The sequence below is a fragment of the Heterocephalus glaber genome, unplaced genomic scaffold, assembly GCF_053883595.1.
Source record: "Heterocephalus glaber isolate CG9 unplaced genomic scaffold, H.glaber_assembly_v1.0 deba00001613, whole genome shotgun sequence".
Taxonomy (NCBI): domain Eukaryota; kingdom Metazoa; phylum Chordata; class Mammalia; order Rodentia; family Bathyergidae; genus Heterocephalus; species Heterocephalus glaber.
The window spans coordinates 26,161,335-26,449,692 of record NW_028258384.1 but is presented as its reverse complement, the minus strand read 5'-3'; the positions used below and the strand labels follow the sequence as shown (position 1 = coordinate 26,449,692).

General features: G+C 37.3%; 2 protein-coding genes across 8 annotated transcripts; both read left to right on the top strand.

Moving 5' to 3' along the window:
• Nucleotides 1–119,498: 119,498 nt before the first annotated feature.
• LOC147822523 (uncharacterized) lies at nt 119,499–126,901 on the top strand. Its single transcript, XM_087196654.1, has 2 exons — nt 119,499–124,991; nt 125,306–126,901. The coding sequence occupies exon 1, from the start codon at nt 120,496–120,498 to the stop codon at nt 122,044–122,046; it is 1,551 nt and encodes a 516-aa protein (XP_087052780.1). The 5' UTR covers nt 119,499–120,495; the 3' UTR covers nt 122,047–124,991; nt 125,306–126,901.
• Nucleotides 126,902–145,330: 18,429 nt separating this feature from the next.
• On the top strand, nt 145,331–284,742 carry Pcdh19 (protocadherin 19). Of its 7 annotated transcripts, none has more exons than XM_087196649.1 (8): nt 145,331–146,004; nt 146,360–146,494; nt 146,716–149,224; nt 152,018–152,158; nt 152,850–153,177; nt 204,130–204,188; nt 227,160–227,332; nt 279,053–284,742. In XM_087196649.1, the coding sequence occupies exons 3-8, from the start codon at nt 147,078–147,080 to the stop codon at nt 279,640–279,642; spliced, it is 3,438 nt and encodes a 1,145-aa protein (XP_087052775.1). In that variant the 5' UTR covers nt 145,331–146,004; nt 146,360–146,494; nt 146,716–147,077; the 3' UTR covers nt 279,643–284,742. The 7 variants fall into 7 exon arrangements, with proteins under 7 accessions (XP_087052775.1, XP_021106117.1, XP_004872650.1 ...); XM_021250458.2 differs by having other exon boundaries at nt 145,357–146,004; nt 146,676–149,224; XM_087196650.1 differs by having other exon boundaries at nt 145,358–146,004; nt 146,676–149,224; nt 227,163–227,332.
• Nucleotides 284,743–288,358: the final 3,616 nt, after the last annotated feature.

Here is a 288,358-nt window from a genome sequence, read left to right as displayed (position 1 = left end):
ACTTTGTAGCCCAGGCTGGCCTCAAACTCACAGTGATCCTCCTGCCTCAACCTCCCCAGTTCTGGGATTACAAGCAGGCACCACCAACCCCTGCTTACAGTTAGTTATTTAAAGTCTCATGAAATTCATCAGTAAATCTATCTGGTCCTGGTCTTCTATTTTTAAGAAACTTTTTATTACTGATTCAATCTCATTGCTTGCTGTTGATCTTTCTATATTTTTTATATCTTCTTGGATCAATTCTGGCAGGATACATATATATATATATATACATAATATATATATACATAATACTGTACTATGTATATATATATTATATATAATACATATATATAAAATTTTACCAATTCTTTAAAAAAATTAATTTTATTGCTACATTTTAGATATGCATAATGATCACATTTATCATTGGGAATTTGTATCTGTACATGCCTTATCTTGATTCTTCTTTTTTTCCCATTCCTCTCCCCTCCCTTCAAGCCTTCTTCCCAACTTTATTTACAAAAGCTTTGTTTCCATTTTTTCCTGATTGTTTAAATCTTACTTTCCCTCTCCTCCCTCCCTAGTTCCCCTTCCTATTTGAATATGTTCTTCCTATTTCCCAAAATCTATCTATATTTTGATCCTTATTTACCCTTTCAGTTTCTTACACCAGAGAAACAATGCAATTCTTAAGCATGTATGTCTGATATATTTCACTTAAGAGCATGGTTTCAAAATAGGACACACGTGTAAATACTGAATAGCTTCTCTAGAGTGACAAACTAAAAGAGTAAATAAGGATCAAAATGTATAATTAATATTGTTAAATAGGAAGAAAGGGTCTAAAGCAGTAGGGGAAGTGGGAGGGGAAGGGAAAAGAAAAAATATGAGGAAAGAGTATGGTCTCAAGGTGCATTCATTTACGTAGAAATGTCTCAATTTTATCCTTCTTTTTGACAGAGTAGTAGCCACTTGTATAAAAATATCACATCTTCTTTATCCATTCCTCCATTGCTGGTCTTTTGAGCTGTTTCCAAGATTTTAGCTATTACAAACTGTGCTGCTATAAACATGAGTGTGGATATAGTGCTGTGGTATGATACTTTTAATTCTTTCAAGAAGATACCAAGAAGGGAAATAGCTGGGTTGAATGGAACCTCTAGTTTTAGTTTTTTTAGGAATCTCCACACTTATTCCCATAGGGTTGCACCAGTCTACACTCCCACTAGCAGTGGAGAATGGTTCCTTTTCCCCCACAGCCTTGCCAAGATTTGTTATTGGTTGATATCTTCATAATAGCCACTCCTTCTGAAGTGAAAAGAAATCTCAGCATTGTTTTAATTTGCATCTCTCAAGTGACCAGTGATGTTGAACATTTTTTCATACCTTTATTTGCCTTGTGTACTTCTTTTTTCCCCATGAAGTTTATTGGTACATTTTAGGTATAAAATACAGTTACATTAATCATTGGAATCTTGTACTTTTACATGACGTATCTTGGTTCTTGTTTTTTTCCCCATTCCTCTGCCCTCCCTTCACCTCCCCCACCCTTCCCTATTTACAAAGACTTTGTTTCCACTTTTTTTCTTTTCTAATATTTTTTCTTTTCCCTTCTTTCCTTTCCCCGACCCCTCCCACTTCCCCTACTCCTTTAGACCTTTTCTTCCTATTATGCAATATCAATTATACATTATTTAATTAAAATATCAAGATTTAAAGGACATTACCACAGATCTTACAGAATTTAAAAGGATACAGAAAGCATAGTACAAAAATATTTTTTGAAACAAATTTGACAACTTCTAAGAAGTACCTTGGAAGACAAATTAATGAAACTGACTCTGGAAGAAATATAAAATTTGGATAGCGCCTACTAAAGAAAGTATGTTCCTAGCTTGAAAATCTACCTATATGACTACAGCAGTCTCATATACATTTTAACTGATAAATTATATCAAACATTTAAAGCAGAAAAAAGAAGGAACACTTCTCCCCTCATTTTACGAAATCAACATTGTGCTAATACTGAAACTGGATAAAGATGATAGAAGAAAAAGTATGAACATGAATAAAAATTTGTCTAACAAAATAAATTATTAGAGTCAGATCTGGCAGTATATAGAACATAGTTTTATTATAGGGATGGCAGTGTTGGTTCAGCATTGGAAGATCCAACCTTATAAGTCATCATTTAAACAGAGGAAAGGAAAAAGCCATATGATCCTGTCAGTAGTTGCAGAAAAATATTGGACTAAATTCTACAGCTGTTCATGGTTAAAGCTATCAGGAATCTAGAAGTAGAATAGAACCTTCTCAAAAGATAAAAGACATGTACTCAATACTTCTAGCAAAAACACCTTATATGAATGGAAAAGATACAATGCTTTCTCCCTAAGGTGGGGAACAAGGGCAGATATGCCTATTCTTCATCTGTCCATTAAACTTTGAAACATAGGCCCAAAACAAAATAGTCTGGCAATGAAATGACACAATTAGGATAGGATTGTCAAGGTAGAAGCAAAATCTTTATATGTGGATGAAATGATCATTTACAGAGAAAATACTAAGAAGTCTCTAGGAGCCCCTAGAACTTGCATTTGAATTTAGCAGGATTGGAAAACACAAGGTATATATAAAAATTCAGGTCTATGTATACTTGCTATAAATGAAGAATTGGATATTGAAATTTAAAAGTTATGTAGGAGTAAAAGGACCTAGAAAAGTAAAAAGAAAAAAAATAACAGTGTTGGAAGACATTTATTACCTAATTTTAAGACTTCCTCTAAAGTTACAGTAATCAAGGCAATGTTGGTGTAAGAAAGACATATAGATCAATGGATAAACCAGAGAAATAGAACCACACATATATGGTCCACTGATTTTTGAAAGATTATTTAACATTAACATTTTATAGAACATAAACTCAAGAAGGGCAGAGGAAAAGATAGTGTTTTCAACAAATGGTATTAGAAGATCTAGTATCTGTATGCTAAAAATTAACCTGAACCCTTTATTTCCATACATAAAAATAACTTGAAAGGATCTATGAACCTAAATATGAAAGAATAAAGCTATAAAACTTTAAGAAGAAATTATAAGGGAAAATGTTCTTGAAATTAGGGTAGTCAAGAATTTCCTAGGATAATAAAACATGATGTATAAAAGAAAAAAATTGTTAAATGAGATTCTAGCAAAAATTAGAACTTTAAACGACATAGTTAAGAAAATGAAAAGTAGTCCTTAAGCAGAACACATTTTTAATACATATAACCTATGACCAGAATATATAAAGAACACTTACAGCTCATTAATAGACAACTCAATTAAAAAGTAGACACAAGAAGATGGTAAATAGCCAGTACAGCATGAGGAAAGGTGTGCAACACTAGAATCAGAAAAATACTAATCAGTACAATAACAAGATCATATTATACACTCATTAGGGACATTAAGTTAAAAGTTTTAAAAAACAAATGTCAACTTAGATGTGAACCAGTTAGAACTTTTTATTACTGCTAATGTGAATGTAAAATGATAAAACCATTTTGGAAAATAATGTAGAAATTTCTTGTATTACTGTTAAGAACCAACAGTTCTGTTCTTAAGTTTTTACTTAAGAGGAATGAAAACACATGGTCACAATAGATTTCTGCATACATGAGACTATCCCTTTACTGAAATTCTTGGGACCAGAAGTGTTTCAGATTTGGGTTTGAAATCCACTTGATCTGCAAAGAGGATGGCTGCTACTGCTTTTTTTTGGGTTCCTGTTGCATGGAGTATTGCTTTCCATCCTTTAACTTTCAGTCTATGAGTTTCTTTTTGAATTAAGTGTGTTTCTTGTATGCAGCATATTGTTGGATCATGTTTCTTGACCCATTCTGCCAGTCTATTTCTTTTGATTGGTGAATTGAGACCATTAACATTGATGGTTATAACTGATACGTATTGACTTATCACTGTCATGACTTTCTGTTTTTGTTGGATTCTTCTGCTTTGTGTTTAATTTCTTGTCTTGCCTGATGGATTCATTCTTCTGGGCTTCTTGGGGTTGTCATCCTCATTGTCTTTTCCTAGGATATTGTCTAAAATTTTTGGAGTGCTGGTTTGGTATTCATGAAGTTCCTAAGGTGCTCTTTGTCATGAAAGTATCTTATTTCTCCATCAATTTTGAAAGATAGTTTTGCCGGGTACATCAATCTGGGTTGGAGGCTGTTTTCCTTTAGGGATTGAAATACATCATTCCAAGCTCTTCTTGCCTTGAGGGTTTGCATTGAGAAGTCTACTGTGATTCTGATGGGCTTGCCTTTGTATGTGATTTGTTTCTTTTCTCTAACTGCTTGTAGAATTTTGTTCTTCTGTTGGGTTTCTCAAGGCTTAATTATTATATGCCTATGTGTAGATTCTTTTTTAATCAAAGCTAGTTAGAGTCTGATATGTCTCACTTACCTGTATGTCCAGTTCTTTTCCCCTGCTTGGGAAGTTTTCTGCCATCACTTCTATAAACAGTTTTTTTTTAATGTCACCTGCACTCTCTCCTGTTTCTTCATTTACTCAAATCAGCCTTATATTATTCTTCTTTGCATCATCTAGTAGCTGCTGCATTGATTTCTCATGGTCACTTAGTATTTTAAAGAAATTTTTCTTTTCCTGGTCACTAATTGCAATCTTATCTTCTATATCTGAAATTCTGTCCTCACATTGGCTCATTCTGCTTGTAAACTTTCAGTGGAGTTTTTAATCTCCTGGAAATCTGTTTGAATCTGTTTTTTGGATTCCATTTGTTTCCTATGTTGGGATTCCATCATATTCCTCAGCTCCTCTATTTTTTTAAAATCTGTGTCTGCTCTAGATTTATTAATCATGTCTTTCACTATGGGCACAATCTCTGCTGTTATCTGAGAAATTATTTCTTCATTTTTTCCAGATCCTCTTTTGTTGCCAGTTCAGGGAGTTCAGGTGGTTGAGTATCAGATTGTTCCATCTTGTTTCCCTTTGGGGTTGCTTTAGGTGATCTGGAAGTCTGGTTTTGAGACTTGTTTACTTGTCTTCTCATTTCCATGGGGGGAATGTGTGCTGCTCACACCCAGCTCACCTCTTCGGTGCTGGGGGGGGGTGGTACGCCAGCCCAGAAGTTTCTCCTCCTCTGTGCTGGGGCCAGCTCTGCTCCTTGGCCCTGGGGCTGGTGGTATGGCAGCTTGAAAGGCTCACCTCCTCTGTGCTGGGGGCAACTCTGGTCCTTCGTGCTGCGGTGGTGGTACAGTGGCCTGGAATTTCTCCTTCTCTGTGCTGGGCGCAGCTCTGCTCCTCAGGGCTGGGGGAAGTGGTAAAGCAGCCCAGAAAGTTCACCTCCTCTGTGCCAGGAGCAGCTCTGCTCCTCAACACTTGGGGCAGTGGTACAGCACCCCGGAAAGTTCACCTCCTCTGTGCTAGGGGCAGCTCTGCTGCTTGGCACTGGGGGCGATGGTACAGAAGCCTGGAAGGTTCACCTCCTCTGTGCTAGAGGCAGCTCTGCTTCTCTGCCATTTGTACTTCTTCATCTGAGAAATGTCTATTCATTTCAGATGCCTATTTTGGGATTGATTCTTTAAATTTGGGGGGTCTGATTATTCTGAGATCTTTACATATTCTAGATATTAGAGTTAAGGTTAGAGGAGTTAGAGTTAGTGTGAGGATTAGAGTTGCCTATTTATTGGGAGATTTCCCTATTTATTGGAATATATATTTAAAATCATTCTTAATAACCCTCTGGATTTCAGTGGTATCTGTTGTAATAGTGTCTTTGTTATGCATTTTTTTGGTTTATGTCTTCTCTTTTTTCATTAGTTTGACCAAGATTTTACCAGTCTTGTTTACCTTTTCAGAGAACCAACTCTTTGTTTCACTTATTATTTGTGTTGTTCTTTTAGCCTCTACTTCATTAATTACTACTGTGATTTTTTCCTTCCACTTGTTTTGTATTTGGTTCCTTCTTGTTTTTTTCTGTGACCTTGTGTCTTAGGCACTTTTCTCATTGCTGAGAGCAAATACCTGACACCAACTTAAAAGAGAAAAGATAAAGGTCACAGTTTCAGAATTCTCAGTTCTTGCATGGTCAGCAAGTTCCAAGGCAGGAAGGGCCAAGCCAAAAAGCTGCTCATATCACGGCAGCCAGGAAAAGAGAGACAGAGGAACCATGGAGGGAGATGTAACCTTTCAGGTCATTACTGCAGTGACACACCTCTTCCAAACATGCCCTACCTCCAGGTAGCACATTTAAATATAGTGCCCTTATGATATAATCACCTGCCAAAAGCCCCACCACTGAGCACATGAGCGTTTTAGGGGCCATTCTCCATCTAAACCATAGCACCTTGAGATGTACCATTAGGTTATTTATTTGAGAACTTTTATTTTTTTTAAATGTAGTCATGTGTAGGTATAAACTTCTTTCTCGGGACTATCTTCATTGAGCATCACAAAATATGATGTGTTGTGTTTCCATTATCCTTTTTTCTAGGAATTTTAAAATTTCCCCACAGATTTATTCAATGTCCTACTGTTCAAACATGCATTATTCAATTCTCTGTGTTTATATAGTTTTTAACATTTACCTTATTAGTTATTAGTTTTTCATTGTGATATGATAGGATGCATGACATTATTTCAATTTTTTGTGTTTGCTAAGAATTATTCTATGACCTAAAATATGGTCTATTTTGAGGAAAGTTCCATGAGCTGCTTAAAAGAATGTATATTCTGCTGTTTTTAGAAAGTGCACTTTGTAGATGTTTATTAAGTCCATTTGACCTGCATTATAGTCTAACTGATGTTAGTTTGTTTCTTGCAGGCAATATATGGTTGGGCATTTTTAAAAATTCAATTCACCATTCTTTGCCCTTTAATTAGAGAATTAAAACTATTCACATTCATGGTTGTTGTTGAAATATATGTATTAATTCCTGATATTTTGTTATTTTTCTCATGTTTGATTCTTCCTTAATACTCACTAAGTCTATTCTTCTCTTTTGTGGTTAGGGCAGTTTAAGTACCTTTCATAATGCTATCTTAGTGATTATGAATATCTTCAGTTTCTGTTTACTATCTTGGAAGCTCTTTATTTCTCCTTTAAAGAAGATTTTGTTGCTAGTGGTAGTATAGTTGTAAGTTATTTTCTTTCAAAGCTTGAAATGCAGTATCCCATACCCTCTTTGCCATAGACATTCTGCAGAGAGATCTGCTGTTATTTGGATGTGTTTGCTTTTATAAGTGATTTGGAATTTTTCTCTTGCAGCTTTCAATATTCTTTGTACTGTACTATTGATAGTTAAATTATAATATGATGTGGTGAGATTCTTTTCTGGTGATGTCTGTTTGGAGTTCTAAATTCTTCCTGTACCTGAAAGTCCATAACTTTCACAAGAAATTTTTTATGCTATTTTTTTCCTAAATAGATTTTCTATGTCTTCAGTCTGTATGTCAAGCCCTTCCTATATTCCAAAGACTTAAATTTGGTTTTTAAATTATATCCCAGAGGTCTTGTGTTTTTTTTTCATTTCTTATTTTTTCTTTTTTAATGCAAAAATGTAATAATTCATCTAATTTATCTTCAAGCCCCAGATTCTTCCTTTTGTTTAATTAAGCCTGTTGGTTATTCTTTCCACTGAATTTTTCTTTGCCTTATTGAGGTTCCTTTTCCAAGATTTCTGTTTTTTTTATTTAGAATACTTGTTTCTTTATTAAGCTCATGTAATGTCTTCCTTATTTCATGCAGTTTTTCATTTGTAGCCTCTTTGTTACCTTGGTCATTTTAATATTTTTTGAATTCTTGTTTCAAGTAATGTAATGAACAGAAGTGGTGATAGTGGATATTTTTGTCTTGCTCCTGATTTTAAAGGAAATTCATTCAGTTTTTCCATATTTAACAGTTGGCAGTAGGTTTGTCATAAATGGCTTTTATCAGTTGAGATAAGGTTCTTCTATACATATTTTATTCAAGGTTTTTATCATGAATGAATTTTGGATTGTGTCAAAGGCTTTTTATGCATCTATGGAGATGCTCATGTGATTTTTCCTTACTTCTGTTTATGTGATGTATTATATTTATTGATTTTTGTATGTTGAACCATCCCTGCATTCTTTGGATGAATCCTACTTGGTCATGATTTATGATCTTTTCATTGATTTGTTGCATTCTGTTTGCCAGTATTTCATTAAGGATTTTTGCTTCTATGTTCATAATAGAGACTGGTCTGTAGTTCTATTTTTTGTTTGGGACTTTGGTTTTCAAATCAGGATAATGATAGTTTACAGGAATGACTTTAAGAACACTCTTTTCCTTTCAATTGTATATCAGGGCTTGGGGAGTATTGCCATTAGATATTCCCTGAAATTCTTGTAGTATTCAGCACTTTAGCCTATTTTTCTGGGCTTTTCTTAGTTGGAAAGGTTTTTTTAATCATTGCCTCAATTGCATTGCCTGCTAGTAGATTATTCAGATTTTTATATCTTTTTTTGTAAGTTTTGATAATTCATATCTATTTAGGAATCTAACCATTATTTCTGGATTATTATTGGAGTATAAGATTCTAAAGTAGTTATTAAAAACCTTATGAATTTCAGTGATGTCCATTATGATTTCAGCTTTTTCATTTTTGTTTGTTTGGGTTTTCTTTTTTGGTACCAGGGATTGAACTTGCACTTGCAAGGCAGGCGTTGGAACCACTGAGCTAAATCCCCAGCCCAGCTTTTTCATTTTTAATGGTATTGATTTGAATATTTTCCCTTTTATTTCTGGTAAATTGGCCTTGTGTTTATTTTGTTGATTCCTTCAAAGAACAAACTGTTTATTCATTAATTCCTTTTATTGTTTTTTAGTTTCAATTTCGTTAATTTTTGCACTGATCTTTGTAATTTCTTCCCTCTTATATGCTTTGGATTTGAATTTTTCTTGTTATTTGGAATGATCTGAGGTTCATTATTAAGTTATTTTGGTGGTCTCACTATGTTTTTCTGATGTGAGCATACACAGCCATAAACTTCTCTGTTAAGACTGCTTTCATTGTGTTCCATAGGTTCTGGTATGTTTTACTGGCCTTATTGTTTGATTTCAGGAAATCTCTAATTGCTTTGATTTCTTTTGTGACCCATTGAATATTCAAATGTGTGTTATTTAATTTCTGTGCATTTGCATAATTTTGGTGGTTTCTTTTGCCATTGATTTCCAGTTTTATTGCTCTATGATCTGATAATAAGTGTGGAATGATTTAAATTCTTTTGTACATATTTAAACATGTTTAATGGGCTAGTACACAGTCTATTCCTAGAAAGTTCTGTGTACTAGTGAGAAGAATATGTATTTTGTTGTTGTGGGTGGATCACTCTGTAGATATCTATTTAGTCCACTTGTTCAAAGGTTTGTTTCAACTCTGATATTTCTTTTTTAAATTTTTTTGCCTAGTTGATCTATTTGTGACAGTGGTGTATTGAAGTCCCCCACTATAATTGTGTTGCTTTTTATTTGATCTTTATGCCCTGTAGTGTTTGTTTAATGAAGTGGGATGCACCAGTGTGTGGTACATATATGTTAATAATTGTTCTCTCTCTCTCTTTTTTAATTGTTCCCCTAACCAATATATAGTGACCTTCTTTGCCTCTTGTGATCCATTTGGGCATGAAATCTAGTTTGTCTAAAAATAGTACAGGTACTCCTGCTTGTTTTCTGTTTCCTGTGGCATTGAATATCATTTTCCATCCTTTGATTTTTAGTCTATAAATTTCTTTTCTGATTATGGTCATTTGGGGTTCTATTCACTTATTTGTATGTTTCATTCTTTACCCATATTTGGAATGTTTTGTGCTATTATTTCTGTCAACAATTTTTGTGCCATTTGTCCTGTTTTCTGATTTTCCACTAATTCCAACTAATCTTAGATTGGTGTTCTTTGTCTCATTTACCAGCTTTTAAATTCATTTTTCATATTCTCTTGTTGTTTTCAATGTATCTGTGAGTAATTTGTCACTGACACCAGACCTACCTTCTAGTTGTGACACTGTCCTCATATTGGTCACTTCTGCTGCCCATACTTTGATAAAATTTTTATTCTGCTGCATTTTTTTACCATTCCATCAATTCAATTTCTTTGCTCAAATGATCATTCATGTTTTCTATTGTTTTATTTAGCTTAGATAGCTTTTTATTAGTGCGTTCTGTAAACTCACAGGTTTTTTATTGAGTAATCCTATTATCTGCTTAGCTATTTTTTCTGTGAGCTTGCTCAGCAATTTATTGATCTGTTTTTTAATCTCTTTGTTTATTATTTTAATAATACAGTTGTGTGCTTTTTATTTCCTCCCTCTTCATGTACCAGGGAATTTGGAGCTTTTGGAGAAATTTTGTTGCCTTGTCTTTTCATGTTGCTGTTTGTGTGTGTGTGTGTGTGTGTGTGTGTGTGTAGAGAGAGAGAGGTTTGTAGGTGGTTGTAGTAGAAAGACTTTGTTTCTAGTATTGAAATAACTTCAGTTGGTGTCTGCTTTTCAGTGATTCATTGTATGAGTGTCTAACTATAGGCCCTTGCCTCTGTCCGAAGATCTGATCACCTCTTTTAATTTGGGAGGGAAGGGTGCAGTGTAATTTTCCCAGTGCCCAGTTCTCTGGAAATATACCACAGTATATTTAATGACAAAAAAGCAATCCAGATATTGATGTAGAGAAAATCAACTAAAAGCACCAACAATGCCATCCTGGTAATAGCAACAAAATCAACAACAATAATAACAGGAAATACATACTGAGTGTTGTGGCTTGTATCTAGATGCCCCCCCAAGTCTTATGCATTCATAATGTGACTTTTTGGAGCTGGCTGGATCTAGGGTGTGTGATACTGAGATTAAGGATATATGGTACTAAATTAGTTCACTGATTGGTTTAGCATAATTCTGGATGTGGATAATGGGAAGGCTCATCCAAGGCAGCATCTTGATGCTGTTTTGCTGCCTTCTTCCTGAGATGCTGTGGACTTTTTCTACTCTGTGATGCCCCTCTGTCATGCCACCCTGCCTTGGAGCCAGCTGACTATGGACTGAAAGTTCTACAACCAGTTAGCTGAAATAAACTTTTCCTCTTTTAACTTGTGAGTGTCAGGTATTGTGTCTCAATGATAAGAAAAGAAACTATTATTTTGGTACCAGAGAAGTGGGGTTTTTGTTGTGACACTACCTGACCATGTGATTCAGAAGCCTTTGGAACTGGCTTGTGGGAAGAGTCTGGAAATGTCTGGACATGCTGGCTGAAGAAGCAGCCCTGCAATGCTGTAAGCTGAACTTGATGGGAAATTCTGGTCAGCGATCAAAAGACCAGAATGCTAAGAGAAATACAGCCAGTAAAGATCAGGCTCAGGAAGTTTCACTTAGGAACAATGACTATATTGGCTGGTGAACTCCAGAACATGTGTGTTATGCTTTGGCATAAAATTTGTCTGATTTTTGTTCAAGTCTAGAGACTTTGCCTGAGACTGATATTAAGTGCAGCAGACTAATTAATATTGCAGAAGGAATTTAAATTAAAGGCAGTCTGGAGGAAGTGGCATGATTACTGTTGGGGGCTTTTAGTCAGATGTACCTTGGAAATCAAGAGCAAAAAGCCTAGAAGAATAACTTTAAAAGTTTTGACTTTGGGGAGAAGTAAAGCTCCAGTAATGTTGTGACCTGCAAAGATGGAGCAGAGGAGAAATTGATGTATTGTTTGCTTGTATTCAATAGAAAAGATAACCTGAGGCTATCACAAGAACAAGCAGGATTCCATGCTTTGCAGCCTCAGAATTGCAAATGTGAGAGACTTTGCTTTGAGAAGAGAACCTCAAAGCACCATGTTCCAGAATGACAGCAGGGAATTTGTTCCTTAGAATTGGGTTCATAATGCTCAGCAATCCAGGCACTCGACCCCTAGAGCCAGGAGAGAAGGAAGCCTGGCTACTGTTCCAGTTGGCAGCAGACCTTAGTAGTATCATCCATATGTTGCTAGTTTTAGACATATGAAGAGTGCAAGAGTTGTGGGGTCAAGGTGTTGTGCCCAGATTGTGAAGTCCCAAAGACCACCAGGAGGCCGTTTCCGATGTAAGCACACGAGGGTCATTTATTCAAGCTCAAACAGGGACTCTCAATTGTCACCTACACAGCGGATTTAGATTGAGAGCCCCGAGTTCCAAATTAGCAGGGTTTTTATTGAGAATACAACAAGCTTTGGTCATTAGCAGCCATATGATTGGTTAACATTTAGCAAGTATGAAGTGTAGAATTTTGATTGGCTAGGCTCATTGGGGGTTGAAGGGGATTACGTATAGGTTTTTACAAGAAAAATGGGGACAAAGGTTAGTGGTCTATTGTCACGTACTGATGGTCAGCAGACATCCTGACTAATGGTCACGACCACCCTGTGTGGACAGTCAGCACGTTAACAGATTGTCCTATAGATAGTGGGCCCAGGACATTTGTTTCTAGGGCAAACAGATGGCTGAGTAATAAACTTAGGAATCTTGAGCTGTGGATTACGTCCTTTGCCCCAGTTCAAGCACAAATTTGAGAGAACAAAGGAGACTGCTCCAAAATGGAGTCATTCTGGTCCCACAAAGGAAGCTTCCACCAAGATTTTGGAGGAAAGTCTGGGAGGCAAGGCAGTGTGCCCCTGAGAGGACAGTGTGTGAAGCTGTGAATGTGAAACCAAAGGTGCAATGGACACCCAAGAAAGTTAGAAAATCCAGGAATGTGAATCATTTGAGGACAGCTGCAAAGAATTAGCAAAGTCAGCCCAATAGAGAAGAGCTACAACTGTAGCTCTCCGTGAGAGCTACAATGGCTGGTGGCCATAGGGGTGAAGCTACCAAAGCCCTTTGGGTTCACATCCTGTCACAGATTGTCTCAGATGATGGACATGGAACTATGGGACTTAATGGGTTCCCTGCTAGATTTTGGCCTTGCTTTTATTTCATTCCTGTCCATCTTCCTATTTCTGCCTTTGGGAATGAGAATGTTTATCTTGTGCCATTGTATGTTGGAAATATTTAACTTCCTTTTCATTTGTTCAGGGATTTGCAGCTAAGAGTTTGCCTTAAATCTCAGAGGAGACTTTGGACTTGAACTTTTCAGCAATGCTGAAACTGTTAGTATTTTGACAACTCTTAAAGATTGACTAATTGTCTTTTGCTTAACAGAATATGCATGAGTCTTTTTGGGGTGGGGGGCAGAATGCTATGACTTGTATTTAGATGCATCCCCAAAACCTCATAAGCTCATAAGTAGAACTTTTCAGAGCTGCCTAGATCTAGGGTATGTGATACTAGAATTAAGGGTGTGTAATACTAAATTAGCTCATTTGTTTAGCATAATTCTGGTGTGGATAATGAGAAGGCCTACTTTGGGTGTAGGTGGCACACCTAAAGGGCTTGTAATCTGGATAGGATAAAAGGGAAAGGGAGGCTTGCTGCTTGCTACTGCTTTGCTGCCTTCTGCCTGCCATGCCATGGACTGTTTCCTTTCTGTTGTACCCCTTTGCCATGACACCTGCCTTGGGGTCAGCTGACTATGGACTGAAGCCTGTACAAACTGTGAGCTTAAATAAAACTTTCCACATTAACTTGTGAGTGTTAGGTATTGTGTCTCAAAAATGAGAAAAGAAAGTAAAACACTGAGTATTGACATACTGTAAGAACTAATAATGTACCACCCTTATTCATAGAAGACCTATAATTATAGTATAAGCACCATGACAAATAAAATATTAACATACAATAACAATCCACTGAATGCAACAGCTATAGCTCTACTTCATGAGAAAAGAATTCAACAGTTACAGCAAAATTAACTAATTATCTAAAGATTAATAAAGCTTAATTGTTGTACAAGTAAATATTCAAGTGTTAAGGAATGGGAGAATGAGAAAAGAACATTTGAATAATTAAGCAAAGTAAGATGAGAAAGAAGTGAGATAAAATATCCTAGTAAGGAGGAAAGGAATATAACAAAATTAGATAAAGGTAACAGAAAAGAACAATCAAGAAAAAGAAAAGAAAAAAAGAAATAATTAAGAGGCACAAAAAAGAAAAACCCTAAATCCTCCTCAATCAATGACAAAGAATAAATGAGTGCAAAAAATTCTTCCTTATTTTTCAAATAATTTTTTTAAATTTCCAGGATCTGCAGTCTTAGAATCCAGCAAGTCATGGTTTTCTCTGCCTAGCTTTATGGCCTGTAGGTTTGTGAGGTGCCCACCCCCCACACTCCGAAGGCCCCTCTGTGCATACACACAAGGCTGTGGTAACCGTTTAAGGTGATGTATGTTCTTGCTCACATTGTTAGATGGGGAAAGCAATCAGACCACTGATATATGCTGGATGTAGGTATCAGGGCAAAGGTTCAAGCAGAATGCTTCAAATAATGCCAGTACATTCAGCCACCTCTGAAAGCCACACATGCTGTACCTGGCTTCTCACTGTGACTGTCTCCTGTGGCTCTTTCTCACACATTGACCATGGGATGCTAACACTGGAAACTTTGAAATGAGATTGTTTCATGGTTATTCTGAAGCTCAGTCTTAAACAATTAAGCCCTTCCCTAAATTACTTTTGATTAAACACTCTCTAGCACTGAATTTATATTCCAACTCTAGCCTGCAAGGCAGAAGGAGTCACTTTTGGAATAAAACTTCATGCTGATTTTGTGGCTTACAAGAGCCATGAGCTTTTCTTGAGGCTAGCACTGCTGGCTTGGCCCATTTTTTCTCCTTGGAGCTTGCAAGCCAGGGGCTACTTTGTGTTTGCAGAGATAGGTACCCCTCTATGGGGGCCAGGGTGAACTTTGTAAACTGCTTTGTTATTTTCTTTACCTTGTGCTGTGTTTCTCCAGCTTTTCTGTAGTTTCTAATTTTCTTGTCAGCTGTGTCCCATTAGCTAGTAATTTACTTTTTTTCTTCTCTTCACCAAGTTGCTATTTTTCAGGTGTCTAGATTCTGGGTACTGGAAGGACTGTATTTTGCTGCTGATCATTATTCTGCCATTTTCTCAACTCCTTTCTTGCCCACTTATGTGTGTATCTTCTCTTAGGCAGCTTTCTCTTGATGATATACCTTGTAGTATCAGTTTATGTTGCACTGAATTTAGTTTTAAGTTGATTTTGCAGTATATTTGCCTGGTAACTTATTTTTGTTGTTGTTTTTGTTGTTGTTGTTGTACAGGGGATCGAACTTGGGACCTTGCACTTGTGAGGCAGGCGGCAGCTAAATCCCCGAGGTAACTTATTTTTGATTAGTGGAAATTGATACAGAGCATCCTGTGTCAGAGCCTGAGGGACTTGGTTTCTGTGAAAATATTGGAAATGTATAGTCCTTCTAGTAGTTGAATTAGGAGTGCTTTAAAAAGCAGAGAATGTAGGGGTGGCCCTCTGCGGGTGTTTATCTAATTTTGTCAGCACAGTATGTTCTGAAAATTATGAGTTTACTCTGTATTTTGTATAGTCCTTTGTAGGTATGGTGTCAAAGTATTGTTTATCTCTGCTGTTGCTATGAAGGTAAATTTTTTATTTTTTTGTACTGGGGATCTAACTCGGAACCTTGCACTTGCAAGGCAGGTGGCAAAATGACTGAGCTAAATCCCCGGCCCCTATGAAGGTAAATGAACTGAAACAAGACCTCAATCCTCCTCTGGAACAGCCTACTTTGGGCTATTTCATCAACTGGGGGCTTTTTATTTCCCCTATTGTTTAGGTTGAAGTGTCCATGAAGGATTGAATGAGACTAGGTTGTGACAAAAGTAAGGTGCAATTTCTGTCAATTGGATTGGGAGTATAGCTCAGTAGCACATCATCCTTCCAACGTGTTTATAGTGACTAAATTGATTCCCCAGTAATTCTCAAAGGAAAGACAACTGCAACAGTAGCAATCTCCACATATGAACAAACCCAATCTGGTCATATAGCAAAAAACAAATAAAAATCATAACTGTAATACCAATAACCATAAAAAGAGAAAGGGGAAGAGATAGTACATAATACAGTAAATGAAAAAGTTCAAGATTAGTAAAGAAAAACATGATAAAAAAGAGCAAAAGAAAATAAAGAAAAAGAATAGTAGAAGTGATGCATGAAAGGGAGAGAAGAAAGTATGAATAAAGATGAAAGAAAAATGGGAAAGGAAAAAGAAATAGGAAAATCCAATTAAAGAAGAGATTCGGGAAAGAACAGAAGAATAAAATAAATTAAGTGTAAAGGGAAATAGTAAGAAAAAATAATTTAGAATTTCATGATTGGATACAGTATACATAGAGAAATGGTGTGGGATAAAGAAGAGAATACAAACAAAAACAGGAACTAGTCAGAGATTTTACCTGTGTAAGGAATTTAGCTTGGAGGGGCAGGGTCAATTTTCTTCTTTTCTCAGTTTACATTAAACCAGTCAGGGCAGTTTACTGTCCTTCCTAGTTTCTTTCTGGGCAAGCAGGGATAATAGCTGAGCTTGAAATGTAGTTCCTGGAAAGGACTTTTGTGTACACACCCAAGGGTGTGGCAATCAACTGTGTGGCTTCTAGGGTTCCTTCTCTCCAACACAGCCTTAGTGATTTCTGGATGTCTGGAGCAGGCAGAACAGGTACACTTTGTACCTCCTCAGTCTGAGGGCCCATTTGCATGGTAAATTAGTGTGTGGCTGCACAGGCCCTTTTTGCTGATCTGGGCTTGATGGCCACAGGGTGAGCATTCAATCTTTCCTGAGGTTCTCATTCTGCATGGCCAGTAGTGGTACTTGTGTTTAGATCCAAGCTGGCACTTTACAGGACCTGTACTGAGGCAGTTTTGAGCTGTTGCCTTTGGGGATATTCTCAGCCCACTCGAACCTACACAGTGAACTTGGGGGGGTTGGCAAATGGTTAAGATGCAGCATAACTGCAAATCCCAGACAAGCCTCAAAGGGTGGAAAGAGAAATTAAGCCACTAATTCTGAACTGAGAAAGTGGCCGTGAGGAAAGAGAGCTTTGTCTTCATCTGTCTCAAGTACATACTGTTCTCAAGCATGCTGCTTTCATTTCTAGTCTCTGAGGTTTCAGCCACTTATATTGTCCAGTCCTCTCTCTGGCTTAGTCTGGAGATCTTGTTCCACACTCTCCTTAGTCAAGGCTTAATCTCAACTGGCCTTCTCCTGAACATTCAGTGTATTGGTCTGTTTACCAGGTGCCTAATTGTGATGGCCCTGCTCCTTTTTTTCCTGGGAGGAACTAGTCACTAATAAAAGGATCTTTCTTGAAATGGCTTCTGAGAGTTTGCATAGTACAATGCCAGGTTGTTGTATGGGTGGAGTCACTTTCAAACCCAAACCCCCACCTGGAATAAATGCTTGTATGGACCAGGGATTTCAGTCCCAATAGGACTGCTGACCGGATACAGCGTCTGAAGTTTGAATTGGCCACTTACCTTCTGCTTGCAGCTTCTTGATCAGTGTTCCTCAGCTGGGAAGTTGGAGTTGAAGTTAGAAATTGTTCTCTGCCCTTCTCTGCACTGCTTTTACTAATTTCCATGGTATTTAAGTTTCCTTTTACTTGTCTATTGATTTTCACAGTTTTTCATCACTTTTGCTGGAAGAAAAATAGTTTTTCCTTCATTGGGATGATTCTTCTCAAAAACCCAACTGCACAGAGTATTTCTATTTCACCATCTTTGTGTTTTCTCTTTCCTAGTGTCTTTGAGAAATTGAAGGGAGCCATATGCACTTTTTTTTTGGCTATACTGGGGATTGTAAAGGCAAGCACTCTACCACTGAACTACACCCACAGCCCTCCTATTATTTACTTAACTCATTCTCTTTGTAAAGGCCTGCATTAGCTGCACAAATCCTTGTTTTGGGATGCTGAGTTAAAATAATGGGTCAGTTTGGTCTATTGAAAAGAACCTTACCTTGAGGATCAGAAGACTTGAGGCTTTGTTCTGTTTCTGTCATTAACTCTCTGTGAGACTGGTAAGAGGATTAGCTCCTCTGTGGGTCTCAGTTCTTCTGTAAAATAAAAGGATTGAATTAAATGACTTCCAGAGTACCTTTTAGTTCTTACTACAATGTCACTAAAGCTTTTCCTAATAGAATTATAGCTTAGTTTTCAAAACAAGAAAGGAAACTGGAGCATCTCCCAGTTTTTCTTGGGAAAAAGAAAACAAAATAGGGTAGGGGAGAGAGAGAGAGAGAGAGAGAGAGAGAGAGAGAGAGAGAGAAACTATTAAAAATGATAACTGAAGTTTCAAGAACCTTCCAGTCAATCTCTCTGCCCTCATATTGGCAGGTTAAGGCACTTGACATATGACATATTTATTATGACTTAAAGTATATATTTATAACACTTCAGCTTAATTTCTTCCCAACAACAGGAGGCAATGGAAGGAGAAAGATGATAGGCAGGAAGCAACAGACCAGTCACTGAAGAAACTGGAGCTTGAGGTGATTTTTTTTCACATGGCTTTGGCATAGTCAAAATTTTTTGTTTTTACAGTAGTTGTTTTGTTTGTATAGTTTTTGGGCACAGAGAAGGAGGAGAATATCTAGATACATTAGGATAAAAAGAAGAAACACAAAAGGATATGGAAAAAATATAGTATCAATGGGGCAATTTGGAAGGAAGAAATAATGCTGTGGGTTGAAGTTTATTTTGTTATATTTAACTGTGTGTTGACCTTTACAAACATTATATCATTTAATCATCATAACTATGTGAGGTAAAGACTATGATAACTTTAAAGAAGAAATGGGTTCAGATTATCTGAGAAACTTATCCAAGTTCACCCAGCTTTATTGGTGAGGGGAAATATCAGGATTTGAACCTATGCTTATCTGGTTTCAAAGTTTATGCCTTCCAGAGATTGCTAAAGAACTCTGTAATGAACTGCACATGGCAATCTCAGGTCACTCAATGTTATGGTTTGTGTCTAGTTGCCCCCAAAGCCTCATGCACTCATAGGTGAGGCTTTGCAGAGGTGGCTAGATTTAGGGTGTGTGATGTTGGATTAGGGTGTGTGATACTAGAATCAAGGGTAGATGTGGATAATGGTAGCCCCACCCTGGATATGGGTAGCACCAATCAATAAGCTTGTCCACTCTATGGAAAGGGACAAAAAGAAAGCAAGCTTGCTGCTTGCTTCCTGCCTGCCCTGCCATGAATTTTTTCTCCTCTGCCATACCACCCTACCTTGGAGCCAGCCTCTACCAACTCAGCTGGAATAAACCTTTCTTTCTTTAACTTGTGGGTGCCAGGTATTTTGTCTTAGCAATGAGAAAAGTAACTAAGACAAACAGATAGTTAAAAATTATTCATGGATTCATTCATGAACTATTTATTGTGTATGGTTTGCCCTTTATTTCCATAGGTTCTGCATTTGCACATCCAACCAATTGTGGTTCAAAAATAGTTGAAAAAATTGCATCTGTACTGAATATGTACAATTTTTCCTTGTCATTATTCAGAAAATACAATATAATTGCTATTTACATGGCATTCACATTATGTTAGGGATTATAAATAATCTAGAGGTAAATTACATGCTACACACATGATACAAGAAGATACGAGTAGGTAACATGCAAATACTATACCATTTTATGTAACAGACTTGGATATCCATAAATTTTGTCTATTGGTATCTCCCTGAAGATAACAAGGGACTGCAATATCTGCTATGTGCCAAGCAATGTTTGATTTACCTGAACAAGTGAGATGAAATCCCTGCTGTCATTGAGCTTACCTTGGGAGCTTGCCTGAAAAGATGAGAAAGAAACAACATTTTAGACAGAAGAACAAAGAATAGAGAGGAAGCCAGTATAGCTGCTACGGGAGAGGGAAGAGGAGGACTAGAAGTTTGCAAGTATGTCATGTAGAACTCCGTAGATCATAATGAAATGAAGGGTTTGTGTTTTTTCTAAGAGTAGTAATGAGCCATTAGTATCTGTAACTATTGTCTCCAGCTAGGTTTTTTATGCTTCTTTTACTACTAGTGCATATTAATTATGCAGACTACTGGGTTTCATTTAAGCATATTTATGCATGTATAAAATATACTTTGATCATTTTCCTCCCATTATGACTTCTCCTTTCCTTCTCCTCTTCAGTTCCTATTTTCAGACAAATAAATTTAAATATCATGTTGCTTCCCTTGTGTGAAAAACCCAAAAAATAAAGAGTAAAATGGAGGATAGATATTAGGAAGTAGAAAGAACTTGTTCAAATAGAAATGGGAACAAGAGATGGGGGAGAGGGAAGGAAGGAAGAGAAAAGTGATTTAAAGAAAAAATAATGGAAATAGAGCTTTTATAAATGAGGAAGGGATGAAAGGTTGGAGGGAAAGGGACAAAAAAAGAATTAAGATGTTTTATGTTTATGTACACATCATGAATGTGATCATTATGCACTGCAAACATGTACTAATAAAAACTTAAATAATGGTAGTAATATCTAGAAGGGGGCAGGCACAAGGAGACTTCATTGTTTTAATTAATTATATTGGTACATTTTAGGTATGCAATATAATGACATTCATCATTGGAAATTTGAACCTTTACATAATCTCTCCTGGTTCTTATTTTTTCCCCTTCCCCTGCCCTCACTTCAATACCTCCATTCCTCCCCATTTACTTTGTTTCCATTTTTTAATTTTCTCGTATTAATTCCATTGCCTTCTTTCCTTTCCCCTACCCCTCCTAATTTCCCTTCCCCATTGCCCCTTTTCTTCCTATTTCACATTATCTATTATACCTTTTAGTCCTTATTTACACTTTGTTTCTCACACTAGAGAAACTATTTGGTATTTACACACGTGTGTCCTGTTTATTTCACTTAAGAGTATTGCCTCAATGTGCATCCATTTAGCTATAAATGTCTCTAGTTTCTCATTCCTTATGGTTGAGTAATACTTAATTTATTTTAAAAAACCACATTTCCTTTATCCAGTCTCCAATTGAGACTGGATTGGGTTGTTTCCAAGTTTTAGCTATCATGAATTGTGCTGCTATGAACATGGGTGCAAGTATATCACTGTGGTATGATACTTTTAATTCTTTGGGAAAATACCCAGCAGGGGAATAGCTGGGTCAAATGTAACTTCCAGGCCTAGTTCTTTGAGGTATCCCAATAAAGATTTCCACAGTGGTTGCACCAGTCTACACTCCCACCAACATTGGAATAGGGTTCCTCTTTCCCCACAGCCCTGTCAGCATTTGTTATTGTTGATTTCAGGATGGCAGCCATTCTTTCTGGGGTGAGGTGGAATCTCAGCATTGTTTTCATTTGCATCTCTCAAATGACCAGTGATGTTGAACATTTTTTCATATGTTTATTTGCTATTTCTACTTCTTTTTGTGAGAAATGTCTGTTCATTTCAGATGCCCATTTTGGATTGGGTCTTTAAATTAGGGAGGTCTGATTTTTTTTTGAGTTCTTTATAGATTCTAGATGGTAGACCTTTGTCTAAAGGACAGCCAGTGAAAATTATTACCCACATTGTGGGTTGTCTCTTCACATTGTTGGTGGTTTCTCTTACTGTACAGAAGCTTTTTAGTAAGAAGAGATCTCACTTGTTGATTGTGCTGTTCACTGGCAAATGAGGTTTTGCTCATGAAATCTTTTCGTAAACCAATGTCTTCAAGAGGTCTTCTTAAACTCTCTTCCAGCCTGTTTAGTGTTTCCATTTTAATATTTAGATCTTTAATCCTTTTTGATTTTAGTTTAGTTCATGGTGAGAGATACAGGTCTAGTTTTAATCTTTGGCAAGTTGAAACCCAATTTTTTCAACACCATATATTAAAGAGGCTATCTTTCTTCCAGTGAGGGTGTTTGGCTCCTTTGTCAAAGATGAGGTGGCTGAGTGTGTCTGAAGTTGTTTCTGCATCTTCTAATCTGTTCCACTGGTCCTCAGGTCTGTTTCTTTGCCAGTACCATGCTGTTTTTATCACAGTAGCTTTGTAATATAGTTTCAAGTTGGGGATTGTGACACCCACTACTTGTCTTTGTTGCTTAGTATTGCTTTTGCTCTTCTAGGTCTCTTCTTGTTCCAAATGAATTTTTGGATTGTTTTCTCCAGGTCTCTGAAGTATGCTCTTCAGACTTCAATTGGGATTGCATTGAATCTATATAGCAGTTTTGGAAGTGTGGCCATATTCACTACGTTGATTCTTCCTACCCAGGAGCAAGGGATGTCTTTCCATTTTCTGACATTATCTTCAATCTCTCTTTTAAGAGTACTATAGTTTTCAGAGAAGAGGTCTTTGATTTATTTTGTTAGGTTATTCCTAGGAATTTCAGTTTTTTGAATGCTATTGTGAAAGAAATTCTTTGCCTTATTTCTCTCTCAGTGACTCTGTTGTTCCTGTAGAGGAAAGCTATTGATTTTTGTGTGTTGAACTTGTATCCATCTACTTTACTGAATTTGGTTAAGTCTAGAAGACTTTTGGTGGAGTTCTTAGGGTCTTCTATGTAGTGTATTATGTAATCTGAAAATAATGACAATTTGATTTCTCCATTCCTAACTTTATTCCTTTTATTTCTTTCTCTTGTCTAATTGGTGTGACTAATGTTTCCAAAACTGTATTGAACAGGAGTGGTGATAGTGGACATCCTTGTCTTGTTCCTGATTTGAGTGTGAAGGATGTCAGTTTTTGACCATTTAGTATGATATTGGCTGTTGGTTTTTCATAGATGGCACTTATCAGGTTGAGAGAGAGTGTCTCTTCCAATTTTTTGTAGGTTTTTTTTTTTATCATAAATGCACGTTGGATTTTGTCAAATGCTTTTTTCTGCATCTATTCAGATGATGATTGGTTTTTGTCATTGGCTCTATTGATATACTGTATTACATTTATTAACTTGCATATATTGAACCATCCCTGCATCCCTGGGATGAATCCCACTTAGTCAGGGTGTATAATCTTCTCCATGATCTTCTGAATTCTACTTGCCAGTACCATATTAAGGATTTTTGCATCTATGTTCATTAGTGAGATTGGCCTATAATTCTCTTTTTCTGTTGGGTCTCTCTGCTTTGGGGATCAAGATGATGCTTGCTTCCAGGAAAGAATTTGGGAGTATTATTTCCCTTTCAATTTCATTGAAGAGTTTAAACAGTAGTGGCAGTAGTTCCTCTCTAAATGTCTTGTAGAATTCAGCAGTGAAACCATCAGGACTTAGGCTTTTCTTAGTTGGTAAGTTTTTAGTTACATTTTCAATTTCATTGTTTGATATTGGGTCATTTAGAGTTTTCAGGTCATCTTCATTCAAGTTTGGTAATTCACACATATCTAGGAATCTGTCAATTTCTTCTGTATTTTCCATCTTATTGGTGTATAGGTGCTCAAAGTAGGTATGATGATCCTCTGGATTTCTGCTGGGTCCATTGTAATTTCACTGTATTCATTCCTAATTGCATGGATTTGTGCCTTTTCTTTCCTTTTTCTGATAAGGTTGGCTAAGGGTTTGTCAATTTTGTTTATTCTTTCAAAGAACCAACTCTTGGCTTCATTGATTTTTTTGTATTGTTCTCTTAGTCTCCATTGCATTGATTTCTGCTCTGATCTTTATAATTTCCTACCTTCTATGGGCTTTGGGTTTGTCCTGCTCTTCTTTTTCTAGAAGCTTGAGGTTCAGCATCAGGTCATTTAATTGAGCTCACTCTGTTTTCTTAATGTGAGTATTCACTGCTATGAATTTCCCTCATAAAACTGCTTTTGTTGTGTCCCATAGATTCCAATATGTTGTACTGGCATTGTCATTTAGTTGGAGGAACTATCTGATTTCTTCTTTAATTTCCTCTGTGGCCCCTTGGTTATTCAGAAGTGTGTTGTGCAGTTTCCATGTATTTATGAAATTCTTCTGGCTTCTTTTGCTATTGATCTCGAATTTCATTGCACTATAGTCTGATAATATACAGGGGATAACTTCAATTCCTTTGCACTTACTTAAACATGTTCTACAAGCAAGAATTTGGTGTATTTTAGGGAACGACCCATGTGCAGCTGAACAGAATGTGTATTCTGATTTTGTGAGGTGGAACACTCTGTAAACATCTTTTAAGTTCATTTGTTCAAGAGTTTGAGTTCTAGTATTTTGTTTTTTATTTTTTGTTGAGTTGATCTATCTAATTGTGAGAGTGGGATATTAAGGTCCCTCACTACTATTGTATTAAAGCCCATGTGATTTTTCATGTCTGTTAGTATCTGTTTCATATAGTTGGGTGCACTAGTGTTTGGTGCATTTATATTAATGATTGTCATCACTTCCTCTTCGATTGTTCCATTTACAAGGATGTAGTGTCTTTCTTTGTCTCTCTTAATCAGTGTTGGTTTGAAATCCACTTGATCTGCAAAGACTATAGCTACTATTGCTTTTTTTCCAGATTCCTCTGGCATGGAATATTGTTTTCTACCCTTTCTTTTTGAATTAAGTGTGTTTCTTCTATGCAGAATACTGTTGGATCTTGCTTCTTGACCCATTCTGCCAGTCTATTTCTTTTGATTGGTGAATTGTGACCATTAACATTGATGGTTATAACTGATATGTATTGACTTATCATTGTCATGACTTTCTTTTTGTTGGATTCTCCCACCTTTACATTTAATTTCTTATCACACCTGATGGATTCATTCTGCTGAGCTTCCTGGGGTTGTGATCCTCATTGTCTTTTCCTAGGATATAGTTTAAAATTTTTTGGAGTGATGATTTGCTATTCGTGAAGTTCTTCAGGTGCTCTTTGTCATGAAAGTATCTTACCTCACCTTCAATTTTGAAAAATAGTTTTGCAGGGTTCATCAATCTGGGTTGGAGGTTGTTATCCTTTAGGGCTTGAAATATGTTGCTCCCCACTCTTCTTGCCTTGTGGGTTTGTGTTGAGAAGTCTGCTGATTCTGATGGACTTTCCTTTGTATGTGATTTGTTTCTTTCCTCTAACTTCTTGTAGAATTTTGTTCTTCTGTTGCATTTCTGGAGTCTTAACTATTATATGCCTATATATAGATTTTTTTTTGATAATGGCTAGTTTGAGTCCTATATGCCTCACTTATCTGTATGTCAAGTTCTTTTCTCCTTCATGCGAAGTTTTCTGCCATTACATCTCTGAACTTTTTTATGTCATCTGCACTCTCTCATGTTTCTTCCTTGACTCCAATCACTCTGATGTTATTCTTTGTGTTGTCTAGCAGCTGCTGGATTGATTTCTGTCTAAAATTTTCTGGAGTGCTGGTTTGATATTCATGAAGTTCCTAAGGTGCTCTTTGTCATGAAAGTATCTTATTTCACCATCAATTTTTAAAGATAGTTTTGCAGGGTACATCAATCTCATTTGGAGGTTGTTTTTCTTTAGGGTTTGTAATACATCACTCCAGGCTGTTCTTGTCTAGACAGTTTGCGTTGAGAAGTCTGCTGTGATTCTGATGGGCTTTCCTTTGTTTGTAATTTGTTTCTTTCCTCTAAATACTTGTAGAACTTTGTTTTTCTGTTGGGTTTCTGGAATCTTAACTATTATATGCCTATGTGTAGATTTTTTTTTTTATCAAGGCTAGCTGGAGTCCTGTATGCCTCACTTATCTGTATGTCAAGTTCTTTTCCCCTGATTGGGAAGTTTTCTGCCATCACTTCTGTGAACAGTTTTTTTATGTCATCTGCACTCTGTCCTGTTTCTTCATTGACTCCAGTCAGTCTTATGTTACACTTCTTTGCATCATCTAGCAGTTGCTGGATTGCTTTCTCATGGTCCCTTACCATTTTAAAGCAATTTTCTTTTCCTGGTCACTAATTGCAATCTTATCTTCTATATCTGAAATTCTGTCTTCACATTGGCTCATTCTGCTGCATAGACTTTCAATGGAGTTTTTAATCTCCTGGAAATCTGTTTGCATCTCTTTCGTGGATTCCATTTGTTTCCTATATTGGGATTCCATCATGTTTCTCAGCTCCTCTATTTTTTTATCTGTGTCTGCTCTAGGTTTATTAATCATGTCTTGTCCTTTGGCCACAATCTCTGCTGTTATCTGAGAAATTATTTCTGATTTCATTCTTTCCAGATCCTCTTTCATTGCTAGTTCAGGGAGTCCAGGTGGTTGAGTATCAGAGTGTTCCATCTCTTTTCCCTTTGGGGTTGCTGTAGTTGATCTGTAAGTCTGGTTCTGAAGCTTGTTTACGTGCTTCTCATTTCAACTGGGGAGGGGGCAGGTGCTGTTAGTGCCTTCATGGCTCACCTCCTCTGCTCTGGGAGCTGTGGCACACTGACCCAGAAGCCTCGTATGTTCTGGGAGATGTGGCTCATTGACCCGGAAGCCTCCTCTGCAATGGGAACTGTGGCACCATGACCCAGAAGCCTCCTCTGCACCAGGAGCTATAGCATGTTGACCTGGAAGCCTACTCTGTGCTGGGAGCTGTGACACACCTATCCAGAAGCCTCCTCTTCACTGGGAGCCATGGCACCCTGACCCTGAAGCCTCCTCTTGGTTGGGAGCTGTGGCACGTTGACCCAGAAGCCTCCTCTGCCTGCTGGATTGATTTCTTATGGTCTCTTACTATTTTTTAGAAATTTTTCTTTTCCTGATCATTGCAATCCTATCTTCTATATCTCAAATTCTATCCTTGCATTGGCTCATTCTGGTGCATAAACTTTCAGTGGAGTTTTTAATGTCTGAGAAATCTGTTTGCATCTGTTTTATGGATTCCATTTGTATCCTATGTTGGGATTCCATCATATTCCTCAGCTCCTCTATTTTTGTATTTGTGTCTGCTCTAGGTTTATTAATCATGTCTTGTCCTTTGGGCACAATCTTTGCTGTTATCTGAGAAATTATTTCTGATTTCATTTTTTCCAGGTCCCCTTTCATTGCCAGTTCAGGGGGTCCAGGTAGTTGAGTATCAGTTTGTTCCTACTTGTTGGCCTTTGGGGTTCCCTTAGGTGATCTGGAAGTCTGGTTTGGGGACTTATTACTTGTCTTGTCTTTCAAGAGGTGCAGCCTCCTCTGTCTTTTTTGAGGTCACTTTTTGCTCACCCACTGTTCAATTCTCAGCAAGCCACCAAGCAGCCTTTACTCTGGTGCTCACCAGTATACCAATTCCTGGGTTCAAGTTAGTGGCCTTCTATATCCCTGAGCTGAAATGTTGTCTGGGCAGGCTTCTGGCTGGGGCCTGAGCATACCTGGGATGGTATCTAGCCATGCCTCTCACTGGAGCCCATATGTAGCTATTGTCTAGGAGGGCCTTTGGTTGGGGGCTGTGCACCCCAGTTTCTGTTGTCTGCACAGGCTTTTGCTAGGCTCTCCTCACACTTATCAATGGTATTGGGTGAGCCTCTGGGCATTGCTTGTGTGCCTGTATTCCTGTACTCCAGGCAGGTCCCTGGCTGTGGCCAATTGTATGGCGAGCCTCTGGCTCAAGCCTGTGTGCAGGTGCAACCCCTTTCTGGGTGAGCCTTTAGATTGGGCAGGTGTGCCCAAGCCTCTGGTGTCAAAGCAGAGCCCTGCCTGGGATCTGCCCGCAGCTGCTCTGGTGTGGGCCACACAGCTGCTCCCCGGGATCTGCACACACTCACTGATGGAATGGCAGGCCTCAGGTGGGAGTCAGGGTGCCGTGCCACCAGTTCCTTACTATTTTATAGAGATTTTTCTTTTCCTGATCACTAATTGCAGTCTTATCTTTTGTGTCTGTAATTCTGTCCTCACATTGGCTCATTCTGCTGTGTAAACTTTCAATGGAGTTTTTAATCTCCTGGAAATCTGTTTGCATCTGGTTTTCTTTTTTTTTGATTACCACAGTTTATTAAAAGCCAGTCTTTTATATACAGACATTATTAAAACCACTCATATATTTGGGCATTTAGATTGTTTGAAATATTTTGCATTTATAATCACTCTTTTAATACAAAAAGTGATGCACATGTGTTTTCATATTGTTGGATTATGTACCTTAAGGATAGATTCTAGGACCAGGATAACTGAGTTAAAAGGTAAGTAGAAAAGCAGTGTTTTGTTAGATATTGCCAACATTTTCCCCCAAAGAATTGTACCAGTTGACATTCTCAATGGCAGTTTTCCTAAGGTCTTGGCAAGTAAAGTTTTATTTTAATTCTCACCAATATGATAATGTTAAGTGCATCTGCCTTATAGATTCCATTTGTTTCCTATGTTGGGATTCCATCATGTTCCTCGGCTCCTCTGCTTTTTTTTTTTTTAAATCTGTGTCCTCTCCAGATGTATTAATCATGTCTTGCTCTATGGACACAATCTCTGCTCTTATCTGAGAAATTATTTCTGATTTCATTTTTTCTAGGTCCCCTTTCGTTGCCAGTTCAGGGAGTCCAGGTAGTTGCGTGTCAGCTTCTTTCAGCTCATTTCCCCCTGGTTTTGATATTTGTTTACATGTCTTCTCATTTCAAGGGGCTGGAGGGTTGTGTGCTGTTGACACCTGTGAGGCTCACCTTCTGGATGCTAGGGGCAGTGGTATAGCAGCCCAGAAAGCTCACCTCCTTGTTGCTGGGGGAGGCTCTGCTCCTCAGGGCTCGGTGCAGAGGTACAGTGACCTGGAAGCACAAGGAGACTTCTTGTATGCTGGTTATTAATCTGGGTACTGGTTATATGAATGTTCAGTTTGTGAAAGTTCACTAAAATTTGTGCACTTTTCTGTATATATTATATCTCAATAAAAACTATAAAAATAAATCAAGTAAAATGCAACCCTGAAGGCATATTCAATATACTCTAGCCAAAATAGTTAATGAACACTGGAGTGGGAGTTTGGACATAGTTTCAGAATAAGTTCTTCCACTATCTTGCATGAGTGAGCAATAATAAGGCAGTGGTTTAAGGTGGTCCAATAAATAGCACCTTTTCTTTCTTCCTCCAGTGCTGAAGTAACTGAAAGTAAGAGAAGTCAGAAGAGATCAAGACAATCTTATTTCTGATGGAAGTGTTAGAGTAAGTGGCATATGTCTGTTTGCCAAGTGGGCCTTTTACTTTTGAACACCAGAATTAGGCGGAAATACCCACCCAGACACAGGAAATGCAACAGTAGGTCTAGCCTACAAGGGCGATTTTATAGCAGTGAGTAGGCTAGAGTTTATTTCCTTGAAAAACAGGTAGGTCCCTATCAGCTACACATGCTTTGTTCCTGCTTGCTAATCTACCAATGAGAATTACCTCTTCCTGAGGAAAGGAGAGAATAAAGAAAAGCCAAGATGTTATACAAATTGATATTTCTCAATTTGGAGCCATGAAGCCAAGAGAAAGGGTGTCCCACAGCCTTTCTCAACTAACAACATAAACAATTTTGGCTGTGACAATGATAGTGACTCCTATTTACTGATCACTTACTATGGTGAGGGTCAGCACTGCTTACTCATGTACTTTCACATATATTATCTAATTGTAGGCTCACAATAACCCCAGGAAATAGGTACTGCTATTACTTCCACTTCATAGATGGGGTCAACTCCCCTAGGATACATAGCTAGGAAATATTAATGCCAGAACAACAACAAAAAAACATAGACCATAAAATCTATACCCTTAGAAGTTACTGTACCATAGGGAAGAGTAGTGATGGTATTGGAATGCCTGTTTTTTTAAAATTAATTATAGTGGTACATTTAAGGTATACAATATAATGACATTCATCATTGGAAACTTGCACCTTTACATAATCCATCTTGGTTCTTATTTTTTTCCCCATTCCCCTACTCTCCCTTCAACCCCTCCACCCCTCCCTATTTACAAAGACTTTGTTTCCTTTTGTTCATTTTCTCATATTAATTCCATTCCCTTCTTTCCTTTCTCCTACCCCTCTCATTTCCCCTTCCCCTTTGCACCTTTTCTTCCTATTTCACATTATCTAATGCCTGGGTTTAAAATTCAGCACAAGTTACTAGTTGTGCGGCTATGGGCAAATTACTAAACTGCTCATTACTTTTCATTTTAGTAAAACGGAGATATTTTTTCTCTTCTGTGAGACTCAATTTTTTTATCTATAAAATGTATAGAATAGAATAATAGTTCTCAGGGCATGGTCTGTGGACCAGAAACATCAGCATTACCTGAGAGTCTCTTAAGATGAATCCTTTGCATATAGTAATTTGTGTTTTAATGAGTACCCCAGGTGATATGTTGAAGTTTAGGATCCACTCATCTAGATTTTTTCTAAGAGTACTAATGAGCCATGAGTATCTGTAACTACTGTCTCCACCTAGGTTTTTTATGCTTCTTTTACTATTAGTGCATATTAGTTATACAGACTACTGGGTTTCATTTTAGCCTATTTTTTTTTCTTATTTCTTTAAGCATTTTTTTCTAGTTCTGTCATTTTGACCTCTAACTTCAATGCTTTCAGTTAGCCTTTTTTCTTGTCGCATGTTTACCACTGGAGAACACACTGCTTCATCCTCCAGAAGCTTGCACTGTCAGGCTTGTGGTGGTGGCATTGGGGATGCTCAGAGCTATCTTAGGGAATTCTCTTTCTGATGAGAAAACTATAGTGTTTTAGAGTCTTGGGAGAGCCCAGAGGTGGGGCTTTAATTAGGTAAGCTTCCTTATCCCAGATTGTGCTAGTGATAAGTAAATGTGCTAGTGATAGGAAAGAGACAATAGCACAGCACCTCAGTCTGGGGTGGGAGTTGGTATTGAGCTACAGCAGCTGCCAAAGTGGCTGAGCTAGAAGTTTGGCCTGAGATTCAGTCCACTATACAAGTGGGCTGTGGGATAGGGAGAGGAAATTGCTTTCTCAGCACTTCTGACTTTCCTGGGCTTCCTTCTTCCTTCATCTGCCTCTATGTTCAGATCCCAAATTGCTTGTGTATTCTGACTTTTTGTGTCAGTCAGACAGTATTTTTCAGAGAAAGGCCAGGATTTGAAAAGAAATAGCAGAGAAGAGCTACAATTTGAAGCAGTTAAGGGACACCTTAAAACATGTCTTTGTATTACATGCAGCAGTTAAAGTCCTCAATAAGACCTCATACAGCTAAGGGATAATATCTGGTAATGATATGAAAGGATTTTTACCAGTTGTAGAAGTAGAGGGTAGTATTTTTACCAAGAGTGCTGAATTAGATGCTCGGGAAGCCATAGTTTCTTAATAGGCCAATCTACAGGTTTATAGATCTATACATAATATGATTTGAGGGCTGTTATTTAACACCTTATCACAGAATGAATTGTCAGATAACTTGCTGTTACCTTGGCAATTCAGGCAGGGGCCTGACACTGTTATGAGATATAGCATAGGAAAGTTTTGCCTGGATGCTGAGGGTGAGGGCAAGAGGCCTAGAGGGAACTTCAGGGATTAGGTGATATACCATGTGTAAAGTATCTAGCAAGTATATGGCATAGAGAATGTGTTTAATAAAAAAATTGAGGTAGTAGTATCAGGAAAAATTGGGAACATAGGGTAATATTTAGGGAGAGCAGATTGGAGGAAGACCAAAGCACTGAGTGAGTGACAACAAGGGGCATATTAGAAAGCAGAGGGAAAGAGAAAATAGTACAAATGCCATTAAGTATTCTCTTTGTAAGTTTTCAGGGATAAACAGACTTGCCTCTCTCTAGACTTACAAACTGGGATGCTGGTTAGTCTGTTCCTTTTCCTTTTCAACTCTTTGTTGGCTGAGGCCAAGGGCAGGCTTCCTTGGCCCACCAGCAGTCTCAACTAGCCCATCCACTGCACTCCTCCAGAAAAGTCTTTACAAAAGTTACAACAAATAACACAGTGGTGTGTTCATGTCAACAAGCTTCCTGTGTGGCAAATGCAATTTAAAGAATCTCTTTAAATGATTGCTAAGACTTTGGGAATGTTTTAAAGCTGGTTTAATTGGTGGTGGATATTTCTAGAGTTTTACATTTGTTTTATATTTGTTCTGCTTCTGAGTTTCTTCATCCTTTTATCCCCAGTCCCTCACTGTTTTAATTAAGTAGCATTTCCCTTCTTTTTGGATCCTGGCTTCCTCTCTGACTCTTTTCTTTTCCTCTTCAGGCACAACTCACTTGGACAGTGACATTTGCATATGAGATACTTTGTTTCTGTCTTTCCATTCCTCTCTTAAACCACATTTCATATATCTAATATTCTGGAACCATCACTGGAGTCACACAATATATGTGAAAACCATCTTAGCTTAATCAAAGAACAGGGTTCATAGGGTCAGTTGTGTGAATAAATCGTGATTAGGCTAATGAACCTGAAATTGGCTGGCAGTAAAATGGCCTTTGTATGTGTTTTCTTGCAGCAGGAATGCCATTCTCAGCCTTCTAACTTTTAAACCTAGTGAACCATTATATCTACTATTTCTTAAAAGCTCAGCCCAAACATCTTTACCTTCCTGTGAAGCTTTCAATAAATTCTGCTTTACTGGCATTGTTTACCATCTTGTGAACCATTAACAACAGCTAACATTTATTAAGTACTTGTGTGCTAGACATTATACATTTAGGAACTCATTTAATCCTTACAGTAATTCTGTAAGATAGGCACTCAGTTATAATTCACATCTTACAAATGGAGAAACAGACACTGATAGTTTAAGGAAACAATGGGGAAGTGGCAAGCTGCAATTTCAACCTAGACATTCAGGCCCCAAAGCTTATGTTCTACTGCCTCTCCTTCTCCTTACATAGCTAATTTAGCATTTACATTGCTGCTAGTGTAATTGTCTAGTTACTTTCCTGAATCTACAACTGTATTGAAAACTGTGCAAGACAGGTTGATGTCTTCTTTATTTCTATATCTCCAGGGCCTGGCAGAGTGAGTGGTACAAAACAGATGTTCAATGAGAGTTGAGTGGATGAGGGAATGAATGAATGAATGAACGAAGGATTCTACTGTACTGGAAAGCACAAGGCTTTCAAAATTAGAAAACCTGGATTTGAATCTTGGTTCTGCCTGTGTGATCCTGGTAAAGTACTATAATTTTTTTTAGCCTCAGCTTCTTTCGTGAAATAGAGATAAAAGATACTTCAATGTCTTATCCTGAGGTTTAAATAACCCAATGTATTTATTTTATTATTTATTTATTTTTATTAGTATCTGTTTACATTACATAATTATTACATTTATTTTGGGGCGTTAATACATGTACACAACACATCTTAATTCTTTTTATTTTTAATCCATTAAGACTCCCATCCCTCCCTGTTCCTTCCAACTCTTGGTCCCCTTCTTATTTGTAAAAGCTCTAGTTCCATTTTTTAAAGTTCTTTTTCCCATCCCTTTCCCCTCATCTCTCTCTCCTTCCCTGAAATCTCTCATTCTCTGCCTTAATTACTTTCTTGTTGCTGGGACAAAATACATGACACTTATAAGTTAAAGGAAGAAAAGTTTATTTTGGCTCACAGGTGCTAGACATTATACATGTAGGAACTCATTTAATCTTTTCAAACATTCTGTAATAGGCACTCAGTTATAATTCCCATCTTACAAATGGAGAAACAGACACTGATAGTTTAAGAAATGGAGAAACAGCTCATGGCAAGGCAGGCAGTAAGTGGCAAGGGATCAAGAGAGGGAGAAGGATATGCACCTTTCCAGGATATGTGCAAAGTAGCCAAACTCTTCCCACCAGGATTTACCTTCTGTGTTAGTTACTTTTATCATTGCTAAGACAAAATACCTGACATCCAAAGTGAGAGGGGAAAGGGGTTTTTTGGCTTACAGTTCATAGAGTTTTCAGTCCATAATTGGCTGCCTCCAGGCAGAGTGGCACATGGCAGAGGGGCATCTCAGAGGAGGACAACAGTTCATGCCACCCACATGGTAGCAAAAGCAACAAGAGATTTTAACAGCATCTTTCTGCCCCTTTTATCTTATTCAGGCTACCTGGATTAGGATGGTGCCAAACCATCAGTGTACTGGTTTAGCAATAACACACCCTTAATCCCAGCATCATACACTCTAGATTCAGCCACCACATGAGGTTTTGGGGGGACATATAGACTCAAACCATAACACCTTCCAACATGACATTCAGAGCTATAAACTCATCAATGGACTATGGCACTAATGAATATCATGCATCTATGATCCAGTCACCCCCCCCCCAATCCCCACCTATGAGTGCATGAGGCTTTGGGGGACATTTAGATATAAACCATAACATTCTACCCTTGGCCCCCAAAAGACTTATACCTTTATGCAAAAGGTATTTAGTCCATCTCTGAGTTGCCAAAATACTAACAGTTTCAGCATTGCTGACTAGTCCAAATCTGAAATATCCTCTGAGATTTATGGCAAACTCAGCTAAGAGCCCCTGTAAAAATGAAAAGAATGTTGAACACTTCCAATTTCTAATGGCACATGATGAAAATTCCTCCTGTGTCATTTCTCCAGGGAGAAATAAAGGGATAGAAAAGAATGAGGCCAAGGTAAGACCAAAATCCAGCAGGGCAAACATTAAATCCCATAGTTCCATTTCTGGCTCTGGAGGCAATATGAGATATGTACTCCAAAGGGCTTGAGTGGCTCCACCCCTACAACACTGCTGGTGGTTGTAGCCCTCATGGCCTCTCCCTCAGGCTCACTTTGCTTACCCCTCATGGCTTTCTTCAGATGTTCCACATTCCTGGCTTTTCTAACATCCTGGGGTCTCCACTGCACTTTCAGCTTCCCACTCACAGATACACACACTGCCCTCTCAGGGGCACACTGCCTGCCCTCCCAGGACTTCTAAAATCTTGGGACAAGCCTCCATGACTTCACAATTCTTGCACTTTACTTGCTCCTAAAACCAGCACTATGTGGGTGATGCCAACATTCACCACCAGCTAGAGCAGTAACTGAGCCCTTTTACATCTTGCTCATGGTAGCAGGGGCTCCAGAGTGCCTGGATGGCTGAGCATTGTGAACTGAATTCTGTAGAATCAATTCCCATTTCCTAAAGTGCTGCCATTCTGGAGCATGGTGTCTTGGGGCTCTCTTCTCAAAGTGAAATCTTTCACTTTGCAATTTTGACCCTTCAAATGGTGGGACTCTGGTGGTTTTTGTGATGCCCTCAAGCCATCTTTTCCATTGTCTTGTTCCAGAGTTATTGAGTTTTTAATGGTAATTTTTCAGCAACCAAGTTCTCTGCCCCATATTTGCAGGCCGCAACTTTACCAGAGATTCTTCCCTGGCAAAACTCAAAACTTTTTACATCATTCTACTGGGCTGTTTGCTCTTGATTCTCAAGTTAGAGCTAGCTAAAAAGCACCCAACAGTAGCCATGACACCACCTCAACATTAGACTGCCTTGAAATTTCATTTGCCAGATTAATTAGTCCACTGCCCTTAATCTCAGTCTCACATAGTGTCTCAGGACAGGAGCAAAATTAAGAAAAAAATTTCTGCCAGAGTATAACACACATGGCCTGGAGCCCAAGTGTCAATGGAGTACTTGTTCCCAACTAAAACCTCCTGAGTCTGGTCTTTACTGCCTGCATTTATATCAGCATTCTGGTTTTCTGTGATATGACCAGAATCTCCCATCAAGCTGAGCTCACAGAATTCTAGGACTACTTCTTCGGTTGGTATCTCCAAACCTTTCAAAGCACCTCCCAGAAGCCAGTTCCAATGGCTTCTGAACCACATGGCTAGGTAGCAATACACCAACAACCCCACTTCTCTGATAATGAAATCTATATCAATTAGTGCTCACTAGAGGAACAGAGTTAATATATAATATAGAAAACCATACATATTTACAAGGTAGACATAAACAATGGCTGCCTACAGAGTCAGGAGTGGAAAAATGTGAAAGGACAATTTTTATGATGGAGATAAGAAAGATTCAGTCAAAAGTTGAAAGCCTTGGGGGCCAGGGATTTAAGTCAGTGGTGCCGCTGCCTGCCTCACAAGTGCAAGGTTCTGAGTTCGATCCCTGGTACCAAAAACAAAAGTTGAAAGCCTGGAGATCACTGCAGTGTTCTATGTGAGACTATATAAGAATGCTGAAGGGCCTGCTCTGAAAGACTGACGAGTCTGTGCTAGAAGCCTGGAGAAGGATGTCCAAAGGTAATGGCAAAGACTGGAGCTCCGCTGAAGAAACAGAAGTGAGACATCCTTCTTTCCCTTTTTATTCCATCCAGGCTACAAGTATATTGAGAGGTGCCACCACACCCAGGATGGGTCTTCCCTCTTCAGTAAGTACATCATTCAGACACACCCAGAACTATGCTAAACCAATCAGCTGGGTATTTGTTATTCAAGTTAATACCACAGTTAAAAATCACATTCCCCCATCCATTTGAAAAAGTTTTCCTTAATTCCTATTTACCTATATTTTTATTGCTGTGTATTTATTTTTTTGAGTTTCTCACGTGAGAGAAACCATGTGATAATTAAGCTTATTTGTCTTACCTATTTCACTTAATATTACTTTCTCAAGGAACATTCATTTATCTATGAATTCCTCAAGTTTATTTTTCTTTATAGCAGAATACTATTCCATTGTGTATAAATACCATATTTTCTTTATCCATTTATTTATTGATAGACATATAAGCCATTTCCAAGATTTAGCTAACATAAATTGTACTGATATAAACATGACTGCGCATATATTACTGTAATGTGGTGACTTTTTATTAGTACATATCTGCAGTGCATAATGATCAATTATTGTTGAGAGTAGTACATACACATAATACAATTTAATTCTTTTTTTTCATTATTTTTCATCCTCTATCCTTCCCTAACCTCCCTACTCCTTCCAACTCTTGGCCCCTTTCTCATTTGGAAAAGTTCTATTTCATTAGTTTTTCCTTTCAGTTATTTTTTCCATCCCCTATTCCTCCCCTCCCTTAATCTTCTCTCTAACTCTTGAACCTCATCCATTTGAAAAAGCTCTTGCTCTTTCCTGTTTACCTATCTTCTATTTGCTCTCTCTCTCTTTCTCTCCTTCTCTCTCTCCATATATATATATATATATAGGTATATGTATGCATATATATATATGTATATATTTGAGTTTTGTATCTAAGAGAAACCACGCAATACTTAAACTTGTGTCTGGCTTATTTTTGACTTATTTTAATAATTATTATGGTCTAAAGTTGCACTCATTACTTAGGAATGCCTCAGATTTATCTTTCTTTATGGCATAGTAATTTATTCTGTGTAATACCATATTTTCTTTATCAGTTCATCTGTTGATAAGCATATAGGCCACTTCCTAGATTTTGCTATTATAAATTGTGCTGCTATAAACATGGGTATTCATGTGTCCCTGCAATATGATGTCTTTAACTCTTTGGGGAAGATGTCTAGGAGGGGAATAGATTAACCAAATTGAATTTTTATTTTTAGTTTTTTGAGAAATCTCCAAACCAATTTCCATAGAGGTTGTACAAATTTATGTTCCCACAAACAATGTAGAAAGCTTCCTTTTTCCACACAGCCTTGCCAGTATTTATTATTGTTTGGTTTCTCGATGATAGTCATTCTTTCTGGAGTAAGATGGTATCTCAGTGTTGTTTTGATATGCATTTGCTAGTGGCCAGCAATGTTGAATATTTTTAATGTATTTATTGGCCATTTGTTCTTCTTCTGAGCAGTGTTTATTCATTTTAATAGCCCATTATTTGATTGGATCTTTTATTTAAAGCAGTCTAAATTTTATTTAGTTAATTTTACATTCTAGATGTTAGTCCTCTGCCTGAGGAATAGCTGGCAATTTTTCCCCATTCTGTAGGTTGTCTCTTCACTCTGTTAGTTGTTTCCTATTCTGACTTTATCATTTCCTATATATACCCCTTCTATTTCTTTCTTTTTCATGATTACTTTCGTGGATGTTTTGGAGACTACATTGAATAAGAGCAGTGATTGTTGTCATCCTTGTTTTATTCCTGATTTTAGAGGGAAAACATTCAGTTTTCTCCATTTAATGTGGTGTTGACAGTCGATTTATCATAAGTCACTGTTATGGCTTGTGTCCAGATGTCCACCCAAATCCTCATGTGCTCTTAGGTGGGGCTTTTCAGAGGTGGATGGATCTGTAGTGTGTGAATACAGATGAAGGGTATGTGAAAACTAAATTAGCTCACAGATTGGTTTAGCATAGTTCTGGGTGTGGATAATGGAAAGTCTCACCCTGAGTACAAGTGGCACCAACCAGTAGGCTACTAGAATGGATGGGATAAAAGAGAAAGGAGGGCTTCCACTGCTGCTGCTTCCTTTCTGCCCTGCCATGGACTGTTCCTCCTCTGTCATGCCTATCTGCCATGTAACCTCATATATAAGCCAGCCAACTATGGACTAAAGCCCCTACAAACTTTGAGCTAAAGTAAACCTTTCCTCCTTTAACTTGTAGATGTTGAATATTGTAGCTCAGTGACAAGAAAGTAACTAAGATGGTGGCTTTTAGCAGATTGACATAAGATCCTTCTATATGCATTTTTTAGGGTTTTTATTATGAATGGATGTTGGATATTGTCAAAATTTTTTCTGTGTCTATTGAGATGGTCATGTCATTTTTGTCCTTGCTTCTGTTTATGTTGTGGATTACATTTGTTGATTGGCATCCCTACCCTTCAATCCCTAGGATGAAGCTTACTTGGTCATGGTGTATGATTGTTTTGATGATTTGTTGCCTTCTGTTTGTTAGTTTCCTGTTGAGGATTTTTTCATCTATGTTCATTAAAGAGGTTGACCTATAGTTATCTTTCTTTGTTGTATCCTTGTCTGGTATTGGAACTAGAGTAATGCTAGCTTCCAAGAAGGACCTTGGGAGTACTCCTTCAGTTTTATTTCATTAAAGAATTTGAGGAGTGTTGGTATTAGGTCTTTCCTGAACGTCTTATAGAATTTGAGAGAGAATCCATTGGGTTCTGTGTTTTATTTGGAGTTTTATTGCTCTTTCAATTTCACTGACTGATATTAGATTATTCAGGATTTTTAAGTCTTCCTGGACCAGTTTTAGTAATTCATAATGCATCTAAAAATCTTCCATTTATTCTGTGTTCTCTAGTTTATGGCATACAGGTTGATGAAGTAGTTGGTAATAATCTTCTGGATTTTGGGGGGTGTTCATTGTGGTTTCACCGTTTTGATTTCTAATTACCTTGTTTTTTTTTTTTCTTTCTTTTTTTGGTAAAATCCTCACAAGGTTTGTATATGTTGCTTATTCTTTTGAAGAACCAGCTCTTCAATTCATCTATTCTTTGTATTTTTTTACTCTTTCTTTCATTGATTCCTGCTCTGATCTTTATAATTTCCTTCCTTGTAGTAACTATGGATTTGGACTATACTTGGTTTTCTGGAAACTTGAGGTACATCATTAGGTGATTTATTTGGGCTTACTCTGTTTTTCTTTCTTTTTTTTTTTTTTTAAATGTATTAAATTCTTTTATTGGTACATTATAAGTATACAACACAATTACATTTCTCATTGGGAATTGTACCTTTGCATAATGCAACTTGGTTCTTATTTTTCCCCCTTTCCTAGCCCTCCCTTCATGCCCTCCACCCTTCTCTATTTACAAAGACTTTATTTCCATTTTTTCCATTTCTCATCATTTTCCCTTTCCCTTCGTTCCTTTCCCCTGCCCCTCCCACTACCCCTACCCCTTTGGACCTTTTCTTCCTATTTTACATTATCGATTATTCATTCTAATCATTGGTACATTTTAGGTATACAATATAATGACATTCATCATTGGAAATTTGTACTTTTACATAGTCTCTCTTGGTTCTTATTTTTCACCCTTGCCCAGCCCTCTCTTCAAGCCCTCCAGGCCTCCCAATTTACAAAGATTTTTCCTATTTTTCCATTTTCTCATATTAATCCCATTCCCTTCTGTCCTTTCCCCTAGCCCTCCCACTTCCTTCCCCTTTGCCCTTTTTCTTCCTATTTCACATGACCTATTATACATTTAGTCCTTATTTACACTTTCAGTTTCTCACACCAGAGAAACTATTTGGTATTAACACATAAGTGTCCTATTTATTTCACTTAAAAGTATTGCCACAATGTGCATCCACTTAGCTATAAATGTCCCTAATTTCTCATTTTTTATGGCTGAGTAGTACTCCATCTTATAAAAAAACCACATTTTCTTTACCCAGTCTCCAGTTGATGGTCATTTGGGCTGTTTCCAAGTTTTAACTATTACAAACTGTGCTGCTATGAACATGGGTGCACATATATCACTGTGGTATGATTCTTTTAATTCTTTGGGGAAGATCCCCAGCAGCGGAATAGAGGGGTCAAATGGGACTTCCAGTCCTAGTTCTTTGAGGTATCTCCATACTGATTTCCACAGTGCTTGCACCAGTCTACACTCCCACCAGCAGTGGAGCAGGGTTCCTCTTTCCCCACAGCCACTCCAGCATTTGTTATTGGTTGATTTCATGATAGCAGCCATTCTTTCTGGAGTGAGGTAGAATCTCAGCATTGTTTTCATTTGCATCTCTCGAATGACCAGTGTTGTTGAACATTTTTTCATGTATTTATTTGCTATTTCTACTTCTTTGTCTGAGAAATGTCTGTTCATTTCAGATGCCCATTTTCAGATTGGGTCTTTAAATTTGGGAGGTCTGATCTTTTTAAGTTCTTTATAGATTCGAGATAGTAGACCTTTGTCTGAGGAAGAGCAGGTGAAGATTTTTTCCCACATTGTGGGTTGTCTCTTCACACTGCTGGTGGGTTCTCTTGCTGTGCAGAAGCCTTTTAATAAGTAGAGATCCCATTTGTTGATTGTTTGTGCTAGTTCATGGGCAACGGAGATTTTATTCATAAAATCTTTTCCTACATCATTGTCTTCAAGGGTTCTATCTAACCTCTGTTCCAAGTGGTTCAGAGTTTCAATTTTAATATTTAGATCTTTAATCAATTTTGATTTTAGTTTAGTGCATGGTGAGAGATATAGGTCTAGTTTTAATCTTTGGCAAGTTGAAGCCCAATTTTTCCAGCACCATTTATTAAAGAGGCTATCTTTCCTCCAGTGAGGGTGTTTGGCTCCTTTATCGAAGATGAGATGGCTGAGTGTGTCTGGTGTTGTTTCTGCATCTTCTAATCGGTTCCCCTGGTCCTCTAGTCTGTTTCTTTGCCAGTACCATGCTGTTTTTATCACAGTAGCTTTGTAGTATAGTTTCAGGTTGGGGATTGTGATACCCCCTGCTATGTCTCTGTTACCCAGAATTGCTTTTGCTATTCTGGGTCTCTTCTTGTTCCAAATGAATTTTTGGATGGTTTTCTCAAGGTCTATGAAGTATGCTGCTGGGATCTCAATTGGAATTGCATTAAATCTATATAGCAGTTTTGGAAGTATGGTCATTTTCACTATATAAATCCTTCCTACCCAGGAGCAGGGGATGTGTGTCCATTTTCTGATATCATCTTCAATCTCTCTTTTCAGAGTGCCATAGTTTTCAGAGAAGAGGTCTTTGATTTCTTTTGTTAGGATGATTCCTAGGTATTTCAGTTTTTTGGATGCTATTGTGAAAGGAATTATTTGCCCGATTTCTCTCTCAGTGAGTCTGTCATTGGTGTAGAGGAGAGCTATTGACTTTTGTGTGTTGACCATGTAACCAGCTACTTGACTGAATTTGTTTATTAAGTCTAGAAGACTTTGGGTGGAGTTCTTGGGGTCTTCTATATAGAGTATCATGTCATCTGCAAATAATGACAGTTTGACTTCTTCATTACCTATCTTTATTCCTTTTATTTCTTTCCCTTGTCTAATTGCCATGGCTAATGTTTCCAGAACTATATTGAACAAGAGTGGTGATAGTGGACATCCTTGTCTTGTTCCTGATTTGAGTGTGAAGGATTTCAGTTTTTGACCATTTAGTATGATATTGCCTGTTGGTTTTTCATAGATGGCTTCTATCAGTTTGAGGTAGAGACCATCTATTCCAATTTTTTGTAGGGTTTTTATCATAAATGCATGTTGGATTTTGTCAAATGCTTTTTCTGCATCTATGGAGATAATCATATGGTTTTTGTCCTTGGCTCTATTGATATAGTGTATTACATTGATTGATTTGCATACATTGAACCATCCCTGCATCCCTGGGATGAATCCCACTTGATCAGGGTGTATGATCTTCTTGATGATCTTCTGAATTCTGTTTGCCAGTATCTTATTAAGGATTTTTGCATCTATGTTCATTAGTGAGATTGGCCTATAGTTCTCCTTTTTGGTTGGGTCTTTCTCTGCTTTGGGGATCAAGGTGATGCTTGCTTCCAGGAATGAATTTGGGAGTATTCCTTCCCTTTCAATTTCACTGAAGAGTTTAAATAGTAGTGGCAGCAGTTCCTCTCTAAAGGTCTTGTAGAATTCAGCAGTGAAGCCATCAGGGCCCGGGCTTTTCTTAGTTGATAAGTTTTTAATTACATTTTCAATTTCATTGGTTGAGATTGGGTTGTTCAGAATTTTTAGGTCTTCTTCATTCAACTTTGGTAATTCATATGTATCTAGGAATCTGTCCATTTCCTCTGCGTTGTCCATCTTATTGGCATATAGGTTCTGGAAATAGGTATTGATGATCCTCTGGATTTCTGCTGGGTCTGTTGTAATTTCACCCTTTTCATTCCTAATTGCATGGATTTGGGCCTTTTCTTTCCTTTTTCTGACAAGGTTGACTAAAGGTTTGTCAATTCTGTTGATTCTTTAGAAGAACCAACTCTTGGCTTCATTGATTTTTTGTATCATTCTCTTAGTCTCCATTGCATTGATTTCTCCTCTGATCTTTAGAATTTCCTCCCTTGTATGAGCTTTGGGGTTGTCCTGTTCTTCGTTTTCTAGAAGCTTGAGGTTCAGCATCAGGTTAATTGGGCTGATTCTGTTTTCTTAATATGCATATTCACTGCTATGAATTTCCATCTTAAGACTGCTTTCATTGTGTCCCATAGATTCCAATATGTTGTATTGTCATTGTCATTTAATTGAAGGAACTGTCTGATTTCTTCTTTAATTTCCTCTGTGACCCATTGGTTATTCAGAAGTGTGTTGTTCAATTTCCACACGTTTATGAAATTTTTTGAGTTTCTTTTGCTATGGATCTCCAATTTCATCACACTATGGTCTGATAATATACAGGGGATAACTTCAATTCCTTTGCACTTACTTAAACATGTTCTATGTGTGAGTATGTGGTCTATTTTGGAGAAGGACCCATGTGCAGCTGAGAAGAATGTGTATTCTGATTTTGTGTGGAGGAAGGCTCTGTAAACATCTTTTAAGTTCATTTGTTCAAGAGTTCGATTGAGTTCTAGTATTTCATTACTTCTTTTTAGTCTAGTTGATCTATCTATTTGTGACAGTGGGGTGTTGAGGTCTCCCACTACAATTCTATTAGTGCATGTATGACTTTTCATGTCCGTTAGTATTTGTTTTATATATTTGGGTGCACTAGTGTTTGGTGCATAGATATTTATGATTGTCATCTCTTCCTCTTGGGTTGTTCCATTTACAAGGATGTAGTGTCCTTCATCTCTCTTAATCAGTGTTGCTTTGAAATCTACTTGATCTGCCAAGAGGATAGCTACTCCTGCTTTTTTTCAGGTTCCTGTAGCATGCAGTATTGTTTTCCACCCTTTAACTTTCAGTCTATGAGTTTCCTTTTGAATTAAGTGTGTTTCTTGTATGCAGCATATTGTTGGATTTTGCTTCTTGACCCATTCTGCCAGTCTATTTCTTTTGATTGGTGAATTGAGACCATTAACATTGATGGTTATAACTGAAATGTATTGACTTGTCATTGCCATGACTTTTCCTTTTTGTTGGGTTCTCCCCCTTTACATTTAATTTCACATCATGCCAGATGGATTCATTCTTCTTTGCTTCCTGGGCTTGTGATCCTCAATGTCTGTTCCTAGGATATTGTGTAAAATTCTTTGGAGTGCTGGTTTGGTATTCACAAAGTCTCTAAGGTGCTCTTTGTCATGAAAATATCTTATTTCTCCATCAATTTTGAAAGATAGTTTTGCAGGGTACATCAATCTGGGTTGGAGGTTGTTTTCTTTTAGGGCTTGGAAGATGTCACTCCAAGCTCTTCTTGCCTTGATGGTTTGTGTTGAGAAGTCTGCTGTCATTCTGATGGGCTTTCCTTTGTATATGATTTGTTTCTTTTTTATGACTGCTTGGAGAACTTTGTTCTTGTGTTGAGTTTCTGGAATTTTAACAATTATATGCCTATGTGTAGATTTTTTCTGATCAAGGCTATTTGGAGTCCTATATGCCTCACTTAACTGTATGTAAAGCTCTTTTCCCCTGCTTGGGAAGTTTTCTGCCATTATTTCTGTGAAGAGATTTTTTATGTCATCTGCACTCTCTCCTGTTTCTTCATTGAGCCCAATCAGACTTATGTTATTCTTCTTTGCATCATCTAGCAGCTGCTGGATTGATTTCTCATGTTCCCTTAGAATTTTGAAGCAATTTTTCTTTTCCTGGTCACTAATTGCAGTCTTATCTTCTCTATCTGAAATTCTGTCCTCACATTGGCTCATTCTGCTGTGTAGACTTTCAATGGAGTTTTTCATGTCCTGGAAATCTATTTGCATCTGTTTTATGGATTCCATTTGTTTCTTATGTTGGGATTCTATCATGTTCCTGAGCTCCTCTCTAGATTTATTAATCATGCCTTGCACTAGGGGCACAATTTCTCCTGTTATCTGAGAAATTATTTCTGATTTCATTTTTTCCAGATCCCCTTTTGTTGCCAGTTCAGTGGGTCCAGGTGGTTGAGTATCAGAATGTTCCATCTCATTTCCCTTTGGGGTTGCTGTAGGTGATCTGGAAGTGTGGTTTTGAGACTTATTTACATGTTTTCTCATTTCGACTGGGGTGGGGGGCTGTTAGTGACTGCACGGATTACCTCCTCTGAGCTGGGTGAGGTGGGACAGTGGCCGTTATCAGAGGTAGGGGTGGTGACCCAAAAGTCCTTTCCTGTGGGCTGGGAGCAGCGGGAGGGATGGTGGCCGGGAAGCCCCTTCCTCTGGACCAGGAGCAGTGGGATGGTGGCTCAGAATCCCCTCCCTCTGGGCCGGGAGCGGTGGGAGGGATGGTGTCCTGGAAGCCCCTTCCCCTGGGCCAGGAGCAGTGGGACAGTAGGTGGCCCAAAAGCCCTTTCCTCTTGGCTGGGAGCAGTGGGAGGGATGGTGACTGGGAAGTCCCTTCCTCTGGACCAGGAGCAGTGGGATGACGGCTCAGAAGCCCCTACCTCTGGGCCTGGAACAGTGGGACTCAGTACCTTGGTCTGGTGGTCTGGTGTCCTCTGTGTCTTTGTAGTGTGGAACCAGGTGGCTGCCTGTATGCAGCAGGGTGATTCGGTGTCTTCCGCATGACTCAGGACCTCGGTAGGGCATGCACAGACCTTTCTGTGTGCAGCCGGCTGATTCGGCATATTCTGCAGGACTGGGCACCGTGGTATGGCGTGGCCAGACCTGCCTGTCTGCAGCAGGCTGATTTGGCCTATTCAGGACCTCAGTAGGGTGTGCACCGACCTGTCTGTCTGCAGGGGGTTGATTAGGTGTGTTCTGTGCAACTCAGGACCTCGGTAGGCATGGGCAGACCTGCCTGTCTGCAGCGGGGTGATTCGGCATCTTGCGCGTGACTCAGGACCTCAGTAGGGCGTGCACAGACCTGCTGTCTGCAGCAGGATGATTCGGCGTCTTCCGCGTCTACTCTGTTTTTCTGATGTGGGCATTCCCAGCTATCAATTTCCCTTTTATAATTGCTTTTACTGTGTCTCATCAGTGCTAGTATATTGTACTTGCAGTACCATTTAATTCTAGAAACTGTCTTATTTTTTTCCTTAATTTCTTATGTGATTCATTGAATATTCAAAAGTGTGCTATTTAACTTCCCTGCATTTGCATAACTTCTGTGGCTTGTTTTGCCATTGATTGCTAACTTAATTGCACTATGATGTCATAATATGCATGGGAAAATTTTACTTCTTTTACACTTATTTAATCATGCTTTATTAGTATGTGGACTATTTTAGAGAAAGTTACGTATGCTTTCAAAAAGATGGTGTATTTTATTGTTGTTGGGTGGAAATTTCTGTATATATCTATTAAGTTCATTTGTTCAAAGATTTGGCTCAACTGTTTTTATTTTATTGGTATATTTTAGATGTACATAATTATAACATTCATCATAGGGAATTTGTATCTGTACATGACGTATGATGTATCCTTTTTTTGTTCGTTTGTTTTTTTGGTACCAGAGACTGAACTCAGGACCTTGTGCTTGCAAGCCAGGTGTGGCATTACTGAGCTAAATCCTTGGCTCCATGATGTATCCTGATTCAACTTTTTTCCCCATTCCTCTCACTTTCCTTCAATCCTCCTTACCTTCCTTATTTATGAAAACTTTGTCTCCAGTTTTCCTCCTATTCTCTTTTTCCTTTCTCTTCCTTTCTTTCCCATCCCCCCTCCTTAGTTCACCTTCCCATTTGAACATTTTCTTCCTATTCCCTAATATCTATTATATATTTTAGTCCTTATTTACACTTTTGGTCTCTCACATCAAAGAAAGAATGTGATATTTAAACATGTGTGTCTGATTTACTTCACTTGAATATGGTCTCAAGGTACATTTCTTTACCTAGAAATGTCTCAAGTTTATTCTTCTTTATGGCAGAATAGTACTGCATTATATTAAAAGAACCCACATCTTCTTTATCCATTCATCAGTTGATGGGCATTTGGACTGCTTCCAAGGTTAGTCATTAGAAACTGTGCTGCTATAAACATGAGTGGCATATATTGCTGTGGTATGGTGCTTGTTATGCTCTCAGAAAGAGGTCAAGAAGGAGACTAGCTGGGTCAGACTGAACCTCTATTAACAGAGCCAAGTAAAAATACCACATGATCCTCCCAATAGATGCAGAAAAAGCATTTGACAAAGTTCAACACCCATTCATAATAAAAACCTTACAGAATATTGGAATAGGTGGTCTTATCTCAATCTGATAGAAACCATCTATGACAAATCAATAGCCAACATCATACTAAATGGTCAAAAACTGAAAGCTTTCACACTCAAATCAGGAACAAGATAAGAATGTCCACTATCACTGCACTAATTCAATATAGTTCTGGAAATATCAGCCAGTGAAATTAGACAAGAGAAAAAAAATAAGAGGAATAAGGATAGATAAGGAAGAAGTTAAATTATCATTATCTGTGGATGCCGTGATACTTTACATAGAAGATTCCAAAAGCTCTATCAAAAAACTTCTAGATTTTTATAATCAAATTCAGTAGCAGAGCTGGGTACAAAATAACACTCAAAAATTGATAGTGTTCATTTACACAAATAACAAACTCACTGAAAGAGAAATTAGGGAAACCATGCCCTTCATAGTAGCATCAAGAAAAATGAAATAGGAATTAATCTAACAAAGGATGTAAAAGACCTTTACATTGAAAACTACAGTACTCTCAAAAAGGAGATCAAAGAAGATATCAGAAAATGGAAAGATATCTATCCCTTCTTCTTGGGTAGGAAGAACCAATATAGAGATAATGGCCATATTTCCAAAATGATTATACAGATTCAAAGCAATTCCAATAAAAATTCCAATAGCATACCTCACAGAATTAGAGAAACAATTCTAAAATTCATTTGGAATCAGAAGAGACCTAGAATAGCAAAAGTAATTCTGAGCAATATAGACAAGGCAGAGGGCATCACAATCACTGACTTGAAATTACACTATGAAGTTACTGTGATAAAAACAGAATGGTACTGGCAAAAAACCAGCCAACCAAACAAAAAAACACAACAGATCTGAGGATCTGTGGAATAGATTGGAAGATGGAGAAACAACTCCAAACCCACTCAGCCATCTTATCTTTGACTAAGGGGCCAAATACCTTCACTGGAAGAAAGACAGTCCTTTTAATAAATAGTGTTGGAAAAACTGTCTTTCCACATGGCAATAATTAAAACTAGAACCATATCTCACTGTGCACTAAACTAAAATCCAAATGGATCAAAGATCTAAATATTAAAACAGACACACTAAATTTGCTGGAAATAGAGTAGGTATAACTCTTGAAGACATGGGTGCAGACAGAATTTATGAACAAAACCCCAATCTCACAGGAAATATCACAAAGAATCAATGACTGGGATCTCATGTTATTAAGAAGCTTTTGCACAGCGAAAGAAACCACTAACAGAGTGAAGAGAGAGCACACAGAGGGAAAAAATTTTGCTATCTGTTCCTCAGACAAATGACCAATATCTAGAATATATAAAGAATGAAAAAAAATCAGACACCCCCCCCAAATTTAAAGACCCAATCCAAAAATGGGCATCTAAAATGAATAGACACTTCTTAGATGAAGGATTAAAAATGGCAAAAAAAAATATGAAAAAATGTTCAATATCACCTGTCATTCAAAAGATGCAAATTAAAACAACACTGAGATTCCATCTCACTCTAGAAGGAATGGCTATTATCAAGAAATCAACCAATAACAAATGCTGGCAGGGCTATGAGAGAAAAGGAGCCATTCTCCACTGTAGATGGGAGTGTAGATTGGTGTAATCACTGTGGAAATCAGTGTGAAGATTCCTGAAAAACCTAAAACTAGAGTTTCCATTTGACCTAGCTTTTACCCTTGTTGGTTTAACTCATATATCTTTGCAGATTTTTTCTTTAGTTGATTGGTCCACTTGTGACAGTGGGGTATCAAGGTCTCATACTATAATTGTGTTGGTTTTTATCAGTTTTTTTTATGTCCAGTAGTGCTTGTTTTTATAAATTTGGGTGCACTGTAGTTTGTTGCCTATGATTATAATTGTTATCTCTTTGTATTGAATAGTTCCCCTAACCAATGTATACTGGTGGTTTTTTTTGGCCTGTTCTGATCAGTTTTGTTTTAAAGTCCACTATTCTGACAATAGGATAGGTACTTCTGATTGTTTTTAGGTTCACACTGCAAGGAACACTGTTTTCCATCCTTTGATCAAAGGATCTTTGATCCTTTTCTTTTGATAATAAAGTTGTTTCTTGTATATAGAATAGTGTTTGGTTTTGTTTCTAAATCCATCCTGTAAATCTGTGTCTTTTGATTGGTGAATTGAAATCATTAACATTGTTAGTTGTAACTGATGGGTATTGACTTATTCTTACCGTTGTATTTTTTCCTGCTACTGAATTTTTCTTTCACTTATACTTAATTGCTCACCCTGCATGGTGCATTCATTCTATTGGACATTTTGGCATTGTTAGCTTCATTGTCTCTTTTTAGGATATCCTTGAGAATTTTGAAGGGTGTTGGTTGAATTTTTTAGGCGCTCTTTATCATGGAAATTTCTTGTTCCTCTATCAATTTTGAAAGATAATTTTTCAGGATATATCAGTGTGGTTGGGAGTTGTTTTTTGTTAGGGTTTGAAGCACTTCACTCCAAATTCTCCTTGCCTTTAATGTTTGTTGTGAGCAATCCACTATAATTGTGATGAATTTTCCTTTATGAGTTAGTCTTTGTTTTTCTCTAACATATTTTAAGATTTTGTTCTTGCATTGGCTTTCTGGTATTCTGATTATAATATATAATGGATTTATTCTTTTCTTATCCTGATGATTTGGGGTGCACTATGACTTATATGTATGCTAAATTTTTTTCATGTTTGGAAAGTTTTGTGCTATTAATCCCATAAGTAGGTTTTGATGCCCTTTGTGCTCTCCTCTGATTTTTCACTAATTCGAATTAATCTTAGATTAGCCTTTTTTCACCACCTAGCATTTATTGTATACATTTATCATGTTCTCCAGCATCTATTGGATCCATTTATAATTTTCTCTTGTTTTTTATTGTATGTTGATCACCAACCACAGCCTTGTCTTCTATATCTGACACTCTGTCCTCATATTTAGTTGCTTATATTCCCCATACTTTCACTAATATTTTTTTCTTCTGTTTTTAAAAATTAATTTTATTGGTACATTTTTTCCCCATTAAGTTTGTTGGTACATTTTAGGTATAAAATACAGTTACATTCATCATTGGGATCTTGTACCATAACATGAGTATCTTGGTTCTTATTTTTTTCCTCTTCCCCTGCCCTCCCTTCACCCTCTCCACCCCTCCCCACTTGCAAAGACTCCGCTTCCATTTTTTTCCCTTTCTCATATTTTTTCCCTTCCCCTCTTTCCTTTCGCCTACCCCTCCCACTTCCCCTACTCCTTTAGACCTTTTCTTCCTATTACACAATATCAATTATACATTTTTTTAATTAAAGTATCAAGATCTAGGAGACATTACCACAGATTTTACAGAATTTAAAAGGATATAGAGAGCATATTTAAAAAATTTTTTTTGAAATAAATTTGACAACTTCTAAGAAGTACCTTGGAAGACGAATGAAACTAACTCTGGAGGAAATATAAAATTTGAATAGCATCTATTAAAGAAATATTCCTAGTTTAAAAACCTACCTATATGACAAAAGCAGGTGCATATACATTTTAACTGATAAATTATATCAAACATTTAAAGCAGAAAAAAGAAGGAACACTTCTCCACTCATTTGAGGAAATCAAAATTGTGCTAATCCTAAAACTAGATAAAGATAATAGAAGAAAAAAGTATGAACATAGATATACATTTGTTTGACAAAACAAACTAATAGAAGTCAGATCTGGCAGGATGTAGAAAGTGGTTTTGTTATAGGGATAGCAGTGTTGGTTCAGCATTGGAAGATCCACCCCCAAAAGTCATCATTTTAACAGAGGAAAGGCAAAAGGCATATGATCCTGTCACTAGTTGGAGAAAAAGTATTGGACTAAATTCTACAGCTGGTCATAGTAAAAGCTATCAGGAGCCTAGAAGTAGAACAGAAACTTTTCAACAGATTAAAGACATGTACTCCATACTTCCAGCGAATGCCTTATATAAATGGAGAAGATACAATGCTTTCTCCTTAAGGTGGGGAAGAAGGGCAGATATGCTTACTCTTTATCTGTCCAATAAACTTTGAAACCTAGGCCCCAACAAAATGGTCTGGCAATAAAATGACACAACTAGGATAAGATTGGAAAGGTAGAAGCAAAATGTTTATATGTAGATGAAATGATCATCTACAGAGAAAATACTAAGAAATCTCTAGGAGCCCCTAGAACTTGTATTTGAATTTAACAGGATTAGAAAACACAAGGTATATATAAAAATTCAGGTCTGTGTATACTTGCTATGAATGAAGAATTGGATATTGAAATTTAAAAGTTATGTAGGAGTACAAAGGACCTAGAAAAGTTAAAAAAATAAAAAGACAAAAACAGCATTGGAAGACCTTTAGTACGTAATTTTAAGACTTCTTCTAAAGCTACAGTAATCAAGGCAGTGTTGGTGTAAGGAAAGACATATAGATCATTGGAATAAAACAGAGAATCTAGAAATAGAACCACACATATATGGTCCACTGAGTTTTGAAAGATTATTTAACATTAGCATTTTATAGAATATAAACTCAATTCAAGAGCTGAGGAAGGGATAGTGTTTTCAGCAAATGGCACTAGCACACCTGGTATCAGTATATAAAAAATTAACCTCAACCCTTTATTTCCATACATGAAAATAACTTGAAGGGATCTATGAACCTAAATAAGAAAGCCTAAAAGTATAAAACTTTAAGAAGAAATTATAAGGGAAAATGATTATGAATTTAGGGTAGGCAAGAACTACCTAGGATACAAAAAACATGATGTATAAAAGAAAAAAATTGATAAATGAGATTCCATCAAAATTTAGAACTTTAAATGACATCATTAAAATGAAAAGTAATCCTTAAACAGACCATATTTACAATGCATATAACCTATGACCAGAATATATAAAGAATTCTTTGAGCTCATTAATAGACAACCCATTTAAAAAGTAGACATAAGAAGATGATAGCCAGTACAGCCCAATGAAAGGTGTGCAACTCTAGAATCAGAAAAATACTAATCAGTACAATAACAAGATTGAATTATACACTCATTAAGGAGATGAAGTTAAAAGTTTTCAAAGCCTTGTCATGACTTTTTCTTTTTGTTGGATTCTCCCCCTTTGCATTTAATTTGTCATGCCCAATGGATTCATTCTGCTGGGTTTCCTGGGGTTGTGATCCCCATTGTCTTTTCCTAGGGTATTGTCTAAAATTTTTTGGAGTGCCGGTTTGGTATTCATGAAGTTCCTGAGGTGCTTTTTATCATGAAAGTATCTTATTTCTCCCTCAATTTTGAAAGATAGTTTTGCAGGGTACATCAATCTGGTTTGGAGGCTGTTTTCCTTTAGGGCTTGAGATACATCACTCCAAGCTCTTCTTGCTTTGAGGGTTTGCATGGAGAAGTCTGCTGTGATTCTGATGGACTTTCCTTTGTATGTGATTTGTTTCTTTTCTCTAACTGCTTGTAGAACTTTGTTCTTCTGTTGAGTTTCTGGAATCTTAATAATTGTATCCCTATGTGTAGATTTTTTTGATCAAGGCTATTTGGAGTCCCATATGCCTCACTTATCTGTATGTCAAGTTCTTTTCCCTTGCTTGGGAAGTTTTCTGCCATTACTTCTGTGAAGAGTTTTTTTATGTTATCTGCACTCTCTCCTGTTTCTTCATTGACTCCAATCAGTCTTATGTTATTCTTCTTTGCATCGTCTAGCAGCTGCTGGATTGATTTCCTGTGTTCCCTTATAATTTTGAAGCAATTTTTCTTTTCCTGGCCACTAATTGCAATCTTATCTTCTATATCTGAAATTCTGTCCTCACATTGGCTCATTCTGCTATGTAGACTTTCAATGGAGTTTTTCATGTCCTGGAAATCTATTTGCATCTGTTTTATGGATTCCATTTGTTTCTTATGTTGGGATTCCATCATGTTCCTGAGCTCCTCTCTAGATTTATTAATCATGCCTTGCACTAGGAACACAATGTCTCCTTTTATCTGTGAAATTATTTCTGATTTCATTTTTCCCAGATCCTCTTTTGTTGCCAGTTCAGATACTCCAGGTGGTTGAGTATCAGATTTTTGCATCTCGTTTCCCTTTGTGATTGCTGTAGGTGATCCAGAAGTCTGTTTTTGAGCTTTATTTATGTGTCTTCTCATTTTCACGGGGGGGGTGTGTGCTTCTGGTGCCCACGCTGCTCAACTTGTCTGCCCTAGGAGCATGGGATGGCGGCCGGGGAGCTTCCTTCCGGGTGCTGGGACTGGCTCACCTTCTCTGCCCTAGGAGTGTGGGATGGTGGCAGGGGAGCTTCATTTCCGGTTGGTACATTTTAGATATACAATATAATGACATCCATCATTGGAGATTTGTACCTTTACATAATATATATTGATTCTTAGTTTTCCCCTTTCCCCTGACCTCCCTTCAACCCCTCCACCTCTCCCTATTTACAAAGACTTAGTTTCCATTTTTTCATTTTCTCATATTAATTCCATTCACTTCTTTCCTTTCCCCTATCCCCCACTTCCCTTCCCTTTGTACCTTTTCTTCCTATTTCACATTATCTATTATACATTTTGGTCCTTATTTACACTTTCAGTTTCTCACACTACAGAAACTATTCACTATTTACACATGTGTGTTCTATAATGTTTTAATCTCTCTGATTTCTGATTGGAACTGTTTTATGGACTCTAATTATTATCTATGCTGGGCATTCATGTCCTGCACCTCTTTCTTTAACTTTGCTACTTTTTCATTATTGTTTTCTATAGATTCACTGATCATTTGTTTCTTTAGGATCATTTTCTGTTTAGATGCATTTTCCTTTACTTTATTAAGCACTTCATTGATCAGTTTTTTTACTTCCACTATTATCCTTTTTGGTATTTCTGTTGTGTGGCTTTTGATTTTCTCACTTTCCATGATCCCTGGATTGGCTTTGGAGGATTTGGGAATTTTTGGAAGGTTTTTATTGCATTTTTATGTTTCAAATTTTTTGTTGTTTTTGGTGCTGTTTTTCTGATGTGGGCATTCACAGTTATAAATTTCTCCTTAAGACAGCTTTTTTTTGTTTGTTTGTTTTTTGGTACCAGGGATCAAACTTGGGTCCTTGCACTTGTGCAGCAGGCAGCAAAACCACTGAGCTAAATCCCTGGCCCCTTAAGACAGCTTTTTTAAAAAATTAATTTTATTGGTACATTTTAGGTATACAATATAATGACATTTATCATTGGAAATTTTCATCTTTACATAGTCTCTCTTGGTTCTTATTTTTCCCCATTCCCCTGCCCTCCCTTCAACCCCTCCATCCCTCCCTATTTACAAAGATTTTGTTTCCATTTTTCCATTTACTCATATTAATTCCATTCCTTTCTTTCCTTTCCCCTACCCCTCCGATGTTTCCCATAAGTTTTGTTAATTATAGTTGTTAGCTTTTTTGCTAATATGGAGAATTCTTAAGTTACTGTCTACTTTTCAGAGATATCTTCTGAACATAGCTAACTTTTGTCCTTTGCTTCTGTTCCATGATCCAGCCATCTTCACTTACTTAGGAGGGGAGGTTGCAGCTTATTGGACCCAATACCATTTCCTCGGGAATAGATCACAGTATTGTTTATGGCCCACAGGCAAACCAGATATTGGCATATAGAAAACAACAATTATTAGCAGCAACTATGTCACCTTGGCTTTAGTAGTAAAATCAGCAACAACAATAGTGTCAAATAGAAATTTGATGTTGACCTATCCTAAAAACCAATCACGGACCACCCTTAACCATAGCAAAGAGATCTATGATTATAGTACATTGACCTACAGTAAATATCTTCCAAATTGAACAACTTTTCCTCCGCTAACAATAGAACAGTGTTCATCCATAGTAAGATATACTTAGCTATCTATAGAGTCATAAAGGTGGCTATACTAGTGAGGGTAAAGTTTTCAGGCAACAGGAGCATGATACATTAGAATTGTAAAGATTAAGCAATGGAAGCTAAGAAGGTGATAAAAGTGAAATAAAGTATCCTACTAAGGAATAAAAGAAAATTAGAAGTGTTAGATAAAAGTAACAGAAAAAAACCAACAAGGAAAAGGAAAAATAAGAAAAAAGAGTAAACTAAATAAGAAAATAAAAAGTAATAAGGAAACTAGAAGAGGGAGATTAAAGAAAAGGAAGGAGAAAAAATGATCAATTCTTACAAAGAAAGATAATAATAATAATAAAGGAAAAAAGAAAGTAAGAGATAAAATGCCAAACAACACAAAAAGTTAGAGGAGGAAAAAAATGAGTTCAAAGGAAAAAAAAATCCTATGTATTTCAAAATGAGTGGTTTCCTTCTAGAACCTGCAGCCTTTAGATATCAGCAAGTCACAATCCTCTCCACCCTGCTTCAGAGTCTGTGGGTTTGTGAGGTGACCCTTCAGTTTAAGAGGTTTCCTATCTGTCAGCCTCAGATCATGGCAAATGTTGAAGTTGAGATGCATCCCTGCTCACATTAGTACCAAGAGAAGCAATCAGAACACCCGTCTCCACTGGATGTAGAAAGCAGGATGGGGGTTCAAGCAGACTGCTGGAATTAATTCCATCACCTTCAGATCCAGCCACCTCTGAATGCTACACCCACAGAATCTGGCCTCCTACCACTGAATGCAGGCCCCATGTGTTTCCTGGCTGAACTTCTTGGAGGATCTCAAGGGATCTATGTCTCACCTTCATCCTCTCTGCATCTCCAATGGCTGCCTCTCACTCAGTCTCTGTGGTATGATAACACTTCAGTCCTGGAATGAAACTGTTCTTTGAAGTATTGCCTCATCCTTGATCTGGGTTATCATTTGGTAGTCACCTCTGCCACCCTGTGCTGAATGGAGCTAAACTGTAGAGCTGGCTAGGAGTTGACAGTTTGATGCCTATGGCAGTGAGGGTGAGTGGGATTCTCCTAATGTGGTGTCATGGCATCGGTCCAATATAATGTCTTCAAAGCACTGAAAAAAATAAACATGTTCATTATATGGTTTCACTCATCCAACCATCTATTCATTCAAAAAATAATTATTGAGCACATGATATGTCCTAGGAACATATTAGTTGGGTATATGCTGTGAACAAAACAGAGTTCCTATTTTGTGTAATTACTTCTAGTAGGGGTGGGAGAACAAAATAAATGTGTAAACTGCATAAGAAATATATAACATTTATAAATAAATAAACAGTAAGTAACTGAAGGGCTAGTTCATTTACATAGGAGAATAAGGATATGCCTTAAGGTGTGATGCTGACATTGGGGCTTAAAGGATGAGGAGGATCCAGGGATATGGGATGCTATGAGATAAGCATTATATAAATAGAGAATAACTAATATGTTTCTTGATTTTAGAAAATGATAGTGTTCAAAGAAGAGAGAGGAAGCCAAGATGACTGGCATCTGGTAAGTGAAGAGTAGAGGGGCAAGACATATGTTTGGAGACATAGGTCATGGCTGGATTGTTAAGCATCTTCTAGTCTCTGTTTAGGATTTTGGATTAACCTAAATGCAAAAGAAACTTATAGCTAGATTTTTAAGTGAAGGGGTGTGTCTTAGTCACTTTCTTGTCACTGAGACATGATACCCGACACCTACAATATAAATGAGGAAAGGTTTATTTTGGCTCATTATTCGTATAGGTTTCAGTCCACAGTCAGCTGTCTCCAAGGCAGAGTCACATGGTAGAGGAGCATGGGAGAGGACAATTGTTCATAGCATGGTGATAGAAGCAGAGATAAAGTCAAGATAGGACATAGGAAGGGACATATAATTTTCCTGGTTATGCCTGCAGTGATCTGCCTCTTTTGACCAGCATTCCTCCTAATAGCAAGTCAGCTGTAATGCCAGTTTCCAAAGGAAACTTCCAAAGGACCTACCTACAGTCCTATAAATCTTTAGGGGGGCATTTAAATATAAACCATAACAGAGTAGCATAATATTATTTATATTTTTGTTAGCTCATTTTGGCTATTGTGTGGTGTGTGGATTTTATGGGTGAAGAATAGAAGGGAAGCCAGTTAGCAACTTATTGACCTAGTCTACATGAGAAATTGCACTACTATAGTTTGGAGATTGCAGCTGTGGAGATGAAGAAAAATAGTCATAGTTGAAATTTTAGAGGTAGAACTGTTACAACTGGATATTCAGAAGGGTGGAAATGAAGGAATCAAGGATGATTCATAGATTTGATCTTGAACAACTGAGTGGATAGTCTTTTTTTTTTAATTTTTTTTTTTTTTTGGTACTGGGGATCGAACTCGGGTCCTTGTGCTTGCGCAGCAGGTGGCGAAACCACTGAGCTAAATCCCCGGCCCTGGATAGTCTTATATTTATTAAAACAATGATGGCAAAGAAAGAAACAGAACTGTGAAAAAAAGAATTATGTTTAAGACATGTTAAGTTTGACATACCTACTACATACCAGAGGAGATGTCAAATAGACAGTTAGGTTAACTTAACTGTTCATTTTATCTGAACTTGTTTGTATTAAGGCATGTCCAGATAGTTGATAAAATACTATTTCTGACTGTGTCTGTGCAGGTGATTCTGGAAGAAATTAGCATTTGAATCAGCAGACCGAGTAAAGAAGATCCATCTTTCCTCAATATGATCAGGCCTTGTCCAGACCATTAAAGAAATGATAGAACAAAATGCAGAGAATGAATGAACTTGTTTTCTTTTCTAAAGTTGGGACACTCATCATTTTCTGCTCTAAGACACCAGAGTCCCTGGTACTTAGGCCTTCAATCTCTAGGTTATTCCAACAGCCTCTTCCTTACTTATCAGGTATTCAATATCAGAATGGGAGTTACACCATTGGTTCTCCTGGTTCTTAGGCCTTCAAACTCAAACTGAATTACTCCACTAATCTTCCTGGTTCTCCTGCTTGAAGATAGCATATGAGAGAGGTCAGAGTTGGGGGATATCAATTACGAGTCATTTACCTACCAATAATATATAAGATTATGGGAACTGATGAAACTATCTAAGCAAGAGTATAGCTAGAGAAGAGAATAGTAATAATAATGGTAATAATAATTATCTTACTTTTCTCAATGCTGATACAAAATACTCAAAACTCAAAGTTAAAAGAGGAAGGGTTTATTTCAGCTCACAGTTTGTAGAAGTTTCAATTCATAGTCATCTGGCTAAAAGGCATGGCAGAGTGGCATCACAGAGAAGAAACAGTCTATGACAGAGCAGACAGGTAGCAGCAAGTAGGAAAGCAAACCTTTCTTTCCCTTTTATCCACCTACTACACAAACCCAGGGTGGAGCTTCCCATTACTCACACCCAGAACTATGATAAAACCATTAGTGGACCAATCCAGTACACACTCTTAATCCCAGGATCACATCTTTAATCTACATTCACACATCCTAGATCCAGCCACCTCCTAAAAGCTCCACCCACCTATGACCTCATGCGGCTTTGGGGGGACATCTAGACACAAGAAATAACATTAATGTTGAGTATTATAGCAATAATGAATATTAATATAGTGCTTGTTAGATGCTAGAAATTGTTCTAAGTAGTTTATATCTACATTAACCCATTTATTCTTTACAACAGTAATATGACATAGGCACTGTTTTTATTCCTACTTTACAGATAAGGAACTTGAAGTACTGATGGATTTAAGCAAATTGCCCAATTTTCCACTAAGTAGCAGATATGATTCACAACTAGGCAATTTGGCTTCCGAGTTAATGGCTTCCAATGGCTAGGCAATAGTCAATGGCTAGGCAGTTTGGCTTCCAAATCTTTACTTTGCTATTATTGCCTCTCAAGAGAAGAGAGGCCAGAATCAAGCCTTGGGGCTCTATTACATTTAGAGGGCAGAAAGAGTAGGACCCACCAAAAGAAAACAATAAAGAATAACAGCAGAGTACGGTATCATCCCAGCTAGGTAAGTAAAGAATATCAATAAGGAGTAAGTATGCATATTAAATATTTTGTGGGCCAATAAGGAAGAGGATAAACAGGTTTACACTGGATTCATCCATATGAAAGTTACTGGTGATAATGATAAGAGCAGCTCCTTCTTTAATAGTATTTACCATTTTTCAGAAGACTCCTCTCTCCAGTAACTTCAATGCTTTTTCAACTTTAGTGACTCCCTTTAATATTATAATTGACCTCTTTAGCTATTGTTATGGTTTAGATCTACAATACCTCCTAAAAGCCTCATGTGTTCAGAGGCTGAGTTTTCGGAAGGTGATTGAATCAGGGCTCTACTTCATCAATGTTGGCATTATTGAGAGGTGATGGAAAGAGGAGAAAGTGCCTAACTGAAGGGATCATGGAAGTGTGAACTTGAAAACTATAGCTAGTTTCCACCCCTACCTTTCTGACTTTTTCCCTGTTTCTATGCTTCCTGGCTGCCACAAAGTAAAAAACTTCCTCTACCATGCCCTTCTATCATGATATTTCTGCCTTGAAGCCAGCTAAACACCGACTGCAACCTCTGAAACCCTGAACCAAAATAAATCTTTCTTCGAAGTTATTTTCTCACAGCACTGAAAAAGCTAACACAACCATGAATTTCATATGCCACTAGATATTTGCAATTAGATCACTTCAATTTTTTATGGGTTGTATTTTAAGCAACATTTTGTGTTTAGATTTTGATCTCATCTTATTTTGAGATGTCGCAGTCTAATTTACTTGAATTTTAAAATTTCTTCTGGAGATATTTTCCCATGTCATGAGAAGAGTTACATAAGAGACTCTCTCCTCAGTCCCACTGCTCCTGCTTCCTCAGCTGGCTGATTCAGAGTAGAAAAAGGGACAAGATTCCTGGCTGTTTCTGAATGACAAAAGCACCAGTTAAGCTACTAGGTGATTCTGATGTATAGCAGTCCTTCTATACTGTTCTGTGCTTGAGTAATCAAGAAACAATGTCTGAAGGTTAAACTTCCCTCCACCAAGAATAATGATTCTTATAGGCAGTTTAGAGTAAGGCCAGATCACGTGATGAGTGTCTCTAATTAGCCTCTCTTCAAGCTCTAGTCTGGGAGACCTTATTTAGGGCACAGTGGTACTTAGAAAGGGTGTGATTCATTTCTGCCAGTGTGTTTTAACACATCTGAATACATCAAAAGGAAACTCATTTCCAGACACAGTACACTTGAGCAGTGCTGCCTGGGGAGGGTGAATAATGGCACACTTCAGCTTCAATACTAAAAGACACTTGAAGAGGGAGTCACCTTATATTTTCTGATAAGGAAAAGAAATGCCCTCAATAGGATGTCAGGCTGGTAGATCTCTCTCAAGCTCAGGAGAGCAGATGGCAAGAGCATAGCAAGAGATCAACAAATGCATATCACTAACTTTCTCAAAACATGTCAACATTAGCCTTCTCTGGAGATCTCATTTAAGACATTACTTTAAAGGAGAATATTCACATAGTTGAGTTCATGAAAAATTCACAGAACATTCATAGAATTTACTGAGTTGATTTCCTTAGGGAGCTGACTGAGTTCCTTACTTGTATTTGCCATTACACACAGGAGTTGGAATTCTTAGGAGTCAAGAAGTCAAAGCTTTTTGTCTCTCCCCACAAATGTGTCTTTTTCTGTTAGAAATGGTACAGGCTGAATAGTTACTCCAAAACATTGACTATTTAATTGTTTTCAAATCATGAAATTCTTAGGCAGAGGTATAGAAAGGGTCATCGTTGGTATTGAAGGGATCAGTAAAAAAGAATGAGTTATAAGAGGATCTGTGATCCTGGAACACTACAATTGATCTGATGGTAGAATAAAGAGGCTGGGAAGGGAGATATTTTGTAGGCAATTAGAGAAAGGGAAATTGAAGTGGTGAGAAAAGTTCTGAAGCCAAATTATCTACTAGGAACAGAAATGAGGCAGAGGGAAATTAGCCCCCAAGATGATGAAAAGCCACATGAGTAAGCCCAAAGAAGGGCTTCACTCTACCACTATCCCTCCTATGTATCTAGAGATAGGCAAGAGGAAATGCACTGGACTTTTATTCCACCCAGAACAGCAAAGAAATGCATGAAGTGAACAGAAAGAAAGACACAGAGGGGCCTTGCCTTTAGATCAGAAATAGAAACAGCTGAAACTTTCCAATGGAAAAACTTGGCAGGATCAAATACTTGTGGGATCTTAAAGAAATTTCATTTTAATTCTTACTGGCCTGCATAGTACAAGGGTGTGGTGTGCTTAGAAGAGCTTCCAGTCCTAGGAAAAAAATTGTAAACATGAAAAGTTATTTTTTTACATGGGAGTTGAGGATAAAATATTTTAAAAATTTTTATTTTTATAAACTACTTCAGATTTTGCTACAAATTTGTGATCACAGTAAAATCTTTCACAGAGTCAGCTCTTCACCTGAACCAAGTTTCACCACATCACTGATGACTATCTTCTTCTGAACTTTCAGGGAGAATATATTTTTAACATTAAGCAATCAGTTTTTATGGCTCTCTGCTTGGAAGTTAAGCTTAGAGTTAGATTCTTTATAAAAAGGACACTTTATTGGCCAAAGTTAGGCCCTAGTCATAATCAATGGCAGTTTCGAACTGATGAAAACAAAGGAAAATTTACCATGATTTTTGAGAATGCCATCAGAGCTCAAGGTTCACCTTAAAGAAAATGGGTGACAAAATGTGGCTGAAACAGTTTATCTGGAAGTTGGGAGTTTTGTGCCTATCAGATTAGGTCAGACCTAAAAATCAGCAGAAGACTAAGGGGTAAAGGTTTCCTTAAAAAAATACACTTCTCTCATCTATTGGCAAATGCCTAAAATTATTTCAGAAAGGGACAAAGCCTTTATTTCACAATCCTTCTTTGACTATCCTAACCTTTTTAACACAGTCACAGTTACCTCAGAGGTATTAGATCCTTTTGGAGAGCAGACTTTTCTTAGCAGAAAGGAAGCATAGCACATTAAGAGTATTGGCTAAAGTGGTAATGGCAAACATTGGAGGGTGAGAAAAGGAGGAACTGAAAATATGAAAGCCAAATGACTAATTTTATAGTTTTGTAAAGATCACTAGCCTGATTAAACTTGGAATTTTAGGAAAATTTACTCAAATTGATGGTAAGATTCTTTTGAAAGTAATAATACTTCCAGCTGTGCAGGGGATTTAGCTCAGTAGCTCTGCAGCCTGCCTTGCAAGCACAAGGTCCCAATTTGATCCCTGGTACCAAAAAAATAAATAATAACCATAATAATAATAATACTTTCAGCTAGCTGATGTGTCAGGATTGTGACTTTGGGAAGTACTTGAAGGGCTGCCAGTATTTTGCATGTGGTTTACAGCATTTTTTAACTTTTTTTTTTTTTTGGTACCGGGGATCAAACTTGGGACCTTGCGCTTGCAAGGCAGGCGCTGGAACCACTGAGCTAAATCCCCGGTCCAGCATTTTTTACTTAGCTGTTCTTTTGGCCTCTCCTACAAGTTTGATAAAATCTATAATAATTTTTTATTAGTACATGATTGTAGTACATAATGTTGACATTCCTTGTGAGGAATTAATACATGTACATAGCACATCCCAGATCCTTTTTTAATCCCCTTTCTTTTCCCTCCCTCTCCTCTCCCTCCATCTCTTGATTCCTTTCTCTTTTTTGTGTATTTGTAATATACAATGTTTACTTTACTTCTGTGGAGTTGGTTCATGTACATAACACATCTTCATTCCTTTTTTCATTCCTTCCCCTTCCTTCTCTCCTATCTCACTCCATCTTTTGATCTCTTTCCCTTTTTAGAAAGATCTACCTCTCTACTTCCTATCATCTATCTTTTATTCTCTCTTTATTTATACTTTGGATTTTTCGTATAAGAGAAACCATGTAATATTTATGCTCGTGGGTCTGATTTATTTCACTTAACATTATGGACTATAATATTTTTATTTTTTCAGAAATGCCAATATCTCATCTGCTGGTCTGATAAGGTATTCCTTTTTCAAATGATTGGATTACATCCAATAATTCATAGATTATTTTTAAAACAATTTATTCAGGATAAGTCCTCATATGCACAGTGAAGTCATGGCTAGTGGTCTGTGCAATAATAATGCTCTAATTAAAGAAACACCTTAGTATTTGCTTTGAGGGGAAAAATAATACAGCCAAAGACAAGATCTAGCCCCAGAATATGGCACATGCTGGATCTCTAGGGTGCCACACATCTGATTTCCTTCTCAGTTTTGACAGAGATGATTTTCTGCAGCTGGTCAGTGATCATCTTCTGCTACAGAAGAGCAGTCACACAGGACAAATGTAAGCAAGAACAGTGTCTGAAATTTCTCCTTCTTTATTTAGTAAACACTACCATCACCTTGATTATTATCTTTTCAACTTGTTTGGCCAAAAAGTTTTTGTCAATTTACATTTCAGTTGAGCTGAGGTGAACCAATGTTCAGACAGGTACAGGAGTGATGAGGGTACATTTGAAGTATTTTGATACTGTATGGCTTATATGGAGGAACATATGCTGAAAGCTACATTTGAAGTATTTTGATACCATATGGCTTATATGGAGGAACATATGCTGAAAGCTGTGAGTCTTATGCGCACCTTTCCAAATAAAACACTCTCAGTCTGTGTGATTTCTACTACTAGGTTTTAAGCAGCCGAAATTGTAGGATAATGTGCTATAGCCAAAAAACATCAGGAGCTCCCAGAGGATACCTGGCAGTCCTGCATCATTGCTTTTATTAACTTATAAACAGCCTTGAACTCTTAGCTGAATTGTAGAAGCAACAAGAAAAGGAGATGGAGGCAAATAGGCAGGAGAATATTGTTAAATACACACTCATTACCAACAATACTTCATCCTATCTTATAAATAACCCTGCCTTTAATCTATTGGAATGATTAGTCCAGGATAAAGTGAGTTGAGGAAAAACTCAAGATAAAATATTCCAGATTATAGGACTGGAGGTAGTTCAAATATCTTATACACAACTGAGGCTCAGGTCACAGTAAGTACTTTAATAAATACTAGGAAGTATAAACACTTGAGAATAGCTAGGTTAAAATTATGTCAAGTTTTTATTGGAATAAAGAACTAATTCGGGTTATATTAAAGATAAAGTTTTCAAATAAAAAGAATACTTACAAACCCTCTAACAGCAGCTTTTCTCACTTTCCCATTTCATTTTCAAGTCCTCGTCCAGTTGAATACAACTTTTATATAGTTTCAACTGAAAATCAGCAAAAACTTTGTAGTGTTTTTTCTCATAATGTTGAATCATAAACATTGTCAATTTTTCCACTTAATTTTGTCTTTTTAAGGTTTTCATTTACTATTTGTGATTATATTATTATAATTATGACTATTAGGATTATTAGAAAGATTTTATTATTGTAGAAAATTTGAGAAGTACAGAAAAGAATGAATCAAGAAAAGATCAGCCATAATTTCGTTATTAAAATGTAACTGCTAAAATATTATTGGCCTATTTCCTTCTAATATTTTGTAGTACATTTTTCTTTAAGCAATTAAGATTATATTCTTTATATACCTCCATGTATATATCTTTTTAATTTTATTTTTATTAATTATATTGGTACATTTATGGTATACAATATAATGACATTCATCACTGGAAATTTGCACCTTTACATAATCCATCTTGGTTTTTGATTTTCCCCCATTCCCCTGCCCTCCCTTCAACCTCTCTACCCCTCCTATCTATAAAGATTTTGTTTTCGTTGTTTCATTTTCTCATATTAATTCCATTCCCTTCTTTCTTTTCCCCTAACCCTCCTATTTCCCCTTTCCCTTTGCCCCTTTTCTTCCTATTTCACATTATCTATTATACCTTTTAGTCCTTATTTACACTTTCAGTTTCTCAAACCAGAGAAACTATTTGGTATTTACACATGTGTGTCCTATTTATTTCACTTAAGAGTATCATTTCAATGTGCATCCTTTTAGCTATAAATGTCTCTAGTTTCACGTTCTTTATGGTTGAGTAATACTCCATTTTTTTTTTAAAAAACCACACATTTTCTTTATCCAGTCTTCAGCTGATGGTCAATTGGGTTGTTTCCAAGTTTTAGCTATAATGAATTGTGCTGCTACGAACATGGGTGCACATATATCACTGTGGTATGATTCTTCTAATTCTTTAGGGAAGATAACCATGAAGGGAATACCTGGGTGAAATGAGACTTCTAGTCCTAGTTCTTTGAGGTATCTCCATACTGATTTCCACAGTGATTGCACCAGTTTACACTCCCACCAGCAGCAGAGCAAGGTGCCTCTTTCCCCGCAGCCCTGCCAGCATTTGTTATTGGTTGATTTCATGATGGCAGCCACTCTTTCTGGGGTGAGGTGGAATCTCAGTGTTTTCATTTGTATCTCTCGAAAGACCAGTGACGTTGAACATTTTTTCATATGTTTATTTGCAGCTTATACTTCTTTGTCTGAGAAATGTCTGTTCATTTCAGATGCCCATTTTTGAATTGGGTCTTTATATTTGGGAGGTCTGATTTTTTTTGAGTCCTTTATATATTCTATATAGTAGACCTTTGTCTGAGGAACAGCAGGTGAAAAATTTTTCCCACATTGTGGGTTGTCTGAGTGGTTTCTCTTGCTGTGCAGAAGCTTTTTAGTAAGAAGAGATCCCACTTGTTGATTGTTTGTGCAAGTTCACAGGCAACTGAGGTTTTGTTCATGAAATCTTTTCCTACACCAATGTCTTCGAGAGATCTTCTTAACCTCTCTTCCAGCCAGTTTAGAGTTTCTGTTTTAATATTTAGATCTTTAATCCATTTTTATTTTAATTTAGTGTATGGTGAGAGATATAGGTCTAGTTTTAATCTTTGGCATGTTGAAGCCCAGTTTTTCCAGCACCATTTATTAAAGAGGCTATCTTTCCTCCAGTGAGGGTGTTTGGCTCCTTTGTTGAAGATGAGGTAGCTGAGTGTGTCAGGAGTTGTTTCTGCATCTAGTAATCTGTTTCACTGGTCCTCAGGTCTGTTTCTTTGCCAGTACCATGCTATTTTTATCACAGTAGTTTGGTAGTGTAGATTCAGGTTGGGGATTGTGATACCCCCTGCCATGCCTCTGTTGCCTACAATTGCTTTTGCTATTCTGGGTCTCTTCTGATTCCATATGAATTTTTGGATTGTTTTCTCTAGTTCTGTGAAGTATACTGTTGGAATTTCAATCAGCATTGCATTAAATCTATATAGTAGTTTTGGAAGTATGGCCATTTTCACTATATTGGTTCTTCCTACCCAGGAACAAGGGATGTCTTTCTATTTTTTATATCCTCCTCGATCTCCTTTTTCAGAGTAATATAGTTTTCAGTGTAGAGCTCTTTTGCTTCCTGTGTTAGATTGATTCCTAAATATTTCACTTTTTTGGATGCTACTGTAAAAGGAATTGTTTCCCTAATTTCTATCTCAGTGAGTTTGCTATTTGTGTTAAGAAGGCTATTGTTTTTTGTGTTGACCTTGTATGCAGCTACTCTACCAAATCTGTCAATTAAATCTAGAAGTCTTTTGGCTGAGTTTCTTGGATCTTTTATGTAAAGTATCATATCATCAGCAAATAACAACAGTTTAACTTCTTCCTTTCCTATCTATATTCCTTTTATTTCTTTCTCTTTTCTAATTGCTATGGCTAATGTTTCCAGAACTTTATTGAACAGGAGTGGTGATAGTGGGCATCCTTGTCTTGTTCCTGATTTTAGCATGAAAGTTTTCAGTTTTTGACCATTTAGTATGATGTTGGCTGTTGGTTTTTCATAGATAGCCTTAATCAGATTGTCAGAAAGACATTCCATTTTAATTTTCTGTAGAGTTTTTTTATCATGAATCAGTGTTGGATTTCGTCAAATACCTTTTCTGCATCTATTGAGATGATCATATGGTTTTTGTCCTTGACTGTTAATATAGTGTATTACGTTTATTGATTTATGAATATTGAACCATCCTTGCATCCCTGGGATAAATCCAACTTGGTCAGGGTGTTTGATCTTCTTTATGATCCTCTGTATTCTGTTTGCCAGTATCTTCTTGAGGATTTTTGCATCTGTGTTCATTAGCGAGATTGACCTGTAGTTCTCTTTATGGGTTGGGTCTTTCCCTGGTTTTGGAATCAAAGTAACACTTGCTTCCAGGAATGAATTTGGAAGCCTTACTTCCCTTTCAATTTCCTTCATGAGTTTAAAGAGTAATGGTGATAGTTCTTCTATAAATGTCTTGTAGAATTCAGCAGTGAATCCATCAGGACATGGGCTTTTCTTTGTTGGTAAATTTTTAATTACATTTTTTATTTCACTCATCATAATTGGGGTGTTTAGAATTTCTATATCTTCTTCATTTAACTGTGGCAATTCATATGTATCTAGGAATCTCTCCATTTCTTCTGTTTTCCATTTTGTTAGAGTACATGTTGTTGAAGTAGGTATTGATGATCCACTGGATTTCTGCAGGGTCTGTTGTGACTTCACCTTTTTTCATTAATAATTGTATGGATTTGAGCCTTTTTTTTCCTTTTTTTGATAAGGTTGGCTAAAGGTTTATCTAATTTATTTATTCTTTCAAAAAATCAACTCTTTGATTCATTAACATTTTGTTTCATTCTCTTAGTCTCCATTGCATTGATTTCCTCTCTGATCATTATAATTTCCTCTCTTGTATGAGCTTTGGGTTTGCTATGCTCTTGTTTTTCTAGGAGGTTGAGGTTCTGCATTAGGTTATTTGAGTTCTCTCGGTTTTCCTACTATTGGCATTCACTGGTATGAATTTCCCATGTAGAACTGCTTTCATCGTATCCCATAGATTCCTGTATGTTGTACTGGCATTGTCATTTACTTGTAGAAACTGTCTAACTGATTCTTTAATTTCCTCTGTGACCCATTGGTTGTTCAGGAGGGTGTTATTCAATTTCCATGTGTTTGTGGGAGTTTTATGGTTTCTTATGTTATTGATCTCCAATTTTATTGCACTATGATAACTTCAATTCTTTTACATTTACTTAGGCATATCCTATGAGCTAGCATGTGGTCTATTTTGGAGAATGACCTGTATGCAGCTGAAAAGAATGTGCATTCTGATTTTGTGGGGTGGAACACTCTGTAAACATCTATTAAATCCATTTGTTCAATAGCTTGTTTCAGTTCTAGAATTTCGTTGTTAATTTTTTGTCTGGATGATCTGTCTATTTGTGATAGTGGGGTATTGAGGTCCTCCACTACAATTGTATTAGTGCTTATTTGGTTTTTCATGCCCATTAATATTTGTTTTGTATAGATGGGGCATTTGTATTTGGTGCATATATATTTAGGATTGTCATCTCTTCCTCTTGGATTCACAAGGATGTAGTGACCATCTTTGTCTCTCTTAATTAGTTTTAGTTTGAAATCTACTCTGTCTGCAAATAACATTGCTACCCCTGCTGTTTTCTGGGTTCCTGTCATGTGGAGAACTGTTTTCACTCCTTTTACATTCAGTCTATGAATTTTTTTAGTTAAGTGAGTTTCTTGTATACACCATATTGCTGGATTTTGCTTCTTAATCCATTCTGCCAGTCTATTTTTTTGGATTGGTGAATTGAGGTCATTAACATTCATAGTTGTAATTGAGAGATACTGACTCATCCTTGTCATGATATTTGACTATTTTTGGCTCTTTTATTTCTTATTTTTCCCCCTTTCCCTTTAGTTTCTTACCTTGCCTGGTGTCTTCCCTCTGTTGGGCCACATGGAGTTGTGACCTTCATTGTCTTTTTGTAGGATATTGCTTAGAATTGTTTGGAGTGCTCGTTTGGTGTTTAAGAAATTTCTCAGGTGTTCTTTGTTGTGGAAGTATCTAATTTCCCCATCGATTTTGAAAGATAATTTTGCAGGGTACAACAGTCTAGGTTTGAAGTTATTTTTGTTTAGGGCATGAAATACTTTGCTCCAGGCTCTCCTTCATTTGAGGGTTTGTGTTGAGAAGTCTGCCGTGATTCTGATGGGCTTTCCTTTGTAGGTGATTTGTTTCTTTGCTCTAACTGCCTGTAGAATTTTCTTCTTCTGTTGGGTTTCTGGGAACTTTTTTTTTCTTAAATTCTTTTATTGGTACATTGTAGTTATACAACACAATTACATTTCTCATTGGGAACTTGTACCTTTACATGAGGCATCTTAGTTCTTATTTTTTCCTCATTCCTAGCCCTCCTTTCACCCGCTCCACCCTTCTCTATTTAAAAAAATTTTATTTCCATTTTTTCCATTTCTCATCATTTTTCCTTTCCCTTCTTTCCTTTCCCCAGCCCCTCCCACTACCCAGAACCATTTGGACATTTTCTTCCTATTTTGCATTATCAATTATTCATTCAAATCATTGGTACATTTTAGGTATACAGTATAATGACATCCATCATTGGAAATTTGCACCTTTCCATAATCTCTCTTGGTTCTTATTTTTCTTTTTTTTTGTATTAAATTCTTTTATTGGTACATTGTAGGCATACAACACAAATACATTTCTCATTGGGAATTGTACCTTTACGTAATGCATCTTGGTTCTTACTTTCTCCCCATTCCCAGACCTCCCTTCACGCCCTCCACCCTTCCCCATTTACAAAGACTTTATTTTGATTTTTTCCATTTCTCATCATTTTTCCTTTCCCTTCTTTCCCTTCCCCTTCCCCTCCCACTACCCCTACCCCTGTGGACTTTTTCTTCCTATTTTACATTATCGATTATTCATTCTAATCATTGGTACATTTTAGGTATACAACATAATGACATTCATCATTGGAAATTTGTACCTTTACATAGTCTCTCTTGGTTCTTATTTTTCACCCTTGCCCAGCCCTCCCTTCAACCCCTCCAGTCCCCCATATTTACAAATATTTTGTTCCTATTTTTCCATTTTCTCATATTAATACCATTCCCTTCTATCCTTTCCCCTAGCCCTCCACTTCCTTCCCCTTTGCCCCTTTTCTTCCTATTTCACATTACCTATTATACATTTAGTCCTTATTTACACTTTCAGTTTCTCACACCAGAGAAACTATTTGGTATTTCCACATCTGTGTCCTATTTATTTCACTTAAGAGTATTGCCTCAATGTGCATCCACTTAGCTATGAATGTCTCTAATTTCTCATTTTTTATGGCTAAGTAGTACTCCATTTCATAAATATCCACATTTTCTTTATCCAGTCCCCAGTTGATGGGCATTTGGGCTGTTTCCAAGTTTTAGCTATTACAAACTGTGCTGCTAAGAACATGGGCGCACATATATCACTGTGGTATGATTCTTTTAATTCTTTGGGGAAGATCCCCAGCAGTGGAATAGAGGGGTCAAATGGGACTTCCAGTCCTAGTTCTTTGAGGTATCACCATACTGATTTCCACAGTGCTTGCACCAGTCTACACTCCCACCAGCAGTGGAGCAGGGTTCCTCTTTCCCCACAGCCCCGCCAGAATTTGTTAGTGGTTGATTTCATGATAGCAGCCATTCTTTCTGGAGTGAAGTGGAATCTCACTGTTGTTTTCATTTGCATCTCTCAAATGACCAGTGATGTTAAACATTTTTTCATGTATTTATTTGCTATTTCTACTTCTTTGTCTGAGAAATGTCTGTTCATTTCAGATGCCCATTTTTGGATTGGGTTTATAAATTTGGGAGGTGTGATCTTTTCAAGATCTTTATAGATTCGAGATAGTAGACCTTTGTCTGAGGAAGAGCAGGTGAAGATTTTTTCCCACATTGTGGGTTGTCTCTTCACACTGCTGGTGGGTTCTCTTGCTGTGCAGAAGCCTTTTAATAAGTAGAGATCCCATTTGTCAATTGTTTGTGCTAGTTCATGGGCAACGGAGATTTTATTCATAAAATCTTTTCCTACACCAATGTCTTCAAGGGTTCTATCTAACCTCTGTTCCAAGTGGTTCAGAGTTTCAATTTTAATATTTAGATCTTTAATCCATTTTGATTTTAGTTTAGTGCATGGTGACAGATATAGGTCTAGTTTTAATCTTTGGTAAGCTGAAGCCAAATTTTTCCAGCACCATTCATTAAAGAGGGTATCTTTCCTCCAATGAGAGTGTTTGGCTCCTCTATCGAAGATGAGATGGCTGAGTGTGTCTGGCATTGTTTCTGCATCTTCTAATCTGTTCCACTGGTCCTCAAGTCTGTTTCTTTGCCAGTACCATGCTGTTTTTATCACAGTAGCTTTGTAGTAGAGTTTCAGGTTGGGATTGTGATACCCCCTGCAATGTCTCTGTTACCTAGAATTGCTTTTGCTATTCTGGGTCTCTTCTTGTTCCAAATGAATTTTTGGATTGTTTTCTCAAGGTCTATGAAGTATGCTGCTGGGATCTCAATTGGAATTGCATTAAATATATATAGCAGTTTTGGAAGTATGGCCATTTTCACTATATTAATCCTTCCTACACAGGAGCAGGGGATGTCTGCCCATTTTCTGATATCATCTTCAGTCTCTCTTTTCAGAGTGCCATAGTTTTCAGAGAAGAGGTCTTTGATTTCTTTTGTTAGGATGATTCCTAGGTATTTCAGTTTTTTGGATGCTATTGTGAAAGGAATTATTTGCCCTATTTCTCTCTCAGTGAGTCTGTCATTGGTGTAGATGAAAGCTATGGATTTTTGTGTGTTGACCTTGTAACCAGCTTCTTGACTGAATTTGGTTATTAAGTCTAGAAGACTTTTGGTGGAGTTCTTGGGGTCTTCTATATAGAGTATCATGTCATCTGCAAATAATGACAATTTGACTTCTTCATTTCCTATCTTTATTCCTTTTATTTCTTTCTCTTGTTTAATTGCCATGGCTAATGTTTCCAGAACTATATTGAACAAGAGTGGTGATAGTGGACATCCTTGTCTTGTTCCTGATTTGAGTGTGAAGGATTTCAGTTTTTGACCATTTAGTATGATATTGGCTGCTGGTTTTTCATAGATGGCTTCTATCAGTTTGAGGTAGAGACCATCTATTCCAATTTTTTGTAGGGTTTTTATCATAAATGCATGTTGGATGTTGTCAAATGCTTTTTCTGCATCTATGGAGATAATCATATGGCTTTTGTCCTTGGCTCTATTGATATAGTGTATTACATTGATTGATTTGCATACATTGAACCATCCCTGCATCCCTGGGATGAATCCCACTTGATTAGGGTGTATGATCTTCTTGATGATCTTCTGCATTCTGTTTGCCAGTATCTTATTAAGGATTCTTGCATCTATGTTCATTAGTGAGATTGGCCTATAGTTCTCTTTTTCAGTTGGGTCTTTCTCTGCTTTGCGGATCAAGGTGATGCTTGCTTCCAGGAATGAATTTGGGAGTATTCCTTCCCTTGCAATTTCACTGAAGAGTTTAAACTGTAGTGGCAGCAGTTCCTCTCTAAATGTCTTGTAGAATTCAGCAGTGAAGCCATCAGGGCCCGGGCTTTTCTTAGTTGATAAGTTTTTAATTACATTTTCAATTTCATTGGTTGAGATTGGGTTGTTCAGAATTTTTAGGTCTTCTTCATTCAACTTTGGTAATTCATATGTATCTAGGAATCTGTCCATTTCTTCTGTGTTGTCCATCTTATTGGCATATCGGTTCCTGAAATAGGTATTGATGATCCTCTGGATTTCTGCTGGGTCTGTTGTAATTTCACCCTTTTCATTCCTAATTGCATGGATTTGGGCCTTTTCTTTCCTTTTTTCTTACAAGGTTGGCTAAAGGTTTGTCAATTCTGTTGATTCTTTAGAAGAACCAACTCTTGGCTTCATTGATTTTTTGTATCATTCTCTTAGTCTCCATTGCATTGATTTCTCCTCTGATCTTTAGAATTTCCTCCCTTGTATGAGCTTTGGGGTTGTCCTGCTCTTCTTTTTCTAGAAACTTGAGGTTCAGCATCAGGTTAATTGGGCTGATTCTGTTTTCTTAATATGCATATTCACTGCTATGAATTTCCATCTTAAGACTGCTTTCATTGTGTCCCATAGATTCTGATATGTTGTATTGTCATTTTCATTTAATTGAAGGAACTGTCTGATTTCTTCAATTTCCTCTGTGACCCATTGGTTATTCAGAAGTGTGTTGTTCAATTTCCACACGTTTATGAAATTTTTTGAGTTTCTTTTGCTATGGATCTCCAATTTCATCACACTATGGTCTGATAATGTACAGGGGATAACTCCAATTCCTTTGTACTTACTTAAACATGTTCTATGTGTGAGTATGTGGTCTATTTTGGAGAATGACCCATGTGCAGCTGAGAAGAATGTGTATTCTGATTTTGTGTGGAGGAAGGCTCTGTAAACATCTGTTAAGTTCATTTGTTCAAGAGTTCGATTGAGTTCTAGTATTTCATTACTTATTTTTAGTCTAGTTGATCTATCTATTTGTGACAGTGGGGTGTTGAGGTCCCCCACTACAATTGTATTAGTGCATATATGACTTTTCATGTCCGTTAGTATTTGTTTTATACATTTGGGTGCACTAGTGTTTGGTGCATAGATATTTATGATTGTCATCTCTTCCTCTTTGATTGTTCCCTTTACAAGGATGTAGTGTCCTTCTTCATCTCTCTTAATCAGTGTTGGTTTGAAATCTACTTGATCTACCAAGAGGATAGCCACTCCTGCTTTTTTTCGGGTTCCTGTCACATGGAGTATTGTTTTCCACCGTTTAACTTTCAGTCTATGAGTTTCCTTTTGAATGAAGTGTGTTTCTTGTATGCAGCATATTGTTGGATTTTGCTTCTTGACCCATTCTGCCAGTCTATTTCTTTTGATTGGTGAATTGAGACCATTAACTTTGATGGTTATAACTGAAATGTATTGACTTGTCATTGCCATGACTTTTTCTTTTTGTTGGGTTCTCCCCCTTTGTATTTAATTTCTTGTCATGCCAGATGGGTTCATTCTTCTTTGCTTCCTGGGGTTGTGATCCTCAATGTCTGTTCCTAGGATATTGTGTAAAATTCTTTCAAGTGCTGGTTTGGTATTCATGAAGTTCCTAAGGTGCTCTTTGTCATGAAAGTATCTTATTTCTCCATCCATTTTGAAAGATAGTTTTGCAGGGTACATCAATCTGGGTTGGAGGCTGTTTTCTTTTAGGGCTCGGAATATGTCACTTCAAGCTCTTCTTGCCTTGATGGTTTGTGTTGAGAAGTCTGCTGTCATTCTGATGGGCTTTCCTTTGTATGTGATTTGTTTCTTTTCTCTGACTGCTTGTAGAACTTTGTTCTTCTGTTGTGTTTCTGGAATCTTAACAATTATATGCCTATGTGTAGATTTTTTATTGATCAAGGCTATTTGGAGTCCTATATGCCTCACTTATCTGTATGTCAAGCTCTTTTCCCCTGCTTGGGAAGTTTTCTGCCATTATTTTTGTGAAGAGATTTTTTATGTCATCTGCACTCTCTCCTGTTTCTTCATTGAGCCCAATCAGACTTATGTTATTCTTCTTTGCATCATCTAGCAGCTGCTGGATTGATTTCTCATGTTCCCTTAGAATTTTGAAGCAATTTTTCTTTTCCTGGTCACTAATTGCAATCTTATCTTCTATATCTGACATTCTGTCCTCACATTGGCTCATTCTGCTGTGTAGACTTTCAATGGAGTTTTTCATGTCCTGGAAATCTATTTGCATCTGTTTTATGGATTCCATTTGTTTCTTAAGTTGGGATTCCATCATGTTCCTCAGCTCCTCTCTAGATTTATTAATCATGTCTTGCACTAGGAGCACAATTTCTCCTGTTATCTGAGAAATTATTTCTGATTTCACTTTTTCCAGATCCACTTTTGTTGCCAGTTCAGTGGGTCCAGGTGGTTGAGTATCAGAGTGTTCCATCTCATTTCCCTTTGGAGTTGCTGTAGGTGATCTGGAAGTGTGGTTTTGAGACTTATTTACATGTTTTCTCATTTTGATTGGGGCGGGGGCCTGTTAGTGACTGCACAGATTACCTCCTCTGAGCTGGATGAGGTGGGCCAGGGGCTAAGAGCAGCGGTAGGGATGGTGACCCAAAAGCCCTTTCCTGTGGGCTGGGAGCAGCGGGACGGATGGTGGCTGGGAAGCCCCTTCCTCTGGACCAGGATCAGTGGGATGGCAGCTCAGATGCCCCTCCCTCTGGGCCAGGAGCTGTGGAAGGTATGGTGGAATGGTAGTCCCTTCCTCTTGGCCAGGAGCAGTGGGACAGAAGGTGGCTCAAAAGCCCTTTCCTCTTGGCTGGGAGCAGTGGGAGGGATGGTGACTGGGAAGTTCCTTCCTCTGGACCAGGAGCAGTGGGGCAGTGGCTCAGAAGCCCCTACCTCTCGGCCAGGAACAGCGGGACTCAGTACCTTGGTCTGGTGGTCTGGTGTCCTCTGCATCTTTGTAGTGTGGAACCAGGTGGCTGCCTGTCTGCAGCAGGGTGATTCGGTGTCTTCCGCATGACTCAGGACCTCTGTAGGGCATGCACAGTCCTTCCTGTGTGCAGCGGGCTGATTTGGCGTATTCCACGCGACTGGGGACCTCTTGGTTCTCATTTTTCACCCTTGCCCAGCCCTCCCTTCAACCCCTCCATTCCTCCTTATTTACAAAGATTTTGTTCCTATTTTTCCATTTTCTCATATTAATTCCATACCATTCTTTCTTTTCCCCTAGCCCTCCCACTTCCTTCCCCTTTGCCCCTTTTCTTCCTATTTCATGTTGTCTATTATACATTTTAGTCCTTATTTACACTTTCAGTTTCTTGCACCTGAGAAACTATTTGGTATTTATACATGTGTGTCCTATTTATTTCACTTAAGAGTATTGCCTCAGTGTGCATCCACTTAGCTATAAATGTCTCTAATTTCTCATTTTTTATGGTCATTTACACTATCTCCTGATCTTTGATTGACTTCAATCAATCTTATGTTATTCTTCTTTGCATCATCTAGCAGCTGTTGGATTGATTTCTTATGGTCCCTTGCTGTTTAAGAGATCTTTATTTTCATGAACACTAACCACAATCCTGTCTTCTGTTTCTGATATTCTGTCCTCACATTGGCTCATTTTGCTGCATATACTGTCAATGGAATTTTTAATCTCCTAGATATCTGTTTAAATGTGTTTTGTGGATTCCCTTTCTTTCCTATGTTGGGCATTCATCATTTCCATCACTTTCCTAAGCTCCTCTATTTTATATATATATATATATATATATATATATATATATATATATCTGCTCTAGAGTTACTAATCATGTGTTTCATTATATTCATCATTTCTGTAGTTATCTGAGAAACTATTTCTGATTTGTTTTTTCTAGGCTTCATTCATTTATTTTGTTACTTTCACTCTTACAACTTCAGAGAGCCCTGGTGGGTGGGTTTCAAATTGTTGTACCTCATTACTCCCCATGTTTGCCTTTGGTGAGGTGGAAGTTTGCATTTTGTCTTGCTTAAGAGTCTTCATATTTTCTATTTTTTAAATTGAATTACTGGGTTGATGCTTGTAAATTATATGTGCCAAGTAGTTTTATTGGTAGTATTTAGGACCCTTAGGAAATGACTAATTCTCAGAGATGTCTTCCAGGTTTAGCTGACTTTTGAGTTTTGAGTCCATTGCAAGACCCTCTCTCTTTAATTCATTGGAGATGCGAAGTTGCTGCCTATTTCATGTAGCCCCTGGATCTTTGGCACTGGTCTATAGTATTGCTTATGATCCTTATGCAATCTGAGTCTTAGCATACCAGGAATAACAACTGATTCGAACAATTATGTTACCTTGGCAAACGTAGTAGAATCATCAATAAGAATAGCACCAAACATAGCCTAGAAAATGAAAAACTGTGGTAGCTATTGATTTGTCCCTTTTAACCATATGAACTAGATTTGTGGTTATATAACAAAACCTAAAAGAAACCTGAAATTTGTATATAGTACATATACCCTCAGAATAGTGATTTTACCCTCACAGGAGAAAATTTAAAAGGAGTTTAGGGGGAAAATAGAGAAATAGAAGAAGAGGAAGAGCATCAAAGTAAGGCTGGAGATCAAAGAAAGGTTACACAAACTTTGCAAAGCTAGTAAAGGAAACAAAAAGGAAAGAGAGAAGGAAGAAATAGTAATAGGAACAGAATAGAACAACAACAACAGAAAAACTAGTGTTCACACGTATATAAAAACAAGAACAAACAAGAAAGAAGAAAACAAATCAAAAACAACAAAAGGGAAAAAATAAGAAAAAATCATCCACTTCAAGGCATTTCTCTGCCGTCACTGGTAGACAAATTGGGGAAACAGAGCCCAGATTCATGTTGATTAATCCTGCATAACCAGCTGTAGATTTATGGTGGGGTAGTAGATAATCCAAGAAAACCTGAACCTTTAGTTCTGAACCTCAGGCTGCTTTCTGGCTGTGAGGATGGAACCTGATTTTTTCAGCCTACAACACTCCATGTATCTCTGGCCAGCTTGAACTTGGCTCCCAAGCAGTTTCAACTTGACTCCTTGACCTTCTGCTGACTTGATCTCTGTTCTACCTCACCCTAATGGAGGTATCCTGCAGGTGCTCTGAGTTCTGAGCTCAATTGGCCCCTCTCCAAGATAGCTTCCAGCCAATTATCCTCTCCTGGGGGATGTCTGAACCCAAATGACTCACCAGCCATTGGAGTCTGCTGTGTTCATTGCTCTGTTCCACTGGTGCATTTTTCTGTGAAGGCCTCTGGGGTGACCAGTAGTCATCGTGAGTCTGCAGGTTTGATCCATCCTTCTCATGCAGTGAGTCAGGGTTCAGAGAGACAGCACTGCTTGCCACCTCCTTCTTCATTGAAATATCTCTCCTCACTCTCCCTTTTGGCTTCAATTCTCACTTCAGATCCTTGCTCGGTCCCAAGGACCCACTTCCCTCCTGCTTCTCTTCCTCACAGTGCTATATTTCATCATCTGGACACCAAATCTCAGAGAGGCTGTTTCTCTCCAGGATAAATTTCTAAATTCAATGTGTAAAATGTCTTCATATCTACCAGGACATCCATTTTTATACCATATTTGGAAGGGTTATTTGGCATACATTGCCAAAAGCTACAATGACCATGAAATGATAGAAGTTGTTTGTCAATTGTCATGTATTTGGATGGTATATAAATTGCTTGACAGTTTGAAGCAAAGCTTTTAAAAAAGCAGTTAAATTGTCAGAATTTTGTTTCTTGGAAGGTCTTTTTGTCATCAAAACACAGGCAATTTTGAAGGAAACCAAATCTTTTCAGTGTCATTGTTCTAAAAATCTCAAGGCTACATCCATCACGTCTCCATAAATCCTTTAGACTCTGATGACTAGAATGATAAAGTCCTGCCATCTATAACAGATCTCTGAAAGATTTTAGTTCAGATAGTGAGGTTTCATGATAAATATAGTTTTGAATATTACTGTTGGCGGATATACAACGTTTTACTTGAATTTCATTGTTAGTGTATTTTATAACATCTTCTACCATATTGTCCATTACAAACAACTTTCTACATTGAATTGCAGTGTCAGCATTCTATTCAATAGGTTTCACCCCTGGCAAGAACTTAATAACCTTTTTCCAACCTAGTCCTAATGGTGGATAATTCAGGTATACATGACCATTTTGTAGCATTTTGACTAGTCAAATATTTATTTACATTACTGGTTTTTTCCTCATTTGAATCAAGGTCTTCATTCTGTACTTCTCTATCTGTCATTTTTTGCTCTGTCTCACTGTTGCAACTTCTTTGGCTTACATGATCCAAGTCATTATTGATAGCTGAATCACCCGATGACTCACTTTCAACCTCTTCTCAAAGTTGTAAAAGTGTATTTTCATTCAACATTGTACTGAATTGAGCTAATTCTACAAGGAAAATCAAAAGAAGACATTTAACAAAGCAAATTATAAATGCATAAAAATGTAACATGGAGTGTAAAGTGGGTAAAAACTCACTGGTTGCTACTTTTACACTTGTGTATATATCTTGCTGTTCATCTACCAAGTGGTTGAACACAAAGATCACTTCCTCTATTTCCCAAGCACAGCTACTGAGATGCACAGCTGTCTACTGTTATACTAAAGTATATATTTTTATTAGAAAAGCATGGTATGGTTGCTTCTCACAAAACATGATACACCAGTTAAGTGATGATGATGTAGAAGCCCATGGATGGTGTTGGCTTTGTGTGGCTACTTTGCCCCTGTGAATTTGGTGGTGGGTCTGGGGTTCTTATTCATCATCAAGCCCAATAATAGGGAAGAAAACCTAAAAATATTACAGAAAAAGTATAGACAAATTAGAAACTGCCCACACACCTATGTCTATCTCTCACTCCTTATAATCAAAGATGGCATTATAGTGTAATGTCTGCTGCTTTTACTTATGCCTCTCAAATCTTGTATAGTATCACTTTTAGCCTAAAGTAAGAAAGTTCCATGCAGGTAATAGAATCGTAGGAAATGTATTCCCAGTGTACTGAGGTTAGCAAGATATCAAACTAGCACAGATTCTATTCAATGATTACTGAAAGGTAATAAAGGCCTTGTATAAGCTGAAAGATAAAATTGTATATTTTTATTGAGGTTGGAATGGAAAGAAGTCTTCATTTTGTATCCTTTGTTGAACTGATGTAGGTTTAAGCCCCTTTGGTTTAGCTTTGTGAATGTCTGGGCTGCAAACATGTTTGCCAAGGTTAAGGATTAGCAATAAGTAATCCATAATGGTACTTCATTCATGTCATTCATTCAGTGAATATTTAATAGAGTCCAGGCTATGTGAGTGGTGCTGGAATAATGCAGGGAATATAGAATAAGCAAAACTGGATATAGTATGTCCCCTTTATAGTTCTCATTCTTGTTTTTGAGCCATAATCAAGGGGCATACATTTACAAGAAAATGTAGAAATCATAATTATGGCAAGTGCAATGAATGTTATAGTTGGATGTGGGAAAGATTTGAGAAATCAAGGAAGATTTGTTTGAGTGATGATGGGAGGACAAATACAAAGTAACTAGGTGAAAGGCAATGTAATGGTAGAGGTCAGAGTGGGAGGAAAACTGCAAAGTATAATTTCCCATGCAAGAAAAAAGGTTCTTACATGGATCATTTCTGATAATAAAGAGAAATTTTTAATTTGTGATAGTTGGTAACAGTGGCTCAATGGGAGTTTGTAATCAGGGTATCACTATGCTACCCAAAAGAGGGTAGCCTCATTAGATCATCTTGTTAGCTCTTTCACTTGGTGCCAGTTTTTGTTTGACTGGTAATTGGACCTCGTGGAGCAGGAATTGGCTGGAGGAAGAACCTCCTACTACATTTCCATCAGAATTCTGTCTCTTTCTCCTGTTATTGGGGTTTGAGATATAGGTATAATTTCAGAAACTTCTACTTTTTCAAGTCAACCAAGAAGTTCTGGAATGTCAGGTGTGGTAGAACATGTGAAAGTGTATTTTAGCAAAGTCCTTCTTCTAGTATTAATTGGTGAGGTATTATCAGGCAAAAAAATCCCCTGCTATATATTTAACTTCACACACAAATATGCAGGTTCTTGACCTTAGATCGGTGATAGGGTGTCACCAAACTATAGACTCTAGGCAAAATGCTATCAAACTCTCAATCTCCCATGAGAACTCTGGATGAAGGATAACCTGGGAATTCATGGATCCAGGGTGTGAGTATAGTTTATCAAAACTAACACTGTAAGTAGAGCTAAAAATAATGCAGCAAAACCAAGTTTCCAAAGCTAGGAGAGTTACCAAAAGTACAAAGGCAGGTTATGGAGTCCTCTGTACTGACCGATGAGCCTGGAACTTATGCTGTAAGAGTATCAGAGAAATAATGGCTGCACATGCAGTGGAGGATAGTGATGGACAGACAAGTGCCATCTCCGACCTGGCCTTTCTCCATTGGTGAGAGGTCAAGTTTTTGTGGAACATCCCATTAAAAATGTCTGCTACACAGTGAGTATCTACAAACATTTAGACACTGGGGTATGATGAGTTAAGGAGCACAAGCTAAATTATAAAACAACTATTTTACTATGTAAACTAGTTAGGCTAGACTTTCTTAAGGAACAAAGTGATATACAGTTTTATATCATTCTGATCAATCTTTTTCTCTCATAGTTGGACCACCACTTAGAATCACTGGAGAGATAGTTCTAGGTTAGAGTGAAAATCTAGTCATCATTGACATCTTTGTAGGGTTTGAAATTGGAAAGTAGATAAAATTTCCCCCAAAGCATACAAAGATTGAGTCAAGGACAAGACCCTGAAGAATATTAATTTTTTATGTTAAGAAATGTCTTCATGCTAATAAATCTAATGAGCATTTATTTATTAAGTACTCTCTGCAATATTTATTCAATCTTCATGACTATCCTAAGAGGTAGGTATTATTATCCCATTTTGTGCATTTGCAGGCCAATATCTATGGTTGCATAGCTAGTAAATGACAGAACTGGGAATCTAACCCATACTCTGACTTCAGAACTTATGCTCCAAATTGCTAAGATTTAAAAGCACACTGTCTGGAAGGAGGGACCTCAGTGCTTCTTATTAGCATTTCATGCTCAGAGAGTGGGTACTTATGGTCAAAGTAAGATGAGTTGTCCAAAACGGCTTACTGGTTAAAGGAGCTCTAAAAGGGAGTTGAAATGTGTTCATAAGCGGCAGTATCTGGGTACATACTATAGAGAGTTGTTAATATCTAAAATGAGGATTGTTTTTCCTAGATGGAGCAGTTTTCTTGTATGAATTCTTTTTACTTATTTTCATGGATACAGTGCATTGTAAATAGCAGCATGCCCTGGTTCAAAGGGCCAGGTATGGAATGGATGGTTTGTGAATGTTGGAAATATTTTGATCATTTCAAAGTGGCTTTGTCAAAATGTTGTTTGAGAACACACACAGTGTGAGGTCCTAAAGATAGCTTCTAGGATACGAGAAAAAATGGGAGAGAGAGGCCCACCCAGATACCATCCATAAGTACATTCAAATCTCACCAGGAAGCCCACATGGACCAGAGAGGCATGGGTGCCCACAGATCCCAGACAGGGCCCCAATCTGAAAAGAGCTGCACACAAACAACAGCCACAGGCCTGCCCAGATTCCATCTCTAAGAGTTCCTCAATCCCACGGAGAAGCCTGTGATGACAAGAGCTGCTTGGGTGCATGAAGTTCCCAGCCAGGGCCCTGCCCAAACTGCAGCAGCTTGGGTCCATAGACCCAAGCCAAAGGCCTTCTTGAAAAAGAGCTTTGTAGGCAGCAAGCAACAGCCAGAGGCCTGCCGAGATACAATTGGTAAGTGCATGCAGAACCCAGCCAGAGGGATGCCCAGATACTATGCCTAGTGTGCACAGGCCACATCTAGAACCATGCCTAGACAATGGGCTGGCTCAGGGATCCAGAAGGAAACCATTATGAACCCAGGAATTGGCCCAGTGGTGAGCAGCAGAGAAAAGGCCTCTTGATGACTTGCTGAGAATTGAAGATCACTGCATGAGCAAAAAGTCACCTCAACAAAGGCAAAGCAGACTGCATCTGTTGAAATGAGAAGACATGTAACCAAGTCTCGAAACCAGACTTCCAGATCACCTAAGGCAAGCACAAAGGGCTACAAGATGGAACAATCTGATTCTCAACCGCATGGACTCCCTGAAATGGCAACAAAAGAGGATCTGGAAAAAATGAAATCAGAAATAATTTCTCAGATAACAACAGAGATTGTGTCCATAGTGCAAGACATGATTAATAACTCTAGCACAGAAACAGATTAAAATTTAAAAAAAAGAGGAGCTGAGGAACATGATGGAATCCCAGCATAGGAAACAAATGGAAAACATAAAACAGATGCAAACAGATATCCACGAGATGAAAAACTCCATTGATAGTTTATGCAACAGAATGAGCCAATGTGAGAACAGAATATCAGAAACAGAAGACAGGATTGCAGTTAGTGACCAGGAAAAGAAAAATTTCTTTAAAATAGTAAGGGACCATGAGAAATCATTTCAGCAGCTGCTAGATGATGCAAGAATAATATAAGACTGATCAGAGTAAATGAAGAAACAGGAGAGAGTGCAAACAACATTAAAACACTGTTCACAGAAGTAATGGCACAAAACTTCCCAAGCAGGGGAAAAGAACTTTACATAAAGATAATTGAGGCATATAGGACTCCAAATAGCCTAGATAAAAAAAAATGTACACCTAGGCATATAGCAGTTACGATTCCAGAAACCCAACAGAAGAACAAAATTCTACAAGTAGCTAGAGAAAACAAACAAATCACATACAAAGGAAATCCCATCAGAACCACAGCAGACTTCTCAACACAAATACTCAAGGCAACAACAGCATGGAGTAAAGTATGTCAAGCCCTAAAAGAAAACAACATCAAACCCATATTGATGTAACTTGCAAAACTATCTTTCAAAATTGATTGAGAAATAAGATACTTTCATGATGAAGAGCACCTGAGGAACTTCATAATATCAAACCAACACTCCAAAAAATTTTAAACAATGTACTAGGAAAAGACAATGAGGATCACAACCACAGGAAGCCCAGCAGAATGAATCTATAAGGCAAGACAAGAAATTAAATGCAAAGGGGGGAAATCCAAAAAAAAAAAAAAAAAAAGAAAAAGCCATGACAATGTTAAGTCAATATGTACCAGTTATGTTAATGTTAATGGTCTCAATACACCAATAAAAAAATAGACTGCTAGAATGGGTCAAGAAACAAGATCCAGCAATATGCTTCACACAAGAAACACACTTAATTCAAAAAGAAAGTCATAGACTCAAAGTTAAAGAGTGAAAAACAATACTCCATATGACAGGAATCCCCAAAAAAGCAGGAATAGCTATCCTCTTTGGAGATCAAATGGATTTCAAACCAACACTAATTAAGAGAGACAAAGAAGGACCCTACATCCTTGTAAAGGGAACAATCCGAGAGGAAGAGATGACAATCATAAATGCATATGCACTAAATACTAGTGCACCCAACCTTATAAAACAGATATTAATGGACATGAAAAAAATCAAATAAGCACTAATACAATAGTAGTGGGGGAACTCAATACCCCACTGTCATAAATAGATAGATCAACTAGACAAAAAATAAACAAGAAAATACCAGAACACAATCAAACTCTTGAACAAATGGACTTAACAGATGATTACTGAGTAGTCCACCCCACAAAATCAGAATACACATTCTTTTCAGCTGCACATGTATTGGTCTCCAAATTAAAGCACACATTTGCTCATAGAACATGTTTAATTAAGTAAGTGCAAAGGAATGGAAGTTATCCCCTGTATATTATCAGAACATAGTGCAATGAAATTGGAGATGAATAACAAAAGAAACCGCAAGAATCTCATAAACACATGGAAATTGAACAACACATTTCTGAATAACCAATGGATCACAGAGGAAATTAAAGAAGAAATCAGATAGTTTCTACAATTAAATGACAATGAAAATACAATATATCAGAATCTATGGGACATAATGAAAGCAGTCTTATGAGGGAAATTCATAGCAGTATGAGAATACTCATATTTGGAAAATGGAGCAAGCTCTATTAAACAACCTGATGCTGAACCTCAAGTTTCTAGAAAAAGAAGAGCAGGAGAAACCCAAAGCCCATAGAAGTTAGGAAATAATAAAGATCAGAGCAGAAATCAATGCAATGGAGACAAAGAGAATAACACAAACAATAAATGAAGCAAAGAGTTGGTTCTTCAAAAGAATAAACAAAATTGACAAACCCTTAGCCAACCTTATCAAAAAAAGAAAAGAAAAGACCCAAATCCATGCAACTAGGAATCAAAATGGTGAAATTACAATAGGCCCAGCAGAAATCCAGAGGATCATCAATACCTACTTTGAGAACCTATACACCAATAAGATGGAAAACACAGAAGAAGTGGACAGATTCCTAGATACATGTGAATTACCAAAGTTGAACGAAGAAGACCTAAGAATTCTAAAAACTCAATGTCAATCAATGAAATTAAAAATGTAATTAAAAACTTACCAACTAGGAAAAGCCTGGGACCTAATGGCTTCACTGCTGAATTCTGCAAAGCATTTAGAGAGGAACTACTGCCACTACTGTTTAAATTCTTCAATGAAATTGAAAGGGAAGCAACACTCCCAAATTCTTTCCTGGAGGCAAGCATCACCTTGATCCCAAAAGCAGAGAAGGACCCAACTGAAAAAGAGAACTATAGGCCAAACTCACTATTGAACATAGATGCAAAAATCCTTAATAAGATACTGGCAAATACAGTGTGTCTATAAAATTAAAAACAAAAAAAGATACTGACAAATAGAATGCAGAAGATCATCAAGAAGATCATACACCCTGACCAAGTAGGATTCATCCCTGGGATGCAGGGATGGTTCAACATATGCAAATCAATAAATGTAGTACACTGCATTAATAGAGCTAAGAATAAAAATCATATAATCATCTCAACAGATGAAAAAGCGTTTGAAAGAGAATCCAACACCCATTCATAATAAAACAAAAACCCTACAGAAAATTAGAATAGATGATCTTTATCTCAACCTGATAAAAGTCGTCTATGAAAACCCAACAGTCAATATCATACTAAATGGTCAAAAACTGATATCCTTCCCACTAAAATCAGGAACAAGACAAGGATGTCCACTATCACCACTCCTGTTCAATAGTTTTGGAAACATTAGCCACAGCAATTAGAAAAGAGAAAGAAATAAACAGAATAAAGATAGAAAAAGAAGAAGTCAGATTGTCATTATTTGCAGACAACATGATACTCTACATAGAAGACCCCAAGAACTCCACCAAAAGTCTTCTAGACTTAATAACCAAATTCCATAATTTAGCTGGATACAAGGTCAACACACAAAAATCAATAGCTTTCCTGTACACGAACAAAAACCTCACTGAAAGAGGAACTGGAAAAACAACTCACTGCGCAATAGCATCCAAAAAGATGAAATACCTAGGAATCAACCTAACAAAAGAAATCAAAGACCTCTACTCTGAAAACTATAGCACTCTGAAGAAAAAGATTGAAGAGGATATCAGAAAATGGAAAGACATCCCTTGTTCCTGAGTAGGAAGAACCTACATAGTGAAAATGGCCATACTTCCAGAACTGGTATATAGATTCAATGCAATGCCAATTGAAATTACAACAGCATACTTCACAGATCTTGAGAAAATAATCCAAAAGTTCATTTGGAACAAGAGACCTAGAATAGCAAAATCAATCCTAGGCAATAAAGACAAGGTAGGGGATATCGCAATCCCCAACTTGAAACTGTACTACAAAGCTACTGTGATTAAAACAGCATGGTCCGGGCAAAGAAACAGATCCAGAGATCAGTGGAACAGATTAGAAGATGCAGAAACAACTCCAGACACACTCAGACCCCTCATCTTCAACAAAGGAGCCAAAAAACTCTAACTGGAGGTAAGATAGCCTATTTAATAAATAGCGCTGGAAAAACTGGGTTCCACCTTGCCACAGATTAATACTAGACCTATATAATTCACCATGCACTAAACTAAAATTGAAATGGATTAAAGATCTGAATATTGAAACAGAAACACTAACCCAGCTGGAAGGGAGGTTAGGTTGAACTCTGGAAGACTTTGCTGTAGGAAAAGATTTCATGAACAAAACCTCAGTTGCCAATGATCTAGCACAAACAATCAACAAGTGGGATCTCTTCTTATTAAAAAGCTTCTGAACTGCAAGAGAACCACCAACAGCATGAAGAAACAACCCACAATGTAGGAATAAATTTTTCATGAGCTGTTCCTCAGACAGAGGTCTACGATCAAGAATATGTAAAGAACTCAAAAAAATCATCCCTCCCTAATTTAAAGACCCAATTCAAAAATGGACATCTGAAATGAGCAGACATTTCTCAGACAAAGAAGTAAAAATAGCAAATAAACATATGAAAAAATGTTCAACCTCACTGGTCATTGGAGAGATGTCAATGAAAACAACGCTGAGATTCCATCTCACCCCAGAAAGCATGGCTGCTATCATGAAATCAACCAATAACAAATGCTGGCAGGGTTGTGGAGAGAAAGGAACACTGCTCCACTGCTGGTGGGATTGTAGACTTGTGCAACCACTGTGGAAATCAGTATGGAGATACCTCAAAGAGCTAGGATTAGAGATCCCATTTGACCTAGCTATTCCCATACTGGGTATCTTCCCAAAGAATTAAAAGACTCATACCACAGTGATATATGTGCACCCATGTTCATAGTGGCACAGTTTGTATTAGCTAAAACTTGGAAACAGCCCAATTGCCCATCAACTGGAGACTGGATAAAAAATGTGTTTCTTTTTTATAAAATGGAGTACTAGTCAACCATAAAGAACAAGAAATGAGAGATATTTATAGCTTAATGGATGCACATTGAGTTGATACTCAAGTGAAATAAATAGTAAACACGTGTAAATATGGAATATTTCTCTGGTATGAGAAACTGAAAGTGTAAATAAGGATCAAAATATATAATAGATAATGTGAAATAGGAAGAAAAGGTACAAGGAGGAAGGGGAATTGGTAGGGATTGGGGCAAGGAAAGAAAGTAATAGAATTAATATGATAAAAGGAAAAAATGGAAACAAAGTCTTTGTAAATAGGGAGGTGTGGAGTGGTTGAAGGGAGGGCAGGGAAATGGGGAAAATATAAGAACCAAGGTATATTATGTAAAGGTACAAATTTCCAATGATGAATGTCATTATATTGTATACCTAAAATGTACGAATAAAATTAATAAAAGAAAGAAAAAAACAACTGGGAGAGACTTTGGCATTTTTTAGCCTAGGGTGTTTTGTAACTTTTTCTGAAATGAAATGAGGATTTGGCCCTTATCTAACAGAAGTGAGGTGGGCAAATGCCTCAGTAGTTTAGGCTTATGAAAGAAAACAAGCAGCAAGTTTCTTCTGTCTCAGTGGGCAAGAGAACATGAGATGAAGAAGTTTTCGTGGGACCTCATGCTTACCTGTGAGCCCAGAACAATAGGCAGCAAACTGGGCTGTCTCCAAAGAGAGGAACTGCCTTAATACAGAACTAGTGATTGAGTTCAGACAAAATGAATTAGACTTATCTCAAAACACATATTTAGTACATAATGCCATATTTTAGATCAATTTATTGTCTCTTACCACTCCTTACCTATCCTACCCTACAATATACTCTTCATGGTGGCGGAGACATTATCTTTTTCATTTCTATGGCACTATGGCTACAACAATACTTAGTACATTGCAAGTATTCAATGCATTATGAAAAAGATAAATGGATCATGGAGAAAGGAAGAGATACAAGATATAAAGAATAGTTGTCAAAATCACAGACTGGTGCTAGACTGCCTGACATCAAATCCCATGTGATTTTGGGCGAGTTGGTTACTTTATGCCTCAATTTGTTCATCTGGATATGACAACAATAATAACATCTATGCCACTGAATTGTTAATATGATTGAACTAGTTAGGAGATGTAAAGCATTTAGAATAATGTCTTACATATAGGAAAAGTTATATAAATAATGACTATTATTAATTTAAAAAGTTTAGTGGAAAAAAATTTAAGCAGTTGGTGTTTTCTAGGTGATTTGCTCTGTAAATTACTTGCATTCTTTCTTTAAACCCTCACTACAACCTTGTCGGGTAGCTAGCATTATTATCCTACTTTATGGATCAGGGCTCTGTGGTACTTGTCCAAGTCACACAGAGTTGAAATTGAACCCTAGTACTAAGTTTAAACCTTTCCACTTCAGAGTAACAACTTTAAGCTTCAGATCTTAGGAAAAGCGATGCTTTATATTTACAATTTTATTCTTAGCCTCTAACAAACAGTAGGCATTCAAAAATGGTTGATGAATTTATATGAATGATGAATGAATAAATGCCTTTAAGAGCAGCAAACTAGAGAAGAACCTGGGAAGGCTATGGAGGTAGCCAGTCTGAAGTAGGATACAGTCTGGACCAGAGCGAACGATCTCAACTCGCTAGAACTGGGCTGAGGATAATCTTGTGCTGATAGAGTGTAAGTAGCAAGCTTCCTTAGGTTCTTGGTATGTGGACATGAAATTTATAATTCTATTTTTACATTAAAAGGGAAAATATAAGCATATGAAATACATTCTCATTTTTAAAATGTGCAGTGAAGATAAAGCAAAGTGTCTCTTTGATCTACCTTCCACTGTCATTTTTATGTGCATTCTTTCATTTTTTCTATAAATTTAAATATATACATACACACAAATAGAAATATTGTTGGGTTTTGTGGGGTTTTACATAAATAATATCCTTAATGCATTGTTTAACAGCTAGGCTTTTCCATTTAAAACGTGTTACAGCCTTTTCTGTGTTAGTATAGATAGATATAGCTCATGTTACATAGTTTCACAGTACACTGTATTTTATTGCTTGGATAAACAAAACAAGTTCTCTTTTATGGTCTCTCTGTGTCTCTCTCCATTTCTCCTTTTGATGTCACAAACAGTGCTGTAGTTAAGAATTTTTATAAATTTCTCTTTGTGCTCATGTGCAAGACTTCCTCTGGACAGAAATTTGGAAATAGACTTTCTTGGCCGAAGAATATGCTCATGTAAAATTTAGTAGATAACTGCCAAGTTATATAATTAGAGTTTATGGAAATAGAGACAAATTGGTGCTCTTTGAACTCATTGGTCTTTCTAATCTTGGATTGTTTGCCTATTTCAGTATTGCTTTTCTTTAGCTTCCTTGTGAGATTACTCTTTTTCTGTTAGGAAATTGCTTGTGTGCATTTCCTCATGTCTTTATTAGCCTTTGAGATCACTTCCAAAAATAATTTGGGCTGTCTCAGAAAAACTAAGGAGAAAAGTTATTTTGGTTACACTGATTTCTATGAATTTACGGATTACCGAGAGTGCCCCTAGTGGCAATATGGCAGCAAACCAGCCCTGGCTGCCTAGGCTCAACTGGGGCAAAGGATCCAGAGCAGTAAGTGAGGTTTGTCTGGGGAGCAAATGGTGGCTGCAGTATTCATCCTTTTAGGCTTAGAGTGTTCCTACACACACTAATTTTCTTTAGAGTCTTGGAGAACACGTCATTGTAGGTGATACTTTATCTTCTTTTCCCCACACAAAATGAAGAAAAAGGGAACCCAAACATTTCATAAAGAAATAAGACATCCTGAAGAACTAGTGCCACCTACAGTTCTTAAAAACTACCCACAAGTTTTCTTGAGAATTTCTCCACAGATCTTGTCTCCTTCACTTGCTTCAAATTATACTTGTTTTTCCTAAAACCTTGAAAATCAAAAAAATATTAATAATGAATGAATAATACATAATTTATAATTTCAGTGGGGTTTTCTTGTTAGGGTTTTTAACTATTCCTGCAGCAATATTAAATTTTTGTATTTTTCTTTGCATATGTTAAGCTATATTAGCATACTCACAATTTATATATCCCTTAGAGTTTTGAAAACACTTTCACTACAATATTCACTTACTATTTATAGCACATTCTATTGTCCTTGATTTTATAGAAAACAATGTTTAGGGAAGTTTAGTTACTTGCCTCAAAATACGCTAAACTCTGGGTTAGTGAATTACAGGGGTACCTCAGTTGACAAACATAATTCATTCCAGGATTCTGGGGAAAATATCTGTGGTTGTGTCTGTCACACGACTCAGTTTGAGAATGGAAGCAAAATTTTGCCCAGCGTTTCTATTTGCCAACAGAACTGTTCATGAACAGAACCTTTAGTGAACTGAGGTATTACTGTAATTAAAAGGTTTTGCCTGTGAATGTTAACATGATTTTGCTTATCTCCTTTAAATCTGTTGAAGACTGGGAAACTAAGGTTTGTATTTTGACTTCCTAAGGCTTATGAACAAACTTCTGGTGAATAAGAGAAACAATCTGAAGATGCAGTTACCTTTGTATTTGGATTTTGAAGAATTCTTTTTTTTTTTTTTGAAGAATTCTTTAGGTGTAATAAAGAAGACTGAACCATTGTCTAGTAGTACAGTCCTCACCCCCAATTCCAGTCAGCACACAAACTGAGCTGTTGGTTGATGCTGCTCCCATGATTTGTTGAGTCTGGGTGTGTGTGGGTGATTTCTGCCAGGCTCTCACTCCCAAGAATAGGTGTCCCCTGTTTGATGGTGGTGCACTTGGTGGTTGTTATGGCCTGTATCTAGTTAGCCCTCCCAATGACTCACGGATTTATAGGTGCGGCTTTTGGAGCTAGTTGGATCTAAGGGGATTAAGGGTATGTGATACTAATTTAGTCTACTGATTGGAATTAGCCTAGTTCTGGTTGTGGATAGTGGGAAGCCCCCTCTGGGTGTGGGTGGCACCACCCAAAAGACTTGCAGCCTGGATGAGATAAAAGGGAAAAGGAGGCTTGCTGTTTGCTGCCTGCCCTTCCCTGGACTCTTTTTCTTTCTTTCTTTCTTTCTTTCTTTCTTTCTTTCTTTCTTTCTTTCTTTCTTTCTTTCTTTCTTTCTTTCTTTCTTTCTTTCTTTCTTTTTTTTGTTGCATCATGGACTCTTTTTCTTGTGATGCCTCTCTGCCATGCTGCCCTGCCTTGAAGCCAGCCAACTATGGACTGAAACCTCTACAAACTGTGAACAATAATAAACCTTTCCTCTTTTAACTTTGGGTTGTTGAATATTTTGTCCCAGCATTGAGAAAATAACTAAGACAGTGGTCTTGCTGCTTCTATATTTTTCTTGGTACTCAGAATGTCAATTTGAGGTTTAACTCTAGAGTGACCTTAAAGTTGTCTTCTCTAGTTTTTATAATATCTTTAAGTAACATTTATTGAGTTCTTTTACTTGTTAGGCACTATAATAAGCTCTTTACACATATTAACTTATATAATTTTCAGCCCTATAAAGTAGGGGTTGTGATGAAATACATTTTACAGATGAAGAAACTGAAGCTCAGAGATGTTAAGCAACTGTTGAAATTCACAGAGCAATTATGTAGCAGAGATGAGACATGATGCTGAGTTTAGCTGATTTCAAAACTTCTACTCCTAAATATTATAAATGTCTTGAAAAGCTTTTCTACATCTCTAACTCATTTCAGTAATTCTTAAAAGAACTCCTAAGATGTAACACTATAGCAGAAATGAAATATCATTGTTGCTATTCCATAGCTTGAATGCTATCTCTTTACCAAAGGACAAAATGGCTTCCAAACATGAATTGTGATAGGAATCTTGGGGTCTCCCAAACTTGGATTCAAATTTTAGCTTGGCCTTTTCTCTATTTCTTGGTTATTTTTTCTGTAAAATAAAGATAATGATAATAACTTCTATGATAGAGTGATAGTGAAATATAAATGAGTTAACACATGCAAACCATTTAGAATTTCCCATGGTTGACAGAAAACACTATGTGGTAAAGCTCTTTATAAAAGTATTAGACAAGTATATCTATCTGCTCTGTCCTTTCCTTGGTTCAGTGGCTGAAGAGGTGACTTATCTAGGTTGAAAGGAAAATGAGAATGACAATAATATTACCTACTAGAAAAGAACTGCTAATTACCTCAACCTATGGAAGAAACATTGGGGATGTATTTGCAGCTATCCTTTGTCCGAGCTGGCCTTGGGTAAACATATGAACCAGTAAAGTCTATTTTGTGGTAGTATTCCTTTCATCTACCCTCTTGAGGCACTCTGTATGATTTTTCTTCCTTTCTCCTCCCATGCTTTATGAACAACTGTACCTGTAGAAGGAGTAAAATACTCATTATTCTCACTGTGGTGTCTCTGATAAAGCTTTCCTCCATGTAGTTACTTTCTTTTTTCCCATTGAGTTTATTGGTACATTTTATGTATAAAATTCAGTTACATTCATCATTGGGATCCTGTACCTTTACATGAGTATCTTGGTTCCTTTTTTTCCCCCTTCCCCTGCCCTCCCTTCACCCCCTCCACCCTTCCCTATTTGCAAATACTTTGTTTCCATTTGTTCCCTTTTCTCATATTTTTTCTTTTCCCTTTCTTTCCTTTCCCCTACACCTCGCACTTCCCCGGAACTTTTAGATCTTTTCTTCCAGTTACACAATATCAATTGTACAGTTTTTAAATTATAATATCAAGATCTAGGACACATTACCACAGATTTTACGGAATTTAAAAGGATATAGAAAGCATATTTCAAAAATCTGTTTTGAAATAAATTTGACAACTTCTAAGAAGTACCTTGGAAGACAAATTAATGAAACTAACTCTGGAGGAAATATAAAATTTGAATAGCACCTATTAAAGAAAGTATATTCCTAGCTTGAAAACCTACCTATATGACAACAGCAGGCTCATAAACATTTTAACTGATAAATTATATCAAACAATTAAAGCAGAAAAAAGAAGGAACACTTCTCCCCTCATTTTAGGAACTCAACATTGTGCTAATCCTAAAAGTGGATAAAGATAATAGAAGAAAAAAGTATGAACATAGATAGGAATTTGTTTAACAAAACAAACTATTGGAAGTCAGATCTGGCAGGATGTAGAAAGTGACTTTGTTATAGGGATGGCAATGTTGGTTCAGCATTGGAAGATCTACCCTCAAAAGTCATCATTTAAACAGAGGAAAGGAAAAAGCCATATGATCCTGTCACTAGTTAGAGAAAAAGTATTGGACTAAATTCTACAGCTGGCCATGGTAAAAGCTATCAGGAGGCTAGAAGTAGAACAGAAACTTTTCAACAGATTAAAGACATGTACTCCATACTTCCAGCTAATACCTTATATAAATGGAGAAGATACAATGCTTTCTCCTTAAGGTGGGGAACAAGGGCAGATATGCTTACTCTTTATCTGTCCAATAAACTTTGAAACCTAGGCCCCAACAAAATGGTCTGGCAATAAAGTGACACAACTAGGATAGGATTGGAAAGGTAGAAGCAAAATCTTTATATGTAGATGAAATGATCATCTACAGAGAAAATACTAAGAAATCTCTAGGAGCCCCTAGAACTTGTACTTGAATTTAGCAGGATTAGAAAATACAAGGTATATATAAAAATTCAGGTCTGTGTATACTTGTTATAAATGAAGAATTGGATATTGAAATTTAACAGTTATGTAGGAGTACAAAGGACCTAGAAAAGTTAAAAGCAAAAACAAAAACAAAAACAGCGTTGGAAGACATTTAGTACATAATTTTAAGACTTCTTCTAAAGCTACAGTAATCAAGGCAGTGTTGGTGTAAGGAAAGACATATAGATCATTGGAATAAAACAGAGAATCTAGAAATAGAACCACACATATATGGTCCACTGAGTTTTGAAAGATTATTTAACGTTAGCATTTTATAGAATATAAACTCAATTCAAGAGCTAAGGAAGAGATAGCATTTTCAGCAAACAGCACTAGAACACCTGGTATCCGTATATAAAAAATTAACCTCAACCCTTTTTTTCCATACATGAAAATAACTTGAAGGGATCTATGAACCTAAATAAGAAAGCCTAAAAGTATAAAACTTTAAGAAGAAATTATAAGGGAAAATATTTATGAATTCAGGGTAGGCAAGAACTACCTAGGATACAAAAGACATGATGTATAAAAGAAAAAAAATGATAAATGAGATTCCATCAAAATTTAGAACTTTAAATGACATCATTAAAATGAAAAGTAGTCCTTAAACAGACCATATTTACAATGCAAGTAACCTATGACCAGAATATATAAAGAATTCTTAGAGGTCATTAATAGACAGCCCAATTTAAAAGTAGGCATAAGAAGATGATAAATAGCCAGTACAGCACAAGGAATGGTGTGCAAATCTAGAATCAGAAAAATACTAATCAGTGCAATAATAAGATTGAATTATACACTCATTAGGGAGATGAAGTAAAAAGTTTTAAAAGCCTTGTCATGACTTTTTCTTTTTGTTGGATTCTCCCCCTTTGCGTTTAATTTGTCACACCCAATGGATTCATTCTGCTGGGTTTCCTGGGGTTGTGATCCTCATTGTCTTTTCTTAGGGTATTGCCTAAAATTTTTTGGAGTGCTGGTTTGGTATTCATGAAGTTCCTGAGGTGCTCTTTATCATGAAAGTATCTTATTTCTCCCTCAATTTTGAAAGATAGTTTTGCAGGGTACATCAATCTGGGTTGGAGGTTGTTTTCCTTTAGGGCTTGAAATACATCACTCCAAGCTCTTCTTGCTTGAGGGTTTGCATTGAGAAGTCTGCTGTGATTCTGATGGGCTTTCCTTTGTATGTGATTTGTTTCTTTTCTCTCATTGCTTGTAGAATTTTGTTCTTCTGTTGGATTTCCGGAATCTTAACTATTATATGTCTATGTGAAGAGTTTTTTTGATTAAGGCTAGCTGGAGTCCTATATGCCTCACTTATCTGTTTGTCAAGCTCTTTTCCCCTGCTTGGGAAGTTTTCTGCCATCACTTCTGTGAACAGGTTTTTTATGTCATCTTCACTCTCTCCTCTTTCTTCATTGACTCCAATCAGTCTTATGTTATTCTTCTTTGCATCATCTAGCAGCTGGTGGATTAATTGCTCGTGTTCCCTTACAATTTTAAAGCAATTTTTCTTTTCCTCCTCACTAATTGCAATCTTATCTTCTATATGTGAAATTCTATCCTCACATTGGTTCATTCTGGTGTGCAGACTTTCGATGGAGTTTTTAATCTCTTAAAAATCTGCTTGTATCTGTTTTATGAATTCCATTTGTTTCCTATGTTGGAATTCCATCATGTTCCTCAGATCCTCTATTTTTTTTATCTGTGTCCTCTCTAGATTTATTAATCATATCTTGCACCATGAGCAAAATCTTTTCTGTTATCTGAGTAATTATTTCTGATTTCATTTTTCCCAGATCCTCTTTTGTTGCCAGTTCAGAGAGTCCAGGTGGTTGAGTATCAGATTGTTCCATCTCATTTCCCTTTGCAGTTGCTGTAGTTGATCCAGAAGTCTGTTTTTGAGACTTGTTTATGTGTCTTCTCATTTCCACGGGAGGGGGTGCTTCTGGTGTCCATGTGGCTCACCTTCTCTGCCCTAGGAGCCTGGGATGGAGGCGGGGAACTTCCTTCTGGGTGCTGGGACCGGCTGAGCTTCTCTGCCTGATTTAATTTTTTCTCTTCAAATTTAAATACAGCCATTTCCTCGGGAAAATGAAGAAAACATTCAACTGTCTGGTGGGAAAAATTAGATAAAGGCAAAGTTTTTCTGGGATATTCAGGTAATATCCCAATATAAAAATTTCCAGTGGTAAGTGTATATTTCAGATTGACCCTTCTTTGAAACACTTCATGTTACTTTTTCTTAAAAATTGCTATATTGAGATATGTCCTATACAATAAAATTCACTCATTTAGGGTGAACAAGTCAATTTTTGGTATATTAATAGTATGTAGCCATCAACAGTATCTAATTCCAGAGTATTTTCAAAATGCTAAAAGAAAATTCATACTCATTAGTAGTCACTACTAGATTTTGTGCTTTCCCCAACTCCTGGTAACCATTAATCAACTTGCTATAAATTTTTCTATTTTGATCATGTCATATAAATGGAATCATGCAATATCTTAACTTTTGTGAGTTTCACTTATTAGTTTTAAAGCTTAATCCATGTTTTAGCATTAATTAATATTTCATTCATTTTATGATCAGGGAATATTTTATTGCATGTGTAATGAAATCATGAATATGTATAAATCATGTATGTACATTTATTTATTGATTGATATTTCAGTTGTTTTCATTTTTTGGCTATTATGAATAATGCATGAACACTTGTGTGCAAGTTTTTGCATAAAATATGTTTGTTTTTCTCTTGGGTATATACCTAGGTGTAATTGCTGAATCATATAGTAACTTGGTTTTTAAGCTTTTGAGGGCATGCCAATGTGTTTTCCAAAATGGTTGCACCACTTTGCATTCCCACATGTTAACTTTCATCTAATAAATCTTACATATACACTAATTGTCTTAGTCACTTTCTCATTATTGTGACAAAATACCCAACACCCACATCTTAAAGGAGAAGAGGTTTATTTTGGCTCCATAGTTCCAGAAGTTTCAGTCCATGTTCAGCAGGTTCAAATGCTGAAACAGCATGGTGGAAGGGCCTGATCAGAGGAAAGCTGCTCACATTATTATGACTAGGAAATGTAGAGAGGCAAGAGGAACCTGGGAGAGAAATATGCCTTCCAGGTCATGTTCCCAGTGACCCACCTCCAATGAGACCCACCTCCTAACAGCAAGTGAGCTATGACCGATAGTAATCCAATCCCTGGTAATTCAATCATCTTTCAAAAGCTCCACCTCTGACACATGAAGCCTTTGGGGACATTCTATATCTAAACCATAACACTAAGAAATAAATATGAAGATGATCATTTATAATTGCAAAAATTAGAAACAATCAGATATTTATAAATAGAAGACTAGTTAAATCAATTATGGTAATTTAGATTGTGGACACTGTACAATTACTAAATATAGTGAAATTCTGTGTTCATGATGTTATTGAGAAAGATATCCAAGAAATACTAAGTTGAAAAATCAAGTTTCAAATCAATATGTGTGATATTATTTACTTTATCAAATATAATTATTTTATTATTATTTATCAATTATAATTATCTGTGCATATTTATAGAAAATTTCTGAAAGGATACCTAAGCAATTTCTAATAGCTACTGCTAGAGTATACTACTTGTAGTCTAAAGTGTGATATGGGGAGGTAGTTGCTTTCTGCTTTAGAGCCTTGTGTCCATTAATTTTTTTAAAAGTAATGTATATTATTCTTATAATAATAGAAACTGTTAAAGCCTGCATTAGTAAAACTTACTTTTTTATGACACGGGCAGTTTAATTTTCATTATTCATACAAGTGCAGGGGGAGGGAAGTGCATGGTTAGTTGTTTCAACAGGACCTGATAATACTGTGGAGCCTCCTTTATATCAATAGTTCAGTGTATTTGTCAGTTTTCCCTTATGATGAGGAAATGCTGGAGGCTGGATAACCTGTGAAGAGGTTTATTTAGCTCACAGTTATATAGGTCTAAGATATTGGCACTGGCCTCTGCTCAACTCTGGTGAGAGCCCGCGGTGGATTCCATCATAATAATGGAAACATGTGCAGGAGAGGGAGATCTCATGGCTAGACAGGAAGACAATAGCAGGGAGGGGATATTTTATAACAACTTGCTCTTTTGTGAGCTAACTGAAAGTCCTACAAGAACTAAACTTATCCATCTCAAACGCAGCACTCTTAATGAGTCAACAAACTCCCATGAAGTTCAGTCTCTTAAATGTTCTACATGAATGCTTAGGGTACACTGTCTACCTGTATCCAAATTATAGCACCCAGGACTTTTTAATCCCACGTGTAGTATTGAGGCAACTTTTAGAAATGAATGCCTTTTATCTATTGTATTCAGATGGTCAAATTTTTGTTTCTGGGCAAAATTTGTGGCTTCTGAAAGCACAGCCCTCAAGATTAAAGTAGTAATGACTGGGGAGTCAATGTTTGGATATAGTTGTTGAGAACCAGTTTTTGACAAATAGCATTTAAAAAAGAGTTCAGCAGAATAGTTTATTAGAAGTGTGACAGAAATTTATGTTTTTAATTTTTTAATTTGTTATTAGTATATGTTTGCAAAATATTCCCATCTTGTGAATTGGTGCATATACACATTGCATTCTGATCATTTTTACTTTCCTTTCCCCCATCCTCTCCCTTTTTTCTCAGATCCCCTTTTATCTCCATAGAGTCTACCTTTCTGTTTCTTACCATTTCTCTTTTATTTTGCTTTATATATTATTTACAATATGGGTCTCTCATATTAGAGAAACCATGTGATATTTAACTTTCTGCATCTGATTTATTACCATTATGGTTTCAAGAGCCATCCCTTTTCCTACAAATGACTAAAATATATCCTTCTTTATGGTTGTGTATATTATGTATATACAGGCCATTTTCTTTATCAACTTATCTGTTGATGGGAACACAGGCTGTATCTACAATTCAGCTATTGTGAGTTATGCTGCCAAAAACATGAGTATGCCTATATCACCATAATATGATGACCTTAACTCTGTCAGGAAGATACTCAGAAGAAGTATAAATGACTGGAGTGAGATTTCTATTTTTAGGTTTTTGAGGCTTCTCCATATTGATTTCTGTAGTAGTTGTACTAGTTTCATTCCCACAGTAATGTAGAAGCAGTCCCTTTTCTCTATAACCTCTCTATAACCTCACCAGAAGTGTTCCCTTTTCTCTATGTTTTTGAGTCCTCGAAAATAGCTATTCTTACTGGTGGAAGGTGGAATCTCAGTGTTGCTTTGATTTCCATTTCTGTAATGAACAAAGATGTTGAATATTTTTCATGTACTTATTGGCCATTTAAAAAATTGAAATGAACAGATACTTCTCAGAAGTGTCTGTTCATTTCAATTGCTTATTTTTTGATTGGGTCTTTTATTTTGAGTCGTCTTATTTTTTAGTTCTTTTTATATTCTAGATATTAGTCCACTGCCTGAGGAGTAGCTGGTAAAATTATTTTCCTATTCTGTAAGTTGTTTCTTCACTTTGTTGTTTGTTTCTATTGCTGTCCAAAAGCTTTAAAATTTGATGTAATCCTATTTGTTGATTCTTGGTCTTATGTCTGGTGGAATTGGGTTTCTGTTCAGGAAGTCTTTGCCTATGCCTATGTCTTCAAGAGTTTTTCCAATATTTACATCTAGCAGATTCAGTGTTTCTGTTTTTATATCTAGGTCTTTATTTTTATTTGATTTTACTACAGAGTGGGAAATAGCAATCAAGATTTATGCTTCTGCATGTGAATAACCAGTTTTCTCAGCACCATTTGTTATAGAAGCTATGTTTTCCCCAGCATATATTATTGGTTCCTTTGTCAAAAATAAAATGGCTAAATATGTTTGGAATTGTTTTTGAACCCTCTATTCTATTCCATCGTGACAAAATTTTAAAAGCCATTTCTAGTTTAGAAAAAGTTACTTCAATAATATTAGAACATATGCCTACCCACATTTTATCATTTAAAATGAGTCATTTGTTGACAAAAAAGAAAAATTTCTGCTTTGTAAAAGAGTTTGTATTAAAATATATATGATATTAACCCTTAAATGCCAAGCTTCTTCTTTTTATTTTTTTGGTACTGGGGATCGAACTTGGGACCTTGTGCTTGAGAGGCAGGTGCTGGACCACTGAGCTAAATCCCTGGCCCCTATGCTAAGCTTAACCTGTCACTCAAAGATCTCTACAATCTTCCCATATAGCTTTGTACATTTCCAAATTTGTATCCTACCACCCTCTAGCAGACTGGACTTTCCACTGTTCCTGGGCCAAAGCATATTCATTCCTACATTTACCCTATCCTTGTGCCATTTATCTTGTCCTCTTGCCTGCCCTTCACTCATTCAAATGCTCCCTTTTCTTCAAGGAGGAAGGAACTCAAGTGCATGTAGATCTGATATTTTACTTATTTACCTCAGCTCAGAGTAATTCCTTCCTCCTTTGAATTTCCAGGTCTTACCTAGTTCAAATCTACTCATGTTGTAAAACCTTGCAATAGCTCTTGTTTCATTGCCATGCATTATTATTATAGTCATTACGTAGACTTTTTGTGGTATTAGAAATTGAACAGAGTGCCTGTGCACTTAGTTATATCTCTAACTCCTTAATTTTTTAAAATTTTGAGACAGGGTCTCACTAAGTCACTAAGTTGCCCAAGCTAGTCTCAAACTTGTGATCCTCTAGACTCAGTCTCTCAAGCACTGGGATTGATTACAGGTGTGTAGCAGTTATTTTTCTAATATGGTATTGCACAGATGTGCCACACATGTCGTGTGCGTGTGTGTGTGTGTGTGTGTGTGTGTGCTTATATTTTACTGAGGATTGAATCCAAGGCCTTTGGATTTTGAGACAAAGTCTTGCTCAAGGTTGTCCAGGCTGGGCTTGAACTTGCCATTTTCCTGCCTTAACCTCTCAGAGTGCTGAGATTATAGATGTGTGCTGTCATGCCAAGTCCACAGAGATAAATTGACCTACGTCCTTAGCTGTCCTAGTTACCTTTCTCTCATTGCTGAGACAAAATAAATACCCAAAACCCAATGTGAGAAGGGGAAAGGTTTATTAGGCTCACAGTTTGTAGAGGTTTCAGTCCATAATCAGCTGGCTCCAAGGCAGGGTGGCAAAATGGCAGACAAACATCACAGAGGAGAAACAGTTCTGAAGAAACTGAGTTGTTAAATGACTTGCCCATGATTACATATTTAACCTATTTGTTGGGCATATCTAATTTTTCCCACCGAAATGGAAATACTTCAGATTGGGGGCCTTGAAATAAGGGTGAAAGAAAGAACTCTGGAGACAGATCAGCTTCAATCCTGATTCTTCATCTCACTAGCTATGGAGTCTTGGGCAAGTCATTTCACTCCCTTTGCCTCAAGTTTTCTCCTTTTTTGTAAAATATAGATAATAATACCTCACAGAGTTGGTCTGCAGAATGAAGACAATAATATATACATAGAAAAATCACTAGCATAGTGTTTGACACATTACTAAATGTTGACAATTGCCAACATTACAAAGAATATAAAACAATCATAATAAATAGCAGTAAAATAGTAAATGTTTTTTCTAAGATCATACTTGTCAGGGAGCTGTTCACCCCATTTATGTTACATATATAAGGCACTTTTAGTTAATGGGTGATATTCCTTTCCTTAGGCATCAGTGCCTAAGACGATCCTCATACATTACCATATACTGAATCATTCGAGACAGTGATTTTATGACAGTTAGATTGAAAAGAATCTGTGAAAGCATTTAGGACAGAGTTTGGTATATATTAGATTCTCAGTTAATAGTGTCCTTATTACATAAGCCACTATGTCTATCTTTCTAGATTGCTTGATGTTGTACTGAGTGCACAAAATATTTAATTAATATTAAGTGAAAAAATGAATAAGTATATTTAAAATATAAAATAATCCTATTTGGTTGCAGTTAAAACAGAGCCAAATGAATTAATACTGGGCTTTGTATCTGTGTTTTTCTCTAGTATCCCCACTGTCACCTTAATTTACCTGATGGGAGAAACCATGCCTTCCCCTGCCTTTGGATCCTGCTCTATCCTCATCTCCATTGGTTGTTGTGCTTAGGTCAATTCTTTGTACAAAATGAGCAATCAATAAACGCATGTTAAGTCAATGACTACTTCATTTGTCTAGAGGTTCATTTCCAGCAGATCAAATTACATGACACCTCAGTGATTCACACCTACATTAATGCCATTGTTCCAAGGGAAAACTGAATCTGAGGGTTCTGGAAATTTATAACAGAACTTCAGGATTCTGGTTTAAATTCAATACCTGGTATATAGCAGATACTCAATACATTGTTGTTGAGAGAAAAAGAATAAATATTGAATTAATGAACCCTTCACTCTTGCTGCTAGATTCTTCTCCTTGTTAGCATATGTCACATAGGAAAGTCTCACCCTTTCTTTGTTTTTTTAAAAGTGCTTAAAGCCAAAAGTATTGCTGAAAGACCCCCTTAGGCAGTGGCATCCCAGTTAAATGCCATTAGGCAGGTCTCTCAACAGAAGCAGTTTGACCTCTGGGTCATCTGATGCTTCACTTTCTGATGATTGTTTTTACTAAGGCAGTAAGAAACAGAATCTTCTCAGTGTTGGCTGAGTGGGTTTTGTACCTGTGGGTACAACCTACAGGAAGTCCAGGAGGGTGGGGCCATGCTTTCACCTTCAGAGGCTTTGAAAGTGAGCTGTTACTGAAATTGAGAGCTTTCTTGAACTAACAGCGAAACCTGGTTAACTCCATTAGGTCTGCAGTTTGAGATCTATGAATAGAACATGTGTCTCTCCGTGTGAAAAAAAAAAGCCATTTGTTTTCAAGATAACAATGTATTAGTGACTGGGGTGAGGAGGAGGCAATTCTGTTTTAAGGATGTTAGGCATGATTTAAAGGGTTTTTTATTCCATATAATAGGTTTTCATTTTTTCTGATTGAATTTATTTCCTTTTGTGGATGGTGTGCAAGCATCTGGTTGGGGGTGGGTTGTGTGACCTTTTTAACTTTGTAGCACTTTAATGCAAAGGAAATTTTAAGGGAGGGGGAAGCAAGCAAAACCAACCTAACGACAATGAAATCATTTTCTAAATATGTTTACAATCAAATATCTTCTTCAATAATTTGATTTGTAGGAAATGGTAGAGTGCAGCATTTTATACAGAAGGTTTTGAATAATTCATCCTCATCTCATTGATGTGCAAGACTTTGGCTACATTGGTAAGTGCAATAGGTGCTCTGGAATGGGAAGAAATTCATTCGAGCCCTAAAATCAATGTACCCCTCGTCTGACCAAACTGTCTAATGCTGCTCTGGCCTGTGACAAGAGGTTTTTCAACTTTATTAGACTCCTGCATTACTCCTTTCCAGGATACTGTGGGCATTTGGAAATTGTGATTTCTCTTCATTTAATTTTGGGGGGATTTGTACATTTACAATCCTTATTAAGTTGTCCAATTGATTAAATCCCTCTGTAGAAACTTCTGGAAAATTAACATTCTCAAGTGTTAACTTTTGGGGTCATAGAGAAATGAAAGAAGTGGGAATTGGCTATTAGGAAGGGCTTCTACCAGTTGAAAAGTTAAACTTCTCACCCTGTTACAAGGTCAGGCAAATCTGAATGCATAAGTAACAGAGAGACTAAGAGACATTTGAAATCCTTCAACGTTGAGCTAAGTGTTTAAAGCAGCTGCTTTCCCTTGAAAACTTGCACTCTTGTGGTGCACCTCACAGAGCTTCTGTAAGATATGCTGTCCTTGGTTTTTGGGTGGGAGTGGGAGAAATACTTTCCAAGCTAGTTCCTGGACCAGGAGGAGACAGGATATAGGGAGGAGATGGGTGAGGAGAAAATGGCATGGCATTAAACATCATCTCAATTAGAATCCTAGAGTTCTCAGGTAGTGGTATTTTGAGCCTTCGACAGTCAGAGAAACTAGACAGTGATTACCATCTTTGTAATAATAGACAGGAGACATGAAGTTTGCTATTGTATTGTTGCTGCTCTGAAACTTCGAGAAACCATTGATCTGACTTCAGTGAACCATAATATTATTGATTTGATGTCAGTTCTCTGGTAGACATTTGAGTGACAGCCTGAGTGGATGTGATGCTACATTTAAATTGTCCTTTTATTTGCTTTGTAGTTGTCAAAACTTCTTGATAGAAAGTGTGCTGCCAAGTGCTTGTACGGTTCTTATTAGAGTTCAAGTACCAAGAGCATGCGCTGCATAATTAAACAAAATGGGTGGCTCTTGGCCAAATGATATTGGATAAAATGTATAATATTTGGTGTGCCTGAACTTCTTTGACTAGCTCAGAAGAGCATAATATAGTGCCTCCTAAAGTTGTAGAGGATAGAAGCAAGTTATCCTTCACCCCCCATCCCATATTAGTGGTAAATAGAATTCATGCCTTCTCAATCACATTCCTGACTGTGCCATGACTGAGAAAAAGTTTTACTAGGCAAGAAGACCCAGCAGGTTGAAGAGTATCTTGTGCCATTACAGAGAAAGTAGAAAAAGAATCAACAGAATATGTCGGACACATTCTCCTCAGGTCATAGTTCCAAACTAGGTCTCATATTGGGCACAGTATGTGAATTAGTGTCCTAGTGATATGACTTGGGAAAAATTGAGATATGTGAATCCTTAATAGATTTCAATCAGTCATTGTTTTTATTCAGTGATTATGCATTGAACACCCACTAGGCAATAGACATTGTGCTTATTCCTAAGTATACAGTAGTGGATCAGATCAACATGGTGCCTATGTTCAAAACATAGTTTTAAAAGGAGAGAAGAACCAAATAGGTCTAACAAAGAACCCCAGAGGTAATGATAGAACTCTTTCATAAAACAAAAGGACACTGAGAGATGGAGGGGGAAGGGAAGTGAGGGGAAAAGGATGGAAAATGAATTAATATCTTATGTACATATACCAACTCCCCATGATGAATGTAATCATTATTTAGTGTAAACATGTACTAATAAAATATTGCTTGGAAAAAAAGAAAAAGAGACAGTAGAACAAACAGTGAGCTTTGGAGTGTGGTGGGTCTACAATTAAATCTAAATTAGCTATTTGTTTTTGAACAAATTACTTCTTTTCTTTAAGCCTTAGTTTCTTCCCCTATAAATGGTGATAATAATAGTACATGCCCTAAATGGTTGTTCTTGAAGTGAGAATATATATATTGATATCCTAATTCAGTTACTGATACTAGTAGCTACTAAATTGTGGTAGGAATGAAGAGTAGCATAGTAGTAGAGGACAGAACAGTGACAGGAATATGGAAGACAATGAAAAAAAGTGAGGGTTCATGATCAGTTAGGAGAGGGTTACAGTAATAGTTGTGAGAAATGATGACAGACAAAACTAGAGTAGTAGTAGTGAGGATGGAGAGGAAGGGACAAAGGCTTATGATATTGAGGTAACCTGGATAGAGATGGGAGTAAGGGATGGACTAATCTCCATATATTTTACTATGATAATTGGATAGATAATGGTTCTCTCTATGGAATAAAGGAATTCTTTAAGGAATAAGAGAAGATGATTTAGAATAAATTAAACATGAAATTTTTATAGAACATTGAAGCATATGTAAAATACCAAGTAAGATATACAGTTGGATATATAAGAACAGCACTCGTGGAGATTTCAGGGCAAGTGATACAGATTGAAAATAATCTATATAATGATTAAAATTTTAACAATAAAATAGAAATCCAAAGTATAAATAAAGAGCAAAATAAAAGATAGATAGTAGAAAGTAAGGAGATAGGTCTTTCTCAAAAGTGAAGGAAAGGAGAAGGAGGGGGGAAAGGGGTGATAATAGGAATTAAGATGTTTTATGCACATATACCAACTACACACAAGGAATGTAAACATTATGTATTGTAAACATGGACAAAAAGGAAGGGGATAAAGAGATCAATGGAGTGGAGAGCGAGGGAAGGGAAAAGGGATGAAAAAGGAATTAAGATGTATTATGTTCATGTACCAATTCCCCACAAGGAATGTAAACATTATGTACTACAAATATGTACTAAAAAAATAAATTAAGAAGTGAGTACAGATCCTGCAGAACAGCATTTGGACCAGAGTGGCACGGCTGAAGGTAGATCCAGCCAGGGCCCCACCTTGATCTCTGCCACTTGGGCACATAGGCCCAAGCCAAGGGCCTGCCCGGAAAAGAGCTGCACAGGCAGACAAGAAAAGCCAGGGACCCACCTCAATACCATTGGTAAGTGTGCCAAGACCCTACCCAGAAGCCTGCTCAGATACCAGTGCCTGGGGTGCACAGCCCCCAACCAAAGGCCCTACCAGAAAATAGCTATGAAAGAGGGGAGACCTTAGCCAGAGGCACACCTAGATACCATCCCAAGTGTGCACAGGACCCAGCCAGAAGCCAGCTGAGGCAACAGGTCAGCTCAGGGATCGAGAAGGCCACCATTCTGAACCCAGGAATTGGTACATTGGTGAGCAGCAGAGAAAAAGGCCACTCAGTGGCTTGCTGAAAATGGAAGACCACAGGGTGTGTGAGAAGTTGTCTCAACAAAAGCATAGTGGGCTGCATCTGTTGAAATGAGAAGACATACAAGTCTGAAAAACAGATTTCCAGATCACCTAAGGCAAGTACAAAGGGAATTGAGATGGAACAATCTGATACTCAACCACCTGGATTCCCTGAACTGGCAAAGAAAGAGGATCTGGAAAAAATGAAAGCAGAAATAATTTATTAGATAAGAACAGAGATTGTGCCCATAGTGCAAGACATGATTAATAAATATAAAGCAGACAACAGATTAAAAAAATAGAGGAGCTGAAGAACATGATGGAATCACAATATAGGAAACATATGGGATTCATAAAACAGATGCAAACAGATTTCTAGGAGATTAAAAACTCCATTGAAAGTTTACACAGCAGAATGAGCCAACATGAGGACAGAATTTCAGATATAGAAGACAGGATTTCAGTTAGTGACCAGGAAAACAAAAAAATTTTTAAAATAGCAAGGGACCAGGAGAAATCAATCCAGCAGCTGCTAGATGATGCAAAGAAGAATAACATAAGACTGATCAGAGTCAGGGAAGAAACAGGAGAGAGTGCAAATGACATAAAAAACAGCTCACAGAAGTAATATCAGAAAACTTCCCAAGCAGGGGAAAAGAATTGGACATACAGATGAGTGAGGCATATAGGACTCCAACTAGCCTTGATTAAAAAATATCTACACATAGGCATATGATACTTAAGATTATAGAAACCCAACAGAAGAACAAAATTCTACAAGCAGTTAGAGAAAAGAAACAAATCACATAGAAAGGAAAGCCCATCAGAATCACAGCAGACTTTTCAACACAAACCCTCAAAGCAAGAAGAGCCTGGAGTGAAGTATTTCAAGCCCTAAAAACAAAACAATACCAAAGCAGGCTGATGTACCCTGCAAAACTATCCTTTAAAATTGTTGGAGAAATAAGATACTTTCATGAAAAAGAGCACCTGAGGAACTTCACGAATACCAAACCAGCACTCCAAAAAATTTTAAACTATATCCTACGAAAAGACAATGAGAATCACAACCCCAGGAAGCTCAGAAGAATGAATCCATCAGGCACAACAAGAAATTAAATGCAAAGGGGGAGAATCCAACCAAAAAAAAGCCATGACAATGATAAGTCAATACATATCACTTATAACCATCAATGTTAATGGTCTCAACTAACCAATCCAAAGAAATAGAGTGGCAGAATGGGTCAAGAAACAAGATCCAACAATATGCTGCATACAGGAAACACTTTTAATTCAAAAAGAAACTCATAGACTGAAAGTTTAATGGTGGAAAGCAAAACTCCATGCGAGAGGAACCTGATAAACAGCAGGAGTAGCTATCCTCTTTGGAGATCAAATGGATTTCAAACCAACACGAATTAAGAGAGACAAAGAAGGACACTACAGCCTTGTAAAGGGAACAATCCAAGAAGAAGAGATGACAATCATAAATATATATGCATCAAACACTAGTGCATCCACCTATATAAAACAAATACTAATGGACATGAAAAGTGAAATAAGAACTACTACAATAGTAGTGGGGGACCTCAATACCCCACTGTCACAAATAGATAGATCAAGTAGAAAAAAAAATAAACACCAAAATACCAGAACTCAATCAAACTCTTGAACAAATGGACTTAGCAGATGTTTACAGAGTGTTCCACCCCACAAAATCAGAATACACATTCTTGTCAGCTGCACATGGGTCATTCTCCAAAATACACCATGTGCTCACTCATAGAACATGTTTAAGTAAGTGCAAAGGAACTGAAGTTATTCCTTGTATTATCAGACCATAGTGCAATGAAATTGGAGATCAATAATAAAAGAAACTGCAAGAATCTCATAAACACATGGAAATTGAAAAACACACTACTGAATAACCAATGGGTCACAGAGGAAATTAAAGAAGAAATCAGACCATTTCTACAATTAAATGACAATGACAATACAACATATCAGAATCTATGTGACACAATGAAAGCAGTCTTATGAGGGAAATTCATAGCAGTGAATACGCATATTAGGAAACTAGAGGGAGCTCAATTAAACAACCTGAGGCTGAACCTCAAGCTTCTAGAAAAAGAAGAGCAGGAGAAAACCAAAGCCCATAGAAGTTAGGAAAGTATAAAGATCAGAGCAGAAATCAATGCAATGGAGACAAAGAGAACAATACAAACAAAAAAGGAGTTGGTTCTTCAAAAGAATAAACAAAATTGACAAACCCTTAGCCAACCGTATCAAAAAATGGAAAGAAAAGATCCAATTCTATGCAATTAGGAATCAAAAGTGTGAAATTACAATAGACCCAGCAGAAATTCAGAGGATCATCAATACCTACTTTGAGAACCTATACACCAATAAGAAGGAAAACACAGAAGAAATGGACAGATTCCTAAATATATGTGAATTACCAAAGTTGAACAAAGAAGACCTAAAAATTCTAAAAAGCCAATATCAATCAATGAAACTGAAAACGTAATTGAAAACTTACCAACTAAGAAAAGTCCGGGCCCTGATGGCTTCACTGCTGAATTCTACAAGACATTTAGAGGAGGAACTATTGCCACTACTGTTGAAACTCTTCAATGAAATTGAAAGGGAAGCAATACTCTCAAATTCATTCCTGGTGGCAAGCATCACCTTGACCCCCAAAGCAGAGAAAGATCCAACCGAAAAAGAGAATTACAGGCCAATCTCACTAATAAGCACAGGCAAAAATCCTTAATAAGATACTGGCAAATAGAATCCAGAAGATCATCAAGAAGATTACACACCCTGACCAAGTGGGATTCATCCCAGGGACGCAGGGATGGTTCAACATACACAAGTCAATAAATGTAATCCACTGTATTAATAGAGCTAAGAACAAAAACCATATGATCATCTCAATAGATGCAGAAAAAGCATTCAACAAAATCCAAAACCCACTCATGATAAAAAAAACTAAAGAAAATTGGAAGAGACGGTCTCTGTCTCAACCTCATAAAAACTATCTATGAAAACCCAACAGCCAGTATCATACTAAGTGATCAAAAAGTGATATCCTTAGGGCTGGAGATTTAGCTCAGTGGTTCCAGTGCCTGCCTCGCAAGCACAAGGCCCCGAGTTCGATCCCCGGTACCAAAAAAAAAAAAAAAAAGTGATATCCTTCACACTAAAACCAGGAACAAGACAAGGATGTCCACTATCACCACTCCTGTTCAATATAGTTGTGGAAACATTAGCCACAGCAATTAGACAAGAGAAAGAAATACAAGGAATAAAGATAGGAAATGAAGAAGTCAAATTGTCATTATTTGAAAATGACATAATACTCTATATCAAAGACCCCAAGAACTCCACCAAAAGTCTTCTAGACTTAATAACCAAATTTTATAGTTTAGCTGGATGCAAGGTCAACACACAAAAATCAGTAGCTTTCCTCTACAAGAACAACATACTCACTGAGAGAGAAATGTGGCAAACAATTCCTTTCACAATAGCATCCAAAAAATTGAAATACTGAGGAATCAACCTAATGATAGAAATCAAAGATAGCTACTCTGAAAACTATAGCAGTATGAAAAGAGATCAAAAATGATATTAGAAAGTGGAAAGACATCCCTTGCTCCTGGGTAGGAAGAACCTACATAGTGAAAATGCTATATACATTCAACACAATCCCAATTGAAATCCCAGCAGGTTAATTCACAGACCTTGAGAAAGAAATCCAAAAATTCATTTGGAACAAGAAGAGACCTAGAACAGCAAAATAATTCTAGGCAATAAAGACAATGTAGGGGGTATCACAATCCCTAACTTGAAACTACACTACAAAACTGCTGTGATAAAAACATCATGGTACTGGCAAAGAAACAGACCTGAGGACTACTGGAATAGATTTAGAAGATGCAGAAACAACTCCAGACACACTCAGCCACCTCATCTTGGACAAAGGAGCCAACAACCCTCACTGGAGGAAATATAGCCTCTTTAATAAGTGGTGCTGGAAAAACTGGGTTTCTACTTGCCAAAGATTAAAACTAGACCTATATCTCTCACCATGCACTGAAGTAAAAAAAATGAATTATAGATCTAAATATCAAAACAGAAACACTAAATTTGCTGGAAGAGAGGTTAGGTAGAACTCTTGAAGACATTGGTGTAGGAAAAGATTTTATGAACAAAACTCAGTTGCGTGTTAACTAGCACAATCAACAACTGGGATCTCTTATTAAAAAGCTTCTCCAAGGCAAGAGAAACCACCAACAGTGTGAAGAGAAAACCCACAATGTGGGAATAAATTTTTCACCAGCTGTTCTCAGACAAAGGTCTACTATATAGAATCTATAAAGAACTTTAAAAAATCAGACCTCCCAAATTTAAAGACCCAATTAAAAAATGGGCATATGAAATGAACAGACATTACTCAGACAATGAAGTAGAAATAGCAAAGAAACATACGAAAAAATGTTCAACATCACTGGTCATTTGAGAGATGCAAATGAAAACAATGCTGAGATTCCACCTCACCCCAGAAAGAATGGCTGTTATCATGAATTCAACTAATAAAAAATGTTGGTGGGGCTGTGGGGAGAAAGGAACCCTGCTCCACTGCTGATGGGAGTGTAGACTGTTGCAACCACTCTGGAAATCAATATGGAGATACTTCAAAGAACTAGGATTGGAAGTCACAGTTAACCCAGCTATTCCCTTGCTGGTTATCTTCTCAAAAGAATTAAAAGTATCTTACCACAGTGATATATGTGCACCCATGTTCATAGTGGCACAGTTTGTAAGAGCTAAAACCTGGAAACAGCCCAGTTGCCCATCAACTGGAGACTGGATGAAGAAAATGTTTTTTTAATATATAAAATGTAGTACTACTCAGCCATATAAAATGAGAAATTAGAGACATTTACAACGAAATGGATGCACATTGAGGCTATACTCTTAAGTGTAAGAAATAGGACACATGTGTAAGTGTGGAATAGTTTCTCTAGTGTGAGAAACTGAGATTGTAACTAAGGACTAAAAAGTATAATAGATGATGTGAAATAGGAAGAAAAGGGGCAAAAGGGAAGGGGAATTGAGAGGGGTAGGAGAAATGAAAGAAGGGAATGGAATTAATAGGAGAAAAGGAAAAATTGGAAACAAAATCTTTGTAAATAGGGAGGGGTGGAGGGGTTAAATGGAGGGCAGGGGAATGGGAAATAAAAATAAGAACCAAGATAGATTACGTAAAGGTACAAATTTCCAGTGATGAATGTTAATATATTGTATACCTAAAATGTACCAATAAAAGTAATAAAAAAATTAATTCATTAAAAATGTCAACTCAGAGATATTTTACTGTTTCAGTTTGCTTAGACTTCAATAACAAAATACCTTAGAAGAGGTAACTTACAAACAACAGAAATTTATTGCTTACTCTTTTGGAGGCTGGGAAGTCCAAGAGTAATGTGCCAGCATATTTGGTGTCCACTGAGTAGCTTTTCTTCATAAATGATGACTACTTACTGTGTCCGCACATGGTGGAATAGGAAAACAGTCTTGCTTGGGTCTCTTTTATAGTGACACTAATCTCATTCGTGAGCACTCTGCCCTCATCAACTAATCACCTCTTAAAAGCTTAATACTGCACTGGGGATGTGACTCAGCTGCACAGAGCCTGCCTGGCAAGTTCGAGGTCCTGAGTTCAATTCCTGATACAGAAGAAGCTTAATACTATCCCATTGGTGATTAAATTTTAACATGAATGGGGGGAGATACAAGCATTCAGACCATGGCACTTTTGAGGAGAGGAGAGAATGAAGTGAAAAGAGATCAAGGACAGTTTTGTGGGACACAATTTGGCAGCCTTCTCCTTCTATGTTCAAGAGTCTTCCTGCTTTTCCAAAGAGGAATATGTAGAGTTTGTTAAAACTGTTGTGGAATTTTTCTATTAGGTAACTGAATTATAAGTCTCATATGAAACAAATAGGTAACTGGCATTTCAATATGTCTGTATTTTTATAAACAGGTGAGAACACAAAAGCATAAGGAACTATCATGAAATTGTCAAAATCACACAGCCGGCATGAAATGCAGTCCTTCTTGCCCACCTGCCCATATCAATTCCTTCTTCATGATTCTTTTCAAAATGGAGCTGTCCAGCCCTTTTAATCTGAATTTGGCATTGTGAAACACACATGCTTTGATCTCCTTGACTTAGTCTAGTATGACATAAGTTATTATTTAGGGCTGTTCATGTTGGGAGGGGAGGCAAAAGATAAGGAATGCTCAAATTTTTTCACTGTAGATGGAGCCATCAAAAATAAATCTGTGGGAGATGATCACATTGTGCAGCTGAGAAGTAAAGAAAGAAGTCAGAGGAGAGCTAAAAGAAGTAGACATGTTATTGGAGTAAAAATGCACCAAGGAAAATACTGTTCAAAGAACCCAGTAGGAAGGGAAAAGGAGGAAAGATTGTCAGAGACAAAAATATAGGATGTTGTGAGAACATGTGTTCATGGCAAAAGACTTATTTCCCCTTTAGTTTATGCAGAAGTGTGTTAATGAAGTCCCAGCAGCAGGAAATATGCAGTCCATTTAGGAATTATATGGACTGTTAATGCAGGATTTACCTATACTTGCCTGGGGTGAAATCACCTGCTACTAAATTATTTCAAGTGAATGCCCTGGCTCAAGTAGAGATGAGTTGTTTGGCTAGGCCAAGTCTGTGAGTTAATGTGTCAGCCCATGACAGCAGAAGTAAAATCTCGAACTATATTTCCATATTTGTCTAATGTAGGCACAAGCAAGAGGCTGGGGTGAAGATTGAGGTCTCTGTTTAAGGGAAAATATAAGAACCAAGATACATCATGTACAGGTACAAGTACCCAATGATAAATGTAAATGTATTGTATACCTAAAATGTACCAATAAAAGAATTTAAGCAAAAAAAAAAAAAAAAAAGAAGACAGGCAGAATTTCGAAGAATTTCATTTTCATGACTGAGTGCCTGAAATGTGCCCTCTAATCACACTGTGAAGTTGAATACTCTTTGTACTGGCTGTTCTTAGGGGCTTTACCTTCTTTGGTATTAGCTTATGTGGGAAGCATCTTGAGTGAGAGAGATATTTGTTCAGTTTCAGTCTTCAGCCTGTGGATAGCGAGTTTTTCCAGCATCATTTGTGAAAGAAGCTCTTTCCTCTAGTGAAGGTTTTTGACATCTTTGTCAAAAATCACATAGCTGAGTGTGCCTGGAGTTATTCCTGCATCATTTATTTTGTTCCATTGATCCAAAAGTCTGTTTCTTTTGACAGTACCACGCCTTTTTTTTTTAAATCACTGTAGCTTTCTAAAATAACTTGAAGTCTAAGCCTGTGATGCTTCCTGCCTTGCTCCTGTGGCCCAGGGTTGCTTTTGCTATTCTAGGTCTCTCTACTGGATACATATGAATTTTAGGATTTCTTTCTCTAGTCCTGAGAGGAATGAATCCTTTTGGGATTGAGTTAAATCTGTATATCAGTTTTGGAAATATGACCATTTTGACTGTAATGTTTCTGCCTATCCAGGAAGAAGGGATATCTTTGCATTTTCTGATGTCCCTTTGATCTCCTTTTTGAGAGTACTGTTATTTTCATTATAGAGGTCTTTTATTTCTTTGGTCAGGTTAATGCCTTAGTATTTAATTTTTATTGATGTTATTGTGAATGGTATTGGTTCTCTAATTTCTTTTTCAGTAATTTTATTATTAGTGTACAGAATGCTGTTGATTTTTGTGTGATGACCATGTATCTTTCTATGGTACTGAATTTGGTTATTAATTCTAGGAGTCTTTTGGTGGAATTTCTTTGGTCTTTTTTGTAGACGATCATGTTATCTACAAATAATGATAACTTTTTCCTTTTATTTCTTTCTTTTGCCTAATTACTTTGGCTAATGTTTCAAGAATTATATTGAGCAGTTTGTGACAGTAGACATCCTTGTCTTGTTCCTGACTTTAGAGTGAAAACTTTCAGCTTCTCCCCAATTAATACAATGTCCACTGTTGCTTTGTCTTTAATAACTTTTATCAGATTGAGATAAGGTCCTTCTATAGCTCTTTTCTTCACAGTTTCTATCATGAATGGATGTTGGATTTTGTCAAAGGCTTTTTCTGCATCTAATGAATTGATTGTGATTTTTGTCCTTGGTTCTGTTTATGTTGTGTATTACATGTTTGATTTGCATATGTTGAACCATCTTTGCATCCCTGGAATGAATTCTTCTTGGTCATGATACCTGATTATTTTGATGATCTGTTTGATTCTGTTTGCCAGTATCTTATTCAGAAATTTTGTGTCTATTTTCATTGAAATGATTGGCCTGTAGGAATCAGTGTAAAGGAAACTCCCAGGAATGACTTTGGGAGTACTCCTTCCCTTTCAATTTCATTAAAGAGTTTGAGGAGTATTGAGTTAAACCCTCTCGAAAGTTCTTGTAGAATTCAGCAGTGACTCTAACTGGACCAAGGCTTTCCTTATTTGGTAATTTTTTATTTATTTAACTTTATTGACTAAAATTTTGTTGTTCAGGATTTTATATCTTCTTGCTTCAGCTTTGTTAATATGTATCTAGGAATCTATCCACTTCCTCTGAATTCTCCACTTAATTAGACTATAAGTTCTCAAAGTAGTTACTAATGATATTCTGGATTTTGGCAGAATCTATTTTGCCTTTTCATTTCTAACTGAAGAAGGGCCTTATCAGGCAAGATACACAATTTTGTTTATGTAATATATTAATTTATTTGTTTGTGTATGTTGACCCATTCTTGATCCTTGGGATGAAGCCTATTTGGTCATGATAGATGATATTTTTGATAATTTGTTGCATTCTCTTTGCCAGAATCTTATTGAGGATGTTTGTTTCTATGTTCATGAAAGAAATTGGTCTATAGTTCTCTTTTTTGGTTGAAACCTTGCCTGGTTTTAGAATTAGAGTAATGGTAGCTTATTCTAATGACTTTGGGATACCTCTTCCCTTTCAATTTCATTAAAAAGCTTGAAAAGTATTTGTTTTAGAACTTCCCTACAGTTTTTGTAGAATTTAGCTGTCATGTGCACCTGGGCTTTTCTTAGTTGGTAGGTTATTTATTAATTCTTCAAGTTCACTACCTCTTATTCAATTATTCTGGGTTTTAAAATCTTGGTTCCCTTTTTGTAATTCATGTGTATCTATGAATCTATCCATTTTTTTTCAGTTTTCTGATTTAGTAGCATATAGGTTTGCAAAGTAGTTGTTAATAAAATTTTTAATTTTGATAGCATTCATTGTGATTTCACCCTTTTTACTTCTAATTGCATTGATTTGGGTCATTTCTTTCCTTTTGTTTTGTTAGATTGGCTAAGGGTTGATTTATTTTGTTTATTTTTAAATAACTAACTCTACAGTGAATTAACTCCTTGTATTTTTGTCTCAATTTCATTGATTTCTGCTCTGATTTTTATAATTTCCTTCCTAGCACTAGCTTTGGGTTTGGATTGTTAGTGTTTTTCTAGACCTTGAGATGCATCATCAGCTTATGTATTTGGACTTGCTCTATGTTTGTAATTTGGGCATTCACAGCAATAAACTTCCCTCTTAGGACTGCTTTTATTGTGTTCCTTATGTTCTGATATGTTATACTGGCATTATCAGTTAATTTTAGAAACCATCTTATTTGTTCCTTGATTTCTTCTGTAACTCATTGTTGCATCCTATACATACTGGTATGTTGTATTGGCATTATTGCTTGATTTTAGGAACTGTCTAATTTCTTCTTTGACCCATTGATTGTTTATGAGAATATTGTTTAATTTCCATGTGTTTGTATAATTTCTGTGATTTCTTTTGCCACTAATTTCTTGTTTCACTGCACTATGATCTGATAATATACATGTGATAATTTTGATTATTTTGCATTTGCTTAGGCATGATTTGTGAGGTAGCACATCATTTATTTTGGAGAAAGTTCCATGTGTTTCTGAGAAGTATATGTATTTTGTTGTTGGGTGCAACACTATAGATGAGTCCATTTGTTCAAAGTTTTGTTTCAACTCTGATATTTCTTTCATTTTTTTTTTGTCTAATTGATGACTATTTGTGACAGTAGGGTATTGAAATCCTCTCATTATACATGTGTTGGTGTTTATCTGATTTTTTTTAGCCTTTAGTGTTTGTTTTATGAAGTTAGACATACCAATATTTGGTATGTAAATGTTTATAATTGTTATCTCTTCTTGTTGAATTGTTTCCTTAACCAATGTTTAGTGACATTCTTTGTCTCTTCTGATTAGTTTGGGCTTGAAATCTACTTTCTCTGAAATTAGGATGCTGATTATTCTCCTGCTTTTTGCTGGGTTTCATTGCATGTCATATTGTTTTCCATCCTTTTATTTTGAATTTTGATATTTGAATTAAATGTATTTCTTGTATATTGCATATTGTTGGGTTTTGTTTTTTGATCCATTCTACAAATTTGTGTCTTTTGCTTAGGGAATTAGATCATTCACACTGAGAGTTATTACTGAAAGGTATTGGCTTATTCCTGTCATTACATTCTTTTCCTGTTCTTAATTTTCTTATGTCTTCCCTTGTGCTTAACTACTCATCCTGCCAGGTGTATTTATTCTCTTTGACTTATTGGCATTGTTGACTTTATTGTCTCTTTCTAGGGGATCCTTGAAAAGTTTTTGTAATGCTGGTTTGTTGGTCATGAATTTCTTGAGGTGCTCTTTGTCATAGAAATAACTTGTATTGCTGTCAATTTTTAAGGGAATATTTATATATTGAGGATGGAAGTTGTTATTTTTTAGGGCCTTTAAAGTTTGTGTTAAAAAGTTTGCTGTAATTTTAATGGATTTAATTTTATGTGTGATCTGCTGCTTTACTTCCACAATTTTTAAGATTTTGACTCTGTGATGGACTTCTATTTTAATTATAATGTAACATGAAGATATTCTCTTTTTTGATCATTTCTATTTGGGGTTCTATATGCCTCATTTATATATATATATATATGTTTATTTTTTCCCTATACTTGGGAAGTTTTCTGCTAATACTTATGTAGACAGACATTTTATGCCATTTTTGCTGTCTTCTAAAATTCCACTTATTCCAATTTATCTTAGATGAGTTTTCTTTGAATCATCTAACAGCTGTTATCCATTTTTACATTACCTTGTTGCTTCTAAGCTGTCTTCAAAAGCACCCCATCCTTTAATTCTGAAAATCTGTCCTCACATTGTCACTTATGCCCATACTTTCAATATAATTTTTAATCTGGATTTCTGATTGAAACCTTTTCTTGGACTCTAATTGCTTGCTAAGCTGGTCATTCATGATTTGTATCATTATGTTTAGCTCAGCTAGCTTTTTATTAGTGTCTTCTGAAAGTTCCCTGAATATTTTGTTTATTACTTTTATTTGTTGAGTTATATCTTCTGTGATCCCACAGAGCACCTCTGTGATTGGTTTTTGAATTTCCTCTCTTACTATTCCTAATGATTTGGGTAAGTGGATTTTTCTGTTCTCCCTCTTGAGGTTCCCTGGATTGGCTCTGTGGGAGGTGAGAGTTTTGGGAAGCATTTTATTTCCTTGTCTTCTCCTGTTTGTGTGCTTGCTTATTTGTTTTGTCATGAAGTTTATGAGTGCTTATAGTACAAATACTATGTTGCTAGTATAGAGATCTCTTTTCTGTTTCTCAGTGATGTACTTTAGGCATGGCTAACTATATTCCTTTGCCTATGCCCCAAGATCCAAATAGATATGTTAATATGGATGGGGAGGAAGCAGTTCAATTGTCCCAAGCCCAAATTCTCTTCTCTGGAAAAGGACCCCAGTATTACTAATGCCACAAAGGTAATCTGAGTGTTGTTATGCATAGAAATCCCATAAATACCAACAATTATGCAATCCTGGAAATATTGAGCAAATCTGGTATAGTACTACAAGACAAATTGGACATTAACATACCATATCACAAGAGCCAATAATGTATTTTACATATCCATAAAGGAAGTCCACAGTTATAGTATGAACACTAAGACAACCTGATATTGACACACAGCTAATATATACTAATAATATACTAATATACACAGCTAATATATACTAATAGCTAATATATATATATATATATATATATATATGTGCAACAGCTATATCTCTAGTAATGCTAGAAACGAGTTCAACAGTAATTATATACATTTAACTATTTCAAGATTAATAAAGCCTAATAGTTATACCACTGAAGACATAGTGGGTTGGGAATGTGAGAATGGAAGAAGAAAAATTTGGAAACTTAAATTACAGGAGATGAGGAGGAGAAGAGATAAGTGAGACAAACTATTCTATTAGGGAGTAGGAGGATTATATGATTATATAAAGGTAACAAAAAAATGAGAAATAGAAGGTAAAAGAAATAATATGAAGAATAAAGGTAAAAAACTAAAGGAAAAAATAACGAAAAAGGAAGGAAAAGGGGGAAAAGAAAAAAAGTAAGAAAAAGAATTTAAAAATAAAACAAAGAAAAAGGATGAAGCAAAATTCCCCAAACCCAAATAAAACAATGAAGAAGAAAGAGGAAAGGAAAAAAAGTCTAAGAAATATTTCTCTTTGTTTTTGAATGAGTGGTTACCTTCTGGGAGCTGCAATTTTGGAGTCTAGCAATTCAGTTGTGGAATTTTGAGGCGCCCCTCTGTCACAGAGGCTTCTCTGTTTATGCAGGCTGTGACAATGTCCAAGGCAAGATGTGTCCCTGCCCATGCCAGTAGATAAGGAAGATAGTCAGAATCCAGAGCTGTGCTGAATGCAGGAAGAAGGGCAACAGATGCCAAGAGTTTCAAACCTAGAACAACTTAAACCAGGGCTGGCCTCTGTCTGTGGGATATGGGGGTCTGTTTCTTTTCTGGCCCAGGCTCAAACCTCTCAGGGGGGTCACTTACCCACCCAGTCCCTATTCAAGGCTGTCTTCTGTGGCTGTCTCTCACCCAGTCACTGTGGGAAGGTAATACCATGGACCCTAAAATGCATTGTGGAGCCAGAGTGACTCCATTTTGGAGCTGTCTCCTTTGTTCTCTCAGAGTGACTCCATTTTGGGGCTGTCTCCTTTGTTCTCTCAAATTTGTGCCTATCCACTCAAAATTCCTAAGTTTATTACCCAGCCATCTGTGTCCTCAGGAAGGACATTCCGGACACACTACCTATAAGGTAAACAGTTAATGGCTAACTGCCCACAAAAGATAGATGTGACCATTAGTCAGTGGATCTGCTAACCATCAGCTTATGACAGTCGACCACTAACCTTTGCCCCCTTCTCCCTTGCAAAAATCTATACGTAACCCCCTTAACCCCCCCTAAGCCTAACCAATCAAAACCCTACACTTCATATGTATTTAGTATTAACCAATCACCTGGCTACTAACAACCAAAGCTTGTTGTATTCTCAATAAAAACCCTGCTAGTTAGGGACTCAGGGCTCTCAATCTCGATCCGCTGCGTCGGTGACAATTGAGAGTCCCTGCTTAAGCTTGAATAAACGACCCTCGTGTGCTTACATCGGAAACGGTCTCCTGGTGGTCTTTGGGACATCGCGATCTGGGCACAACATTTGGGGGCTCGTCCGGGATCCCAAGACCTTCAGGACTCCCGTGCCGGAGGGTCAGCGCCGGCTGGTGAGTGTTTTGTGTTTCTTTTTGTGCGTTTAAAAAAAAGTCTGGGCCTATTATCTGGGAAGGTCGGCAGACGGTCTAGGCGGACGCGCTGCAAGGGCCGCCGACCCGGAGTCCTGGAAGACGTTCCGGATTCCGCTGGTGGGGACGGAGTGCCCCAAGAGTACGAGTCAGTGAGACTCCTGGAGGGACGGTGCGGGTCGCTCCCGCGGCACGGCAGGAGGCCGTCGTCCCATTTGCATTGCCTCCGATCAGGCGGAGGACGATTTTGTCTCTCGTGTTTTTCTGTTGTGTTTGTCTGTGTGTTGTACTGACTTGGACTGAGACGATGGGACAGACTGTGACTACCCCCTTTCCCTCATGAAAGATCATTTCAAGGAAGTTAGGGAGAGCGCTCGTAACCTAAGTTTAAAAATTAAAAAGGCTAAGTTCATCACCCTCTGTAGCTCGGAGTGGCCCACCCTTGGGGTAGGATGGCCCCCCGAGGGAACTTTTGATTTGCAGATTATTCGCAGAGTTCGTAAAGCCATCCTCCCCCCCGATCAGATACCCTACATCGCCGTTTGGGAATTTCTGATTTCTAACCCGCCCCCATGGGTTAAGCTCTTTTTGCCTTCACAGCAGCAGCAACCGGAGTTAATCCTGACGGCCAATGAAAAGGCTCCTAAAAAGCGCGCGGATGAAAAACAAACCGAAACCAAGCCAACCGCGCCACTTTACCCTGTCCTCCAGGGAGGGACCGAAGAAGATCTTATATTTCCTCCCCCCTATTCCCTCCCCTTTCTTCCACCACAGCAGGCTGGAGGAGGTGACCCAGTCCCAGCCGGGGCTAGGGAGCCCGCCCCGGGCGCCGCCGACAACCGTGATGGTCCCGCCCAAAATACTCGTCACCGGCGCGCCGCCTCGCCGGCAGGACCGGCAGAACCGGCAGACTCAACTGTCTGCCCGCTGCGAGCAATAGGGCCCCCTGATGAACATGGAAACCAGCCTCATCATTACTGGCCCTTTGCTACCAGCGATCTTTATAACTGGCGCCGACAACACGCCAATTTTTCTGATAACCCTAGAGATTTGATTAACCTGTTAAAAACCGTTTTGTTTACCCATCAGCCCACTTGGGATGACTGTCAACAGCCTCTGCAGGTCCTGTTCACCACTGAAGAACAAGAGAGGATCCAGAATGAGGCCAGGAAATTGGTTCCTGGTGACAATGGTCAACCCACCACCAATGCTGACACTATCAACACTTCTTTTCCTCTGTCCCGACCCAACTGGGACTTCAACACGGCAGAAGGTAAGGAGAGGCTTTGGGTCTATCGCCAGGCTCTATTAAAAGGTCTGAAAGCAGCAGCGAGGAAGCCTACAAATTTGGCTAAGGTAGGAGATGTACAACAAAAGTTAGATGAAAGCCCTGCTGCTTTCCTAGAAAGAATTCAGGAAGCTTTTCATAGGTACACTCCTATGGACCCAGAAGCAATTGAGACAAAGGCAGCTGTAATAATACATTTTGTCAACCAGGCGGCGCCAGACATTAAGAAAAAGTTACAGAAAGTAGATAGGTTAGGAAAAAAGAGTATTCAGGACTTAGTGGCAGTGGCAGAGAAAGTGTATAACAATAGAGAAACCGCAGAGGAGAAACGAGAAAAAGCTGATGACCGCCAGACCCGAGACTTAGCTCGGATCCTTCTGGCTGCCACTGCGGGAGAACAGAAGGAACGTGAACGTAGACTAAGAAAGATTGTGGTGAAAGGAAAAAACAAAGAGAGACGCAGAGAGCGCCCCCAGTTGGAGAAAAATCAATGTGCTCATTGCAAAGAGTATGGACACTGGGCCAGAGACTGTCCCAAAAAGAAACAACAGGAAGGACGCCCCAAGGCCCCTATCCTGGCTATGGATGAATTAAATGATTAGGGGGGACGGGGTTCGGCACCCCTCCCCGAGCCCAGGGTAACCCTAAAAGTGGAGGGGAGACCTATCGAGTTCCTAGTGGATACAGGGGCTCAACATTCGGTCCTACTTAAACCATGTGGCCATGTTTCTGATAAGACCTCCTGGGTTCAAGGAGCTACAGGCATGAAAAAGTATTCATGGACAACCCAAAAAAACAGTAGACTTGGGAGTGGGCCAAGTAACCCACTCATTTATGATTATACCAGACTGCCCTTACCCCTTATTGGGAAGAGACTTACTGACTAAATTAGGGGCTCAAATTCATTTCCAACCCGGGGGCACAAAAGTCCTTAATCAAGAGGGAAGGCCCATTCACGTACTAACCATAAACCTAGAAGATAAATATCTGCTACATCAGAAGAGGGCCCCTCCTGATCCTGATATGGAACAATGGCTCTCCATGTTCCCACAAGCATGGGCGGAAACTGGAGGCATGGGGCTAGCTATACACAGGACACCGGTGTTTATAGAAATAAAAACCTGGAGCAGATCCGGTACGAGTTCGCCAATATCCTATGCCCCTGGAGGCCCAGAAAGGAATAACTCCACACATCAGGAGGTTGCTTGCTCAGGGGATTCTCAGACCTTGCCAATCGGCCTGGAACACCCCCTTGTTGCCAGTACGAAAACCTCATTCTAATGACTATCGGCCAGTGCAGGACCTCCGGGAGGTAAACAAGAGGGTTATGGACATCCACCCCACAGTGCCTAATCCATACACCCTATTGAGTTCTCTTCCCCCGAGCCATCGCTGGTACACAGTCTTAGATCTCAAAGATGCTTTTTTTAGCCTTCCACTGGCACCTAAAAGCCAACACATCTTTGCGTTTAAATGGAGTGATCCGGAGCAAGGCATCAACGGACAGCTGACGTGGACCCGATTACCTCAAGGATTCAAAAACTCTCCCACCATCTTCGACGAGGCCCTACATGAAGACCTGGGTGAGTTTCGCCTCCAGAACCCCCAACTAACTCTGTTACAATATGTAGATGACCTTCTTGTGGCAGCTGAGACACAGGAAGACTGCTTAAATGGAACCAAGAGACTCTTGATGGTCATAGGAGAGCTGGGGTATCGGGTGTCCGCTAAAAAGGCCCAGATCTGCAAACCCGAGGTAAGCTACCTGGGGTACGTGCTTAGAGAAGGGCAGAGATGGCTGTCGGATGCTAGAAAAGAGACAGTTCTTAAGATACCCACACCAGATTCCCCTCGAAAAGTCAGAGAATTCTTGGGATAGGCGGGCTTCTGCCGCCTATGGATACCGGGGTTCGCAGAGCTCACAAGGCCCCTTTACGAGACAACCAAAGACAATCAGGCTTTTCAATGGACAGAAAAGCTACAAAAATCTTTCGATCAAATTAAAACAGCCTTGCTGACGGCACCAGCCTTGGGCTTGCCCGATATTACTAAGCCATTCCACCTTTACATTGATAAAAACAAAAGAGTCGCTAAGGGCGTCCTGGTCCAACATCTAGGGCCATGGCGCCGCCCAGTGGCGTACTTATCAAAAAGACTTGATCCAGTTGCGTCAGGATGGCCCCTGTGCCTAAGAATGATTGCAGCAGTAGCTCTAATGGTCAAAGACGCTGACAAGTTGACATTAGGCCAAGAACTATGCGTGACCACCCCTCACGCCATTGAGGGAGTCCTAAAACAGCCTCCGGATCGATGGCTCAGTAATGCTCGCCTGACCCACTACCAGAGCTTACTCCTAAATCCAACCCGAGTTGTCTTTCAGGCCCCGGCTGCTTTAAACCCAGCCACACTGTTGCCAGACCCGAACTTAGAGGCTCCGCTTCACGACTGCACAGACATCCTGGCCCAGGTACACGGAATTCGAGCAGATCTGAGTGACCAACCATGGCCAGATGCAGACAACACCTGGTACACTGATGGGAGCAGCTTTGTTCGTGAGGGCCACAGGTATGCTGGGGCAGCTGTGGTGACAGAAACTGAGGTCATTTGGGCAGAACCATTGCCCACCGGGACCTCAGCACAACGGGCAGAGCTCGTAGCCCTGACCAAGACATTGACTTTAGGACGGGGCCAAAAGTTAAATATATACACAGATAGCCGGTATGCCTTTGCCACTGCACACGTCCATGGGGCCATCTACAAAGAAAGGAAACTCCTGACAGCTGAAGAAAAGACTATTAAAAACAAAGAGGAGATCCTTGCCCTCTTAACAGCCCTCTGGCTACCTAAAAAATTAGCCATTATCCATTGCCCAGGACACCAAAAAGGCGACACTCCAATTGCCAGAGGAAATAATTTAGCTGACCAGACAGCCCGAGAAATAGCCTTAAAGATTAATCTGACACTGGCCACTCAGCTGCCCGATCCGGGAAGTGCAGCCCTACCAGAAAAACCCCAGTACACTGAAAAGGACTTAAATTGGATAAAACAATTACCTATGCCCCAGTGCCTCAACGGGTGATGGAAATCTTCTGATTGTAAAGTCATCCTGCCTAAAACACTGGGAGAACAAGTTCTCTCCAAGATACACCGGACCACCCACATGGACACTCGGAAAATGCAAGATCTCCTGAGACATGCTGAAATTAAGATCCGTGATGCTAATTCTACAATTGAACATATTGTTGCTACCTGCAAAGCCTGTCAATTGACAAATGCCACCCACAATAGGGCCAACCCAGGAAATAGGCTGAGGGGAAGCCGACCTGGAGCCTATTGGGAATTGGACTTCACCAAGGTAAAACCTGGAAAGTACGGTTATAAATACTTGTTAGTTTTCGTAGATACTTTTTCAGGATGGATAGAAGCGTTTCCTACCAAACACGAGACAGCGCAGAGTGTGACTAAAAAGCTGCTAGAAGACATCCTGCCAAGGTACGGTTTTCCAGTAATGCTAGGATCAGATAATGGACCCGCCTTCATTTCCAAGGTGAGTCAAACCCTAGCACAGGTGTTGGGGACAGATTGGAAATTACATTGTACATACAGACCCCAAAGCTCAGGACAGGTAGAAAAGATGAATAGAACCTTAAAAGAGACCTTAACTAAATTAACCTTAGAGACTGGCGGTGACTGGGTGACTCTCCTTCCCTTCGCCCTTTATAGGGTGCGCAATTCACCCTATAAAATGGGGTTGACCCCCTTTGAAATCATGTTTGGAATTCCCCCTCCCATTATCCCCAACCTTCACTCAAATGTACTTGTTGAATTTGATGACCAAAAGTTGTTACTTTCTTTAAAAAGCCTCCAAAGTGTGCATGAGGATATCTGGCCTAAATTAGAAGCCTTATATCAAACTGGACCGCCTCCCGAGCCCCATCGCTATCGACCAGGAGACTGAGTCTTCGTCCGGAGACACCGACAAAAGGACCTTGAGCCCCATTGAAAAGGACCCTATGGCACAGTCCTGACCACGCCCACCGCTCTCAAGGTCGACGGGATTGCCTCGTGGGTACACTACACCCACGTTCGCCTTGCAGATCCTCACGCTGTCCTAGAGGACTTCGTTCCATCATGGCAGGTGTCCAAAGACCAAGACAATCCCCTCAAACTCAAGCTGCGTCGTCGACGGTCATGATTGTGGTAACTGTACTTTTGACACCGATTTTAGGAAGACAGAACCCACATGCTCCCCTAAATTTAACCTGGATGATCATCAATACTGCCACAGGTGACATTATTAACAGCTCGTCCAAAGTGAGCCCACCATTAACCTGGTGGCCTGCTCTAGAGTTTGATCTCTGTCGGCTAGCCACTGGCAGCTGGGATATCGGACACTGGAGCCTAGAGTCACGGGGAAGGCCTGAATGTGGGGAAACAAAAAAGGGGTGTACCCTCCCCCCGGTCGATTCACAAACACCGGGTTACAACCATGTAATTCGCAGGGCAATATTACGAGACACCCCCTTCTACAGGGAGGACTCTGCGTTGCCTTAGGTAAAAAATGTTGCTTCTATGTAGATCATTCAGGAGTGGTCAAAGAGTCCATGGCTAAAGTTAGGGAGGGCATCGCCAAACGTAAACGAAAAAGAGAACAATCTCAAACCTGGTTCGAATCTTGGTTTAATTCTTCCCCTTGGCTCACCACCCTAATTTCTACCCTGTTGGGCTCCTTGCTTATCGTGTTGCTACTATTAACCTTTGGACCTTGCATACTTAATAGACTAGTTTCGTTCATTAAAAAGCGAATTAACGCTGTTCAGTTAATGGTACTCAGGTCCCAATACCAGCCAATACCTATTGATTTGACAGAATTAACCCCCAGAGGCCCATGATTGGCCCTCTATAGCACCATGAGAAGGGGGGAATGTGGAGCCAGAGTGACTCCATTTTGGAGCTGTCTCCTTTGTTCTCTCAGAGTGACTCCATTTTGGGGCTGTCTCCTTTGTTCTCTCAAATTTGTGCCTATCCACTCAAAATTCCTAAGTTTATTACCCAGCCATCTGTGTCCTCAGGAAGGACATTCCGGACACACTACCTATAAGGTAAACAGTTAATGGCTAACTGCCCACAAAAGATAGATGTGACCATTAGTCAGTGGATCTGCTAACCATCAGCTTATGACAGTCGACCACTAACCTTTGCCCCCTTCTCCCTTGCAAAAATCTATACGTAACCCCCTTAACCCCCCCTAAGCCTAACCAATCAAAACCCTACACTTCATATGTATTTAGTATTAACCAATCACCTGGCTACTAACAACCAAAGCTTGTTGTATTCTCAATAAAAACCCTGCTAGTTAGGGACTCAGGGCTCTCAATCTCGATCCGCTGCGTCGGTGACAATTGAGAGTCCCTGCTTAAGCTTGAATAAACGACCCTCGTGTGCTTACATCGGAAACGGTCTCCTGGTGGTCTTTGGGACATCGCGATCTGGGCACAACAGCATCTGTCCCACAGCTGTTCTGAGTCAGAGGTTCAAACACTCAACTTTTTCCCAGAATGGCACTAAACTCCACACTTTTTCCAGGGACATGGTGGTGCCTGCACTGGGATACCTCTCCAGCTGTTGCCCATGGAAGGACTCCAGTGCTGTCCCTGCAGATCACAACCACCAGCCCAGTCCACCACCATTTCTTCCCGGATCCCCCTGAAACCCCCAAGGCTCAACTTGCCTTGGCAGAGTCAGGGCAGGGGAAAGTCCAGACTGCTTCATTCCTTTCTCTGCATTGTGGTCCATGTTTTCAACTTCTCTGTGGCTTTTAATTTTCCTGTCAGTTCCTTCCTGATTCTTGGAGATCTACTGCTCTCTCTCTTTTTTCTCCCTCATGTTATTTTCCAGTATCTGGATTCTGAATCTCAGGGAGGTTGAATTGTTGCCACTCACTGGTCCACCATTTTTTACTTGATTCTCTCTTAATGCTTAATTAGGAAATTAATCAAAGCCAATTTGATTAATCAAAGCAAAGGATCATATGGCATGTCAATGTCATCAAATTTACATCTTTTCTCAAAGATATGGCTTGGCACTCAGCTATTGTTTGGGGAACTTCTAACAGAACTTTTGTTTGGCTACCTAATTTTCATATGAAACAATTCTCCCTTTCCTTTGAACAAAGCCATTACTGATTTGGGCTGAAAGAGAGGATGCATTTCCTCAGTCCTGTAGTGTGGCAGAACAATCCATCATTAAGTACATAGAAGGCCCAAGGGAAACTACTCAAGGAATAGCCCAAAGGGGTATTTCTTGATTTGTTCTGTGTTGCTTTTCTTTTCATTCTAATGGAAGTAAATACATTTTGGGTGGGACGCACACTTCCTCCTACATGGACACATGAAGCACTAATAGCCAAATTCAGTGAACCAAGTAGAAAGTTATAAAGCTTCCAGCAGAAGAAAGCTATAACCAAGAACATTCCATTTATTCAACTGAACCTTAAAGCTCATTGTTCATTAGCCCTAAATAATGATAAACCTATCGGTGTACTTCTCACTGTGTATGATTTAGGAAAATTGAATAGACAAGACTCACTGCACTAGGTATTCAGTTGCTAAATGAGACTTGATCACTCAGGAAGCTATTTGAAGAGGACAGAGACTGATCTACTGGCTTTAGGTCTATGTCTATTCTATGGAAACTAAGGAGGGGGTGTTTGGACGAATTCCTGTTCTGGAAAATCACTTCGAATTCAGCTTCTCTGTTGTGCTTCAGTAGATTTATTTCTACTTAAAGAACACCACATTTTATTTTTCAAAAATGATTACATCTGAAACATCTATTATTTATATTAAATAATGCAATGAATATGTTGGATTGGTTTATGGAATCCCAGCCTGCAGTTTTGTACCATGCAGTGCATTTGCTTCCTTTTAACTTCCCCTCCTACAGCAAGCAAGCAACCAACCACAAATACCTTCAGTGAAATTGACTTGCATTTTCAAAGGGGGAAATAAACTACTTTATCTTTCAAATTGGTTCTCAAATCATAAATCTAGGTGTAAAATTCCCCAATAACATACTGTTTTCCCAGAAGGAAAATCTTATAATTGTGTGCTAGACATGATATGATTTCCAATTTATAACCAAAGAAACAGGCAATTGACATTCTCTGGTATATTCGGTTGAATCTTCCCAAGATTCCTATCCACCCAGACCAGAAAATTTTACCTCATCTGGAAATAAGATCTTTGCGGATTTTATCAAGTTAAAGTAAACTCAGATTAGTGTAGGTCCTAAATTCAATAATTATTGTCCTTATAAGGAGAAGGAGGTTTGGCCATAAAGAGATCAAGTGATGGGAAGAAGACCATGTGATGGTGGAGAGACAGATTGAAGTGATGCACCTACACCTCAAGAAACACCAAGGACTGGCTACAAAGACCAGAAGATAGCAGGTAACCATGGAACAATTTTTTTTCTCTAGAATCTTTAAAGGAAGTGTGGCTCTCTGGATAATTTGATTTTAGATTTCTAGCTTCCTGAGTTGTAAGACAATAAGTTTCTTCTTCAAGCCACACAATCTGTAGTAATTTGTTATAGAAGTCCTGGCATGCTAACTCACCAGTGTTTCGCAGATAGTGAATCCATGGTTTAGGTTTGGCATTTCTGAACCCTAGTGCACCTAGATGCTTCCCAATGAGTGTCCTAACTTCATAATCTCTCACTCTCATTAGTAAAAAGTACAAAGTTCTTCTCTTTAGGATTTATGCCATTTTGTATTTTAGGGTACTGTAATTATAAGAAAGTAGGTGACAGATTGGAATGTTAAGGAGACAGTATAAAAACACCACAGATGCTCTTTGGAGACAAAACTTGCTGTATTAGACAAGCTGTGTCATGTGGAGAATATATTCCTCCTCTCTGGTTTCCCCCACTGAGACTGTCTCAAAACAGAGCTGTAATGAGCACTAGCTATCTCTGTTGGTAATCTGTGACACAATTATGATAATGATGATGATAAACATTTATTAAGCACCTACAGTGTATGGTGTTACTTGTTCAAAATACATAATAAACTTAATCCACACTGTCATAGGCTTTACACATTACTGGCACAGTGTGAGACCTGGCACTTTATGGTCAGTTAATGCTTTGAGCTGATCAGCTTGGCCAACAGACCATGATCCTGCATACCTTTGAATTTCTTTTTTGAACTTTTCTACTGTTTCAGTCCTCCATGATTATACTGTGCTTGAGACAAATATTAAGAACTCTGGAATATTTGTAAGTACCGTAATCATCAAAATATTTTGAGCTTACTTTTGTCACCAATTTATTAGCAAGGAAATTGGTCATGGCAAAATAGGTAACATTCCCAGGTATAATGAGTTGAACAGTTTCTTCCTCCTATTTGTGACTACTCAGAACCTGAAAATTTGACCTTATACAGAAGTAGGGACATATAATCAAATTAAGATGAGATCATACCAGATTCAGTATGTTGTTGTGGCTTTGTCATTGGTTTCTTTCCTGGTTCCTTGTAGCTAGTGGGAGTCCTGCTCTTAGGAAAGACTGGTTGTTATCTTACAGCCAAACATTTTAGAATTGTAATAGACTTCAAGATATTATGGAACTTGCATGATATCAGGTACTTCAGGATATCAGGTACTTCAGGATATCAGGTACTTACAACTAAGCTATTATTTTTTAATTTTATGGATTAAATGATTAAAGAGAATTTCAGTAACTCTATAAAGATGATATAGATAATGTTCAACATTATTAGTATTTTATGTGTCAAGCATTATGTTGTTTTATGTGTATAACCTCATTTAATTTCTACAACAAACTTATGAGGTAGGTACTATTGCTATCCTGCTTTAAAGAACAGAGAACTGAGACAAAAAGATGAAGTAATTTAAGGCAATATTGCTAGTAAATTTTCAGGATCAGGTATCTGCGTCTTAGTGTAGATACCACTATAAATCTAGAAAGTCTTATTCCCAATTCTAAGAATTTAATCACCGTATCATATTGTTTAGTGGTCAGGGTATGAATCACATTCTCCTGCCTTGGTGGTTTAGTAAGTGTTCCATTGCACAGGGTCTATAAAATCTCTCTATATTACAAGCATTATCTGTAAACTAAAAAAGTACTCAATTTATTTTATTAAATGAATGTTTGTGTTGTTTGAATAAATCTATACATTCCTTTAAAAACAGTATTCAAGGGAGGGCAGGGGAAGGGGGAAAAATAAGAACCAAGAGAGATTATGTAAAGGTGCAAATTTCCAATGATGAATGTCATTATATTGTATACCTAAAATGTACCAATAAAATAATATTTAAAAAACACTATTCAATTAAGAGTGGCTTCTTGTCATCATTCATTTTGTTAAATCAGGGGTTACTAAAAGAAAAATCACTCTTTTGTAGGAGTCTAAACTGTTTTGATCTGGAAAGAGTTCCTTATATTTATGAAGACTGGGGGCCACAAGTATTTTTGTTCTGATGGCTATAACAAAATAACAGACTTGATGGTTTAAGCAACAAAAGTTTGTTTCTCATAGTTCTGGAGACTAGGAAGTACTAGATCAAGTTACTGGCAGGTTTGATGTCTCACTGGAGCCTTTTTCCTGGTTTGCTGATGGCTGCCTTGCTGTTTTCTCACACAGTAGAGAGAGAGAGAATGAGAGAGATCATTTCTTGTTTCTTCTTAGAAAGGCACAGACCCCATCAAAAGGGCTCCACACTCATCATCTAAATTACTTCTCAAAGTTTCCTCCTCCAAATATAGTTACATTGAGCTTAGAGTTTCAGCATATGCATTTTAGGGGGACACAAACATTTAGGGAATAGCAACAGGTAGAGTAGAAGGGGCTGAATTTGTAGTCAGATAGACCTGAGTTTGTATTTTGACTTCAGTTTACTTCCTAGATGAATGACCATGGGCAAGTTCCTTAATCATCCAGATTCAGTTTCTTCATCTGTAAAATGGTTATTCTGTAACGTATTTCATAATGCTGCTGAGAGTCTCAAATGCAACAGTGATGTGAAGGTATTTTGTAAGAAATAAAATTTTCTGGGAACATAGGACTATAAAGGAGATCATTGTTATTCATTTATGATATTCAAGAACTGGATTTAGTCCTGAATTCTTTCTTATGTCAGTTTTGCCTGCAGTCTTTTTGTGCACCTTTATTTACCTATGTCACTATTCTGTTGTTATGATGAAGGAATATGTCAGTTTATAAGAAAATGATATTTATTTGTGGCATAAATGCTCTCCACTTTCTAGTCATGCCTGGGATAACACATCCTTTGTGAGATGAAGAGTTTGAGTGATTCAGAGGAAAATAAAATGACATTCTAGATCTTCTGCAGGTTTTACTTCATTTCACCACTTTGAGTAAGTTAAAACCTTTCTGAAATGCTTTACATCATTTTTAGGCTGACAACTATGAATAGAAACATGAAGCCCATACAAATAGAAGGGATACTATCTCTATCTCTCTCTCACATTTCTCTACTTTCCCAGCATTCCAGTTTCAATAGTGGGGACACTGTGTGTGTGTGTGTGTGTGTGTGTGTGTGTGTTACTGAGGATTGAACCTAGGGCCTTTGCACTGAGCTACATACCCAGACATTTTCTTTTTTTTACTTTGAAATATAGTTTCACGAAGTTGCCAAGGCTGAACTTGAACTTGCAATCTTTCTACCTCGGCCTCCCAGAATGCTGGGATTATAAGCGTGCACCACTGCACCTGACTGTGAACACTATTTTTTCAAGCAAAAGCTTGAAAAAGAACAAAACATATACACCTCTGGCCTCCTGAGTGACATGGAAATGCTCTGGGATCTACTTAATGCAGATACTATTGTGAAGTGGTTAGGCAGAATATCCCTATCAATGAATCCAAGGGTCTTGGTGGAGGTGTAAAAGAACAACAGCAGAAATAATCTCGAAGGGACTTCATCTCAGACTAAGTCTGACTTAGTTACCTGCTGTGATTTTCCATTTCTCCCATGATTCCAGGCATTTGTAACTGTTAAGCTATGCTAACAGTTAGTAGTTAGCCTAGACTTCTGGACCTGGAGCTGTGTCTCCCCCATTTGGGGTTGGGAGTATGTCAGCAGAGACTGTCCTCACCTCAGTCCCAGAAGTCAGTTACCCACAAATAGAATGCTGATCTTTTTCTTTTTGCCTAAGAAAAACCCTTTTATTGGGAGATTCTTTGAAGTGGGGTTTGATTTCTGGGTTACTGAATGAATTTACAAGTTTGACAGTAATGAATCCATAAACAGGCTTCTTGTACTCTTATTAACCAAAGGGATCTAATATTATTAATAAGACAGTGCATTAATAATCTAAGTTTGACCAGTGCTCAGACATGATTAATTTTGTGGCCCAAATGCACTCTAGCTCTTTTGTGAACATCTCACCTGAGAACATGTAGTTACCAAGAGAGACTGAGAGCTTCTTTGTAAATTACAGTAGGAGCCCACAGTCAGGTCTTTATAAGACCTAAGAAATGTGGAAAGACTAGTTGGATAATCTAGCTTATTATCATCAAGCTATGCTAAGGGCTTTGTTATGTACCTCTCTGATTCCATCTACACTCCTGGTCCCTGGTTTGGGTCCACCCTAGTCCATTCTCATGTCAGACTTTAGTTGTGAGTCTTGGCAGAAGGAAAAATGGCTTACTCTGTCGTTCCTTATGCTTAAAGAGAGAATAGTATTACCTTTTTTAAGATAAGTGAAATCTAATGTAAGATGGGCAGGTCTTTATCTTAGGCCTTTTATGTTACTATAACAAAACCTCTAAGGCTGTGTAATTTTAAAAGAACAGAAATTTATGTCTCAGTTCCAGCATCTGAGAGGTCTAAAACAAAGGTGCTATATGATTAGTGTCTGGTGAGGGTTGCTCTCTGCTTCCTACATTATACCTTATTGCTGGACTCTCCAGAGAGAAAGAATGCTGTGTCCTCATATGGTAGAAGGGATGGAAAGGCAAAATGAATGAATGAATGAGTGAATGAAGAAAATAGCTAGTTATTTCCCTCTAGCTATTTTGTAAAGTTGCTAATCCCGTTCATAAGACCTTTACCATCATAACTTAATCATTTACTCAAGCCTCTACCTCATAATACCATCACTTTGAAATTTAAGCTCTACTGTATGAAAGTATGGAGGGACACATACATGCAAACTGTAATAGTCTTATAGAAAGGAATGATCTTGTGAACTTTGGAGTTGTGCCAAATGTCAGGCCTAAAGTGAGTGTGTGGATAGAACCAAGAGAGGTATCATTTTCTAGATCCACTCTGAAAGTCAGGTTTACTTTACATTCACACAGAAGAGGGTGGTTGTTAGTGTTGGTCATCTGACTGCTCTTAGATGCATACTTCATTTATATTATACCAAAGCAAGGCCTAAAAGGAGATAAGTCATAGGTTTGGAATACACCATACCTCTGATGAAGTCATAAGATCTGATAGAGGTAGAAATTGTGGAATACACAGGAGAGTTCTGTTCCAAGACCTTTAGTCCCCAAGAATATGAAAATCATTGCAATACATAGTTTTATGGATACATAATCAAGGTCCCCAGAATTAATAATTTGTACTTTTGCCACTTGCCTCTGCTTCCAGGTCATTTCCTTAAATTTATGTTTCGGCAAAATTTTATCATTTTTCCTGAGAATTTCTTAGTCTAATCTTTAGCAAATATCTTGAAAAAACTCAAGTTGGGCAGGCAAGTTTTTGGCATTTTATCAGTGTAGATTGTCTTAGCTGGCCTTTACACCTAATAATAATAAATTAAATGTTACTTCCTCAAAGAAGCCTTTCCTCATCATCTGCTTTAAAATTTACTTCTCCAACCCATTTTTTTGAAGTAGTTATGAAAACATGTTCTACAGCCAGATATCCATTCCCTGGCTCTGTCTTCCACTACCAGCATTACTAAAGGCAAGCTATTTGGCCCCCTGTACATCTCAGTTTTCTCATTTGTCAAGTAGATACAATAATAGTATGTACATCAGAGAGTTGTCATAGAACAGTTTCTGACTATCATCATCATCGTCATCATCATGTGAGCCTAGGTTATGTTTTTCACGTCAGTTATCATAATTTGAAATTGTTGTGAGTGTAAGTTTGGGGTTTTTAGGGATCTTTCTTTCACTTTTCTGAAAATTGCACAATGGCAGAAACTGTTTGTCAAGGCTGTGGGTATAGCTTTGTGGCAGACCACTTGCCATAGTATGTATAAGACTCTGAGTGTGGTCTACAGCACTGCAAAACAAAACTGTTTTTCATGTTCATTCTTTCTTTTTTTGGGCCGAGTACACAGTAAGAGCTCAATAAATACTTGCCAAGTAAATGAATGATCACTGAAAGAAATTTCCCTAAACAGCTCAGATATTATAAATCTCATTCTTCCAATCTTCCATTACCATAAAATCTTTGTGACAAAAAGGCGTCCAGATCTCAATGAACCATTTTACTTAAAAGAACTTTTACTACACAAAAAATTCTAGGACAACACAGTCCAGACAGTCTACCATGTCAACCTTTCCTTTTTACTATTACCTTCACGTTATCCAGCCATTTCCATGTAGTTCTACTAATATGACCCAACTCTAACCCCATGGTGAGATTGCAAGACAATCAACCAAGCCATAAATAAGGCAAGATGATTGGGAATTTAGTTTACATTATAAAAATTATGAAGGTATAGGCACATTAAGCAATGTAAGTGTGTTATTTAAACAGCAAAGACCCCTTCCCCTAGCATGAAGTGTGTTAAAGATGAACTGTGGGTATTTGTGTGGCCTCCAAATCATAGATCCTGCTTCACTGTGCTATGTGTCACAGATATCCAGATATCCTGGAAACCACTACAGGAATCCACCTGCACTTGTTACCTGGAAACTTTGGCCAACGTATCTGTTCTCTGCTTCTGGGAAACATTTTAGGACTTAATGAATTCCTTGGCCACAATGCCTCAGATGTCCAGCTGCCACTGCTTATGTCAGTCTCCTCTACCTTACAGTACCCCAGTCTCAGTATTGCTACTCATCTCAGCAGTTCACTTGACCTCACTCCATTTATACTACTTTGGTATGTGTGGCACTAGAATTTGACTTTGAAAGAATTAATGAGTTAATCTAAAATGTGGGCGAAGTGTAAGAAGGTTGAAGAAGACAAACTTATTACTTTAAAGTAAACCATAGAATATAAAAATGATATATAGTTATTTCCCAACACAAAAGCCTGTGATGACTTAAACTGCCTTCAGTATAAAGTTATAATCCATTCTATCAATGAAGGCTCTGCACAATAGCCTCTACCTACTTTTATAACCTCAACTCCCATTATCTTGCTATATAAACCTTCTAGGAGATCCTTGAGACTAGAAACTTTCTCTTCTTTAGTAATGGCCTTATACTGTATCTGGCAGATTGCATTGTGGTGCTCAATAAATGTAGTAGCTAAAAATTACCTTTGCTCTGTGCTAGGCATGTAAAGTGAGGTAACCTCTCACTTTAGAGGCACCATTTCATGTAATTCCACAATTTTACTAAATAGATACGATATTAATTTGCTCAAGATCACTCACTAGGGAAATGGTAGAACCAAGACATGATTCTGGATCTGTTTAGTCCCAGAGATGGTGCCCTTAATGAATGCACCACAGCACTTCAATAGTGTTTCTAGAATAAATGCTTGAACTAAAGTATATTCTTCATTATTTCCCCAAAACATAACTTACTGAAACACATGCCTTCACAAACAACTTTTCTTTGATTGGGAAGATTTTCCCATGACCTGTAGGTCATCAACCTGTAACTTTGGGTATATCAATTCAACTCTGATAAATACATGTCTGTATTTGTAGTTCTCCTTTCATGATATTCAAAACTGGATTCTAAGTACTTAGAGGCAGGATCCATATTTCCCACCATTGTGTATTAACAGACATAAATATCAAGTTTAGGCAGTCATTAATATTTCCTGATGGTGTTGACTCAAAATGGAAATTTAAAAATTAATGTTGATAGATAATTACAACTGCTTAGTGATTCATTTTACATAAAGATTATCAAAACAGGAAAGTCCTTTTATATGTAAATATTAGCTGCCAGAATGAGAAATTGAGGGAACAGGGAAGAAATGGGTAGTCATCATTATAACCATGGTCCTTACAAATAAATATTCCTCAGAGGCTTAATTATTCTTTTATGTCTACTGTCTATTTTAGACCAATCTATGGAAACTTCCAGAACTCAGGAATTTGTTGCCTAAGCTGGACATAGTTATTTTGCATCTAGAGAGTAATTTACACTTATAAAACTGCTGTACAATAATTTTAATGTCCACTGGACATCAAACAAGACTGAGAAGGAAACCTGGGAGGGTCTTCAAAGGCTTCCTGATGATCAGGAACTGCCTCTGGTAGGAAATCTTTGGTTAAACTCTACGAAGAGCTCCTTTCCTCAAGAGCGGATCAGATTTCATTGATCTCCATGTTCCACAGCTGTTCATGAACCCTGCTCTTCTGGATGTGTGGCAGCTATTTATTTCTCAGGGAAAAGGGAACTAAATTAAGCATCTTTATTTTACTCTCCTTGGCTAGAAAAATGTCACACTATATTGGAACAGGTTAATGGCCCACCAAGCACTATTTGGACCCATGAGTTATAAAGGAAGGGAGGTCTGTGCATGAATCTCCTGAAATGGACATGAAAAGATGTGAAATTCTGCATTATTAATTCTCTTTTGACTCTTATAGGTGATTACTTTTGCTGGGGTTTTAATCTGATGGTTTCACAGACAATGAGATCAATCATATTGTTCCATTAAAAATAAAAACCATACAAACATACGTGCATGTGTGTATAGTTATATATAAAATGATATAAATTTTTATCCTCTCTATATTAGGAAGAGTAGTCTGGGTAAGATGTTTTCATGTACATTGCATTGAAAAAAACCTCTCTAATATTTTTCCAGAATGCCCTGATCTCTGCTGTGGAGCATGCAATTTGATTACCTTGTTAGTGTTCACTTATATTGCATGACTAACAAAATTATTAATACCTGTAAAATTATTCAGATGCTTAAAGACATAGTCACAATTTTCCTTTCAGTGGTCTCTCCCAGAAGCAAACTCTAGGCCGATTAGAAGTTGCACACTAATTTTAACTTTTAAATGTTTTTTATGAATTTAATTAAGCCTACTCTTGCTCTCCTCCCTACAGTGGCTCCATGAATTAGAAGAGCTTGCCTGTCTCTCCCACCACCTCCTCCACGGATGGAAGAAATCAAATACGTCTTTTTTCATTTCTCATCCTTGGACTTAGTCTATCTTTTCCACTTTCCCATTTCTTCCTGAATGACCCTGCTCTTGACCCTGGGCATGCAATCTGAGAGCTGCATGGGGGTGGAGTGTGAGGAGGATGTTCTGGAGCTCAGCAGATGGATCCCAAGAGCACAATGATTTACCAGCCCTTCTGTGATTGTTGCCAAAATGTCTTCCTGTTTTCAAAAATGTCTCGCCCCCTGCTTCTTTGTTTTGCTCTGCTAGGAGACTGCAGTTCTGATTTTACTAGGAACCAAATCTGCTGTTTCAAGGAAATGCAGCTGCTTGCTTTAGTGGGTGGCTCAAAAGAGGGAATTTTTCTACCCTCCCTCTTCAATCTCCTTGACATCCCACCTCCACGTAAACTCTACTGGCTGGTTCATAATGTCATGAAGCACTGATTTTAGAAGTTCCCTATTTGCTTTTGATTATATGGCTGGGGCTACAAGAAAGCCAATGATGGATTTCATTTTGTGTTATCATCCTGTCTACTCTTTTTGGTCAGCCTTCCAGAAATGATTGCTTGTTCTTTCAAATGAAACTACACAGCCAGATAACAAGGATTTCTGAAGTTTCACCATTTCCCAAGGAAGAGAACATGCAGAACTGCATGAGCCTCAAACTGGCCCCACTACCCTGGAAGGCTGTTAATTCTCTTACAACCCATCATCAGGTGCGAGGCTTAATTTGATCATTGATGTCTAGGCTGCTAACTCTGAGGAGATATTGTCTGGTACTGATGTCATTGCATTTTGTGATGTTTGCTGTAAAAGACCAGCCAAGCTTAGGCCAGCTGGTGTCTTTTGTGATACAGGACATTCTCCCTACCCTTCTGAACTCCCAGCTTTTAGAAGAAAGGTCATTGGCCCTCTATGGCCATTCTGGCTCCAGCTACAGGCAACAGACAAAAATTAATATGCTTTTCCACCAAGCCCAGTGCATCAATATGCAAACTCTTGGACCTCAAATTGGGAAGCTTTCCCAGCTGGCAAGCCATTGTTTTCTTCTCATTCCAAAAAGGTGCATAATTTCCCTGCTGTTAAAATGATTTTTTTGTCACTTCTGCTCTATCGGCCCCCTCTGTGGAACTCTCCCTGACTCCTTCTGGGATCTCCCTCTTTCAGTTTACTCACCATTGCCCCAGGGCTTGTCAACCTGAACAGATACTGTGCATTGCGCTGTTAGTGGCATACATGACATGCCTTTGGTACTTACATTTAGCCCAGGTAATGTAACTGCAGCTGTCAAACTTGCAGATCATTTTTATTAGTTTTCTTTCTTTCCTTCTTAAGTTGACATTAACCAACTAGTAAATTTCCTAGTGCAGTGAAAAATCAGCTCATAAAGCAGCTGGAACTTCCAGGGAACTATATAAGGTCTCTCCTAACTGTGGAAGAAGCTTTGGAAGAACCAAGAAGTTGAGATTCTGTCTGGTCACCTAGAATTAAAGAATATGAAATATGACTGGTGTCTCATTAAGATCATCTTTTGCCCAAGGTACCTAGAAAAGCACAAGACATTGGTCTATCAGATTTCATCAAATTGAGTTTTGTATTCTTTTTTTTGGCACAAGGTGCCATAATGTGGAATTAACACTCGCACCTGGGCTCCAGCATCATATAACTCAAGGTTTTAAAGGATTTGATCTGTGTTTTTTCCAGTCTTGTGGGAATCTCCAAAAACAGTTTACCCTCCTATAAGACCAGGCAACCATCCTATAGGGTCGATTTTGTTTTGTTTTGACTTTTATTAGTACATGTTGTAGTACATAATGATTATATTCACTGTAAGGAACTGGTACATATAAGTAACACATTTCAATTATTTTTCCTCCTTACCGCCAACCCAGTTTTCCAGCATCAGATCTATTTACCTTATGAGACCTTCATTTATTTATCTTATAAGATCTTGTAAAATTAATTATATATACAGATTGAAAACCAGACTAATAGACCAAGGAACACATAAGACATGTAACACAATTGTACTAGGCCAAGGTACCCTTTTTGATACATTATCTGCTCTGGCTTACAACACCTTTTATTTTCTTTTGATTAGGGGTCTTTCAGTAACCTCAACCATTCTTTTCAGCAATATTTCTGCCTTCTTTCCTCCCCTCCTTGAACCATTGCAAAAGTAGCAGAAGAGACTGTGAGAAAAATCTAAGCTGAGAGTCAAAAGCCAAGCTACCACCAGGAGGTCTAGTTTAATGACAAAGTATAGGGCTCCTGGGATCCACCAACCAGGTTACAGCATTAGAATCCTTAGCAGTTGAGGGTACTGAGGGTAAAACAAACACAAACACACACACACACAAACAACAACAAAAAATGAATCAGCCTGGAAAAAAGGCATTCCTAATCTGATCATTGTCAATTATCTCCCCTTTTTAACATAATTGCTCACATTTCAATTGTCTTCTGAGGTCTCTAATTTAGGAATTTCTTTCCAGTTGTCAAAAGGCATTTCATCATTTCCTTCTGGGGGTGCTGTGGAATGTCACTCTTCCCCTCCTTGGGAGAGAATCAGCAATGGAAAGGCTGGGCAAGATTTGGGCAGAATACCTTTGAAAGGATAACTGTTTTCAAAAGTGGTAGGGGTTGGGAACAATAACAGTTGGCATGAAGTTGCACCTCAAAAACTGGCGTTTGGGATCCACTTGGAGAGAATTCACATGAAAAGACTGAGGCAATAATACTCAGAGCCCAAATGGTACTGTCAAACATCACAGTGATCACTGCAGGGTAGGACAGAAGGTGTTAGAAAGGCGTGTCATTTATTGAAATGGGTCTACTGTTTTAGCCTTTGCTAATTAAATGGTCCCCATGATGTGTGTTTACTTAGGGACAGTTAGGAATTTGGCAGCAGCAGGGGTTCGGTCTTGCAGGAAATAGTATTCCTAAAAAGGGGTTAAGGCATGTTGGTGGTTGGGACAGAACTTGTTCAGGGGTTCTTGCCTTGTAAAAATTAGAACCCGCTCGGTGGGATTAATAACTTTCTCAGCCTCTTTTTCCCTACTGTCCCCCACCTCTCATGAAGGTGTCAGGGCCACAGTGTACAATTTTAGCACTTAAGAAACACTTTACCTACTTTGTTTATCTGCTGAAACTCTGTGCCATCAGTTATCCTAGGTCACAGGGTGGGAATGGGTGTGGGGCTTGATAAGGAGAAAGAGGAAAAAGTACAATGGACTCCAAAGATTTTACTTGGCTCCCTTCTAGTCTTCCTGTTGTTTCAGGGAGTCAGAAACAGTGCTGGATGGTGGAAACTGTGCCCCACCCCTGCCCAGCAGGTCTATAACCCAGTTCTTGATAACTTTCCTTGTGCTACCTGCAACAGTAGGGGAAGTGGTGTGTATGTGTGTGTGTGTGTGGGGGGGATTAGAAATTGAGCAATTCTTTTGGGAAAAAGAAATTGGAATTTAAAGAAGCTATCAACATGATATACCTCACACAGTTCCTTCCTTCTCAAAGAATATCTATGGTATATAGAATTATGTGCTGTTATTAAATCTTTTTTTTTTTTTTTTGTACCAGGGATCCAGCTGGGGTCCTTACGCTTGCGCAGCAGGAGGCAAAACCACTGAGCTGAATCCCTGGCCCCTTGTTATTAAATCTATTAACTGGATTTTAATCTTCACAGAAGCAAGGTCCATATTAGAAAAATTCTTCATCCATAGCAAAATGCTGGGCACATAGCCAGCACATGTTGATTTCACAAGGGAAGTAGTTGAATTTTGTGTAATGAGGTCATTTTGGCAAATCAGTGAACTGCTCTGTAACTCTTTTTGCACATCTTCAGAGTGTTTTTACCTCCCAGGGATATTGTAACGATTAAATAAGATGATGGCTTTAAGAATGACACTCTCTAGTTTTGTTCTTCTTTGATTCTCTATACTCTAGATATTGTAACTTATGTAAGGAGATCAGATCTGTAGGCAGGAAAAGTATGATTGACTTTTGCTAGTTTTTAAAACAAACTTTTCTTTCCAAGAGAATGCTCCCAGGCAGCTGATCAAATTATTTGGATAGAATGGAATGTCTCAGTGATGGAACCAAAGGCAAGGTAGAAGATGATCCACTTTTCTATAGCAAGGGCAGAGAAAAGAGGAGGAAGAGGAGAAGGGGAGAGGGGAAGATTGGAGTTATTTGAAGGCTATTCTCTTTTAAGGTTGAAACAAACACTTTAAAAATATACCAGAAAACTCACTTAAATTTGTTATTGCTGCAGTCCTTCATATCCTAGTATCTTAGTTCCTACCAGCAGTTTGGACCTTTCTGAACTAAACCTACATTTACCAATGTTGGAACAGCAAGAGTTCCCCTACACATTGTTTTGATTTAAAGGCAGGGGTTTCTTCTATTGAATTCAACTCTACTTTAATTGTATGGATGAAATTTGAAAGACAAAAAACAATATGTTTACCGGTTTTGATTCCAGCCTCAGTGGCTCAAAGAGCTACCTTGGCCTGGAGAGCTGAGACCTGCCCTGTTAGCACCATAGTTGGTACTCAGCACCTAGTTTATCCACAGCATTTGGGTAAAAAATACTGAGGACAGCCACTAGATGTCCCTCTTGCGTCTCTAAAGAAGCCGAGAAGGCCGATTCCCTTCAGGATTGAAATAAAGGAAGTTTCTTTTTGCATTTAATATCTACATGTAGAACGGTTTTATTGAGTTAGTTAATAAACTCCTGATAACGAAGATGTTTTTGACCACTCATTTACCAAATAGCATTGTTGCAGTACAATGATTGAGTATGCCTATTAGAAAAAAAAATTCTGAGAGTAAACCCTGTTGGGTTATCAGTATGAATAGAATGGAGGAAGAGAGAACTATTGTATGTGTGTTGGGGTTGTGACTGTCACTTTGAGCTTGGGGTGGGGGAGGTAATGGGAAAGAAGGAAAGCAGATTCATTTACCCCTGCCTCACTCAGCATCTGGCTTCTGTAAAAGCGATTTGGTGCCTGGAAGTACTTGGGTTCTCCGCTTGGAAAAGAGGGGGGCCTGGAGTGTGAGCAGGGAGCAGAAGCAGGGAAAACGATGCCATCGTCTTAGTGAAGAGCATTTATCTTTGCAAATGCAGAACATGTCTTTATAATGTGATTGTGATTGCAAAGGTAATGACATTCTACATGAATTGAATTCTCCTATTTATCTTTAAAGACAGCAGAATATAGACATTCTATTAGCACTCCCTAAAGTAAGAGGTCCCTAGTCTTCTTATCTTGTTGTGTGCATCTTTTCAGATGCCACGGCAATGTTAATCATTTTACCTGAGTAATTCTTCCATTTCTCATTACCTAGGGGATTGTTAATGGCTGAGACTACTTTTCAGACTCTTTGCTCCGGCTCAATCAAGCCGTGGAGGCGCCAGTTTACTTCTATTGATCAGTGGGTTCCTGACAGCCTTCGCCACAAGGAAGCAGCATCATCCTTTTTTAACTTAAAGGGGAACAGAGAGTCTTAAAGTTTATAGCTAAAAGCTTCTAAGCATAGCATGCAAACATTTTAACATGCTGCTAATTGTTCTGTTTAAATAGTCCAAGCAATATTTTAGAAAGCTGCCAAACGCTGAACTCACATCCCCTGATCAGAAGCAAACCCATTTCAAATGCCTTTTTAGGCCTTTTTAATTAGACTAAGATGCACTTCATTCCCATTCCTTGACATCAAAGGTAAATAATTGTGATATATCCAGTGGAGCCCACGAAGTGTACCCGCACTGCCTGCAATGTTGTCATTTCCCCCCACTACTTGCCCATTTCTCCATAGTGTTTGCCAAAAACCCACCGGGCCACGGGGTTCCCTTGACCCACCTTCTCTGTCTTCTATCCACAGCTCTGAATGATAAAAATTGAAGGATATTCATTGCAGAAGCCTCGAGATTTTCTTCCTGATATTCTGGGATGAATTGCATTGTAATGTGAAAGAATGAAAGGACCCCCACGCGGAAAGCAGATCAGACTCCAGGCTCTCTCCTCTTGGCCTTGGCTGCACATTCAGAGGATCGCAATCGCGCTGGTGAAATGATTCCTTTCTGTAGGAGAAAGCTATCTTTCTCCCCTCCCATCGTCAAGGTAAAGGCTGCTAAACTGGCTCCCCTCAGAAGGAGAAATTTTTGAATGCTGCTGTGTTGCTCTGTGCAAGAAGATGGCAGTTCTGTGAAAATTCATTATGTCTCCGAATGTCTTTTTTCCTTCTCTTATTTAAGGGGTTTTTTGGGGGGTTGTTTTGTTTTTGTTTTTTTTGAGGGGGGAAGGAAGTCTGGTTTTAAGTCAACAGGCTCTGGCCAGTGTCTCTTGACTAATTGTGAGTTTACTCTCTCAAGACTCCCAAATATCTGAGTCCACTCACCCAGAAAGGAGTTTTGCTCTCAAGAACTGTGAATTCAGAAGCTGCTTTCCCACCCCAATCTATGATTTTAAAAAATGTTCAGCGGAGGTGCTTTTGATTTTTTCCTCCATTGACCTCAGTTAAGAGCCTCAGAACAGGGTGGGGAGGAGCCCACCTCTGTCCTCAAGGCGTCTTCTGTCCAGAAGGTGGGCTGGGCTCCATGTTAGCCCTGGCTATGGCAGCCTCGGGCTTCCCAGTATTGGCAAACACCGCAGCCATACCGCCACCGCCGCCCAAGTAGGGCTGGGTGCCCCCTGGGACTGCTGCCCCATGGGAAGGCTGGGGCGCAAAGCATATGAGCTCTGGCTCCCAGCTGTCAGGGACCAATGTAGGTGTAGCGTCCACCCCACAGCTTCTGCCCAGCTCGGGCTCTTCTGGCTTGGTTTGGAGCGGCTCGGCGGGGCCGGCTTCACCCGCTTTTCTCAAACATGCAGTTTATAGGGAACTAAATTATCAAACAAAGTGGGGTGAAGGGCAACAAAATGTGTCCAGGCCCCTTGGAGGCTCAGCCCTTGCGCCAGCGTGCCTATTTGATTAATAAGCAACAGAAGAGCGAGCTCAACTGGGTCAGGGGCCCTGCTGGCAGAGATCGGGGAAACGCCGCGTCTGCCCGCCCGGAGATGGATGAATGGGGCTGACAGTCTTGGTAGATGGCAGCTTTAGCTCTAGGCTGAAGTGAAAACGCATGGGCCAAGGGCCGGATGAATAACGCTCCCAGGGGCGCTTCCTCCTTCCTTTTCTTTCTTCCACTACCCAAAAATGAGGTAATGAGAAGATGAGAAGAGGGGAAAACGAGAGACAGAGAAATCCGGAGGCGGGAGGAGAGAATGAATATGAATATTATATCCAAGATATGTCTTTCCTGCAATCTCTACAAACTGTAGAGGAGCGTAGTTTCTGAACAAGCTCAGTCGTGGCGCCTTCACATCCCCTCTCCGCTCCACCCCGCCCTCTTCCCCCTGCCTGTCCTGCCAGTCTGGCTTCCTAGAACTCGGTCTAGGCTCCGCAAGCTGGGGCACCCCTAGGTCCCGCCAGTGTGTAAGTTTCAGCCTGACCCCGCCCCTCTTCCCCCCACCCCGAGCCTTGGTCCCGCCCCAATGCCCGAGCCCTCTGAGCGGCGCGCTGATTGGCCACTGTCTGGCGTAGCCGGGCTCGGCAGCTACAGCTCTTTTCTGCTCTCTCCAGACTCCACAGCCAGTAGTTTGCGGCATCGGGAGGAGCAGCAGCAGCAGAGGCAGTGTCGGTTGGTGCAGGGGGGAGACGGACGAGCTAGCGCAGACGGCAGCACAGCTCTGGCGCACCACGCCTGGCTTGCCCGGGGGGCACTGGCAGCTACGTCCCTAACCCGGTGCAGGCCATTGGCGCGTTGTCTCCGCAGCATTCCAGCTAAACTGCTTCGTCCGAGATTCGAAACCTCCCACCCAAAACCCTTCTCTTCCTACTCACTCATACTCCACACTCACACTCCCCACACCACACTTTCACTCTTTCTCGACTCGGAGAGCAAGACAGACCTTCCCGGGCGCTCCAGCGCCCGGGAAGGGAGGGAGTTCTAGGCAGCCGGGCCAGCGCCTCCCCGGGAGGGAGGATGGAATCAAGACTCTCCCGCAAGTAAACTTCAGCGGCGACAGAACCATCGACCGTGGCAGCTGCTGAGGCGGATCCCAACGACGTGGGACTGAGCTAGGAAGGCTTCCTACCGTGGCGGCGGCAGCGGCGGCGCCCCTTGGAGCTACACCCCAGCCCAAACGAGGGAAGTGGAGAAGCCCCCGGCACCGGCGGCTGCAGCCCCGCCTCTCCTGGCCGGTACTGTTGTCGCTACCCCTTCCCTTCTCCCCATCCCCTCTTCCCCTCCCCAACTCGGCCGCGGAAAAGATTCGGACTTAGATTTTGCTTGGACAAATTGCCCTCTCCCGGTTTTCACAAACTTGACGTGGCTCTGGGGTGTGTCGGTAACTTTGATTTCTGAGACAAAAACGACCACAGCCCATCAAGTGTTGCGTGTGTGTGTGTGTGTGCGAGCGTGGGGGAATCCGTGACCTCCTCGGACCCTGGACAGACTCGCCCCAAAGCCCTCGGACGCCAACCCCAGGGCGAGGGAGCACGATCTTGCAGCGGCAGCCTCTCTCTCTCTCTCCTTCCCCTTCTTCTGCCCGCCCAGGGACCGCCAACCAGCTCGGCCAGATCCCTGAGCCCCCAAGGCTCTGGCCGGCAACTCGGACTCCTCCTGCCTGTGATTCACCGCCTCCCCGATAGGCCTTGAAGAACCTCGTGTGGCCCCATCGGACCCCGCAGGGTGCGTTCCAGGAGGGTCATCTCTCTGCAGTGAGCCCAGAGCGCTTGGGGCGGGGGGAGGTCGTTGCGCATGCCAGGTGCACAGACAACGCGCTCGCCAGCCCCAGTGCGGGTGCGCTGCGGTGGGTGGGTTGGCAGTGCCTGAAAGGCTTCGCCCCTACCGTCCTCTCTGTCTTCTCTAGTGCTGTTCTGACTCTACCGCTTGTCTTCTGACCCGCGCAGACACCGCCCGATCCGCAGCCCTGCGCCGCTGCGGGCAGTCGCGCCCGGCTAACTTTGAAGGGGGAAAACTGAGTAGCCGGGCTGGAGGGAGGGGGCTCGGGGCCGCGCGGCGCTCCCTCGGCCCTTTGGAGCCCCCGGGCCCCCAGCAAGCTGCCGCCGAACCCACCAAAATCTCAGCCTTGGAGCCGGCGCGAGTATACCCCCCGCGCCGCCGGGCCGCCTTGGGCGGGACTCCTCCTACGGCCTCCGGGGCTAAGGGGCGCGCGCTACAGGCGGCCCGAGACGGCAGGAAGCTGGAGCGCCGGCGGCGTCGGTCTCGGAGGGGTGTGGAGAGACGAGGCCAGGCAGAGCCTCGGGCAGCCATGGAGTCTCTCCTGCTGCCGGTGCTGCTGCTGTTGGCCATACTTTGGACGCAAGCGGCCGCCCTCATTAACCTCAAGTATTCCGTAGAAGAGGAGCAGCGCGCGGGGACAGTGATAGCTAATGTGGCCAAGGACGCGCGGGAGGCGGGCTTCGCGCTGGACTCCCGGCAGGCCTCTGCCTTCAGAGTGGTGTCCAACTCGGCTCCACACCTTGTGGACATCAACCCCAGCTCTGGGCTGCTGGTCACCAAGCAGAAGATCGACCGGGACCTGCTGTGCCGCCAGAGTCCAAAGTGCATCATCTCGCTCGAGGTCATGTCCAGTTCAATGGAGATCTGTGTGATTAAGGTAGAGATCAAGGACCTTAACGACAATGCACCTAGTTTCCCGGCAGCACAGATTGAGCTGGAGATCTCGGAGGCAGCCAGCCCTGGCACGCGTATCCCGCTGGACGGCGCCTATGATCCGGACTCAGGAAGCTTTGGAGTGCAGACATACGAGCTCACACCCAACGAGCTGTTCGGTCTCGAGATCAAGACGCGGGGTGACGGTTCTCGCTTCGCTGAACTAGTGGTGGAGAAGAGCCTGGACCGAGAGACACAGTCGCACTACAGCTTTCGTATCATTGCTCTCGACGGCGGGGACCCTCCGCGTCTGGGCACTGTTGGCCTCAGTATCAAGGTGACTGACTCCAATGACAACAACCCTGTGTTTAGTGAGTCTACCTACTCGGTGAGCGTGCCTGAGAATTCACCTCCCAACACACCTGTCATCCGCCTCAATGCTAGCGACCCAGACGAGGGCACTAATGGCCAGGTTATCTACTCTTTCTATGGCTATGTCAACGACCGAACACGTGAGCTCTTCCACATCGACCCACACAGTGGCCTGGTTACTGTCACCGGTGCCTTAGACTACGAAGAGGGCCACGAGTACGAACTGGACGTGCAGGCTAAGGACCTGGGGCCCAACTCTATACCGGCACACTGCAAGGTTACTGTCAGCGTGCTGGACACCAATGACAACCCACCGGTTATCAACCTGCTCTCTGTCAATAGTGAGCTTGTGGAGGTGAGCGAGAGCTCCCCGCCGGGCTACGTGATTGCCCTAGTTCGCGTGTCTGATCGCGACTCGGGCCTCAATGGACGCGTGCAGTGCCGTTTGCTGGGCAACGTACCCTTTCGGCTGCAAGAGTATGAAAGCTTTTCCACTATCCTGGTGGACGGACGGCTGGATCGAGAGCAGCACGACCAATACAACCTTACCATTCAGGCACGCGATGGTGGGGTGCCCATGCTGCAAAGTGCCAAGTCCTTTACTGTGCTCATCACTGACGAGAACGACAACCACCCTCACTTCTCTAAGCCTTACTACCAGGTCATTGTGCAGGAGAACAATACTCCCGGCGCCTACCTGCTCTCCGTGTCAGCCCGAGACCCGGACCTTGGTCTTAATGGCAGTGTCTCCTACCAGATAGTGCCATCTCAAGTTCGGGACATGCCTGTTTTCACCTACGTCTCCATCAATCCAAACTCTGGCGATATCTATGCGCTTCGATCTTTCAACCACGAGCAGACCAAGGCATTCGAATTCAAGGTGCTGGCCAAGGACGGCGGCCTTCCTTCCCTGCAAAGCAACGCTACAGTGAGGGTTATCATCCTCGATGTCAATGACAATACCCCGATCATCACCGCCCCGCCTCTGATTAATGGCACTGCGGAGATCAACATCCCCCGGAACTCAGGCATAGGCTACCTGGTGACGGTTGTCAAGGCAGAGGACTATGACGAGGGTGAGAATGGCCGAGTCACCTATGACCTGACTGAGGGAGACCGCGGCTTTTTTGAAATAGACCAGGTCAATGGCGAAGTCAGAACGAAGCGAACCTTCGGAGAGAATTCCAAGGCTTCCTATGAGCTTATCGTGGTGGCTCACGACCATGGCAAAATGTCTCTCTCCGCCTCTGCGCTGGTCCTAGTCTACCTATCCCCGGCGCTTGATGCCCAAGAGTCAATGGGCTCAGTGAACCTATCTCTGATTTTCATTGTTGCCCTGGGCTCCATTGCTGGCATACTCTTTGTTACTATGATCTTCGTGGCAATCAAGTGCAAGCGAGACAACAAAGAGATCCGAACCTACAACTGCAGGTAAAGCCAACTTTTCTTTCCTTCTTTGTCTCCTTTGAGTAAGGTGTGTCTGCCTCCCTGAGAAACCCCGGTGCTGTTGTTACCTACAGAAATGCATGCAGCATATTCACAGTGCTTCTTTGTGGAGGGTAAAAAGTTTGTGATAGTACAAGTTGATCAATTCTTTTGATTTGACAGTTTGCTGGAAGACAATCATTTACTGTTTGAATGAATTCTGTCTCATAATGATGATGAGAAGCAAACCAATTATCATTTTAAAATTTGCACAGCTGTCTCCATGAAGTTATGGTAGAAAAATTAAGGAGAGAGCAAGAGCACGAGATAGAGGGGAGGAGGGGAGGGAAGAAGAGAGAGGGAGGGAGAAAGGGAAAGAGAGAGAGGGAGGGAGGAGAGAGAGAGAGAGAGAAAACACACCAGCATCGGGTCTTAGTATTTGCAGACAGGTACTGAAAGGAGAGTTAGTGCTAGCAGCTGCCCTTTTCTTTTGGAGAGATAAACTCTGGAGTGGGAGTCCAACATGGAAAAGAAACTAGGGAGATGAGAACGGGAGTGTATGGGGAAGCAGGGGATTCATGTTTTTCAAGTCTATTCTCGGCTTGTTTTGTATCCAATCCCTAAACATCTGGATATATAAAGTGAAATCCTGTCAGGTATCTGCATGTGATTGAATATCTGCTTGGTTGATGTGTGCAAACCTAACATCCCAATGAGGGACAAGACTTTGCATTCAGATATTTCAGTAAAAATAGCTATCTTCTGGAGTTGGTGCTTTCCTCCAATGTGGGACTTTGCTGTGGCATAACATCTGATCTCTACTAGGGGGTTATTCTTCCTTACAAGTGTGTGCAGGATGTGTATGTCTTGGGGGAAAGAGTAGATGAAGAGTAGAGGAGAGAAGAATATGTGGAAACTCAAATAACATATATTTTGTTAAATTCCTAAATAGTGTAGTAGTGGGTCTTGCTGAAGTCCTTCCTTACAATTGGATAGAAAAAAATAAGTCTTAAGAATATATTGAATCCACTTTAGAATAACACATACAATTTTTTCCAGCAATGTCCCATCAAAATGGTTGAAAAAGTTGTTTCTTTACTTTGCTGAAAATGAATGATACTGTTATTTCCAACCAAGGTGTGGTGTCTGTGTGTGTGTGTGTGTGTGTCCGCGCGCACGCGCGTGCACGCATGCGCGGGTGCCTGTATGTGCTTTCAGCACACCTACACATCCAGTGTTTTTTGTGCCATCTGTGCTTGCATGTTAATCAGTCAAAATATGTTCCTGTAGATCAGATTGATATTTGACACCTTCTGAAATGCACACTTCTGTGAATCAGAGCCCCCTGAATATGTAACAGCCATGCAATTATTGTTTCCCTTTTACTATTCTCTGCATTACACAAGTTAGTAGACAAATGCTAACCACACATGAATATCAATCAGGTGCCATAAAAGAGCAGCTGCAATGCCTCATAAATGCTTTAATCCTGTTACTAGTGAAATGGCCATGACTTTTTATTCCTTCAGCATTGAGTCATTTCAGATGGGAGAAATGGAAATTAATATTTCTTTTACCTTTGAAACCTCTGACTGCCAATGGTGATTTTTATGGGAGAAAAATGCAGGGTCTATAAATTTTTGTTTATATGGAGATAATGGTAGAATGCACTGTTTTAAAGCTATTTTCTCAGTACAAAGTAAATGCATAAGTCCCCTTTCTTGATGAAAAAGAAATCCAGCTTGAAATAAAGATAGTGAAGGCTTTGCCACCTCTTGGTGATGTAGTATGGCTAGAAGTGAGAGCTCTTTCTGAGAGCTTGCCAGGAAGATCATTAAACAGGGAGGAGAACATTTGAATGGGGGATGCAAATCTTAATGCCCTCAAACTTCACCCAAATGTGTATTGTGTAAAGCACACTCTTCTCTGTGATGGGATGGGATTAATGAAATATAGTTTAATTAAATAATTGGTCAATACTGAAAGGGGTGTGCAATGAATGTCTCAGTTGAATAATTGAATGGGTCATTGGCAAACTTACCCATCATGGTAAACAAAATGATTAAAAGTTCTCATTTATTTTGCAAACAGATTAGAAAAGAAAATTAACTCTATTTCTGGGGTTTGGGACATATATGCTCCCAAGCTTAAGTAGCACCAGCTTACTTTCACTACAAATCTGCTTGAGCACCAAGTGAAAGTGAGGGGATCTCAATTGCTTAGCTCTATTCTGGGGATAGAGCAAGAATTTTCCTTTGTGGATTGCCATTTCCTCATCTGCTCAGACTTTTTAGGAACCTAAAGTTCAGGAGAGTATCTTTCTATGTAATTAGGCAGAGGTTTCTTCTTTTTAGGTTCTGCAGAGCCTTTTCCTGAAATGCATTCATTTATGAGACTTGCAAGATGATCTGCAATTGCTGCTTGAATTGGGCTCTCATTTTTGTATTCAGACAATTACCTTTGTCAGTGAAAATACTGGCACAGTCTTTCCCTTGTAAAGATCAACCTGTATTATTTATTAATCCTATTGTTTTACTGATTATTGCTCAGAAATTGAATTTCCAAACAATAAGATGAAATCATGTGCAAAATAATAAATGACACTGAGAATCTGACTACATTTTAATGTATTTCTTTTGACAAGTCTTTTAATTCTTGGTCTCTTTGAGGCATGTAGCTGAGTCTGTGTCAGTGTTAATTAAATTGAGCTCTTTATGTTCCAGTTGCAGCACAGCTGCTTGTAGGTACACCTGAATGGAGAAGGATGCTGAATGCACTAACCTTTAAATTCCTTTGCAGTAAATGTTTAACCATCACTTGCCTCCTCGGCTGTTTTATAAAAGGACAAAACAGCAAGTGTCTGCATTGCATCTCGGTTTCTCCCATTAGCGAGGAGCAAGAAAAAAAGGCCGAGGAGAAAGTGAGCCTAAGGGGAAAGAGGTAAAAAGGCATTTTCCTCCCATTCAAATGGGTTTGGCTATCAGATTTCTCTGGGAGAAGAACTGGTGGGGTGGAAAGTTGAAGGGATCTGGGCAAGAGCTGGGAGCTGGGTATGGAGAAGAGTTGCCCAGAAGATATCAACAGATAGGGTCTAATCTACACCAGTCCAAAACTGATCACGTCAATAATAGAGGAAGCAGATTGAGGGCGTTTTTCATATAGCTCATGCCTGGAGGAGCTGGAAAGGGGGTTATTTTAAAATTTCTCTTTATTTCCTCTTCTGTTAAATTGCAACTTGCTTCTTACTTCACCTAGGAGTTCCTTTGTTTTCCAATAAAGATCCAGAGTTAAGCATTTTCAGGCTTTCTCTCCCAGAGGCTCAACCTCCCCCATCCCCTCACCCTGCTCATTGGCCACTCAAAAAGAAAAATTCCAAGTTCAAAGTATAGGAACTTTTTTTTGGTGTGCATGGTCGGCGGGGAGGGGGTTACTATGTTTAATATGAAAACTTCATGGCCCTCAGCTTGTTTTCTCATGTGAAAAGCATAGGGAGAAATCCGACGATGTAATGCACCAGAATAAGGGGATGGAGCAAAATTGGGATGCAACCCTCTGGGTCACTTAATGTTTATTAATCAGTGTATGGTTTAAGAAGGTGTTGTGGATTCATGCTGCCTTTTCTGTCACTTAGAATTGCTGAGTACTCCTATGGGCATCAAAAGAAATCAAGTAAGAAGAAAAAAATCAGTAAGAATGACATTCGCCTGGTGCCTCGAGATGTGGAAGAGACAGACAAAATGAATGTTGTCAGCTGCTCCTCCCTGACCTCCTCCCTCAACTATTTTGACTACCACCAGCAGACTCTGCCCCTGGGCTGCCGCCGCTCTGAGAGCACTTTCCTGAACGTGGAGAACCAGAGTACCCGAAATACGGGTGCCAGCCACATCTACCATCACTCTTTCAACAGCCAGGGACCGCAGCAACCAGATCTAATCATCAATGGTGTGCCTCTGCCTGAGGTGAGTGCAGACAAGTAGCTCTTTGAGGCCTTCGCAGATCTCCTTATTGAACTACCTGCTACACTTGAGGCTGCTCTCCTGCACATCCCCACAGGGTTTGGTGAACTTTTCTGACTAACCCCATTTCCACACTTAGGGTTTGCTTCCAGGGATTCTTGGGGGGAAGAGGGTAACCCAATGTATAGAGCATTTGTATAGGCTTTTGGTGTTGGAAATGAGAACCCAAGGGTTCTGAGCTTGGTTCAGCTATTGCAAATATGGCATGCCTGACAGTCAGTGGTACCAGTATGCCAGTTCAAGTAGTTTAGAGCAAGTCAACTAGTGGTACTGAAAGTAAGTGGAACCTTCTCATGCTGGAGTAGGGGGGTTCATCATGTGAAAGTTCAGCATCCTAAAGCTCATCTTTGCTTTTTACCCCTCTCACACCATTTTTCCATTTGCTAGCATCTTGACAAGAATATGGATGAACTGGTTAACAGGAGGCAAGCAATATTTTAAAAGTCACTTTGCCATTTTTTTAGCAGTTCTGGTAATAATGTTTGAGATTTGAGGAGGTTGAAGCTGTTCTGTCACTAATATGAACATTTTAGGAATTAGTTATGTATTTGAGTTTCTCCTTACTGTGATTGAATGTTTTCAAATGGCAGCGTTTTAGAAAAACAATGTGGTCAGAAGTTTGATGGTTATTGAAATATTTCAGGGTGGTAGGGTGATAAGCAGATGATGGTGGCTGGGTGGAAGGCTACAAATAACAGTTTTTAAATTGATTTCATTTGTATGACTTACTTAAGTCTCTTTTTGGTTGGAAATTTGATGCACTGAGAGTGTATACTCTCTTCCATGCCACAAATTAAAGGGATATTGGAAGGCTGGAGAAACAGCTTCATAACTATTTTCTTGATACTCCTAATCAGATATCTTGATAGATTGCCTTTCAGTGGATTATGAAACAGAGGTCCAGAGATGCTAAGTGACTTGGTGAAACTCACAGAGCAAGTCATCAAGAGAGGGAAGAATATATCACAGGGTTCTGTATTTCTCAGTGAGTGCTAGTTCAGTGATATATTCCTGCCTCAGAAATAATTCACCCTGATATACTCAGGTTATCACATACAGAAAATGGCCTCATATTTTTATATTAATTTCCTAGTTCCTAAAGTATAATTTCCACCAGAACTAATGGGACAAAAAAGCAGTATTTACTGAATATTGATAATATACTGCTGGTAACAAAAGCAACAATATAGCTCTATATAAATAATGTTGTACTGAAAGTGTAGTATTGTGCCAGTTAGGTTCAAATGTAATTAATATCCCTCAATGCTGCTAGAACTTAGACCATAGATTACTTGGAGGATCATTTGTGGACTACCAATAATTTACCAATGGAGACAAAAATGTAGCAGTCTGTAGTAGAATCACCTTTTGCTACAGAATTTTTTGTAGTCTATTTTCTCATCTACAATATGGGTACAATGCCATGCAGTACTGTTCCAAAGAATACGCCCTTGTGTAATGTAAAAGGTCTTATGCATAGGTGCCCCTAAGTGGTAGATCATTTTACTAGACAATTGAGGAATCACTATTAGCAATGGCCTGCACACCTGAATATGTCTCCCTAGGCACCTATAATATAACCAAAGATAAATTTAGGCTGGTTCTATATAGATAAGACTTACAAATGGAGTGGCCAGACTATTCATTCTGGCCATTAAGCAGGGGAGATGAAAGATATGAAGGTTGTGGGTTTAATTTTTGATAGAGCTGCTGCTTGGGGAGATAGACAAAAGTACTGAATTGGAGGACGTAGCGATCATTTATGCAATCAGTGCAAGACACTAGGAAAATGTGAGCCCCAGTGTCTATGAAATACATGGAAGGGCAGTAGACATATGACTATGATTGTATGATTTACCTAAGTTCTTGATATTCTTTCTGAGATTTTCCTAATGGCAGAATGAACAAAGTATTGCTTCGATTATTTAGAAAAGCTAAAGTCTCAGTTCGGATGTTCTTCTTGACTCACAAAGCCAAATGCTCTCCTTGTGTAACAAAATCACATAGATCTGGTATGTAGGGGTCAGCAGGTCTAAGACAGCATGTACTAGACAATGTGAGATTAAGCATGTATCTTCAATATTCAGTCTTGGAGAGTTCAACCAATGTGAAACCCATTTAGAAAAGGGAAAGAACTACTCAGCGCTGAGCACAAACCAGAACATTTAACCTTTATCTCTTACAAACCTTTATCTGCATGGGGGAAAAGGTCTGTTTTCCTTTTATCCCCCTATATTTGAAGTCTCTGAATGTGGACTGAATATGATTTGTAGGTCCAGTGAAATCTATAGAAGAGCGGCAATTATTCATTCAACTGACATGTGTGAAGTGTACACTTTTGGAAGGCACTGTTCTAGGCTACAGAGTTATAGTGATGAAACAGACAATGAATGCACATTCTAATGGGGAGACAAAAACATAAGTAGATGATTTGCAATAGGGCATCTTAAATATTAACAGGGTATTGTGGGATTCCTAGGATAATAATATCCTGATATACTTCCTACCACTTTTTCATATTTTTTGTATTAATTAATTAATTCACCTAAGAAAACACATTTATTAAGCAATCATATCACTGAATGATGTGTGATGATGTGATAAGTATGCAATTCTATAGAAATTTCTCTATTAAATTGTATTATATTATTTACATATTTCCTTTATATTATTTCAAAAAACTATTTTTTCATTTGTTCATAAATTCAACCCACTAACATTAATTGCACATTTAGAATGTGCCAGACATTATACTTGCTTCTTGCCAGAGATACAAAAATAAAGCATTTGATATTTGACCCCAGAGAGCTTATGAGGAAACAGACAAGTAAACAGGTAATTTCAATTCAGGATAACATTTATTTCTTTAGCTATGTTAAATTCTTACCCTTCAGATTGGGACCAAAGGTCACAACACATTAGATTCTTCTGCTGGGCTACCTTTTGTCACAAACCCACTCCCTTCATTACCTGCAGAGTCAATTATAGGCCTTACTCAAAATGGCATCTTGGATGAATGGAATTACAACTACTAAGCTTGCTTACTATATGCTGCTTCCCTTTTCTTCCACTTAAGTTTATCACCATGACATTAGATCAAATAATTAAGCATTTTTATAGTCTCAACTGTACTCAGCTGTATAGCAGGTACCATGAGAATTCCAAATGAGTATAAGATGTAATTTTTGTCCTCAAAGAGTTCACATTCTAGTTGGGAAGCTAAGATCACCTACATCATTTCACTGTCAAACAATATAAGAGAGTTCCTAATGACTGGTTACTTTCCTGGCTTCTTAGGATTCCCTTACCCTTCCATGACAGCCCCGCCAATATTTATATGTAAATTTACTGTTAAATTCTCAAGTTTTGGTGGTACTAAATTGAGGGTAACTTTTTGTTTTTGTTGCTTTGCTTTTTTTCTGAAGCTGAGGCTCTAGTCCAGAGATTAGAGCCCTAAACGTGACTTTTGTATCAGCGTACAAACCTAGCCACATTTGAACATTCTTAGCTCTAGAAACTAAAGGGAATGTGATTTTGAATGTAGTTTGGTAGGTAAGGTAAAGAGAATGGTGTACTAGTCTAGATAATTGGAATTTACTTTCTCATATTGTAGAGATAATACTGCATAGAATTGTATATCAGTATTTATCTGTCATCTAGTGTTGTTGGTAAGTCCTTTATGTGGATCTTGCTGTTTCGTGCACAAATTTGAGGAGGCAAAATGGAGGATATATTCTTATTTACAGAGGATTTGTAGAATTAGTGATGCCAGGTATCTTTAAATGTTTTAAATTACAAGGTGAAATTTGCATTCACTGGAATCCTGGTTTACTTAGTTTATAGGCTTAGTATGTATATGTAAATGAGAATATGCTTGTGTGTGTGTGTGTGTGTATGGGGGAGAACAAGTGAAGAAAGGAAAGGTGGTTAAAAAAGGAAGAGAATGTAGAGAATAGTAGGTTTACTGGTTTGCTAAGACATTTCTAGAAACATTTCAATTTGTTTTGAGAGGTCTGTAGTGTGGTATAAAAATTTTCTTCTAATCTTATGAAATGGAAGTGAGCCTTTATGGCATCAGGCAATCCTAGTCATTGCTAGAGAAAGCAAATACAATTCATTTCTTCTACTGGGAATGGAACCTTGGGTCTGGTCTCTTCCTGCCCTCAGGAGGGGTGAAATGGTACAAATACTCATTCTCTTTTGTGAGACATTAAAAAATGTTTAGTTTTCTGACGTCGAATATTTCTGAGGTGACAACTCTAAGGGATTGAATGATAGTAAGCAAGACCTTCCAGAATTCCAGTCATAGTTGCATAGGGATCAATCTTGAATCTTGAAATTTGAATTTTCTCTTTATATTTTCTGCCTTTCACCTGCAAACTCTAGCATCTTTGATATGAGACATCCTAAAGGGTGTGTGAGTGTGTGTGTATGTCTGTGTGTGTTCTGCTGTGGTCACTCACGCATCAGCTTCATAAGTAGTGATTGTGTAGCAGTGAGAGAGTTTGCAGAACAAGGTCATGTATGGCAGGCTGAATTGAATGTATCCAATTATCTTATAAAAAGTCTTAAATGCATGGCCACCTTAGTTCAAATAATGAAAATAAAACATCATTTAGACTTTGAAGGAAAAAAGAGAAAGAATGAAATAGCTCAATATGCTTCAGTACTTAAAACAAAGTTTTAATGTTCAGGATTAGCAGGGATTTGAGTGAAACTCTGAGTTGAGCAACAAACTTATCAGATGGCAGATTGAGAAAGCACTAGAAAATTAATGGAAATGATGAGGCTCATTTGGATACCATAGAGATGATACAAAGTATCGCTTTCAATTAAAACAAATCAATAAGTGCTTTAGTGAGCTTGTTTTTCAGAAATTTTAGTTTTCTTATTATGATGAGATCTTGGAATCAGTTAAGTCTTATCCTTAAAGGTCAAAAATAACTATCAAGCTGCAGGAGGAAGTAATAGAGAGCAATGCAGCCCACAACTTTCCAAGCATGCTTACTCCAGTTTTCTTCAAAAAATCAAGGTCTCCACTTGTAAGAGCAGACATTCTTGGGCCACCTATTGTCTATATTGTCTTTCTCAATCTGTTTCATATCTGGCTGAGGCAATGCATTTCTCAGTGGAGATCAGCTTGCAAGATGTCTTCCAGAATAAACTGTTCCTCCGTCGTCTCCATGCAACTGCTGCAGAACTGAGTTAGTTTACATTAGTATTTGCTAATTTATTATTATCATTCCTTATTGGCAATTAACTGGTTACCTTAGAGATCACCTATCTCCCTATACACCTTCACTATAAAGTTGAGCTCAGCCTGAATGCTTGCTAATGATCCTGAGATTTCTCTCTCTAGGGGGCTGGAGGCAGGACATTTTCCAGAAAGGGCTCAGAAACACTGGAATTCCTCTTATCAGAAGACCTCTTGTTTTCAGTCCCAGAGGTCCTAACTGGTTTTTCTGTGTCAGTCACACAAGGTGGGAGCAACTACAGACTTATCCCTTCCTAACCTTGTCCTAGTCAGCTATGCCTCCTGTGTACTGTGCCCAGAGACTGGAGCTAGGAGTTCAGAGGATTACTTATTAGGGATTAGAGGACTGAAAAAGGATGAAGTCATCTCCTGGCAGAGCTGAGCTCTTTCATTTATGGTGCTGCAGTGGACCTAAGGTGTCTGCCTGGAGTTTCAGATCCTGACCCCTCTGCATTTGTGTCTCAGCTTCCAGTCCTTAGGGGAGTCTAAGCTTTTCTGGAGAGTGTCTCAGATGTGAATAAATGCAGCCATTTGTGCAAGAGTCCTGTTTGTGAGAGGTGGGAGGTTGGGTCTGGTGCAGCCATTTTCCCCCACCGAGAGGAGGCTTGATTTCTTGAGGTGTGACTGGCTACCCTTTAATGTGAGCCTCACTTACTTTGAACAATTGAGAGGTTTGAAATGAAAGTCCCAGAGGATCAGTTGTTTGAAGAGGGAAATGCTATTCAAGTTACATTTCCTCTTTGGTTGTTGTGTAGTTAGGAGAGTTTTAACATGTGGGCTGCAGAGCAGGGTCACTCAGCTTCCAGTAGGTATACTCAGTCGACTAAATTTGCCTACATGTTTTCCCTCTAGGGAATGACAAGGAAAATATTACAGCTGCAGAGAGAGTTCTCTGCCAGTTCAGAGAGCCTGGGCTTACACACAGAAACCTCATTTACTCTCTTTTAGCACTTTGCTTAAAAATTTGGGTGAAGATCACAAAGCTTCTCATAGCATTCCTAGAAGAGTTGTCAGAAAGGATCAGTGTTTGCATTCTACAGTCACGAAAATGGAATAACAGAAAAGGCAAATAACTTGTCTAGGGACACAGCATATGTGGTCAAAGTAGATTATATGTTGCTTGACAGTTGTTCCTGTGGTGCAGCTTCCAAATTCATTCTGTCACAGAACCGAAAACCTGACTGGGCTGTCCCAGGAGATACACTTGGATGGCAGCAGTTTTCCTGGCAATTAGGACCTTATTAACCACAGTAGTAGTGTTTTATATTTAAAGAAATGCTGTAGTATATTCTTTCATAAAGGAAAGGGTCCTTATATAATGTGAATAAGCAACTGTTAACTAGTTTCCTTTGTCCATCTGAATTTTTGCATATCTTCTTTGCTTAAAGCAAGTTTCATTACATGGAAAAGATTTACAAAGCTTTTGAAAGTTGGGTCAGTTCATTATTCCTGTTACTGATATCTGGCCCTTGAATTCTCACTGGCTAATTACTAGCTGAATTTCACTTAATTTAAACAATTGCAATTATGCAATAGTTAAAATATACAGAATCCAGAAATGACAGATCCACGTCATGCAGATGTAACAAATGTTAACATTTCACATTTGTTCCATATATTAAAAAAGTAAAATTTACAATTACTCCCTCCCTGTTTCTCTTCCTCCAATCTTTATAAGCCTGTGGCCGAAAGAAGAGAAGCCCAGCATGAATTTCTTCAGTGCTTTTGGTCTTTTCTTCTGGAGCTCATTCCTGAAAAACATGGGATCCACTTTGCTGTCCCAGGTTCTGAAAGCTCCCAAGTCAATGAGAGTTTCCTGGCTTGGATGGAATATGAGAATTGCTCTGGAAAAATGAAAGGAATCTCTTAAGAAATGTTTAAATTCAGCCTTTTAGAGTGGAGGAAATTACTTTGCAAGAAAAAATGAGAGTGAGACAGACACATTGACAGACAGATGTTAGGAGACTTTTGAGCAGACCATTTGAGATTGAAGTAGGCAAGAAGTTCTGTGTCAAGCATGTGTTCTCCTTGAGCTTAGCATTCATGGATTAACACCAGGGATTCTTAATGTCAGATGCTTAAATGTTGCCTCCATGTGCACAGTCCTCTGATGCTCCATTAAGTCAGAGTGCCAGGGTGGCCAGTTTTCAGCTTCTCCCACTGGGCCTCCATCTGGCCACTGTTCTGTGGCAAGCTGCTCTCTGTCACTGCCACCAGTACTGGCCTTGGCGGGCTTTGATTTTTGGATTATATTCACTCCAAATATGATTTCCAGAGCATGAAGGGCACCTCTTCTGAGATTGTGTAGTTTGTTCTTCTGAACAAAATTGATTCCCTGGATAAACATGCAGGAAGTTTAAAAGTTAGAGCACTTTTAGGGGAGTGTGTATGTAGTGGAGGGGAAGGAGAAAAGCATCATCTGCTTCTCACACTTGCTTATCTGCCTTTATGACAGATCCTTTACAGGCTGGGTTGATTGTACACATGTCTACATGAATATGATTTTATGTCTCCAGAGACTCTTTCCCCATTCTTTGATACCCTGCTTTTTGTCTCTCGGAGGAAATGTTCATAATCCTAATCACAGCTGGGTATAATTTCCCAAATGTGAGGCCAGGACACTCTGATTTGATGAAGCCCAAGGGTAGATCTCCCTGGGACTATTTTTAATTGAGAGTTCTGAGTAGAAAGCAGCCAAATAATTATTGCTGTGTGTAAAATGCAGCTAAATATTATCTTATAGTGAATATTTTTAATTTATTGGAAATTAATTTCTGAAGTTTAGTTTCTCCTTTTTTCCTTTTTTGGAGCTAATTTTGTTTCAAGACTTCTTTCTTTGTAATTCACTTGGCTCTCATAAGTTTGATTTGACCTGCCTTTGTGTGTAGGTCATTTGCTATAAGACCATTTCTAAGTGAGATGCAGAAACAGCAAGACCACGTTAGACTGCATTCAGAGGGACTGGCTTAACCTTTATGAATTTTTTTAATAACTAAAAATGTCTTCAGCCTAACATTCATATTTGAAATGTGACATACATGAGGGAGGCAGGGCTCTGGAAATGCATATGGTTATAGGTGATAGGCTTATTGGAAAACTAAATTCCACCTATATGTTTCAGGTATAGAGGCCATGGTGAAAACATGGGTACACTACACTCATATGCCTGACATTGCCTATAATTTTGCTGTACTGATCATTTCTCTAACTGATGCATTTCTACTTTCTCAAATATTATATTAAAAATGTGTTTTCATAGTGAGATTTTGCCTGATTTTTAAATTTCAAAATAATATATGATGGTTATGGCTCTTTAGGAACAAGTCTCAAATGTTAGAGATGAAGCATCGACACTCTTTGTGGCTTGTCAGCTTACTAATTTGATGGGTGTACTTACATGTCCAGTTCACTCTTTCTCATTTTGCTTCTACTGACAATTCTTTAAAAATGGAAGAAGGGGCGTGTTTGTTGCAGTAAAACATACAGTAAGGAAATGATTGGAATGGGAAGAAAACGCAAAATTGCTTATGTACAAACTATACATTGTGTGGTAATTTGATAGAACAAAATCATGTAAAGTTGGTAAACTATGAAAGCCATGACACTGGACATTGTTAGAATAATCTGGAAGCATGGTCTTTCCACATCTGATTGTCAGGTGCCCTGAAGAAGAAAATGGTGTCCTCATGGAAAATGGAGAAAAATCTGGAAGTGCAAAGGTTTGTGGCTATGCATGGTATCATATTAAAAAATGGGAATGGGATAAAAAATGTGTGTGGTTTTTGCCACATTTTGCTCTCAATATTTGAGCCTAACATACTCCTTGAGGACAGCTATCGTTAATGTGTGAAGGACTCAGAGTCATTATATTTCCAAAGATAACACTGTAGAAATCTGCAATTCTGGAGCAGGGCACTAACAAAATAGATGAAAAAATTAAAAACTTCATAAAAGAGGAGCTTTAGTTTATTGAAACCTATTGTTACTAAGGAAATAAGAATCTAAGATATGGAGAATTTTGAAAAACCCAAACAGATAGCAAACTTCATCAAACTTGGAAAAATATGTGAAGAAGTTGGATCAGGGGATTTTCAGTTTCTCTTCCAGCTCTGAGTGTAATTCTGTGAAATTTTGCAGCATTGGTTTCAAGGGTTTCATATAGTTGATTGCTTTAAAGTTTGAGCCCATGCGGTGATATGGTTGCTCTGTAGGTGTTATTGAGGGCCAGGAACTTATCTATGGCAGATGACACAATAGGCGATAGCCCTTTAGCTTTTAAATGAGGGCAACCTATTCTGTTTGTAATATTCATTATGAATGTCTATGTCAAAATTCAGTAACTTCTTCATTCAAATGTCTCTGTGTCTAATATGAGTTCTGCCATAAAGGCAGCAATGAGTATGCTAACCTTGTTTGTTGTTCTGTACTTCTAGGGATGAATAGGGGATACACTCCTTTTGCCTGCCAAACTAGGCCTTTTAGGAGAACACAAATTCACTTAAATACAAATTATGTTGATTATCACACTACCTAAAAATTTGCAGACCTAGAAGTCCCTGAGATTTTCTTTTTAAGTCAGATATTCTTGAGAACTGTTTTGTGTATCATGATAAATTATCTAAACTTTTATAACATTGAAGTCTAACATTATGGAAATAAGCAGCTTTTTATTCCATTATAAAGTCAGTCTAACCAAATTATGCAACTTCTAATGGAATTGCTTGAAGCTTCGACTTGAATGTTTTCTCATTTTAATACCTTGCAAGAGAGTCACATATTTTTGCTACAATTCATGCTTTACAGTATATTTCAGTGATTGTCATTCTCTTGGTGATATTAGTTGGCACAAGAGGCATTTCAGCGTGGCTTTGCTCATTTTGTTGTTTGCTATAGATTATCAGCAAAGAGCCAGAATTCAATAAAAATGTATTTTTGTTGTTATTTTTAATTTTAGATCAGAGGAGGAGGCTAACTGAGCCTTACAGAATCAATATGAGACACTTGAGGTTTTACTCGAGAGACAAAAATGAGGTAGATTTTCTTTTAAACTGGATTTGCTTTCAGAATTACTAAACCCAATGCGTGTTGGAGGCTGGTGGACTGCATTCAGCAGGATTTGGAGCATTGTCTGCAACAGCGCAGTCTATTTCTTTCAGAGAGCCACCTGCTACTTCAGGTGAAGCCAATGTAATTTTTTGAAAAGAGTCTACATTGGCCTTTATCCAATGCATTTATCCATTCATCAGATATTGTTAGATCATCATTTATTGACCTGACATAAATTCAGACCTGAGAAATATAGCGAAAGTATAAGTTGTACCTACTCCCATATCTTATATTTTCACTGAGGTGACAAAATGACAGGTTAAATATATTTTCTTTATATCAATGGGGGAAAGCAAGGTCTATTTAATAAATGGTGCCATGTAATTAGTTGCAATTAGAAAAAAATTATTTTCCATTACATGACAAATAAATTCCACATAGTTTAAATAATTAAAGATGAAAACTTGATAAAATTATTAGAAAACAAATATCCATCAAATTTTGAAATTGACATGAAGTTCAGAAGCATAAAAGCAGTACAAATGAATACAGAGAAAAATGCCAATAGATATGACTACATAATTACTAATGCCTGTATGTTCCAAAATATCAGAGGCTAAATAAAAAAACCCCCATAAACTGTGAAAATATTTTAGATTTATAAAGCAGATGAAGAAAGTCTATTCATTTTATCTTTTTGGTTTTATTGGGGTTATTTGGCAAGTGGAATTGCATATATTTAAGGTATACAACTTGATGTTTTGATGTATCTATTGTGAAAGAATACCCACAATCAAGCTAATTAGCATGTATTCAACATCACATATAGTTGCCATTTTTAAAATGGTGACAGCTACACTTTTCACAAATTTCAAGAATAAAAAATAGCATTATTAGCTATAGTCACTATCTGCATAATAGATCTCCAGAACTTATTTTGTATAAATGAAACTTTGTACTCTTTCACCAGTACCTCCTCATTTCCTTCACCCACAGCCCCTGACAAGTACTGTTATTCAAACTCTATGAAGAATCTATGTTTATTAATGTATAAATATATAAATAAATGGTCAATAGATATGAAAATATTTTAATCATAGTCATCAAATAATAGTATTAAAATGCCATTATTAATTTTTAATTGTAAAAACTATGCATAGTTATTACTAAAATGTCAAGCAATGCAGGATTGTATAGAATAGAATTTAAAAGTCTACAACTGTGTTCTCACCAATCTATCACCTCACCTCAAGGGACTCACAGACAACACTTTGATACACAAGATGTCATTTTTAATTTATCAACTGAGCAAAGTTTAAAAAATAGTGCAAGGCAAGGGCATGATTATGATACACTGCTTTAGAGAGTATAATTGATGGAATTGACATTCACTTTCTGCTGGCAATTTGGCAATACATATTGAAATCCCTAAAATATGTAATATTTCTACTTCTGGAATTTATCTTAAGGAAATACTTTAGATCTACATAGAAATGTAGGTACATGTGTGTTAATCTCAGTATAGTTTATATAAATAGGAAATTGAAAATATCTAAATATCATTATGTGAATGGCTAAATATATTATAGCTAAATATATATATATATATATATGCTAGAATACTATGAAGGTATTAAAATAACAGCTTAAGGAATATTTAATGACACAGGAAGGTGTTCATAATATATGTTAATTTGAAAAATTCAGAAAACAAAATAGCCCATATAGATTGTTTACAAAAATGCATACACATAGAAAAATAACTGGAAGGAAAATTATCAAAGCGTGTTACATTAGGTTGTAGGAAATCAGGTAGTTTTTACTTTTTAAATCTACTTTTAATTTTCCAAATTTTCTACATTGAACATGCATTATTTCTGAGATCAGAAAAGTAATAACTGTTTAAATTAAATATATATAACAATAAAATATTGTCACTAATCCCCCTCAAATATTTCCTCTTTCTTAGAACACACATCATTTTTGCCACTTTCTGAAGTAGTTCTGCAAATCCTCTTTTGTAAGAGTGTCTTTAGTTGTGCTGTTGTGATAATCTCAATGTTCTGAATCCTTTCAAAATGTTTAGTTTTTGTGGTAATTTTGATTTAGGAAGAGGCAGAAGTTGCATGGTGCCAGATCTGGTGAACAAAGTGGATGAAGACACATTGTAATATTTTTATAATTCTACCTTTCCATTGGATGGTACATGGTAGCAACATTCGCCTTTTGATCACACCACAAAAGAGGATTCCAGAACTGCTTCAGGAAATGGCAAGAATGATGGAATAAATATATTCAAAGTGAGAGGGATTATTTTAAGGGATATTAATGCTGATGTGTCTTTTACTGTAATAAAAATTTAAAATTTAAAATTACCATGTATATTTTTATCACACCTCATACTGTAAATATTAAAGGCCAAAGAGATGGTGTAGGCAGGATATGCAAGTTGTCCTGAGGAGAAACAGACAAAATATGTTCCCTACTTTCATTTCTCAATCTGATCATAGAAGTTTTCTTCTGATTTTTCTTCTTTCTTTTTGAAGGTCCCTCTTAAGTGATAATAGGTATAAAGGTTCATATTGTAAAATAACTCTTAACTTCAAGCTTTACCATTAAACTATGAGAAATAATATTATGAAAAATAGTTTTCCTCCTTCCTTCTTGTATCTCAAGTTTATCCTTCTTTATGACTGAGTAGTACTACATTGTATATACAAACCACATTTTGTTTATCCATTCATCCACTGATGGACATTTGGGCTGTTTCCAAGATTTAGCTATTACAAATTGTGTTGCTATAAACATGGTTGTGCATATATCGCTCTGGTTTGATGCCTTTAACTCTTTCAGGAAGATATCAAGAAAGGAAATAGCTACTTCAAATGGAACTTTTAGTTTTAATTTTTTGAGGAATCTCTATACTGATTTACATATTTGTTGCACCAATTTATACTCCCACCAACAGTGGAGAAGGGTTCCTTTTCCCCCAAAGCCTCACCAGCATTTATTATTGGCTGATTTCTTGATGATAGCCATTTTTTTTCTGGAGTGAGATGAAAGCTCAGTGTTGTTTTAATTTGCATCTCTCGAATGACCAGTGACGTATATATTTTTTAATATATTTATTTGCCACTTCTACTTCTTCATCTGAGAAGTGTCTATTCATTGCAGATGCCCATTTTGGATTGGGTCTTTAATTCTGAGGGTCAATTTTTTGAGTTATTTTTATATTTTAGATATTAGTCCTTTGCCTGAGGAATAGCTAGTAAAAATTCTTTCCCATTTTGTGGGCTGTCTCTTCACTCTGTTGATGGTTTCTTTTGTTGTGCAAAAGTTTTTTAATATGATGAGATGCCAGTTGTTGATTCTTTCTAATATTTGCTGTGTGATCAGGGTTTTCTTCATAAAGTCTTTGCTTATACTTATGTCTTCAAGAGTTTTACCTATTTTCTCTTTCAGCAGATTGTTTCTGTTTTAATATTTAGATCTTTGATCCATTTCAATTTTAGTTTAGTGTATGGTGGGAGATATGTATCTAGTTTTACTCTTCAGTATGTGGAAAGCCAGTTTTTCCAGCACTATTTTTTTTCAAATGTTAAGAATTTTAATAGCACCATTTTAAAAATAAGCTATCTTTATTCCAGTGAAGGTGTTTGGCCCCTTTGTAAAAGATAAGGTGGCTGAGTGCATTTAAAGTTGTTTCTTCATCTTCTATTCTGTTCCATTGATCTTTGGGTTCTTTTTTTTTTAAATCACAGTAGCTTTGTAGTATAATTTCAAGTCAGGGATTGTGATGCCCCCTGCCGTGCCTGTGTTGTCCAGAATTGCTTTTGTTATTCTAGATCTCCTGGTTCCAAAGGAATTTTAGTATTGTTTTCTCTAGTTCTGTGAGGTATCCTATTGGCATTTTGATTAAGATTGAATTAAATCTGTATAACAGTTTTGGAAGTATGGCAATTTTCATTATATTGGTTCTGCCTATACAAGAACCAAAGGGTATCTTTCCATTTTGTGATATCCTCTTTGATCTCCTTTTTCAGAGTACTGTAGTTTTCAATGTAAAGATCTTTTATTTCCTTTGTTAGATTGATTCCGTTTTTCTTGATGCTATTGTGAAATGTGTTGTTTCTCTAATTTCTAGCTTGGTGAGTGTATTATTTTTGTACATGCATACTATTGATTTTTGAGTGTTGACTTTGTATCCAGCTATGCTACTGAATTTGCTTATTAAATCTAGAAGTCTTTTGGTAGAGTTTTTTGTGTCTTCTATGTAGAGTATCATGTCATTGTTAGACATCTTGTTTACAAGTTTTATTTTAGGATGAGAGTTTTAGAAATAATAACATTCAACTACAGCCTATACATATTTTTAATACTACAAAAATGATACAAGCTTTACTGAAGGGCAACATTTGGCAAAATACTTTTTCTGTGTTGGGGATATTTTATATTGTCCATCATTTGATTTGATGCACCTACCTCTTGGTTCTGAGATACATATGGCTTGAATATGATAGCCCTCCACAATTTGGAACATAAAAGCAAGAATTAGTGAGTTGATGGTCATTAAGATCCTAAAAATTTCAAAGTCAACCTTGAAGAAGTGTACTTTTTTCAATGCAGTGAAATGAGTTTAACTTCTTTAAGAAAAGCAAATTTCATTGCTTTTCCATTTAGTAGCCTAGTTTTGATCAGCTTAAATGCAAACACTAGCATCCTTTCTAATATTTCTTTAGTTTCTCACATACTACACTACTTAAGTGCAAAATGCTTAATTCAGTGGCCCCACACAGATACATGTAAGAACTATTTAGCTATTAAGAAAATTCTCATGCAAACACACACACACACACACACACACACACACACACACAGATGCCACACTCCGACCCTATAGCTAATAGATGAGAACTCTGTATAGCATCAACCTGACGGTAGATGAAGTATTTGTCTGGTAGCAGAAAACATCTGAAGCCTTATTCTGTAGTTTGTCCCTTGGATAAATGGAGCCTTCAGCAGCACTATATTTCTATTACGGGCCACCATTTAACTAAATGAGTTTCAATTCAGCTTATAAGTTTGCTCATGTGTTAACACGAAGAATTTAATGAAAATAATTGTCTATTGCATTTTTTTGTCTGTATGTGCAGGCACAGAAGGGATTAAAAATTTAGAGGAATTCCTCCTTGTCTCTTTTCTAAGTTCCTTATTGTAAAAGTCTTCATATAAAGAAATATTGAGAATGTTGAAAATTTGATTATGAAGCAATTTAAGAAAAGATTTATATTTTTCCTTTATATGTCTTTAAAGATGAGATTGTTTGTATTAGAAAAGAATTTCCAGGAAATTAAAATATTTCATTGCCTTTAAGCCAGGATTTGGAAAAGTTAATATGGTTAAGCAGTGCTCCAGCTATAAATAAATAAGCAGTACTCTGTAAATTTATATGACCACTGAAGTGAATATGAAACTCCAGAAAGTGGTAAATCAAAAGTAAGGACATTAGTTTATTGAATTCTGATTCTATTGACACTTGTCAGTCAGTGAGGTTTTGATACTAGGTCTAGGAAGGCACTGCTTACTAAACACGTTACTGTATATGATGTTGTGAAGGCCTGATTCTGAGCTTGTTTATTGATTGTGGATAGGCCGAAAGGCATTGAAATATTCTCCACCCTTCACTCCGCATGGCTGCAGTTGCCTAGAACCCAAGAACAGAATTGTGGCTGAGATGTTCTTTACCTGTGCTAATATAAGGAAGATTGAGCTATGAAGGAAATTACAGATACAGAAAAACTCCATTGCAACAAATAGTAATCTCAATGGGTTGATCAATATCTTTAAAGATATGTCTATTAATATCATGATGGAGTGAATGCAGTGTAGTATCTGCCAATATGATAAAACTGTGGGAAAACAGGGATTCTCATACATTCTTGGTGGAAGTATAAATTGGTAGAAGTCCCAGTGGAGGGTAATTTGACAATCTTTCTCCAAGTTACAAACAAATATACCCTTTAATTTACTTTTAGGGAATTCATCATGCAAACATGCCACATATATATATAAAATCTAGAAATATACATAAATTATTTAGTTTTTCATTGACAGTTTTTGAAATATGGAAATTGGAAGCAATATGTGTGGTTAGCAGTAGAAAACTTTATAAAAACATTTATCTATAGATTGATATACAGAAAAATCTCTACATTGTTAACTAAGTAAAAGGAAGAGTCAGGAAAATGTATAAGCCATACAGTACTATTACTTTTGTGATACAAGGAGGGAAAAAGAATGTATATTTTATTAGTTTACATGTACATGAAAATGTGCATCTCATTTTAGTTGCAAGTTGTACTTCTTTGCTTACTAAGAAATTTGCTTTGATGATTGATATTTGAAATAATATGTCAATGAAGAACCATCTATATGTATCATATAAAATAAATTCCTTATTTCAGTTATGACAAAGACTTTTTAAGGTAGTTGCATGATTTTTAATTCCTTTTCTGTTTATTTTTAACTTTATTGTTTGAAATCATTATATAGAAGATTTTATCAATCTATTTAGGTGGGATCTCTCTGTTTTTAAGATATGACACTTTTTAAAACTAGAGATTATATCGTTCCAATTTTAGTATATGTGCTGCCGAAGTGAGCACTAAACTGGAGATTATATAAACTGCATTTTCCAGTGTTTTTTGAATTTTTTAAATTAAAATTTTAACTCATTTAAAATATTAAGGGAATGATTTAGAAATGTTTTTCTAACTGGTTAATTGGTTTACTTTGCACTATTTTTTATTTCTCATTCTTTCCTAGTGCTTTCTGGTGTGTCATTTTTAATTAATTAAATTTATTGATACATTTTAGGTATACATAATGATCACATTCATCATAGGGTATTTGTACCTGTACGTGATATTTCTTGATTCTTATTTTTTCCCATTCACCTACCCTCCCTTCAACCCGTCTTCCTCCGTTTATTTACCAAAGCTTAGTTTCCATTTTTTCCTTCTTTTCTCATTTTTTCCCCTTTCCCTTCCTTCTTTCCCCTCAACTCCCTTCCTGTTTGTCCATATTCTTAAGTGAAATAAATTGGACAAACATGTACATACCACATTGTTTCTCTGGTGCGAGAAACTGAACGTGTAAATGAGGACCAAAATGTATAATAGATGTTGTGAAATAGGAAGAAAATGTTTAAATGAGTAGGGGAACCAGGGAATCTGGTGTGTCATAAAATGTTACATATTAAAGTTTTATATGTTTTAAGAACTTTCTAAGCTATTAATGTATTTTCCACTGATTTGCTTGTTTACTCTTGTACAACTATGACACTAATTTAATTATTGATGCCTTACATATTTTAATAGACAGTAGGGGTAGTTTCTTTTTATTCTTTTTGTTTGTTTGTTTGGTTGGTTGGTTGGTTATTTGTTTGTTTGAGATGGACTCTTGCTATGCTGCCCAGACTGACCCTGAATTCCCCTCCTGAGCTACTAGAACTATAGGCACGTGTTATTGTGCTTATCTTATTCTTTTGTTTTTAAAGCATTCTTAGTTTTTCCATTCTTTTCTTTCAGAAGAGCTTTCAAATCATGTTCATTTTCAAAATTTTTATATTGGGATTTTTATTGGAGATGTACTAAAAATTTAAATTTTGGAAGAATAGTCGTGTAGAATGTCTTGTCTTTTTTATCTAGGAAAAATCTACATATTTCCATTTAGTCACATTCCAGTCTAATATCATCAGTACATTTATATAGTGTTCTTTACATTTATTGTTAAGGTTTTTCTTCTGGCATTTTATAGTTATTTTTAAGGAGCTTTCCCCCTTACATTTTCTAATCAGATAAATCTGATACAATATGTAGGAGAGCTCTTAACTTTTGCATTTGTATTTTATCTTAAGCCCTTCTTGTTTTCAGACATTGTCACTTGCATGTTCATATAATAGTTTTTTTGATTTATTGCATCTTTGATATTAGAAGTTAGAATCAGTAGCTGAATGACATTAGCGAAAGTATGTTCTCTCTGTACTTCAGTTTCATTTTTTTGTAAAACTAAAACAATAGTGTATACCTCATAAATTTTTGTAAGCATTCGGTGTGAGTGTTTAAGGACTTGGTAGCCACTGCCTTCGGCAAGTGTTAAGTAGCTATTCTTATCATCATCTCTTTTTGCCTAATAAGATGTCTAATTTTTACCTCTGTGCTGGAAGGATGCAGTCTGATTCTTAGCACCTCTAGCAATGTACTGTAAAGAGCAACACAATCCAATTATGAAATTAAGGAAAACTTTTAATTTGCCTCCACTACATTACTGCTAATCAATTTTACCCCAGGATACTCTTCTACGTTTAGTCACACAAACTCCTTTAAAAGTGACAATATTTATTATTTTACAGTAGTGGCTCATTTAAGGTTTCTTGTTGTTCTTTACTATGACACCCACACACCCCCAGTTCAACTGTGAAGATGCAGGAGGTCCTGCATGAATCAGAGTTATCTGGATGTGCTTGTGAGCAATCCAAAAGACTTTTGTTCTGATGTTATTCCTTTGTATTTTTTTTTAGAGTAAGTGGATATCAATTTAGTCCCTAATCTGGGATTTTTCAACTTTCCCCCTGCATGACTCTGTGCTGGGCATCTTCATTAGCTAGGAAGTTCTGGAGATGGCAATTTCAAGGACCACTGCCTTGGGGCTGTGACCTACACTTTAATAGATACTGCCCCAATCCTTTCTTCTTCTGTGACCTACTGCTTCTGCAGACCTGGGTTCTGGTTAAGGGCCACTGATTTTTCTTCTTTTTTTCATGCAAGTGGCTTACAGATGAATTTTAAATAGCCAGTTTCTGTTAAGAAACTTCTGAGCTCTGCTCTGTCTCAGACATATCTTCTTCCGTAAGAAGACTCCTGATATCTCTTGCTTAGAGGAATTTTTTACTCTGTTCTCAATTTTGGGATGAAATGTAACGGTCTAGAACAGAGACTCAGATCCTACTCTAGCCACTTGGGAACCAATTTATATTTTTGGAGGGCTTTAAGTAAGGGCCAGGAGGCTTGGTGAAGGAGAGAGAACAAAAGCTTGATTCTCTACTATAATATTTATCCTGAATGGAATGTGTTAACTGTGGCAAACATATTCTCACTGTAAGTGAATCTTTGTCAACAAAATAATAAGTAGCTGATTCCAACTATTTCCTAATCATTTTGTACATCATCCTGATATTCCAGTTTGCTCTCCTAAATGAATAGATATTTTCCCCTATAGAGTCAGCAGTTGATTATCAACCTCTTTCTGTTCATTTAAGTATAGGTTGATCTTTTTCCTTTTCTAGCTTATAGAGTAGAAATCCATGCATGTAAATTTCAAATGATAGTCAAATGCAGCTCAGGGTTTCTTTTGAATTGGTAGTGGCTTTGTATGTAGAGAAGGTTGTTGCTTTGCTGTAAACCACAGACCAGGAGAAAACCTCAGCTGCACTGTAGCTATTTTTGACAACTACTTTCTAGTTGCTTGTGTGTAATTGCCCATATTACATCATCCTAACTATTGTGAAATGCACAAAATACAAGGCTTATCTAATGAATCATTTCAGGTGGATAGTTTCTTTTAAAGTAATTTTAGAAGCTGTTTCTTGCACTGAATAGATCCGACCACTTTGATTTTGCTTTCTTAGACAGAAGGTAATTCAGTGATTGATAACAACGTAGTATAGGAAAGTGGATCATATACATTGTGCTCCATAGCCTTGACTGTCTACCTAAAATATTCTATGAGATTTACTTTCTCTTGATGCAAGGAAAGAGCCACAGGGAGAAAATGCCCTCCACAGAAAATCAAATAGCATTAACCACAAATGAAATTTAATTTCCCTGTCTTGAGTAGCAGAGGAAAAAAATCTGTCTTCAATGACCACAATAGACTTAGTCTTCCTGGATTTTCATTTTGTCAAATTATGCTTTTATGACTTTGAATGTGTTGGTAGATTGTATTCACTGTTGTCAGGTATGTGAAGTTCTAGAAAGCTAAGACCTTCTAGATTTTTCTTACCTATGTTAAACATTTGCAGCCAAGGTAATATTACTTATTTACTCATATATACTAGGAAGAAAAATTTTAAAATAATAAGATTTTTGATTGGACTTGGACTTATATACTACACACAGAGTACAGTTTGGTCATATCCTTTATAGATAATATTTCAAAGTGGGCAAAAATAAAAGATTGCTTAGAATCTTAAAAGGTCAGAAACATATCAAATCAATCTGAATCTTTTTGTTGGTTAACAATAGACTTCATCAATATCCTATGTGACTGTTAGACCAAATAAGAATACATAGAATTCAATATTAATTGGTTCAGTATCAACTGATGCCCTGTTTGCATTACACAGTGAAATTATATTATCAATATAATGTTTTATTGATTTCTTGGTTTGCAAAATTAAACATAGCATAAACACTTCCAGTGATAAGTTATGGAAAAGAAGAGTCTTTTGCTTTGGAATTTGAAAACAAAATTAAAGGTGATTAAAGCAGCACGCAGGCTGTGGTGTAAGATTTCTGCCAGCATTTCTCAAAGTGATTAAGCATATCTGAGTGTTCAGGATGAACAAGAAGCAGAACCAGTGTACACAGACTGGGGTTAGTGTTTCACAATACTTTCTTAATGTTATGTCAACATTAACAAATCATTTTGACATGGATTAGTTTATTTTGGTTATGGATATTTTCATTTATTTAATTCTGTATCTTTTTCCCCAGTGCCTACCTTATTTTTAGGTACTACAGTGGTCAGCAAAATTGATATAGGCCCCACTTTCACACAGTGGAGAGAAAAAACACTACAAATACAAAATTATAGTGCTATGATAGAAAAGAGCCTATTCTTATGAAAGAGAAAAATGTGAGAATCCCATCTAGTTTGGGAGATTAGAGAAGTAATATTTGAGCTTATCCTTGAAAGGTAAAGGAGGAGCTGTAAGGCCAAAAAATATAGTGACAGGAAGGTGTTGGAAAGCTGAAATGGAGGGATATTGTGACTGTTGAGATACAGATCTGGAATTACATTTTTGACTCAATCTCAGGAAGCCATCCTTTCCCCCAAGATGGTCTGAATCTGAGCTGTGGAGTCTGCAGTCCAACATGTAGCTAGTGATTAAAACAGTGGAAAGGGGCTGAGGTATGAGAATGGTAGTGGTCACTTAAGTCTATCATGAATTTTGTAAAAAGCAAATTCATTTCAGAAAAGCAGCCGTGGGAAAAATTGATTTCAAAGTAAAGAAAGAAGCATCCCACAGTCAGCTTCAAGTGGATGATTTGTGGTTCAGATTCATTCTCAGTCTTTGATCAGCGGCCTTTATTGTCAGTGTTTCCCCTTCCCCACAATGTTCATAGGTGGTGTGCAGACAGACACTGCTCATTAAGATTGTGTTCACAGGGCATGTGAGGTGTAACTAGTCACATTCAAAATGTGGAATCAGTGTAAGATCAAGGCAATATTTATGATTCTTTTTCTTGCCTGCTTTCAATTGATAGGAATACAAGGAATTCCTCTTCTTCATTTTCCCTCTAGATATAAACACTTGGTCCTAGAGGAAAAAAAGGCTTCTTTCCTTTCCTATTTCCTGCTTCCAGACTCAGGGTTTTCCCCCCCCCTTTTTCTGCTCCAACTTTTTTCTTATGAAGTTCCCTTTCACAGTCAGCAGAGGGCGCACCGATGCACCAAAATATACAATTGTCTTCCTCTGGCCACTGCAATTTCATTTTCTTTATCTCATCTTTACATTCCTCAGAGGCAGGGATGCATTCTGGCCTTTTTTTTCCTTTGTAATATTCCCATCAAGGACAACCATTACCCGCCTATTTTGTAAAAGTGGATAAAAGCTACTGTCTAGATAAAAATGGAAAATGCTTGTGTTCCTAAGATCTGGGAGGAAAGAGTGTGTGTGTGTGTGTGCGCGCGCGTATGTTTGACATCTCAGAGTTGCTGGTACCATATGTGGCTCATCTGGAAAGGACTCATTTTTTCAGTAGCAAAGCGGACAGGGGATTCTCTTCTTTGTTTTTCCCGTGCTATTGTCCTGCTAGCAGCTGCCCTGCTTCCTGACATATCCTAATAATGAAGATGATGCAGCCAGGGGGAGATGCAGCGTCTTCCTTAATCTGATTTCTTCATTGAATCTGCCCCTTTCTGAAGTCCAAAGAGGATTGTCTCTTCTTTACTGTATGCCCTCTTCGTTCTGCCCAAGCTCAGAGAATCCAGCTATTTCCTATCTGCCTCCAAAATCACTGGCCACAGAGAATGATCCATGTATGTCTTTGACAGTTTTGTGGGTGGCATGTGAGCGGCAAAGGAGAACTAGTTTAGGCTTCCTCCAAAGTTGTCTTGGCATGGGAGTGTTCGTGAAAGTAAAGACTTGTTTGTATCAATGACATAATTGGAGAAGACATCCAAGGCCCAGCTGCAGGGAGTAAGGAGGTATGCAGGTGAGTACAGTCTTCTTACATAAACATCCACCCTTCACATTCATCTGCCCCTATTGCCAGTCTCCTTCTGATGTCTTAACCTGACTTTTGTTCTAGTTTGCTCAAATGATTCAGGTGCCATAAAGAATTGCCTGACTGGTGGTGGCTATATAGGCTAGCATATTAATACAAGTACAGTGGGCCTTATAATCAACTAGTCTCATAATGATGACTATACATGGCCAACAGGCAAGATTTAGTTTAGCATATTCTGCCTATTGTCAAGCATCAGGGACAGTTATAGTTCCTCATAAATAATAGTGATGACCCCCTAGAGTCCATTTTTCATGTAAATTTCCTTAGTGCTAGCAAGCTGGAAAAAAAATTGCACATATTGAAGAACAGATTATTTTATACAATCATTTTGATGTCCCAGTAAAATGTTTTCCAGCTTTTCCCACTGGGGTACTTTTCTCATCTTCAAGATACACATGGGCAGACTGCATGTTAACTTCTTGCTTTTTGTGCCAACAGAACACTAATACTCTAAACACAGAGGACATTTAACACAGTAACTGTTTCTTATCAAGCAAGTGTTGCTGCCAGCTTGCTCTTTGTGGTATGGCTTCTGTGCAAATAGAGTAGGATTGGGAGTTGGGATCAGGCTACTCTTTGGTTTGTGTGGTATAAATGAACAATTTCAGGAAAGTGTTTTATAGTCAGGATCATTTCTGTCCTTTCTTAAAAGTCTTGGAATCCTGGGCTGTATGCTTATACTGTTTGGTTTTGTGCTTTTAGGACAAAGGAAACTTCCATTGCCCAGTCTGGCTAATCATCAAAGCTTATTCTGTCTTTAGTACTACTCTGTATTGGGTTTCCTTCTACTACAGTAAATTGGATTTCCAATCACATCAAACCTTATTAAGCTGCCTTCCATTTGTAGTAGATTACATTCCCTTACACCTCACTGCCTAGTAGGATTTTCCTCCCACAATATGTAGAGTATTAGGTTCCCTTAAGTGAGTTGCTGCTTAAGTTGTGGTTAGTGTTACATAGTATCAAATTCTCTTTCTCATCCTCAGTCACCAGATTGTTAATTACACACCTGGAGATTCACTTCACTTGCACATTCTCTGATGCACAGCTCTCTACAAGTGCTTACCTCACAATTTAGTGCTTCAATCAGCCATACTTGCTCACAGATTCAGTTTACTTTAGCTGTGTGGAATTGAACACCTATGCCTCAAGGTCTGTGCTAGTTTCTGGAGGGTTTACAAAATTGAATTTTGAGTAATCTTTGTCATCAAGGAGTTTATAGTTCCTTGAGGTCGGGCCAGGCAGAGCAATGCGTAGTAAGATGAATATGTGCATGAAGGGTAAGTTTTGGTTTTACCTGTCCTAGAGACAGCTTGATGTTCGGTATATAGCACCTTAGAAAGTAACTTGTTTGTTATAATGGCGCTTCTCTATTGTATAATGAGAAAAAGAGTTATGAAACACAATTGTGCAAAAAAACACAACCCTTGTACTTGGTTCCACTGTAGTTATTGGCAGAATTATGATGAAACTCTTGGCTCTAACATAGTATCTTTACAGTCTGGCTTTCATATGAATCTAGCAAGTATGAGAAATCGTATGATTCTAAGAGCTAGCTATAAAAAGTCATATGTACACTGTTCTCTAATGTGCCTTGACATTAGTTACCGTCAGCAGTGGTGGAAAACCTATGGCATGCATGCCACAGCGGGCTGTTTTTTATCATTGAAAACTCTCATAGGTTTGCCATCGCTGCTGTAGGGGCTATCTCTGTTATTTTGGGCACCATGATATTGTGCAATTTTAGTCATCCCTGGAAAAGAGGGGATGAAAAGTTATACAAAGTACAGAGAATAGAGAAGGGAACACCAGTTGTGACTTTAATTCTTGAGTCTCATCCTGGGGACAAATTCACAATCTCATGTCTCAGGGTAAATTTTGGTAAATTCCTTCATATAGCTTTGCATTCCTTGAATACTTACCATGTGCCAGGCATTGTTCCAGGTACTTTACTGTATCATCCCAGTAATTACCCACCATAAATGAACTTTCCTTCTCTGCATTTGATGTAAATTTTAAAAATCCAAGTTTACTGACAACAAAGGGATATGTTTTGTATCTCTTTCTTTCAACTGAAAGTGCTTCATTAATGCCAATTTCTAATTCGATGTGAACAGTACTGATAGCATAGTCTGAAGCTTGAAAATTCAGATAGTGATTTAAAGAGAGCTTTAGCAAAAGACCTAGTTAATAAGCAAAGTTATTTGACATAAGAAATAAAAGCACAGATTTTGGTTCAAGTTTTTTTTTTCATCAAAACTTTGTGTCACTTAAAAAAAACTCCTGGAGAGAAGAGAACCAAAAGTAAGGCAATGTAGAAAGTGATGACTGGACCAATACTTTTGTTCTCTGTTCAGATTTTCAAACTATTCAAAAGTGTCGTGTGTGGGTTAGGGATTTAGGCTGCCTTGCAAGCGAAAGGTCCTGAGTTCAATCCTCAGTACTGAAAAAAACCCAACAACAACAAAAGTGTCATGTTTCCAAAACTCAAAGTATTGTATCCATATTTCTTAATTTATTTGTGTAGTGTAAAGAGATTTTCCTAATACAGAAAAGTTATATTACCACTCAAAACTCATTTTCTAAAGGTAAGTTACTATTCAGAGCATTTGAACTATATCATTGTTTCATTAGAATAACACACTGATCTTCAACCAAAATGTCCTACTTATTTGTTTAACCATAGTTACTACCAGTAGATAGGAAAGTCTTCTTTTCTGAGGCTTGTGCTTATTGCATAGGGTTTAAAATGCACATCTGGACACGGATTTTATTCTTCTCTGACAGTTGCCAAACCTTCATTGAGCTATTTCTGTGTGTAATGTTGTATCTTCCTATATCCATAGACATTCCTTCCAAGGTCTGTATTTCTGTAATTCAAATGTTTCATATCTCATCTTCTTTTGAATCCAAGACTTGTGACCATAACTTATGGGTTATGGGTTCAGAGAAACTTTCAGTTGTAGTGTACCTACTCTTCCTTGGACATGCCTTATTTAACAGTATAATTTCACAATTTCTTCCTGTTGCTTATTTTTAGCTATAAAGATTTTTAGCTATAAAGATAGAGTCAGTTGCTGCTTCAAATCTAACCATCCCCTTACACTTTAATAGCATAATGGTGAATATTCTGTACTTTGCCTGTAAATCACAAAATTATTATGCAAAATGCATCATTCAGAATAGTTTAGTACAACCTCTTGCACAGTAGCACTAATTATTATTATAATAGAACCCCAGTAAACTAGAATGGTAATTATTAGGAAGTTATTTGAATGGACAGCTAAGCTATTCTTGGCAAGCTAGTCAAAGCAGTTGTCATGACAGCCAGAGAAATATGTCTTATGAAATGGGTTAATTACAGTAATTAATAAATGTTACTTGGCCCCCTTTCCCCAAAGTATTGCTTGAGCATTATCAAGGAGAGAGGTTAAAGTTTAAACTAAAGTTTGAATCTTTCTTGTGAAGAAGTTACTTTGGAAATCAGTGGAAGCTACTCATCCTCCAAAGGTGGCTTTCTCAGAGAAGCCTTTATTTTTGTCGAAACTTCTTTTACTTTTGGATGTTTCTGAGTCAGCAAGTACAAGCCACACTGGAAAAAAATGTAGTTAATAAGAGAAGCTAAATAGTTCCCTGAGGCTGCTGCTTTTGTTTTAGTCACCTGTGATAGCTCCCAAGGGAAAGTCTCTCTTACTTCCACCTTTATCAGAGGCATGCTTTGTTTTTTTGCTCATCTAGAACTTTCTTGCCTAGCTTTGCAGCCTGTCCATTTAATCAGTTTTATGTTCTTATTTTTCCCTCTCAAGGAAGTTGTGAGATGTTCTCACTGCATTTTTGCCCCTCTGAGGTTTTCCAAGTTTTAATTTTGTTGGAGGCCTTTTTTTTATTTAATGCCATGGGGATCATCTAACATTGCCTGGTGGTGGTTTTGCTCTTTTTTTAAAGAAAGAGAAAGGGGATAACTTTTTTTCCCCTAAAAAAATAAAGTGTAAAGTCCAAGTTTATTCTCTGTGTATCTCAGCATATTATGTTGTTTTCCTTCTTCTAGTGTTAAGAAGAGAGAAATTAGTTTTCCCCAATTAGATCATCCTTTCAGAGGACACTATTGTTCCCAAAAGATATTTGAGACATTTTGGAATGGTTTTGGATAGCAAATTAATTTTATCTTGTGGGTATTTTTTTTTGCACAAAATAAGGAGAAAGGATATAGAGAAGAAAGAGAACCGAGGACATTGATTGAACATTTAATCTATGTCAATTCTTGGGCTCAATGCTTTGCATGTGTCAGCTAATTCAATCTTCAGAATAACCCTGTAAGACTGAGAATATTATTATACTAGTTTATAGATGGAAAAACTAAAGCATATGTCATTAGGATTTTTTTTCTGGATTCACACATAATCATGACTTGAACCCAAGTCTGTTATCCAGAGTGCTTTCTTTCACATCAGCTGTAACAGAATTTCCACCGAAATGAGATGCTTCTAGGACTACAAATTCCAGACACCTTGTTAACAACTGAAACTCCCATTAACTAGAAATGCCCATTCTTTCTTATTTCTCTATCTTTTTGGCAACTGGGCATTCTGGCTGATCCATAAAGTTCAAGTTTGAGGACAATTCTGGTAAAAAGCTTTTAGCAAAATGCATTAGGTTAATACTTTAGAAAAAGGTTAAAGCACTTTCTTCTAACATCATGTTGGAGTCTCATGATCTGGAAAAGGCAACTTCCTTCTCTATTTTATATTCTGTTGCCCTATTGGGGAAGACAGTGTAGGTATGTACAGTCAGAAGTGGCTTGGTTATTCTTGGATTCTGCCCCAATACAATAGTGATGAAGGTGATCAGGGTTCTCTAAGTGTCCCTGTCTTAGTAAGACAGAGGTCAGGACCATGTTCTGACACCTTAGGAAGCTAAAAATGGACAAAAGGGGAGTATTCTAGGCCATTTTTTCTCATGCATCATTACAAAATTTAAAATGGGCAATGGTTTCATATATTTAGTTCTTAAAATATTTTAATGCAACCTTTCTGCTAGTCCATAAAGAACACTCATTCACTTCACAAATATTTACTGAATGCTTACTTTATGCTTGGGATATTTTCAGGGATCTAGGAGCAGCTGTGAACTAAATAGACAAAAATTTCTAACATTATGGAGATAACATTTTTGTAGAGGAGAGATAAAATAATTAAATCAGTAAGTGAAATGTATGGTATTTTAAAAGATAAGAACTATGGAGAAAAGTAAGGCTGAATTGAGTAATACTGAGTATTGGGGAAAATTTACAAATTTCAATGGGACGGTTAGGTAAGGCTTTTGTGATGCTTATTTCTTATCACTTCACACAGACTTTCCTCTCCAGGAAGCCAGGTGGATCATTACTGCCTACATTACTTACCTATGTATCCTTTTAAGCATGGGTCACACACTTAAAGACAATACAGATATTTTTCTTACACTTTTGGAGCACGGAGTTATAGTGCAGAAGACAGACATTCAAAAAATGATTACAAAGCTAATTACATGCAATCATGATAAGTGTGATAAAAAGCAGTACAGGTATTAACATGTACCTCTTATAGAGGCCAGCACACAGCTACCAGTTCTATTAGGCAAAAGGCTACAGACAGATCTCCAAATATTTGCACTTACTAGATTCCACGATGACATGATTATAAAGCTGCAAGTCTCATTTGGACTAGGTTGTGACTAGCGATCCATGAACTTGTGATTTCAATCATCTGAATGCCACAATTGCATATAGACAATTTTGGCATCTAAGCTAACCAGTATTTAATTAAAATTTTTTTATTAGTATATGTTTATGATAAATAATAATTACATTCATCTTGGGTAATTGGTACATAAACGTATCAAATCTTTATCAGTTTTATTCCTCTTTTCCTCCCCATTGTCTATCTCCCTCCTTCCCCTGATCTTTGATTTTAAACACATACATGCATGCAGAAACACGTTTTGTTTTATTTTTGTTGTTTTTGAAAACAAATAAGTGACTGTCTTTGTCACTTTCATGTCACTGGGACAAAATGCCTGACACCTGCAACTTAAAGGAGGAGAAGTTTAGTTTGGCTCATGTTTACAGGTCATGGTTACCTGGTTCCAAGAAGAATACATAGACAAACGGCATAGCTAAGACAAAGCTGCTTATCTTATGGCAGCCAGGAAGCTAAGAGCAAAGGAAGGAACTGTGGAGGGAGATACACTCCTACAAGTCATGCTTCCAGTGATCTGCCTCTTCTGAATAGGCCCCATCTCCTAACATCACATTTAGCTGTAGCATCCCCAAGATTCAATTACCTTTTAAAAGCCAAAAATAATAGCAAAAAAATACAAATATGGGGAAAGAATTTAAATACAGAAAGAGTGAAGCATATAGAGCCCCATGGAACCATGATCAGAAAGGAAACTTTCTATGAAACATCATAGTGAAAATCTCAGGAGTCTAACACAAGGATAGAATCTTAAAAGCTGTTAGAGAAAAGCAGGAATCATTTATATAAGTAAACCTATTAAAATTATAGCAGACTTCTCAATCTTAAAGGGCAGAAGAGGTTGTAGTGTTTTAAACCTTAAAAACAAAACAATTTCCAAGGCAGACTTATATATTCTGCAAACTATCTTTCAAGTTTGATAGAGAAATAAGGGCTTTGCATGACAAAGAGCACCTTAAGAAATTCATGACCACCAAATTAGCATTCTCAAAAATATCTCAAGTATATTCTAGGTAGAGACAATGAAGCTAACAATGGCCAACAGGTTTAATAGAATGAATAAACTAGGTAGGGTGAGCAGTTGAGCAGAAAGGGAAAATAGGAGAATGGGCAACAGGAAAATAATGCTATGATAGGAATAAGGCAACACCTTTAAGTAATATCTCTCTAAGTGAATGGTCTCAGTTCCCCAACCAAAAGACACAGATTGGCAGAATAGATCAAGAAAGAAAGCCCAACAATATGCAGTATACCTGAAACACATTTAATTAAAAAATATACTCACAGATGAAAAATCAAAGGATGGAAGACAATATTCCAGGCACCAGGTACCTGAAAACAAGCAGGAGTAGCTATCCTATTTTCAGACAAAGTGAACTTCCAGCAAAAACTCATCAGAAGAGAAAAAGTAGGTCACCTGTTACTGGTTAAAGAAACAATTTAACAGGAAGAGTTAACAATTATAAACACACATGCACAGAACACTGGCATGGCTAACTTCATAAAACAAACACTAGTGGATATAAATGATCAGATAAACATCAGCACAATTATAGTAGGAGACCTCAGTACTCCATTATCACAAATACACAGAACAACTTGACAGAAAATCAAGAAAGAAAAATCAGAGTAAAACAAAACCTTCCAAGAAAAGGACTTAATAGATGTCTACAAAGTGCGCACCCAAGAACAATAGAATACAAGGTTTTCTCAGCAGCACATGGAACTTTTTCTGAAATGGACCACATACTAGCCTATAAAACATGCTTAAGTAAATGGAAAAAAAATCAGAATTTTTCCACACATATTATCAGATCACAGCAAAATGAAAGTAGAAAACAATGGCAAAAGAAATTATCCAAACAGATGAAAATTAAATACACTCTTGACTACTCAAGGGTCAGAGAAGAAATCAAGAAATAAATTAGTTCCTAAAATCAAACAATAATGCCAGTACAATATATCAAAACACGTGGAATACAATGAAAGCCGTCTTAAGAGGGAAATTTGTAGCTGTGAAAGCCCACATCAGAAAAACAGAGTGATTCCAAATAAACTAATGATGCACCTCAAGATTCTAGAAAAACAAAACAATCCCAATGCAAACCTAGAACAAGGAAGGAAATTATAAAGATCAAAGAAGAAATTAATGAAATTGAGACAATACAAAGAATACAAAAAGACAATACAAAGAATCAATGAATGAAGACATAGTTCTTTGAAAGAATAAACAAATTAGATAAGCTCTCAGTAAATTTTACCAAAATAAGGAAGAAAAGACCCAAATTAAGGCAATCAGAAATGAGAAAGGTAAAATCAAAACTGAAGCTGTTGAAATCTGGAAGATTATTTGTAACTACTTCAAAAACCTGTACTCCAATAAATTGGAGAACTCAGAAGAAATGGTTAGATTCATAGATACATGTGAATTACCAAAACTGAACCAGAAAATATGAAAAGCCTGAATAATCCAATAACAAGAAATGAAATTAAAACTGTAATAAAAAACCCACCAACTAATAAAGTCCAGGTTCAGATAAAACACCACTGAATTTTACAAGAACTTCAGGGAAGATCTAAAGCCAATACTCTCAAAATTTTTAATGGTATTGAGAGACAAGTGTACTTCCAAAGTCATCCCTTGAAGCTAGCCTTATCCTGATTTCAAAACTAGACTAGGACCCAACAAAAAAAGGTAACTAGAGGTCAATCTCCTTAATGAACATAGACAAAAATCTTCAACAAGGTACTAGCAAATAGAATGCAACAAATCATCAAAGAGATTATATATACTGATCATCTAGGCTTCACCCCAGGGATGTAGGTATGGTTCAACATATGCAAATCAATAAAAATAGTATATCACATAAACAGAATCAAGGACAAATTCAAATACCATAATTGCAACAGCAATAACCATAAAAAATGAAAGGGGGAGAGATAAAACATAATATAATACACTAAACTTTTCAAGATTGGTAAAGCAAAGTATGACCAAAAAAAGAGTAAAAGAAAATAAAGAAAAAGAATAGTAGGATGTGAGGGCGATTTGGCTGTGGCATCTGGCACCCCATTGATCACCAGAGTTGATTTGGCTGACCTGGCTGGCTAGGCAGGTGTCCCTTTCCTCCCTCGCCTCTCCATGTGCGTCCCTCCCGAAGATGCATGGTTGATCAAAAAGGACGATGATCCCCGATAGAGGAGGACCACTTCCTCAGTCAAGGGTATATGAGTAGCTGCACTCCCCTGCTAGAACCTTCAAATAAGCTCTCAAGAAAAAGAATAGTAGAAGTCATGCTTGAGAGGGAGAAAGAGAAGAAAAGTATGAATAAAGATGAAAGAAAAATGGGAAAGGAAAAAGAAATAAGATAAAATCCAATTAAAGGAGAAGAGATTTGGGGAAGAACAGAAGAATAAATAAAGTGTAAGGGGAAATAGAAAAATAATTAAGTTTAGAAATTCATGATTGCATACAGGATAGATGGAGAAATAGGTGTGACATAAAGAACAGAACAGAAACAAAAACAGGAACTAGTCAGAAATCACCTGCAATTCTATTTTTGGTGAGCATTTGTTCTAAGGCTGAAAGTAAATGCTCTTCATGAGCAAGAGTCGACTGAAAGTTGGAAACATCAGTCCTGATCACAGCCATGGGTGTGGTTGGCTCCAGAGTGACCAGAGCCATAGGCATGCCCACCTATGGAACAAAGGCAGTTGTAGGTGTGGCTGCCTCTGAAGTGACTAGAGTTGCTTCAGGCACTATCGTAGTTGAGGACACAGCTGCCTCTGAAGCGGGCACAACTGCAAGCATAATTGAAACGGAGCCAACACAGAACAAACCAAACTCCAAGAAAGTAAAGTTTGTGCAAAGATAGGGTCTCCCCTTTGTTGGACTTCATGGGGAGAGATTCCCACACACTCCCATATTTCTAGATTGAGGGTTCCAGCTTTGAGAAACCAAGGAATGCACTCAATTATGTCCTGTAACATAGTAACAACAGCATTGGCAGATACTGTATACATAGCCTGCTTCAACAGTATCTTTTACAGCTTAGCGTGCTGTTGCTGCTCTGTGGATAAAAGTTTGCCCATGCTTTAATCCCACCAGTATTCAGAAATAGCAGTATTCAGAAGCATTACTCATGGCTAGGCACTCACCTGATGATGCCCTGTGTCCATGTCCAGAAGTAGTCCTGTGAGAACTATATGCCATTGATTCCCCCACAATTCTGCCTTGCAGGTGATTTCACTTGTGGATTCAAATCACATCCACATTGGGCACTGGTTACTGAGACTCCACCTGTGGTTCTCAGTCTCCTGCAAGGCAATACGATGTAAGTGAGAGACAGTGAACAAAAGACACAGAAACGAGACTTAAGAGATAGCTTGGTCTTGGCTGGTCCAACCTGCTCTGGGCAACAAGGCAAAAAGAACCCAAAACATCCAGTATTTATTGATTACAAGTGTGGGAAGAAGGAGAGCAGTGTATATTTTGAGACATCTGATGATAGAGGATGAGACATCTGGAAATAGTGGATATCGAAGGCAAAGCTGTAAAAGGGGAGGTACTGCTTATCTTGCTGGAGAGAACAAATGGGTACCAAGACTGGGTTGTAATTAACCAGCAACACATCAGGTCAGTGAGTGAAGCCATAATTCAGAGGAAAAGAACTTAATTGGGGTCAAGCTGATCTCAGCTGGAATTTAACTCAGTAGGGCCCTGCCACTTCGCAGACCAGGACTTAGGTCTCCATGGCAGCCATTGGCAGAGGAGCCACACTCACCCAACTCTGCCATCTGACATGCCCATATGAGTCACATAAGGCTTCGGTTGGACTCCTAATATAATACAGGCAGAATTATGGGGAAGCAAGAAACTTGTGCCACTGATAGCCCTCCAGTACTGGGCAGGGATGTCTACTACAGTCAGAGATTTCTCCTGTGTAAGGAATTTGGCTTGGAGGGGCAAGGTCTATTCTCTTCTCTTCTTAGTTTGTATCAAACCAGTCAGGTCAGTTTACTGTCTTTCCCAGTTTCTTTGTACACAAGCAGGGATAATAGCTGAGCTTGAAATGTAGTTCCTGGAAAGGACTTTTGTGTGCACACCCAAGGGTGTTGCAATCAACTGAGTGGGTTCCAGGGATTCTTCTCTCCAACACAGCCTTAGTGATTTCTGGATGTCTGGAGCAGGCAGAGCAGGTACACTTTGTACCTCCTCAGTCTGAGGGCCCATTTGCATGATAAATTAGTGTGTGGCTGCACAGGCCCTTTTTGCTGATCTGGGCTTGATGGCCACAGGGTGAGCATTCAATCTTTCCTGAGGTTCTCATTCTGCATGGCCAGTAGTGGTACTTGTGTTTAGATCCAAGCTGGCACTTTACAGGACCTGTACTGAGGCAGTTTTGAGCTGTCGCCTTTGGGCATATTCTCAGCCCACTTGAACCTACACAGTGAACTTGGGGGGTTTGGCAAATGGTTAAGATGCAGCATGACTGCAAATCCCAGACAAGCCTCAAAGGGTGGAGAGAGAAATTAAGCCACTAATTCTGCACTGGGGAAGTGGCCATGAGGAAAGAGAGCTTTGTCTTCATCTGTCTCAAGTACATACTGTTCTCAAGCATGCTGCTTTCATTTCTAGTCTCTGAGGTTGCAGCCACTTATATTGTCCAGTCCTCTCTCTGGCATAGTCTGCACTCCCTGATGCTGAAACTTTCTGGGGAGATCCTGCTCCACACTCTCCTCAGTCAAGACTAATCTGAACTGGCCTTCTCCTGAACAGTCAGTGCAGTAGTCTGTTCATAAGGTGCCTAACTGTGGTAAGCCTGAGCCTTTTTTCCCCCAGGGGGAACTAGTCACTAACAAAGGACCCCTCTTAAAATGACTTCTGAGAGTTTGCACAGTACAATGCCAGGACAGAAAGGATATGGCTTCAGAGTTCAGATCCTGCTATTCAGGAAACAAAGACACAAAAACCTCATTCTCAGAGTAGAGACAAGAATAAGTCAAGTTTTCTTTTGCTTCTTTTTGTGAGTTTCTCTTGCTTTGAGGTATTTTATGGGATCAGTCCTCTAGGGGTGACACACAGCTGGTAAGAGACAGAGACAGAATAAGGCTCCAGCATCACCTGGAAGACAGGAAGGTAACCCAATAGTTTTTCAATTTCTTATGGAGCAAAGGCACAAAGTTAGCCAATCAGAGTAGGAAGAGAATAAACAAAATTTGCATCCCTAAACTACATTAAAGGAGAGAGAAAGGTGTTGGGGCCCACCCACAATGTATAAAACTTATAGAAATCTTTACTTGAAGCAGTAAGAATTTGTCTGGCCTGCTGGGGAAAAGTGAAGCTGTTCACTTACAGGCTGTTGTATTAAAGAGTTTGAGCTTTTTACACCGTCTCTGACAAGGACACTAGATCCAGTTTTCAGTGATTGTCCAAGCTAGTGTTGACTTCTCGGGACTCATCCTTATGCAAAGGCTGCAAAAAAGTTATGACTATCTGACCATTGGTGAAATCTTTACTGGCTCAAAAATATGTCTGTGGTTTAATTGGCTAACCCTTTGGACATTGATTTTTCTGGGATGAGTATGGAAGGCAGCTTATCTCCTAAATTTTATAGAAGAGCCAACTCAAATCTACCTGGATTTGGGGCTCCTAACCTTCATATATAACTTTCAAAATCAAGAATTAGAACTTTGGAAAAGCACATTGTTTTCCCCAACCAACAGCAGTTCAGTCTTCCTATAGGCTGCATGTATCTGAAGGCAATTCTGTTAGGACTTGTTACCCAGGAGGTCTTCTTTTCCATTGCTTTCTCCTCTCTGCTTCCATGACACACTGTATATACCACTTGCTATGGTATGAATGTATGTGCCCCTCCCCCAAGTCATGTGTTTAAACTTAGGACCTAATGTGATAGTATTAAGAAGTGGGACATTAAGAGGTAGCTTAAGGCACTAGGGCTTTGTCATAATGAATGGGATTACTGCCCTCATAAAAAAGGCTCAAGGGACTGGATGATTCCTTTGTGTCCTGCTTTTTCATGTGAAAATACCATATTTGTTCTCTTTGGAGGATGCGACAATAAGGTACCATTTTGGGAACAGAGCATCTATTACCAGATGCCAAATTTGCTGGCACTTTGATCTTGGATGTCCTGGCCTCCAGAACTTTGGTAAATAAATTTATATTATTTATAAGTTATCTAAATTCAGGTGTTTTGTTAATAGCCGCACAAAAAGATTGAGATAATTCTATGGTAGCACTTTGAACATTGCTTTATAATTGTCTGACAGTTAAGCTGAATTGTTAACTTGATTGGCTTGAGAGCCACCTACAGGTTTAATAAAGCACATTTCAATGTATGTCTTTGTTCATCATGGATGTGTGACCTTGGAGACTACAACTGGTCCTTGGTCCCTTCTTCTGTGGCACTCTTTTCATGCTCTGCTTCCTACCCACCATGCATTGAGCAGCACTGCTTTACCAAGCCTTTCTGTCATTATCTTCCTGCCTTGGAGCCAGCCAACCATAGATTGAATCCTCTGAAACTGGGAGCCCAAATAAACTTTTATTCTTTTAAAGTGTGTATATTGAATATTTCATCCCAGAAACAAAAAGCTAATATAGTCTCTTCACTTAACCATCTCAGATTCTAGAAATGTGAACTCCCTGAAAATGAAGTAGAAAAGTGTTCATGCTCATATCTGTAATGTCTAGTCTGCACCTAGACTTACAGAATTGAATTAAATTATTTCACACCTAGGCTATACTAGCTGCCATTTGCTCTGCAACAGTCAGTCAAGGATAGCCAAGGAGCGTGAGGTAAATCTTTTCCATTGTGGGGAAGCCACTGAAAGATCATTTTAGCTTTTCTTCTAACCCCCACAGTGTATCCATCTACACTCTTTCACTATTAATTGGCTACATTTTGTACAAAGAAAGATCTTAGACTCAGTGCAGGATCTTCTGTGACTTTTATGTCTTTCAACCCAAGGCTGATACTTTTGTCATTTTACTCAGCCTTTATATAGTAGAGTCAAATCTGATTAATTGATACGAACTTGGGGGAAGGCCAGTCAGATTTGTATATAAAAAAGAAATGCAATTTTATTACTACAAGTTCATAGAATAATAAGAAATATACTAATGAAGCCCTTGCCAGAAAGTTTTGCCAAGTAGAAGTCCTTGGACCTGTTTTAATGAAGAAATAAGAATGATGGGCAATTAACATATTTATTATTTATAAATTGCTTCTAAATTGCTTAAAAGTTTATTATCTTAAGTAGTTTAAACCCTCCCCTTATAATTTTGTTTACACCATAATTTGCCCAGCAAAACTTTGGAAGAATAGATACAGCAGCTTAGCTCTATCTGAATGATCACCAGATATGAATGAGTGTAGTCTGGACACCAACATGGTGAAAAAAGTAAGCCTTAAATGGATGCTTTTAAGAAGTGAGCAGGACTGGGCCGGGGGTTTAGCTCAGTGGTTCCACCTCCTGCCTCACAAGCACAAGGTCCTGAGCTCGATCCATGGTACCAAAAAAAAAAAAAAAAAGAAATGAGCAGGACAGATTTTTCCTTTCCTACCTAGTTGTTAGTCACAGAGGCAGAGGTTTAGAGTTAGTTGCTCAGTAATATTTAGAGAAAAAAAGACTTCTTAAAAGAAATAAGAGGAAGGAACTGGGTAAGTGGAAAGGGATAAGTGACTACTTCCATGTCAGAAGAGATGAATTCTAAACCCAATCCTGGGTTTCTAACAACTAGCTGTGTTGTTTTAGGTTGGTCTTAAGATTCTCTATACAGAGACAGAAGTAGAGGTTAGATGACCTTTAATGTCAGATTGAATTTTATTTCTGTATGGGCATGTCATTTATTAATGGCCATGGACCCAAAAAGGAAATTTTCAAATTCTGAACTAGATAGCATAGAATTGTCAGGATGCAGTAATGATTTTGAGAAACTTTACAGATTACTGCATTTGACAGTAAAGTGACTGATGGCTCTATCATGATCTGAAGAAATAATTATGTATAAAAGATTTTTTTAAATTTTTGAAGGCTAGACTTCAGAAGGGACTGTAGATTGACAGAAAATGTGGTAAATCAGACCTTTGGGCTTCAATTCCTATTGTCTATTAATTTAGTCTGAGTGGATGGCCTCCCAGTTTGAAAAGCAAGAGTCTTAGGTTTTTGCTGTGATTCTTCCAAAAATTGACCATTTGAACATGGACTCAAAAACTCCCTGAACTTTGGTTTTTTGTTTAAAGGGAAAAAATAATGCTTTGTTTAGGTAGCTCTTAAGATTTGTAGTTATTGGAAGAGAGGACAAGTCAAAACTCTCTAAAGAACAATTACCATACTAGTGATTTAATTAGGAGCTAATCAAGACAGTAATTTAAAAAATTGGGCCACTGAGATACATGCCCACTAGAAACTTTCTCATTGTGTTAAATTTCAAAACACTCTTTTTTTGATGGTTTGTATGATGTTCAGTATGATGTGCATTACATACTGCCATCTCAGTAAACATGAGATTTGAGTATTTTAGGCTTATAAAGACTACATTGGATGATTGAAAGAAATGGAAATAGAGGTTTGAGGAAACAGAAAATTCCTTTGTTTTTAACTTAAGCTAGTGTTTTCTACTGTCTAAATTCTTGAGAAATATTGAACCAAGTGGAAGCCCTAGAGTAACAATCGTCTCTCTTAAGAGAGGTTTATCAAAGTTTGCATTTCTGATTAATTTATGAGAGGGATAGATGAGATATTTCTATATTATAAACAGGTCTAATGACTGCTGTTAATCAATTCACAGAAGTAAGTGAGCACCTGCTCTGTGCCAGGAATAGCAATAGGCATCAGTATGATGCAGAAACTAAAGATATGTTCCTTCATTTTAAGAAGTACCTGGCCTGATAGGGGTGACAGGTAAATAAGGAGTATCATGTATTACATGATGTGAGTGAGGTACTATACTTTTATTTCCTTAGGTCATTAAATATGTCACATTTCAGAACTGGAAAATGTTGTGTCGTAGGCCAGCAGTCTTCCTCTAAGGCACTGCTGTCCATCTGGACTTTCTGTGATGATGAAAATGGCCTATGCATGGACTGTCCAGGATAGTAGCCACTAGCTACCTGTGGCTATTGAGCACTTGAAATGTGGCTACCATGACACAAGAACATTTTAATTTAATTGTACTTCTGTTACTTTAAATGTAAATTGTCACCTGTGGCCAGTGTCTATGCTATTGGACAGCACAGCACTCAAAGAATGATAGAGTGAACCCACAGTCAGGGTCCAAGGCAGTCTCTGTGGGCTCTGTTAGAACGGCCCCAGTCCTTTAATGCTGTTTTCCTATCCACGGACCTCAATAGCTTTGGAATGACTTACTTTTAGCTGATAGTTCTGAATTATGCATGCTAATGTGCTTTACTTAACTCTGGGATGAGAGTGTTGTTTTTTTTTAAAGATGCTGTGTGACAGTTCAATCATAACAAAGGAAGGAAATGGGGTGAAATAAAACTTGTTTAAAAGGGGCTTTAAAATATCTCAAATCTTGCCTTTCATATAATTTTACACAGTGTGAGGCCATTTCAACATTCTTTTAGCTAGTTCTGTCTCTCTCTCTCATACATATAAATATCAAGAATCAGAGAGATTCTGTGATGTTTGCAAGGTCACATGCTAATAAGAACTTTCTCCATTTTTATTTTGAAGGTTTTATGTGGGAAATTATCTAGGATTTTTATTTTACTATTCTGTGATCTTCTGTAATCTTATGACCATCTAATAAAGCAATCATCAAGCTGACTTTTGGCCCTAAATATATCTGTGTATATCTAGGCAGAAAGATATATCATTCTTTTCCTTGCAAAAGTTTGTGTGTGTGTGTGTGTGTGTGTATTAAGTAAGGACCGCCCACATCTGGTTTAGCCCTAAAGAAAATGTTTTTGTTTTCCAGTAGACACAAATATTGAGCCAAAAAGGATGAGTTGGTTACCAGTTCACTTTGAGAGGAGGTTATGTATACCTAAGAGTGAATGGAGATAAATATGTCCTTTAATCTATTTGAAAAACTGACCAGGAAAGATCTTGGGAGGGGTGAGAATGCTGAGAACAGTTTGAGGGAAAGAAAGGGAGACATCAACCACACTGGTTTAAGGGAGTATGCTGTCTGACACAGCATGGAGTTATTATTTCTGACAGCATTTTTTTTGACAGTTAAGTTTGGAATTGTTCCTGCTTTTTGTTGCTGAAGTCTGATAGTAGAAGGAGAGTAAGGAGTTCCCGCTCATTATTTCTTAATCTTCCTGCAAGAGGAAATTGCTCTAGTTGTGTTCAGAGTCCTTTCAACTGTCATGTTTTAAGGAGGCAAGGAAACTTTTTTTCCTCCCAGTTAGTATCCTCAGTCAGCCAGTCCTAATTACTTCGATTTCATTGCAGTTTCCAGAATTCTAATGAAGTGTAGCCTGGTGGTATGAGCACTGGACTTAGCATGAGGAGTCTCAAATTCTAGTTGTAGAGAGAGATGCCTCTTTCTAGTAGAGAGAAAGTCTTTTAGCCTTTTTTATTGTACCAGTAATGGAATGAATAATATTTATTTAGCTCATAAAGGCAGTAGGAGGATTAACTAGTTCACATTGGCTAAAAGACTTTGAGGGAAATAAATGGCATTGTATCCATTTTCAAGTACTAATTCTTACTGATAGGACACGCCTGCTCTGATACAGTCATTAAACATCTCACAGAAATCTTGCTGGTTAAATGAGAACTGAAATTCTTTAATTCTGTGCCATGAGCTCTGCAGAAAATGTTGCTACCATCAGTCCCAGTTTCCAGCACAGGTATCGGTTTTCTGCCCATTTAAAAATAATTCTGTTTTTAATGGTATCTCTAAGATTTAGTAATTTCTCTCCTACAACCTTTTATATTTATTGTTACTGGTGTAAAATGACTATTGTGCTTCAGCTTTGGGGGGAAATGATCCCTTTTTATGATAGCTTGTTAAGAATTCTGGAAATCATTGTGATAAAAGGTTCCATATAAATACAAGGTGCGTTAGTAATTGTTGTTCTATTGGTGCATTGTATAACTGCATTACAGATTGACAGTTTCAAGCTGCTGATAATATTAGCCACCTTGTGAGGTATAATTACAGCTTTCTTGTGTGGCTGCCAGCACTCCTACATCAGGTAGTAGCCTTTTGGTTAATCTCTTTATTTAAAATGGGTCAGATTCAAATTTGCCCCACCTCAGCTCATCTTTTCACCCAACATAAAATAAGAAAGTTTTAGAATTTGGGAGGTCAGGTAGGGGTTTTAGAGAATGTATAAACATTTCCATTACATACTTGAATTTTCTTCTTATTGCTTCTTATTTGTAGTTCATGAAGTGATGCTAAAGTGTAGGCTCTATCATGCCTTCAGCATGGATCTGCTGCAATTGTTTTATTTTCCTCACTAGAAACTAGAGGCTACTGTGGGTTTCCTTCAGTACCTAGACATTTGTACAGAACCAATTGCCCTTTTAAACTATAGTACTAATTAGATGGTTGCCATGGTTAAGCAACTATGCAACCTGATTTTGAGAAATGTTTATTGTACCTCATTAATTTTGAAATTAGTGCTTAAAAGATCAGGAATAAATAATCTTTTTACATTTTGTGACAATAGATATATATGGCTTCTGTGTGTGTATTTTCTTGATTGTACTCATCCCAGTGTACTGAGTTACCTTCTGTTTGCCATGGCAGTAATCAAAATATCTGCACCAAAAAAGGACTATGGAGAATTTTATTGACCATGAACAAGAAAATGATCTGTTATATTGTATCTTCTTAGGAAACCTTAGTATAATTTCTAAGATGGTATACTACTCCAGTTTTCCTTACCAGTATGATCACATATTACAGGCTCCAGTAATGTTGATACAAGGGAAATGAGTTTGGACTGATATGCCAACGGCTGTTACTCTCACTCTTAAATAAGCTCATGGTAGCAACTGGGTTTTAAGTGGCATATAATATAAATAATGAGATTGGGGTTAGAATTGAATTTTGGGGTGTTGTTTTGGCCCACAGGCACAAAGCCACCTGCCACTTTCCCTCCAAATATTTTTAAGGTCTTTTCAGTTGACAACGCTTGCTCAACAAAAATTGCACTCTGGAAGCAGTCAGGGCTCTGTAGCTGCTAAGCAGCAGACAATTGAGATATCAATAAAATAGAATTTAGCAAAAGAACAAAAAGTAGTCTAGCTGAGGTACTGAGAATGGTAGGCCTTCTCTGAACTAGAGGAGCTCAAATATTGTCTAGATCCAGGAGACTCATACTGTGGATCTCTGGCTCCCATTGCTTGTGGGATGTCTTATATGGGTTCTTTATTGTCAATTGGACCAGCCTTATCAAATTGTAGCTCTGGAAATGAAGCCACCTCACAAATCACCACTAGTCAGCTTAGGTCATCTTCTAAGGATTGTTGCCTGTTCCTTTAGAGGACAACTGAAACAGTTACCGAGGTTCCAGGGAGCAAAGGGGCTGCTCATTACTGGATCCCTTGGGCTATGTAACTGAGCCTATTAGGAAGGTGTGGAGAACTATCTCCACTTAGTGCATGGGCCAAAATTTTTCCTTTGTCTAACAGCTAGACAGTATCTTGATCCATTCACTGGAAGTAGCCAAGAATGTCACTCTGAGAAAAATAGGTATGGAGCAGGCTGGCTACTTCCTTGATGATACTGTCTTATATTTGCTTTTCAACTTAGTAGTAGGCAATGCCAAAAACAGTACTTTTAGGTGTTTTCTTGTCATTCTTGTTGTGGCATGTTCTAGTTGAGTCTGTATTTAATGTGGCTATAGCATTTAATTTACATGTTAATTTCTTGGCTGTTTAAGAAGAGGATAACAATTGCCGCTTGCTTGCTTGTAATGGGCTTTGATATTTGGGGGTAAAAATTAATGAGTTAATGCAAAACAGCATCAGTGAGCCATAGTTACATGTTTAGGATGGTAATTGGACTCTAGAATTTGTTCCATGACAAATGTGGTTTTTACCTATTTAGTCCTTTGGTTGAATTCTGTTTATGTGGGATGATATAGTGTGACTCACATGACTAGCTTCTTCATTCTGTTTACTCTTAAGCTATTTTTACTCCACTGAAGCTTTGCTGATTTTACATTTGTTTATGCAATAGCATTAACTAATATTGAAGAACTTTTTAAACAAGCAGATACTATTTTAGAATGTACTGTGTCCCACAAAGGACTTAGAAAAAGGTCTACGGACCTTATGCAGAAGCTTGTATTTGTTTGTTTAATGGTATAGTGGTTAGGCTGTCTTTCAGCAGACTCTGACTCTGAATTGCTTGGATTCCTGCAGAAAGCTGGTAGATATCTCAAGGAGAGCTTTGTAGTGAAATTTACAACTGTATTGCTCTTCTAAAGGCACAACTTTGACCCAAAGATGAGAACAGAGAAAAGTATTTTCCCTAGGCCATCTTACCACCTCTAGGTTGTCTGATCAAATCAGTGGTGCCAGTGAAACTTCAGGCATGTTGGCAAAAGGCCACCAAGAGGGAAACTCTTTCAGCGTAACTTATTGGCTATTAATCACATGGCTTTTATTCCCTTATTGACAGCCCTCTCCCGAAACCCACTGGAATCCTAAAGTTCTTTACCACATTTAGAAGTACCCGCTGCTCTGTTAATCAATGTCTCAGAAGTCTACTTTCTGATGAACACTTATCTTCTCACAGAATTTTTATCTAGCCTAGTTTGGAAACACTGTCGTGTGTTATATACCTATTCCTAGTGATGTGGCAGGACTGATGAGTTAGATGGTCAGAAAGCACTTCACTATGTTATCTTATCCCTGACAGTTATATTCAGGCTGCTGTGTATTTGTAAGGTCATAGTTGGGTATGATAAGAGAGAATGATTTTTTTTTTTCTGCAAAAGACAGTATGCAGGATGGATGCTTTTTGAAGAAATAGGATCACCTGGATATAACAGAGTTGATCATCTACCTTAACTGTGATAAATACTCTTGTACTTAATCCCTTCAATCTTTTCTCTGGTCATTAATTGATGCATTCTATGAGTACTCGCTAAATGTCCAGGATTATGGCAGATGGTATAGGGACCTCAAAAGAGAATTTCTAGTACAATTTGAACACAAACTGACATACTATATATGAGATAATCATAGAACCTGAGGAAATGCATAATTTCATGTACACTCTGTATATAAAGTGTTGAGTAAATGGGATGGTAAGTGATGGACATATATTAGAGAAAGATATATTTAGAGAAAATCAGGTTTGAGAAAGTAGTGGTCTTGTGTTGCTTAGCTGAGGTTTTCATTTAGACTTGATGCTAATCACAAAGAGCCACTGCAGGCCTTGAAATGAGAAGTAATATGATGAAAATAATAGATGAAGAACATATATCAAAATAGCATTTTTCAGAAAGGTCAGAAGCAAAAGACAAATGGAGATAATGGAATAGTGGAAGAAAGTGATAGAGGTTGTGGAAATGGAACCAAAAGGAAACACACAAGTTGCTTCCAAGAACTATAAGAATATTAAAATCTATTTGATCGGAGAGGGAGATTTCTCAGATTCATGATGTGGGTACAAAACTCAGCTTCCCATTTTTGAATCTTCTACTCTTACCAAGTCATTATGGTGCAACTTAGTTCTGTAAAGTGCCAGTGTAATTCTTTAAGTTCCATTCCAATAGCCCATGTACAAGTATATGATATGCATGAATCAGTAGGATGTGGCAGGCTTTGTGTATGTACATATTTATCTAAATGGCTGACATTTTGACCATCCCTGAGAAGAGGTACATAAGTTTATGAGTGCCTTGAAGGTGTAGGCTATGTATTTTTGTTCATTCTCAGGATTTGGTGCATGTTTATTGAATGAGTGAATGGATGAATAACAATCACTTTGTTTTAGAAGCCTAGAATTTTTGGCGCTTGAAGGGAGATCATTTGGTTATTCTCCTCCCTATAAAGAAGGATACATTACTCTCAAAATGGAAAAGGTGATTTATCCAAGATCATCTGTGAGCCATTGACAACCAGAGGGAGGGAATCCAGATTTCCCCACTGTACCACATTGCTCTTTGTAGCCAGATTTTATGTGAGTCCATGTTGTGTGCATGTGCGTGCATGCGTGCATGTGTGAATTAGGGCTGGCATGTTAGTAAGAGCTTACTTACCTTGTTTTTCAGTTCATGTTAAATATGAGCTTTCTAGTTATGGTATCTGGGAATGATGCCTTTTATTCAACCTTCACTAATTTCTACTTCATTGCTGCTGTCTGGATGGATGTGTCTTTGAATATGCATTCTAGCTAGAGGCATGTTGGCTTTATCTTTATATACAATTTATATTTTTACTTTTATGTTTTAGGTAGAAGCAGGAAAAAATAATTTGTTATTTTATTTCTGAAAAACCACTTTTGTAAGAAGATGACCATTTGACTATTTAAACAGCAACTACTTTTGGAAAAACCTTTCATCATAGATCAATAAACACAGTTATCACATTGGAAGTTAGTGGTTAAAAAATAAGCAACATGTTAAAATCACTTTGCTGTGCATCTGATTAGAAATTCCAGTTTTGCTCTTTGCATTGATAAATGATTTGAGTTAAATTTTTTTTAAATATCAAATTTCAAATTCTGATGCTTTTCTGCTTGATGGGATTTTTAAAGTGCAATTTAGAAAATATTGTTCATATTCAAATGAAAATCTTAAGGTTTTAGGAATCTCTGTTTTAATCTCAGAGTCTGAAACCAATTTTAGCTTGGTGTAGTGACCTGGGGATTTGTGCCACTAAGCAAAGAGTATAGTCCTGAATATCTACATTTATTGGGCTTCTTTCTCCTCAGGGTTTAAGTCTCTTCTGGTGATAAATGTGCCGAGAGAGCTGCAAGTCACTCAGAGACTAGGGCACAATTCAGTGAATGTAAAAATAATGTAAAATGACAGGCAAAGTAGGACATTCTCTGGTATCTTGGGGGCTGATAGAGTGAAAGTATTTGACTCCTGATGTGCCAGGCTTATTAACACAGAAACATAAAAACATACTACTCACACAAACCCTCATATATCTAGACATGAACTAAGAACAAAAAAAGTAAGAAAAGAAGGCTCCCGAGCAAGTAAAAAACAAGCAAACAAAACCCAAAGTATTTCACAAAAGTACACATATTAAAGGTCTTATAATTAACTCCTTAGGAAAACTTCTCAGCTTTCTACTCAGAACTTATCATCTCATTTTCTAGGATATCCTTACAAATACAATTAATACAGTTTCCAAGAACATGATAGAATAGAAGCATGAAACATGAAGTGGAAGTGGAGCTTCTTTTGTTATGCTAACAGCACTGAGAAGTAACAACACTGAGAGTTTGATCGAAGCAAGTGGGTTGAGGGACAGATTTTGAAATCTAGATATAAGAACTCAATAAACACAATATGTTGGGGTCACTGAGTGTATAGGTAAAGCCCACATGGAACAATGAATTATGCTTAGGAGGGTGCTTTTAAGTAACCAATAAGAGGTTAAATTATTATCTTTTTATAATCTGTTTTAAAGAGGGCAACTTTGTGTTACATTTCAGAGATAAAGCAGAATGGTTAGGGTTTCAAATCAGAGTTTCAGTTTAAAAAATATTTTAGTGTATTACAAGTAGATATTAATAAAGAACATATAAAAGCCGTTCTATGAAAAAAATAATTTTTCATAACAAAAATTATTAGAGAATAACCATGGTAAATACACTGGGTATCATGATCTTAAAAGAATGTATTTTTATTTGCTAATCTATCTGCAGCTCATTTCCTAAAAGCTATGGCTTTTATTTGATTAAACATTTTAAGTATTGACAAGCTATCTCACATTCTGTATAATTTTTAACAATTTCTTCCTATTTCCCAGTATTTATTATTCTTTTTGGTCCTTTTTCACTTTCAGTTTCTCATACCAGAGAAAATGTGATATTTACACATGTGTGTTCTATTCATTTCACTTAAGAGTATGGTCTCAAGGTGCATCCATTTGGTTAGTTTATCTTTTATGGGGCCAAAAGAATTTAAAGCATCATACCACAGCGATATGTGCGCACCCATGTTTATAGTGGCACAGTTTGTAATTGGTAAATCTTGGAAACAATCAAATGCCCATCAACTGAAGAATGGATAAAAAAGATGTTTCTTTAATATAATGGATTACTATTCTGAGTTTCAGTTTTAAAAGGGAAAAACTCTAAGCTATCTGGAAAAGAGTTATCCAAAATTATTTATTCCTTGAGAGTTTTAGAAACTCAAGATTTTAAAAAACTTAGGTCAAATGAGAATAGTGATTTCCTAGGAAAAATATTTTAGTTAGATAATATATTTGGGAGGAGTATATTAAGTGATAAAAAGTGATTTTTATTTTCTATCAAGACTGGAAATAAAAGTTTGCTCCTTATCCTTTTTTTTAATGTCAAATTTAGAGTTTTCAGAAACAAATGGTCTCTCTTTGCTGTGTTTTTGTGTTAACCTGGTTGTCTCATTAGAGATGCGGACATTTTCTAGTAAAATTAATGTGACATTTAAAGAAAATTTCCTCTCTCATATGTTTCATGCCATTTGCCATTTAGAATACTTAGAAATGGGATTGAAATAATGTCAAGCAAATTTTGATTAAACAAGGCTAACCAGGAGCCATACATTCATGGGGAAAAAAAAGAAAGAAAATCTGTTGTCTTATTTCTCAAAAAGTGTGTTCCTTCTGTGGTTCTTTATCCTATATGGAGATTACCTTGCCAGATTATCTGATAGGAAAGAATCTACCTTCTAAATAACTGGATGTGACTTAAAAAACAACACATCAGATCAAAACCTGTGGCCAATTCCTTGTTCACAGCAGTTGTTCTCCACCTGTACATTAGAATTACCTGGGGAATTAAAAAAAAATTACTACCAGTGCCTGTGCCCAACTCCAGGCTAGTTACTGTATCTCAGAAGCTCTTGGAGTGGATTCTTAGTGACAGTATTTTTTTTTACAGTTCCTGAGATGATTCTTATGTGCAGTGAGAGCTGAGATCCACTGGCCTAAGATATGAAAATGACTCATCAAAACAAGTTTCCTTTTGCAGGATGATCTGAATTCATTTTTGCTCTACCAGATGTGAGAAAAAAATCCAGTCCTTCAGTGCACAAGATTTGGATTTGAGCACACACCTGAAATCAGATGAATTAGAATACACGATATCAGTAAATATAGACCCATGATATAATAGGTTATCTATGGCCAGTTGACTCAGTTTTTGGAATGCAGTACTCATGAGGTCAGAAGAGTATATTCTGACCAATTAGAATGATTTCATTGCATATGTTGTTCCCATAACTGCAACCAAGATGAAGAGACCTAATACTGACTGTAAAGGCAACAAAGGCAGTGTGTAAATCAGTGTAATTTGATTCATTCACTCTGGGAAAGTTGGTTCTAGGAAGTTGCATCACAGACTAGTGCTACTACTAATTGCATTAGGATGAAGCACAGGCCATTGGCCCATTATGGTTTGTGCTGATTTGAGAAATAGAATATTTATACTTGAAGGACAGGACTCATAAGAGTGGGCCTTTTTTAGAGTAAATAAAGAGAAGGACAGGAAGATGATAAAGTTCCATGACACTCTTCTACCTACAGTAGCAGATCATGCCTGGTGTATCTGCCCAGGGTTATCCAATTTGCGTTCTAGAGGGTTAGGGAAAATTGTTACTCACTATAAGCAAGCCCCGTGGACCATCTCTTTTCTTAATTCATTTCTGAGAGTGGGAATTCTCTTGGAGAGATACATCATTCCATAAGTATCAAGAAGAATTACAGTCATCAGAGATAATATTTGCGTGATTTTTCTTCTTTGCCCAAACATGTGGCACTGGTATCATGCCTGGAAGCCAGGTATTCACAGTTCAAACAAGTTGTATGCTTCATATGCAAAGCTATGTAAAATTTTCTATTTGAAAACTGGCTTTTTAAAACATGACAGTAGCTTGAGATGTTACTTGCAAAGCTAACATCCTCTAGATTTGTTTTGGAGGGCAGGCATCAGTATGCCTACCACTTTCTTGCAAAAATGATTAACTTTGGAAGCTGAGATGGAACATGCATATCCTGTTGTTTTATTGCCCAAATGGGGTTAAATTCCTGATCCTCATTGGGGTTTCAGGTTCTGTAGAAAGCAATGGATAAAGAATTTCTACCATGAGTCATGATAAATGTAGTCGAAATTCTCCTTTGGATTCACATTCTATTGTTTATATTTTAGAGAGAAAATAATTGAGGCACACTGGAAGTAAATAATTTACCGAAGGTTGCATAAGTCAGCTGCTGAGTGCTAATAAATTCCCTGCTTTAACAAGAGCGATTTTTAGGGAGTGAAGGACTTATTTTTTTTTTTTTGGTACCAGTGATCGAACTCAGGATCTTCTGCTTTCAATGCAGGCGGCGGAACCACTGAGCTAAATCCCCGGCCCAGGACTTCCATTTTTTAAATAATATACTGTGTTGAATATCATAGAAGAACACATGTAGCCAACATCATTTTTTGCTTATTATTTTGGTAAAATGAATTAACTCAAAAAATGTTTGTTGGTTGAATGATGAATAACCTATTCCAGCAAATACTTTGATTGTACTCCCAATACAGATTCACGTTTACCCCCTCCTCCTGTAATTATGTTTGCACCAAGCTCAGCAGTTTCTTAGGAACAAATTAGAAATGACCCAACCTTTTGTTTTTACTCTACCAAGCTATTTCTGTCAACAGCACCAAAATTAGTTGTGATTTACACTTGAGATGATATAAACTTTGAGATAACACCAATATGAGTATACACTTATTACACATTCTGTTTTTAAATGAAGGGTGGAGGGATAGACGTGCCTGATTAAAAACCAGCCACTTTTGGGTTTTAGTTTCCTTCTCATGTTCTCCTTTCTTCCACCTATTCAATTGCCTACTTCCCAACTCTTCTGGCTAGGCATTAAGGGTATTTACCTTGACTGTGGCCTATTTAGTGCCCATGTAGTAGCTGGATATGCTATTAGCTGCCTCATTTTCTCTATCAAACTGTGAACTCTGTGATAGGAAAGACTGCATCTAAAAGCCTACTGCAGTTAATGTCTGACAAGCAGCGGTCTGAAAGGAATCAGCTATTTTGTTCAATAGACAGACACTGTGTTTCTTTTTCTAGGAACTTGGAGTTGAAGTGACTGCAGAAGGCCCCTAGGGATGGTGGGAATGGTGGGGATTTTGGGTGGAATGACAAGAGGGTGGAGAAAATGTGTTGGAGTATTTTTCAGTTCACACAATGGTTCAACCAAAATTGTGCTTTTGTGATGGATGTAAGATCCACTTCACTAGGACAATGACTTCAGTGTAGACTTTCCCCTAGCTTCCACCCATTAGGCTGCACCCTTCAATCCACCCAGCCTCTGAGTGCTCATAAACTGTTTTTCCACCTGTTTCATCTGACAGGTATTGTGCATTTTCTTGTGTGAAGCTGTTACTCTGTAGTCTACTGTAATTAGATTAGACAGTGGTGTTTTAATGATAGAATACGAAACAGAGGTTTGCTTGCAAACTTCATGTTTCAGATGAAAGGCTTTGGAACCCCCTGTGGACTGCCCTTCACCTTGTTTTAGGCATAATAGTTGTTTGCCTTTATATCTGTGATAAAATGAAGGCCTTCTTGCATAACCAGTTTTGAGCAAATGTCTGAAAACAAAAGGAAGTGCAGAGTTTAAATCCACAATGGAGGATTGCCTTGCTTGCATTTTTATATCTTTGGAATAAATCCTTTAACATGTCAATTATCTACTTGTAATAAAAATGTCTTTTGAACTTTTAGTCAATTTGATAGAATTGTCTCTGCTGGGTAATGAGAAGCAATTAGTTTCTGTAATGACTGTGAGTTATAATGTCTCTTCTCCATAAGTTTTTGCATGGTCAGTAGCCTACCATATTCTAGGGAATGATTTTGTCTTAGCCATTTGAGACTTCAGGGGTGAGCTGCTGTTACCACAGCACCCTCAGGGTTCCATGGAAAGCATTCTTCATTCTGCTGCCCCACTTAGCTTTGGTTTCTGATTCATTCATTGCTTCTTGCCCAGTAAATAACAACAACAACAACAACAAAACAATGTCTTTCAGTAGGGCACTTGGACTCTTCTTATAACCATCTGTGTAACCTTTTAAATCTTCTTTTTGTCATTGCAGACTGAAAATTATTCTTTTGACTCCAACTACGCGAACAGCCGAGCCCATTTAATCAGAAGGTATGTTAGATTGCTTGCCTATATCTACAGCTAATCTCGATTTAACATACAAAGCAAAACAGATTAAATTTTTTGAAAGGTATGCTCTTTTGGATTTTAAGATGAATACCTGTATTCTTATTGGAGAAAGTCTGGAAAATTCATAAAAATATAAAAAGTAAATAAACATTACCAGTTATTCCATTACTAAAAGGTAATCAGTGTTGGTATTCTTTTTCACTTTTGGTATTTTAACATATTCCTTTCCATAAAAATGTATGTATAAATACAGAAATTAACACTGAGGTTATATTAAAATATAATTTTGTTGATTTAGAAATATTAAAAATATTAGAGAATATTCATATTGATATCAAAATTCTTGTTGCTGTTTACTTTATTTCCTTTTTTTACTGGTACATATTTGGCATACATAGTGATCATATTCAACATGGGGAATTTGTACCTGTACATAATATCTCAATTCCTCTTTTTTCCCATTCCCCTACCATCCCTTCAATCCATCTTCCCTTCCTCATTTACAAAAGTTTGTTTCCATTTTTTCTTTCCATTCTCTTTTTTAAAATCCCGTTTCCCTTCTTTCTCTTCCCTCTTCCTCCCTTGTTCCCCTTCCCATTTGTATTGCTGTTTACTTTAAATAAAGGGAAGCCGTAACATTTTTTTCTCACATGACATTTTTTTCTCCAATGTGTTATGAGATTGCTATTTTGACAAATTTGAAATTTTAAGGAATTTTAATGACAGATAAACTGTCTTTTATAATAACTTTTTTAGATAAGAGATGAAAAGAAATTTGCCTGGATCAATACTTATTGAGGTATTTTGATGTCTTTCAGATGAAACATCCAAAGTTGACATCTATATGATTGGTCGGTCATAATTTATTTATCCATGGGGCCATAATGCATGTGAACACAGGGCTGAATACTGACAAGAAAGATTCTAACTGGTGCATGGGCACCAAATAGAAAGAAGGCAGGGGTATTGAGAAGCCCTCTAAGGCGAAAGAACTAAGCAAAGTAGAGTATCACTTCTGCAGAATACTCTAATATTGACTATTCACATACCTTTATTATTTTTCCTTGTAAATAACACCTTGAATGATCCAGTGGTTATTGTGTAGCTAAAATTAAACATTGAGTATGTTTCTTAAGATAATAGAAATGAAATAGGCAAGCAGGGTATGTTACAGATTCAGTAGACATCTGAAAATTCTGTTATGTTGCTGGTTTTGAACTCATAAATTTACATCACAAGACAAGTAAGATTCAAAGAATAAACTAGCTCGTACAAGAACTTGAATTCATATCTAATTTATGTTATGATGCTGCAGTAACCCTGGAAAATATGTTAGGTTTTTCTGCATTGGTCTGGGATAGATGGTGATCTTAAGTGATGAACAGTAGTCATCTGAAAATGAATAATCCTGTATTATCACTCACAGAATAATTTGGAATTTTTCTGAGGGGTTAGGAAGAACCCACTTAGAATATTTTATTGGCCTACAGAATAAAACAAAAGGCAAAGAATTCAAAATTACCTGACCAATTTATTTTAGGAAGAAAGAAAAAACTTATGTGCACTGATTAGAGTGGCTTTGCAGCAGAAATCTGCCTTTCTTTTCGGCTTTAGCATTGTTATTTTCAGCTTATTTTTTACTATGTGCTTGCAGTACATAGAGATTGCATTCATTTTGAGGAACTGTTACATATACATATCACATTGGAGCATATTTACTCTCCCTTTCCCCACCTTTCTACTCCTTTCTGACCCATTCCCCAGATCACCTTCCCATCTCCACAAAGTCAACCTCCCTGTTTCCTACCATCTGTCTTTTATTTTGCACTTAAATTATTTATATTTTGAGTTTCTCATATTATAGAAACCATGTGATATTTAACCTTCTGTGTCTGATTTATATCTCTTAGCATATATTCTCAAGATCCATCCATTTTCCTAAATATGACTCAAATTTATTCTTCTTTAGGGCTGAATAGTACTGCACTGTGTATATACTGTGTACCATTCATCTTTTCATTTATATATTCATTCATATATATATATAATTTCTCATTCATTCATCTGTTGAAGAGTTTATAGGTCATTGTTATAATGTACCTATGGTGAATTGTAGTTCTGTAAACATAGTTATTCATGTATCACTGAAAATTCTGTTATGTTGCTGGTTTTGAACTCATAAATTTAACTCTTGATGATTTTAACGCTTTCTAGAAGATACCCAAGTAAATGTATAGGTGGGTCAAATGGAATTTCTTTTTTTGAGGAATCTCCATACTGATTTCCATAATGGTGGAACTAGTTTACATTCCCAACAAAATATATAAGGGTTCTTTTTTCCCACAACCTCACCTTCATTTTTGCTTTTTGAGTCCTTGATGATAGCCATTCTTATTGAAGTAAGAATTTCAGTGTTGTTTTTCATTTCTCTAAAGACCAAAAACTCTGAACATTTTTTAATGTATTGGTCATTTGTACCTTTTCTTTTGAGAAGTAACTATTCATTTCAAATGACCATTTTTATTGGATCTTGTAATTTGGGGGGTCTAATTATTTTTTTTGTTTTTTATATATTGTAAATATTATTCCTTTTTCCTAGAAGTAGCTGATGAATTTTTTTCCCATTCTGCAGATAGTCTCTTCACTCTGTTTGTTGTTTCCTTTGCTGTGCAGAAGTTTTTAAATTTGTAACAATCACATTTGTTGATTTTTGGTGTTATAACTTGTACAATTGGAGTTCTGTTCAGAAAGTCATTGCCTATGTCAGTATCGTCAAGAATTTTACCAATCTTTTTCTCCCAGCAGATTCAGTGTTTCTATTTTTATATCTTGTTCTTTGATCCATTTCAATATTACTTTGGTACAGGGTGAGAGATATGCATTTTAGGTTCAATCAGTTTTCCCCACAACCACTTATTAAAAAGAGGGTATATTTTCTCCAGCATATATTATTTACCCCTTTCTCAAATATAAGGTGGCCGAATGTGCTTGTGATTGTTTCTGCATCCTCAACTCTACTCCATTGTTCAACATGTCTATTTTTGTGCCAGTGCCATGCTGTTTTTATTACTTTAGCTTTGTAGTATAATGTGAAGTCTGGAATTTAATGCCTTCTGTTTCTTTGCTCTTGTTGCTCAGTATTTTAGTTTAATTTTTTGAGACAAGATCTTGCTGTGTAATTCAGGCTGGCCTTGAACTTACTATGTAGGCCAGGTTGGTCTTGAACTCATGGAAATCCTCTTGCCTCAGCATCCCAAGTACTGGGATTACAGATGTGCTCCACCAGGCCTGGTTCTTGTTGTTAACTATTGCTTTGGCCATTCTGGATGTTTCCTAGTTTCATATAAATGTTAGCATTGAGTTTTCTAGTTCTGTAAAGAATGCTGTTGGTATTTTGATTTGAATTTCATTAAATCTACATATAACTTTTGATAATATGGCCAGTTCTACATTATTGGTTCTGCCTATCCTAAAGCAGGAGATGTCTTTTTATTGTCTAATGCCCTCTTCAATCTCTTTTTTCAGAGCACTATACTTTTTATTGTAGAGGACTTTTACTTCCTTGTTTAGATTAATTCCTAGATATCTGATTTTTAAAAAGCTACCGTGTATGGGATTATTTTTCCAATTTCTTTGTTGGTGCGGGCATTATTGGTGTACAGAAATATTATTGATATTTGTGTGTTTATTTTGTATCTTGTTACTTTGCTGAATTTGTTTATTAGTTGTAAGCATCTTCTGGTGGAGTTTTTGGATCTTCTGTGTAAAGAAGCATGTCATCTGAAAATAAAGATAGTTTTCTTCTTTTCCTACTTTTATTCATTTTATTTCTTTCTCTTGTTTGATTGGACTGACTTAATATTTTGAGTATTGTATTGAACAGAAATGCTGAGAGTGGGCACCTTTGTGTTGCTTCTGATTTTAGAGGGAATGATTTTTTTTCATCTTTTCCCATTTAGTATGATGTTGGCTGTGGGTTTGTCATAAATGGTTTATAGTAATTTACAGTAACATTCCCCTATACCTATTTTGATCAGGGCTTTCTAAAGAATGGGTGTTGAATTTAGCTAAAAGCTTTTTATGGATCTATTGAAATGATCTAGTGATTTTTGTCCTTATTTCTGTTTATGTGGCGTATTATATTTATTAATTTGTGTATGTTGAACCATCTTTGTATCACTGGAATGAGGCCAATAGTATCATGATGTATGATCTTTTTAATGATTGTTTGCATTCTGTTTGCTAGTTTGTGTTGAGGAATTTTGCATCTATGTTCATTAAAGAAATTGACCTGTGGCTTTCTTTCATTTTTTTTATTGTTGTTGTGTCATAGTTTGGTTTACATATCAGGGGAATGCTAGCTTGAAGGAATAAGTTTGGCAGTGTTCCTTCTCTTTCAATTGCAAGGAAGAGTTTAGGAGTGTTGACATTAGATCTTCCTTGAAGTTCTGGTAAAATGCAGCAGTAAATCCATTGGGTCCTAAGCTTTTGTCAGTTGATAGAGTTTTTATTCCTGCCTCAATTTAATTTCTTTTTATTTGTGTATTCTGGATTTTTATGTCTTCTTCGTTCAATTTTGGTAATTCACATGTGTCTAGGAGTTTATCTGTTTCTTCTAGAGTCTCCAATTTAATGGAATATACATTTTCAAAATAGTTTCTTTTAATACTCAGGCTCTGTGATACTTTGTGATTTTCTATTTTTCATTTCTAATTTCATTGATATAAATATTTTCTCTCCTTTTCTGTTGAGATTGACTAAGGATTTATCAATCTTGTTTCTTCATTAAAAGAGCCAACTCTTTGATTCATTGGTCCTTTGTATTGTTTGGTGTTATCAATTTCATTAATTTCCATTCTGATCTTTACAATTTGTTACCTTCCACAAGTTTTGGATTTGGATTGCTCTTTTTCTTGGGACCTTGAAAAGCACCATTAGGTTATTCATTTACTATCTGTATTTTCCTAATGTAGGCATTCATTTTTATTGTCATCCATCTTAGAACTCTTTATTTTATTCCGTAGATTTTGTTACTTTGTGCTGTCATCATCTTTTAATTCTCGAATATTTGAAATTTGTTTCCTTATATTTTTTCTATGAGAACTTGTTTTTCCAAGAGGGTATTATTCAATGTCCCTGTGTTTGTATAGTTTCTGTGGTTTCTTTTGCTCTTGATTTCTAGTTATACTCCATTATGATCTAATAGGATATGATATGATCTCAATTCTTTTTATTTAAGCATGCTTTATTACCTAAGACATGGTGTATTTTGGAGAAATGTTCATGTTCTGGTGAGAAAAGTATAGATATATTTTGCTCTTGTTGAACAAAATACTCTGTAGGTATCTGTTAAATCCATTTGTTTGATTATGTGATAATTCTTTGTTGTTGTTTTTTTTCTGGTTGACCTGTGTATATGTCAGTGGGATATTGATGTCCCTCAGTATGATTGTATTGGTCTTATCTGTCCTTTCATGTGCAGTAGTATTTGTTTTATCAAATTGGATGTGCTACTATTCGGTGCATCTATATATATATATGATTATATTTTATTATTACATGTTTGCAACACATGAAGTTTAGATTTATCTTAGGAATAAATGTACATAACATATTTTGATTCTTTTTTATTCTCTTTCCCCTCCCCACCCTGTTCCCTCGCTCCATCTCTAGATCCACTTTCATCATTTTCATTATTACAGTTATAGTAAGTCTCTGACTTATGAACATTTGAGTTGCAAACTCTCACAGATAGGAATGGACCTTGTATTACAGATATTGGTAGATGTGAACAAATCACAGAAGTAGCTCGCATGTCTGCTGGATATTGTCACAGTTGTGCTTCTGTGTGCTTACTGTACAGTGAGATAGTGTACAGTAGTAAAGTGCTCAATCAGAGCCCAGGATGTCCAAAAGCAAGAGGAAAAATAGTGGTGATATGAAGGGGACTGCTAAGAAGCACAAAGCAATAACCATGGAAACAAAAGTGAAAATAATTGAGAGATTGGACCAAGGCAAAAAGGTGGTAGATGTTGCTCATTCTTATAATGTAAATTGTTCGACCATTGCAACAATTCCAAAAAAGAAGAAGATCATGGAACATGAGAAGTTTTTTTTTATGCTTTACATTGTATATTTTTGCCAAAAGTGTAAAGGACTCACTTTGTTGGACATAGGAATGATTCTGAGTTATGAATGTTCTCCCAGAACGGAACTTGTTCATAAGTCAGAGACTTACTGTATTGTTGCTTTTAAAATCATGCTTATGACATTTAATGTTTACATTAATTTTGGGTATTTGGTATATGTATGAGACATCTTGAATCTTTTATACCCCCTTTCCCTCCCCTCCCTCCCCTCACCATCAGTTTCTAGGACCCCATCCTGTTTGCAAATGATCTGTCTCTCTTTCAGTCAATCTTTTATTTTGTACTTTATTTGTACTTGGCAGTATTCAAATGAGAGAAGCCACATGATCATTAAGCTTGTGTGTCCCCTTTATTTCACTTAACATTATGCTTTCCAGATGCATCAATTTTTCCACAAATGCCTTGAATTTATCCTTCATTATAGCTGAGAAGTATTCTATTATGTATAGATACAACATTTTCTTTATCCATTTAAATTTTGATGGATATCTAGGCTACTTCCAGGATTTTCCTATTATGGATTATGCTGTTATGAACATTGGTATGCATGTATCTCTTCTGTAACATGTTATGTTTAACTCTTTTGGGAAAATGCCTAGAAGGGGAAGAGCTAACTCAAACAGAAATTTTACTTTTAGTTCTTTGAGAAATCTTCACACTGATTTCCACAATGGTTGCAGTAGTTTATATTCCCAACAACAATGTTGAAGAGTTCCTTTTTCTTCACAGCCATGCCAACATTTATTATTTGATTTCTTGATGATTGCCACTCTTTGTGATATAAGATGAAATCTTAGTGTTGTTTTAACTTGCATTTTTCTAAAAGCCAGAAATGTTGAATATTTTTTCATGTTTATTGGGCATTTGAACTTCTTATGAGAAGTGTCTATTCATTTGGTGTCCAATTTCTTTTCTTTTCTTTCTTTCTTTCTTTTTTTTTTTTTTTTTTTTTGGTACCGGGGATTGAACTCCGGAACCACTGAGTGAAATCCCTGGCCCCTCCAATTTCTTGATTTGATCTTTTAAAATTTGATCCTTTTTGATTTTGGTTTGGTAGATGGTGAGAGATATGGATGAGGCTTCAATCTTCTACGTATAGTTTCCACAGTACCATTTGCTAAAGAGTCTGTCTTTCCTCTACCATATGGTTTTAGCCCCTTTGTCAAAGATCAAATAGATGAAAGTGGGGATGTTTCTGCATCTCGTATTCTGTTCTGTTGATATACATGTCTGCTTTATGCCAATATCATGGTATTTTTTACCACTGTAGTTTTGTAGCATAACTTAAAGTGAAGTATTGTGATGTCTCCTACTTTGCTCTTGTTGCTTAGGATTGCTTTTGCATTAAATCTATATATCAGTTTTGGAAATATGGCCATTTTGGTTCTGCCTATACAGAAACAGGGGACATCTTCCCATTTTCTGATGTCCTCTTCAGTCTCCTTTTCCAGAGTACTGTAGTTTTCATTGTAGAGGTTTTTCACTTCTTTGATTAGGTGAATTCCTAGGTATTTAAATTTTCTTTATGCTATTGTGAATGGTATTGATTTATAATTTATTTCTTAATGAGTTCATTGTTGGTGTGCACACATGCTATTGATTTTTGTGTGTTGATTTTGTAACCTCCTATATTGCTGAAATTAGTTATTAATTCTAAGAGTCTTTTGTTGGCATTCTTTGGGTCCTCCATGTAGAGCATCATGTCATTTGCAAATAATGATAACTTTTTTTCCTTTCCTATGAATGTATATTCCTTTTATTTCTTTCTCTTGCCCAATTGCTTTGGCTAATGTTTTGAGTACTATGTTGAAGAGAAGTGGTGATAGTGGACATCCTTGATTCCTGATTTTAGAGGGAAAGCTTTCAGTTTTTCCCCATTTAATATGATACTGCCAGAAGGTTTCCCATAAATGGCTTTTATCGCATTTAGATAAGGTCTTTCTATACCTGTTTTCTTCAGAGGTTTTATCATGAAGGGGTATTAGATTCTGTTAAAAGCTTTTTCTCAATCTATTAATATGATCATGTGGATTTTGTTCTTGCTTCTTTTTATGGGATATACTTCATTTGTTGATTTGCATATGTTGAACCATCTTTGCAAAAACTGTGATGAAACCTATTTGGTCATGTTGCATGAACCTTTTTTATGATATGTTGAATTCTATTTGCCAGTGTCTTATTGAGGATTTTTGGATCTATGTTCATTAAGGAGATTAGCCTACAGTTTCCTTTTCAGTTGGGCCTTTGTGTGGTTCTGGGATCAGAGTTATGCAGGCTTCCAGAAATCAGTTTAGAAGCATTTCTTCCCTTTCAGTTTCCCTGGAGAGATTGAAGAGTATTGGTGATATAATGTCCTTAAATGTTTTGTAGAATTTAGAAGTGAACTCATTAGGTGCTGGGCTTTTTTTAGTTGGTTGGTTTTTTTATTATTGCCTCATTTCATTGCTTGTCATTAGATTATTCAGTATTTTTTTGTCTCTTGGATTAGTTTTGGTAATTTGTATGATTCTAGATATCTGTTCATTTCTTCAGTATTTTCCAATTTGTTGAAATAGAATTTTTCATTTTAGTTACTATATTCTGTATTTTGATGGTGTCGTTTGTGATTTCACCTTTCTGATTTCTAATTGCATTGATGTGAGTCTTTTTTCTCTTTCTTTTGGTATGTTTGGCTAAGTGTTTATCTATTTTGTTTGTTCTTTCAAAGAACTAGCTCTTTGAGTCTTTGTATTTTTTTAAATGTCAAATTCATTAATTTCTGCTCTGATCCTTATGACTTCCTCCTTTAAATTCCATTTAGGCTTAGATTGGTGTCTTTTCCTCATATCTTGAGGTTCATAATTAGGTTATTTATCATTTGGCCTCTGTTTTTCTAATGTGAGCATTGATTACAATACTATTTCATCTTAGGACTGCTTTCCTTGTCTTCCACAGGTTCTGGTGTGTTGTACTGGCATTGTCATTTGATTCCAAAATTTTTAAAATTTGTTTTCTTGACTTCTTTTGTTACTCATTGGGTATTCAGAAGTGTGTTGTTAAGTTTCCAGGTATTTCTATATTTTTCTGTGGTTTCTTGTGTAACTCATTTCTAGTTTCATTGCACAATGGTCTGATTTTGATTCTTTTATATTTATTTAAGCAGGCTTTATGGACTAGTATGTATTGTATTTTGGAGAAAGTTCCATGTGCTTCTGAGAAGTATATTCAGTTGTATTAGGGTGGTACACTCTATAGATATCTATTAAGTCCATTTGTTCAATGAAATGGTTTAGCTATGATATGTCTTTATTGATTTTTTGTTTAGTTGATGTGCCTTTTTGTGAAAGAGGGGTATTGAGGTCACCCACTGTGACTGTGTTAGTTTTTATTTGATATTTTATGCTAGCAGTATTTGTTTTTATGAAGATAAATGGTTCAATATTCAATGTATATGTATATTTACAATTGTTATTTCTTCCTGTTGGATTATTCCTTTAACTAGTACTTTCTTTGTCTCTTCTAATAAGTTTTAGCTTGAAGTTTACTTTGTCTGAGAGTAGAATTGCTACCCCTGAGTGTTTTCAGGGTTGTGGTGTATGAAATATTATTTTCCATCTTTTTATTTTTAGACTATGAGTATCTTTCTGGATTAGATGACTTTCTTTAATGGAACAGACTGGATTTTGTTTTTTATCTGGTTGGACAATATATGTTTTTTAATTAGGGAGTTGAGGCTATTGACATTGAGAGTTATTATTGAAATGTATTGATTTATTCCTATCATTGTACTCTGTTTTTTCTTTTTGTTTCTCTATTCACCTTGCTTCGTATATTCTTTCCATCTAGATTTTTGGCTTTGTTGGCTTCATTGTCTCTAGGATACTCTTGAGTATTTTCTGGAATGCTGGTTTGGTGCTTATAAATCTCTTGAGTTCTTCTTTTTCATGAAATGTCCTAGCTTCTCAATCTATTTTGAAAGAAAGTTTTTTGGGTATGTTAATTTGCATTGGAATTTGTTCACTTTTTGGCTTTTAGGGCTTGAAATACTTCACCCCAGACACTACTAGACTTTAGTGTGGAGAAGTGTGCTGTGAATCTAATGTGTTTAATTTTGCATGTGATTTTTTTGCTTTCCTCTGACAGCTTTAAAAAAAAATTTTATTGGACATTTGGAATTTTAAATTATATGTGTCATGAGGTACTTTTTTTCTCATTGTAGTTTGTTGGTATTCTGTAAGCCTAGCTTACATGTATGTTGAATTTTTCCCTCATACTTGGGAAGTTTTCTATTATGATTTTTGCAAATGAATTTTTTATTCCATGTGTGTTGTCTTCTCCAACACCACCGATTAGTCTTAGTTTTATCTTCTTAGTGTCATCTAGTAGCTGTTGGATGACTGCTTCTTTTTCTCTTTTGGTTTATGAAGCTTCTCTGAGTAATCATAATTTATCATTTTGCTCTCAATTTCAGAAACCCTGTCTTCTCATTGGTCATTTATGTAATTTATGAATTCTATACAATTTGTATATCCAGTATTTCTCTCCAGTACATTTTTATGGAGTCACTCTCTGTTAAATTTGTCATTCATGTTTTGAACTCTTTTCATCAGCTCTTCCAGTTTTTTATTTCTTTCTCCCATATCCACGCTGGTCATTTTGTAAGATAATTCCATAAACTTTTGGGTTATATCATCTTTGAACTTGCCAAGTTTCTTTAACTCTTCTTTAATCAATTTGTAAAGCTCTGCTACCCAGTGTTTCCTTTCCTCTCCATTGGTACCCCCTCATTCTGCATTCAGAGAGTTGGGAGACCTTGGGGATGCCTTCTGTTGCCATATATATATATATATATATATATATATATATATATATACATACATACATATATATATGTATGTATATATATATATTCCTTTGCAGCCGTGAGTTGAAGTCAAGTAGTGAGGAGAGATTGTATTTGACATGAACATCTTTTTAGTTAAAGTCTGCTTTCCAGTTATGTGTTCACCACTTTATTTGTCCAGACATAATGTTCACCTTCTCAGCTCTTTAAATCATTTGGACCATGTCACTGTGTTGCAAATAGGAAACTACTCCTCGTTATAACATATTCAACAGATCTGATTATATATCACTTTTATGAATTAAACCTTTCATTTACACTTACAATCTTTATCAATGCCTTTTATGGCATATACTATATTATTATTAGCAGTCTGTGATATGGAGGAGAAGTGAAGGGAAGAGGTGGAATAATGGATGAAAGAGGCATGTGAGTCAGTCAGTAGGGGGAGAGGTAGAGAGAAGAAATAATAATAGTTAAAAATAATTAGGTAGGGGGTCAGATTCTGTTATAGCTCTTTTATGTTTAGATTTAAGAGTTAGCATTAAGGGATGTGAAGAGTTATTTGTGGGGCAGGGGCAGGATGCAGGTGGAGCGAGGTATAATTTAAGATTAAGGATAGTTGCAAACCTGGCGGAATCTGTTGATATATTTGTGCACCTCTAAGATGGAGATAAGACAACAAAGAAAAAAGGCTAGTAAGATAAGGAAAATCAAAAAGAAGAGAATAGCAAGGACAGAATTTTAATACTACTGAAGAGAGGAATAATAGAGAGAAAGCATAATATAGGGGGGAAAACCTGAAAGGAAGAATTTTAAAAGTGGGATAAACAAGTAATTAAGAAAATAGTATTGCTACAAATGCTAGAATTGAATAAAAGGATTAGGGAAAAGAGAGAAAGTAAATGACAAGTAAATCAAAGCAAAAAAAAGAAAGAAAAATAACAAAAATAATCAGATGGAGACCCAGATCAAAACACTCCAAGAGCATGTACGTGCAATTCCCATGTGACCACTGTTCCGCATAGCCTCAATGTCCAAACAATTCCCTTCTCATCTTTGTTAAGGTTTGATTTCATCCAGCTAGACAAATTTTCCTCTTTTCAATTTTCTGCCTTGAGCCAGCAGGTAGAATCTGACCTGTCCCTAAGCCATGGCTTAGGAACTCTTCCCCCAAAATGTGGTGGAGGTATTGGCAGGTGCAGGGAACCATGTGGAGATTCAGGTGGGAGCTGGGTGCTGGGCAGAGACTTAAGCATGCCCAGAGGTGGTATGGGGCCCAGGCAGAGATTGAGGTGGGTATGAAGTGCCACATGGAGACTCAGGCAGTCCTGAACAGTCAGGTGAACTTGCCAGGCACAATTCACTTTTTTATCCTCTTTCTGTCCAGAGGCAGAGGGTGGGGGCATCAGCTACCTCTGCTTTAACTGAGTGCTGGACGGGTGCAGTGTTCCTCAGTGTTTGAAGAGGGGATGGTAGAGAGAAGGGTCTGGTATGTCGAGTCTGTCCTAGGATACTAGTCTCTGCAGTACTCCTTAGTTCCCTCAAGTGATTTGTTAAGTTCTCAAAATGGTTGCTCCCCTGATGACTGAGGATGGGGGCAGTGTGGATCAGCTTTTGCAGAGCTGCTTCCCCTTTATTACTATTCAGATATTTGTTTTCATCTGGATGTATCTTCTTTACCATTTCAGGGTGTAAATCTCTCCCCTGCTTTAGAGTACCTGTATTTTCAGTGAAACTTTTCTGAGTATCTCTGACGTGACTCTTCCTCTAGTCAGCCATGTTTGAGTCCCTTGCCATGAATATATAATTACATTTGTTATCCCTTCTTATTGGACTATTCCCTCTACTGGTATACTGGTATGTAGTAATCTTCTTTACCTCTTGTAATCAGTTTTTACTTAAAGTCTACTTTGTAAATAAGGCAGCTACTTTTATTTACATTTGGACTTGTTGCACAGAATGTAATTTTCCATTTTTCCACTTTCAGTCCATTTGTGTGTGTGTGTGTGTGTGTGTGTGTGTGTGTGTGTAGTTTGTCTCTTGTAGGTACCAGGTTCTGTCTTTTTTTAAAATAATCTTCCAGTTTGTGTCTTTTGATTGGAAAGCTAAGACCATTTGCAGCGAGTTTTATTATTGAAAGGTATACTGAATCCACTGTTAATTCCTTCAGTTTTACTTCTGTTTAACTAGTCTTCCAGATAGATTTATTCTTTCTTTTGCTCTCTGGTAATTTTAGATTTTTTTCTGTCTGGGATTCCCTTGAGTACTTTCTGCAATGTTAGTTTTATGGTCATGAATTTCTTCATATTTTCTGTGTCACGGAGAGTCTTTCATTCTCTGTCAATGTTGAAGGATATTTTTGCAGGATACAGTAAACTTCTTTGACAATTATTTTCTTTTAATGCCTGACAACCTTCCTTCCAAGCTCACTTGACTTTTATTTTCTGTTAAAAATCCGTTGTTATTCTGATAGTCTTTTTTCTATAAAAGCTTTTAGTATTTCTTTTCTCTTAATTTTCTGGTATTTTGATTATGATGTTCCTTGGGGAGGTTCTTTTCTGGTTGTGGCTATTTAGGGTTGTATATGTTACATTTACCCGGATATTCATTTCTTTCCCTAGATTTGGAATATTTTCTGCTATGATTCCTATGTATAAATTTTTTTGTACTTTTTTGGGTCATTTTCTAACCTTTCCTCAACTCCTTTAATTCTTAGGTTTATTTTTCGAGTAACCTAGCAGCTTTTGGATTTAGTTTTTTTTCCATTAAATTTATTGGCATGTTTTAGATATATAATACAGTTACATTCATCACTGCGATCTTGTACCTTTACATGATATATCTTGGTTCTTATGTTTTTCCCCATTCCCCTGCACTCCCTTCATCCCCTCTACCCTTCCCTATTTACAAACACTTTGTTTCCAATTTTTCCTTTTCTTGTATTTTTCCTTCTCCCTTTTTCCTTTCCCCTACCCCCCACTTCCCTTACTTGTTTAGAACTTTTCTTCCTATTACACAATATCAATTATACATTTTAATTATAATATCAAGATTTAGAGGACATTACCACATATTTTACAGAATTTAAAAGGATATAGAAAGCATATTTCAAAAATTGTTTTTGAAATAAATTTGACAACTTCTATGAAGTACCTTGGAAGACAAATTAATGAAACTGACTCTGGAAGAAATATAAAATTTGAATAGCACCTGTTGAAGAAAGTATATTCCTAGCATGAAAACCTACCTATATGACAACAACAGGCTCATACACATTTTAACTGATGAATTGTATCAAAAATTTAAAGCAGAAAAAATAAGAAACACTTCTCCCATCATTTTAGGAAATGAACATTGTGCTAATACTAAAACTGGATAAAGATAATAGAAGAAAATATATGAACATAGAAATTTGTTTAACAAAACAAACTATTAGAAGTTAGATCTGGCAGTATGCAGAATGTGGTTTTATTATAGGGATGGCAGTGTTGGTTCAGCATTGGAAGACCCACCCCCCAGAAGTCATCATTTTAACAGAAGAAAGGAAAAGGCCATATGATCCTGTCAGTAGTTGCAAAAAAAATATTGGACTAAATTCTACAGCTGTTCATAGTAAAAGCTATCAGGAGACTAGAAGTAGAACAGAACCTTCTCAACAGATAAAAGACATGTACTCCATACTTTCAGCAAAAATGCCTTATATGAATGGAAAAGATACAATGCTTTCTTCCTAAGGTGAGGAACAAGGGCAGATATGCCTACTCTTCATCTGTCTATTAAACTTTGAAACATAGGCCCAAACCAAAATAGTCTGGCAATAAAAAGAAATAAATAGCATAAGATTGGCAAGGTAGAAGTAAAATCTTTATGTGTAGATGAAATGATCATCTACAGAGAAAATATTAAGAAATTTCTAGCAGAACCTAGAAATTGTATTTGAATTTAGCAGGATGAGAAAACCCAAGTTATATATAAAAATTCAGGTCTGTGTACACTTGTTATAAGTTAAAAATTGGATAATGAAATTTAAAAGTTATGTAGGAGTAAAAGGACCTAGAAAAGTAAAAAGAAAAAAAAAGTCACAGTGTTGGAAGACATTTATCACCTAATTTTAAGACTTCCTCTAAAGCTACAGTAATCAAGGCAATGTTGTCATAAGGGAAGACATAGATCAATGGAATAAAACAGAGAATCTTGAAATAGAACCACACATATATGGTCCACTGATTTTTTAAAGATTATTTAACAGTAACATTTTATAGAACATAAACCGAACTCAGGAGCAGAGGAAAAGATAGTGTTTTCAACAAATGTTACTAGAACACTTAGTATTTGTATGTAAAAAATTAATCTCAACCCTTTCTTTTCATGCATAAAAATAACTTGAAAGGATCTATGAACCTAAATATGAAAGGCTAAAACTATAAAACTTTAAGAAAAAATTATAAGGGAAAATGTTCATGAAATTAGGGTAAGCAAGAATTTCCTAGGATAAAAATACATGATGTATAAAAGAAAAAAATTGTTAAATGAGATTCCATCAAAATTTAGAACTTTAAAAGAGATCATTAAGAAAATGAAAAGTAGTTGTTAAACAGAACATATTTATAATACACATAACCTATGACCAGAATATATAAAGAATTCTTGCAGCTCATTAATGGACAACCCAATTAAAAAGTAGACACAAGAAGATGATAAATAGCCAGTACAGCACAAGGAAATGTGTACAAAACTAGAATCAGAAAAATACTAATCAGCCTAATAATAAGACCATATTATACATTCATTAGGAAGATGATGCTAAAAGTTTTAAAAGAACAAATGTCAGCTTAGGTATGAACCAGTTAGAACTTTCTTTCTTTCTTTTTTTTTTTTTGGTACCAGGGATCGAATTCAGGACCTTGTGCTTGCACAGCAGGTGCCAGAACCACTGAGCTAAATCTCTGGCCCTTGGAACTTTCTATTACTGCTAATGTGAATATAAAATGATAAAACCATTTTGGAAAACAATATAAGACATTTCTTGTATTATTGTTAAGAACCAACAGTTCTGTTCTTAAATTTTTACTTAAGAGAAACGAAAATACATGTTCACAATAAATTTCTACATACAAGGTGACTATCCCTTATCTGAAATTCTTTGGACCAGAAGTGTTTCAGATTTTCATTTGAAATCCACTTGATCTGCAAAGAGGATAGCTACTCCTGCTTTCTTTGGGGTTCCTGTTGCATGGATTATTGTTTTCCACCGTTTAACTTTCAGTCTATGAGTTTCCTTTTGAATTAAGTATGTTTCTTTTATGCAGCAGATTGTTAAATTTTGCTTGTTGACCAATTCTGCCAGTTTATTTCTTTTGATTGGTGAATTGAGACTGTTAACATTGATGGTTATAATTGATACGTATTGCCTTATCATTGTCTTGCCTTTTTGGTTTTCTTGGATTCTACCCCTTTGCGTTTAATTTCCTGTTATGCCTGGTGTATTCATTCTGCTGGGCTTCCTGGGGTTGTGATCCTCATTGTCTTTTCCTAGGATATTGTCTAAAATGTTTTGGACTGCTGGTTCGGTATTCATGAAGTTCCTAAGGTGCTCTTTGTCATGAAAGTATCTTATTTCTCCAGCAATTTTGAAAGATAGTTTTGCAGGGTACATCAATCTGGGTTGGAGGCTGTTTTCTTTTAGGGCTTGAAATGTAGCACTCCAAGCTCTTCTTGCCTTGAGCATTTGCATTGAGAAGTCTGCTGTGATTCTAATGGGCTTTCCTTTGTATGTGATTTGTTTCTTTTCTCTAACTGCTTGTAGAATTTTGTTGTTCTGTTGGGTTTCTGGAATCTTAACTATTATATACCTATGTGTGCATTTTTTTGATCAAGGCTAGTTGGAGTCCTATATGCCTCACTTATCTGTATGTCAAGTTCTTTTCCCCTGCTTGGGAAGTTGTCTGCCATCACTTTTGTGAACAGTTTTTTTTTTATGACACCTGCACTCTCTCCTGTTTCTTCATTGATTCCTATCAATCTTATATTATTCTTCTTTACACCATCTAGCAGCTGCTGGATTGATTTCTCATGGTCACTTACTATTTTAAAGGAATTTTTCTTTTCCTGGTCACTAATTGCAATCTTATCTTCTATATCTGAAATTCTGTCCTCACATTGGCTCATTCTGCTTGTAAACTTTCAGTGGAGTTTTTAATCTCCTGGAAATCTGTTTGCATCTGTTTTATGTATTCCATTTGTTTCCTGTGTTGGGATTCCATCGTGTTCCTTAGCTTCACTATTTTTTTATCTGTGTCCTCTCTAGATTTATTAATCATGTCCTGCACTATGAGCACAATCTCTGCTGTTATCTGAGAAATTATTTCTGATTTCACTTTTTCCAGATCCTCTTTTGTTGCCAGTTCAGGGAGTCCAAATGGTTGAGTTTCAGATTGTTCCATCTAGTTTCCCTTTGGAATTGCTTTAGGTGATCTGGAAGTCTGGTTTTGAGACTTGTTTACTTGTCTTCTCATTTCAGTGTCGGGGGGGGGCATTTGTGCTGCTGGCCCCTGCATCGCTCACCTCCTCGGCACTGGGGGTGGTGGTACAGCAGCCTGGAAGTTTCACCTCCTCTGTTTTGGGAGCAGCTCTGCTTCTCGGTGCTGGGGGTGGTGGTACGGCCTGGATTTAGTTTTCATGATGTCTTGCTTTTGTAATATTACTAAGTACAAAATCTATTACATCAACCTTGTCTTGAAGTCCTGACAGGCTCTTTTCAGACTGCTTGTGTCTGCTGCCCATACTTTCAATTGAATTTTTCTCTTCAGGGACTTCTGTTTGATTTTCTTAATAGTCTGTAATTCTTTACTTAAGTGTTCATTCAAATTTTGTATTATTTTCTTTAACTCAATCAGCTTCTTGTGTCTTCTTTAACCTTGTTGAACATTTTAATTGAATTCTTTATCTGCTTATTTGTATCCTTTTTTTTTTTTTGGTACTGGGGATCGAACTCGGGTCCTTGTGCTTACACAGCAGGCGGTGAAACTACTGACCTAAATCCCTGGCCCTATTTGTATACTTTTTGAGTTCATTGGATATCTTATGATTGTTTGTTTCTTTGATCTTGTCAAACATTTTTTTTTCCTTTGGTACCGGGGATCAAACTCAGGACCTTGTGCTTGTGAGGCAGGTGTGGTGCCACTGAGCTAAATCCCCGGCCCCTCTTCAAACATTTTTACCATTTGTTTTTTAGTTCTTTGGATAAAACTTTGTCCACTTCACTGCCCATGAGATCAGCTTTTGAAAAAGTAGGTTTTTTGGAATCATCTTGTGGCCTTATTTCCTCATGTTTCTATTTTTGTGTGTGTGTGCAATGGTTGAAGATCAGTTAGAGTAGAAAACTCTGTCATTACTGTAGATATATCCTTAGTTAGTATGTGTCTCCTCTCATCTTCTGATAGCTTGGTCTACTTTCCATGGGCTAATCCTAATAGCAAGTCAGAGGTAAGGGGTTTTCATAGGTATAAGTCATGGTTGAGGAGAGTGAAAAGTGGATCTGAAAAATAAAAGGAAGATATATGGCACGTTCTTCATAATTTTCTGCACTGAGGAATCCAGCGTTATGTCTCTTTATTTCTTTTTCCAGAAGGTTCCTTGTAAGCTAGAGGTATCCCAAAGAGGCTTAGCAGAGAGTCCCAGGTTAACAAGCCAAGACAGTTTGGATTTTTCTCTGAATGGATTTCCCTCTGAATGCATTTCCTTCCTACTATGTTTATTTCCTTGCTTTCTTCTCAGAGAAAGGAAAGCCAGGAGTGGTAGTTTCCCCTATTACATCACCCTCTTTTCTTATGCCTACTTTCTTTCCTGCTTTCTGATATTCACTCCTGCCATACTTTTGGAGAAATATCAAGCAAGGCTTGAGGGTGTGGCTCAAAGAAAGTAAAAGAGGAAATGAACAATACACTGAAGCAGTGTGGAAAGGAAAAGGAACATTGGCTCTTAAGCCATACACAGTTCTTTTTTTTTAACACCAAATTTGCCCTGGGATTTCTGGTATGGTGCTGTATATAATGTAAGTCTTGGTGTGTGTTTATTGAATGAAGAAAAGAAAGATGTTCAAGGAAACCTCAGCATTTTTCCATTAAAATCTAGCACTAAACTTCTCTTTAAACTTAGCAATTTCTGAACTTTAATCTGCACTGTTGTCATCTGAGAGACTGGTTAAATGAAGCTTCATCTGTAGCTTCATCTCTAGAGAACCTGCAGTTCTAACAGATTCCCAAGGTGATTGTGATACAGGTGGTACAGAAGCCTCTCTAAATTCCTGGGGTTTCTTAAATATGGTTATGATACTCTTTTGACTCTTGTCCCTTCATATTCTCTCAGTTGACATTCCCTAGGCGTGTGGTGTCACCTACTCGAGAGATGTGACCTCTTTCCTTTCAGATTATTCTGTCATTCAGAAAACAGTTCTAATGTATTAAAGGGTAAATATAGGCTAGAATTTATATAATGTTCATTTATCAATCACTTGCTGAATAATTTGTGTGCAGAGCCCTGTTCTAGGTGTTTTCAAATGAACCTGTCCTTCCATTGGCCACCAAAGCAGTAATAGAAACATTTGCATTTACAATACCATTGTAAACAGGTACCCCTAATTCATTGTCCCACAAAAGTTGTCTTACAAGTCTTTCATCTCTCAAGAGGTATGCAGGTAATAAAACAAGCATAATCAGTATTTTTTATGCCTGGCATAAATTATTTGTTTGGGCGAGTAGCCATTTACCAGGCTGTTTCACAGTTTGTAGCATCTTGTTCACTGATCTTAAACTGCTTTACACAAATCTATTCATTAAGCCAGTATATGTCCTTACAAGATCAGCATAAGTGGCAGTTTGTCATATGGGCAAACTGATCTTTAAATGAGTTAACTATTCCAAGGTTGATGGGGTAGTGTTATACTTTTTGCTTTTTCTTCTGAGAATACACAACTTCTCATGCTTACATTAGCAATCCCTTAAATTGCAGTAGCTAATGCGTTACAGTTCAATATGTCTATCCTTTCTACTTAAAAAATCCCGCAAAACTTTACATGTGGATTATACCATTCAGTGGCATATACAATGCATGAACAAAATTTTTTAAAGGCAGATCTAAAACTAGTTAGGAGAAACAAGATAGAGATCCTTGACATCCAGGGAGGTAACTCGCTGCAATTAAACATGTTTTCCATGTTGCTTTTGGGAAGGCAAGACAAAAAGATACACGCATCGTGTCGTATAGTTCTCATTATTCAATAAAGGAAGATATATATTTGACAGGAGAACTTTTTTCTGTCTTTGAATTTTTGGAGAAATACCTTAATGGACAATGTCTGATTTTTGTTTAGAGAAGACATAGAAACATATACACTTCTTCTACTAAGCTTACAAAAGACTATGATATTTAATTGTTATTCAATAAAGGCCTGACCATACAGAATAATATCATATTAAATAATAATCATTTATTGAGCATTTATGTATTCTATTACTTCATGTACAGTATCTCACTGAGTCCTTTTGTGCAGTAGATTTGAGCAAATGCATTTTACAGGTAATGAAACTGAGATTCAGAGACATTAGATATAAATCCCAAAGTCATATAGATAAAGTGGCTGAATATGGATTTTCACTTGTTCCAATGACTCCAAGTTCAGTGCTTTTTCTAGTACAATCTACCATAGGAATTGAAGTTAAAGAGTCTATAGCAGTTGTTCTCAACCAGGGGATATCTGGAAATTTCTCTCTGGAGAAAAATTGGTTGTAACCTTTAAGTGGGGGGGGCATTATTATCTTGTGGGTAAGGGACAAGAATACTGCTAAGCACCTTACCATGCACAGGAAAACCACAATTATGTGGCCAAAAATGTCAGTAGTGTCAAGGTTGAGAAGCACTGTTCTAAGGGAATGGTTAATTAACTGCCCATGGACTATATCCCACACCTTATATATCTCAAGCAAGTTTTGACAACTGGTGAAATGCAGTCAATTCAGAGTTGAATTTTCTAGCTTAAGGTGATATTTTTGTGTTGAGATTAGAGAACTTTTAATTTTGCTTCAGATGCCAGATAATACAGGTTGAAAAATTAATATTTGTTATAAAACTGGAGTAACCTATTCTTAGTCAATGTTTACTAGAGTCAGATATAGAGGAGTACAAGATTTCTGTCTGTGCTGGAGACCTGAAGGATCCAGTTGAGGGCTCGTCCAGCAAGTCTGCATCAGGAGGCCAAATTATCTAGGATGGGAGACCAAAGGATCTGCACCCGAAAGGCCCAATGTCCAGTGCTGGAAGCTGAAGTGTCTGTGCCAAAGGGTGGAAGGATCTGAGCCAGAAGGCTGAGAGATCTGCACTGGAAGCCAGGAGACAACCTCTAAGGTGAAGGCGAGGATTGAAGCTACCCTGAAGAAAGCAAGCAGCCAAAGCTCTTTTGAAGAAAAACTGCCAAAACTCTTCTGAAGAAAAGCAGCCACAAGGAAGCCCTCCCAAGGAAGATCAGCTGAAATCCTTCCCTCCCATTCCCCTTTTATACTTTTCTGGCAACAAGCCTCCTTAAGTGTGTCTTACAAGCCTACAACCATGCTGACTTGATTCAGCTGGGCATTCCCCACTCAAGTTGACAATTAGTTAATTAACCACTACAGATATCATTCATTTAGGTCATTTCTTCTGAGGTATATGACCACATTTTTTTACCTCATAAATCTATTGGTACATTTTAGGTATACATTATGATGACATTCATCATTGGGAATTTATACCTGTACATGATATGTCTTGGTTCTTGGTTTTTTCCCATTCTCTTTCCCTCCCTTCCACCCCTCCACTTCTTCCTATTTACAAAATAGGGAGAATTTTTTTCCTTTTTTCCGTTTTTTCCTTTTTTTCATACTTTTTTCTTTCCTACTTTTCCTTTTCCCCGCCCCCTCTCCCTACTTCCCCTTTGAACCTTTTCTTCCTATTTCACATTATCTATTATATATTTTAGACCACATGTTTTTCTAAAATACAAAACTGAATCTATTTAAACTATGGGATTAGTATCTACAAAAAGCCCCTGAATCTGTACATAAAGCTTGAAGTTGTGAAGCACTATAAATTATATGTGTCTAGTTGGTCTTCCTGACTATGAAAGAAGTAGAGGATGAATTTTCATAACAGAACTGCATCCTAGTGGGTTCATAGGGCTGAGCTAGCTGTGTGACATATTTTGGAGGAGCTTAGCTGACCTATTGAGTAATTTTAGTTTTAGCAAAGTTGATGCTCAGGTATACTTAATTTTTTTCTGAATCCAGAGCCTCATTATTATCATTATTATTGTTGTTGTTGTTATTAGTTCATGTTTATGTTATACAATATTCATGTTTACTGAGGGTATTTGATAGGTGTACATGACACATCTTAAATCTTTACTTTTCTTTCCTCTCCTTCCTTTCTTCACCTGACTCAGTCTCTTGGACTTCCTATTTGCAAAAGATTTATCACCCTATTTCCTTCTATCAGTCCTTTAGTTTGCTCATTATTTACAGTTTGCCTTACTGAAACGAGAGATACCATATGGTATTTATTTCACTTAACATTATATTTTCGAAGTGTATCTATTTTCCTACAGATGTCTTGAATTTACCCTTCTTTATAGCTTAGTAGTGTTTTATTATGTATATTTTCTTTATTCATTAATCTGTTGATGGATATACATTCTGCTTCTAGGATTTAGCTATTATAAATTGTGCTGCTATAAATGGTGGCATGCATGTATTGCTGTAATATCTTTAGCTTTTTGAGGAAAATACCTAGAAGTGGAATAGCTGGGTCAAATGGAATTTCTAATTTTAGTTCTCTGATAAATCTCCACACTGAATTCTGTAATGGTTGTACTAGTTTACATTTGCACCAACAATGTTTTAAAAATGAGATCTATCATGGTTGTGAAATAACATTCTCTCTTCAACCCAGCAGCTCCACCTTCAAAGACCTAGAGGGAAACAGCCTGAAGGATAGTGGACATGAAGAGAGTGACCAGACTGACAGTGAACATGATGTCCAGAGGAGCTTGTATTGTGATACTGCTGTCAACGATGTGCTAAATACCAACGTAATCTCCATGGGATCTCAGATGCCTGATCATGGTAAGGACTGGCTCATTGTAAGTTGCAACAGTAGTTTCCATATAACCCAGAAAATTTGCAGGCACACTGTACTACTTTACTGTCATGAGTAATTATGAAGGTGTCCACTGTGTTCACATGTCAGCAACATCTACAGGTTTTTCAGATGTCAGAACACCCAGCCAGATTCTTCTTCGACCCCATGTGGATCCTTTAGGATTGTATAAAGTTTGGCCATTTTACAAGGTGACTGCATATACATATTGCATACGTTCTTTTTAATACTAACTGCACAGAACACACAGGAAATGAGTAGATGATTTCTCAGCAGAAATAAATGCCTCTTTTTGCTTTAGTGCATGAATTCAGCTGATCAGTTGAGTTACATGGAACACAGCTCTAAAGAGACTACAGGAATAGGTTTTATTTTTCTGTTGGGCTGGTTAGCTTTACCCAGAGAGAGAATTTGTTCCCTGATCACAGATTGTGTACTCTTTACCGAAGATACAAAGTATCAGACTTCCCATTTTTTCTATAGGGCTGGTATGTCAAATCCCTCTAGCTATCACACAAATCCATGCCATTAGTCATATGGGAACTAAGAGTAAGAGGATGTGGCTCAATCACTGTAAAACATTCAGCTAATGTGAACACCTCAAAGCACATATCAGAAGTGGCATTCTCATGTATGAAGGAGAATCTATTTTTGTGAACTTGGCCACAGTGTTTCAGCAAGAGGCACTATTTAAAAGTGTGCTAGGCATAAATCAGAGTATAAATGCATAAGTAGAATTCAGCTAAGGCAGAATGTTCAGATGGACTTGGGCATAAATGTCACTTTCAATTTTTACTAGTGCAAACATGTTATGCCAACAGCTTGTCCTTTTCAATTAAGAAACAAGAGTTCAACTTGGTTTGTAGGCTCACTGAAGTGTCAGAATGCTTGACTATTTCTTGAGAGAAGCTAGACTCAAACTCAGCTGGAAGTCATACTGCTAAAAGTCTGAAAGATGAGAAAACAAAATATGGTGATTATTTCCTGGTCTTCAGCTGTTTCATTTCACTGTAAACATCATGAAGTGGTTTTGTTTGGGTTTTGTAAATGAATCAAAAATGCATGATTCACAAAGCAAAATGTTTTCCATAGAAAAAACTTAGTCACTGTAGAGTCTATTAAATTGTCTAATCCATTCCCTCCAAAATAGACGCAAGTGTGAAAGTCTATAATATACAGAGGTCACTACCAATTGTGCACTGCTGCCTTTCCTAATTGGTGAGTGGTGACATCTACAGAGATAATATACTTTCTTGGAAAACTAACTATGACTAAAGATGAAAAAAGTTAAACATTTATATAACTGAAAGAGGCAGTTTAATTCTCAGAGGATTAGCAGTGTGTCACAAGATGGAGACTGATATGTATTATTTACTAGTTGTGTGTCTCAAAGAAATGATTTTTTTTACATCACAGAGGATTTTAGTTAGATGCTTTCTGAAATGAAATGACTTCAGAAAAAGAAATAGTCATAATTGATTCTCACTTTATGTCTGGCTAGAAAAACATGTTTTAATTTTTTAATCACATTTATGTAGGAAAACAATATCAGTGGACTATAGCTAGATTTTCTAAGTGTTTCTTACAAATGGGATGTATTTTATAGAGTGTAGATTGCATTATAATGGGAGCATTCTAAAGAAAACACGCGACAGTGAGCCCCCCTACACGTAAGATGATGATTTCACATACACATGCACATATACACATATGAACAGATAGAAACAGTTTTTGCTGTTTCATTTTGGCAACACTTTTACATTTTGTTTCTCATTGTTCAATTTGCATGCATGTGTCTTCACTTGTTCCATTATTCCAACAGTGGCTATGTTTTAAGCCAGTCCTTGGATTGGTTCTTTTCCAGTTGAAATAGTAATCAATTTTAGGTATAAAGGGAATTGTGATCTTGTTTACATCTCATTCTTTACCTTGTGATATTCCTCTAGTTTTGAGACTTTTATAGATTCATAATTGTGTGTCCCAAGTCAACTCTAGGTTTGCCCCTCAGAGTGTCACCAGTTAACTGGGATTGATTACTATTATCTCAAAAATAGCAAATATTTTAACACTTCACATTTTATAACATTTACTATCTTAAACCAGTGTTTATATCAAGAGTGATCTCATAAAGAACACAGAGGTTGAAAGACAGTCACTGGGTAAATGTACCATGTCTGACCAGTATTGAACTTCTCAGGCTAAACTCTGATTTTGATATTTCTTTGGGTTCCATGAGAATCACTCCAGTGTTGGCCAGATGTACCCAAGAGAATGTATCTTTTTTTTCCATTAAGTTTATTGGTATATTTTAGGTATAAAATACAGTTACATTCATCATTAGGATCTTGTACCTTTACAGGATGTATCTTGGTTCTTATTTTTTCCCTTTCCCCTGCCCTCCCTTCACCCCCTCCACCATTCCATATTTGCAAAGACTGTGTTTCCATGTTTTCCTTTTCTCATATTTTTTCTCTTCCCTTCTTTCCTTCCCCTATCCCTCCCACTTCCCCTACTCCTTTAGACTTTTTCTTCCTATTACACAATATCAATTATACATTTTTAAAGTTACAATATCAAGATTTAGAAGATATTACCACAGATTTTGCAGAATTTAAAAGGATATAGAAAGCATATTTCAAAAATCTTTTTTGAAATAAATTTGACAACTTCTAAGAAGTACCTTGGAAGACAAATTAATGAAACTAACTCTGCAGTATATAATAAATTTGAATAGCACCTATTAAAGAAAGTATATTCCTAGCTTGAAAACCTACCTATATGACAACAGCAGGCTCATATACATTTTAACTGATAAATTATGTCAAACATTTAAAACAGAAAAAAGAAGGAACAATTCTCCCCTCATTCTAGGAAGTCAGCATTGTGCTAATACTAAAACTGGATAAAGATAATAGAAGAAAAAAGTATGAACATAGATAGAAATTTGTTTAACAAAACAAACTATTAGAAGTTAGATCTGGCAGTATGCAGAATGTGGTTTTATTATAGGGATGGTAGTGTTGGTTCAGCATTGGAAGACCCACCCCCCAGAAGTCATAATTTTAACAGAGGAAAGGAAGAAGTCACATGATCCTCTCAGTAGTTGGAGAAAAAGTATTGGACTAAACTCTACAGCCGCTCATGGTAAAAGCTATCAGGAGACTAGAAGGAGAACAGAAACCCTCCCAACAGGTCAAAGACATGTACTCCATACTTCCAGCAAAAACACCTTACATGAATGGAGAAGATAGAATGCTTTCTCCCTAAGGTGAGGAACAAGGGCAGATATGCCTACTCTTCATCTGTCCATTAAACTTTGAAACATAGGCCCAAACCAAAATAGTCTGGCAATGAAAAGAAACAAATAGCATAGAATTGGCAAGGTAGAAGTAAAGTATTTATATGTAGATGAAATGATCATCTACAGAGAAAATACTAAGAAATCTCTAGGAGCCCCTAGAACTTGCATCTGAATTTAGCAGGATTAGAAAACACAAGGTATATATAAAAATTCAGGTCTGTGTATACTTGCTATAAATGAAGAATTGGATATTGAAATTTAAAAGTTATGTAGGAGTACAAAGGACCTAGGAAAGTAAAAAAGAGAAAAAAACAGTGTTGGAAAACATTTATTACCTAATTTTAAGACTTCCTCTAAAGCTACAGTAATTAAGGCAGTTTTGGCATAAGGAAAGTCATATAGATCATTGGAATAAGACAGAGAACCTAGAAATAGAACCACACATATATGGTCCACTGAGTTTTGAAAAGATTATTTAACAGTAACAGTTTACAAAACATAAACTCAATTCAGCAGAGGAAAAGATAGTGTTTTCAGCAAATGGCACTAAAATATCTGGTATCTATATATAAAAAAATTAACCTCAAACCTTTATTTCCATACATAAAAATAACTTGAAAGGATCTATGAACCTAAATGTGAAAGCCTAAAAGTATAAAACTTTAAGAAGAAATTATAAGGGAAAATGTTTATGAATTTAGGGTAGACAAGAATTTCCTAGGATAAAAAAACATGATGTATAAAAGAAAAAAATTGATAAATGAGATTCCATCAAAATTTAGAACTTTAAATAACATCATTAAAATGAAAAGTAGTCCTTAAACAAACCATATTCATAACACATATAACCTATGACCAGAATATATAAAGAACTCTTACAGCTCATTAATAGACAACCCAATTAAAAAATACACACAAGAAGATGATCAATAGCCAGTACAGCACAAGGAAAGGTGTGCAACACTAGAATCAGAAAAATGCTAATCAGTACAATAACAAGATTGAATTATACGTTCATTAGGGAGATGAAATTAAAAGTTTTAAAAGAACAAATGTCAGCTTAGTTGTGAACCAGTTAGAACTTTCTAATACTGCTAATGTGAATGTAAAAGGATAAAACCATTTTGGAAAACAATATAGAAATTTCTTATATTACTGTTAAGAACCAACAGTCCTGTTCTTAAGTTTTTACTTAAGAGGAATGAAAACACATTTTCACAATATATTTGTACATACAAGTTGACTATCCCTTATCTGAAATTCTTGGGACCAGAGTGTTTCAGATTTTCATTAGAAATCCACTTGATCTGCAAAGAGGATAGCTACTCCTGCTTTTTTTCTTTGTGTTCCTGTCACATGGATTATTGTTTTCCACCCTTCAACTTTCAGACTGTGAGTTTCCTTTTGAATTAAATGTGTTTCTTGTATGCAGCATATTGTTGGCTCTTGCTTCTTGACCCATTCTGCCAGTCTATTACTTTTGATTAGTGAACTGAGACTATTAAAATTCATGGTTAGAACTCATACATATTGACTTATCATTGTCATGACTTTTTCTGTTTGTTGGATTCTCCCCCTTTGGATTTAATTTCTTGTCACGCCTGACAGATTCATTCTGCTGTGTTTCCTGGGGTTGTGATCCTTGTTGTCTTTTCCTAGGATATTGTCTCAAATTTTTGGAGTGCTGGTTTGGTATTCATGAAGTTCCTAAGGTGCTCTTTGTCATGAAAGTATCTTATTTCTCCAGCAATTTTGAAAGAGAGTTTTTGCCGGGTACATCAATCTGGGTTGGAGGCTGTTTTCATTTAGGGCTTGAAATACATTACTCCAAGTTCTTCTTGCCTTGAGAGTTTGCATTGAGAAGTCTGCTGTGATTCTAATGGGCTTTCCTTTGTATGTGATTTGTTTCTTTTCTCTAACTGCTTATAGAATTTTGTTGTTCTGTTGGGTTTCTGGAATCTTAACTATTATATCCCTATGTGTGCATTTTTTTGATCAAGGCTACTTGGAGTCCTATATGCCTCACTTATCTGTATGTCCAGTTCTTTTCCCCTGCTTGGGAAGTTTTCTGCCATCACTTTTGTGAACAGTTTTTTTTATGTCATCTGCACTCTCTCCTGTTTCTTCATTGACTCCAATCAGTCTTCTGTTATTCTTCTTTACATCTTCTAGTAGCTGCTGGATTGATTTCTCACGGTCCCTTATTATTTTAAAGAAATTTTTCTTTTCCTGGTCACTAATTGCAATCTTATCTTCTAAATCTGAAATTCTGTCCTCACATTGGCTCATTCTGCTGTGCAGACTTTCAATGGAGTTTTTAATTTCCTGGAAATTTGTTTGCATCTGTTTTATGTATTCCATTTGTTTCCTGTGTTGGGATTCCATTATGTTCCTTAGCTCCTCTATTTTTTTATCTGTGCCCTCTCTAGATTCATTAATCATGTCTTGCACTATGGGCACAATCTCTGTTGTTATCTGAGAAATTATTTCTGATTTCATTTTTTCCAGATCCTCTTTTGTTACCAGTTCAGGGAGTCCAGGTGGTTGAATATCATTGTGTTCCATCTTGTTTCCCTTCATGGTTGTTCTAGGTGATCTGAAGTCTGGTTTTGAGACTTGTTTACATGTCTTCTCATTTCAACGGGGGTGGGGAGTGCTGCTGGCACCTGCATGGCTCACCTTCTCTGTGCTCATGGTGGGGAAGGAGGCCGGGAAGCCTCCTCTTGTGCGCTGGGAGTGGATCACCTCCTCTGAGAGAATGTATTTTATATCATTGTATTAGGAAGTTTGGATCACCTTGGATTTCATGTCTGGCTCTTCCTATAACCTTTCTAATTTGCATATTACTGTTGCATTTTTCTTTTCACATATGTGAACATATGATTGATGGAGAATCTTAGGATTTTCAAAATAAATATAATTTTAGGCATCTGTTAATCTTTTTCCTGAGCAAGAATGTTTTGTTCAGTGACCTTGTATTGTTTTTTCATTGTTTGAAGTACAGGTACAAACTATTTTTGTTCCTCCTTTTCTGAGAGACACTTGACCAACGTGCTTCTTCAAATTGCCAAGTTTCTTTTGGATTTGTTCTTATAACTCTACTGCAGCTCAATAATGCTCAGTGTGAAAGCAAGGGTGCTCTCTAACTTGACTATGGGCCAAGTGTCTTAATTTTCTAACTTTTCTCTGAGAACTGTCCTAGGCATTGGAATCCAGAATCTCTGCATTCAATGAAAAAGGAGAATATAGAGGGGAAAACTCATGTCTTCGTTAACTGGAGAATTTGGATTTTTTTTTTCATTATGGGGCATTGGACCCATGGCTTTTGCACTGAGCTATGTCCCTATACTCTTTTTACATTTTATTTTGATATAGAGTATCACTAATTTGCCCAGGCTATTTTGAACTCATTATCCTTCTGCCTCAGCCTCCCAGAGTGCTGGGATTACAGACCTGGGCCACTGTATGCAGCTGATTTGTGTTTTGATTCCCCAACCAAACACATTGGAGACCTGGGTCAGAATGGTGGTATTCTGGATCATTATCAATGCTGATATGTTTCTTACCATGTCTACAACCAGGGGCCAGGTATTTAGCTCAGTGGCTCCACCGCTTGCCTTGCAAGTGCAAGGACCTGAGTTTGATCCCCGGTAACAAAAAAAAAAAAAAAAAAAAAAAAGAAAGCCATGTTTATAACCACATCAGTAGGTTGATAAATTGGCTGAATTGAAATTCCTGGTTTCGACCCCACTGAATTACAAATTTATTTGTCATCCACTGTGCCCATGAATTCACATGTCTCAGATTATTTATGATACTTGGGTTCTTGTCATGGCCTCCCAGAAAAGGTGATGGGAAAAGTTTGTTTATTAGTACATGTTTGCTATACATAATAATTACATTTATCTTGGGGGAATCGTTATGTATATATATTACATCTTGTTCATTTTTCTCCCCTTTCTCCACCCTGTCTTCTCCTCTCCCTATTCCTCAAATGTCCTTCACATCTCAACTGAGCCTACCTCCCTGTTTCCTAACATCTCTTTTGTTTTGCTCTTTAAATTATTTATATTATAGGTTTCTGATATGAGAGAAACCATGTGATATTTAACCTTCTGTGTCTGATTTATTTAATTTAATATTATGGTCAAGATCTATTCATTTTCATGCAAATGAAATTTTCATTCTTTATGGTTGAGTAGTATTATTCCCCACAACCTTGCCAACATTTGTTGTGTTTTGAGACCTTGATGATAGCTACTCTTACTGGGGCAAGTTGGACTCTCAGTGTTGCTTTGATTTTCATTTCTGTAATGGCCAAAGAGGTTGACCTCTTTTTCATGAACTTACCGATGATTTGCATTTCTTCTTTTGAGAAGTTTCTGTTCATTTCAATTACCCATTTATTTATTTATTCTTTCATTTTGAGGTTTAGCTTTTTATTGTCTTGAGACAGAATCTTACTTTGTAGTTCAGGCTGGCCTTGAACTGACTATATAGCCCAGGGTGGCCTTGGACTTGCTGTAGTTCTCCCACTTCAGCCTAAGTACTGAGTTTACAAGTGTACAACACCACACCAGGCTGGGGGTCTAATTTTTTTGAGTTCTTTATATAATCTAGATATTAGTCACTTGTTTTAGGAGTAGCTGAGAAATGAGAAAATTTTTTTTTCTCATTTTATAGGTTGTCTAATGATTCTGTTTTTTGTTTTCTTTGCTCTGCAGAAGCTTTTTAATTTGGTATCATCCCATTTGTTATTTCTTGGTATTATATCTTTTACAGATGGGATTCTTTTCTGAAAATCCTTGTCTATACCTACCTACGTCTTCAAGAGATTTACCAAGTTTTTCTTACAGACGTGGAGTATTTTCCTATCTAGGTCTAGATCCATTTTGATTTTATTTTGGTACAGGGTAAGATATGGATCTACATTCAATCTTCTGCATGTGGATAACCAGTTTTCCTAGCATCATTTGTTCAAGAGGCTATCTTTTCTCTATCATATGTTGTTGGCCCCTTTATCAGCTATCCATGGCTGAAGGTGCTTGGTGTTGTATCTGCATCCTCTCTTCTATGCCAGTGGCCAACATGTCCATTTTTGTGTCAGTACCACGCTTACTGTTGCATTGTAGTGTAACCAGAAGTAGAGAATTATAATACCACTTGTTTTGCCCTTATTGTTCAGGATTGCTTTGAACATTTTGAGTCTCTTCTAGTTATACACAAATTTTAAGACTGATTTCTCTAGTTCTGTGAAAAATCCTTATGATATTGTGATTAAAATGGCATTAATTCTCTAAGTTTTTATAATATGGCAATTTTTACAATATTGATTCTGTCAATCTGAGAACAAAGACTGTCTTTTCATGTTCTAATGTTTTCTTCTGTCTTTTTCAGACTACTATAATTTTCATTATAGAGGTCTTTCATTTCTTTGTTTAGGTTAATTCCTAGGTATTTAATTTTTTTGAAGTTATTGTAAATGTGATCATTTTCCTTATTTCTTCCATGGTCGGTTCATTATTGGTTTTTCAGAAACACTATTGATTTCTGTCTGTTGAGTTTGTATCCGGCCACATTGCTGAGCTTGTTTATTAGCTCTAAGATCATGATTCTTCTATGTAAAGGTTCGTGTCATCTACAAATGATAATTTGACTTCTCCCTTTCCTATACATATCCCTTTTATTTCTTTCTCTTGCTTAATTGGTCTGGTGAAATTATTGAACAGAATTATTGAACAGTGAGGGTGGACACCCTTGTCTTGTTGGTCATTTTAGAAGGAATGCTTTCAGGTTTTCCCCCTTTACTATTATATTGGCAGTGGGTTTGTCATTTGTCTATTTAAAGTAATGTCCTTCTATACCTATTTTCATCAGGATATTTTTTATCATGAATGGGTGTTAGATTTTGTCAAAGACCTTTTCTACATATATTGAAATGATCATGCAATTTTTACCCTTATTTCTGTTTATGTGGTGTATTACTTTTATTGATTTACATATGTTGACTTCCCTGGAATGAAGCTGACTTGATTATGATGTATGATCTTTTTAATGATTTGTTGCATTCTCTTTGCAAATACCTTGTTGAGGTATATTTGCACCCATGTTCATTATGGAAATTGGACTTTTTTGTTGTTAATTTGTTTTAAATTTTTAGAAAGTAATTAATTTTATTGGTACATATTAGATATACATAATGATCACATTCAACTTAGGCAATTTGTACCTGTACATGATATATCTTGATTCATCTTTTCTTCCCATTCCCCTTCCTTCCCTTCAACCCTTCTTTCCCTCATTTACAAAAGCTTTGTTTACAGTTTTTTCCTTTTTTCTCTTTTCCCTTCCTTCATTTCCCCTTCCTCCTCTTAGTTCCCCTTCCCATTTGAACATTTTCTTTCTGTTTCACAATATCTATTATACATTTTGGTTCTTACATACCCTTTCAGTTTCTCATACCAGATAAACCATGCAATATTTGAACATGTGTGTACAATTTATTTCACTTAAGAGTATGGTCTCAAGGTGCATCCATTTACCTAGAAATGTCTCAAATTTATCCTTCTTTATGGTGAAGTGGTACTCCATTGTATAAAAAAACCACATTGGGCCAGGGATTTATCTCAGTGGTTCTGCTGCCTGCCTCGCAAGCGCAACGTAGTGAGTTCGATCCCCAGTACAAAAAAAAAAAAAAAAAGAAAGAAAGAAAAAAAAACCCCACATCTTCTTTATCCATTCCTTGGTTGATGGGCCTTGGGGCTGTTTGCAAGATTTAGCTATTACAAATTTTGCTGCTATAAATATGGGTGTGCATATATTGCTGTGATATGATTCTTTTAATTCTATCAGGAAGATACCAAGAAGGAGAGTAGCTGGGTCAAATGGAACCTCTAGTTTCAGTTTTTTGAGGAATCTCTAAAGTGACTTCCACAGTGGTTGCACCCATCTACACTCCCACCAACAGTGGAGGAGTTCCTTTTCCCCACAGCCCTGCCAGCATTTGTTATTCGTGGCCTTTGTTGAATCCTCATTTGCTTTTCCTATCAGGGCAGTACCAACTTGAAGGAATAAATTTTGCAGTGTCCCTTCTCTTTTAATTTCATGGAAGAATTTGAGGAATATTGGCATTAATTCTTCCCTGGTTGTGGTAAATTTCAGAGGTGAATCCATTGGTTTTGAGCCTTTCTCAGTTGGTAGGATTTCTTTCATTTACTCCTCAATTTCATTTCCTATTATTAGTCTGTTTAGAGTTTTTATATCTTTGGTCTTTTTTTGGTAACTCATATGTTTCTAAGAATTTAGCCATTTCTTTTAGAGTCTCGAATTTATGGAAATATGATTTTTCTAAGTAGTTTCTTATATTCCTCTGAATTTTGGTAGTATTCTTTGATTTTGCCTTTTTTTCTTTTACAATTGCATTGATATAAATATGTTCCCTTTTTTTGGTATGACTAAGGTTTTATCAAATTTTTTTATCCTTTCAAAGAATCAACTCTTTGATATGTTGATCCTTTGTATTTTTGAGAATTTATTTATTTATTTATTTATTGGTACTGGGGATCGAACTTGGGACCTTGTGTTTGTGAGACAGGTGGCAGAACCACTGAGCTAAATCTCCAGCCCTATTTATTTTTAGTACATGTTTAAAGTACATAATGATCACATTCATCATGAGGAATTTGTACATGTACATAACACATCTTAATTCTTTTTTGCCCCTGTCCCCTCCCCTCCTTCTAACTCATTTTCCCCTCCTTATGTACAAAAGCTCTGTTTCTGTTTTTTCCTTCAACTCTTTTATCCTTTATATTCCCTTTCCCATCCTTCTGTCCTCCTTCCCCATCTTTTGTTCCCCTTCCCATTTGAAAAAGTTCTTCCTACTTCCTAATATCTATTTTCTATTCTGCATCTTATTTATACTTTGGCTTTCTCACACAAGAGAAATGTGAAATTTAAACTTGTGTGTCTGATTTATTTCGGTTAAGTTTATGGTCTCTAGGTGCATCCATTTATCTAAAAATGCCTCAAGTTGTATTGTTTCTTATAAGTCTCTATTTCATTAATTTCTGTTCTGATCTTTTCAAGTTTCTTCTTTGTAGCAGTTTAGATTTGGATTGCTCTTGTTTTTCTAGGACCTTGAAATGTATTACTAGCTTATTTTGACTCATTCTGTTTTTCTAATGTGGATATTCACAACCATAAACTTCTCTCTTAGAGCTGCTCTCATTGTGTGCCATAGTTTTTCTTAGGTTGTGCTTTCATTGTTGTTTAAGGATAGGAATATTATATTTTTCCCTACTTTCTTCTGTGACACATTTATTTTTCATGAGTATATTATTTGAGTCCATATATTTGCATAGTTTCTGTCGCTGTTTATTTCTGAATTCTTTACATTATAACCCAATAGAGTTCAGGAGATTATTTCAAATCTTTGGTATTCAAGCATGCTTTGTGACCTAAAATATATTCTATTTCAGATAAAGTTCCGCTTGCTGAAGAGAAAAATGTGTATTCTATTTTTGTTGGATGAAACATTCTATAGATACCTATTAAGTCCATTGATTTGATGGTGTAGTTCAACTCTTTGATATTTCTTTGGTTTTTGTTTTTGTTTGTTTGTCTGGTTTATCTGACCATTCATCATAATGGAATACTGAAATCTCCCACTATGATTATATTGATATCTGTCTGACCATCTATTTCTGGTAGCATTTGTTTTATGAGGTTGGGTGTTCCAGCATTCCATGAATATATATTCACAATTTCTATCTCTTCATATTAACCATATGCAGTGACATTCTTTGTTTCTTCTGATCAGTTTGGCTTGAGTCCACTTTGTTTGAAAATAGGATAGCTACTCCAGTTTGCTTATTGACTTCTATTGCATAGAGTTTTACTGTTTTCCACTTTCAGTCTATATGTTTCTTTGTGGATGAGGAGTCTTTTGTAGATAATATAGAGTTGCTTTTCATTTTTTGATCCAACCTTTCTATCTGTGTCTTTATTGGGGAATTAAGAACATTTACATTGAGAGTTATTACTGAAAATTGTTTAGTGAATCCTGTCATTGCATTATTTTTTCATTGCTGATTCCTTTTTCCTTTGTTTACCTCTTTGCCCAGTGAGATGTATTCTTTCCTTTGGGCTTTTTGTTAATTTTGACCTTTCTCTCTCTGCCTAGGACTCTGTTGAGTACTTTCTACAATGCTGGTTTTGTGATCATGAATTTCTTTAGAATCTCTTTGTCCTGGAAAGTCTTTACTTCTCTATGAATTTTGAAGGTGTTTAGTGATCACAGAGCTTAGCATCTTTTGGCTAACAGTGGGAGGGATTCCATGCAGACATCCAGTTCTGCTATATCTAAATGGCAGACAGTGGGCAGGACATCCTGTGGGCAGAGAACTTGCCACTGTTTGGGGAAGTGATGGAAGAATGTCTTCTTGGCCACTGCTACAGTGTTGTTTATCTTCTGCTGGATCACTGGTTGCTCCATCTGTCCACTATTGTGACTTACTGAGCCACGGCTCTCTCAGAATCTGATTCCTAGTCCTTAACCCAGACCGTGCCCTTGTTTCTTTCTTTCCCATAGTCATATCAGTCCTTACTTAGTCACAGCCTTCTGAATGATTTTTTGGCTTTCAGATTCTCTGGTGCCCTGTTCTGTGAATATCTCACCTGTGTCCTCTCCCAGTGAGAAGGGAGTTAGGAAAGATGGACACTTTATCATGGTTGCTAGGCTAGATGCCAATTGCAGCAGCCCAGCCAATGCTACAGTTCTTGACTTCTTCCTTCAAAGGATTAGATGGAATATTCACTGGACCTGGGGTGTAAGGAGTGCTAGGATCAAGGAATGGCCCAGCTTCCCTTTCTAAATATCTCTGATATGGAAGTTCACCTGGTGGGCTTCTTCTTCATGTTGCCTTCCTATATTTGGGGATTCACCCGACACCTGTTTCAGAGTACCTGCACTTCTCAGTGTGTATCTTCTGAGAACCGTGCAAGTACTGCTGTCTCTACTCAACAATGATGTAATCATTTGGAAAATTCTTAAACTTGGGATTTATAGCTCAGTGGTCCTATTTGAAATGTTATTTCTCAATAGCTTTCAGAATACTTTAATAACAAGTAAGTATTGTCATTTTTGGCAAGTTTACCATCTGATTTGTTTCCTGAGGAGACTTAGTGCTGAGTTTGGGAGTCACGATAAAATCTCTTAGTCAATGCATTCCCTCCTTGAACTTATTAGGTAAATTCACCACCTTTTTGTAGGGATAAAATTTTGCCTTATATAATTCCTGCAGGCAATCTCTAAGAAGACGAATTGGCAAGCAGGGTGGTTAGAAGTCCCAGAGATTTTAGGATTTGTTGTACAAATGGGTTTGAATCTTTTCCTATCTGTGTTATCTCTAGGTTGAGTAATGCTAGGGTTAGTAAACTTCTGGCTCCTCCTCAATTCTTTGCATGGATATTTGTGGTCCCATTCTGCTTCTTAAACATGGAATCTTGTTATGAAATTGAGGTTTATGTGGAACATATCCTAGAACTGTATACTATTCACAAGCCCAACTAATTTGTTTCAAGTCACACTCAGTCTCCTTTCTTATGGTATTATTGATTATAAGTTCATCAGCTGAAAAGATGGCTGTAATTCCTCTTATATGCACCCAATTTGGAATTCACTACAACACTGAAGTGGTTTTCCTCTCAACCTAATTGATACCAAATGAAAACAATATACAGCAATTTATAATAACATTTATCTGATTTTCACATTCAAATATACCCAAATATAACATAATGATTGTTTTATTTCTGGAAGAGCAGGTCTTCTGCACTTTACTAAACTTGTTTATTTATCAGTCTCATCATCTAAATATCTTTCAATATTTTTGCTGTGTGAAACATGTATTTGAAAAACTTGATCTGTGCTGAATGCAACTGCTGCTGCAAATTAGCCATGAAAATGTTTTGTAGTCTGCATTCTACCAATAGTCTAATGTCAACCACAGGTGGATTAAGATATTTTCACTTTCAACACTCTATGAACAAATTGCAATTTCATTTTCCCAGGATTTTGATGAAATTATGACTCAGTGATGAAACAACCCTTTCTTTATCCTCTTGCTGTCCCCCTAACTCACCTCTCACCTCACTAAATTTCCAAGCACTCATTTTAATTAATCTCTTGGAAAAATAGGAAGTTCTCAATGGACAATATTTTGAGACATTGTGAAGTAGTGGGTTACTGGGCTCCAAAAATTATAGCATGAACCAGATGTTCATAGAGTAATTGAAAATTTCATTTTATCAAAATAGCATTTGCTGTCAAAAGTTTTATCTTTATGTTTACAAAGAAATTGATTAGATCTCCATGGACCCAAATTAGCATCTTTGAGGCTACATATACTATTTTGTAATTCATTTGGTCATTCCTTCCTCAGTTTTGTTCATATATAATCTTTTTAAAATGTCTCCACACACTTGCAAATTTATCCAGTGAAATGTTTAATAAATTCAACAAAGGGATATGTATACAGTGTTTCTATGGATGTAACTTTTAGCTGCTTTCACATTGTCTCACATATTATAGCATTCTAATACCAGGCAGAAACAGTACATATATAGATATGCAATATTCATTCATTCAACAATATTTTTGAAGGCCCACTATGTGTGTGACTCTGGGAATTGAATGTGTCAACTATTACTGTTATTGATTATAGAAGTTATTATCTTTTTTACTTTGACTTATCTGGGCCTTATTGAGATGACCAAGTTCACCTCAATGATAAAATGAATAATTCTAATTAAAGAAAATAATACTAAAGATTGGGACCCCTAAAAACCTTAATATTGTGCCACTAAAGAAAAAAATGTATGTGATGACTATTACAATTAAGATCTTATTTTCAATGAAAATACTACAAAAATCTTCCTTGATGTTTCCATTTAGATAATATGCTATTGGCAATCTTTTTTTTTAAATCCACCTGCTCTAATGTTGGATTTTCTGCTCACTTTGGTTAATTTCACTGTAGAATGGTACGTTAATATCCAGTTACTTTTATGGATTAGAGCGACTAGGTGGTATTTGATATGTGGTCTTCCCATTCCTTTGATGCCCAGAAATTTTATCATTTCTCACTCAGGAATAGTTGCATTTTAGGAAGAGAGGTGAAAAGTGGAACTTTTGTTTACTTCAACTACATTGTTGCACCAGATAATTGAACTCTGCCCAAAGCAACATATACATTTTATATCCATCACAGTCATTGGAATAAAAAATTGTTCTTAAATGATGCTAATGGAAAAAAAACATGCTGTTAGAAATTATTCACTAGGATTTATTTGGTATGGGCCTTTGGGTTAGAGAATTCTTTTAGGACAGTTTACCACCAATTTCTTCATGAAGGACATAAAGAGTAATTTAGTCTACTTTCAAGTAGAAATATTATTGTGTATGTACACAGAAGCGCGCACGCCTTTCTGATACACTTGGAACTTTTAATTATCTCATATTCAGCATCGTTATAAAATTTACTATTACCGAATAGTTTCTCTAGTATGACAAACTGAAAGTGTAAATAAGGACTAAAAGGTATAGTAGATAATGTGAAATAGAAAGAAAAGGGGCAAAGGGGAAGCGGAAGTGGAAGGGGTAAGGGAAAAGAAAGAAGGGAATAGAATTAATAGAGAAAATGAAAAAATTGAAACAAAGTCTTTGTAAATAGGGAGGGATGGAGGGGTTTAAGGGAGGGCAGGGGAAGGGGGAAAAAACAATAACCAAGAGAAATTATGTAAAAGTGCAAATTTCCAATGATGAATGTCATTATATTGTATACCTAAAATGTACCAATAAAATAAAATTTTAAAAAAATTACTATTACTAATTATTGTAGTAAGGAATCCATCATTTATCAAGACAGTAAATGCCACAGGCTTCCTTGACTAATTGACACTAACAATTTCTATGTTTCTAAGCACTTGAAAAGCATTAGAAGATGGAAGCTATATAAAGAAACCACACTAGAAGTTTATGGCTCAATAACACAAATGATTCAGTATAGAATAGACTATATAGGATCAGTGAAGAAATTAATTAAGATTATTTGAAGTGGAAAATAAAATGCATTAAAAAGAATACTTTGGTGTAAATGGGAAGACATTGGAGGAATAGTGGAAGCCAGGCCTCCACATGATATGCTAGATAAAATAATACTCTATATGGGTTATTTTCTCAGTGACTGCTTCCAAATTGCTTCATCTAAAAGCTAGGTCTGTGGCCATGATAAATAGGAACACTGCCAATAGAATAACAGATGAGAAGGAAGTCAAGTTGTTTTATGGGGCCAGATCATATATGCACTAATTCTCATGCTCAAAAATCCCACTGACATATCAAGATTGTTATCTTCTTTGAGTCTTTTTTTTCCCCATGCAGCATTATTTCTGTCTTGCCATAAGATGATTAAGAACCATAAGTAAACACCATCAGGATGGAAAAACCTGAATGTAAACATGACATTTAAATATTTATGGAGTATTTTTTCAGATTATTTTCCCTCTGGTCCCTTTGTTGTGAAATAAATATGGAGAATTAAGTCTAGGCATGCTCTAAGAAGCAAATTAAAGTATACCAGATTACACATCATTTCTTTATTATGTGAGCAAAATACTTGTGAGATGACTTTCTTCTCTTATCAGAGATGCTTTTTGTCATTTGAAATCAAGTTTTATCCCAGGTTTTTCTTTTTTTTGGTACCGGGGATTGAACTCAGGACCTTGTGCTTGCAAGGCAGGCGTCTGTACCACTGAGCTAAATCCCTGGCCCATGTCTCAGATATTTTAATCTCTGTTTATCAGATGGCTCATTGTCGCTACACTTTGGGCCAAGGAAAGTTTATTTGATACTTTCACTTTTTTACAAGGAAATCTTTTCAATTTCTTTTTCTACAAAGCTTGCCCTCAATAAAACTGCAGCCCAGAAAAAACACCAAGCACCAGATCAAAAATGGTTTGAGCTGGCCTTTAGGGCTATTAGAAAAGTTGCATTTCAGGGGCTTACACTCAGGTTCTTCTGGAGATATTTTCAAAGGCCTTACATAATCCAAGCTTAGGTTTTAGATGGCCTTTTAAAAATCAAGGTGGATGGACAAAACAGACTGTTTTGCAATTAGGCAGAATAGAGTCCCCCAATCCAATCATTCTGCCACGTGGAGAGAATAAAAAAGTTTGTCACAGTTAAGGCTAAAGAGTTTATTGATGAAATAATCTCTAAAGTTGTTTTGGAGCTAAATATGTGTATACAGGTAGCAGTGAAAAGGGCATTATGGGATTTTTAGCTTTTTTGTCGAACATTTGAAATTTGCTAAAAATATATGCATCAAATTGCTACTCTGGTTGGAAGTATGTGCAAGATGCTGTGTAGTAGAGGTGATTTAAAAGGCACAGAATCCAGAAGGGCCAAGAGGGTTTATCAGAAAATGAGCTCTTTGTGGCTGCATTCACAGTGCCACATTGAATTGGCCACTTGAGTGATACTTTGTCTTTTAAGGGATCCTCTAATCAGGAGTAATAGTTCTACTCTGCTGTCCTTCACAACAAACATACAAACTATTATATATGAAATAGTACACAATATTATTTTATTGTAAGTTTAGTTCTTTTTAACTTTAATAATATCCCCTCTTTAGATTCTTGTCTTAGTTTAACAGGAAGATTTTTACCGTGACTGAAGTTAGAACCCCAAGAAGTTTAATTTGTTTCTACCCCAGTCAACAAAGCCCCAAGACTTTTCTAAATTGTGGTATAGTATCCAGACTTTAACCATGAAAGTGCTTAACAATAATCTGGTTTGAATAAAAGCATAATTTATAATGTTGCTTCTTTTAAAAATAGAAATCTGTAGGCATGCACTGCTTTAATTACCCAGAAAAACTTGGTAACTTTAATTGATTGCAGCAAGGCAGTTTCCCAGGCGTGAATTTGCAAATTCAAACTCAAAGCCACAGATATGTTTTTCAATTTCTGTGTGGCCACTTTTTCCATCTCTAAGCTTATATGTTTTCTCTCTTTCTTATACACATTGGATAATTTGCTTCCTTCTCATTTCTTTCTGTCGGTATAGAGTTTCCAACCTGTGTGAATAGCAAAATCATTCCCTTTCAGTATGTGGAAAAGAGGAATGATGTGGGTTCCAATATATTCAGACTGGTCAAACTGTTCCAAGGCATCACCACCTGCTGTTTTTAATCATTAATGAGGCTGTCAGTTGCTCTAATCTGGGAGGTGAACCAAAAGAATGATTTTGATTTTAATTTAATTTAAAAATCAGCTTACTGAAACAAAAAATGCCTCCAGCTTATAAGAGTCAGGTTTTACATTGTTGATAAACCAAATGAAGTCACACAGAAGCTTAATAATCATTCATATGCAAAAGTAAACTATTTTAGACATAGAAAACTTTTATTATTATAATTACTAGGCAAAAATTTAGTTCTTTTAGTTCAAAGAGCCATTGTAATTCAGAAACATACTGCATATAAACATCCATTCAATATTTTTCTGGAAAAAAATTGATGAATAAAAGGATTAAGGATAATATTAATGTCAGAATACAAATAGATGGCAAAGTCCAGATTGAAGCTAAAGTGCTTCTTTTCTTTTGCTTGACTCAATGCTCATCAAGATGTTTGTATGTTTTAGAAAAGTTGAGAGATTTTTTTGTGTTCTCTATTGACTTTGAATTTTCTTACACTGGGTGATTTTGCTTAGTGGCAAAATGAGAATTCAGAAATAAAGTGTCTATGCACAAAGTGAATTTTAAGGATGTAGAGTCATACCTTTGTGCCGACTGACAACCTAGAAGATTTCATTATGCCTTTTTGTGCTTTACCAGACATTTTCAGATTTATAATTGATGTCAGCTGAAATTGAAAGCAAAGGAAATTTTCCTTTTTTGACTGTAGAAAACATTACCTTATTGTTGGTCCCTATTTAGCTGCAAAGTAGGTATATATTGAATCACAGTAGCCTTCTGCTAACACAGGGAGTGAGCACATTCTGAATTTAGCTGATAATCAATCTCTGGAGCTAATGAGTCTGCAAAGAGACTGAACCATTGGAGCTGGCACCAGGAAACCACTGTTCCAAACTAACCATCTCTTATTAACCTTTTGGTGTTTTCTTGGTGATGCTAATTAGAGACCCATAAAACTATCTGTCCTGGATCTTTGGTTTAAAATAAAAATTTCAAAGAAATACAGACTACTTTAAGGCTTCTGTTAAGTATAGTGTTTTCTTTCATGAAGGAAAATGACCGACTTGCCTTTAAGTAAAGTTTGGATGATTAATCTATAATGTTACCATAATTATAATGCCAGAAAAGTTGCTCCTGTAGTTTCTGTAATTTATAGTTCTCCTTAGATTCTGGTGTTACTCAAATGGGTGGCAGATGTTTCCCAATGTTATTTGTTGACTGTCTAAAGATACCCACTTCCCAGGCTGCAGCCTTGTTGGCCAGATTGTCTGTTTGCCTTCTTCTCTGGACTGAATTCCTCTTTATTTCTTAAGAGGGGTTAAAGATGTATTTTGCTTTCTCTCTGCAGGAAGATGAGTGAAGGAATGAGTGTTTTACTCTGGGGAGGAGGAAACATCTTCTAAATTGAGGTGCTGTTCACCTTAAAATGATAGGCTATGAAATGGGCTCATCTGACATTCAAACTATTACATTTGTATGATGAAGATGAAGAAATAGCATTCTTTGCTGCTCTAATTTTCCATCGCACTCATTGGGTATTTTCTGCACTGAGAAGTGTGTTTTATTCAACAAAGAGGATTACAAATTTTCAGATCACATCGGATGCATGTGTTCATCCTGTGCTTTTATCTATCTACTGCACTTTTTAGGACTTTATTTCTCTCTCATTTATTCTAAATAAAAGTTACCTTAAAATGATTTATGTGATCATAGAGGACAGAATTTCTCAATGAGGAATTGGCTATTAAATAAATGAGATTTGGAAAGCTACACATTGTTTTATTTGATTTAGAAAAAGAACACTTCTTCCAGAAGAGTAATATTAATCATCTAGAATCTTTCAGAGATTAAAATACCTATGCCTGTAGTTTACACACGGAACCTAGTATTCTACTTGCAGCATTACTGAGAACTTCTTCAGTATCTTGTTTCCACTATCACCATAGAATGTTTAAAGTCCTAAATGTCAATGAAATCATTGTGATGAGTGGCATGTGTTATACTCTTTATTCCTTATGGCAAGCCCGTGGGGAAAGAAGCAAAGAACTCTAAAAAATCAATAGAAGAATGGCAGCCATTTAAACTGAGGATTAAGTCAGAATCTTAGTAGATTAAGAAATGTTCAGGAAATTATAATGAAATGATAAGAGACAAATGAAATAAAACACAAACATCTGTGGTTGAAACTAAGATTGGCAGGGACGCGGGGGTATAATTTAGATTTCCTTTAATATATACTATCTAGCTAATCCTCATAGGTAAACTTGAGAATTCTGTTTATCATTGGAGTTTTCAGATTGAGTTCTATCTATTCATGTGCCAATTAATATAAGCCACTTCTACTGAGTCAGTTCAACTACTTCCGCACTACTCCATTATCGTCAAGATTGGCATTGCTAGTCTTCCTGTAAATTCAAAGGCAAGCAGAACATCACAGTGGCCAAGAGTACAGATTTTGGAATGAGACAAATCTCAGTTCCATCCTTATATTTGCAATTTAATGACTCTTGTCTTCAGTCAAGGTTTTTTTTTTTTTTTTTGAACTCCCAATTTTCTCATTTGCAAAATGGGAGTATAGTAGAAATTACTTATCAGGTCACTTGTGAGACAACCCAGGTAAAGCATTTAACATATACCCTTCCTGGAACATGTTGAGTGCTCAAAACATAGAAAGTAGATTAAATCAGCGAAATATCCACTTGGTATGATTTCCGGTTCGCCACCACCAAAGGCCTTCATCTGCTTGCTGCTGTCTGTGATCCTCTTAACAGAAAGAGAAGCATTTCAATTTATAATTATAATTCAGACTTCAAGTGGACTATGATGGGAAGCAATACATTTTTCAAATTCACATGAAGCTGTAAATTACTACTATTAGATTGTATACAAGTTTGAAATTTGGTGGTGATTTGGGGAGGATGGTGTTTTAGTCACTTTCTTGTTGCTGAGACATAATACTTGACACCCACAATTTAAAGGAAGAGAGGTTTATATTGGCTCATATTTCAGTTCATAGGGAGATGTCTCCAAAGAAGAAGTAATATGGCAGAAGGGCACTGCAGAGGAAAGGTGCTCAAGGATGCAGAGAGTGAAGGGAGGATCCTAGGAGGGAAGTATATCCTTCTAGGTCACACACTCAAGACCCCACCTCCTAACTGCAACACAGCTCTACCACCCCCATAATTCAGACACTTTCCAAAAGCCCTGCCTATGAGTGCATGAGACTCTTGGGACATCCAGTTATAAACCATAAAAGATGCTTTCTAGAATATTAAAGATTAAGAGTTTTATAGGAGGTAAGTGTACAGAAAGTGGGGGCCAACTAGTTTGCCTAGCACTATCAATTTCCAAAGGAACATGTATTATCATTTGATTTACGCATTGTGAAATGTTTGGATGTGACAAAGATGTTTTCACTGTCAAATCACTTTTCTGAATCAGCCCAGATTCTAGTTTGAGAAACTATGATAGTTACCAAAGGTTTGAAGAAAGGTCTGTGCTCATCTAAGTTGCAAAACACACATTTCTTTTTTTTTTTTGTATTAAATTCTTTTATTGGTACATTGTAGGTATACAACACAATTACATTTCTCACTGGGAATTGTACCTTTACATAATGAATCTTGGTTCTTATTTTTTCCCCATTCCTAGCCCTCCCTTCACATCCTCCACCCTTCCCTATTTACAAAGACTTTATTTCCATTTTTTCCATTTCTCATCATTTTTCCTTTCCCTTCTTTCCTTTCCCCTGCCCCTCCCACTACCCCTACCCCTTTGGACCTTTTCTTCCTATTTTGCATTATTGATTATTCATTCTAATAATTGGTACATTTTAGGTATACAATATAATGACATTCATCATTGGAAATTTGCACCTTTACATAGTCTCTCTTGGTTCTTATTTTTCACCCTTGCTCAGCCCTCCCTTCCACCCCTCCAGTCCTCCCTATTTACAAAGATTTTGTTCCTATTTTTCCATTTTCTCATATTAATCCCATTCCCTTCTATCCTTTCCCCTCCCCTTCCCCCTTCCTTCCCCTTTGCCCCTTTTCTTCCTATTTCACATGACCTATTATACATTTAGTCCTTATTTACACTTTCAGTTTCTCACACCAGAGAAACTATTCGGTATTTACACGTGTGTGTCCTATTTATTTCACTTAAGAGTATCGCCTCAATGTGCATCCACTTAGCTATAAATGTCTCTAAAACACACACATTTCTTGAGCATTTGTGGTGAAGAAAGCAAAGCTCTATTCTTTTACTGGTAGTGTTGACTCTGATTTGCCTTCCCTATGCCAAAAAATGCATACCTCAACACCCAAGGTCCCTATTGGTCTCTGCTGCTATCCTTCTTTTGTCTCACTACTTTTAAATGGCTAATCGGTGGTGGACTATTGGTCAGTTTTGATTCTTGTATTGTGTTCCCACCTCATGCCTAGATTTTCATTAAAAAATGAGAACATTCATTATTCATTTCTAGTTTTCCTCTAAAAAGTCACCTTGTAAACGATATTTTCTATTCTTTTCTTCTAACAATAGACTGAAAAATGTCCAGCTCCTACCTGAAAAGTCATATCTCCTTGCCATATAAATGAGCTCATGGCAGGTCTCTGGGGACATTGCCATCTGAGAAATGATGGGAATTTATGTGCCTTTGGAATGCTGGCTTTTTTGTAATGGATAAAATGAATTTCTTAATGATTGATAAAACCTCAACCAGGTCCTCTTATAAAATTTTCTCTCTATAAATCCTAGGAGAGAGCCACTCAGATACACAGTTGACAAATGAAAACATTTTTTACCCTTTCTTTTTTAGGGTTGTTGGTCTTATATTAATGTAAGTTAGGTCATTCACCTTCACTGGATAGAAGGTGTTGAATCTAGCTGGCAAGCTGTGGTTTTGTGGAATAAAATGTTTTGGCTTGCAAGGGACCTTATGGCATGTTTGTGTTTATTCACATCCAAATGGAGAGGAGGGAGGGTTAGACATGCACACACATGTGCCATTAAGGATATGCAAAAAGAATTCATAATCCCAAGATAGCACTGTGTTTCTGAAAAGAGCAGATTCATAGTGAAAATAAACTTTCTTTTTTTCACAGCTTAAACATAACATTCCATTCAGTATAACTGGAAGTATGTTACCTTTGCCTTCCTAAAAATCTAAATCCATATGCTATATGCAAAATATTAAAATCATTTTAATCTCTGACATAATTCAATGTCATGTAACCCATAACTAAGAATTGTCATTTTTTATTCTATTATTTGTTCACCACACATTCTTGGTTAAATCAGTAATCTCTTAAAATCTTAATTCATATATTTATAGGTGAGATGATGAACATTGTTGCCAGGATCGATAACCAAAGGGATATTTATATGTGTATAGTACCTTTCCATAGTAGAATATAATTGTGAATCTGATAGGTAGTTTTTTTGTGTGTCCCTTTTCTCCTTGGCCTGTTTATCTGAGCACTTTCATCTCAGTATGGTCTAGCTTAGCTACAAGACCAGTGTCCTGAGAGTCAGAAGTTTTAGGTTCCCATTACATTCTACGTTAATAGTTATGTGACTAGAAGAAAGTTACTAGCCTATCCAGTCTTTAGACTTCTCATTTGCAAAATGAGGAATACTGGTATTAGTTGTTTTATAAGGAGCTTATAAAGAAGTAACTAAAAAAATACATGCAAAACAGTATAGTATCTATTCTACAGTCTGCACTCAAGATGATATTGGTATGATGCTGACAAACCCTTCTTTGTTTCCTCTCTCCTTCCTTCATCTATCCACATCTATTTCTGACTTTAAAACCATGGATAAAGAATAAATCTCATAAATACCCTTTATTGATTGTTAATTTATCCTGGTCTCTGCATGGCCTTCTTCTACATCTATGTATAGGGTTTATATAGTGCTAATTTGCATTTTTCCACTTTTTAAAATTCAGAATGTGGGAGTTGATAATTGTTAAGACCCTTCAACTTCAGAGCTTCCTTTGTTTTGAGTTTGTGTCCTGGGTACAACCTTTTCAGATTCCTGAGTACATAACCATTTGCCAGTGGATCTGTAATGAGTGCCGTATTCAAGTTAACAGATGGTATGGTGTGCTTGTTTTGAGGGCTAATTGCTCTTTCATCTTAATTTCCTTCCTTTGGCACTTTTTTTCCTTGGGAGCTGCTCAATGGCAATATCATAAAGCTTGGGATGAAAATCAAGCTGAAGTAGCAGGTCACTTGTCTACCTAAAAAATGGAGTTAAACTAAGAACTAGTGAAGTTCTACCAAAGAAGGAGCTTTTAACCCTCGTATTAGGACCTAATAAGTCTTAAGGGTACAATGAACTTAATTGTCTGCTCATTTCTCATTTCCTAAGGTGGCTGTTCATAGTTGATAACTGTCTGCTCTTGCTTGGTAAACATATTACAACTCTCACAGTTTGTCTGTTCTTAAACTCTAAAACTCTATGCCAAATACCCTTTCTTCTATGGGGCCAGTTGTAAGCTGCTAATTTTAACTAAACTCGCTTCCTTCCTCTTCTCTACCACCTATGCACTTTTTCCTTGATGCTCTTTATTTAGTTCTTCTTCCAACCCTCTAATCTTCCACTAAGCTTACTTATACCCACTTTCTTTTTAGGGACAACTTCTCATTCATTATTATGTTTTTATAGAGAATAAAGATGTTTCCAGTGAGATTGAATGAACATTTTTTGTTTAGTTGTCATGGTTTAGTCTTTTTGGGGGGTACTGGGACTTGAACTCAGGACCTTTGCATTGCTCTACTTTCCTCTAGCCCTTTTTATTGTATTTTGAGATAGAGTCTCACTACGCTGCTAAGTTGCCCAAGCTGGGCTCAAACTTCTGATCCTCTAGCCTCAGCCTCCAAGAATGTTGGAATTACAGGTGTGAGCCACCACTCTCAAGTATGCTTGAGTTTTTATTGAAGATTTTTATGGCTTTTCTCTATGTGGTACAATTGCCTTTTTTACTGCATTTTCCCTCTTTTCACACAGCTCATAGTTTAGTACTACTAGGAATGGAGGAGATCCTCAATGAACAAATGTCGATCAGTTAATTTCTCTGCATACTGTCAAACAACAGATGCCATCCACTCATGTTTGCTCTCCAGGGCAGATCTCACCCACTCCATTTTACAGATGCTGCAGGTGACATGATTTACTATAAGGCAGGACACAGATCAGAAGAAAGTTTGTGTTTCCTCAAAATATTATATGACTCCTAGGCATTCTTATTTTTCCACTAGAAATCTCAAAGACAACTGGACAAGCAGAAAATTTTGACTGTTTTAATGAGAGGGCTACTTCCTCCAGTTTGGAAGAGATGTTTCTTAGGGAAATTGCAGCAGAACAAGCAGGGAAGCCAGAGATCAGGGAATGAGAATCATTGTTGACAGATGGAAGATAATTACTGGTGTGACTAAGTAGCCCAAGGGGTGTCTTTGATAGTACCAGGTGTGTCTACAGCATTGGCATCTGTGTAGATACTAACCTTTAAGTTTATTTCTTAAAATTTATACTTGGAGTTGGCCTGCTTTGTTTCCTGTGTGATTGGCATATCTGTTGACCACAACAGGCCAACTGAATCATAGCTCGAGTCATCATGTCCTTTCTAACTTTACTGGTTTCTTGCTCATATTGGTTTTTTTTAAAAAAGCCTTATTAAATTCAGCTCTTTAGCTTCCATTCCACTTATAATCTCCTCTGATCTGGGTTGTTTTGGATTGGATATTTTTATTAAATGTCAAATATTTTATCAGATGGCTGCATTATTTTTGACTTATTGGACTTATTGCTGAGGCCTAGTCAATACTAGACTGACTGACTCTTTTTTTGTGGTACATTATGGATGAGTGTTTTGGAGATGATAATTTCTCAATGATGATCTAAAACAAATATTTAAGTACTTTCCACTTCATTAAAAATACACTGTGATCACCCTTTACTTTTCAGTAGTTATTAAGTTGTTTCCTTCTGCCTTTGTTTTTATTGGAATTTTTCTTGTTCATGGAGTGGTAAAGCCCTCATCAAGCATCTGGATTGAAATCCTGAATCTGTCACTAACTCTGTATGTTCTTAAACATTTCTCCTCTGTGGACCCTAGTTTCTTCATCTGTATTGAGAAGACTGAACTGGAGTGATTTATAGGGGCTTTATACTTTGCTACTATGGAAAGATTATTGGGGAAATGGAAAGCATTCTGGCTGAATTTTCCTCTGTATTTCTAAAGAACAAAGCAGGGTGGGAAATCTGATATTAACTTGTGAAGTTTTGGGTTGTAAAAATCCTTCCATTGTGTCAAGGGAAATGGGGATGAAAAATTGGTGAAGCTAGCTTACGTTAAACAATCTTTTTCTTCTTTAGCCTTTGTTTGCATATATTTAGTTTAACTCTGCTTTCAGGTATGTGTAATATGTGGAAATGTACCTCTTTTCCTTGTATACTCAATTCATGCACTCATCTTCTTTCTCCCTTTCTGAATCATCCATTTCTGAATAGTTTGCAGTTTTCAACTTAATTAGGTCTTTTCCATAGTGAAGAACACAGCTGTTTCCTATCTGATGCTTTGGCAGCTGCCTGTACCTTGCCCAAAATGGAATGGTTAGTTCTTTCTTTTGAGAGCTTGTTTGGAGGGGCTAGCAGGGGAGCGCAGCTGTACTTTGTATACCCTTGACCTAGGAAATGGTTGTCCTCTGTAGGGGCCAGTTGTCCTCTTCTACCAGGCACAGCTCTTTCTATTAATTTATTCCCTGGCCTTTAGTTCAGGACTACTAGCCCATTTCCTCTAATAGAACTACAAATCCCATAGCCAGAATTGCTCCAATCTGCCTTTGGGACTTTTCAATCTTTTGCTGGCTTAATTCATATGAAGTGTAGGACTTATCAAAATTTCATAGTCCTATTTGCCTTATTATCTTCAGTGATTCCATCATTCAGCCTTTTGAGATCCTGGTCTATGAGGAGAACCAGGCCTAGTGTCCCTGATTTGGTTTTGAGGAGAAATAGAAGACAAGAAGACCTAAATGTATTTTGTCCTTGAATTAAGTGGCCCTTTTCTGTCACAGATTCTCCACTTTGATTTCTAAAAATCCCTCATGCCTATTCAGCCTTCTGTTTTTAGTTTTATGTACCAGTGTTTAAGAAAATGATTGCTGGTGTTTTTTGTTTATTTGTTTTGTTTTGTTAGCTAGGGCCTTTGACTTTACCCCTCCCTCCGGCCTTTAATTTTACAATTGTACTTCCATTGCTAATTTTGGGGATTTCCTCAAATTATACCTCTCCTTTACATTTACAATATAAGTCAGTTACTCCACTCCCATTTCTCTTCTCATATTATGCTCCCTGTTAATCAAACAAAAGCATTTTTACTGTCACTTTAGCACTGCCTTTCCAAATATATTAGCCTCTTTTTGCTTCCCTGCCATAAATGCTACATTCACTTTAATTCTACATACTTAGCATATTAGGCAGCTTGTCAGTATTTCCTGCCTGAGGTCTACTTTTTAAAATATGAATGTATTCTGCACGTGTGTTTGTGTTTTCCCCCTTAAATGATGAGATCTATAACAGAATCAAAATTAGCTGTGACTATGAGGAAAAGAAAGTGCAGAATGAAATAGCCTTTGAAACATTCTCAGAAGGTGTATGCAAGGACCAGCCCTTAGCACAATTGTATATACAGTGCTACTATATTGATTTGCCTGCAACTTCTCTCTACTGGGGAGCACAGATATCCAATGCTATCTTTGGGTTTTCTTAGTTTCCCTCCCTGTTAGCCCTTCTACTTAGGGTCCTTCATTCCCAGACTTTATTTCTTTGTTTCCTACTTCCTACATAAAAACATTCTGTTTCCCCAAGGTCCTAATTATTTCAAGGGACTTGTTAAGCATGCTGTTCTCCATTTCCAAATAGCATTTGCATCTTAATGTAATGATAATCCGAAAGAATAATGAATAGTGGCATTTGTGTCACCAGCACAGCCTGATGGGGTAATGTCTTTAAGATGAGGTCTTTTCCAGCATTATCCTACCAGTGTTTGGCTTGGACTCCATCTATCTTAAAGAGTTGAGCTATCTGATGGATACAAATACCTAATATGGACTGAATTCTTCATTTGCCAGACACTTTTTAGCTCAGCTTACATGCATTTCCTCTTTTAATCACCCCAAATTTCCTGTGAGGCCAGTGAAAGCTATTAGTCCTATCCCACAGTTGGAAAAAACCCAACAAGGCACAGAGAATAACTTTATGTAACTTTCGTAAGACAGAGCAGTCTCACTCCAGAGCCCAAGTCTTAGATCCTTTGCTACAGTGCCTTTGCAAGAGTGCTACTCCTCTGTGCACTGAGATGAGCTGTCTGCAGATGTGCCACATTTGAATAAGCTTCTTGTAGGGAGCAGATCCAGTCTTGATTGTTCCAGTATATCTGCCTTTCACCTCATTCTTTCTGGAGAGGAGCTTGTTTCTGGAAGCAAGCAGCAGCAAAAAGGTTTGCTTTTGCTTTTTTTGCACCCCAAAAGTTAGTAACACTAGAAACTTTCTCGGCCAGCCCCTGTGGCATTAGGTCCTTACTAGGGATCATTGTCAAATACTGTACCTAAGACCATCTTTTCCTTACTTAAGGAGCTGATGAGGCTATTCAGAGGGCTTTCCTTGGTGTTGGTGAGCAGGAATATGATAGACTTAAGGCAGGAGTTCTGAGAAGGGGAGAGCACACTCACCCCACTCTCGAGAGGGCTAGAACATCTAGAAACCTTGCATTGCACAGGTAGCATATCAATATAAGTCATTTTTAAGGTACTGATACAATGAATTGTTTTCCAAGATGGATGGCTGTATATTCCTTTATTACTGCTTTTCCTTCTGAAATGAGCCTTTATGGGATGCTGCTTATTTACTAGTAGACACAAAGCTTCACACCTTAGGTATGCTCCATTCATGGCTACAAACATTCTGTACAGAAGGGAACATTCACTCTCATGGTAGCCTTTATCCTGACACTGAGAATTTAATACATTCATTTATTCTTCTTTAAATAAATAGGATTAAACTCAGGTGAAGCAGGGAGCAGTCTTAAACTTCTATGTATGTTTTTCAGGGTTTGCACAGTTCCAGCTGTGTAAATATGTTTGTAGATCTTAGGCATTGTCCAGTGAGAAAGATTGTAATTTAGGAAAGGTACATTGTGGCTGGGATAGAGTCACACATTTTTCCAACAACTTAAGTCCACACCCTGCAGGGTAGGTTTGCTCAGTTCCTAGAGTCAGAAGTAAAAATGGAGCAGTTGGATTTAATTTTAGTATGTTATATCTTTGTATCATTAAGGAATGAGTACTAGGCAAAGGTTAGGAAAATATAAAATCATATCTGCCATGGTGCTCCAGTTATGGCAGTAGGAAACAAAAAAATGTAAGATACTGAACAAAAGAAGGAAGCCTAAAATATTAAATGTGATAAGAAAATATCCAGTAAGACGTCTGTTAAAACTATAGCTACATTTATGCTCCATTTGATTTTCTCTGTGGTCACTGGAAACAAGGGCAAAGATTTACTATGTTGGTTAGAAAAATTATTGTTCTACATGATATCTGGATTCAGTTCGTATGATTTCTTTAAATAGTAAACAAATTACTAAAAAGTACTAAAGAGTAAAGAGGTAAAGAGTACCAAAGACTTGTAATATGTGGATATTATTATAGAAGTAAATATGATCTCTCCATAATTAATACAAATAATTATGGATCATCTAATTCCTTGGTTGCCACTCATGATTATTGACAAAGTTGGCGCCTATCAGCTTAGTAGGCTAGTATCTAGTAATTGTCTTGTCGTCTAAAGAGGGACATAGGCATACATATTCTTGAGCTCCAAAGTATGTGATCTCTGATGAGATAGCAGATTTTGTTTGATGTCCCAGTTTCTCTAGGTTATTGTTGGAAAAGAGTAATTGATAGTTAACATAAAGGTAGTTGACTTCTCGTTAGATGTGAAAGACAAGATATAGTTCTGATCGAGGAAGAAAACAAAGCATTATCTTTTCAATGTGCTAAGGTGTTATTGCATTTAGGAATATTCCAGTCAATGATATTCATTCTCAATACAATTGCCTGTTGAAAAACCATATCCCGAGCATCTCATCTCAAATCAGTGTCTCTGAGACACAATATTCTTTTATAGGACAGTAAATTCTGATTTGAGAATTAAAAAAAGTAGGTTGAGTTTGAACCACATTAAAAGTGTTTAAAAGTAGAAAGGGAAAGTAAATTCAATAAATCAGCATAGTGCAATATTGCAGTACTAGGGAGATAAGAGACTCACTAAAGAATTCAGCACTATGATGTATACACATACATTTCTTTATTCACTAGCTGTGGGTGCCTGAAGAGGCAAAAATATGCTTTCAGGGTACCACCAGGACATATTCAACTGGGTAGGATGGGTAGTCTTGTTAAAATTTCCTGTGGGTGTCCCTGGAACTTGAGATTATTGGTGCCTATTAGTGCTGTGCTGAATGTTGTGATTATAACATGTGTAGAGCATCCAAGAATACATAGTTTGTGCATGTTTGTCTGAATCATAGGGTGTGAGCATTAGGGATGCCATAATAGCATTGGAATTCCTGCAACTAAAAAGGAAACACATTTGGCTAGTACTTCATCCACAATCACTTACATTTAAGCTATTGATAGTTGATTGGGATCTGTAAATCGCTCGCTAGGCTTGTGTCATGGTACTTATAAGCTTATTTGATGGGTGGAACAGACAAGGAGGGTGTAGATTTTGGCAAGCTGTGCTTCCCATTAGTCGGGCTGACTGAATCTGACACTCGAGACTCCAATTCATCAAAAAGAAGCTTAACTTCTCTAGGCTTTGGCTGATGGCCAGATCTTGATGTGAAGGGCAAGAGAGGACCAATATTACATTAGGCTTTGAGTTTCCAATGAGCAAATAGTTAAATGGTTTACTGAAGACCTTATTTTTCTGGCAGATACAAAATTTATGGCAGCTTTTTAGAATATTTATGAATATTTATGGCAGCTTTTTGAGGATATTTTAAGATTTAAAATTTTATTTTATAGTACATGTTGTACATACACTCTCCTCATAGGAAATTGTAAGCTACTTTATAGGATATATGACCCTATATTTTATAGATCGCACAGTTAATATTCCTCTCCTTAATATTTTCTTCTAAGGGTGCTGCTAAGGATATTCCAGACACAGCTGTTTCTAATAATAGGCGGGGCTGCATGGAGCTATTAGGCTTACTCTGAAAGCTTTTTGGTGAGAAGGAGGAAATGCCCCAGAGAACAGGCCTTTTCTATGTCAGTTGATTTTCTGGGAGAGTTGGCCACTGTTCTTGTCTTGATTACCTCTTTGTATCTTCCTTGGAGATATAACTTTCTAGGCAGAAAGATTTTCTGTGATGAGGAAAGGCCACACAACTGAAGGAAGAGAGACAAGGACTGCATAGAACAGATGAAAGGATATTTTAGTCATGGCAGAGATGAACTGAATGCTACGAAATGGAGACAGGGAGATGAGATAAGAAGAGGAATGGGAGTACATTCATGAAAGTTCGTATTATTTATGTTAGCAAAAAAAAGTTTCCTTGAACAGAGGAAAGTTCCTTTATGCAACATTGTGAATAAGTTGGAATTTTGTAAAGGTAATTCAATATGCTGGGGGAGCTGACCCAGGCAGTTCATGGACTTCTTATCTAGTGCATAATCAGTCTGCTATTTCCCCACCTTGGACAACCTTCAGGATATGGTCAGGAGAAAATAAATAGAACAGAGAGAAGATTTCCTCTGAGGAGAATTCAAGAGCTGTCTTAAACAAGGGTAATATGTAAGTGTCCCCTTCTACTTTCTGATCAACCTTTTTGAGAGCTACCTTGAAAATTTTCTAGCTCCCTCAAAGTTCCCAGGTAATTTCTGCCACATTGAAAGAAATTAGTTTTACTTTTTAAAATTAAAGTTGTTTTGTGCTAAAAAAAAATCATCTGGGTAGTCTGTGTCTAGTTGAGTGGCACAGGAGAACCACAAGCTCTTGTATCAATCTTTATTTCCTCTGTAAACACGATCAAAAGGGAAGGCAGGCCAGAAGGGTAATGCAGATCAGAAAAAAAAGCTATTACTTTTAGTCTGTTTTTTTTTTAATTAGATTCTTTTATTGGTACATTGTAGGTATACAACACAATTACATTTCTCATTTCTCATTGGGAACATGTACCTTTACATGGTGCATCTTGGTTCTTATTTTTTCCCCATTCCTAGCCCTCCCTTCACATCCTCCACCCTTCCCTATTTACAAGGACTTTATTTCAATTTTTTCCATTTCTCATCATTTTTCCTTTCCCTTCTTTCCTTTCCCCTGCCCCTCCCACTACCCCTAACCCTTTGGACCTTTTCTTCCTATTTTACATTATCGATTATTCATTCTAATCATTGGTACATTTTAGGTATACAATATAATGACATTCATCATTGGAAATTTGCACCTTTACATAGTCTCTCTTGGTTTTTATTTTTCACCCTTGCCCAGCCCTCCCTTCAACCCCTCCATTCCTCCCTATTTACAAAGATTTTGTTCCTATTTTTCCATTTTCTCATATTAATCTCATTCCCTTCTATCCTTTCCCCTAGCCCTCCCACTTCCTTAGTACTTTTAGTCTGCTGAACAGTACAAAAGTGCTTCTCAAATGCTGTGTTCAGATGTTTCTTTTTATTAGCCTTCACACAAGGAATTAGATTCTTTTCAAACAGTTCATTTTCTCTCTCTGTCTCTGTAAAATCATTAGTCATGAGTGGTTTCTCTGTTGAAACATCAATGAACTCCTATACTGGAATGGACAACAGGGTGTTAAAAGCATAAACTTTTCAGTTTGCATAAACTCTGGCTAAAGAGGAACAAAGATTCTTCAAGAGGAGAAAACCATTTGTCAATGTCTTTGTTAGCATCCTGTAAGCATTTTACCAAGAAAGCTATGTCAGCATTACAATTCTATGTAGACTTGTGTGGATGTGTATATGTGTCTGTGTGTGTGTGCACGCATGCACATGTGTGTGATTAATAGCAGAGAGCTCTTTGAACACTAGCAGGAGGTTTTGAAATATCATTCTGCATCTGTCCTACTCTCTTTGTTCCAATGCCTTTCTACCTTTCTGCCCTCTCTCCCAGAGCCATTAAGATAAAGGATTTTTGCCATGCCTTAATATATAAGAAAATGATGATCCTTAGCTCTTCAGCTAGGCAACATTTGCATTTTGTCAAAACTGATTATTTTATCTGCATTTTTAATAAGGCATATTATTTGCTATTCACTAACTGGTTAAAGAAATGCAAAAAAAAAAAGATTGCTAAGTGAAATTAAGGGGATAAGAAACCTCTAGGGCCAAAGAAGCTTTTTCTTTAATTAATAATTTCAATTTACTTTTAAGAATATTTTTATGATAGACTCCAACATCTAATATTAAACAAGTATGCACCCTCCTTCATGTAACTGCCAAATTGGAATCTCAGAGAATAGAAATCATGCAGACTTCAGTGAAGCTTCAAATGTTCAGACTCTCAGTGCTGTCTTGTTTTCTGTATACAGAACAAGATTCCTCAGGGCTTCTCCCTTCACAGCATGACATTTTTTTCATTAGCTCCACATTTCATAGACCCAATCATGAAAGATTGGCGTTTTAACCAACAAGAAGCAAACACAGTAAAATTGGAGTTCAGGAGATGCAATGTTTTGGAAAAATATTATTATTCCAAGGATATAAAGATACATGATCCCCAGATGGACATAGTATTTAAATGCATTGGCTGGTTTTCAGTAACTTTTGATTTGTTCCATTGTTTTAATTTGTGAATACAAATGAATGTTAATGATGGTAAGGACTAGTGGTAATGGTGGTGATGAGTGTGTGTGTGTGTGTGTGTGTGTGTGTGTATTGTGGGCATGATTCATGCTTATTATGCATCTTACATAGACTTTTTTAGAGCAGTGTCAAAGTGTCTTAACTCAGGTCATCTTAACCAGAAAACCTTATGCTACTCCTGTAAGCAAAGGTTGATAAAACTCAGAAAAAGCCCTATCAGCTGTGGCCCAAATAGATTCTAAGACTTCCCTGATGCTTCAGCCAGAACAGCAGTCCTCTCAATCAAAGAAGAATCAGGCAAGTAGGAGGCCAGGGGATCATACTGGAGCATCCATGTGCTAATGATGTAAAGTACTATTTGTTTCTAATAAAAGTGTTGGGACAAATGTAGGGTGACTTCAAATTATCAAGTTTCTTCAAAGAATAGGTTATTTGTTTTTTCTTCTGAATTTGTGTAATATTTTGATGCCACACTGATAAAGTACAGCTTGCTTTCTCATGCTAGAATGCTTAAATATATAACTGAAAAAGAATAATTCTAGGTAATTTTAATGAAAAGAGCAAAAGAATGAAACTGAGCATTATCCATGAAAGATAGATAATGACAAGTAAACATAGAAAGTGGTATTTGATCCCTTTAATTTTAGTGTTTATTATTCATAGTTATTATTCATAAATTCTGGCACAAATGTTAGACTTGCATCCCCAGTGACACATTTGCATTTTATTTTAAGTTGATTTGCCTGGTTTTGCAAACAAAGATTTAATTGTTTAGGCTGTCTTTCCCTCTTCCTCTATTGCTGTAGCTTTTCTTTTCCCTATACTAGTTTGTATACCTTTCATCATTATGTTAGTCACTCTCCGATTGCTGGAACAAAATACCCAGTACCTGCAGCTCAGAGGAGGAGAGGTTTATTATGTTTACATGTTTCAGTAGGCTTAATCCAAAGTTGACTGATTTCAAGACAGAAACAGCATTGTGGAAAGACCTCACAAACTACAGCTGCTCATCCCATGGCAGCTAGGAAGAAGAGAGAGAAGAGGGGCTAGGGACAAGAATACACAGTTGCAGGTTGCATCTCTATTGACCTGCCCCCTCCAACAAGACCCAACCTCCAAACACATAAAACTTATGAGAGATGTTTTAGATCTAAACCATAGCAATCATCTTTATCTCCATTTAGCTCTCCCACCCAAGATATACCCCCTTCCTTAAAAAAAAGATCTGTAACATGGAAAAGTGATATTTGAATCATTTCCCTTGAATAGATTGCCCTAAGGCAATAGTTTACTTTTACTTTGTCTGTAACTAAACTTTTCTTTGTTGCAATGAAAGAAGAATTAAAACTGCTGTAAAATGCACTGGCTTGCAGTAAGATATTTGAAATGATTTTTTAAAACGATTATTCTGTTTGCTGTACCCAGAAGTAGTGTTATTGTACTACAGTATTCCAGATGTTTGCTGAAATTACACTGAAACACCAAGACTTTTCTACCAGGCTTCTGTTAGCAACAAATAGCCCATCCTAGGTAGCTAATAGACATTAATTCCCCTAACATTCCCATTTGCTTCCAGTGAGTGTTTCTAATGATTAGTGTTCCTCTGATAACAGGACACACTTTCTTTTTGAATCACTGCAAAAATATGGTGATTGGTTTATACAACATTTAATTTTTCAAATAAGGAAGTAGAGACTGGAGAATTATTAATGCTGTTTCTTTTTCTTTTCTTTTTTGTGGTACTGGGGATTGATCCCAGGGCCTTCTGCATGCTAGGCAAGTGCAGTATCACTGAACTACAACACCAGACCACTAGTACTACTTTTTGGCTTCCCCACCCAGTCCCATGAGCATGCTGGCATTCAAAAAGCTTTAATCAATCTAGAAGTTACAGTTGCAACATTTTTATTGACTCATGTCTAGCATTGCTGTTCTATAAAACTGAGGGTCCAGGACTTGACTGAAGGAAGTATCAGTTTATGTTAAGGAAATCACCACATTTTCTATCCAACATTAAATGTTCTTTTAAAAAGGGAAGATATTCCATCTACTCTTGTTCTCTGTACCAACATTGTACTGTCCTTGCTATATGTTCTCTCAGACACCCAGACATCATAAATGTGGCTGTTTTCCACGCTGATGATATGTTTATGTATTTTCTAGGAAAGAGTGAAACCAAGTTGCAGATAACTTTACATTCAGAACAACTTGTAAGCATGATCCAAAAAACTATCTTCCCAATAGCATAACTATCCATAGAAGTTGTGAAATGGTCTGACTGTTTTACAAGCGGTTGAAACTCTGTGGAGAGCTGACTAGGTGTTGTAAGTGTCCCACTGAATAGGCTAATGGATTTAATTATGTGAGGATCTTAGGATAAAACTCTTAAAAACTGTCTCACATTGCCCAGAGTTGCAGTATTTCAGTATCTCTCCTTTTAGGGATTAGTTCAATGGTCCTCTGTGTCATCTCATATTTCACTCATAAAGATGCTTTTTCAAATGATTTCTAAGCATCTAGATGAAGTCCAGCACTTTGTCAGATGATTTTCTCCATCATAGAAGCCAAAATACAAGTTTCCAGTTTAGTCAATCTCTGCTTATCTCAGTCACTGTCAGCACCTCTTATTTTTCAGTTTCATTTTTCCAGTCAGCCTTTTGCCTCATTTCCTTGCTCCCCTTGCATCTGCACAAATGATTTATACATATGCCCATCTTGAAATCTCTTCTTTATGGACTGAATTGAATCAAGCCCCAGTACAAAAATGAAAACTCCAGATTGTGATTGACCAAATTGGAACTTAGATTGTATGACTGTACAAGCCATACAATCATCTATCATAAATATTAAATTCTCAAGCACGTATACTTCAATATGTTTTACCTTTGTCTCTTCAACCAGCTCAGCACTAAAGATCCTGTTGAGGATAATTCAATTGCTTTGAATTTTGAAAGGGGCATCTTTCTAATCTATTTTCATGTTGCACTGGGAGTAAGTGAATTTCAGGTGCACAGACTGAATTAGGAGAGAGGCCAAATATTGGGTGGCATTTGCTAACTGATGGTGATCTATCAAATGGTTTAGGACAAAGTTGAGGTTCATCAGTCTTTTAAGCCACACTTACCATCACAAGCTTAAACTAAAAGCTAAAGAATTCCTGCTGCTTAGTCAGCCATCCTGCAAATGCCAAGCAATGCTTATTAAGGCCTTCTTTTTTCTTTGTCATTCTTTTCTCTTTTGGCACTATTTGGTAGTCTTATAAACTTTGTTTCCAAACCCATTCCCCACCTCTTGCCCTTCCTGAGACATTTCCACCTGGAAGATCGAGCTTTTCTTATCCATTAAAATTTTTCTTTTGGGGTTCACTTCACCAACAGCTCTGCTAAATGACCAAAGAAAATCTGATGATCTCAATTTGGTAATGGATCCTCTTATTTTAACAGACATTTCTTAGTGCATTACCTAGACAAATGAAAAGGTAAACATCTTCTGTATGTCACAAGGGCTGGTTTTTCCATGGCAGGTTTTGCTATCTGTACAGTAATTCTAAAAATGTCCATCAGAGTTCTGGCATCAGACTCCTCCTGCCTGCTGTCTGTCAGAGCATAGTGCTATAGAAAGGGCTGCTTTGTTATCAAGAGGTTAGGGAACAGCAGATATATTAAAATATACAATATATGCATATATAGAAATGTCACAGTGAAACCCATAAATTTGTACAATTCATATGAGGTAATTTATTTTGCTTAAATTCTTTTATTGGTACATTTTAGGTATACAATAGGTTTACATTTATCATTGGGTGCTTGTACCGTACATGATGTATCTTGGTTCTTATTTTTCACCATTCCCTGTGCTCCCTTCTCCCCCTCCATCCTTCCCTATTTACAAAGACTTTGTTTCCATTGTTTCCTTTTCTCATAATTTTTCCTTTCCCTTCTTTCCTTTCCTGTTCCCCTCTCACTTCCCCTACCCTTTTGGACCTTCTCTTCCTATTTAACATTATTAATTATTCATTTTAAACATTTTAATCCTTATTTACACTTTCAGTTTCACACAATAGAGACGCTATTCGGTATTTACACGTGTGACCTATTTATTTCACTTAAGAGTATGGCCTCAATATGCATTCATTTAGCTATAAATGTCTCTAGTTTCTCATTCATTGTGGCTGAGTAGTACTTCGTTTTATAAAAAAACCACATCTTCTTTACCCAGTTTCCAGTTGATGGGAACTTGGGCTATTTCCAAGCTTTAGCTATTAGGAACTGTGCCGTTATAAACATGGGTGCACATATATAACTGTGGTATGATTCTTTTAGTTCTTTGGGGAAGATACCCAGTAGGGGAATGACTGGGTCAAATGGGACCTCTAATCCTAGTTCTTTGAGGTATCTCCATACTGATTTCCTCAGTGATTGCACCAGTCTGCACTCCCAGCAACAATGGAGAAGGGTTCCTTTCTCCCCACACCCCCGCCAGCATTTGTTATTGGTTGATTTCTTGATAGCAGCCATTCTTTCTGGGGTGAGGTGGAATCTCAGTGTTGTTTTCATCTGCATCTCTCGAGTGACCAGTGATGTTGAATACTTTTTCATATGTTTGTTTGCTATTTTTACTTCTTTGTCTGAGAAATGTCTGCTCATTTCAGATGCCCATGTTTGTATTGGGTCTTGAAATTTGGGAGGTCGGATTTTTTTAAGTTCTTTATAGATTCTATATAGTAGACCTTTGTCTAAAGAACAGCAGGTGAAAATATTTTCCCATATTGTGGGTTGTCTCTTCCCACTGTTGGTGGTTTCTCTGGCTGTGCAGAAGCTTTTTAGTAAGAAGAGATCTTCCCTGTTGATTGTTTGTGCTAGTTCACAGGCAACTGAGGTTTTGTTCATGAAATCTTTTCCTACAACAATGTCTTCAAGAGATCTTCTTAACCTCTCTTCCAGCCAGTTTAGAGTTTCTATTTGAATATTTAGATCTTTAATCCATTTTGATTTTAGTTTAGTGCATGGTGAGAGATACAGGTCTAGTTTTAATCTTTGGCAAGTTGAAAACCAATATTTCCAGCACCATTTATTAAATAGGCTATCTTTCCTCCAGTGATGGTGGTTGGCTCCTTTGTCAAAGATGAGGTGGCTGAGCATGTCTGATGTTGTTTCTGCATCTTCTAATCTATTGCACTGATCCTTGGTTCTGTTTCTTTGCCAGTACAATTATGTTTTTATCACAGTAGGTTTGTAGTATAGCTTCAAGTTGGGGATTGTGATACTCCCTGCCATGTCTCTGTTGCCTAGAATTGCTTTAGCTATCCTAGGTCTCTTATGGTTCCAAATGAATTTTTAGATTGTTTTCTCTAGTTCTGTGAAGTATATTGTTGGAATGTCAATCGACATTGCATTGAATCTATATAGTAGTTTTGGAAGTATGGGCATTTTCGCTATATTGGTTCTTCCTACCCAGGAGCAAGGGATATCTTTCCATTTTCTTATATCCTCCTTCATCTCCTTTTTTAAAGTGCTATAGTTTTCAGTGTAGAGGTCTTTTGCTTCCTTTGTTAGATTGATTCCTAGTTATTTCATTATTTTGGATGCTATTGTAAAAGGAAATGTTTCCCTAATTTCTCTCTCAGTGAGTCTATTTGTGTGTAAGAAAGCTATTGTTTTTTGAGTGTTGACCTTATATCCAGCTACTCTACTGAATCTGTCAATTATGTCTAGAAGACTTTTGACTGAGTTTTTTGGATCTTCTATGTAAAGTATCATATCATCAGCAAATAATGACAGTTTCACTTCTTCCTTTCCCATCTTTCTTCCTTTTATTTCTTTCTCTTTTCTAATTGCTGTGGCTAATGTTTCCAGAACTACATTGAGCGTGAGTGGTGATAGTGGGCATCCTTGTCTTGTTCCTGATTTTAGTGTGAAAGTTTTCAGTTTTTGACCATTTAGTATGATGTTGGCTGTTGGTTTTTCATAGATAGCCTTAATCAGGTTGAGATAAAGACCTTCTATGCCAATTTTCTGTAGGATTTTTATCATGAATGGGTGTTGGATTTTGTTGAATGCCTTTTCTGCATCTATTGAGATGATCATATGTTTTTTGTCCTTGACTCTGTTAATATAGTGTATTACATTTATTGATTTATGAATGTTGAACCATCCTTGCATCCCTGGGAAAAATCCGACTTGGTCAGGGTGTATGATCTTCTTGATGACCCTTTGTATTCTGTTTGCCAGTATCTTGTTGAGGATTTTTGCATCTATATTCATTAGGGAGATTGGCCTGTAGTTCTCTTTTTGGGTTGGGTCTTTCCCTGGTTTTGGAATCAAAGTAACACTTGCTTCCAGGAATGAATTTGGAAGCCTTGCTTCCCTTTCAATTTCCTTAATGAATTTAAAGAGTAATGGTGATAATTCTTCTTTAAATGTCTTGTAGAATTCAGCAGTGAAGCCATCAGGATCTGGGATTTTTTTTGTTGGTAAATTTTTTATTACATTTTTTATTTCATTCATTGTAATTGGGGTGTTTAGAATTTCTATATCTTCTTCATTTAACTTTGGCAGTTCATATGTATCTAGGAATCTGTCCATTTCTTTTGTGTTTTCCATTTTACTGGAGTACAGGTTCTCAAAGTAGGTATTGATGATTCTCTGGATTTCTGCTGGGTCTGTTGTGACTTCACCTTTTTTGTTCTTAATTGCATGGATTTGAGCCTTTTCTTTCCTTTTTTTGATAAGGTTGGCTAAAGGTTTATTGATTTTATTTATTCTTTTGAAAAACTAACTCTTTGATTCATTAACTTTTTGTATCATTTTCTTAGTCTCCATTGCATTAATTTCTGCTCTGATCTTTATAATTTCCTCTCTTGAATGAGCTTTGGGTTTGTTATTCTCTTCTTTTTCTAGGAGCTTAAGATTTAGCATTAGGTTGTTTGTTTGAGCTCGCTCTGTTTTCCTAGTGTGGGCATTCACTGCTATGAATTTCCAGTGTAGAACTGATTTAATTGTGTCCCATAGATTCCTGTATGTTGTACTGGCATTATCATTTACTTGTAGAAACTGTCCATTTTCTTCTTTAATTTCCTTTGTGACCCACTGGTTGTTCAGGAGGGTGTTATTCAATTTCCATGTGCTTGTTGGGGTTTTGCAGTTTCTTATGTTATTGACCTCCAATTTTATTGCATTATTGTCTGATAATATACAGGGGGTAATTTCATTTCTTTTACATTGATTTAGACATGTCCTACGAGCTAGCATGTGGTCTAGTTTGGAAAATTACCCATGTGCAGCCGAAAAGAATGTGTATTCTGATTTTGTGGGGTAGAACCCTCTGTAAGCATCTATTAAGTCCATTTGTTCAATAGCTTGGTTCAGTTCTAAAATTTCGTTGTTAATTTTTTGTCTAGATGATCTGTCTATTTGTGAGAGTGGGGTATTGAGTTCCCCCACTACAATTTTATTAGTGCTTATTTGGTTTTTCATGTCCATTAATATTTATTTGTATAGTTGGGGGCATTTGTATTTGGTGCATATATGTTTAGGATTGTCATCTCTTCCTCTTGGATTGTTCTCTTCACAAGGATGTAGTGACCATCTTTGTCTCTCTTAAATAGTTTTGGTTTGAAATCTACTTTGTCTGCAAATAAGATTGCTACCCCTGCTTTTTTCTGGGTTCCTGTGGCATGGAGAAGTGTTTTCCATCTTTTTACTTTCAGTCTATGAATTTTCTTTTGAGTTAGATGTGTTTCTTGTATACAGCATATTGCTGGATTTTGCTTCTTAATCCATTCTGTCAGTCTATTTCTTTTGATTGGTGAATTGAGGCCATTAACATTGAGAGTTATAATTGACAGATATTGACTCATCCTTGTCATGATGTTTGACTATTGGTGGCTCTTTTATTTCTTATTTTTCCTCCCTTTCCCTTTAGTGTCTTACCTTGCCTGGTGGCTTCCCTCTGTTGGGCCTCATGGAGTTGTGACCTTTATTGTCTTTTTCTAGCATATTGCTTAGAATTGTTTGGAGTGCTGGCTTGGTTTTCATGAAATTTCTCAGGTGTTCTTTTTCTTGGAAGCATCTAATTTCCCCATCGATTTTGAAAGATAATTTTGCAGGATATAACAGTCTCGGTTGGAAGTTATTTTCTTTTAGGGCTTGAAATACTTCACTCCAGACTCTCCTTGATTTGAGGGTTTGTGTTGAGAAGTCTGCTGTGATTCTGTTGGGCTTTCCTTTGTAGGTGATTTATTTCTTTTCTCTAACTGCCTATAGGATTTTGTTCTTCTGTTAGGTTTCTGGGATCGTGACTATTATATGTCTTGGTGTAGATTTTTTTTTTATCATGATTAGCTGGAGTTCTATATGCCTCACTTATCTGTATGTCCAATTCTCCACCTCTGTCTGGGAAGTTTTCTACTATTATTTCTGTGAACCGTTTTTTTTTTTTAATGTCAATTGTACTTTCTCCTGTTTTTTTGTGGACGCCTATCAGTCTTATGTTATTGTTGTTTACATCATCTAGCAGCTGCTGGATTGATTTCTCATGGTCCCTTACTATTTTTAAGAAATCTCTGTTTTCATGGTCCTTAGCTACAATCCTGTCTTCTATATCTGATATTCTATCTTCAGATTCTCTTAATCGGCTCTGCATGCTTTCAGTGGAGTTTTTAATCTCCTGAATATGTGTTTGAATCTGTTTCATGGATTCCATTTCTTTCTTATGTTGGATGATCATGGTTTCCATTTATTTCTTATGCTGGGCTTTCATGGCTTCCAGCATGTTTCTGATCTCACCTATTTTTTTTTTTTATCTGTTTCTGTTCTAGAGCCTCCAATCATGTCTTTCACTCTGCTCACCATCTCTGTAGTTATCTGGGAGATTATTTCTGTGTGAATTTTTCTAGAGCCTCATTCATCTGTTTTGTTACTTCCTGTGCTATCACTTCAGGGTGTCCAGGTGGTTGATTATCAGTCTTGTCCACCTCGTTTCCCCCAGAATCTGCCTTTTGTGGGTTCGAAGCCTGAGTTTGTGCCTTGCTTAATTGTCTTTTCATGTTTGTTTTTGGTAGTGTCCTTGGTTTAATTCCTGGGTTGGTATTTCAAAAATGCTTATTGTAAATATCTTTGTTGCTTATGTTTAGAACCCTTGTGGAATAATGCTTTTCAGAGGTGTCTTCCAGATATAGCTGGTCTTTATGTTTTGAGACTTTAATGACTTTGAGGCTATCTCATTTTCATTATACCAGGAAGGCAATCACAACATCTTAAAAATGATACAGTCAGCAACACCATAACATCAAGCACAGCTTACAAAATGACAATTTGTGGTAGTTATTAATGTATCACTTTTAACTCTGTGAATTAAATCAAAATTGAGGACCAACCCAACATATGTTTATAGTGAATAAACTCTTCAATATAGCAACTTTACCCTTCAGGATGGGGAGTTAGAAGGTGTTGGGGAGGGAGGGACAGATAAGTAGATGGATCGGGAAAGGTTAACGGTGAGGCCAGAAGGCACAGGAAGATCATGCAAACTCTAAGAAACTGTTGAAGATAAGAGGAAAAGTCAGAATGAAAGCACAAAGATGTGAACAGAACAACCTAATAGCAATAGGGAGGCTAGATACTGTATTTACTTTCCTTTAAAACTAATGATAATCTAGAGAAGGAAAAAGAGAAGAAAAGAAAAATAAAGGAGAAATCTGAATTCAGTCCAGAAAGGAACAAAAAGTGAGATGAAGAGCAATGTGGTATAGCGAGAGAATGAGTGAGTGAGAGTGAAAGAAAAGAGAAAAGAATGAAAACTAGAAGAGAAAAATAAAAATTTGTAAAGAGTAGAAAAAAAAATTAAGAATTAAAAATAAGAGAAAAATATTTTTTCTTTTTGGCAAATAACAAAAAATAAAAATGAAGGGCCTCTCTCAGGGTATATCTCTGCTGTCACAATAGACAATGTGGGCAGCAGTGTGCAAATATAAGCCAATGAGTCTCAGCAAGCCAGTAGCAGACCCATGAGATTCAGGAAGATTTGTGGCTGCAAGTCCCAAATTGAGCTCCCTGTCCTCCTGCAGGGTTGAACTCTGCAAGGTTCTACTGCAAGTTCCAGTTGCCCTTCCCCTGAAGAGAGTCCAGGTTCCAATGGGAGGTGATGATCTCTTCAACTTACCAAGTATGGTGGTCTGGTGTGCATTTATTGCAGAGATTCTCTTCACTTTTCCAGTGGGCTTCAGTTTTCATCAAGGATCCTGAGAGAGGCCCTCTATCTGTTCTTCACTTCTGCTCTATCTTCTGGAGCTCAGGACAATTGCCTTTATGCCCCCCCATGCCTTTGTAGAGCGGACCCAGGTAGCAGCACAGCCAGGAGGCCAGAGGTGGGGCGGGGGGGGGGGGGCTGCAGGCACCCATCTGGCTAAGCTTGTAGCTGCTGTGGCCATGGCAAGTGGCGAGGGGTCCTCACTGTCTGGCTGGTCACCGATGGGCGTGGCGCAGGTTGGAGGGAGCCAGGCTCCAGTTGGACAGGATTCTCTCTCTCCACCCGCCTGGCTATGCTCCATATGAGGTAATATTTATGGTAAAAAAGAAAGCTTCAGAGTGGGAGAAAAAAAGAGAAAAATCCTGAGAGAAAGGGAAGAAGGGAGTGAAAAACATATGAACCTAGTTTCAGTTGGTAGGGGAGGAAAAAAGACAAGCGTAATCTTTGCTTATTTAGAGTTTAAAACCTAGAAGAGAATAGAGCCATTAAACAAGTAATCACAAGTGTTATGAGTGCTATAAAGGGAGATTGTATGAGATCTATTTTGTCTAAAAGATCAGGGAAGGGCTCCTTAAGGCAAAGAAGTTGGGATTCCAGTGATAATGTATCCATCATGGATTGTGTTTGGTTGTTGGTAATAAAGACCCTCTCTCCAACTAAAGAAAATAAATCAACTGTGTAAACAGGAGGGAGGTTTATTTTTACTCTTACATAAAAGAAGTTAGGATCTAGTGAGGTGGCACTATATATTTAATATCCCAAGGTTCTTATATCTTTCTTTTCTGCCACCTAGGAATGTGGCTTCTTCCATCATCAGGGATGCCACATTGGTTGTAAAATGGATGTTGTGGCTAGTCTAGAGAGGACAAATCAGGAAGAAAGAAATACAAAATAGTCTCCTATCTAAGTAAGCCTCCCTTTTTAAGGAGTTTGCTTGACATCTTGCCTTCATAACAATTGTCCAGTCTTAGTTACGTGATCATCCATGTCTAAAAGAAAGGCCAAGAAATGTAGTTTTTTGAAAACTGAGCACATACTCATCCCTAATAGACATGGGGCTCTGTTATAATTAAAACAGATAAAGATATTTGGTAGGAACTTATCTTCGCTTCAGATGAGTAGGAGTTAGGTAAGTTAAGGGAGGATACTTCTCAACAATTTTGTTCTCTTAATTAGACACATGTGCATAATTACAATAGCACTTAACTATTTTTCTTTTGCACTTTTGGGGACTGAAGCTAGATCCCCTGCACTGACCTACATCCCAGCCCTTTAAATTTTTTTAAAAAATTTGAGACAGGGTCTCAAGTTGCTAAATTGCTCAGGCTGAGCTCAAACTTGCAATCCTCCTGCTCACCCTTCCAGAGTACTGGGTTTACAAGCATGTACTACCATGCCTAGCTAGCACTTAACTTTTTCATAATCATGGTCACAATCCCTTCCACTGTATCTCACAAAAATTAGCCGTGCTTTGGTCATGCTCTGTCTTGTCATGTGCTAATGCAAATTAAACTAACTAAATGCATAAAAGTACAATCTAGGAAGGTTTTCTGATTTATGCATCACTTATAGGTTGTGTTACTGTTGCTACTTAGAAGCAGCAAACTACTTGAGCTTTCAGGAAATGGAACTCTAACTTCTCCTTTCTGCCTTATAGCCTGCATATCACTTCTGAAGTGGTAACACATTGCTCTTATACTTATAACCTTTATCTATTTTAGTGCTGGATTTTGGTCTCTGATCATTAGGATCTTTGGGTTAATACCCCAAGGATCTGAATCACAGTAAAGAACTTCTAGCATTATTGAGCACATCCATTGTGACTGGACATCTATACAAATCCAGCAGAGCCTCTTAGCTCCTCTGTTCCATCAGGAATTTGAAAGTTTTAGCAAAGCCAGAGATGATGCTTTTCTCATTTTCTTGTATTATTTTGGGCAGAACTACAGATAGATGGTTCCACCTGAGGAGACAACAGCTTCATGTCTCTAGGAGGATAGTAATTGCTGCACAAACCTTTACTACTATCTGTACAAAATAAATATTCTGGTCTATTTGTGTTTGAATTACTTCCTTATCCATCATGACTTAGTTGTTGTTGCCACTTATAGGTCCTGTGCCTTCATAAGACTGAGATTTTTAAGATATTACTTATGATTTATTTATTTCCAAAGGTTTTGGAATTCTCTTAGCAAGATCCCTAATGAAAAATTCTGCTCCCCTCCCTACCAAATACTTATTATTCTCTACATTGAAGAAGCTTTATCCTTTCTCTATATTTTTTTGATGCCCTAAAATAAATGGATCTGTTTTGAACTAAAGAGTTCTGTGGCCTCAAGATATGTGTCCTCCTTCCAGATTTATACACTCTTCATATATATTTTTATGTTTTGCAAATCACAGATACAATTTTAGAAGCAGGAAAGACCAGTTTTTAAATTCATCAGTCAACTCTATTTGTGTGCTTGTATGAATTAAAAACACCTGTCTTCATTCATCTATATATTGTGATGTGTTTGAATTTCCATAAATGTGTACATTTTAGAACCTTACATTTTGCTTTGCCTAAATTTAGATAAATAATTTTACATTAAAATGTAGCAAAATATCAAATCATAGATAGTTTCATGAAAAGAATCTTAGCAAGAAATTAGCAAATTGTTAGCTGGGTTCTGTTTAAGTAGGAGCCAGCATTTTGACAATTTATTTGTCATGATACAAAATACTTTCTCTCTAGTTTTATACCTTTGTCTCCAGCTGCTATACTACATGATAGCAGGCACATAATATTTACCAGTCCTATGCAATTTCAGAAGCAGTATCTTTTCTTTTAAAAATTTTACATCTGGTCTGTCTTAATTGCTATTTTAAGGGGCTTTGTATTGTGAAATTCTCACTTTTAATATAATATTTAATTTCTTTACCAAGCTGAATTTTCAATTTCGAAAGTTAATTTATCTGCAACACATTTATGTATGTAGGTTACCTTGTGGTAGGCAGAAATGTTTTTCTTGCCTGTCTCTTTTAACCATGTTTTGTTTCATATGTGAAATGAGTATAAATACTTTCAAGTTAGGTTGGATTTTGTTTTAATTACATTGGTATCAATGCCACAGAGTGTTGTTTGAAACAAAACAAAAATGATAAACAACTCACTGTCCTTGGTAAAGATTTAAGGAAATATAGCTATTGGATATAAATCAAAGCTGAGACTGTGAATAAATGCATCTCCAAGATTTAAAAAATCTTCACTTGCATGGGGTGAGAAGAGTGCATATAATAAATTCACATATTCAATCTCAGACAATTGCACATTATTCTAATTCAAATGGGGCTGAAAGAGGCTTAGTAAGTTTGGTGCATAGGCTTAGACTGATGGCATTCTTAGAAGTGCTAAGTTAGTTTAGCTTTTTCTTTTCCCAGACAGTGATTTTTTTTTCATTTAGGCAGTCGGTAATCTGAAAGCAAGCACAGTTTTTGTTGAGAAGCTTCTGAAAAGACTGAGTTCTCTACTCTGGTTTTCCTAGATTCAGAAAAACTTGGACGTGTCTGTCCTTGTGGTCTTTGTTCTTCGATTTTGTATGCTGGGAATTCGGGTTTCCTCATGCTCTTCATTTGAGACAACCTAGTAATGGGTAGGAGTACTCTACTAGGACACAGGGAAGCACTTGGATGGGATTATTGTATTGAATGATGTTGAAAATAATTGCATCTTAATATTTGATGATATTCACTTCCTACTAAACACTAAAATAAACGAGAGCTTTATGTTAAATATACTAGGAAGATTTTATCTGATTATAGCTCACCAGTGTCTTGCTTTAGAAGTGTGAACAAGTGGCCTGTAATATCAGTCTAAAGATAGGCTAGGATTTCCTCTTAGTAGATGGTCATGTGTTGAAGGGTCCAGTGAGCAAAGGTGTGTATACCTTCATGCCCTAAGATAAGCACAGAAATGTCAGGGTTCTCATTGCCTTCTGGACATTTTGGTGGCTTCCAGGGATTCTTGGTCTGATTTGTAGAAATGGAAATGAATTATTGAACCATTCCCAGGCCTTCACCTCCTTACTTTCTATCCCTAAACGAGCACGGTAGTTGTTTATAGCTGTTACTTGAAAAGTTTTGAGATGGACTTTAGAAGAGATGGAGAGGCTGATAAATCCTTTTGAGAAAGCTTGAGGATGTGAATTATATTCTAGAAGGATCTAGATGTAGGGCCACCCAGAATCTAGATTTAAATGAAACTTATTGAGGGTGATTCAACTGTCTCTCTCTCTCAAAGTATTTGGGTCTGCACAAAGTAAGTTCTTCCTATGTATATCCCAACATGTATCCCATATTTCCATATTTTCTGCCTCCCAGGGACATATGCACATTGAATAATCATAAGATACCATATGATAGCACTGAGAGTCTGCAGGGAAGGGACAGAGAAAGAGCTTCCACAAATCTTTCATTTTGCAGAGGTGGCCATGCGGCCCTGTTGTGAAACTGTACTAGTCTTTGTAGAATTACTGTCATATTTATGTGGGAGGCACTTTGATGATAAAGCTAAGCTGGTATTTTGTTCCAACTCTGCAAATTCTTTTTCATTCCCTAGCATTGAAAAGGTGCATAAAGTATTAATCTCAAAGGTAAATTGTTTTTCACATACACAGAAGGGGTCTTATCTTTAGTTGCCTTTTAAAATAGCCCAAGTAAGAACAAGGAGCATGCCCAGAGTTGTGTTCAAATAGGGCTCAGTTTGGACTAGGTCCTTCACGTTTAACTGCTTCCAATGCTTTTTCCCTAAATGTTGTGCCCCTTCACCAAAGAGCCTTCTGTGAATAAAACAGAGCAATGCCTTGGTCTCCTAGCTTTCTACTTTGTAAAAACAATTTCAGAAGCAAATAGAAAATGCTAAAAATGGAATTAAAAGTATAGCAGGCAGGTGTGTTATATATAGACTGAATTGCAGTTGTCTTCCCTTTGCAAAAAAAGCAGTCATGGCATACATTTCCCAAGTTTTTTTGTCTCTCTCTCTCTGTATTTATACATTCACACGCATATATTTTTATTATTGCTACCTCTCCTACCCTCCTCACTTCCTCCAGTCATGCCCCAAGAATTTCTATAAATGTTAAGATGCTCATATTTTGATGTATTGTGTAATGTGAGGAAAATTTTCATTAAGTCATCTTCCTGCAAGAATGTAACATAAATATAAATGGGTGTGGAAAATTAGGGCTATAAACTAGACATTGAAATTAACAGTTTTCTAATCAACAAGCAGAGATTAATACTATGTTCATACTTTGGTGGAATAGTCTGTGTAGAAGGCCCATGTGACAGCCAGATGGAAGGCTTAATCTTTAATGAACCTGACCTGTAAAGAGCAAAGGTCGTCATCCCAATAATTAATTCTAACTGGTGATATATTTTATGACAAACTTAAAGTAGTCCATGAAACATTTCTTTCTTATTTTATTTTTAATTAACATGTAATGAATTGTAAATATTTGTAGGGTATAGTGTTGTAATTAAATACATGTATCCAACAGGTACTGTTCAAATAACGGTAATAACCTTTTTAATCTGCTGATTTCTTTATGTTTGGAGCCTTTTGGTTCCACTCTTCTAGTTCTTTTCAAGTATAAAATGGGCTATTGCAATCCATAGTCACCTTACTTGCTATAGAACATTATAAGATGCCTTCTATTCTACTGTATTTGGTACCTAATTTCTCCTATCACCCCCCAATCTTCTTAGCCTCTAGTGACTAATGATCTACTTTGTAGTATTTTGAGATCTATTTTTGTGTCCTTCACATATGAAAGATAACATGTGGTACTTGTGTCTAGCTTATTTCAGTTAGCCTGATGTCCTCTAGTTACATCCATTTTACTTCAAATGACAAGATTTCAAATTTTCTTTATGGATATATATATATATATAGAGAGAGAGAGAGAGAGAGATAGTTATCTTTACCTATTCATTTGTTAATAGGCAATTAGGCTGATTCTATATGTTGGCTATTGTGAATAGAGCTGAAATGAACATGGGCATGGATTATCTCTTTGGTGTACCAATTTCATTTCCTTTGGATATATACCCAGGAATGGCATAGCTGGGTTATATGGTTGATTTATTTTTAATATTTTCAGGAACTTCCATGCTATTCTCCATATGGCTATACTAATTTACATTTTCACCAGCAGTGCATATTTCTTTAAGAAATATGTCCCTATTAAAACTGCAGATAAGAAAGATAACAAGTGATGGATAGTTGGATCTAATTAAATGATGCCCAACATATATATGAGTGTGTACGAATAGGAACAAACTGAAGCTTATGGGTCAACTTAAAGAGATTTCAGTATATTCTTTCTGATGGGAATCCAGTCATAGAAATAGTATAGTGAGCTGATTGGTAGGATTGTTTTTCAAAAAGAAATGATATGATTGGGTTTTCATAGAGAGTATAAAACCAATCTAAACTTAAGATGGGTAGGGTAGAAGGGTAGTTGGCAGTGCTTTTCTCAAAAAATATGTCCAAGTCTTCTTGATATACTGACTATTGATTTCCCTGTCCTGCCTCCACTCCCTTTTCTGCTAAATCCAGTTTCAAACACAAGTGATTTTTAGCAGGAAGTGTCGATAAAAATGCTGACTCTCAGCACCTAGACACTTAGGATAAACTTTTTTTAAATATATTTTTTCATCATAACGTGTTTCCCCTTAGGTTTTTCGTTTTGTCAGCAGTGGGAACAGAAAAAACAATGTTTAAAAAACAGTATATAGGAGATCTATAGCCTTTTAAAAATCCAATTCTTTTACACTTATCCCAAAAGGCAATAAAGGACTATCTAAAAGTATCATTTCCCAGAAGGGCCTGTAGATGCCTAAGAAACCAGAGCACTGGGGAGTAACACCAATTCTCAGAAAAAGCTGATGAAATTACGTGTTTTTTTTTGTTGTTTGTTTGTTTTCCTCCAAACAGATCAGAATGAAGGATTTCATTGCAGGGAAGAATGCCGGATTCTTGGTCACTCTGACAGGTGCTGGATGCCCCGGAATCCGATGCCCACCCGCTCCAAGTCCCCTGAGCATGTGAGGAACGTCATCACGCTGTCCATTGAAGCTACTGCTGCTGATGTTGAGGCTTATGACGACTGCGGCCCCATCAAGCGTACTTTTGCAACCTTTGGGAAAGATGTCAGTGACCAGCCGGCTGAGGAGAGGCCCACCCTGAAAAGCAAGAGGAATGTCAATGTGATCATCTGCAGCCCCAAGGTCAACAGCGCTATCCGCGAGGCAGGCAATGGGTGTGAGGCTATTAGCCCAGTCACCTCTCCCCTCCGTCTCAAGAGTCATCTGCCCACCAAGCCTTCTGTGTCTTACATGGTTGCCCTAGGTCCGCCGACCCGTGATCTGGAGCAGTACATCAACAGTGGCCCTTCTCGTCCCTCTGAAGCTGAGCCCCGTGGAGCTGACAATGAGAAAGTCGTGCATGAGGTCAACACTATTCTGAAGGAGGGTCGTGACAAAGAGTCCCCTGGAGTGAAGCGTCTGAAGGATATTGTTCTCTAAACCAGTCTTGGGAAAGAAAAGAAAGAAACTATGCTGGCTAGCAAAGATGCAAAAGCTGCTCCTTGTAATTGCTCACCAACAGTTGGTTCTTGAGTGGCTGTATTTCAGAGCTTTCCCAAAATGTATTGTTTATAAATGATTATTATTCTGTGACAATCCCTCTCATTTCAACAGGCAGCAGGGGTGTTCAGTTGGAGCAAATTAGCTTTGGTTTGAGTTGTTCATGGGGCCTTGATGTTGGGGAAACAGATAAATTCAGTTGTAAAAAGTATTATGTATTAAGTGTTTGAATTTATATATTTTTCTATGTCAAACTTATAAATTATTGTTTGTGGGTGATTGCATTTGAAAAAAAGCAAAAAGCAAACAAAAAAAGCTCTGGACGCACTTAATAAGCTCACTACTGTTTTTTTTTTGTAGTGTAGACAAGTTAATGATCATTTATTGTGTACTATTCATTGATTCAGTGATGTGCAATCGAGCCCCTAACAGGTCGTTTCTGAAGCTTGAATACTTCCCAATGCCGCTATTTTGCTGTGGACACCCCTGCTTTAAGAAACCTTTTTCTAGCTGTGCTATTGTATTTGATATTGCAAATTGCTACGTGTGTGGTGATGGCAAAAGGCTTTTAAGGATTGGTGTTTTTCTTTTCTTAAAAAATAAAAATACAGACAAACACAAAGTGCAAACAAGTGAGACAGCAAATGAATAAACAACACCACATACAGATTGAGTACTTGGAGGATATTCAGGTTTATCAGCCCATGTAGTGATTGCTCACCACCTTGCAAGGGATTTTTCCTGCCTTTCAGTCGTCTGCCTGGGTACATGATAGATCATTTCAGAAAGTCATTTTTGGATATGCTGCTATCTAATTTGCAGTTATCAGAAGTACTGTGCTGAAAGTTTTATGAGATCCATTTTTCTATTTTTCAGGCCCTGAATAGGAAAGTTGTTCCTGAAGTTATAAGATTTCAGGCATAGAAATTCCCTGTCTCCAATCATCTAAAACCTAAAGTGAGTGAATGTATTTTGAGATCTAAATTAGCATCTTTCTAGTCACATACTTCCTGATTCAGTGTTTCTCAATCATGATTGGAAAAGACTGTAAAATACTTCATGGACTGGAATTGAGAACTCCAAGTTGCTCTGTATCACATAGGCTTATAAATAGGGATAGAGTAAGTAGTATTGAGTGTACATTTAAGAGAAGACAGATAAAAGTAACAGCATCACTAATCCAATTATTGTGCCTTCTAAATGGAGACACTCAGACACTTGAACTTGTCTTTTTATTACTAATATTTTTGATTAAAAATGTGAACAAGAAACTATTAAAGCAAAAATCCTTTAGATTTAGCTAATTCTTTTTGTTGTAGGCTAGGAATGCACCATTTTAGAATTAACAAATTACACAGTTTTTTCTTGTTGTTTCTAACTCCCAGTTTATCATTTTTCTATTAATGTTCACTGGACAACATAGTATTCTTGCAGCTTAAGAGTTCATTATTTAATAATAAAGAAATATGTCACATTTGCTCTACCTGGGTCTTAAATAAGTTGTTTCTAGAGAAACAAGTTTTGTGCTTCTCTTCACAGTTGTTTCATTTTTTTAAAATCCCGGGGTACCCAGAAAGAAGGTCTAGAGGTTAGAGCACTAGAATACAAAAGATAATTTATTTTCTTAAATTTAGGTGGATAAGATCAGCTCTTTTCAATGTTTTAGTTATTTTCGCTTGAGTTCCTAGCTTTATACATGTACTAGGAATATTTTCTTTTGTGGAAGGGGAAAGGGCTTTGAGGGAGGGGGGTGGGTAAGACAGTGGGATAGGGTTAGGTAGGAGAGAACATTTCTGAGAAAAAAGAACCTATAATGAAGCTACAGATTCGTCATTACTTCTTATTCAGTGCTGAATACTACCTCATGCAAAATATTGGTGTGGTTGCAAGTTTCCTTCTGAAACTGACACATCAGAGAGATGAATTACCATAACATTTTCATTTTGCCTCATTTTATTCTCATACACTTTCTCTTCTTCTGATTTACTTCATTTTAGTAGTAGATTCTTAGTTAGGTATTTATTTCCCATTGCAAGTGACTATTTGATCAGCACATTAAAAACAAAACAAAAAAATCCCCTTTAAATTATGATAGCTGCCAATAGAGTTTAGATTGGTTTTTACCATGATCCATCCTGATATTATGTCATTAGTTACTATCTCAAGGTCACTAAAGTTAGATTTGACAGTTTTCTACAGGTGTATTTCATGCTATGCTCAGTGGGAAAAAGGGAGCTGGAAAGATTGGGGAAAGTAGATATGTTGAATGTTACGTAGTTGTTGAGCCAGAGAGGCCACTGGCTGCCATGCCTCTTACCAATCAAGTTCAAAATAATTAGAGTAGTAGTGCCATTGAGTTTTCTTTTTGACTGAGTTTTCTTCATTTTCCCCTAAATTTAGTTACAAGATACAGACTCATCCTTTTTTCCCTATCCAAATACTTTGTTTTCAAAGCAGTCAGTTTTTTGTTTTTGCATCCAAGCACTTTACTGAACCTGTTCAGTGATTTCCTCTCATTAAAAAATATCTTTTTTCCTCTACAATTGTCTGATATCTGTGTCCTTCCAGAAGCACAAGTGCATCATAGGAGGGCTTTTTAAGCTGGTTTTAAAGGCAAGCAGTGCCTACAAATAAGAACTTTGTGCAAGGATCCTAAATCTTCCTTTGGGTCATGTTTTTCCTTTCTTTTAAACATGTCTGATGAAAAGCCACAAGGGCCAAAGGGCCAAATTTTATTTATTTTCCTTCTTCTAACATACCACACACTTAAACATCAAGCAACAAGTTCAGTTTCTAAATCCTAGGGAGTTTTATTCCATTTATTCTAATGTTCCATGATTTTGAAGTATGACACACTTTACTATCAATTATTTTCAGCAATTCTCTGGGCAGATAAACTTCTCCATGAAGTACTGGGAGTTTAGTTTGCATTGATATATAACAAGAATAGTGAAAAGAGCCATGATGCTATGTAGAATCTCTTTTTTCCATTTGCCTAGGCTAATTAGTTTATGAACCTGTTCACAACGAAACTTAGCATCCCTTTGACCTCTTAAAACCAGTAGACTAAATTATGGTCCATCTTATTACCAAAATAGGTATTGAGCTAAGAGATCCTGCAGATCCTGCAGAGCAGTGGTTCTCAAAATGCAGTCCCTGGAGCATCAGCAAGAAAATCACTTGGGAACTTCTTAGAAATACTAATTCTCTGCATCAGAAACCTGGGAATGGAGCCCAGCAATCCATATGAATCAGATGTCCACAAAGCTTTGGGGGCTTATTAAAGCCCAGTTTGGAGACCCTTCTCTTAGAGTTTCTGATTCAATTGGTCTAGCCTGATTCTGTGCATATCTAAAATTTCCCAGGTGATGTTGATAGGGACACACTTTGAGTATTACTACTCCAGAGTTAACCTGCCTAATAAAACTAATTGCACCCACGTTGCCATTTAAACAAACTCCTTGACATGGTGACCCACTGTCCATTAATGAAAAATATTAAAGAAAATACAACTCAGAACTCTGAAAACTAGAATCATCCAGATTATCTTCTCAATAAGTGTCACTTCAACTCACTTGATTGACTGTATGAGGGAAATTCAGTTGACTTTTTCCTATATCCTTATCATATCATTAAAAAACAAACCGAAAATGCTGTCCATCTAAAGCAACAAAGACAAAGGACAGTTTGGGGAGAGGCAGGGATAAAGGGAATAGCTTGGTTGGGCATCCAAGGTAAAAAAAAAATAAAAAGGATTATTATTGTACATAGTAGTTCTGGCTAACATTCCACTTCATGGGGATCATTTTGATGTTGAATGGTCCCCAAGGCATCTTGACAAGTCTGGTCCACTTGGCTCTTTACCCAGGGTAATATAAGACTCTTATGGACTTCAGAAATCTGGCATAAATGAGCTTAAGTCCATTGTATACAGTCCTAGTGTTTGCCTTCTTGATAAAATTACATTTAAGAATGTCATTTCATGAGTCAAATTGTATCTGCTAACACTGAAGTGTATTGAGATATTGTTCTTTAGTTTAAGTATTTAACGAAGTAATATTCAAAGGGGATGTGTGGGGGTGGGACTGGGACCGGGTGGCTTTATATTGATAATGAAATATTCCAGAGCAAAACACATTGTCCTAATGAAGTTGTTGCAGCTCTCTTTGTTTTCTTGTGAGGCTGAAATTGGCTTGTGGGTCACTTGTTGTGCAAAAGTGAATTAATTTCAAATAGGAATCATGTTGCTTTTGTAAAACAAAGAAAATCAACCACCTTGTCAGAAATATATATTGTAAGGCGCTCTTGGTAAAGAACAATCCACAAACACCTGATCTTGATTGGAAAGCATTGTTGGTCATTAGGGAAAACAGATGATGCTGACTGTTGCTCCAGCTGTGTTGGCAATTAAAGATGACCTTGTTACTAGCTGAAAGTTGCTGTGAACTTTAGTAAACAAACCAGCTAACACCATTACAGCACTGGTTAAGTAGACTTTCCCTGGCACTGGCTGGCATTCAGCTGAGGAAGGCTAGGATACCGACTCTAATGACCAAGAGCCAGACTAGTTTAAGCTAGAAATTCAGCAACAAATACCTCTTGTGCTGTTTGAATGCTAAGGTATTAGTTGCAAAAGGCTTATGCCTTCGCTCCTCTAGTGAGAGGAATGAGCCTGATGACACTATTATTGTTTACCTGTCAAACCAGGGTGGAAATTTAGAGGGATACAAGTACAGTATGTCTCATTAAGCAGTTTCTGTTGCTGATTAGATGAAGATGAAGTTGTTGTATATGCTGATCTGTATGTTATGTACATTTTCACAGTGATTGAATCATTGTAAAAAAAGACAAAGAATCATAACTGTCTATTTTATGAAGATGATAAAACAGCTTTATTAAATTATTACAGTTATGTTTTAAATGGTGTTATCTGCCACATTGTTTCTTTTTATCTGGTGATTCTCTCTTTCCCCCTTATATGTGTTTTCTCTGCTTCAAAATTTAATGCATTTTAGTATTAAAGGCTGTTATGGAAAATTATCAAGTGTCTGGTGAAATGTGTCTCAGAGTATATTTGTTGACTTGGGATACGGCCAATTCTTAGATCTAGGAGGTAACCAGCCTTTGGTGAGGTCATTGATCTTCAGGTCTTTTCCATTCCATACAACTCCCAATTCCCCAACTAAGAGGGGCCTTTTCCTCCAGTCAGGATTCAGTCACAGTCAGGACTGAGTACTTCCTCTTCTTGCCATTCCTGTCAGTACCTTTGCCTGACAAGGAGAGGGTCCCATTCACATTCAGAATACCAAAGACTTTCCAGGGTGGCACTTTGAACAAGAGTGTTAAAATCATTCCTTTAAATAAATCATTTTGGGAGCAACTTCAACATGAGACTTCCATAAAAAGGTGAAAAATAGTAGAGGCTGACAGCAGGGGAAAGATAGTTTAAAACAAAGGTGACCCGGCTGCCCCTTTGATGCCTTCAGGTATAAAAACGAAGCAACAGGAGAGGCTCTCACTTTGAACATAACAAAGCCGCAGAGAAAGCCCTGACAACTTTCTTTATCTAAACCATTATTCTCTGGGACTTAGCACTTGGGCTGAAAGTATTCATACTGGCTGCAAGTGGCAGATGAAAAAAATCAGAGTAGAGGATAAAGGAGGGCATGGCAGAATATTCTAAGTAATGCCTTTAGTGGTTCAAGACTAAATTGCTTTACCATGACCTATTCTCTCTAAACAATTAAAAATAATCCCAAGGAAATCCACTGTCTCCCTAGGTCTCCATCGTCCTGTTATTTTTACTCACCTGTATTAAACTGAGATTACATGTTCCTCCCCAGAATTAACCTTAGAGCTTCAGCAATAGCCAGTGATTTGGTACTGCAGTTTAACAGGTGCTGCATCAGAATGCAAATAGACGTGCTGGGACACACTGAATCACAAACACTAGTGTATGTACAGATGTCCAAGAGTCTCAGATGTTCAAGTCCTATTGGAAGAAGGCTAGTTTGTCATTAACTTGGTGGCCAAGAAGTCACAGGAGGCCAAGTGGGAGTTTCTGTGTTGGTCCGTAATAAAATCACAAAGAAAATAAATTTTTTCACCCTCTTCTGTCTACCCTAGATTTGGGTGGAGAAACTGGAAAGGCATCTTCTCCTAAAATAAGTTCTTCCAAAGAACAGACAAGAGAAAATAAATTCGTGTATGATGAAGGGCATTCATATATGCAACACAGGCATATCCAACAGTAAGTGGGAGTAAGTGCGGGAGAGTTGCAAATTTATAGGCATGAACTCAAATATATTTAAATTTATAAAACAAAGCAAAGCAAATTACCAAAATTATCCATATAATTTTAATAACAAAGTGCTTGTAATACACTGTATGATTGTCACTGGCTTACTGTGTATGTAGTCATGAAACCATGAGAGAAAGCTGAGCGTGGTGGCACATGCCTATAACACTAACACTCAGAAGACTGAGGCAGGAAGATTGCTGTGAATATGTGAGTTCAAGGCCAACCTGGGCTATGTAATGAATTCATGTCCAGGCTGAACTACATAGTGAGACCCTGTCCAAAAAACTTTTAAAGAAATCATGTAAAAATTTATCCCTAAGAGGATATTTTCTAATAGCACATGGCAGCTGCTCCAGATACAAACACATTGTGGTTAACCGTAGGGAGTTAAAGTACACTTCTGGGTGTGTCTGGGTGGGTCAGGAAGCCAAAATTTTGGGTACTATATATGATTCTTGGCCCCTTTCTCTGGCATGCTTCTCCTGCTCTGCTTCTTGGTCACCAGGAATATAGCATTTTTAATTCTCCTTCCACCATGATGCTTTTGACTTGGAGCCAGCTGAGCCTGAACTGAATCCCCTGAAACTGTGAACAATATTGAACTTCTCTTTTAAATTGTGAGTGTTGGATACCACGTTTCAGCAATTGGAAAGTTGACTGATACAGGTATAGACATGACTTAGAGAGGTATGTCTTCTATGCCATTGCACCACTTGTAATAAGATAGGCTCTCCCAACAAAATTCTCCAGGAGAGGAGCAGAGAGATCTTTCCCTAGAGTCTTAAGTGTTAATCCTCCCGCACATTGGCACATATCTGAGACTTCCATGCACTACTTTTCGTGTGCAGAAAGAAGAGGGGTGGAAAGCGGTGAGACAAGGTTCTCCAAGTGACCTGCAATTGATGGCTCACTGGCTATAACTGGAACCCTTCCATATCAGTGATCAGTGCCCTGCAGGAGGTCAACAGAGCTTTGTTGGCGACCCCTGAATTTCTGTCTGAAGATGAGGAGCAGCAAAACTGTGCTAGTGATCCCACTACTTCCCTATTTTCCTTCTCCTTATGTTTTAGCATCTTGACTTCTTCAGGGGGCTTAAAGCCTTGTTTTTCCCTTAGTTGTACAGGTTCCCTATTATGGCCCTTTCTCTCTATCCAGACCTCTCCTCTCTCTTGTAAATATTTCCCCTATGTCCCTTTTCACTCTAAAGTATCTCTAAGGTTTAACTATACCCCACTTCTTCTAGGTCTTTTCTCTGTTAGGGCTGAGAGACCACAACTTTTCTTGAGTCTTACTGTGTGCCAGACACTTTATAAATAGTATCAAATTTTATTCCTCACAGCAACTTTATGTAGTAGATGATGATACCTCCATTTTATACCCAGATAAATTGAAAATCAGAGTGCTTGAGGGGAACTTGCTTAATGTCGCACTACTACTAAGTGGCAAAGCTAGGATTCAAACTCATATCTACTTAGAAATTATTACTCTTTTCAACTACTCTTAAGGTACTAGCAACCAATCTTTAAGTTCTTCCTGACTAGAGTATAGTGAGAATGTCTTAAGGTATGTATTCATCGTGGAGAACATATTGACATTTTAATTGAAATCTTTGGGAACCCTATGTCATGGGCCAAAGAAATGATTGTTGCAGAGTATTTTCAGTCCAGGGTGCTTTTGATCAGTCTCCCCCACACCTCCCTATTCCTTGTCTACTCAGTGCCAGCCTTTCAAGTTGCATTAGTCATGCATGGAAGGATTGTGGCTCCTTTTAGAGTCTGTGCACTCTAGCTAGTCAATAGCCCTTGAAATGAAGTTCTGGTGACCCTATATTCATCTGTCCCTCTGGGTTTCAAGCAATCTGTCAAGGATGTATTCATCTGTGTTACAGGTCAGCACAGCTGGAGTCAGTCCCAATATACATTCACAACAGGCCTGGGTTACTTTTTCAGATGCAGAAAGTTGGTTAAGGTTGAGGGATGTTTAAGGGGTGAAGCACGGTGGTAGTGGTGGTATGGAGGGGAAGCATTTTGAAAAATAAATTAAAATTACTGCAAAGAAAGATGTGAGAGAATGGAAAAATCATCTTGGAAAAGTAGGTGAATCAGTTGTGAGCACTAGGTCATTAGAGGCTTAGGAATTGGTCTTTTTGCCTGCATCAATAGTCTAGATGGGGTTGAAGAAGTGTGTATGTGGTTCTTTTAAGTTAGCAAGGGCCCTGACATGGAGCTAAACTAGCAATGGCGTTCAGACAAAGACAAATATGGGGGGAATGATTCCACTTGGATGCATAAAGTTTTTTGGTAATGAATAGAACATCTTCCCCAAAGGCGACCTTCATATGAAGAGTTTAAAGAT

Coding starts and splice junctions, on each gene's coding strand:
- LOC147822523 (XM_087196654.1), top strand. CDS start 120,496: ATGAAAGATCATTTCAAGGAAGTTAGGGAGAGCGCTCGTAACCTAAGT.
- Pcdh19 (XM_087196649.1), top strand. CDS start 147,078: ATGGAGTCTCTCCTGCTGCCGGTGCTGCTGCTGTTGGCCATACTTTGG. Junction 204,189..227,159: donor CGAGCCCATTTAATCAGAAG/GTATGTTAGATT, acceptor TCTTCAACCCAG/CAGCTCCACCTTCAAAGACC. Junction 227,333..279,052: donor ATCTCAGATGCCTGATCATG/GTAAGGACTGGC, acceptor TCCTCCAAACAG/ATCAGAATGAAGGATTTCAT.